The sequence below is a fragment of the Paroedura picta genome, chromosome 15, assembly GCF_049243985.1.
Source record: "Paroedura picta isolate Pp20150507F chromosome 15, Ppicta_v3.0, whole genome shotgun sequence".
NCBI lineage: Eukaryota > Metazoa > Chordata > Lepidosauria > Squamata > Gekkonidae > Paroedura > Paroedura picta.
Genome location: NC_135383.1, coordinates 11,376,008 through 11,648,507, shown reverse-complemented (window position 1 = coordinate 11,648,507; position 272,500 = coordinate 11,376,008). Strand labels below are relative to the sequence as shown.

Genomic DNA, 272,500 nt, shown 5'->3' with positions numbered 1-272,500 from the left:
CGCTTTTCTCTACCCAAAGGAGTCTCAAAGTGGCTTACAATCACCTTCCCTTCCTCTCCCCACAACAGAGAGCCCTGACATGCCCACTTCTCCACAAGCAGCCAGATGGGTGACCTTGGGCCAGTCACAGCCCTGATAGTGCTGTTCTCACACAGCAGTAACATCGGGGCACTTGTAACCCCACCTACCTCGCAAGGTGTCTGTTGTGGGGAGAGGAAGGGAAGGTGATTTGTAAGCTGCTTTGAGACTCCTTTGGGGAGTGAAAAGAGGGGTATAAAAACCTCTTCTTCTTCTAAATAGACATTGCAACAGATGCAAGCCACCCAATTACTTTACGTAGGAGGGTTTCTTCCTAATCTGAGGTATACATAATGTTGCCTATAACTAAATCTGTGACACATATTTGGTTATGAAACCTAGCAGTTTTGATGAGGTAAAACCATCTGCTGAAGGGGAAATATTCCATTCTTTCAGTGCTGTTCAGCACCATCGTATTTTCTCTCCTCCCCCTCCCCCCCCCCCCACGGCTTTGGTTCTTCTGAGTTCCCCGCTTCTTTGATCTTCATTGCTATTTTTAAAATGTTCCCTCGAAGCTGGTGAGGTGTACTTCGGGGGCTGCAGCAGGGTTGCTTGCTGGTTGCTATTGCCGGTTGATTTACTTCGAAGCCATTGGTGTTTTTGCTCTAAAATACATCGGCCGCTTAACCTTCCCGAGCAAACTGCTGTGAGGAGAAAGGCAAGATATTTGTTTTGATCAGTAAATGAATCTGATGAGGGGGTTGATTGGAATGAGCCTCTGCAGAGTCCCTCCGTGCTAAATTCAAGGAAATCCAGGTGTGGACTGGAGCAGCTTTGCATAAGGCTGTTGCATTTTGTTCTGCTTTGTATCACGACATCCCTGGTTCAAGTCTCTGCCATGGAGTCCCTCAGTGGTCTTCAGGTAGCTTCCCTATCTCAACTTTGTTGGACTATGCAAGAGTGGCCAGTGTGCATAACTGAGCAGGATATCAAGAGAGTCCTGCAGGGGGCATCGGAGGAGATGTAAATTGAGCATAGCTAGGATAGGAACTTCCTGATCGTTTTCAAATTGCTTCCTCTGGTATCCTGGCTAACACAACAGGGTGGTTTGAGTAAACTTCCTACCAGCTTCCCTCCAGAACAGCAGTTGAACCGATGAACGACTGCAGACAATGGCTATCACCCACCTCACAGGGTGTCTGTTGTGGGGAGAGGAAAGGGAAGGCGATTGTAAGCCGCTTTGAGCCTCCTTTGGGTAGAGAAAAGTGGCATAGAAGAACCAACTCTTCTTCTTCTTCTATCTAGAGAGTTTGGTCTCTCTCTCTCTCTTTCTATATATTATTGTACAGAAAGCCAGCACGGTGTAGTAGCTAAAAGCAGCAGCTTCTAATCTGGTGAGCCAGGTTTGATTCCCCACTCTTCCACATGTAGCCAACTGGGTGACCTTGGGCTAGTCACAGTTCTCTTAGAGCTCTTCTCACAGAGCAGTTCTCTTGGAGCTCTCTCGGCCCCACCTACCACAAAGGGTGTCCATTGTGGGGAGTGGAAGGGAAAGTGATTGTGAGCCACTTTGAGACTCTTTCAGGTTGTGAGAAGGGGGGGTATAAAAACCAACTTTTCTTCTTTTCTAGATAAAAAAACTATCTCATTCTTGAAGCAGCCTGGTGCTCCACCCTCACTGCATATTCAAACTCTGCCAACAAACATCAGCTCTCCATCTGCAGCGTTGGGATAATACCACTGAACTGCCTTACAGGGTTGTTGTAAAGTAGAGGGCTGGATCCTACAAGGCTTCTGCAGGCAGATGACATTCTTGCCTTCCTCTCCCAAAGCAAAATTATCCCCCAAATTCTGTTCCATGGAGTCTCCTGTCTCTTGCGGGGGGGGGGGTAACATTTGGGTCTGCAGTAGGATGAAGCAGTAGGATGAAGGAGGGTAGCAGAAATCTGTGAGCAGAAATCCTTCCATTGATAGAAACAATGTCAGATTCAAGCAAATGTCTGTTAAAGCATTTTGCCCATTTGTCGTGCTAACGACCAATCCAGGATGGCAAATGAAGGCAAGCAAGGGCAGACAAATGAAGGCAAGCAAGGGCAATGGATTTCATGGCACATTTTTTCCAGGGGTACCAAGATATCGCCAAGGAGGAAGGGCTGTTTTCCAAAATGAAATTGCAGCAGTAATGAATGCTTTTGACCCAGTCCTAGACACAAGGATACAGCAGGGAGGGCGGGAGAACAAAAGGGGGACCTCTTCTGTTCTCTTGGGCATCCTTGTCTCTATATCACGTCACCCACCCCAGGAGTCAAACCCAGCCTGGAAACTCATCCGAAAACGAGCCAGGTCCACAGCAAAGTCTGTTTGCTGCCATACAGGTCAGTCCAGCCTGGTCTGATCTTCCCCAGGATGTTTCTGTCTCCGGGCCTTCCTTGGCCGCAGCCCAGGGGCCTGAACTTGGCAAGGGAGACCTCTCCGCGATCGATCCAGAAGGGCAGAACCGCTGCATAACTCCCCCTGCATCCAGACGCAAGGAGAGGCTTCCTCGGGGATGGGGGAGCTCCCGAGAGCGGCAACGGTGGCCAGCTGCCAGAACTCCATTAGGGATTGCGTGCTGGGGATGTGCAAAGGAAACAGTGTCATTTGTCATGCTGGTCTCTGCCCGAGCATCTGAGCTCATTTTGTTTGGGGAGAAGGGAGGGGAGGGGGGGAATCTTCTTCTGTTCCCTGTTGCAGAGTTGCTTGGATGTCAGAGGCAAGGCTATCTCATTCAATTAAGCCCTTAATAGTTTCAGAGCCTGGCCGAAGGAATCCATAAGGGATGGGGCTGCCAGGTAGCTGGAATCAGAAAACAGACATGGTTAGAGAGAGTGGCTTAAAGTCTATTAAGGGAGAGGACTTCTGCAGGGCTTTTTTTTTTTTTAAACCTATGAAGCGAGTACCTCTGAGCCAGGGCAGAGTGAAACTTTTTATTTTTAAGTCATCAACAGGATGGGGGGGGGGTGTATGTTTATATTCCCATCTTCATTCTTCTTGAATTTTGGTTTTTGGTTTTCTTTTTATGTTTGCTTGGCTCCGCCTCCTGTGGCAGCCATTTTGTGGTGGCGCCACTGCCCTGACTCAAAAGCCCCAACGCCTGCTTGAGAAAGCCCTGCCCTATAAAGCGCCAATAAATGTTTTAAATAAATCGACATTTTGCCAAGCACTGTGTATCTCCACTTGGATTGGGGGTTCGGTCGGCATTCATTCCTGGCACTTTCTGAGCGCTTTCTGAAGTTTCAAAGCCCTCCAAGATCAGAGATCATAGTTCTCCTTGTAAAGGAAAAAATATATATATATACCCAGAGCAGTTTTTTGCAAAATGAGTAGTTCTGCCATTCCCTTCGACTGGCGGCTGTCGGAGACTGCTGATTTAAACTCCCCGTTCCGCCCTTTTAAAACATTCCTCCAGCCTTTAATTTCACCTTCAGAAGTTTCTCAGAGAATAGAACCTTTTAAAAAAAAAAAAAACCCAAAAAACTTCATGTGCTGTCCCTGCAGGCTTTTCTGCAGGAGAAACAAGCGATTCATATTCTTCAGTTCTTAAAGTAATCTATGCAAAATCCACTCTCCTGACTCACCCGTAATGGGAAGGAGGGGGGGCCTTTGTAGCTCTTTTGCAAGTCAGCTGAGGGGGGGGAGAAATTTGAGTTGGTTTAGAGACATGGTTATTTAAGACCAAAAAACTGATGCCTCTTGGTGTTGTCCTTTTTGACTGCAAAGTGCTAGAAAGCCGGTCATGTTTTACATTCCACATCAAGTGGGGTGTGGTGGTTTAAGAGCAGTGGCTTCTAATCTGGCATACCGGTTTTGATTCCCTGCTCCTCCACATGACGCCAGCTGGGTCACAGGACTCGTCACAGCCCTGATAGTGCTGTTCTCTCAGCGTGTCTCAGAGGGTGTATGTTGGGGAGAGAGGAAGGGAAGGCTTTGGGACCCCCTTGGGTAGTGAAAAGCATGATATAATAACCAACTCTTCTTATTCTCTCCTCCTCCTCCTCCTCCTCCTCCTCTGCATGCAGCCAGCTAGGTGACCTTGGGCCAGTCACAGTTCTTTCCGTTCTTTCAGAAATATTAAGTGGAACATATTATTGTTGTTGTTGTTATTATTATTGTTGTTATTAGTATTATTAATGTGACCAAAGTCTGATGGCCTCCATTCAGACCCTTGTGCTTCTACAGGAGCTGAGCCTTGACTTGATCTAGAACTCAATGTTTTGTCTTTTGTCTATCCACGCTCCTCCAACGCAACATTTCCAAGGGATCTACCTTCTTCCTGCCAGCTCTCTTCTTTGTCCAGCTCTCACATCCGGTTGTAATAGGGGAACACTACGGCATGAATTAACTTGATCTTGGTCACCAGCAACACATCCTTCAATTTAAGATTCTTTCTGGATCCTTCCTGGCTGCCCTTTTCTGTCTCAATTCCCTTCTGATTCCTCAGGAGCAGCCCCTTTGGGTTCACGATGGAGGCGAGGGAAAGAACACCTGGAATAATCTCCAGGCCTTCCCTGCCAGCCTTGAAGCTGTGTCACTCTCCAGCGCCCTCGTTCTATTGGTCTTCTTGGCGTTCAGCTGTAAGGCTGCTTTGCACCTCTTGCTTTAACAGCCACCAATGCTAAGTCACCTGCCCCGGGAGCTGGCCATGGTCCTGAACGTGACTAACTCCCCTGCCATCCTTTGGCTTACCTTTGCGGAAAAACTAAACTCACTATTTAAAGAGGGGCAGGCAACTGAGCATGCCTTTACTGCAGAGCAATGCAGTGTACACTGATAAGCAGTGTAGAGTGGTGGTTAAGAGCAGTGGACTGTGGACTCCTCCATTTGTGGCCAGCTGGGTGGCCCTGGGCCAGTCACAGTTCTCTCAGAGCTCTCTCAGCCTCACCTATCTCGCCGCGTGTCTGCTGTAGGGAGAGGAAGGGAAACTGATTGAAGCCACTTTGAAGCTTCTTTGAGTAGTCAAAAGCGGGGTACAGAAAACCAGCTTTTCTTCCCTAACACTTCCAACATTCCACAACGGTCATTTGAGGGGTGGCATTTGCCTGTGTGCTATAATTCCTCAGCCCATTCCCTCTTGCACCATTAATGTTAAGCACCGAAATTTCTGCCTGAAACCTCTCGGAAGAGTGACAAAGTCCTCCGTGGGGGCAGGAGCAATTTCTAGCTCTAACCCCAGGCTCCGGAGAGGCTGGCAGGTCTGCGAGAGAGCTTTGCTTGCTATTAATGGCACAGCTGTTAGGATCTGGGGAGTTGGGAGCAGGACACAGGGAGGGGGAGGAGAGGCGGGAAGCCACAAGGGGGACTCTCTCCTAATGGCGGTAGCATTTCCATGGGCACGGCACGGCAATGAGTCTGATTAAAGATGAGCTAATCAGCCATTTTAATCTTTCAGCGTAATGAATGAATTTAAGTGAATGGAAGGAAGTTCATTCCTCTGGCCCCGGTGGTTGTCTCTGCTCATTGGCCTGTGGAATCGATCAGATGGTGGAGTATTGATCTGCGGGAGTGTTTTCCTGCAGAGCATGGCCAGACTGGCCCGAAAAATCTCAGCCTACCTGGGTTATTTGGAGAGGAATGGCACAGAGCCAGCGGCCAGATTTTGCTGTGGAAAAAGCCCCAGACCTGGGCAGGTTGCCAGAGTTTTTGGAGTAAATTTGACATTGTTTAAAAGAAACTCCAAGAGTGTCCAGTCACTATTATTAGTATTAGTATTAGTATTAGTATTAGTATTAGTATTAGTATTAGTATTAGTATTAGTATTAGTATTAGTATTAGTATTAGTATTAGTATTATTATACTGTTAGACCACCTCTCTCCCCAAATGGGCTTGAGGCAGTTTACAACATAATTAAAATACATAGACAACACATGCCATTAAATTTAGAATTAACATGTTTTAATTAAGATTTCACATAGAGCAACCTTTCCTGACTTTTTTCCTGCTGAGAAACCTCTGAAACATTCTTCAGGCTTTGAGAAACCCCAGAAGTGGCACAACCATGAATATGGTTCAGAAGCAGAGCTGTGGACACGCCCACCTGAGGCTCCTCCCCTTCCCACCCCCTCTGGGCCCATCATTGGCCATTTTGGGAGGGAGGGCAGGTCGCCATGACCATACATGGTCATATCACCTGATAAATGTTTACCAATTAAAAATAAGAATTCCCACCCATTCGGGAAGCCCTTCCAGAGCTGTCAAGAAACCCCAGGGTTTCAACTTCCTAGGAAATTTTTAATCAGAGGCTAGAGAGCCATTGGACACAAATACTGATTCTGTGAACTTAGGCAGATGGTGAGTGGGTGGGCAGAAGGGACTGTGCCAGTGCTTGGCTCTTGTGGCCCTTTCTTCATGCCCAGGGAAATGCCAATCACCAATCTGGGAATGGGAGGAAAATTTCTTCCAAACCAGACTGGCCAGGGATTCTGGATTCTTTCTTTTTGGGGGGGGGGGGGGTCATCTTGGCATGGAATCAGGGTCACTGTGGGTGGGAAGGTAGTTCTGCATTTCCTGCATTCTGGACTAGTTGACCCTGAAGGTCCCTTCCAACTCTACGATTCTATGAACCAACTCTCTAACTAGCAACTAATTTAGCTAACTAACCACCCCCCAGTATTCCCATCATTTAGTTATCTTCCCTACCCTCTGGCTATGGCAGGTACCACGATCAGTGGTGTGGAAGAGGTAAGGGGAGAAAACCTGAGAGGGGCAGAGGGTTAGGGTTGCCTTGGCCTCAACCAAAGACCTGGTGGACAATGGAACAACATGGCCCACATGTACTTACTAAAGGGCAAGCCAGGTGGTTCTCCTTTCATACGCAGGAGATTGTCAGGTGCATTATCATGTGCCCCCCCCCCCCCCATTTTAAGCTGCCCCCTCTGGTTCCTTTTAGGAAAAAAGGTGTTGAATTCAAGTGTCATCTGAAAACTTCTCTGTCTTCCCAGCTACCCTCGAAGGAAGGCAGAGCAAAAAAGATTAAGTTTCCCATTATTATGCGGGGGCAAAAGATTTGGAACACGGCACATCACCCATCAAGCATGTTCTGAGCCGAAATGCGGCTCTGCGTGAGCCATCCGTGCGCCAGTGTCTTCCTTCCTGGAATAATCCTCCTCTGAGTTTTTATTCTTCCTAGTCCCCGCTACAAGTTCCTGACTAAGGCGCTTTAGACCCACCTTGTCACAAAATGCCACAGGGGGGAGGATCACATTTTAAAAGAATAAAAATCATTTGAGCAGCTTTGCTGACATCTTACACTGGTGCTGGGTGTCTTTCAGCACCAAGTGTCTCTCCTTCCTGTCTCTCAGGAGGCCACGGCAAGCACACCGTGGAATAGATTCTAGGTTACGCTGCTCACTTCCTTCTCTCGGGGTCATGTGAAATCTCAGATTTCATGCATAAATAGAAAGTGCCCTGCCCATGGTAGAATGGAGAGCGTCAGACCCCTGGAAGGTCCAAGAATCCCATAACCCACCTCTCATGGTTTCATTCAGACATTCAATTGAATCATAGAGTTGGAAGGGACTTCCAAGGTCATCTAGTCCAACCCCCTGTACAATGCAGGAACTCACAACTATTTGCCTACCCACAGTGACCCCAGTTTCATGCCCAAGGGATTCCCCACCACCACCAAAAATCCACAGAATCTAGCCTGGCTTGGAGGGGATTGCTATCTGTTCTACTGAGACAGAGGGACCCCAGAGGGATGGACCAGAGCCAATGGGATGAAATTAATTCAAAAGAAATTCCATCTAAACATCTGGAAGAAGTTCCTGACAGTCAGAGTGGTTTCTCAGTGGAACAGGCTTCCTCTGAAGGTGGTGGGTTCTCCATCTTTGGAAATTTTTAAGCAGAGGCTAGATAGCCATCTGATGGAGAAGCTGATTCTGTGAAGGCTCAAGGGGGTGGCAGGTTACAGTAGATGAGCAATAGGGATGTGAGTGTCCTGCACAGTGCAGGGGGTTGGACTAGATGGCCCATGAGGTCCCTTCCAACTCTATTTTTCTATGATTCTATGATTCTATGGATGGATTTAAGAAGCTTTTTACAATGCTAAATTCCTAGAAGGTTCACTTGTCAGTGGCTGTTTGTTAGACAAAATTGTTAGACAAAATTGGTAAGAATGGAGAAAGAAATCAGCAGGGTTCAGGTCAGTGCACATTCTCCAGGATGGGAATTAATTTTAGGGGAAACGTCCTCAGGAAATGAAAACTCGGTGGAATGTACAGCAGAGAACGAAATCCTGGGACAGAAGGAGTAGAAGGGCAGCACTCACTAGTTCAAACTGGACGGATTGCACCCGTGAGCACAATCCTAGGAGGAGTACTGCACACCTCCGAAAGATAATTGGCACAATCAGACTGCTGGGAGAGAGTGGCCGTGTTTTGCCGTCTGCAGACACCAGGAGGGATATCACCGGCGAGCTCAGGGCCTCTCTACCGTTCGGCCAGCGTTTGGCTGGGAATTGCTACCCTGCGATTCCATTTAAAACCATTGATTTATCACCAAGTCCTCAATAAGCAATTTAGAGCCATTTAAGCTGTTCTCATGCACTGCATCACAGCAGGACGGGGCAGGAAGAGACAGGGATGAAGCAAGGCGAATGCAAACCCTCTGGCAGACAGAAGGCATCTGACCCCCCCCCCCCCCCCCGCTCTGCTTTATGCTCATCAGAGGCTGATGATGTGCTAGTTGTGGATGTTTCATGTGGCAGGACCACTTCAAATGTGTGCAAAACATTGGAGGGGGGGGATGTAAATGGGAGCACCAAGGATGTACAAAATCAGCACTGAAAAGCAAAGGCCTACAGATGAGTCCCAGAGACGTGAATTGACCGAAAAAGGAACAAGATGGGCAGAAGGGATTGTGTCAGTGCTTGAGCCAAGAAAGGGCACTTGCGGCCCTTTCTTGCATGTTCAGGGAAATGCCAATTGCCACTTTGAATTTCCTGCATTTTGCAGGGGGCTGGACTAGATGACCCTGGAGGTCACTTCCAACTCTATGGCTCTGTGATATTAAATTTTCGTGCAGCCCTAATATGTGTGTGTGTTCTCCAGAGAGCACCTGGTCCTAATTTATCGGTAGTTTCTGGCCCCAAAGATACTCACCTGGCCTCGATCAGCCTGCTGGAATGAGCTGCTGGCTGAGACCACCTCTAGACCATGTCTGGAGGGGAGAAGGAGAAGGAGAAGGAGAAGGAGAAGGAAAAGGAGAAGGAGAAGGAGAAGGAGAAGGAGAAGGAGAAGGAGAAGGAGAAGGAGAAGGAGAAGGAGAAGGAGAAGGAGAAGGAGAAGGAGAAGGAGAAGGAGAAGGAGAAGGAGAAGAAGAAACCAGGTGGGCGACACTTGAAACAATTGTTTTGTTAAATCGTAGCCCTCTTTCTCTTTATGATACTCTGAGACTCTTAACAGTGGAGCTTGGAATGGTGTAAATTCATTAAACAGTACAACAATCAAAGAGGAATGTTCCTAAGATGCTATACTTTTAAAAACCCACAAGAAATGAAGTACAGCGGAAGCACATAAAGCTGTTTACATGGCACCAGGGTGGTTTGCTGAAACCTGGGGATTGGAATTAATTAAAAACCACTTTTCCATTTGCTTTTATCTCCTCGCTAAGAAAAAAAAGCTTTGCTTGCTGAATCCCGAGCTATGGCTGTTTGCTCAGGAGTTTAAAAGAGGGCTTCTCCTGGGAAGCTTCCGCAGAGAGCTGTTCCGTGGATCAGGCCCGGAGGAAGCAGCAGGGTGATCATGGGAGCGCAGAGCTCTTTCAATCAAGGGCAATTATGTCCTGCATCGTTACAAACATTTGCGACGCTGGCATTTTGCTGATTGCTTCCCATGTGACCTTTCCGCGCCGGGAAATGAAAAACAGTCTGAGTTGAACGGGCCCTCAATTAGCGATTTCTCCCTTATCGCCTGCAGGGACAACACGCCATCCCCTTTCCCCAGTTTGGTGTAGTGGTTAGGTGTGCGGACTTCTAATCTGGCATGCTGGGTTCGATTCTGCACTCCCCCACGTGCAGCCAGCTGGGTGACCTTGGGCTCTCCACGGCACTGATAAAGCTGTTCTGACTGAGCAGGAATATCAGGGCTCTCTCAGCCTCACCCACCCCACAGGGTGTCTGTTGTGGGGAGAGACAAGGGAAGGCGACTGTAAGCCACTTTGAGACTTCTTCGGGTAGAGAAAAGCAGCATATAAGAACCAACTCTTCTTCTTCTTCAGTAATATCAGGGCTCTCTTGGCCTCACCTCCCTCACAGGGTGTCTGTTGCGGGGAGAGGAAAGGGAAGGCGAATGTTAGCCGCTCTGAGACACCTTCGGGTAGAGAAAAGCAACATATAAGAACCAACTCTTCTTCTTTGAAACAGGAAGCAGTATCCTTGTTGGAAGGGACCGGGGGCTGGGAAGACCTTTGGGTAAGGCCCCCATCATCCAGAAGAGCTGGAAAGTGCAGACGTAGAATGCTGTCTGATTGTAGCCCTGTCTATAACTGACAGTGAACGTATGTGCAATCTACGTACACTTGATTTGTTAGTGTACACAATTTATCTGATGATGTGTGCATACACCCCAAAGCTACTGGAGTGACCAATAACACCATTCATGGTTTCCTTGGTTTTCTTTCATTGGTCATTTAGACCTGATATTTTAGTCAAATAAAACGTTGGGTTTTTTTAACCCATGTTTCCTGAATTTTCATCGCATACCTCATTTTGTCTCTCTGTAAAATAAATTTACTCTGATAATGATTCAAAAGTTATCCATCCCAGTCTATGTTGCCCAGTTTTTGCTCCAACCACCTGCCTTAAAAAAACAGGTCAGATTGAAAGAGAGAGAGAACAACCCAAAATAATCCATGGCTGGTGAGGGGATTGGAACCCGGGTCTTCCTCTCCAGGCTTCTTAATGTGCCCATGTGCTCTTCTAGCAAGATGGGGAGCAGATGGTGGGGAAAGCCTATGCCAGAAGTGAAGGAGAATCAATTGCTTGGTATGTTCTCCTATGTGGGTGTTTCTCCAATGCATATTTTAACAAGAGCCGGGACTTAATATAGACGTGTATTTTTCACTGTGCTAAAACATGATGCATGATGTGACATAAACATTCCAGCCAGAAATAAGGGAAGGGGGAGGGGGGGCCAGACTATGTGTAAATACAATATAGGCATCTAATCCCCGCTGACTCATATGTTATAGCAGCAGGATCCAAAGATCAACAGGCAACAAGGCGCCCGTAAATAGAAGATCTGAGTGGAAAGCCTTTACCGTAATTATCAGAATATAAACGAGAGGAAGGCGTTAACCATTTGCAAGTCAACTATTGGGCCTCTGTTTGCTTCTAATTGGACATGCTGCTGTTCTTCCTTACCCGTTGGGGGCCTCCGGAGAGGTTAAACCATAAGGACTCCAAATGCCAGCCCAAATCTCTCCGAGATGTTAAGGGCCGGGCAGCTCCAAGAGATGTTTGATATTGTCCTTCGCTGTTGTTTTTCTGCCAGGGCTATTCAACGGCTTCTACGCGCCGTACCTCCTTAAGGGCACTCTGTAGCCCTTACCAAGTCTCCTGGGGAAGAGGAGGAATTTTTAATTGAATGTCAAAGTCTTATTTTATGCCACAGTAGGGGAACCCCGCCGGACACCTAGGACAAACCAGGGTTTCATGAAACTGGGGAAGGGGGTTAACAGCCCTGGGAGGGTTGCTTAAATGGGGAGTTAATTTTTCGTATTTAAATTCTTTAAAACATTTATTGGGTGATATGACCATATATGGTCATGTTGATGCCCCCCCCCATTGGCCAATGATGGATCTCGAGGGGTTGGGAAGGGAGGGGCCCTTGGTGGGCATGTTCACAGCTATGCTTCCTAACCATGTTCTGCACGATGGTGCCACTTCTGGGGGTTCTCGAAGCCGGAACTGTGCCTGCCCTAAGGTCACCAAGTTCACTGCATGTGGAGAAGGAGGAGGAAAAAGAGTTGGTTTTATACTCTGCTTTTCACTACCCAAAGGAATTTCAAAGATGCTTCCAATCACCTTCCCTTCCTCTCCCCACAACAGGCACCTTGTGCGGCAGGTGGGGCTGAGAGAGTTCTGAGAGAACTGTGACTGGCCCAAGGTCACCCAGCTCACTGCATGTGGAGGAGGGGTGGGGAGTTGAACCGGGTTCTCTGGAGCAGAGACCGCTGTTCTTGCCCACTATACCACACTGGCTTTCCATGCCACATCTCCAGTGCAGGGCTAGTGATTCCAGTATGTGAAACAATAGCAAGGCCGGATGTCCCTGCAGCAATGTGCAGTGTGGTGTAGATTCCAATCTAAGGAAAATTGGGTGTTGTATCTAGCAACAAAACCCCATGGGTAAGCTATGATTTGGATCTAAACAGAAGGCCTTGTGATCCCCGGCTTGTTCCGAAAAGCGGCTTTAATAGGCTTCTTTTGTGTCTTCCCGTGAACATCTCGCTCTCCTGACCCGTTCTCTTTGACTGTGGCGTTCCAGAGAAATGGAGCATCTGTACAGTCTTCTGTCAAGAAGCCCTCCTCGGAATGGGAGCACAGCGGTTAATCGAGGAAGTCTGCTCCGTTGTAATCTGGAGGCGATGAGGAGTTTCACCTCAGGAGGAGCGGGTGGGAGAGATACTGAAGCACAGAGATCGAATTTGACAGCCCTGGATTTTAACTTCTTGTTGGCCAGTTTGCAGATGTGGCTTTTAGGGTAGCCAAGTCCCCCTTAGCCATGCGTGGGAGATTGTCAGATCCAGGCTTGGAAACTCCTGGAGATTTAGAGAGGGGGCCTGGGGAGGACAGGGACCTGAGTGGGGTACAATGCCATGGGCTGCAGTCACTATTTGTTCAAGTCCAGGTTTCTCCCCATTCCACACAGAATTGGACCCCTTCAGGGGCAGTCCCAGGGCTAGCCTGACTTGTCCCCTCAGTTGGCCAATGTCAAAGGAACACTCAGAAATCTACATTCCATTTTTTTTTTTTGGCATGGGATCCAACAGGGTATATGTCAGGGCTGGGCCACGCAGAAGCAGGAAAACTGGGACTGTCCTGCCACACATTCCCAACCATTGCTCCCACCCACCCACTCCCGAGCATCACTTCCCTCATCTACCCTCACATCCTTCCCTGGCCTTCTTCTTCTTCTTTTTTTTCTTTTTAATGCCAATCGCATTACAATGCAATCCCAATAAAGAAAGGGGGGATGACTCCACCACATTTCTCTTTTTTCTTTTAGATCCAACTTCCTACTTGGTATCAGTCAGATCGGGGGCAGCCTGCATGTGGGCGGGAAATGGAGTGATACAACAGCCCACCTTTTTATATCTGGAAGCCGCTGCCACAAGTAGAAGAAGAAGAAGAAGAGTTGGTTCTTATATGCCGCTTTTCCCTACCCGAAGGAGGCTCAAAGCGGCTTACAGTCGCCTTCCCAACAGACACCCTGTGGCAGGGGTAGTCAAACTGCGGCCCTCCAGATGTTGCTGGCAGGGGCTCCTGGGAATTGTAGTCCATGGACATCTGGAGGGCCGCAGTTTGACTACCCCTGCCCTGTGGGGTAGGTGAGGCTGAGAGAGCCCTGATATCACTGCCCGGTCAGAACAGTTTTTATCAGTGCCGTGGCGAGCCCAAGGTCACCCAGCTGGTTGCATGTGGGGGAGCGCAGAATCGAACCTGGCATGCCAGATTAGAAGTCCGCACTCCTAACCACTACACCAAACTGGCTCTCAAGAAACAACGTAGGGAGCCATTCATAGGAACTGTTCTTAGGAGAAAGCGAGAAAGCGACAGCGGCTGTCCTCCAGGGAAGAAGAAGAAGTAACACCACCAACTGCTCTGCCTCTCTTTCTGTCGTCTCCGGCTTTGCAGGTGATCCTGTGGCTGTCTGGTAAACAAACCTGCCTTGTATTAATCCACTCACCGCAGTGTCTATTGCTACCTCTTCCACAAACAATGTTCCCATTGATTTCGTGTCTCCCGGCTGTATCGATTTCCTCTTGTCAGTCAAGCACACCGTCAAAGGATCTCTCTGCGCAAACAACCTCCTCCTTATCCCGGGACTGTTTCCAAGACGGAGTTGTCTCGAAGGGAAGGAGCGGAGAAGCACAGCGAGGGAGTTATTGCTGGTGTCCCAATGGGAGACAGGATCGAAATAGACTGAAACCAAAGCCCAGCCAGTTGTGGCGTCGTAGTTAAGAGCATTAATGCACACTCATGACTAATGTCCATACAGACGTTGAGGAAAAAAAGCCCTGCACTCTTAAAGGGGACCAGGAGTTGAAATCCAAAGGTGGGACAGAAGAGATGGATTTGGAGAAGGGATGCAACAGGTACCAGCTGTCAGTGGGAACATCAGCCATTTGAGCAGGAAGGGAAAATCCCTCTGAACAGACTACTGGTCCAGCAATGTCATTACTGTCTTCTCTGACTGGCCACACCTCTCCAGGCATAAACGAATGTGAAACTTAAACATGAGACATCATAACATCCCCTAGCTGCTATTACCACCAATTTCCTTATTTCGGGCTCTGCACAAATAAGCACAGAAGTTGGCCACTTGGCTTTCGCCGTTGAATAGCTTGTCTAAGCAAGTCCTCTTGGAGCGATCGTGGAGTTGAGACTGGAGCTCTGTAGCCGGGAGATGAGCTGTCATTCAGGGGCACCCGCCTGGACAGAGGCTGGCATCCCTAGAGTTGAACTGGGAGCTGGGAGATCTGGAGTGAAGTCTCTCTCTCCAGCTAGCCTACCTCATAAGGTGGTCATGAGGATCAAAAGGGTGGGGAGAGCTATCCATGTCGTCCTGAGCTCTTTGGAGGAAGGCCGGCATGAACACACTGGAAACAGAGTGTGAACACACCGGAAACACACAGGAAACAGCGTGTGCACACAAATATTCCAACCCACCAGCCATGAACGTTGTCCCTTGGGCTCTTTTTCATTCTATTCTTCCAAGGATGGCCTTTTCGCCTTCCTCCCTCAAGGATCGTGGCCTGTTCACACTTGCTGTCGATATCAAGGCGCTTGGGTCACTTTTGCCCATCCAAGTTCGGTGCAAAATCGGCAGAAGGTGGCTCCGGGTCATGAGATGAAAGTTCAAGGGCCCCCAGAGGACGCTGGGTCCATAAACTGATTATTGGATTACCCCGATCCCTGCAGTGTTGCCTTTTCATCTGACACCAGGGTGATGATATTCTTCATCTGCTAAGTAAGCCCGGGTCATTTTCGAGGCTGGTTGGAAACATGGGGCAAATGTCAAGGGGGCTCGTTTTTGCTTAACCGTTCAGGGCACGGCTGGTGGGGGTAGGGAAGGTCAGATGGGCCAGCCTGGTTCGCAGACCCCTGCCAGAATAGTCAGAGGCCTCCTTGGAAAGGGGAGAGAGAAGGGGATCTGTACATGCTAATAAATACTGTGGATCGATCGGCCGTCAGCTTTTGCTGGTTCAGCAGCTCAACACCCCCCCCCCTTCCCCAGTCCCATCTCAGCTGCAGCGAGATTAACCCCACTCTAATTGGATTCACGGTTCTTTATCCTGAGCCCTCCTGAGCTTGTTAGCTTTTGTTCCACGAAGGCCACAGGGAGCACAGGGGGCTTGTAAATACGACAGAAGAGGACCGAATCCTTGATCCTTCTCCCCGGTCATTAATTTATTAAGAAAAGGGGGATCCAACCACAGTGGAAAGTCACATCCTCTGGCTGGGAACCCTGGGGCATGATCCTGTGGCTATGGGCTGGCCGTCATTGCTCAGGGGTTAGGCCCAGGTATTTTGTACATGCTCAGGAGTACTCTTGATCATTAAGTGCTTCATTACTTCTAGAATTTGGAGGGGGATCATGTTCAAATTTGCCCCTGTTTATTTTCTTGGGCTTTCTGATGGAAAGTTGCCAACTGCCAGGCAAGGCCTGGAGATTTCCTGGGATTGAAGCTGAACTCCAGGCAGAAATGGGTTGGATCGGAGAAAATGACTGTTTTGGGCATTACAACAACACAGAGGTCTCTGTCCTCCCAAAAACCCTCCCTCTCCAGACTCCATTTCCAAATCTCCAGGACTTTCCCAACACGGAGTTGGAAACCCAGTACAGACACCATAAATTCAGTGCCTATGCCATGCATTCTCAACCAGGGTTTCATGAAATCCGGGGGTTTCTTGACAGCTCTGGAAGGGTTTCCTGAACTGATGGGAGTCAATTAATTTTTTGTATTTTAAAAAGATTAAATGTTCATTGGGTGATATGACCATATATGGTCATGCAGGCCTCCCTCCCCAAATGGCCAATGATAGGCCTGGAGGGGGCAGGAAGGAGAGGGATTTCCCAACTATATTCTGCACAACTGCACCATTTCTGGGGTTTTCTCGAAGCCTGAAGAATATTTCAGGAGTTTCTCAATGGTTAAAAAGGTGAGAAAGGCTGCCTTAGAAAAAGACTGTTTTTACGGGATTAATGTTGTTATAGCTCTTGAGTAAGAGTGCTATAGCTCTCCAAGAGCACAGCTAGAGTTTCAGCGGTTATTAAAGCAGATCGAAGACACTGGAAATGGTCTGTATCCAATCATTCACTTATCGGTTGGTTTAATTGCAAAGTCCATTTTACTCGTCAATACATTCTTCCAGCTGGCACTGGGGGGGGGGGGTGATAAAGTCCCTCAATGTGCGACTTCCGAGTGAAACCATTTAAATAAACCAAAATGGGAAAATGACCACTACCAAACTTTGCTATGACTTCTTGGCTGCACTTTTATTATATTTCGTCCATTTTGGAATTATGTTTATTTTAAATGTTACAATTTATACTTCAGTTTTATGCTGCTAGCCAGCTTGGACCGATCTGGAGATTGCAGGATGTAACTCATTTAGGTAAATACCTTTTCCATGACATTCACGTTTTCATTTTTTGCTAATTTACTGCTCCATCAAGACCAGCGAAATCACATTGAGATAGCCCGTCCCTTAGAGGCTTGTAACCCTTAATTTGTTTGTTTTTAATTAATTGCTGTTTGTCTGATGTATTGTAAGCTGCCAATGAGCCCTCAGGGAAGGGCAGCATTTAAACTTAAAAAATTAATTAATTATTAATTGTTAATTAATTAATTAATATTGGAGCCGGGGGCATTAAGGGGAGCAGAGAACTCCGGTGATCCCGACATGAAGTAGAAGTGAGAACTGTCTTTTTACAAAGTCTTTGTTCCGATATTCATATCCAGCCTTTTGATTCAAGAATCTCCAAAGTGGCTCACTAAACACATGCATAGGCACCCCTTTCTCCTCCTTGTGCCTCTTTAGGGGGCTTCCTGACACAGCTCAGCACCCCTCGGTTACCACTCTGGCCCAGCACATGGCTGGGTTCCCCGCTTTGGTGCTCCTTCTCCATCAGCCTGATGCACCTGGACAGCCGAAGCGGCAGAGTCAATTAGCGACGCTCTCCGGTGACTTGTCCCCGGCTAATTACACGTTTTGCCAGCTCCCTTGACACTGATGCAAAGTGCCACCTCCTGCGACAGAGGGTGGTGGCCGCAGGTAATCTCTCTAAGTGCCCGTGACAGGCAACACCTGTTCTTCTTGCTGCCCGCCTGTCAAAGCCTCGCGTGCCACTTGATTGACACTGTCGGGGATTTTCCCGATTCTGCCGCACCAAGAAATGTACAACACAGACACACACACACACTCCAGCTTCCTTTTTATGTATTTAATCCTGAGGATGCCGTGAAACCCAGCTGAATTATGCACCTTTTGTTCTGCTTTTAGGACATGGCTTTCTCATTTCTGCAATCCGGTTTGCACATCTCCTATATGCCTATTCTGCTTTTCTTGCGCCGTCCAGAGATCAATGGCTCAAAAGAGCCGGAGAGACGGCGACAACATCACAAGGAAACAATTGGACAATACTCCTGTATACTGCATTGGTCAGACCACACCTGGAGTCCTGTGTGCAGTTCTGGAGGCCTCACTTCAAAAAGGATGTGGACAAAACGGAGAAGGTGCAGAGGAGAGTGACGTGAATGATCCGGGGCCTGGGGACGAAGCCCTAGGAGGAAAGGCTGAGAGACTTGGGAATGTTGAGCCTGGAGAAGAGGAGGTTGAGAGGGGACAGGATTGCTGTCTTTTAAGTCCACTTGAATCTTTGAAAGGTTGTCACTTAGAAGAGGGCAGAGAGTGGTTCCTGTTGGCAGCAGAGACTAGGTCCCCCAGAAATGGGTTTAAACTACATGTAGAAAGCTACCAGCTAGATATCAGGAAAAAAGTTTCAGAGTCAGAGTAATTCAGCAGTGGATTGGGCTGCCTAAGAAGGTGGTGAGCTCCCCCTCACTGGCGGTCTTCAAGCAGCGGCTGGACAGACACTTATCCTGGATGCTTGAGGCTGATCCTGCATTGAGCAGGGGGTCAGACTAGATGAGCTCTATGTCCCCTTCCGATTCTAGGATTCTGTGATTCTATGCCTGCCCCGGAGGCCACCGATGGGACCCTCCTGATCACTCCCGGCTTCCATCGCTAAGCTCCCCCAAGCTGTTTCTGAAGCCGAACCGCTGTTCCTCCAGCCTAAACGAAGTCTTTAGGCGCCTCTTGTTTGGCGCGAGAAGCCTGCTGCGGCACGCTATTTCCAGACACTAATTAGCAATCTATTGATTTGCCGCAGTTGCTGTTTCATGTTTGGGCTCCGGCGCTGAGGACATGCAATCGCGGCGGGTGTTCTCCGAAACGGAGGGGGGAGGGCGGCAGCCTGCTCGTCTCCTGTTCCCAGACAGAGGCTCAATGCACACCTGCCGAGCCACTTGCTTGTGCCAAGTTCAAGTGTACCAAGTTCCAGTGCGGCATCAAAGCGAGGGATTCTTTGCCCCTGGGGAGGGGTTTGGGTGGGTGAGGTGGGTGGTGATTCGCCAGCCTCCTAGCCTAAGCCTATTGCAGAAAACCCCCTTCTTCTTCTTCTTCTTCTTCTTCTTCTTCTTCTTCTTCTTCTTCTTCTTCTTCTTCTTCTTCTGCTTCTGCTTCTGCTTCTGCTTCTGCTTCTGCTTCTGCTTCTTCTGCTTCTGCTTCTGCTTCTTCTGCTTCTGCTTCTGCTTCTGCTTCTGCTTCTGCTTCTGCTTCTGCTTCTGCTTCTGCTTCTGCTTCTGCTTCTGCTTCTTCTTCTGCTTCTGCTTCTGCTTCTGCTTCTGCTTCTTTACCATTCACAACCTCAAATCCCCAATCCTGGATTATCCGAACATGACACTGATGGTGATGCTCTAGGAATTTTCCTTAGTCTCTATGGTCTTTATCATAAAAATCAGGAAAACGCCCTAGATCATCACTCAGAAGTGATGTCACATCCTCCTAAAACTTCAGCCACTCTGAAGCACAGCCCCTCAAAATCTCCTGGCATTTGCCAGCATGAAACTAGGAACTCTACGTCCACATCATTGCAGGTTTGAAAAAGAAAATGGAGGGGAAGCTAAAGCTCCTTGCCCTTGTATGCCAGGTTGATATGACCATATATGGTCAATTCAACACACCCACCCCTCCGAAACTGGCCAATGATGGGCCTGGAGGGGGGGGGAAATGGGAGGGGCTGCATGTGAGAGCCCCCTTTCTTGCCAGTGTGCCTGGAGCTTGGGCAAGGAGGCAGACAGGCAGGCAAACACCAAGACCAGGGAGAGCATCCCAGAGAGAGCAGCCTGATGTTCAGGGTGGGTGGCAGTGGAGGGTACAGGCTTGTCCTGGCCCTGTTTCAGACCCAGCAGAGTGGCTGTTGGGCTGCTTCGGGCATGGGGGCAATGGAATGTGACGTCACATCTGGTGGGAGTGTCTGTGTGATGTCACTTCTGCTGACATATGACTTCCGGGGGCATGACAGGGAGGCATGACCAGCTGGCATCACTTCGAGGGTCTCTCAAAGCCTGAAGAACGATTTTGGGGGGAAGGGGGTTAATGATAGATTAAGTATGGCTGATGTATGCCAAATGTGGTCTCTGGATCTGGCCCATTTCCGCAAGAATTGCAGACCTGCAGCTGTTAATCAGGACAAAGCGTGAAGGCTCCCGGCTTGTGTTCTCTACAGCGTGTGAATTGATAAGAGCGGACTCCCTGTTTCTTGAGAGAATTTGGCAACATCAAACAGCTTTCCTTCAGTGCCGGGGATCTCCTGCCATGCTTACAGATGGGGCGAGCGTTAGCAAGACAGGAAGCTGTCGGCACGCCACAGAGATCTGCGGGACAGCACAGGGCAGAACTGCAAGGGTGGGAAGCCGCTGCTTTAGGGGCAGGAGGAGGGGGAAATGAGAATTTGCTGGAGATGAGATAGGAAAGCCCCTGTGGAGACAAAGTCCAGGTGATTCCTCCCCCCAGATTCCATATGCCTGTTCTAGCTTTGCCTTTAAGGCTACATCCCCACCCCACCCCACTAAGCACAGTTTAAAGCAGGGGGGACAATAAAAAACACCCACTGCGGTGCGTTCTATCGCTACGAGAGAGTCTATCGCATCCGATAAACAGCCTTCCACCAGGCGTTCCTTTGTTCCCCACTCGCGGCTTATTAGGGGCCTGCAATTCAAACAGCACATCGGTAAAAACCGGCTCAGAGGCCAGAATGTCATGCCGGCAAACAGGTCTACAAAAGCGCCAATCGATAGTTAATGATCGAGTGGACAAGAACTCCGCAGGGAAGTATTTGGATGTGTTTGCTGGGAAATAATATCTCCTGCTGGAGATGCTTTCTCACTAGCCTTCTTCTCCACACACCTCCTAAGCCTTTCAAAGTAGAAAGCCCCTATCTTGTAAGCAGCCAAAGTAACTGCAGTTCAGAGACCGCCATTGCTAAAGAACTCCATAGGCCGAAGTTAACTTCAGCTGAGGAATCTATTACCTTTTTGATCTCATCGCACCCTCGCGCCTGCCCGGAACTTCAATGGCTCAGACTAGCCTGAGCCAATCAGGTCTTGCAAGCTAAGATGAATGGAAGACCACCAAGGAAGTCCAAGATTGCCATGCAGATAAAGGCAAGGGCAGGTTAGGTTCTGGCCTTGACAGTCCTGCAGGGTTGCCCTAAGCTAGCTGAGACTTGATGGCACTTTCCACCACAATCTAGCCCAGCCCTTAGGGTTGCCAGCTCTGGGTTGGGAAATACCTGGAGACTTTGGGGGTGGAGCCAGAAGTGGACAGGGTTAGGATTGGGGAGAGACCTCAGTGGAGTATCATGCTATAGCAAGCAGCCATTTTCTCCAGGGGAACTGGTCTCTGTCACCTGGAGTTGAGCCATAATTCCTGAGGATCTCCAGGTCTCACCTGGGGACTGGCATCCCTACTTCTAAAAGCCAACTCTTCTTTTCACCACAAGGGATTTACTCACTTGGATAAAAGACATCATTCTTGTTGAGTGCTTTAACAGAAGACCGGACAATTAGATAAATTAGTATCCTTTTTCCCATTAAAAAGAGTTAAGTATACCTCCAGTATTTATTACAGGAAGTAACTGGACTACAGCTGTCGTCGTTCTTCAGCATGCTAGAACGGAAATATTGGTGAATTAGATATCTAAATTGCACGGGTGTGGGGAGAGGCAGGTTTTGCTTTGGGAAAGGATCCATTCCCTAACGAGGTGCAGATCGTGCCTCAAAAATCCCTGCTTGTTCACCGTCCTTTGTTCTACCTATTCCAATACAATATATTGACCAGCTCTCTGCGCAACCGGGGAATACAGAGGCAGCCGCTGTGGTGAGTCTATACTTTTAGTCACAGTAAATAACTTCCAATAGAGGCGTGTAGGGAGGGGAGAAGAGTCAAAAACAACTCAGCGAGCACCAGCGCCTTGAGCATAGATGAGGTGGGAATCAGCAAATAGAATTTTTTTTTTTGGGGGGGGGGAGAAAATGACAGATAACATGCCCCGGAGACTCCAATTCCCCAGAGACCTTGTTGCCCACAGTGAGGAAGCTAACAAGACTCACAGCAAGGCAACCAGCTGGCAGGGGCTCCTGGGACTTGTAGTCCATGAACATCTGGAGGACCACAGGTTGACTACCCCTGCATTAAAGGAAAGTGAGATCCATGACTCTGAGGATGGGTGGGCAGTAGTCTTATTTAGGAGCTGTTAACAATATATCGATGACATGTCCTAGAAACAGATACAAGTGCTCTTCCTTCATGTTCCTCATCACGGTGCCTTCTTCTCCCATTTGATGCACAGGCAGGCCTTTTTCTCCTTTATAAGGTAAAGTGGGGAGGGAGTCTGGCAATGACTAGCAAAAAGAATTTATCAGATGATGTGACCATATATGGTCATGTTGACCTGCCCCCCTCCCAAAATGGCCAATGATGGACCTAGAGGGGGTGGGAAGGGGAGGGGCCTCGGGTGGAACTTTGGAAAGCCACCATCTGTCAGAGGAACCTGATTAATAGTGGATTAGATCAGGGGTAGTCAACCTGTGGTCCTCCGGATGTTCATGGACTACAATTCCCATGAGCAAATGCTGGCAGGGGCTCATGGGAATTGTAGTCCATGAACATCTGGAGGACCACAGGTTGACTACCTCTGGATTAGATGGACCACTGGGCTAACTCAGAAGAAGACCGCTTCTTGTGTCTAGAGCCGATGTCTGGCATCTCAAGGGCTTCTGTATCCATGTCCATCTCTGTTATTTTATTTTATTTTTTGCTCCACATGTCATATTTCTCTCTCCCCGCAGTGTTAGGATTATCCATTCGCTTAAAATAAGCATCCCTCGGATCAGGCGTGTTCCTATACAGCACTGGATCTCGACCTAAGGGTCAGGAATGCTTTGGGGGGGTCAAACAACCCTTTCACAGGAGTCACGGCAAGGCAAGCAGCTTGGCCAGGGGGTGTCATTCACACAACAGCCTTGCAGGGCAGGTCGAGATAGAGCATTCGTCTGTCTGGAGTAGCGGAAAAGAGCGAGATCGGCATGGTGGGACAAGAGGCAGAACTGAACTGAGAAACCCCAGGGGGGGGGGAATTAGATACAATCGTGAACAATGGATCTTCACACCTTTGGTCAGTTTCGGTTTAATTTCTGTGAAAGAACCCTTGCATAATTTTATGGTTGGGGGTCACCATAACATGAGGAACTGTATTAAAGGGTCGCAGCATTAGGAAGGTTGAGAACCACTGCTGTACGGTATTCATTCGGGGACCGCAAGTTCCCTCTCTCAAAGGCCAGCTCGGAGGAAGTGCATCAGAAGTTCAGAGAGAGTGAAACGTCTCCACTGGATGGCTACAACAGGGTGAAACAAATCCATCATTCGGAGGCAAGGAGCTGCAAAGAGAACTCAGCCATGGGGGATGAGGGGAGCTGGAGTGAGAAAAGTTGTTTATGAATGACTTTGAGGGATTTGCCCGTGTCCCGTTTGCCAGTTTGACAGGAGCCAAATTTATTTGAAATAATAATAGCCTTTTCCAGAATGCCCGTAAGTAGGACAGAATGCAATGCATACATTTGAGGAACTGTCAGATTGCAAGTGTCGACTTTTTTTTTTTTTTTGGCCTGTCTGTAAAGTTGAAGGGGAGGTCACATGAATTTTTAAACCTGCCCCGAGAACTTCTCAGCTTTTGTACCCTCTCCGGTGACCTCACGCCAAGTTTTGCCACAAAAGCATTCCATCTTCCTTGTTATTGCGGCTTGTTCTTTCTTCAAGATTGCGGACTGGGGCCAGAGATGATGCGGTGTACCCAGGGGAGGAGGAGGAGGAGGAGGAGGAGGAAAAGGAGGAGGAAGAGGTGATTTTTTTTTAATACCCCATTTTCATTGTCCAAAGGAGTCTCAAAAAACCTTACAATCCCCTTCAGTCACACACTCGCAGCCGAAGCTACCTCACAGGACTGTTGTGAGGATAAAACAGAGAAGAGGAGAAAGAGGTAAGCAGCTTGGGTCCCCACTGGGGGGAAAGGCAAGCTGTAGCCCAATAAATAAACATTGCACTATGCCTCTTTGGGTGCTCTGGGGTGATGGAGCACTTTACGGATCCTTCTGAAATTTTCCTCGTCCCGATGTCTCCCCTGGTAGCGGAGTTCCTGGTCTTCTTTCCGAAATGGATGCCTCAGGAATGCCCCATTATCCCCTTTTGATGGCCAGCCATCAAACAGAACGCTAGGCATGCACGATTTTGACTCGGCTTCTTCAGTTCGCTTGCATCTTTCCCCCCCGTCTGCATAAGTGAGCGCTGCACGTTGCCTGTCCCCCAATAAAAGACCCAATCTTGATGGGCTGCACGCACAAGCTGCTGCAAGTTTCTTTTTTTGCGGCTTTTTAAAAGCGCGCGACGCTGGTTTTGATCTCGATGGTTTTGATCGGCGTGTGTTTACAACAGGGGAGGGAGAGAAGCCAGAAAGTATTGACTGACTGTACATGCTCCAGTTTGGGATTTAAGCATCGAAATGTGCCTCGTGACCCTAGAACAGGGGTAGTCAAACCGCGTCCCTCCAGATGTCCATGGACTACAATTCCCATGAGCCCCTGCTGGCAGGGGCTCATGGGAATTGTAGTCCATGGACATCTGGAGGGCCGCGGTTTGACTACCCCTGCCCTAGATGTAAGGCAGAGAAGCATTCTGTGCAGTGCGAAGTTGTAGGGCGATAAAGGGAAGAGGAAACCATTCCTAAGATCTTGTCCCATCACATTTCTCTGCAGAATCCCCAGCAATGACCGGCAAAAAGGATTCATGGAGCAGGTTTGGCCTTTCATTCAGCTCTTGTTGGAGTGTGTCATTTTTTTTTGGGGGGGGGTGTTCCTAACAGGCGGCACGGAGGGAGCCTGCCGTGGCTGGCGCCAAATTTGATCCCGCCTTTCCTTTACCCCAGCTGCTAACTGGCCATTAGTGGAACATCAACAGGGCATCAATTCCCGTTAATGACGGCTAGCCATTCCCCGCATCAATTTCCCTTAATGACCATTAAGCCTTTAGCTATTGACAGACACTTCCTACAATTACAGTGTTTTAACAAGAGTGTCAGCCTCTGTGCAGCCCTGATCAGTGATGGCAACTAGTGCCTAGTGCTGGAATATGCCAGATCTGCAGTGTGCATGATTGAGCAGGCTATCAAGAGTGTCCTGCAGGTGGCGTCGGTGGAGGCGTACATTTAGCATAGTTAGGATGAGAGGGAACGGGAAAACATGGAGCACCAGAATAGGGAAATCTTCTCTTAATTGTACCTTCCTGAAAACACACTGCTGCCATCAAAAATGGCAGCTGCCCACCTGGATCCTCCACATCTGGTTCCCTCCTCTCCCTTCTTTGGCACTGAATTCTTTCTTCCCCCACCACTCTCTTTCACATCACTGCCTGCCACCAATGACGGGGAGGCAACATGGAGTTTGAGGGTACGGAAGGGTTCGACTCAAAGCCAGGAGAGTTAAACGCAGGGCTGCTCATTTTGGCGGCAGCCCTGCGTCCAGAAGAACGCCTAATTTGTCCCTTGCACACGGCCCTTCATCCAGCAAGAGGAGCCAAGTGTCTGCCAACATGGATTTGGAGAGAGGTTTATAGGCCTCTCCATCTGCAGGTAATGCCGCCTCTCTCTCTCTCTCTCTCTCTCTCTCTACGGAGAGATGACCGAGTATTTGATTAGGATACAAGTGACAGATAAGACCGAACAGACTGCGGGATGTCAGCGTCGGCATCTCCTGAGCATTCCCGACTCAATAAGCCCGCAGGCCCAGAGCCGCGCTCCCTCCACCCCAGTCACCCAGGGAAAGTTCAATCCCATCTCTGCCTGTGGATAACCGGGCAAGCAAGACGGACAGATGTATTTGGCCAACAAAGATTGTTTTCATTCCTTATTAGATGAAGGCTGTTGAATGCTTTATGAGCATTGGGTATTAAGCACAGGGTGGAAGGGAGGGAAATCTCCCCGGAAGGCAGGCGGTTGTGCTGATAAGAGGGGAAGAGCACGGAGCCAGGCCTTCCATCCGGCTACAGGTACTTTGCGCAGGCTTTCCGAAGACTGCATTAAAATGCAAATTCCACCCCCCCCCCCCCCCGTCTGCTGGGAGCAGATAGCAAAAGGCTAAAGAGGGTGGAGGCATCTTGCCACAAGAGAGGCAGGCGCCCCCCCCCCCCGGCCACGCAAGATGGAGGGCACTTTTTAATTATTTTCCTCGCCGCCTTTGGAAATGTGGCTGGCTGTGTTTCGCCCGACACCGACAACCGTGAACAAACAAAGCCGAAAGGGGAGCGGGATGGGAAGACGCCAAGGGTCAGGTGGGGTTGAGAAGGCTAGGCCAAACAGCGGTTGTTCTGCCACAATGCCAAACTGAAGGCTGCCGTGGGGCAGAGACAGAGCAGGCCGTTATATCATTTATCAACAATGCAAAACACGGCTGCTTCCTTGGTCTTGCTCGTGACCCTCTGATGATTCGGAGCCAGGGGCAGGGGAGCGTGCGGGAAACGAGAGGGAAATGCAGGGGAGAAGGGGGCAGGAAAGCCAAAAGGAGAAGGCTGAAAACGCCGCTGAAAATGACTACGCCCCAAAAGACAGGTGTGTAACACGTGGAGTCAGCTCCGCCACGGACGACCTCAAAACGAGATGTGCATTTTCCTTGCTGAGTTCACAGTACAGTCCTGAGCAGATTTACACCTGGTGCTGCCAGGTCTGGGCTAGGAACTCCCTAGAAATCTGGGGCTGGAGTCTAGGGGAAGCCGAGGTTGGGTACAATGCCATAGAGTTTTCCCATCCTCTCCAGGGAAACCGATCGCTGTCAGCTGGAGATCTATCACAGTGCTGGGAAATCTCCAGGTTGAAGTTAGGGAGGCCAAGAAGAGCTGCATGTGGAGGAGCAGGGAATCAAACCCAGTTCTCCAGATTAGGGTCCATTGCTCTTTCGCCACTCCACCACGGTGGCTCTCTTTGTAAAGGGAACGTTTGTACTTCACACGCTTCAGACCAATACGGGTACATAACCATAGTGTTACTGAGAAGTAATTTGATATAGATTCATATGATACACAGACAGATGGATGATTGATTACTGGAGCATCTGCTGGGTTCCCCGTCCTCTCCTGGCTGCCCCCCACTCCAGGGTCTCTAGCGCCCCTTTGACATCAGCGCTTTTTGACTGGAGATGCCAAGGATCGGACAGGGCACCTTCCGCACGCAAAACAGATGCCCTACCCTTGAGCCGCAGGTGAAACGATGCGCTTTCTTGGAACATTCGGTCACACGCTTCTCCATTTCTCGCGCTTACGATTCACTGTTTGCGCATGGAACATTTTCACGCTGTGGTAACCCGAGGCAAGAAGCCACCGTGGTTTTCTGTGCGCACGTGTGTGTGTGTGTGTGTGTGTGTGTGTGTGTGATAACCGGTGTTTGTTCGTTCAATTACTTGATTCATATGCATAAGCCAGCCTCCGTTCTGTTTTGCAAAACAAAACACAAAAATCCCAGAGTGATGCAGCGCGATGGTTGGGAAAGCTACCTCTCCTTCCCCGCACGCATTAGCCTCATTTCTCAGCTGGCCTCCATCTTACACAAAGCGTCGCTGTTTAAAATTAACAGTAAGAGGGATTCAAGGACCTGAGTCTCCCTGGAAACCAACCCCGTCTGACCCGGGAGGCCTGAACCTCTCCCCCGCCCAAACCGAATGGACGTCTTCAGAGCGGGAAGACTTTCTAAACCAGGGGTAGTCAAACTGCGGCCCTCCAGATGTCCATGGACTACAATTCCCAGGAGCCCCTGCCAGCGAACGCTGGCAGGGGCTCCTGGGAATTGTAGTCCATGGACATCTGGAGGGCCGCAGTTTGACTACCCCTGTTCTAAACATTCTCCTCATCCACTTTTGACCCCAGATGCTGGAGTCCACTGACTGACTGACCTATTCTTCCCGTACCTGCACTGGCTCTAAATATTTGCCGTTTAAGCCTACCAAGCGTAGCATCGATTTATCGGCGTCCACAGCTTTGATGAAAACTGTATACATTTCGAGGGGGATGCTGAGCGCCGTCATTGGGATGCTTTGATAGAAGAAAGCAGGCAAACCAAAACAAGGAGTTAGAAGTCAGAGAAGCAGGGAGAAGAAATTCAGGCTCCTCTCACTTGGGGACAGAGGAATCGCTGGGAATTCGCTCTCTCTCTCTCTCTGTCTTCATCCAGCCAGCTTGGTGTAGTGGTTAGGAGTATGGACTTCTAATCTGGTGAGCTGGGTTTGATTCCCCGCTCCCCCACATGCAGCCAGCTGGGTGACCTTGGGCTCACCACGGCACTGAGAAAGCTGTTCTGACCGGGCAGGAATATCAGGGCTCTTTCAACCTCACCCACCTCACAGGGTATCTGTTGTGGGGAGAGGAAAGGGAAGGCGACTGTAAGCCGCTTTGAGACTCCTTCATGTAGAGAAAAGCAGCATATAAGAACCAACTCTTCTTCTTCTTCCCTACAGTTATGGGACAGGCTTACTTCGCTACACGAAAAGGCGTGTGGAGGAGAAGCAAGATCCCCTGACCCCACAACACTGACACACAACACCCAGTGGGCTTTTTTTAAAAGATAGAATTTCTTCCCAAAACAGCAGCAGCCATTGCAGGTTCAAACTGTGGCCATTGTACTGTCCAGTTTGACCCTCACTAATTTATTGTGAGACTAAAATATCTCCTTGGAAGCTTAAAAGAAAGAGAGCCAGCATGGTGGAGTGCTTAGGAGCAACTCACTAATGTGGAGGATGGTGTCGGATTCCTCGTTCCTTCTCCGCATGCAGCCAGCTGGGTGACCCAGTCACAGTTCTCTCAGAGCTCTCTCAGCCTCACCTACCTCACAAGGTGCCTGCTGTGGGGAGAGGAAGGGGAAGGCGATTGGCAGCAGCTTTCCAGGTTCTCCCCTTGGCAATGCAGTTTCCAAACTACCAGCAGTTGAGAGGGTGCTGTCTGGGTTTAGATTTTACCCAGGTTCCAAGCCTTGTAACACGAGAAAAACATCTTTGGATCCTGTTCTCGGAGATGTGTCAAAACGAGACGTTGTCGGCGGAATGATTCCGTCGTGGTAGCAAAAGATCGCCCTCTCGCCCACGGTGAGCGTTGAACTGCGTTTACTCCTTGGTGGCTCCGAGCCAGAGGGTCCCGGAGGATTCCGGCTTCCGGTAGCACCTCGGGAGCAAGAATATGATCACTGCAATCAGGCCCAGGAGAGGAACCTGACTCTCTTCGAAGGACGCCCACAGCTGCCTTGAAACAGAAGGCCCATTTCCAAATTGAGTTTTAAAAATAACGATATTACACTTATTAGAAACCAGGTCCCCGGGGAAATTTCCCAAAGGGCGCAGCCGGCAAACGCCAGACCTTTCTCCGTAAACTGAGTAATTGAGAAAACCTCGTGGGAGCTGGTCCTTGTTTATCAAAGAGAAACTGCGGAGGGAAACAGAACGCTTTACCCAAAGGCCAAGGTCTCCAGACCGAAGAAGAACAACTGAGGTTCCTTTATATCTCCCTTTTCACTACCCGCAGGAGTCCCCAAGCAGCTCACAAACCCTTTCCCCTTCCTCTCCCCAAAACCCCCTGCGAGCTAGATGGGGCTGAGAGAGCTCTAAGAGAACTGCTCCATGAGAACAGCTCTGAGAGAACTGTGGGTAACCCAAAGTCACCCAGTTAGCTGCATGTGGGGGAGCAGGGAATCAAACCCGGTTCTCCAGATTAGAGTCTGCCACTCTTAACCATTACACCACACTGTCTGTTTTTTATTTTTTAATGGAAAACTTCCCCCCTTGTTTGGCACACTGCAGTTTGAGTTCAATCAATTGCCAACCTCTGTGGTCCTCCCCTATAAAACACCCCCACCAAGTGACACCTGGTCTGGAGACTTCCGGGAAGTGGCTACCCAGAGGCCGCTGTTGCTTAATGCTCCTAATTTATTGCTTCTGTTCCGATTTTGTTTTATACTGTCCATGTTTTGTACTGTTTGAATTCACTGTTAATTTAACCCACTTCGCATAGTGCCCTGAGACATATTGGGAGTGTGGTGTAGAAATCTGATTATTATTTCTGTCAGATGACTACTTAGCCTCTGCTTTATTATTATTATTATTATTGTTATTGTTATTATTTACCTGCCACTCTCAGCAAAGCCAGCTCATGGCAGGTTATAAAATAGAATAAGTAAAAAACCCCACCAAAACACAACAATTAACAAAATACAAAGCCAGCCACAAAAACCTCCAACGCAGGAGAGCCCACCCCAAGCCTGTTCCACTGAGGAGCCGCTCTGACGGTCAGGAACTTCTTTTTATCCAGCGAGCAAGACTGGAAGCTCTCTCACACAGATTTAAATAGAACTCAGATCCTACAAATATTATTGGTCAAGCATTAGGCAAGTTGCAAAAAGGCGACGTATTTCGTTTTATTCTGCGTAATGTGTTTCTTCGTGCTATTTTGGTGTGATTTACGCTGTTCGGCGGGGAGGGCCGCGGAACTCAACGAGACCCCCCCTCCCAACGTGTACAGACTGCTGGGAAACCACGTTCTCCAGTTCCTCTGACTCATCTGATTTCACCAAGCACAGCTTGTGCACCTTCTGGCATCTTTCGGCGTCAGGAGGGCTTTTCATGAAAAGCCAGCCTTCTCCGGGAACCGAGGTCCGTGTCCTTTCCGCTCCCGACCCTACCAGCGGACTCCTTAGATGCAACGTATACCTGCCCAGTAATTTTCACTCTGCCCTCCTTTAAAAGGGTTGGGAGCAGCACAGGCAGCTCCCCTATCTTATCCTCACAGCAGGCCGATTGCAATTAGAATCAGGATTGTCCGGAGTGCTTAATGGCTGAGTGGAGATTTGAACTCTAGCCATTAAAAAAAACAACCGGCCCTTTAAAGGAGGGGGGAGAGGGGGGAGAGAGACCAGTTTCTGAGCCTAACCCTTTATGTAGGTGGATTGCGGGAGGGAATCTTTATGCTCAGGTACCAAAGACTTGATCGATATTTCTAAGTGTCTCCTTTTTAACAAGAGAGCAATTCTTCTTCTGGGGTAGCGACATATGCACATTTTCTTGGCCGGCCTCCAAATCAGCACGCCGGATTGTGAGGTAGCTGAATTGGTGCAATTGCTTCCTAACCTCTCCCTTCCTGTGTGTGACGGAAGAGTCTGAAAGGGGGAGGGGGGGTCCCGCTGCCGTGCGATGCAGGAATTGAAAGTCTCCTGCTTTACTGCCTTGGGATGCGGCTTGGGCATTCCCCAAGGGACACTGCTATGGGGAGCCTGCAAAGTCATCCTGACTCGGTGCGGTGAAATGGTTAGACCAGGGATTGCCAAGCAGGGACCCTCAGAGGTCTGCAGGAGCTCCCGAGGGAGTCTGCAGGAACTCCAGAGGTGATTCACAGCTGTTCCCCTCCTGGATGCCTGCTACTGCCTCTCCACCCCCCAGGCCACTTCTGGGACTCCTGGAAGCCTGAAAAATGATTTCAGGGGGTCCTCCATGATCAAAAGGTTGGAAAAGGCCGGGTTAGAGTTGGATAGACCCTCCTAATCGAATCTTGACTTAGGGTTCAATCATACAAGATGCCGATTGCCTTTGTTCTGTTCAGAGAACGCCAAGTTCAAACTCATGCAGCCTCGATTTGCTTCGGCACATGCAGTGAAGGAGAAATGAGGTTTAACCCTTCAACCTCCACTTGATTTTGTTAGTAACACCGGGCTGCTTGCTTAGTGTCTCTTGGGTTGTTCATGCCCTCTTGCTCGACTCCCTTTCTAACTACAGCCTCTGTCCCATGCAGATTTAGTTCACGTAGGCCCCACAATCCCAAACCTAACTTTACGGGTGGTCAAAGCAGACCTCCCTCTCTGTTTTCTCACCGGTGGAAGAACAAGTTGGATCCAGCCCATTCCACACCACCCAAGAGGGGTTTGGAATCTCCTGTTCCGTCTCTCTCTTAGACAGAAATGTTATGGGGTGTGCCTTTATAGAGGGTGTGCCTCTATCCGCCAAGCGATACGGTGCCCTCTGTCCGCCGTGGATGAACCGAGGCAAGATACACAGGGGAGGGTGCTCCCATTTTGTCCAAAGAACATCGATCAAGGCAAGAATCTTTATTGTCATCAGTCGTAGGATCAAATGAATCATTTTCCTCTGCCCGTGCAAACGCTTGCGTCCGTCCCAGGCCGCCAAATAAACCGGTCATAAAAAACCAAGTTGGGACATAAAAAAAGACTTAGGCGGGGGGTGGGGGGGGGGTGGAAACGAGGATCCTGCAGACAGAGACTGGGCTGTGTGTGTGTTTTTTAAAATTGAGATGTGAATTTATGCCGCCTTGTACACTCATTCACCGCGAGTCTCAGATCGCTTCGGTCCCTGCGACCCTTTTGGCGGTTTAGCCCATCTTCCTAAGGTCCCGACGACGTCTACGTGACCTAGGCCCCGTCTCTTTCCAGCACATAACCCCTTGATTGTAGGGGTTCCCCACATCCCTGGGCAGCTCAGCCAATGAGAGGGAGGGAAGGAGGAAGGGGTGTAAGAAAAAAGACAGGCAGTTTTGGAATCTTGGTGAGAAATGTGTTCTCACTGTGGACTAGCAACATGGGGAAGCAGCAGCTGCGAGAAACAGCTACTTATGTGGCCGCTAACCGGTGGGAAGCAACCACACCACCGATGGAAGGGAATGGATTGCTCCTAGTCAAGAAGGCCATAATGCCCTTAAAAAAAAACAAAATTAGATGATCGTTTCCATCTTACTGGAGTCCTAATCCCGCCCTCCCCCACAAATCTGGGTCAAGGGTCTATAGGGTGGTGAGGTTCCTGGCCTCCTGAACTCTGGGTAGCCATATTGTTAATGGGCAGAACAACTCAATGCCAGATGGTTGGGTCTAGGCGTGTGGGAGAGGCAGTGCAGGCACTGAAGGGGATTGGTGATGTCTAGAGTAGCCAGGGAGGCAGCATGGTCCCCCTCCCTTCCACCGTCCCCATGTAGTAACAGAGTTCAGACTTCTTTGTGGGCCCCCATGGCACTTTGGTGCAGCCTCACGGTTGCAGCCCGGAGCCTTCTGGCCTCCCCCCGCAACCCCACTGCCCCTTCGCTCCAGCAACAGCAGTCCATGCGAGTCCCGCCGGGCCGGGCGGAATCCCTGAATGTTAATTAAGAGTCAATGTTTATTGTGCAAGAAAACAAAAGCTGCAGAATCAAAAGTTTCCCCTTCCGAGACGGCCGGCCAAGGCAGCGGCGCACGCGGGGGAGACAGGGACTCGCGTTCCCCGAAGCAGGCGCAAGGATTGGTTCCACGTTCCAGCCAGTGCCTCGGGCTCTGATCGCCCCATCCTCTGGCCCCGACCGGGCATTGCCAGCCCCCCTTTTGAGCACCTGGCTATGGACCTCTCGCACCAAGACCAGCTGGGCCCAATTGGGCTACGTCCCACTGACACGCTCCAAAGTTGCGGCGCGAGCTGCCCACCGAAGACGGTTCCCTCCGAGTGATGGGAGGTCATCCCATATGATGGGACGGATCCCGTCTCCCTCTGAACACCCCGGGGACAGAGGTCGAGCTGGTCCGTTTGGAGGGAAACCAGAAAGGGGGCCCGACGAATGCCAGAGGGGAAACGCGAACGAGCCCGTCGGATTCCTGCGAGAGAGCCCTCCCCCGCGGCGTGTGGAGCGGCGGGTCAGACCCCCTCACGCAATCTCTTTGATCCTGTGGATGTAGTTGTGCAGCTCCTCGGGGTCCTGGAGGCCCATGTCTGGACAGACCCACTCCAAGTCCTCCTCGTCGGCGATGGGGATAGAGTTATAGGCCAGCTCCTCGGAAGGCATGGTGGCAAAAGTGGTGAACTTCACCCGCTTCCGCTTGGAGGTGGGCGAGTTGAGCGGATCCTCGCTCTGGTCCCTGGTGGAGCCCCCCGAGGAGCCGTCCCCCCGCCCGTGGACTTGGCTCTGCACGCTGGTCTGCGAGGAGCCGCTGCTGTGGTGGTCGCCGTGGCAGCAGGTCTGGACGTTCTCCAGCGGGTTGCCGGGGCTCTCGGGCTGCGGAGAAAGGTCGTTCTGGGCCCGTAACGGCTGTCCGTTGCCCAAGAAGACCCAGTGGTGAGAATGGTCCATGTTGGTCTGTCCTTCCGGCGGGATACGCTTGTGGCGGTACTTGAGTACAAAGACTATACAGTTGATGAGGAAGACGAGGATGGCCAAACAGAAGACCCCGAGAAGGGCATACATGCCTATTTCCAGGTCCGTCAAGCCGCGGGTCACCTGTACGTACCCGGTAGGGATAGTTGGGAACTCCTCAGTGGGGAGGATAACGCTTGGAACCCGACTCTCCTGGCTGGGCACCAAATGCCATTCCCCCTCCACCCTCGGCGTGGTTCCTGGAGCCCCCTTTTCCCGCCCGGGTTTGCTGGGAGTTTGGACAGGCTCATAGTCATAGGTGGGCTCCTCCTCAGAGGTGAAATGCACACGGACATTGGCCAGAGCGGTGGCCAGGACACTCTTGCGCTTGGTTTTCTGGCAACTCTCACAGATCATTAGCTCAACCTTCACCAGCTCGCCGGACCCCTCGCCTTCGGCCACCACGACCGGGAAGGCACGATCGGGAGTCACCGACACCACAGACCTGTCCTGGCTGCTGACGACCAACGTGTAGTCCTTCGGGTCATACAAGGAGAGGGGGGCCGTCGTGCCGTCACTGTACGACACCCAAAGGCTCAGCAAGGCCTCCTACAAATAAATAAATAAAAAAGGAGACAAGATCGTGAGGCATTCTCCACCCTTCTGCAGTCACCCTGTACGTCCTTCAACAGTCGCTTTCAAAAAGTTTGATTCCCCGTTCCTCCTCCCCGTGAAGCCAGCTGGGGGATTTGGGGCCAGCCACCGTTCTCTCAAAGCTCCCTCAACCTCACAGGGTGTCTGTTGTGGGGAGAAAAACAGGGAAAGGCATTTGTAAGCCACTTTTAAGACTCCTTCGGGGAGTGAAAAAAGCAGGGCACCAAAGGCCGCTTGTCACTCCCTGCCTCTCCACAGTCTCCCGTTATCATCATCTTCATTTATAGTCCTTTCTCATGGGGACTCAAGGGGGAGTGACAGTTGTAGCAAGAGCTAGGCTGTCCAAGCAAGCGAATTACAAGATACGAACAAAAGATTCGAGTCTAACAGCGAAAATTCCTGGCAAAATTGAATAATGCAGCGGAGCCAGACAGGTCCGAGACACAAGATGGACTATTCGGTCGGCCAGCGGGCAGAGTACACGGTCTGATAAAACGGTTGCATCTGGCCTCAGAGTTTCTGAATGAAACAGGGGCCACGAGGCTGCGACCGGGGGCCTGGGAGAAAACAGCACCAGCAAGGACACAGTAATTAGCAGGCAAGGTGAACGGAGCATCGTCTCCAGCCCGGTTTGGTTGCAGGACGAGAAGGCCACTGGAAAAGACCACAAGGAAGGAAAAGCTTGAAGGCAGCAGGAAAATAGAAAACCCGAACATGAGACGGATTGGTTCCATAAAGGAAGCCACAGCCCTCGGTCTGCAAGTCCTGAGCAAGGCTGGCCGTGATAGGAAACGTAGAATGTCTTTAATTCATAGGATCAAGAGCGACTTGTTGGCCTTTCTCGCCCAAGCACAGAACTAGGCTGAATGTGGGAGTTTTCCATGTACAAAGTTTTTTTTCTTCTTCATGGGGAGGCCATTTAAATGCGTGATCCTTCACTGGAAGCTCAAAGGCCTCTTGCCATGAAACAAGATACGGCCTGCCAGAGAAGAAGGCTTGAGAAGAAGCCATCAGAAATGGTACTGGAACAGAGCCTTCTGGGAGTTGAAGTCTTACGGTGCTTCTGTCCCCGTATGGAACAGCGGGCCAGGGTGGTGTTCAGAGTGTCCCACTGGAAGTTCCAGGTTCAAATCCCTACTGGTGCCGTGAAAGCTCATTGGGTGACCCAGGGCCAGTCACACTCTCTCAGCCTAACCTACCTCGCAGGGTTGTTGTGAGGATAACATGGGAGAGAAGAGAAGGACATGAGCTGCTTTGCCTCCCCATCGGGGAGTCAATGAATTAAATAATTTTAAAAATTATTAATGCTGGCCTGAGCATTACCTGCTTAGAGAAATTGAGCGTTTGCTGAGCTGTTGCCTTGGCCACGATGGTGTGACTGTTGCCGGGACTGGGGTGCAACGAAAGGGAGAGGTTGGAGACCACCTGGGCTTTCAGCTCCATGACGGTGACCTTCTCGTCTGCCACGGTCACCAGGGTCTCTCCAAGGATGGCCTCCATGAGTGGGGAGGCGACCTGGGTGGGAGAAAAAGGTACACTTCAAGATATCTGGTTCCACTTCATGCTTTGGCTTATTGAGAAATGGGATGTGGCACCCCTCCAGAGAACCTGCTCCAGGCAGTTCAGAAAGTAAAACGGGACTAAATCCTACAACGGGATTAAAAAAAAAGGACTGAAATTAGCCCAGGTGTTAAAAAGAATAAAAGATTTAATTGTTAAATTATATAATGTTCAGTGTAAAATGTTCAGAGCTGCAAAGAAATGGGTGGTATACAAGGCAGGCTAGACAGCATGAGCCTTCAGTTCATTGCTGCCTGTGTTTCACCACAGAACTCAATGAACCATACACAGGTGAGCCCAGAACACCTCTAGTGCAGGCCTTGAACAGATGCCTGGATCGGATTAATTTGGAATACATTATATACGATTTTAGATTATATGCAATTAGGGACGATGATGTGCGCGATTTTCGATTGTGATACGTGCAATTTGGATTATGCTACAGGCAATTTGGATTACGATATGTGCAATTTTAGATTAAGATCTGTGCAATTTTGAATTACGATCTGTGCAGTTTTGGATTACAATATATACCATTTGAACGATGATAGATGCAATTTTGACGCGCGCCCTTAGCAGCAAGTTCCGCAGGTCTCAAAGATATCGCCGCGTGCTTTGTAATGCGGTAAAAACGAGAACAGTTCGCACGCACAACTGGATATCACAAATGCCATTGGAGATCATTTCGGTACAACAAGAACAACTTGCGGGGGGAGGGGGGGAACAGTCACCATAACATTACCACTATGAAGACTGCATTCAGCAGCCTAAAACAATATCACGTCTCAAGGGGGAAGGTACTACAAGGGTGAGATGCCACCACTGAGAAAGCCATGTTGCAGGAAAGGGCACAGAGCGTCAGACCTGGGAGATGAATCCCTCCTCCCAAATATCCAGCTGGTACTGTTCTACATTAATTTGAAGCTATTCCTGCAGATCCTACCCTCAGCTGCCAACAGGAACCGCTGGCCTTCTAACAGGAAGACATGGTTGTATTCCAGAAAGCTTTTTAAAATTACGTTTTCCTGGATGTTCTACTTTAGAGAGCTAGTTTGGTTTAGTGGTTAGGAGTGCGGACTTCTAATCTGGCATGCCAGGTTCGATTCTGCACTCCCCCACATGCAGCCAGCTGGGTGACCTTGGGCTCGCCACAGCCCTGCTAAAACTGTTCTGACCGAGCAGGAATATCAGGGCTCTCTCAGCCTCACCCACCTCACAGGGTGTCTGTGGTGGGGAGAGGAATGGGAAGGCGACTGTAAGCCGCTTTGAGCCTCCTTCGGGTAAGGAAAAGCGGCATATAAGAACCAACTCTTCTTCTTCTTTATAGCAGCCAACTGAGCATCTTGGGTGAGCATTCTTACTATTTGTGCATGCTCAAGATGTCTTATGTTGGATGGAAGTTTTCTTTTAAAAGGGCAATATCAACATTCTCAATAAATAAAATAAGCTTCTGCGCTTAATTTGACAGAATCCAAGGCAAACGTTTCCCTTCCCCCCCAAATCCCCCCCAAGAGGCGCTTCCATTGGTCTATTATGCCAGGGCTGGAATATCTGTAGACATATGGTGAGGGAAAGATGCATGGCCAAAATCCAATTGGTTAAGCCACGAAAACATGCCAGAATATCCTAGCGCAGTGTGCAGATGTCGATATTTGAGCTCAAACGTTTTGTTACGGAGACGGGAGGACTTCACCGCTTTGCATTTTCCCAGGCAGAATTCCCACTTTGGGATATGTTGCCCTTGTTAGTTTCAATGGGGTCGGGAAATGCTTGGAAATTTGGGGGCAGAGCCTGATGAGGGCGGGGTTTGGGGATGGGAGGGACCTTGGTGGGGTTCAATGCCATCCATCCACCTTCCACAGAGGCCGTTTTCTCCAGGGGAACTGATCTCTGTCAGATGGAGATCAGTTGTAACAGTGGGGGGATCTCCAGTCAGTACCTGGAGGTTGGCAAGCTCTGACCACAATCCTAAATTTGGGGAAAGCAAAACCAATGCATGGGAATCATGTTTTATTTGGATTAACCTTCAAGAACAGTAAACATGCAACTCTGAGGGCGAAAGTGTTGTACAATGGTTAGATCAGCCATTCTCAACTTTTTCCCCATTGAGAAACCCCTGAAACATTCTTCAGGCTTCAAGAAACCCCAGAAGTGGCACAATGGTGCAGAATGTGGTTGGGAAGCAGAGCTGTGGACACACCCACCTGGGGCCCCTCCCCTTCCCACCCCTCCAGGCCCATCCTTGGCCATAAATACCCGGAGCATAGATATAAGGAATATTAACCTGGAAAACTAGTGAATGGTTTTAAAACAGCTCAACATTCTGCACAGGCTGGATCATGCACCTTCAATGCACTTTATAAGTGGATTTTCCTGTTTTGCGCTAGGAAATCCAGCTGCAAAAGCACACTGAAAGTGCATCCAGCCTGTACGGAACGAGTCTCTCTCTCTCTCTCTCTCTCTCTCTCTCTCTCTCTCTCTCTCTCTCTCTCTCTCTCTTTCTAAAAAGCTGAAAAACCTTGGTTGAATTTTCTTGCTTAAAAGCAACAAGTTTTTAACCCTTACGAAACTGTGCATCCAACTGCTGGGAAAGAACCGGGGACCGGGCGTGATTGCCAGTAACTGGAGCAGAAGCGTGGCTAACAAACCAGCACCGGCACCCAAGCGAAGCAAATGTTTGCAGCTCCTGTATTTTACTCATATCGGCTTCGCGCTGCTTAATGGGAGTTAACCGCATGAAAAAGACCGATCTGGGCCTCTTGAAAGGCTCAGCAGGGGTGTGAGACCAATCTTGTACAAAAGAGGGATCTAGTGCACGTGGAGCAGGAAAACTGCATCGTGGGAAGCTGGATTAAAACCGCCCGCCAAAGGCTCCGGTGGTCTGCCGCCAGAAGGCACACTCCGAATGCAGAGTCGCCGCTCCGTAGAGAGCCGTTCGGCCCCTGCCAGCTCGGCGGGGCTCCCTGGAGCACAAGGCGCCCGGGGAGGGCAGACCGACCTTGAGTGGGCTTGCCTCTTTGCAGGCGGCATCTGGGAGCCGGAGAAATTTTGCTGAGGAAGGCAATACAGTGTCGAGAAGTAGAACTAATTGAAGTCGGAAATGTCTGGCACCCGATCAAGCTTGCGGAGGGGGGTGGGAGGGGGGGGGATGAGAAAGTGAAGCTGGGAGAAAATGTACAGGAGAGGGGCGGGGAGGGGGAGGAGGAGCACAGGCTGGGAGAAGAAGATTGGGCAAAGGAGGCTGTGCATCACAAGGCATCACAACCTGCCTGGAGGGCCTCTGCAGCCGGCGGCCGGATGAGGAATTTATTTATTATTTATTATTCGGATTTTGAACCGCCACTCCCAGCAAGAGCCACTCCCAGCATGAGCCGTCTCCTGGCAGCTGTGACTTTAACAAAGCAGCTGTGAGGAGGGAGGGGGTGGCACCATTGCTGCAGGGCTCCCTGGGCCATTTGTTTGTTCAAAACTGCCCCCACACCCAAGTGGCTGCAGGAAGGGGGGGAATTGCAGGCACTAGACAGGCACTCTCTTCTTCTGTCCCCCTTCCACACACCAGCGGCCTTCAAGTGAGTCAGACCTTCAGACCCCTGGCTCGGTCTCATGGGAACTGTAATCCATGGACATCTGGTCACCCCTGTACCAAGGCAGACCTTTGCGATGCGGGTTTTCGGCCTCAGAACGTGTGAAGCAATAAGGAGAGGATCTCTGGGCATGTGCAAAGGGCCTTTGCCTCGTGTCATCACAGCATTATCCAGTTTGGGGCGTGCACAACAGAAAACCTCGGATTCTCAAAGGGACTTGCAACAGTCCTGGAAAAACAGAGGCAGAGGAAAGGCTGTAGGTATTGCTGAGTACCGGTTAGGCATTTACCTTGAAGAGTGTGGTTCCGGGTTCTCGGCCAGCCAGCGTGTTGCTGTCCACCATGTGGGCCACCCGGGGGTCCTCTATCCTCATGAAGTCGCTCACCAGGTCCGTGACCTCCACCATCCACTCCGGGCCCAGCATGGTGACCACCTGGTCGGTGCCCTCGGAGGAGGTGGTGTGGAACTGGGTGAACACCTGCAGGGTGGCGTGCTGGTACTGCAGGGTGCAGCCCCGGCTCTGCCGGCGTTCATCCTCCTCTTCGTCATCATCGCTCTCCCGGGCAGATCTGTGGGCAGCGGAGGGAGTCAAAGCCATTGGGTCATAGATCTGGTCATGCCGTACTGTTCACAGGCATCCCACCTCTCGTGTAGCCAAAGGACGGACATTTATAATTTGCTATTATCTTTCAGCACTCCTGCGTTGTGGATAAAATAAAACAGTAAGGGCTGTGTGGGCAGAGAAAGGGCGGGGCCTGTCCGTGATAAAAACTTGGAAGGGCCAATCAGGAGCCGTGAAGCGGCTCCTGATTGGCCCCTCCGAGTGCCACTTGGCCCGCCCTGGGCTGGCCCTGCTCCTTTCCCAGCAGCAAACCATGGACCTTGCCTGGGGAGGAGGAGGCCAGGAAAGGAGCAGGGCCGCCACGTCGAAGACGCCCCTGATATGCCCATTTTTATAAATGGGCTTTAATTCTAGTTTAAAATGTTTATGAAACCTGTCCTCCTCCCGATAAAACCAAAGGCATCATAAAAACCACCAAAATGGCCATTAAGACAGTGGATAATGACACGTTTAAAAGCCCAAGTACCCTTCAAAGGCAGAAAGCAAAAAAACCACTCAGGCCTTCTAAAGAAGTGCAGCCTAGGGGTTCCCAAAGTAGGCGGTATGCCCCCACCCTGGGGTGGGGGAAGGATCCAGAGGGGTGGTGAAGAATTTGGGGGCAGTTGGAGGGCAACAGTCTGACTCTTCTTGCTGAGGCTTCATTGTCCTAGCGAGAGACATGCCAAGGTGCCTTGCCATTGTCTACCCCTGGAGTAGCAGTGACAGAGGACTTCCTTGGGGGTCCCCCATCCCAGTGCTGACCAGGCCCAACCCTGCTTAGCTTCCTGAAGAAAACGACAGCTTTAGAAGGTGGGCTGGGTGGGATCATATCCCTGCTGTGCTCCTTCCCCTTCTCATACTCTGTCCTTCCCAGGCTCTACCCCGGATCTCCCGGGATTTCTTAACCCAGAGTTGGAAACCCTTCCCCAAAAGTCTCCATCTTTGGGAGGGTGGAAAAGCCTTCTCCTGCTTGCTCCTGGCCAGGGGATTTTCATTGCTTGCTCTTCTCTCTCTCTCTCTCTCTCTCTCTCTCTCTCTCTGTCTCTCCCTCTGTCTCTCTGTCTCTCTCTGTCTCTCTGTCTCTCTCTCTCTCCCTCCCCTCCTGCCCCCGTCTGTCTTTCTCCCTAATGAGGACTCAAATTGGCTTTTACAAATGACTCTTACAAAGAACTTAGCTATTTTTTTCTAGACTAAAATATGGCTGCTGCTCAACAATAAAAAAAAGTGTAGGCAATATAGTATGTTTTGAATTTTCAGTAGACCGGACGCCAGGAAAGAGGTGTGTGTTCATGTGGGGGGGGGGCAACTAGGGATGTGGCCTGGGAGCTGGGGGGTGCAGCCCAAAAAAGTTTGGGAACCACTGGTCTAGCCTCCATAAGTGCAGAAGGGGGTGTAGATTTTCTAATGTTCCTGGAAGACTCTCTCGCACCCTTGGAGTGACTACCAAAAACCTTGCCAATGGGCTTGTTGGTATTTGTATTTCAGCAGGGGTTGGAGCTGACTCACGGGCTCTGACTGTAATGGAGCTGATCCTCCAGAGCTGACTCACGGGCTCCGACTGAAAGAGATGATCTTTGACCAATGTTGGCCGGGGGTCGCGACAGCCATTATCGGCTCAGCGATCCGTCAACGAAATCTTAAGTAACATGCGGTAAAGGTTTGGGTCAATTATATTTGCATATATTTGCATAGGCACAAACCCAAGAGCCAGGGAGAATGTGCTTTATTTTTAGCATCCTGCCGACCGTTATCTGAGCAGATAAAGATCGATCCTTTCCCAGAATCGGGGTTGGATGCATAAATCGAGGGACGTGTAGTCTAGTCACGCTCTCTGTATTGGAAAGGTTTATTCGTCAATACCTCAGGGTGGGGGACAAGTATGGAAATAACGGAGAAACTCTCATATGTAGTGGCAGGAGCACAGATTGCCTTCTGGGCTACCGGGAAGCTTCAAGCACTGTATTCAGAAAGTGCTTCCCTTCCTCTCACTCTCTATCCGTGGCTGGATTTGTTGCCATGGCGGAGAGGAGTGCTCCCCCTCCTCCTCCCTACCCAGCACCGCTACAACTGGCAGATCTATCCGCAGCCATTGAAGCCCAGCTTAAAGAGATCAGGGCTGGTGTACAGGAGGCTGAGCATGTCTGGAAGTTTCACAGGAGGGGGGGAAAAGAAACGCCAGGCACTGCAGCTCCATTCGCAGAGGCTGGACCAGTCTAATGAACACACAAAAAGTGGAATGTCCAACAGGCACCTTTCTGGGGGAAAACTCCAAAGAGCTGAAAGGCAGGGCTGTGGCTCAGTGGTAGAAGCACCTGCTTGGCAGGCAGAAGGTCCCAGGTTCAATCCCCAGCATCTCCAGTTGAAAGGATTGGGTAGGAGGCGATAGGAAAGTCCTCTGCCTGACACCTGGGCCTATTCTGCACACAATAGATAATGCACTTTCAATGCACTTTAGAAGTGGATTTTCCCGTTCCGCACAGGAAAATCCAGCTGCCAAATCGCATTGAAAGTGCATTATCCTATGTGTGCAGAACGGGAGCTGCTGCCAGTCAGAGTAAATAACACTGACCTTGATGAGCGATCCGGTGCACATATTTTGAGTGGCCAAATGGTGCATGTAGTGTAGCCAAGCGATCCAGGGATTGTCTGGCAGCCAGGCAAGGGACATTCAGAGGTGATTTGCCATTGTCTGCCTCCATGTCAGGACGCCTGGTGCTCCTTAGCAGAGCTGCCACCCAAATCCTTGGAGGTCTCCCATCCAAATACTAGCCAGAGTCGGCCCTGCTTAGCTTCTGAGATCTAACGGGATTGGACATGCCTGAGCTAACCAGGACAGGGCATCGTCTGATTGAGTACAAGGTAGCTTCATGTGTAACAACACGAGGCTCACTGCTAAGCAGATGGACCCACTGGTATAACCAAGATGATCTATATGGTTTCGGCTTTGCGTTTTTAGGTTTCTAGTCCTCATCGTGCATCCGTCTGGAAGAGCTCGCACGGATTTCGGTCCCTTCCCCAGCCTTCCTCCCTACATGCCCCCTGCAAAGCCCCTGGCCTACCTCCGGTCAGGCAAGATGGGAACCCGCCAGCCCTTCACTTGACTGAGCCGGGAGTCCGAAAGCTCGATGTGAAGGGGGAGCTTGGGGACCCAGACGGTCATCTCCAGGAGGGCGCTGAGGTGGTCGTAACTAAAGGAGACCCCCGCATTCATGGAGCCCCTCGACTCCTTGCCGCTCACAAAGACATAGTCGCAGCTGCTGGACACCTGCAGGAGAAGGAGGGGGGGAAGAAGACATGGTCAGGGAAGGCTGACGTGGTCAAACAGGCCATCTAGTCCAACCCCCCACTCAATGCAGGATCAGCCTCAAGCATCCAGCATCTCTCCAGCCACAGCTTAAAGACCACCAGTGAGGGGGAGCTCACCATCTCCTTAGGCAGCCAAACCCACTGCTGAACTACTCTGGCAGTGAACATTTTCATCCTAATATCTAGCCAGTACCATTCTCCACGTCATTTAAAGCCATAACTGCAGGTCCTGTCCTCTGCTACCAACAGGAACCGTTCCCTGTCCTCCTCTAAGTGACAGCCTTTCAAATATTTCAAGAAAGCCATCACGTCCCCTTTCAACCTCCTCTTTTCCGGGCTGAACATTCCCAAGATCCCTCCGGTGGCCAAAAATAAAACCCGGTGCACAGGCTGAATCTCTGCCCTTCACTACACACTTCGTACCCCGAAATTCTGCACCCCTATCACTACCCCCCCCCAGCTGCAAACCTTGTCCAAGAAAAAATCCTCATTCAACCAGGAGTTTTGATTGCAAGCTCAATTGGAGAGGATGCCGGAATGTTTTCTTGGCGTGTGCGTGCATTTGTGTTCGACATGGCCAGGGTCTGTTTCCCTTGATTCCCACCGGGCTACTTAAGCTGGGCTTCGACAGCCTAGAGACACAAGCTCAGCATGTCTGGCAAGGCAATCTCGGCTCCGCATCGGAATAAAAATGAGGCCCGAAATGCATCTCTGGATATTGTGTCATCCATCAAAATAAGGACGCCGCGCTATCACTGGCATCCCCCAGGCTAATAAACACACCCACCGAGACAAGTTGGGGGGAGATGGCTCTTCCAGCCTTTCGGGGGCAGGTAATCGCACATCGTGTCCATTCAAATATTACCAGGGCAGGGGATGTGTTCTACTGACAGTCGCACTTTGGGTAATGCCCATTTTCGTGTGCAAGGAGGTGCACGGAGCTCTTGGGCTCGCTCAGAATTGGAAGGGGGAAATTAAAGGCAATTAGAGGAGGGAGTCCATCCGACAGAAGCAGCACAAGAGAAGTTCGAAGAGATTTGCGAGCAGAAAAATAGCTTTCTTTTTCTTTTCTTTTTTTTACCCTGCTTTTCACTACCCGGAGGAGTCCCAAAGCAGTTTGCAAACACCTTCCCTTTCCTCTTCCCACAACGGACACCCTGTGGGGTAGGTGGGGCTGAGAGAGCTCTGAGAGAACTGCTCTGCGAGAACAGCTCTAAGACAACTGTGCCGGGCCCGAGGTCGCCCAGCTGGTTGCATGTGGAAGAGCAGAGAATCAAACCCAGTCCCCCAGATTAAAGTCACTGCACTTTGTCTTGCATTTATCTATCGATCTCTTTCTCCTTTCAGGTTTTTATTCCGCCATCCCTCTAAGGAGCTCAGCACAGCATAAGCCATCTCCCTGGAGTCTCACATCAAGGTTAAAGTCAGCGACATACAGAAAGATGGATAGAGAGACAGAATGCCTGATTGGTCCAAAGGCACCCGCATGAATTTATAGCAGTGACTCTATCCCAGTCCCATATTCTGACAGCTAGACCTGCCGGCCACTAATTACTGTCTCACAACATCTCACTGTTCAGGTCAGCAATTACTCATCCTTATGCCCCGCCCCTCCATCTTAGCTTCACAATCTTCTTGCGCGGTAGGCCAGCCCGAGAGAGAGAGAGGGGGGACACAGGAAGCTGCCTTATACCGAACCAGTTCATCAATTGATCCAAGTCAGTACCATCCAGATGTCCATGGACTACAATTCCCATGCGCCCCTGCCAGCGAATGCTAGCAGGGGCTCATGGGGATTGTAGTCCATGGACATCTGGAGGGCCGCAGTTTGACTACCCCTGGTCCATGCAAATTGACAGCTGTTCCCTGGGATCTCAGGCGGAAGTCTTACATATCCCCCACTGGCTGACTCTTTTAACTGGAGATGCCGGGGACTGAACCGGGAACCTTCTGTATGCTGAGCAGGAGCTCTGCCCCTGAGCTGTTTCTGGGCATAACCATAAGTGCCAGAGACTGGCCTGAGGTCCCCGTGTGAGCAAATGGGGATTGGAGGCTGGTCTCCAAGCTCTTATCCTGAGACTCTAACCATTCAGTCAAGCCCCAAGGCTGAGACTCTAACCCAGAGGGGTCAAACATGCAGCCTGTGGGCCAGAACTGGCCCATCCGAGACTCTTATTGGCCTGTGAGCAAATGTCCACTACCTTTATTGCCAGAGGACACGGGGTGTGGATTTTGCCCTAGCATACCCGGGGTGGCCAAACGCTAGCTCTCCAGATGTCCATGGACTACAATTCCCATGAGCCCCTGCCTGGCAGGGGCTCATGGGAATTGTAGTCCATGGACATCTGGAGAGCTAGCATTTGGCCACCCTTGCTGTATACTGTCCCAGTGCTAATGAGTGACAGGCAGCGGAAGTGGAAGGGCAGGCACCAGGGAGATACTTCAAGGAAATGCTGGAAGGGCGTTCATGCCTTCAGCATGTTTGTATTTAGAGTAAAGCTATTATTATTATGACTGATGATGACTATTTATTCACTTTGTCTAGTGGCCTCCTCTGCAAAAAGGCTTGGGCGGTTCAGAATGGGATAAAACAATCAATAAAGCAGCATAAAAATGCTGAAACTAACAGCAACTAACTAAGCGCCCCTCCTCCCCCAGCCATCCACCATCTGGCCCGCAGGGTTGGGAATCCGTACCAGCAGAGGAAGGAAATGAGGGAAACAGAGAGGAGAAGAGAGAGACCCGAATGGTGTGAAACCGCCCTGCCCTAACCACAGGCCTGGCGGAAGAGGGCCGGTTTATAGGCCCTGAGGAGCTATGATAGCTCCATCAGGGCCCTCATCTCAAACGGCAGCTCAGTCTACCAGGAGGGGCCAGGACCAAAAAGGCCCCGGTCCTGGTCGAGCTCCGGCGGATATCTTTGGGACCAGGGATGACCAACGGACTGGCACTGGGAGAACCAACTATTCCATATTAGTTTTGCCTGTATCTTTTATCAAATTGACAGCTCCTGTACCTAGCATGACATTTTATGGCACACACGGCCAGGCCCGCCAAAGGGATGTTGCTGTCCGATCCGGCCCTCGTAACAAATGCGTTTGACCGCTGCTCTAACCATTATCCTACTCCGCATCCTGGCCTGGCTCTGTCACTACCACCCTGCACTTTCACTCGACAGCTCTCAGATCCATTCCAAATCAGATAGGTGGGAGGAGGTTCCCCCCATCCTTTGGCGTTAACCAGACCAACGGAATGGCTAATCCCGGCTTCGGCTCCGAGGCAGCAGCTGCAAAGCTGTCGGTTTCACGACAGAAATGCTGGCTCCCGGCCTTAGCGTCTCGCTCCCCACGTGATTCGCGGTGCCGGAGGCTTGTTCCTGGCGTCCCTCGGGCCCGGAGATGGATAGAGCCACTTCGGTTGTTTATGCTCCTCTCTGCTGTACACACCCGGGGAGCACCGAGACAGCTGCACACAACTCCACGGCTCTCCGTAACGCTGAATTATTTACAGTAACAGATAGCGGCAGGCCTGATGGACGGCCCTGCTTTATATTCCTGACAGAGCAATTGCCCTCCCCCCGTATCGCTCCAGGTAAGCGGGAGGGCTTGCCAACACACCTCTCCACGGCACGGCCGACATAACTCATACAGGGCAGAATGGGGGGAAGGATGCCGAAAGGGACTTAATGGAAAACAGAAGGGGAGGGGGGGCAGAACTAGCCGGTGCCATCATTCATCCCCGGCCACACACCTCAGCCTGCTCGGGCCCCCCCCCCCCGAATCTGGGGGGAGGGACGGCAACCTGGAGAGGATTTACAAGCAGGAAAGTTGTGCGCGGCGGGCCCTCTGGGAAGTGGCGGATGGACGCAGGGCTCATTCAGAAGTGCAGTGGTAAGTCAAGAGGAGGCCTAACGGTGGGGAAGCATTTGAACTCAGGGGGGAGGGAGGTAAATGATCCGCCGCCTCGGTCCCCTGAGCCCCGCGCATATTCGTGCGGAGGGCTCATTTGCGCGATCCAAAGGGTGAGAAAGGAGCGACCGTGGCTTGGTGAAGCGGATCTGCAAAAACAGCTTCCAACACCGGGCCAGTTTGGAGGGGACTTCGGGCAGACAGTCCCCAGCCCCCCCCCCCTCTATCCACCATTTCCTGGCAATTAGAGAAGATCTGTTTTTATCAGAATTTGACGAATAATGGGCACCATCCCGAGCCTGAACGGAGAGGGTGGTCTATAAATCAAATAATAAATAGAGCAAATAATGGGAGACCTTCCGGGAATACCAGGGTCGCAATGCCGAGGTAGTCTCTGAATGTTTCTCACCTTCAAAGCCCTATGCGGCCTCTACAAGCCAGCCGTGACTTGACGGCACTTCCACCAGCAACAGCCAAAGAACAATCTGGTGAGCCAGTGTGGAAAAAAGGATGTTGGGCTAGAGGGAGCCAAGCTCCAGCACAGTGGAAGGAAAAGAGCAGTTGTGTCCTGCTTTTTGCTACCTGAAGGAGTCTCAAAACGGCCTACAATCACCTTTCATTCCTCTCCCCACAACAGACACCCTGAGAGGTAGGTGGGGCTGAGGGAGCTCTGACAGAACTGCTCTGCGAGAACAGCTCTAAGAGAATTGTGACAACCCAAGGTCACCCAACTGGCTGCATGTGGAGGAGCACGGAATCAAACCCATTTCTCCAGGTTAGAAGCCGCCACTCTTAATGCCGACAGATCCATGCCCAAAACGGGTGCCTCTTCCCTCCCTCCTGGGCCCTCTCACCTACCTTGATGATATCTTCATTGCTCGACTTGCACTCCACTTCAGCAGAAACATCCATGAGGATGCCGGTCATCTCAATCGCGATGACCTTCACGGGGATGGCCACCGTCCGACCGGTCAGGATGGCGGTGTTGATTATCTCTGTATCCTGAGGGTCAAGAGAAGGGTGGGGAGATCACATGATCGTCCCAAAGTCATCCGTTTTCTGAACTCTCATCTAATCTTCATGCCTGCAGTTCTCTCCCGAGATCCTTGTTTGCCTCTGTGGGCTGTGTTTTGGAAATGGTCAGCATTCCCACAGGCCTATCTGCAGCAACATTCTGACATTTTAACTGTCTTTTCAAGAACTAGAGAGTTTGCTATTTTCTCCCCCACACTCTGTGCAAACCCTCCCCCCCCAATAATTCCCATCGTGGTCTGTTCTCTCTTCCCATATGTTATGCATGTGGACAGAATTGTGCTAATACTACCACTAAGCAAATCAGGACTTGAGAGTTCACACAATGGGAGACTAGAAGGGCTGAATATTATGGACCAATCAAAGGGCTTCATGATCCAATATGGCTTCTCTTATGTCTGGGGCAGTGAAGCTCTGTGTTCCTAGTGGGGAGGGCTTCTGCGATTCTGGACCCACTGGTGGACCTCCTGGGTTTGGGCCACTCTGCTGGACTGGATGGGCCATTGGCCTGATCTAACACAGCCTTTCTTATGTCCTTAACTTCCACTCACCATCGCCAAAGGGAGGATGGCACGGATGTCCCTTTGGATTACGGTCAGCTCCGTGACGGCCCTGTCCAGGTCAGGTGGTGGGTTGCGGCCTCGATAATCTATGTGCCACATGATTCGCCGGGTCACTGACTGGCTGGTGAAGTTCTCCATTTCAAAGTCCAGCTGCATGACCTCATAGGAGACACTTTCCTCCCTAAAGGGAAAAAAGAGAATAGGGTCTCATGGATGGGAGTCCAGGGGATTCAGTTCGCAAACTCACTAAGCCTTCGGAGTGGTTTGCACAAACTCAGGATGGAGATCTTAAATTAACAAGACAAACCTGTGATTTTAAACAAAAACCCAGAGCATTGTCACCCCCGGGAATATCAAGGGTCACTCAGAGGTCACTCGGTCTGTCGACGGAACTGTGAATTCCGTGTTCTCGAGAGGCTGCAAAAACAGGTTGTGAATCTTCAATCTTAAACAACCCCAAACTCGCCAAAAAAAATCCTTAGGTTACACCCTTCCCTTGTGCTACCCAGGTTCTCTGCCATTTTGAAACTTAACTGTCAGGAATGTGGGAGGCCTGATGCAGATCGAGACCACGCCATGTGATGAGAAGGAGGGTACGCATTCCCCCCTCGGTTCCATCTTCCTGACCTGACAGAGCCCCGAGGAACCGCAGCTAGCCCCACTGAGAAAACTCACATGTTGTGAACACAGCGCTTCCAGCATATGTCTGGTTTCATAGGGCCCGGGGCAACCCTGGAGACAGACTAGGGTGTCTGTCAGCGGCTTGCCGAAATATTTCTGATATATTGGGATTAATAAACTCAAAGCATTCTGTCACATAGCATGAAATCTGTGTGCGGTGAGGGAGAGGTCAGCCATGCTGGTCCCCTGTGCTGATAGGGGGATAGGATCAGCCAGGACTCCGGGCTACAGTAGGGGCGCCTTTCACAATGCAAGTCCATCTGATTTCCTATAAATCAATGGGGGAACGAGGGGCAGAATTAGGGGCAAGCTGAGATGGAATGCAATACCACAGACAGAAGGGGAACATTCCAACCGAGGTTATCAGCACTCGGTTGGGCAATACTGGGGAATTTTGAGGGCAGTACCTGAAGAAAGTAGAGTTCTGGAAGGGTGTTTTGTCACTACCAGGTGACAGTCTAGGAATTTCCTTGAATATTTGTGGTAAAGACCATTGAGATATATGAAGATTCCTAGAGTGTCTCTATGGAAGCCATTTTTCTCCTCCTGCTCTTCAGTTTCTCATTTATAAGATAGTTCCCTTTATGGACCTTTGATACCAATAGACCCAAATGATATGGCTTAAAATATAAAGTATAAGATATATAAAATATAAGAATTAGGTAATGGCATGAAGACTTTGTTTGTATCCCTGAAAAAGAAACAGTTAAGAAGCAGCTCATAGAAAAATTGGGGACAACAGGAACAGAAAGAGACCGAGCAGGGCTTATGCGGTCTTTCTCAGAGGTTCGGATGACTGCTGACATCATGAGACATCACTGGAGCTCACTTCCCCTGTTGCTCTACAGGCCCAGCCCCTTTCTCCACAATGGAAAAATGGTAAATGATCACGGAACTCCCCGAGGTTCTCCAGAACCCTAGTTGGGAATCCCTGCGGTGAAAGTCAACCTATGGGGGGAAAGATTACCGAGTTCCTCCAGATTCCATTCCCAAGCAACTGTGTCTTATGTTTTCAGGCATTTGAGAGCCAGTTCGATACCCCCTCCATCAAGGGATCTGGCTTCCCCACACTGCCCAGTTGTGTGTTATTTCATGGACCTGGGAACATATCCTCAGCCAGTTTAGAATGAGAACTCCGCAGCATCCCTTGCTGGTCAAGTGCTTCCCAAGCAAACAAGGACTTTTTTCTAATTTCTTGTCCCCGCTATTTTTGCAACGCGGTGGCCGAGATCCCCCTCTTGATTTTGCACCCTCCCTTCGTGGGAGACAAACCCCGGTGGTTCATTTTCGCACCATTTTCTTATTTCCCCACCCCGTCCGCAATAAAATATATATAGCTTTTCAATGTTAGCGAGGGTTAATAAATCAGGATTATACATGAGACGTATATTTTATGCTTAAACGCCAAAACGTATAAATAATGTATCAGCCGCGTCTCGAAATGTACGCCGTGGATGCAGAAACACAAAAGAACCGGGGGGGGGGGGGGAGGGATACAAGCGGAAAAACTGAGAAAGGAAAGGATCGACAGGAATACAAACAAGTTTCAGAAGAAAGGAAACACAAAAGATTTGCTTAGCCTTCCAGTCGCGGTTCCTCCCCCCTCCCCAGTGCCCCTCCCGGATGCCTCGCCACAACTCCCCCCCTCCTTCGCTGTAATCATCGACTCTCTGATTGGATACCTGGCACTAGAAATGCCGAGACAAATTAAATGCCCTGATGTCAAAATCTTCCCCCTCCAGAAGGGGGGTGGGGAGGACCAATCCTCGAGGCTGTCCCTTGCTGTACCGTTTGATAGGGTAGTTTTCTTAAAAGGTGATTGTAATCGCTTTACATTCATTGCCTGCGTCTAACCTTTTCCAGGCAAAATTTAATCTGCAGCCCGGGAGAAAGCCGGCCGGCTAGCCAGCTCCTTCCCTGGTCCGGGGCCAGCCCCTTCATCTCATTACAGCTAAAAATATAGAACAGACAGAAATGGAGGAGTCGAGCTCTCGTTTCGTGGCCAACTGCAGATTTCCCAAGCTTATAGGAAAGAGGATTGGCATCCAGCCAGCATTCTGGCCGCTGTACAACAGGACGAGGACCGAGAGTTGCCGGGAAGGGTAAGGACCCCTTAGCTTCCCACGTGGAATTGATGTGTGGGGGGGATAGAAATTGCCATATGCCAATTCCCCCCATGTCTGAAATTATTCAGTCCTTTTTCTCCCAAGGCTGTGAAACCAATCGGTATACATGTAAACCCCCAGGATCCAGACTCTCAGATTGTCCTGTGCGCCATGAACAACCCCTGACCGGTCAGTTCTTTGGGAGCCAAGCCGGATTGGTCCCGGCTCATACTTGGGGAGGAGACCACGAAGGAAGACCGGGGTTGCTACGCAGAAGCAGGCCAGGGCAAACCTGCTCTGAAGGTCTCTAGCCTTGAATACCCTACAGCAGAGATTCCCAACTGGGGTTCCAGGGAACCCTGGGCTTATGCCAGAGGTCCCCGGGATTTGCGCGGCCTTTCCCAGAAGTGCAGATGGCCCCAGACATCACTGGACGTCACTGGAGCCCCCTGTTGCTCTACAGGCCTAGCCTCTTTCTCCACCATGGAAAACTGTGAATAACTGATCAATCGGCTGGCTCCTGGATCTTACTTCTGAACCCATTTCTCTGAAGGGGCATGGCACCGCTTCTGAGACTCCTCAAAGCCTGAAAAATATTCCAGGGGCTCCTCCATGACTAAAAGGTTGGAAAAGGCTGCCATGCACTGTCACCATAAGTCAGCCACGACTTCACAGCCCTTTCCTTGCTGGTTCGCCTGGAGCTCCCCAAGGACAAGGCAGGCACTTGGCATCCGTTTTGCTTTTAACCTCTGGAATTTGCATGCTCCCTTGACTTCCAAAGCCCACAAAAGCTACAGGGCAAGTTCACCGGCCAAAGGAATCTTGGGTTTTGCAGGAGAATCCAGGGGTATGATTTGGTGGTTCAAGGTCAGGGACACAAAACCTTTGTGGGTGACCACAATACGTTCCACTGGCAAATATAAATGGCTTTTTTTTGGGGGGGGGGGGAATTGGGAATTGTGTTGGCAACCAAGAAAAGAAATGAAACTCCACGGTGCATGGAGCCTGTGCTGAGCTCAGCATCTTGAAAAGGACCAGGAGGGGGAATCGGGTGCCGAGCCAAGCCATGCACATGCACACACACACACACACACACACACACACACACACACACACACAAAGGTCCCATGACTGGTCCAGCTATTCGGACCCTGAACCAGCATACAAGGAAAGAGCCGTGCACCAGGAGTAGTGCCCCAACTTAAAGGGTTGGGGTGGATGGGAACCTGTGCCAATCTCCTTTTTTTCAACCAGATAAACCAAATTTAGCGACAACAGTCTGGGAAAGATGCCCTCTCTGCCTTCCTCCCCAAAAAGCAAAGCGTCCGCCAAAGCTGCTGCGGAGGAGCGCAAAAAAGAACAGCTTGTGTTGTCCCCAAACCTCCCGCGTCTTTGAAACAAGCCCCGGCTTAGAAGGAAGAGGTGCCGGTTCCAGGCTCTGTGTTCAAAAAGCTTGCTTCCTCCCGGCGCCTGCACTCTCCCCCGCCTTCTTCTCTTTCCAATTTCATCTCCGAAATGGAGAAATCACAGCTGAGCATCTGGGTGCTTCCCTCCTTGAGGAACTCGGTTTAAAACAAGCTGGCTACAAAGGCTTATCAGTTGCTCTCCAGGAAGCTTCCTCGGGCAGAGAAAGCTGGGCCTTTGATCTGTGCCTTTGGTTTCACATTGCTTGCAAGACGGCTTTATTCTCTCTCTCTCTCTCTCTCTCTCTCTCTCTCTCTCTCTCTCTCTCTCTCTCTCTCTCTCTCTCTCTCTCCCTCTCTCTCAACGTGCTGCATGCTTGTTCTCTGGCTTCCAAAATTCTCCAATCAGGTACCAAATCCGAGACGCATTTCAAGCCAGCTCAGCCATCTCTCCTTCTGCAGAGTCTGGCTTCCAAATGTGGTCCCAGCACAAGCCTTCGGTTTGGGTAAGCCACATAAAGGGTGGCCGAGCAGGTGACAAGCAGACCTGGTCCGGTGGACAGGATCCACAGTTTATTTTATCACAACAGGAGACAGAGAGAGGATTTCCTTTAGCGATTGCCTTTTCCAGGAATGGCTTTGCCCCCGAGATACAAGAATAAAACGACAAAAATAGAAATCAACTGGAAGGTTCCCTCCCTTGCTTTCTCTGGCTCCCAGACTGTTTCTTCTGCCTTCCCTTGTGGCCACGCTCCCTAGCTGGAGAACAAATTCAGGTGTTTGCTCGGGAAGCCTGTCCAAAGCTGCACTGCTCAGGAAGAAATCCGCAGGCAGCCGAGTCATTGGACAGTGCAAGAGCAAGCAGCAGGCAGGGAGTCTGTTTGGGAGAGATAACCCAGTTCCCAGCTGGGGGTCAACAACCCGTTGGGGGGCCAGGGACCAGGGTTATCGCTTGCGGGGCAGACAGCTGGCCAGTTAGAGATCCAGTCAGGCGGAGAGGCTGATAAATCTCAGGGAAGGGAGCCAAAAAGCACAGAATTCAGAGTCTTGGGAAGAGTCTTGGGAAGAAGGACAGGAGAGAGAAAAATGAGGCACTGTCCAGCCAAGAACCTGGACAGAGATAAGCTAAAGAAAGAACCAGTGCAATGGGGGGGGATCTCCCTTCTCTGGCCTTGGTAGATCTCCTGCTTCATGGTATGCTTTGTGTCAGGTGTGGCCAAACTGTGGCTCTCCATATGTCCGTGGACTACAATTCCCATGAGCCCCTGCTGGCAGGCGCTCATGGGAATTGTAGTCCATGGACATCTGGAGAGCCACCATTTGGCCACCCCTACTTTGTGACATCGCTCCTTTGACCAGGCAGGTGGGTCTTTCCTGGTCTGGACAGCCGTCCGCCTCTGAGTCTTTTCTACCTGGCGAACATCCCCCTTTGCCGTTTTTTCCTTCACATCCCTTTTTTAACTACTGGCCCACGCACAGGATCCTTTGGTCTCTTCCTCGCACTTCGTACAGCATGGAGGGATTTGAGGCGCTTCATAAATAATCAACCCAAAGCCTGCAGCGAAAAGATTTTGGCTGGTACGCTCCGTGTGAAATCCTCTCTCCCCTCGGCTGATGACCTGCTTGCTTGCCGGAGACCAGAGAGACTAAAGAGAAAAGCAGCCAGCCATGCAGCCAACAGGCCCAGGCACAAATCCAGTGGAGAACATCCTTCGCTCCTCCTCCCGTGTGCCTCCACCAAGGCCAGGAGGAGAAGTGCCCCTCCAACCTCTCTGGATCCAGATTTGAGGGGTGCCCCCTCCTCCCAGCTACCATCAACAAAGACAGAGGCGGCCGCAATGCCAATTCCAGGTTTGGGAGGGGAGTCCGGATAAGGCCTTCCCAGGGCCTTCCCCTCCTCTGCCCCCCACCAGACATTCCTGCTTTCCTGCCCCGGCATGCTGCAGCATGCCTGCCACGTGTCTGCCTGTGCTTCCCTTGTCTGCTCACAAGCCCTCCCTCCGACCACACGCAAAGCTTCCTGCAGCCTTTACCCAGTTGAACCAGGCAGGGTGTGCAGCAGGGAGCAAAGGAGGTAGAACCAGGGCCCCCCAAATACAAGAAGTACTTTGTGATTGGCCACCTTGCTTCTTGGTCTCCTTAACCCATCTATCATGGAGTCCTCATTCTACCCCCAAAAGTGATGCTTGTCCTTAGGGCCTGCGTGTGTTTTTACAACCCAGCCACACGGATCCTTATTCTTTCATTCACAGAACCTGGGCAACGGTGTCCAGGCAATTCTGTTCTCTCAGCAGGTGAAATGTTAATGAACAACCCGTGCCATCACATCAGATCGATAGCATGGCCTTCGTTTTCACAAGCATGAGGTTCTTGTTTTGCAGTCCCTGCTCTGCATCTTTCTCTGTCCTAGAATTTCCCTAACATCTTCTCAGTCTTTAGCCTGCTCCAGAAAGGAATATATCCCCCAGGGCAATGCGAGGTTTCAAACCCCACATTTCAAATGGACAACCGTCTTTCTCTCGCAGAAGCTGGAACAGTGTTTGCTCTCTAGACGTTTTGGAGTGTTCATCAACATTCCGTAACGTCACTTCGGGTGGAGAAAGCAGATTTTAACATTTTCCTTTTAATAGTTTCATCCTTCTGCACCTTCTGCAGCAATGGCCTTGGGTTAATTGCCTCAAAAGGAGAGATAAATGAGGAAACAAACAAATGCGTCAAGTTGAGATTCTGTCATCTATATTTACCTATATTGTGCTTTTTTGGCAATGAACCTGCAATCATTTACAAAAAGATACAAAAGGGTCTAACAATTAAAACCGAATAAGCTTTTAAAAGTGAAAATCTGTTTCTTAAAAGAAAGATATATAGGAAAAATCTGGATTAAAACCTATAAACCCATTATCATTTCTATTGCATTATGCTTGTAGTGGTGACCTGGGTTGCTGCAATGTCACAAAATAGTCCAGCGGCCCAGGGACTAAAATCTGCCAAGTCTGTTTGTGATCCAACTTCCATGAGAGAAGGGACAATTGTCAACTTGGCTGGGTTTTCACCTCCCAAGAGTCTAGCCCCACCACACACCAAAGGACACCTGCTTGAACAGAACTCCAAGCCTTGTTCATACCTGCATTTTTAGCACTCGACAGACACAGGGCTGAGAAGGGACTTCCATACTGGTAAGCATCATTACAGACAGAAAGCCATGGGTGGAGGTTTTGTGTTTCTTCAAGTGGAGCAGACCACGGACTCACTTCGCCAAGTGTCACAAGAACAGGAAGCAAGGAAAGAGAACTATGGGCACGTGGACCTTCAAAGATCCAGGGATGGAATATTGAACATCCATCAAAGCCAAGACATCAAGACATCGGTCTCTTTGCCTTGACAACCCCACCAGGGGTCAGCTGGCGCTTTCATGCCTAAAACTCCTGCCATGTCCTTTTATTTTCATGAACGAAGCCCTTGTGGCATCAGCGACCTAGGAATACAAAAGCCACCTTTGTAGGACACTCGGGAGCCAGAAGAGAGCCCTACCTGGGAAAGAGGCCCCCGATCCAGGTCACCTCGACTGTCGCCGTGGAGTGTTTGCTGCCGGTCTGCAGCTCCGAATTCACCAGCCACTGGGGGTTCCTGGTCCTCGTGCTGAGTAAGTTGACCCCCTTCTTGGCCTTCACCCTGCCAAGCAGCAAGAAAAAGAGGGAGGCAAAAAGAGGAAGGTTTCTCAAAGACCTCGCGCTCAGCTCCTCGTGGTGCCCCCTTTGATGGTTTTCGGGGGCACGTACCTCCATACTGCCCGGCACAGTTCACTGAACTAAAAAACAGTGGGCAGTCTCGTGTATCTTGATAGAGGCTGTGCAAACAAGATGTGACTATGTGTGATTCCAGCCTTAGATGTGGAAAGTTTTAAGCCCCACGGGGTCAAACCCAAGGCCGACCCAGATTAACAGGCTGTATCCCACAGCAGCCATCCAGATGCCCCCCAAGTAAATTTTACTACTTGTGTCTTAACCTGGAGGATAGCCCACACTAGCCTGATCGTGTCAGATCCTGGAAGCTCTTGGTCAGCCCTAGCCAATACTTGGATGGTAGATCACTAGGGAAATCCAGTGTTGGTAGGTTGAAACCAGCAATGGCAAGAGACCTCTGGACGTCTCTTGCTTGGAATCCCCTATGCTGGCAGGGGCTCATAGGAATTGTAGCCCATGGACAGCTGGACAGTTTGGCCACCCCTGCCCTATGAGGTGACCATGCCAGCTGTAACTGTTTCCGCTACCACCCTTGATTAACGAATTAAACTATGCTGAGTCAGATCCAGGTGGGTCGCCGTGTCGGTCTGGAGCAGCAGAAGAAAAGTGCAAGGACCAACCAAGTTTGATTCCCATGTGCATGTGTATGCACACTTTTGGGGGGGCATTTTGCTTAGCGACGTTTTGTCCGTGGGATCTGAGGAAGCGTGCATGCACAGGAAAGCTTATCCCGGGAATCAAAGTTGGTGGGGACTTCAAGGTCCCGCCGGGCTCCCAATTCGTTATATTGACTCAGGCAGTTGATCCATCTGGCAGCCCCTCACCAAGTGGCCTTTCCCCATCTTAGCACCCAAAGTGCCAAGGAGTGAACCTTGGGATTTCGGCAGGTGCTCCGGCCATTTGTCCCGGCGCCCTACAGGAAACTGCACTGCACCAAATCAGCCTGATCTACCTCATGATCCATCACATGAGTCTCCTCTAGACTCCATCGCCAGGGGCCTTTACCTGAGTGTAAAATGCTCCACGGTGGAATTGCCCATCAGGTAAAGAACAATGCTGAGCACCTCGCCCGGTTTGAGGGGCTTCTCCGGAAGGTGGATGACGATGTTGTCGTCCAGGCGCTGCTCCTGTAAAGGCTTGGCGGGCGGGGGCTGGACCAGTCTCAAGCTGCCAATGCGGAGGAGCGGGTGCTGCGTGGGGCCCTCGGTCCTGGCCCCGGCGCCCCCCCTCCGGGGCCCCTGCTCACTCCCGCAGTCCCCCATCCCGTCAGGCGCGTGCAGGGTGTAGTACAGCTCCACCTGCTGGGCGTCCCCTGCCAGGTCTAGCCCGTCCGCTACTTTCCTGCGGCCCAGGGGGACGGCGGAAGGCCCGAACCAGGCCTGGGGCAGCTCTGCTTGGGCGAGGCAAGTGGCCAGGCTGCCCCGCAGGCGGCAGGACGCCCGGAGTTCCCGCGCTTCGCGGAAAGCATGGAGCCGCACACAAGGCAGCCTCTCGGTCACGTCGAAGTCGTCCCAGTCCCGCCCGGCCACGTAGAACAGCACCTGGGCCGTGGGCTGGGTGGAGAGCACCCGGGTGTGAACGATGAAGGCCCGGACTTTCCAGTTCACCGTCAAGCGCTCTGGGATCTCCAAGGTGCTCGAGGGCTGCAGAAGCTCTTTGGGCAGAGGGAGGCCCATGCTGAAAGGCCCCAGGGAGACATTCAAGATGGGCAACTCCTTGGTCTGGAATACGACAAAAGGTTCGGAACGCGTCAAGCCAGCACTGCTGTTCCCTCCCGGCACCGGCCGCATCTCCTTCAGGAAGAAGGCCAGGCGGGTGTTGGAGAGCCGGTAGTTCACTGGCAGGACGGCAGTGGCGGAAGGAAGGGAGGTCTCAGGGGGCTCCGAGCTGGTGGGGGGAACCTTGGCTTGAGCTGGAAAAGAAGAAGGAGAAATGGAAAATGGGGTTAAGTCAACGAGCCGTGTTCTTCACTCCCTTGGGGTGCTATGTCACAGACACCATTCAGCACACTTACAGAGGGCCAAACTAGACAATGCTGCCTCCCTGAATCCACCCCATCACGCCCCTGTCGTAGACTCGGGCAGGTGCTATCACCTTGTTCCGTGGTCCCCAACCCTTTTCCAAGCACTCATCAAATGTTTTTGACAGTAGGTGGGGTGAGGTGGGGCTTTTGTGCAGCAATGCTTCTGATTGGCCACAGGAGATTTGATTGATGATGCGGGTTGTAAAAAAATATTGCTTTGGCAGCAGCTGCCCCCACCGCACAGGATCTCTACTGTGTAATTGAAGATAAGATGTTGCGGCAGCCATTTTGTGGCTGGCTCCGCCTCCTGCAGCGGCCATTTTGTGGCAGCGCCCACCATGCTCTCTCAGCATTCCAAATGCTCAAAAAAGTTTGGGGACCCCAATCTAGTTTCACCTAGGAAACTTATAATTTCGGAAAATTTCTGCCCAACATTTCTGTCACTAAAACAAAGCAAGACTTGAGGTGGGCCCAAGAGACCCTCCTCTGGGAACCAGACTTATCAGAGGTCCAGCTGGTGAGAATCCAGGAGAAGACTATTGGGGAACTGCTGCCCTCCCAAATTTGGAACTTTTATCCACAGGATTTGAAAATGGCTGTTTCCCTACAGTCTTTCCGGAAAGGTTTAAAACCAGCATTTTCAAGAGACCCCCTTTAGTTAGATTAGTAGGAAACAAGAAGGAGAGGAGATGGTGCCATTACCGGAATATTGAATTTTGCAATGTTTTATTCATTTTATGATACTTTATCGATTTCTTCTGGTCTTTTAACTGAATTGTTGTTGTGCCTTATGGGCCTGTTATTGATTTCATCGAATTAGTCTGTGTTGTAAATTGCCCTGGGGACTTTCGGCTGAAAGGCGGTATATAAATACTCTCATCGTATAAAGAATGGACAGAATGTAAGATGATAAAAATAGGAGCAATGCCAATTAGATAAAAGCAACACACTGAAAACAAGAATCTGGTTTGTGTGTGTGGGTGTGTGTGTGCATGTATTTAAGCAGCTGAAATAGCACAGTAGAGAAAACAACGTAAAATAAAACTATGATGCATAAGAGTCTTAGCAAAAAATGTCATTGACGAGGTTACAATACATGAAAACAACAGCTCATAGCATCCTAGAGTTGGAAGGGGCCACACAGGCCATCTAGTCCAACCCCCTGCTCAGTGCAGGATCAGCCTAAAGCATCCAAAAGAATCATAGAGTTTGAAGGGGCCAGACAGGCCATCCAGTCCACCCCCCTGCTCAATGCAGGATCAGCCTAAAGCATCCATAGAATCATAGAGTTGGAAGGGGCCAGACAAGCCATCTAGTCCAACCCCCTGCTCAATGCAGGGTCATAGAATCATAGAGTTGTAAGGGGCCAGACAGTCCATTTAGTCCAACCTACTGCTCAGTGAAGGGACAGCCTAAAGCATCCAGGATAAAGTGAGGGGACAAAGGTATCTTACTAAGGCAGGGAATTCTACCATTATGTGTGAATTATCACTCTGGGCATTTCCTACATCAGTTAATAAGCGTTATAAGCATTTCCAAGTCACATTATTGCCTCTTTAAATGTTCCCCCTTTCCCTCTGGATATTGTGGGAGAAGATGCTCCCCATGACTGCTGCCCCAGATGCTGGTCCACAGAACTAGTTTGGGATGAACTCCTCCACCTATTCCTAATCCAGTCCCTACATACCCCTTGCTGTCCTTCCCCTAAACCAGGGGTAGTCAAACTACGGCCCTCCAGATGTCCATGGACTACAATTCCCAGAAGCCCCTGCCAGAATTCGCTGGCAGGGGCTCCTGGGAATTGTAGTCCATGGACATCTGGAGGGCCACAGTTTGATTACTCCTGCCCTAAACTGTGAACAGACCGGATCAGAAGAAAGCTCCATCCGTTGCATGGGGTGAGGGACCCTGCAGAGAATCCATATTAGGAAACTGACCAGCCTCCCCTTCCCTTGATTGTCCCACATGGACCTCCTTGGGCACTTCAACGGCAATTTGATCCACTCCGGCCATGGTTTGCAGGGGGATTCTGGCTCTTCGCACAGTAAAATCCCGCAGTAAAGAGCACTGAAAGCAGACTGAAAATTTGTTTCCGGAGTGTGTGCGAAAATGGCCAACTTGTCCGGGAGCAGGCGATGGACCCGCCGGAAGAAAAACCGTATCACGGAAACCCCAGAAACAGCAGTGTTTAAAAATGGGAAAGAGACTCATACCCAAGTGTCCACCACACCATAGAGAAAACAGAAGACGGACACACAATTCAAACACAATCCCACTGTCCCGAGAAACTCTTTGCTCACCTCTGGCCCCTTCCAGTTCATAGAATCATAGAGTTGGAAGGGGCCATACAGGCCATCTAGTCCAACCCCCTGCTCAACGCAGGATCAGCCCAGAGCATCCTAAAGCAGTTAAAAGGTGAACATGAATAATATAATAACTAAACATTTTTATTTCTATCCTACCCTACCAGTGCTCAGGGTGGGTTACAACCGTAAAACACACACAAGATGAAAACATTAAAAACATTCAGATTTCTGCCAGTCATGCCCTCAACGAAGTCCCAGACGGAGGAGATTTGGCTGGAGCAGATACTCCATCTCTTCTCATTCCTCCTCTAGCCGCGAGGGCAGCTTCTATGCTAGATGTTATTTTTGGCCTCGACGATAACCCCGGCGGAACAGATCTTGCAAGCCCTGCAGAACTGGTTTAGGTCCCGCCGGGCTCTGATCTCACCCAGAAGCTCATTCCTGCAGGCCGACTTCCCCTCTTTCAGGCCGGGGACTTTGAGCAGGTGGTGTTGTGAAGATTGGAAGAAGTCTTTTCTAAACGCCTGTTGCCTGAGAGATACCAGGATTGAATTTGGGATTTCTTGCATGCAAATCCCATCTATATGCAGAAAGTCGTGACTGTACAACCTTACAAAATGCTGAAGGTTCCGAAGCCTCCCATTGGTGGGATATTTCCCCTCAGGGCCAATTGCTGCTCTTGCTCGGGATTCCACCGTCCTCCCTTCAGGCCGGCTTTGAAGAGAGCCTCTGACAGCCCCTGACTGAGGGGAGGGAGGCATTTCTGAGAGCATCGCAGGGGAATTTGAGGGCATAGGTGTGCTTTCCTTTTGAGGGAGGAAAGCTTTCCCCTTCTGCCTAACCGCTGGCTGACAGGAGGCCACAGAAAAGCCCCTTCTCACTCAAAAATGCTGCTCACTGCTGGAGGGAAGACACAGCCAAGCCATGTGCATTCCTTCTCTACCACTCTCTGAACATTTGAGGCCTACCGCACAAGGTTGTTGCGCTGATGAAACTGGATGCTGTTGAGGGGGTTATTTTGCCTCCTGTTTTCTCTGCACAACAACCCTGTGTGGTAGGCCTCATGCGCTTCATCTCCACAGTGACCTGTGTGGGAGGCCTCAAATGTTTCTTTGGCACAACAGCCCTGCCTACCCTCCAAAGCAGTCATTTCTGTCTGGAGAGCTGATCTTTCTAGTCTGGAGGTGAGCATTAATTCCAGATCTCCAGGCCCCACCTGGAGGTCGGCTACCCCTGGGTAGGAAATATTCCTTGAGGTTTGAAAGTGGGACTAGATGACCCTGGAGGGCCCTTCCAACTGCATGATTCTATGATTTTGGTTGGCCCTCTGATATTAAGTTCCACATCTTCCCTGGTTCCAAAGAACAAGCAGCATTCTCCTCTTCCTTCTGTTTTGCACCCAGGTGCAAACCTTGGCATCCACCTGATCCTGACCCGCACTTAATTGCATTCTGTTGAAATGGACCAGAATATTTCACTGGGCTAGAAGGTCCCATGCAGACAAGTAAACAAGATGGAGAGATCCCCCCCTCCAGCCCCCACCCACTCTCCCCGCATGCTAGAAGCAGCAGTGTGTGACTGGGCCGGGGTCACCCTAAAAGCTCTCCCCACCTCAGAGGCAGATTCGAGAGTTATTAATAAGCAATCACCTTCATTAACCCTCTTAATTGCATGCAGATTGCGTCCTTCAATCAAGCGCTCTCCGCATAATGGAGATGCCTTCGCTTTATTTACAGCTGGCAGCAAAACGCCTGTCAAGAGGACGGGCAGCGAGGTAAGATGCCTCCAAGCTGTTTGTGTTTGGGAAAGGGGTCAGGCAACCCGAGGCTGGGGAGAAGCTGAGGAATGAAAAGGACGGGTTGGCAGAGTTGGGGTAAGGCAGTTGAGTAGCCCAAGGCAGAAAACCTTAAGAGGGGCTCCTCTTCCAGGTGTGTGTGTAGGGAGGGAGGGGTATCTTAATAAGCTAAAGAGGGAGGGAGGGAGGGAGGGAGGATTGATAGATGGATAGGAAGGGAGGATACATTAATGGATTGATGGATAGGGAGGGAGGGAGGGAGGGAGGAAGGAAGGAAGGAAGGAAGGAAGGAAGGAAGGAAGGAAGGAAGGAAGGAAGGAAGGAAGGAAGGAAGGAAGGAAGGAAGGAAGGAAGGAAGGAAGGAAGGAAGGAAGGAAGGAAGGAAGGAAGGAAGGAAGGAAGGAAGGAAGGAAGGAAGGAGAATGCAGATAAAAGAAAAGAAAGAAACAGCTTTATTTTTGCATCCAGTCTCAGCCGGCATATTTCATAGGATTGTCCAGGCAAGAGACGCTCAGAAGTGGTTTGCCTTTCCCTGTCTCTGCAGAGTGCTCATGACATTCCTTGAAGGCCTCCCATCCAAATACGAACCAGGACTGGCCTTGCTTAGGTCAAAGTTCTTGCAGTGGAGCGGTGGGAAGTGCTGTCGAGTTACAGCCGGCTCATGGGACCCCCATGGGGTTTTCAAGATAGGAGATATTCAAGAGGAGATTTGCCATTTCAGCTCTCTGCGAAGCGATCCTGGATTTCTTCGATGGCCCTCTCATCCAAGCCCTGCCCAGAGCCTACCCTGTTTAGCTTCCAGGATCCGATGAGACTCAGCCAGCCTGGGTGGTCAGGGCCCTTCAAAACCAGCCTTTCTAAACACACCAGTTTTAGCACACAGAGAGATCAAATTGCAAAGCGGCTGTTTTTCTGCGCTGCGTGGAGGATACACTTCTTCCCACTGCCCTTCTGGAGAGAGGCAACCGAAATATTTCTTCCCATCTGCAGAAGCCGCTCGGTCTGTTTTCTCCAAACGTACTGATAAATCTGAAAAACCACAAAACGTTTCTCCCGCCAGAAATCCACTCCCTTAAATCACCCTTTCTTCTGGAAGTTACCCGGAGTATGATTCAAAGGAACCGCAGCCTAATAGCAGGGTGGCATGGAAAGAATCTCCTCGTCTCTGCTTGGAAATAGTCTCTTGGCTCGTCCGAAGGACCTGAAGTCAGCGGCAAAGGAGATCTCGGCTTTTAGGCAGGTTAAGCCCGAATCGTTGCCGGCTCTTTTGGGGAAAACGCTGCCTGGGTCCTTGCCTTGCAGGGGAGTACATGAGAAATAGCAACTCACACAGAAAAGTCAATGCACACTGCTGGCTACAGGCATTCGAATCTATGCCCGGGGGTAGGGTGCCAGAAGGGGAAGTTCATTTCTGAATGCTGAGGGTTCATTTACCACACTACGAGACTTTCTCCTAGAATCACAGAGTCGGAAGGGACCTCCAGGGTCATCTAGTCCAACCCCCTGCAGAATGCGGGAAATTCACAACTACCTGCCCACCCACAGTGACCCCAGTTCCATGCCCTGTTGATGCCCCCCCCCCCCAAAAGAACCCCAGAAACCCTGACCAATCTGGTCTAGAAGAAATTTACCTCCCCAAATCAAGGCGATGCAGCTTGAAGTGTCAGACTAGGGTCTGGGAGTCTTGGGTTCAAATCCCCACCCAGCCTGAAAGCATTCCAGGGCAGTCCCTCTTTCCGCCAGGCTTAACACTCAGAGGAGCTGGCAGTTTAAACCAGGGTAGGAAGAAACAGCACGGAGGGACAGGATACAAAGGCACTAAATAATTCCTTTCAGCTGCCAAGGAGACACCAAATATTACATTTTCCCATCTCAAACGTATATATTACTCTGCACGGCCATTAAGACGGCAGCCGTTCATAGGAACCGGAAAACAGGCGCGCGCCAGATCATTCCAACGGAACCGTCGCATTCGGGAAGCTCATTTTCACAGTGGAAATAGCCCTTTTGTGCACGGCGTATCGCATTTAGCAGGCTGACAACCGCAAACCATCACACGTTCGGGACGAAAGCGGCATTTGCAAGGGGCGCGTGCGTCTTTTTTGCCTTCTAAAGCAACCAAATCCCAAGTCTGATCAAGGTCAGGCCGCTGGAGACAGTGGGAGTTAAGCTACACACACACAAACACAGAGAGAGAGACACACACAGAGAGACACACATCCCTATTTTTCCTCAAGATAGGAATTGGCCCCTAGTTTGCTGCGGTTAAAAAAACCATTTGTTATCCCCCTTGCCTGATGTTTTTCTAGTTAATTTCTTTCCTGCCAGCCAGTTGTGGAGAGGAGTAGGGGTTGCCCAAGGAATGTTCCCCCCCACACACACACACATACACAGCAGCCCAACCCTGCCTCACACCAGCACAACAGCCCCAATTAGGCCTGCCACCCTCTGGGTTGGACCAGAGGACCCTCAGGAACAACAGATCACCTCCAGATGACAAGAGATCAGCTCCCCTGGAGAAAATGGCTGCTTGGGAGGATGGACTCCATAACATTCTATTCTACTGAGATTCTTCCCCACCCCATCCTGGCTCCACCCCCAACATCTCTAGGTCTTTCCCAACCCAGAGCTGGCAACCCCAGGATGTAGGGATGACAATCCCCAGGTCTCACCCCAAGAATGATAGCTCATCCCCAGACTTCACAAATCAGTTTTGGAGGGTGGACTGCAGCACTGCACCCCACTGAGGTCTCTGCCCTCCCTCCCCACACTCCCAGATCTCCCGGAGTTTCCCACCCTGGATCAAGCAACCACCTGCATATTCCCACACGTCCGCATTGCCCAAGCCTGCCTCTCCTCTGGCCCACGCAGGTTGACTCGACAAGCCCAGGGGTCCACTCTGCATTCCGACTGGCTTCCACTTGTCTCTGGCTTAATCTCTCAGCAGAGAGCCATTGTTAACGGCCCGATATCCTCGGCTCTTGCCAAAGCAGCAGCTCCAGCCTCCAGATGCTCTCCCCAGACCGCCATGAGGCAGGTGGCCCGCCAGCCAGTTTATTTCCTAGGGCCCGAGGGACCGATAAACCAAAGGAGACATGCTGGCAATTTATTCTGAGTCTGTGTGTGTGTGTGTGTGTGCCGGGTACATGTGCCCATGGAGGAGGGAGAGAGGCGTTTCCATCATAACCAGAGAACAGTGGCGGATGGTCAGCGAGGCTCAGAGGCCAGGGGAAAGTGAGCCTGCCTGGAGCCCTGCCCGCTTGGGAACATCTGGTACCATCGATGGAGCCAGCAAGCCAGAGATCGTCGACCCTTCCCTGCTACTTTAACATCTGGGCGTGAGAGTTTATGCTGGGTGTGAGAGGCAGCAGTTCAGACTCATCAATGCCCACTGTAAACTTGGAATGACCTTCCTAAAAGCAGAATCAACGCGGGGAAAGGAAGATGGGTGCCTGGAACGCGTCCGAGGGAAAGGCTGTGACAGGGAGTGACAGCCCCCAGTGCCCATTCCTCTAAGGAGGTGGACTTACCCAGGCCTCGCTTGCAACTTTAGCTCCAGCCCAGGTACCCAGGGCTGGAAAAGGAGTCCTAGCAGCCTACTTTCACAGCTGGGGTTAGCGCACATGGCAAGGTTCTCAGCAGTGCCGAAGCAACAAGGCCTATGCCCCTGTCAGGTAGACTGAACGCATAAACTAGTAATTCCAAAACCATCTGCTATGGCACACTGGAGTGCCAGGAGTTGTTTCATTCAAGGCTCGTGACAACTCAAGGCATCTGTCCCCCGAGAAAGGCCACCGGACACCCTTCTACACCATCAGCCACTTTGACCTGGCGCCTGTATTTCAATCTGCATCCACTAGGGGGCAGGTCCCCTCTCGGCATCGGGTCTGATCGGCATGGTCCATCTCTACTGGCAGCCAGGCGCAGCCGAAGACGACCCAGAGCAAGGTGTTAAGTCTCCATGTGTGTAACAATCCCGCAGCTGATATGCATTACACATGTGCTCCGAGACCACCTGAGAGGGAGACTTGTTGCTTCCTCCTTGGAGCAAAACGAAGGGGGCCAAAGGTTTAAAGTACTTCCAAAAGTACAGAAAGCTGACTGCTTAAACATAACGTGTACATTCCTTCCCATGGAGAAGGCCCACCCAGTGACTCATGCAGACAAACAATAGCAGGCTCCAGCAAGAGGGAACAAGCCACCCTCTAACACATTCTGTAAACTTTTCAGATAATACACGCTGCAACTTCAGCTTTAATCAGGGGAAATGTCTACTGTGGGTATCAGAACGTGCTGTTTTTGGTGTCAACAGTGCTGGCGTTTTAGTCGCCTGTAATACCTGCTTACAAGGGAACGGCCACTGCTCAGTGACGGAGCATCTGCTCGGCATACAGAAGGCCCCAGGTTCAATCCCTGGCAGGTAGCAGGCAATGGGAAAGATGTCAGTCTGAGACCTTAGAGAGATGCTGCTAGTTAGAAGAGACTGCGTATAAGGAAGTTTCACAAGATCATTTTAACATGAACCCTTGAGGGCTAATATGCCTGTCTTGGAAAGTAACTTGGTTTGAATGCACATACGTTTGAAAGCATCACGGTTGGTTGGTTTTTTAGAAGAACAATGCGACACTTCCACTTAACATCTTACGTCTAAACATCCGGAAGAAGTTCCTGACCGCTAGAGCGGTTTCTCAGTGGAGTAGGCATCCTTGGGAGGTGGTGGGTTCTCCATCTTTGGAAATTTTTAAACAGAGGCTGGATAGCCATCTGACGGAGAGGCTGATATTCTGTGTTGGTTCAAGGGGGTGTCAGGTTATCTTGGTTGAGCGATAGGGTTGTGAGTGTCCTGCATAGTGCAGGGGGTTGGACTAGATGACCCAGGGGTCCCTTCCAACTCTATTATTCTATGATTCTAACACACAAAGGGATTTTCCAGCACTGGCTGGTTTGATGCCAAGCTAAAGCAAGATTCAAATCCAGTACCCAACATTCAATTAAGATGCCTACATACGTTGCCAGTTCCCCCACTGAGAGCAGGAGTCCACTGAGGCAGATCAGCTGGTTGGCGGGCTGACTTAGCAGGAGGAAGAGGAAGGACCAGGCAATGTCACTCAGGAAGTGAAGACATCATGCCAGTGACTCCTGGCTGACACTCTGGTATTTGGCCAAAAAAGTCTATGGTTGAAGGCATTTTTACCATAGAATTTTTGCCATGAATACCAGAGCATGACTTATGACATCACAGCGCGATCGTGTCTCTTCCTGTACAACATTCTTTCCTGTACAACATTCCTTCCTCCATCCCCCACCAGTTGCCAGGAGAGAGCTGGCAGTCCTATATCTGCATAATTCAAAGGAACGTGCTTTATCTTGAAAAGCGTATTTATTCTGCCAGTCAGCTGGCGAGGAGGGGGCTTCAGAGAGCATACAAAATCCATGGGCCAAACAGCTCCAATCCAATTGCCTCTACCCACCCACCCCACAAGAATCACAGCTGCTTTTTAAGCTTCTAGGAGAAGAAACGTCCCCATGTCTCTCACTCAAGGTACCCCCCTGCCCCCTATATCACAAGCAAGCATGAGAAGTAGGTCCTTGCCAGAAAATCCACCTTGCCAGAGACTAATGTCAGCTGCAGAGTGATCTGCCGCTTCTGATTTCGCAAACCCATCCGGAGTGAAAACAACTGTCTGTCCGGTTAACCAGTTTTAAAAGGCCGCGTGTCCCCTCCTTCTTCCCACCCCTCTGCCCAAGCCAGCCAGGATCCTGTCAACCACATTATTGCACGGGACGCACCCAGGTAGCCATCTGGTGATCTGCCCCTTTCCTGACCTTTTAATCCAGATTACCTCCTGACCCCCTCTCCCACACACTTCTGCGCACCGATGCGCCAGTGGGCCAGAGCTCACGGAAGTGGGTTTCTGGGCCCATCTTCCCAATCCAGCTTTAATCCATTGGGAGGGGAGTACTTTGGGGAGGAAGAGGCTTATCCCAGGGGTAGTCAAACTGCGGCCCTCCAGATGTCCATGGACTACAATTCCCAGGAGCCCCTGCCAGCATTCGCTGGCAGGGGCTCCTGGGAATTGTAGTCCATGGACATCTGGAGGGCCGCAGTTTGACTACCCCTGGCTTATCCAAATCATCTGCACAGATGAGTTTTAAAAGATCCATGAGGAGGAGATTTGTCAACGGCTGTTAGACATGGAGAGGAAAGAGAACCTCCTTATTCAGAAGCAGTCAACCCCAGAATCCCAGGGCCAGGAGACAACATCAGGGGAGGGCCGCAGCCTCTATGCTCCGTTCGTTGGCCTTCCAAGGCACCTGGTTGTTCCTGGTGGAAAACAGGATGCTGCTCTGATCCAGCAGGCTGCCTCTTCCATCCCAAGAACGCTCTGAATCTTCTTTTATTTGAACGGCAAATCCTTCCTCTTTTGCCACCGGGACGGAATGAGCGGGATTCCTTCTTCTTGAGTTTGCTTTAGGATTTAAGGCCGTTTCGTAATACATTGCCGCCGTCCTCTTGCCAGTTCTGTCCAGGGATTATTCCACGGTACAAAAAAGGTCATTCCTTTTCAAATTACCTCTCAGCCATTTATTCGTTGCCTCCCACCCGCAAAAATCAAATCGACAACTTCATAAGAGAACCAGCGCAACTGGCAGTCAAAGCCAGCAGGCACAGATATCAGCTGTGATACATAAACGGGAGGGCAACAATCCAGGATCTTTTGAATCCATGCCGCCTTTGCGGAGGTAAAACTACGCTAAAGCTTTTCCAAGGGTATTTTTCTCCACCTTGTCTTCCTGATAGGCATGTCCACTTGAAGAAGAAGCTGCACGATGCAGCCCCCCTGCTCATCCCTCTTCTGTGCGATTGTCGTCCTCCTCCACCCATTTTGCGGTGATCTTTCCTAAACGTCACTTTGTGTGATCTTTGGGGAGAGACTGCGAACAAAGCATGTTTGGATGCTGTGTAGGTGGGAATTTGTGTGTGCATGATTTTAGCTCTCCCACCCCCGTGTGTATAAGAGGCTGTCAAGTTACAGCCAATTTCTGGAGACCCCCAGCAAGGGGCTTTGGTTCTTCTATGCCGCTTTTCTCTACACGAAGGAGTCTCAAAGTGGCTTTCGATCGCCTTCCCTTTCCTCTCCCCACAACAGACACCCTGTGGGGTGGGTGAGGCTGAGAGAGCCCTGATATTACTGAAGAAGAAGAAGAAGAAGAGTTGGTTCTTATATGCTGCTTTTTTTCTACCTGAAGGAGTCTCAAAGTGGCTTACAGTCGCCTTCTTTTTCCTCTCCCCACAACAGACACCCTGTGGGGTGGGTGAGGCTGAGAGAGCGCTGATATCACTGCTCGGTCAGAACAGCTTTCTCAGTGCCGTGGCAAGCCCAAGGTCACCCAGGTGGCTGCATGTGGAGGAGCAGGGAATCAAGCCAGGCTCACCAGATTAGAAGTCTGCACTCTTAACCACTACACCACGCTGTCGATTCTCATCACCCCACTTCTAAAAAGGTACCAGAGAGCTGAAGAAAGCGCAGAGAAGAGCAACCGAAACGATCCAATCAGTTTCTCGTCTTTTCTAAAGTGAGCTCTGGTTGATCTTGAAAGGTTTGCTTCTTTTTTATGGATAGCTTTTATTATTATTCCAGAGTATTTTTAATAGCCCATGCCTTTTAAAAGATACTGCAGTTTTTAAGGGTACCATCACCTCGAACAGGACTCTCAAGAGGCAGCAAAGGACTATCCTAAATATAAAAATATTTTTGGGTTTCAATTGCTGGGTGTGTTATTTTCTCAGTGTGTTGTTCTCTCTAAATACGGGGCAGTGGTTTTCTTACGTAAGCTGCCTCGAGAGTATTTTTGCCCAAGAGGAAGCCTACGGATGCTTCAACTTGTATTGATGACCAGGATTGTGCCTGGCATTTCTGCGGCTCGGCCGCAGGGCATTGACTTTGCCTGTGGAGTGTCCCAAGTTCAGCTCCTGCAACGACTGGGTTACAGGTGTCGGGAAAGACCTTTCTCTGCCCCCAGACTCTGGAGAGCGGCTGTCAGTCAGAAGAGACAAGACCGAGCCGAATGCACCAATCATGTGACTCCGTACAAGGCCGCAGCTTAATGGAAGGGGCCATGGTTCAGCGGCAGAGCATCTGCTTTGCATGCAAAACATGCCATGTTCAATCCAGTTAGCAAATATATTGGAAAAGACCTTTCTCTGCCCGAGACCCTGGAGAGAAGTTGTCGGTAAGAGCAGAGAGCGCGGAGTCTATAACAGCCCTCCGACTGACAGTTCGGTCTCAGTCAAAGGCTGCTTCACGCGTCCGTACGGGGAGTGATGCCCGTTCTTCCGGGTCACGAAGGGGAAGGGGGCCATGGCTCAGGGGCAGAGCCTTTGCAAAAGGTCCCTCCTTCGGTCTCAGTCTTCTCCAGGGGGGCCTGCCCAGAAGGTTGTTGCCTAGGGCGTACACTCAGCAATGCTACCCCGCCACCCCCAGCAGCAAGCCAGCTCAGAGCTCACTCATACACTGACCTGGCAGAAGAAAGCGGTGAGGAATCCTGGTGGAAGCCAGAAGCTTAGGAGTCCCCAAATCTCTGCAGCATTCCTGTATTTCCCCCACACAGTTTCTTCCCATGGACTAACCAGCCTTACAGTCGTAGAATTACAGAGTTGGAAGGGACCTCCAGGGTCATCTAGTCCAACCCCCTGCAGAATGCAGGAAATCCACAACTACCTGCCCATCCACAGTGACCCCAATTCCATGCCCAGATGATGCCCCTCCTCTCCCTGGCCTGCCTGGTCTGGAGGAAATTCACCTTCCGACCCCAATGTGGCTATCGGCATTTCCCCGGGCATGCCAGAAAGGGCCACAAGAGCCAAGCACCGACGCGATCCCTTCTGCCCACACACTCACAATCTGCCTAAATTCACAGAATCAGCTTTTCCGTCAGCCTTAAGCCACGCAGCGGCTCAGCGGCTCGGAGCAAGCCCAGGCGGGATTTCCAGCCCAACGGAGGCTAACCCAAATAGGCCACAGAAAGCCCGGGGGCCAGCCCTGCCACAAGCCAGTATAAAGCAATCCTGGGCCTTCCAATGTATAAGCATGAATTTCCCAGGTCCCTGAGCATCTCTTGCCAGTCTCATTCTGATGAAGTCCTCACTGGAAACGGCGGAGCGATAAAAAAGTGTTCCTCGGAGCACAGATAAAAATGACTGGGTGGACCGTAATTTTATACGAGCCCCGAATTTGGCATAAAATCTTGATTCCTTTGTTGTGTTTTGGCTGAATCCTTGTGGATATAGAAAGAGGCAAACCCCCTTTGGCTTCTCAGAGCATCCTTCCAGCGAGAACCCAAGAAATGGGATTGCACAGCAATGCTTCCGGATCCTGCCGAAGGGATCCAGGACCTCACCCACGCCCCTCTTCGTGCTCCAGGCGCCAGGGGGCATCCGAAGGAAGCGTGCCAGCTGTGGTTCCTCTGGGCCCAAACCCATCTTCAATCAAACCTGTTAAATACCCCGCGGCCTACAAGCATTACACTAGTCCCAGGAGCCTGCTCGTAATTCAATTAAAAGCTTCAGGAGAAAGCAGCCCTTAACGCTACCTGTTTAGTTTGCAGCGCGAGTCCGGGAATTGTGAATAAACCGTGTAAATGCTATTAAAATTTATAAGTGCGATATAGGGCCCCGGCGATGACGCAGCGTAAAAAATTGTTGCTAAGACATTAGGTGAAGCTGCCTGACATCCAGTAAGACCACTGAATAATTCACCCTTGTAGCGTTTGCTCTTGCTAGCAGCAGTCTTCGAGGGTCTCAACAGTTTTTACAGCTGGATGTAGATATTTAAAGGTAAAGGTAAAGGTATCCCCTGTTCAAGTACCGAGTCATGTCTGACCCTTGGGGTGACGTCCTCCAGCATTTTCATGGCAGACTCAATACGGGGTGGTTTGCCAGTGCCTTCCCCAGTCATTACCGTTTACCCCCCAGCAAGCTGGGTACTCATTTTACCGACCTCGGAAGGATGGAAGGCTGAGTCAACCTGGAACCGGCTGCTGGGATTGAACTCCCAGCCTCATGGGCAAAGCTTTCAGGTGGCTGCCTTACCACTCTGCGCCACAAGACCTTGCTTTTCTCCCAACTCGGGATGCAAAGTGGCTTGCATTGTTCTTCTCTGTTCCTCCATTTTATGTCCACAACGCCCCTGTGAGGTAGGCTGGGCTGAGAGAGAGTGGCTGACCAGTGTTACCAAGCACACTTCCATGCCAGAGTGGGGATTTGAAGCTGGGTCTTCCAGATCTTAGTCTGGCACTATAACCCAGCCTTTCTTAATTTTTAACTGTTGAGAAATCCCTGAAGCGGTGCAGTCATGCAGATTATGGCTGGGGATTATAGCTGTGGACATGACCCCCCCCCCAGCCTCCTCTTCCCACCCCCACCAGGCCCATAATTGGCCATTGGGGGGTTGACAGGACTATATATGGTCTTATCACCCGATAAAATTTTTAAAATATATTTTAAAAATTAACTCTCACCCATACAGGAAACCCTTCCAGGGCTGCTAAAAAAAGCCCAGGGTTTCACAAAACCCTGGTTGAGAGAGCCTGCTCTAATCGCTACACCAGAGAATAAAATAATTTATTTCTCTGGTATCTTCGTTTTAATCTGAACTTTGTATTTTATACGAGTGTGTGTGTGTGTGTGCATGTTGCATTTATTCTACACAGTACTTTATATTATTATATCCTATTGCCATATACAATAGATTCAACTCATTACACCAGGCTGGCTTTGTGCCTTCAAGCTATGCAGGATCCTTCGACTCCATTACTGAAGTTCTTGAACCTGGGATCTTCTATAAACACAAGCACTGAACTATGACCCCTCCTCAAAAGAAGATAGGTTCAGGAAGGTGGGTGGTGTGCTGGTTTGCAGTGGAAGAGCAAGATTTCAGCAGCATCTCCAAGACCAACAAGGTTTCTAGGGGATAATCTTTCAAACTTCCACTTAATCTGGATTCAGGAATCGTAGCAAATGGGAGAACAAATCCCACGATTGAATACATCTTTGACTCGCCTTTTCTCCAATGAAAGTGGCATTCACAACTCTCCTCTCCTCGTTATCCTGACAATCCAATGAGCCAGGCTAGGCTAGAAGAAAGTGACTGGATTTTATGGCAGAGTGAGAGGTCCTAATCTGAGACTTCTCCAACAATGATCATCACGAGTCAGGAAGTATCTGTTTTGAGAGGCCTACAGCAGTACTGCAGGATCATTGTACTGAACTTATTCCAGGAATCATTTGCCTCTCTTATAGCTGGACCCACCAAACTTTTCTTTCCACGCATGTGAGATTCAAGGGCCTTTTTGCATCCTGCAATATCCTTCCTGCTGTATGGAGCACCTTTCCTACACCCCTTTCTTAGTCTGACGAAGAGTGCTTGCACTCAAAAGCTCACGCCTTGAATAAATCTTTGTTGGTCGTAAAGGTGCTACTGGACTCTGATTTCATTGGGCCCTTTCTTACACTTCCTTTTCTTTTCCAGAACCAGAGGAGTACGCAAGCTTCAAGGGCTGTATGGTCGCAAAATGGCTGGGGAGCATAAAGACAGAGAAGTCTTAGGGCTGATCCTGCGTTGAGCAGGGGGTTGGACTAGATGGCCTGTATGGCCCCTTCCAACTCTATGATTCTATGATTCTAAGTCCACCAAGCACAGCGGCAGCTGGAGAACACCTCTTTGGGGATTGGTGTCTATATATAACTCTCTCAGAAGTAGCCAAGCAGAGCCTAAAGGCAATTTGGGGCCAGGAGAAATAACCAGGCGAGACACTCGTCTTTCCTGGCCCAGCATTTGCATGGATGGATAGAGCAGCTTCGGCTGAGTGTTTAAGGTTGAGCGATAAGCCCATTACATGCGGGGCTAATGGCACCGTGAGGGGACCCTTAGTGACACAAGCAAAGAACTGTGATAATCAGATGCTCCACTCCAGTGACTGCCGAGGTCCATCCATCACAGAAGGGCCGTCTCCCATCCTCGGCGCAGTCTCTGCCCATTCAATCTACACTAACAACCCTTAGGCAACAAAAATCTATAAGAGATCTGGGGGCCCAAGGTGGGGAAAGAGAAACAGGTTAACACAGGGCACAGTCCACCATGTACAGCATGGTGCTCCCATTGGTTTTAATTCAGCGTGGGCAGAAGAATGGCCCAGAGGGCAATCACAGACATAGAGGAAGTCCATGCAGGAATAACCCGGATTCCTTCACTGAATTTTTCCCTCCCATTAAAAAGCATGGCAAGATTCGTCCACTGAATTTTCATCCACTGAATTTTCCCATTAGAAAGCATGGCAAGATTCGTCCACCGAATTTTTCTTTCCCATTAAAAAGCATGGCAAGATTCGTCCACCGAATTTTTCTCTCCCATTAAAAAGCATGGCAAGATTCGTCCACTGAATTTTTCTTTCCCATTAAAAAGCATGGCAAGATTCGTCCACTGAATTTTTCTCTCCCATTAAAAAGCATGGCAAGATTCGTCCACCGAATTTTTCTCTCCCATTAAAAAGCATGGCAAGATTCGTCCACTGAATTTTTCTTTCCCATTAAAAAGCATGGCAAGATTCGTCCACTGAATTTTTCTCTCCCATTAAAAAGCATGGCAAGATTCGTCCACCGAATTTTTCTCTCCCATTAAAAAGCATGGCAAGATTCGTCCACTGAATTTTCGTCCACTGAATTTTCCCATTAGAAAACATGGCAAGATTCATCCACTGAATTTTTCTCTCCCATTAAAAAGCATGGCAAGATTCGTCCACCGAATTTTTCTCTCCCATTAAAAAGCATGGCAAGATTCGTCCACTGAATTTTCGTCCACTGAATTTTCCCATTAGAAAGCATGGCAAGATTCAAGTCTACTGATTTTTTAGCTCTCATTAAAAAGTATGGCAAGATTCAAAGTCCTGCCAATTTTGAAGCTGCCAGGAAATCTACCACAATCATAGCCCCACAGGACGGCCCAAACATGTGCAGCCCCAGCCCCTTTCTTGAATTTTCCACTCGCAATACTAATCACAGCTCTTCCCATTGGTTCAAATGCAGCATGCGCAAGAGAATGGCCCAGCAGGTTAGTGATCGAAGCCACACAGAAAGTTCCCTGCAAAGATCGTCCAAGACCCTTCCTATGAGCTTTCCTATGAGGGAGGGGAAATGCCAATAGCCAAACACGCAAAAGCCTCCAGACGCAAACAGACTCGACAAGCTCAACAGAACCATCAACAAAGAAGAGAAGCCCAGAAGAGCTACAGGCCAATGGGGCAAGCCCAGTGCAATCAATGTCAAACCAAAGAATCTGCACCAAAACCAACTTAGGTGAGGGACACTTTACAAGCCCAAAAGAACCAATGCCAAACCAGAGAATCTAATTCTCAAGTTTGGCCCGATCCTGTTGCCTAGAAATCCTGTAACACTGAAGCGAAAACAACCTAGAAGCCCTAAAAAAATGTGGTCCCAAATATTCCCAAAATTTTGCAAAACCCAATTATCATTATTCCCAAGAAACTCATTATGGATACCTGAATATAACAGAAAAAATATTGTTAGGGTTTTGTCCAGGTATATATTTGGACTGGAATTATCCAGATTTGCATCCCTACAAGACATACCCGGCAGTGGTGATAAAGAGACAAGAAAGGAACCAGCCAACAGGTTAAAATTGACATTATTAAACAAGCAAGCAAGCAGCGGGAGGCAACAGTAATCTGAATATTCATTTATCTGTTAATTTGAAGATCTATCCTGCCCTGCTTCGGCACTGAACGGCGGGTAACAATAGATTAAGAGGCCGAGATAACAGATCTCGTTAAATTCCAACTCAAATCCAATTAAAAATTGCTAAATGCATAACTGTTTCGGAAAACTCCTCAAATTAAGCACACTTCTCCCACGCCAGCTCCAGCAGAAGCCTCCGGCAATTACAAAAAAATGGGCATTTATACACGCACGTCACCACTTGATACAGCCATCAAGAGCTGGTTCACGTATGCCAGAACAGACATCACTTGGGGAATGACACACATGGCCAGCATGGATCTACCGCAACAGAGAGAATTTTCTGCACCAAACCAGACTTGGAGCTGTTTCAACAGAGTCAGTTCATATTTCATTTATTTGTTTGTTTATTATTTGGATTTATATCCCTCTGCCCCCAACCAGCTGCCTTGGGGCGGTTAACAACATGATAAGAATTACATAAGATTAAAACTTTAACACAGTTACTGCATTAAAACCAGTTTAAACCATTCTTGAAGATTCTGTTGACCTTAGTAAAGGTATCCCCTGTGCAAGCACCGGGTCATGTTTGACCCTTGGGGTGACGCCCTCCAGCGTTTTCATGGCAGACTCAATACCTGGTGGTTTGCCAGTGCCTTCCCCAGTCATTACCGTTTACCCCCCAGCAGCAAGCTGGGTACTCATTTTACCGACCTCGGAAGGATGGAAGGCTGAGTCAACCTTGAGCCGGCTGCTGGGATTGAACTCCCAGCCTCATGGGCAGAGTTTTCAGACTGCATGTTTGCTGCCTTACCATTGTGCGCCACAAGAGGCTTGTTGACCTTAGTATCAGCTGCGAAAAATATTCCTCATTTCAAGGGAGGGGGCGGGGGCCAATTCGATGATGTTACTGGTTATTGGCCCCAACCGAAGGCAGGCCCTACAAAACTGAGCTAACTCTTGAAGGGTCCCCACTGCTCTTCCGGGAGTTCATTCCATCCAGTAGGGGCCAGGACCAAAAAGGTCCTGGCTCTGGTTGAGGCCAAATGTACCTCTCGAGGGCCAGGGATCGCTAACCACGAAGCACAAAGGATTATAGCATAGAGAAACTGTTTGCACATCTGTGAGAAACTGCCACTGGCTCCTTAAGCATGACATGCCAATGTTACAGCTCTCTGCTTGGGCATCCCTTGCAAAGAAAACAGGCTTTTGCAAATTGGTGCTTAACGGTCTACTGCGGACTGAATAACAGGTTCATAAAGGAGAGGTTAATCAATGACTCCGAAAGGGGGGAGAAATGGAGTCTCCATACTCAGAGGTAGTCTACCTGAGAGATCTACCTGCTGGAAGACAAGCAAAAAGGGACATGTCATTATCCTTGGGTCTTATTTCAAAGCTGCCCTGAGATCATTTGCAGATATGTATAGCTGCTGATCTGGGCCCACGAAGCACAGGAGCAAAGAACGATGGACATTTTACAGCTACTAAGAAACCCTCTAGCTGCAAGTAGTGACAAGTGGAGGGGGGGGTGAGGGGAGGAAAGGAAAGCTGACCACTCTGAATTTGGAAGGCTTCCCAGGGCCTTTCAGTCTCTCACCTGGCAAGCCCGCACGACAAAGAGATTTGCCATATGCTCACAACATGTTCAAATGCTGGGAGATGACATAGCAGCTAAGCCGTCTTTATGAAAGAGGGGACAACAAGTCCCAGCCTACCTTACAGGGTTATTGCAAGGAGGACAAGGTATTGTGTGTGAAGCTCTTTTGAGCCCTATTTTGACACTAAGCGCTTGCTGAATGAAAGCAGAAATACGCATCTGATGTTTCTCTTTCCAATCAAGGTCAATACGTACACACCCATGGTGGTTACTTACTTACTTTACTTACACACCGACAAGTACATGTCACTGATAGCCTAAACCCCCAAAAGAAGGACTGATTTTTTTATACCCCACTTTCATTACCAAAGGGGCTTACCAACCTCTTTTCCTTCCTCTATCCACAACAGACACCCTGTGAGATGGAGGGGGCAGAGAGAGCTCTAACAGAACTGCTCTACAAGAACAGACCTAGGAGAACTGGGACGAGCCCAAGGTCACCCCACTGGCTGCATATGGAGGAGTGGGGAATCAAACCCAGTTCTCCAGATTACAGGCCACCGCTCTTAACCTCTACACTACAGTAACAGCATATCTGCTGCTTTGCTTAAAGACAGACTCAGGGCACGGTGGGAGAGATCATTATTTTACGATCAACTCGAAAGGAAGCCTCAGGGGCTGCTGTGGGAGAAATGGCAGGCCAGCCTGGCAATGCAGCAATCTGGCACATGCTCCAAGATTCACCCAGCCCAAGGTGGCCATTTCCATAGTCTTGAGCTGCACACTGAAGAATGACAACTCTAGCAAGTTCAACTGGCACATTTTAATAAAGCCGCGGACAAATACAGGGACAAGATGTAATTACTAGGCTGATGTTTAGATGTCACTTTTTAAAAATTAATCTGTGATTCACTGCCATTTTAAAAAATAGAGCCATTTTTATGGTGATTGCTTTTCCAACCATGATTTTATGGAGTACTCCGGACAGGATCACCCGAGCCTGCATTCTTATCTGTAGTCAGTTTTTATTCTCATCCTTCCCAGGAGCAAAGGACACAATTATCAGGTGATATGACCATATATGGTCGTGCTGACCCATTCCCCTCCCTCCCAAAACGGCCAATGACGGGCCTGGAGGGGGTGGGAAGGGGAGGATCTCTTAGTGGGCGTGACCACAGCTATTCTTCCCAGCCATATTCTGCACTATGGTGCCACTTCTGGGGTTTCTCAAAGCCTGAAGGATGTTTCAAGGGTTTCTCAATGGTAAAAAAGTTGGAAAAGGCTGTTCTAAGGAGAGTTCAGGCTTCATTTAATCTTGAATCCACTTATTTGTTGTTGGGGTTTTTTTTTTTGGTGGACCACAGCATCTATAAAACTGTCCTTTAACACCGCATTTCAAATGAATCAGCTTTGGATGATGATGATGTTTATCCGTTCAGTCGTGCCCAACCCTCAGCGATTACATAGGAAAGTCTTCGCCATGCCTCCCTGTCTCTAACTGCTTTTTTAAGTTGGTTCGTGGTCATCCCTGTATCAGCTTTGATCGGGTCGAGCCAGCGGATCCTTTGGCAACCAGGTTTATACTCTCTCTGAACAAGCAGGGTTAAGTGGGGAGAGCTATAGAATAGAATGCCATCTTTTTATTGTAATAATGGGGTATTTATGGGGTTTTATGTGATTTTACTGTGATTTTATATTTTGTTGTGAACCGCCGCGAGACCTTTTGGCGAACAGCGGTATATAAATCCAACTATATATATAAATAAATAACTTTTTTTCACGTCAACTTTTACTGTAAGCCCCGGTGGGTCCTGTTCACTCGAGGGTTAAAAAACACGCTAAACAAATGACTCAATCCAGTATTTCTCTTGAAAAAAATTTAAAGGCTTCAATCAATAAATCAGAAAAGGAATTAAAACACATGCTCAGAAGCACCCTTCCCACGACATCCTCCGAAGAGAAAGGCAAGGAACTAAGCCAAAGTAAATTCTGATCTCAGCCTCTGTCCCCCGGCGCATTTAATTAACATCTGCTTATCTCTTCTGGCATGAAATCTTCAAACGTAATCAGAAATCTGACACGGTATGCCTTACATTTTAATCCCAAAGTGATATAGCTTGGCTATCTGAAAGACACAGTAAATATTGCTGATTGGGACCGGCTGATGAATTTGTTATCTGCTACTAAACTGGATATTCCCTTCTCTTAGGGGAAAAAAGAATCAGATTTTCTCTCTTTGAGACACTGAAGAATGCAGTCAACCACTTTCATGACTAAATTGACATACTTTTAAGAATCCACACAAAAAAAAACCCAAATCAGCTGGGGGGAGAGCTTGTCAAAAAAATGGATTATTACTATTGGAATACAAGATTTCAAGCTCATATTCAACTGGGTTTTTTTGAACTTGTTAGAAAGAACGTTATATGTAGAGTGGAGGAAATTCTTTAATTATGGAGGACATCATTGTAACGTTGCCAGTTCTAGAAGAGTAAAATCTTGGAGATTTAGGAAGTGATTAAGAAAATACGAAGGATCACAACCACTGAGGAAGTTTGGGAAAACGGGATATTATTTACCTAGGAACCCGTTTTGGTTGTGATTTATGATTTTGGATGATTTACAAAGTTTTGAATTATTATAAAAAGAAGAAATAAAAAGATCCATTAATGGACAATTCCTATACATTTTGTTTGGACTGGAGTTACCAAAAGGAATTGACGGTTCGTTAGTAGTTTATGGAAGTGATTTACTACCTGTGACTTCTTTGGGTAGTAAAAAGTTCCGCTAAGAATTATTTGGCAGAATACAGGGATAGAATAGAGCTGTTCTTGATTTGCATTTATTTGCATTTATCATTCAATTTATTTATTTAAAGATTACTACACTGCCCCTCCCCGTATGCAGCCTTGGGGCGGTTCACCTCTCCCTACCCGCCCAACATCCTCTGCTACTTAACCCAGAGGGTGGTACAGAATGTTGAGTGGGCGGGGACCTGAGGAGGAGGAGGCCTGTCTATTTCCAGTCTACCATATTCTGGGCCAGTCTACCATAGGCTTTGTAGAAGAGTCCATCAGGGCCTGGATCACAACTGGCAACTAATTCTACCCGGCAGGGGCCAGAGCCAAAAAGGTTGAGGCCCTGGATCTGGTGGGGACCAGGTGAATATCCTTATGGACAAGGATTACCAACAAACTGATGTTAGCAAAGTGCAACAGGGGACATATTGGGGGAGGGGGCAGTCCTCCCTTTATTATAATAATATAAACATATAAACAATAAAAATATTTGCTGAGCAGAGGCACTTCCCCCAAGATGTAGCACACAGGGTCAGCCCTTGCATATAAATGACTAGAAAATAAACTGGGAGAGAGGGTTACGGCCTCAACAAGTTGGATTCTTTCCCTTTTTGCTATCACTGAATGGCGCGGCATGCACTGGTTTCCCCGACAAAGACAGCTGTGGCCACAGCAGCAGGAGGTCCCTGGATTACCCATCCAGCCGAGATTAGTTTAGCAAAATCGGGATCAAGCCACCAAGCAGGCTTGATTTCCTTTTAAGTACAAAATGCATTTAAAACAGACCTGTAATCTCTCACCCGAGAAGTCAGGGTGGGGGTGGGGGGGCAGACAGCTGGATAAAGAAGAAGGAAGGGGGTGGGATAACCAGGATGGGGGGCATTCCTCAATAATCCTTCTGGAAAGCCATCTAATCTCCCCACGGCAGGCCACAAATGGCAAAAGGAATTATGGCCTAGAATGAACACAACTTCACATGACTGTTTGGACACACACATCCTCCTTTTGTGGCCAGGATTAATTTGTTTCAATTTATGGCCCACCACTTCCACACAGTGGCTCATGGTGAGTAACAATAATTAAAACCCACATAAAATCCCCTAAAAACATTACAACCCTTATAATCCTCCCTGGCAGTGAAATTCTCACCTCCCATTGGCTCTTTTCGATAAACCAGTGCTCTAGGGCTGGAGTAGTCAACCTGTGGTCCTCCAGATGTCCATGGACTACAATTCCCATGAGCCCCTGCCAGCAAATGCTGGCAGGGGCTCATGGGAATTGTAGTCCATGGACATCTGGAGGACCACAGGTTGACTACCCCTGCTCTAGGAGAGGCGGGGAGAAGGGGCAACGAACTACCTAGCCAGTGTGGGGGCCAGACCTTACTAGCCCTGGCCTCAACCAAGACCCGGCAGAAGAGCTCCATCTTGCAGGCCTTGCAGAACTGAGAAAGATTGTGAGTGAAAGCAGAAATGGGAAAAGGCAGAGAAGTCCCCATGGCAGCTGTGACTCCCAAACACTAACACATACAACTCAATAACATACTGACTGGGTGTGGTATAAAGCATTGGCAAGCCACTCCGGCCTTATGTTGACCCTGTAAAGTTTTCGAGGCAATAGATGTAAGGAGGTGGTCTGCCATTGTCTGCCTTAGCATAGCAACCCTGGCCTTCCTTGGTAGTTTCCCATCCAAATACTAGTCAGAACCAACTCTGCTTAGCTTCTCAGTCAGGGCAATGCACAGTGTACATTCCCAGGGATAACGGGGCCGAGTACGTGGGTCTATCGACTATAAAACACACAGCATACAGCAGGGGTGGCCAAACTGTGACTTTCCAGATGTCCATGGATGACAATTCCCATGAACATATAGTATCCTTTTCTGGTAATGAAGGCAGGAAGGGAATGCAACCCAAGCATGCTCTAGGGCTGGAGTAGTCAAAAGATTACTTAATGCAACTACTTCTTCAAAGAGGCCCATCATTAGCCATTTTGGGAGGGGGGCGGGTCAACAGGACCATGTATGGTCCTTATCACTTGGTAAATTTTTAACAAACTTAAAAAATATATTAAAAATGAATTAACCCCCACCCACTTTCTGGTTGAGAAAGCCTGCCCGACTGTGATGCACTTAACAGGCTTCCTCGGGAGGTGGTGGGTTCTCCTTCTTTCAATGTTTTTAAGCAGAGGCTCTAGAGAGCCATCGGACAGAAATGTTGATTCTGTGAACTTAGGCAGATTGTAAGTGGGTGGGCAGAAGGGGCTGTGTCTGAGTTTGGCTCTTGTGGCCCTTTCTTGCATGCCCAGGGAAATCCTTAAAAACCACTTTGGGGTCAGAAGGCGAATTTTCTCCAGACAAGACTGGCCAGCGATTCTATTTGGGGGGGGGCATCATCTGGACATGGAATTAGGGTCACTGTGGATGGGCAGGTAGTTGTGAATTTCCTGCATTCTGCAGGGGGTTGAACTAGATGACCCTGGAAGTCCCTTCCAACTCTATGATTCTATGACTCTATGATCATACTGACACACGGCTCAGCAAAGCAGGGAGAGTGAAACCAAGGTCTGCAGCAGTGTGCTATCCCCTGACTTCAGTAGGTACCCCCAAAATCTCATCAGCTCAAGTTCTCCGAGTCTAGTTTGCTTTCAAAACGCAGCCTCCGCTGTGGCCCCCTCGCTCTTTTGCTTTGCGCCGAACGCACACACACCATGGCCTTTCACAATCCTCGCCTGGCCCATAATGTACACAGTGTACCAGCTGCCTACAAAACAGTCCTTTTCAGCACTTGGCTGTCTGAATGTGGCCTAGCCCTACCCAGCCTGAATGCTAATGCCCCTCCGCCTCTCGCCGGCTGCCAAGTTTCCTTCCCCTCCTCTTTGTTCTCGCCTTGCTCTCACATCTCATTTCTGAAATTGGTATCTCGGATGCCGAGCAAGGAGCATCCACATTGGCAGGCGGGGACGTTTCGAGGGCTCGGATACGCTCCAAAGGCGGGCTGCGCCAAACCAAAAAAAGGATTCAATACTGCTCATTAACGTTTTTGGCTATCGGAGAGGGGGGGGGTTGTCCTGCAGAAGCCTTCTTAGGGGCCTAAGATCACTCTGGAATTGATCTGGAACATCTTTACCCGGTCACATCTGATTGGTCACCAAACACAGTGACATCACCATGTTTACAATAGGATCCCTGATTGGTTGGAGCATGCCAGCAGACGAGCTGACAGTAACACATTAAAAGAAAGGGGAGGGTGGTGAATCACAAGGAGAGAGAGGAGCTGGCCAGGCAGCGTGGCATACTGGTTAGAGCATCGGACTAGGATCTGGGAAGCCCAAATTCATATCTCCACTTTGCCTCGGAAGCTTGTTGCATGACCTTGGGTCAGTCATACATTCTCATCCTGACGAGCCCTGCTGGATGGACCAGTGGTCCATCTAGTCCAGCATCCTGTCTCACACTGCGGCCACCCAGTTCCTCTGGACAGCCAACAATAGCACATAGAGGCTGAGACCTTCCCCTGATGTTGCCTCCTGGCTCTGGGATTCAAAGATTCAGTGCCTTTGAACATGGAGGTCATCAGGACATGACCTACCATCCTACCTCACAGGCTTGTTGAAAGGATAAAATGAAGGAACAGAAAACAGTGTCAACCACTTGACGTCCCCGTTGGGACAAAAAAAACCCATGAGGTATAAATGAAGTAAGTAACATTTTAAAAACATGCCCCCCTAAAAAAAAAAAAACATCCCTATGCTCACTATTTAAGGATCTTGGATTTAAAAATCTTGGAAGGAGAATACTCTGGGCCGTGTGAAAGAACCCCTTTCAACTCCTCTCAAAACAACAGAACTTCTGGAGGAGAAATCAAAACAACAGTCCGGTTACTGTCTTCCTCAACAGCAGAGTACACATGAGTGTTAACTGTCAGAGAGCTCTGCATACACAGCCCTGGGCTACATTTGGCAGATGGGGCTTGCTCCTTCTTCATCTGGCACCGGATGACTGGATTTGGAAAGGGGAATTTCAACATCGCATACAGGCCTCGGTCTGCTTTCAGAGTCAGAGCCGATATTCTGGCGGACGGGAGCTGAGATCACACATTCGGCACCCGAAGACCCACCACTGAGCAAACCCAAGCGGATGAACTACTCTGACTCCTATGAATAGCAGGAACAAGTTTAGCCCTTCCGGAGGTACGGGGGAGAAAACGGTCAGCGTGCTCATCGACTAGGAGGGTAACAGGCAGAGCACGGGATAAGAAACCGGGAGACCCGGGTTTGAATCCTCACTCTGCCATGGAAGCTAAGCTGGGTGACGGCCAAGTCTATTTCACAGGGTAGTGCCTGTGAGGATGAAACGGAGAACAAGAGATTGGTGTTGTAAGCTGCTTTGCTCCCTGTTGAAAAGCGGGGTATAAGTATCCAAAATAAATAGTTTGTTTATTTTTTAAAAGATACGAACAATTAATTAACTTCCACCCATTCGGAAAACCAGGGCCGTCAAAAAAAAAACCAGACTAAGAAACCCTGTATTAAATAAACAATTTATTAAACAGAACTCAAGGTAATTAAAATATTTTAAAAACCATTAAAAGTGAACATGTCTTTCCCCGGTAGGTCACACACGTACCAGCCAAAAATGTACCCCATGAGTACAAAAAACGTGGACCTAATGCATTTGGGACTTTTAGGTTCTCATCAGAGGCCAAAACAATAAGACACAGTTACAAATGCGATAGAACTATAAACATTCTATTTTTCTTTTTCAACCAGTGGGGGGAAATCTTTACTTAAGTAGAATGCCTTTACATTTCCTGGGTCTGCAATTTGCTATTATTGGTTGTTGTGCACTAGCCCCATTTTTCAACAGGCATCTATCAGGAGTCTCTCCTGGGTGGAAGTAGATTGAACTACGCGTCTCTCTGTGTGCATGATCAGAAGCCACTTAATGGGGTAGAGGCAAACACTGTCACGGCTCAGAATCCGCGCCTGGAGAGAGAAGGCCATGCAAAGCTGCCTTAGCATCGAGTCAGACCGCTGCTCCCTCAAGATCTGCCTTCTTCGACCTTTTGACCATGGCGTCATGAGACTTGCTCCCACGTTTAAGTTGAGTCTTGGGAGCGGGAGAGGACCTAGGGGTGGCCAAACTGTGGCTCTCCGGACTACCATGGACTACAATTCCCATGAGCCCACGGCCTAGAATGAAATCTTTCCTGGGGATCCGGGTAGCTCTTGGCAGCTTTGCCCGGTGGCACAAGGTCTTCCCCTAATACCTGAAATTGAACCTTAGAAAAACGGGCATTCTGCAATTGAGTTGCCATCCCTTTGCGTTGCTTAGTTATTTTGGATGGAAGGCTTGTTTATTGCCCAGTAAGAGGGCAGCTGCCCTGACTTCCATGGTCCAGGTGAGCGTAATCTGGTCAGATCTCAGAACCTGCTTAGAACTTGTTTGAGAGAGCACCAAGGAAGGCCTTGGCAAGCAGACGCCTCTTGCCTTCAAAGCCCCCAATGCTCTGTTGTCCTGAGCAGGTAAGTGGGTTTCCTTTCAATCTGTACCGCAGTTTCCGTCCCCTGGACAGCCCATTGGGGAATTGGTCTCTGGGCAGACCCCCTTAGATGGCTCTGTACAAACCTAAGCAATCATTCCAGATGTTTAATCTCGGTGGGACCACCATTCATTCCCCCTCCCCAAACCCTCTTGGGCAGGGGGATTTAAAAGGCAGAAACCTCGGCAGATTGAGTCCCATCAAACCCCCACCCCCACCCCACCAGCAAGCCAACAACCTCCTCTAAGCACCCACTAGCCAAACAGCCCTTTCCATTAAGCCCCCCTTCCCCAGCCCTTCCCTTTCCATATGATCTGCATTGGATTATCAGATTAAAGACCATAATGCCTTGAAGCCCCCTACCCCCAAAATAAAACAGCCTTTCCTATCATGCAGCGCCCAAATGATAGCGTTGAGTGGAAGATTTTGCCTTCGGGGTTTGATTTGGTCTTGCAGGACCCCAAGAAAGGTTTTATAGAAGAAGAAGAAGAAGAGTTGGTTTTTATATGCCGCTTTTCCCTACCCGAAGGAGGCTCAAAGCGGCTTACAGTCACCTTCCCATGCCTCTCCCCACAACATAGACAGCTTGGCAACTTACAGCGCAGTCCAAGACAAAAGTGATGTACGTATGTAAATGCCATTGCATCGCAAACAGCTTCAGGCGACCCCCGCAAGAGACTTTCATGGCAAGTGGGAAGCAGAGGTGGTTGGCCAATGGAAGAGCCTCTGCTTGGCATTCAGAAGGTCCCAGGTTCAATCCCTGGCATCTCCAGCTGAAAGAACCAGGAAGAAGGTGATGCAAAAGATCTCTGAGTCCCCTGAGACCTGCTGCTAGTTTTGATGGGCCAAAACTCTGATTTCGGCATAAGGGAGCTTCATGTATGAACCTGGTGAGCTTCCAAGTTCAGCCTATAACATGCTACCTTCTGTTCTGGAACAGAGCCACATCCTTCTAAGCCCATCCACTGCAAAGAAGAGAGGCGAGAGATAGTCCTAACAGTCTAACTGACTAAGTCTCCAACTGAGAAAATCAGGAGACAAGAAGAGATTATTGAAAATATATTATTTTCATCTACTCAGTGGATTTTGAAGGGTGTAACTCCCTCAATTCAGGGCTGCAGTGCTAGGTTTGAAATGTCTCCCGTGATGCCCGTCTCATTTCCTAGTTCCCATTCTAAATCTGCATTCTAAATCTCCAGGGAGAGGTAAGAAGCTGCTGGATCGTGGACCCCATACCTCTGCAGAGAAGGGGAACGTTTGAGAGATATGCGCCTGGTGGTCGGGGAGGGACAAGGAAACTAGAGCAGGGGTAGTCAACCTGTGGTCCTCCAGATGTCCATGGACTCCAATTCCCATGAGCCCCTGCCAGCATTTGCTGGCAGGGGCTCATGGGAACTGGAGTCCATGGACATCTGGAGGACCACAGGACCACAGGTTGACTACCCCTGAACTAGAGAACTCTCCAACCAGTCCTTTGCAAGGATGCAAACTGCCTGCTCTTAAGATGAAAGCAAGGATGTCGTTGGGCAACAGACCAACCTGTTGTCTGGGCCTGCTTGACAAAGAAGAGGTTAGATTGGGTGGCTGGGAGGCAGGAGAGGAGGAAAATTCCGCGGCACTCACACACAGGAAAGGAGAGTATCCCAGACACCCCCATCGCTGCTGGTCATATTCCAGAAAAGGGAGCACAGAAGGGGGAAGTCCCCTGGAATCCAGTGGGGATAAGGCCTCCCCTCCCCCTTTCCCAAACTCTATGGGGATAAAGGCATCCTTGCCGGGGAGAGGGGGGGAGAAAAACATCTGCCGGGTGGATAAAAAGTCTCTCTCTTGATTACGGTGGCCTGAAAAGAGGGTTTAATGGCTCAGGCCCTTTGTGGACTTAATCAAGACCCTTAGGGGACTGTGGGATGGGCTCTGCCTGCCAATCTCCAGGCGGGGGCAGGAGCTCTCCCAGACTACAGGGATCAGGTCCCCTGGAGAAAGTGTCAGCTCTGGAGGAGAGGGACTCGCTGGCATTACAGCCCACTGAGATCTTTGTCCTCCCCTGGCTTCATCTCCAAATTTCTAGGGGTTTCCCAGCCTGGATTTGGCAGCCCTAACGCCTCTCCCCATCCCTTGCCGGGAGGGGGAAACTGGCAACCCTCATCCCCCCCCCCCATCACAGTGGACACCAGTCTTACTTGCTCCATGCCCCTGATGCCATGTGGGGACAGTTCTCGTCACCTCCTTGCTAGTCCAGAGGGCACTGAGCATCCACCGCGACATCGCATGTGTTCACACAATCAAAGCCATGCTCAGCCACCCCATCTTATACATTTATCAACTGGACAGGCTGCCTTTCTTGCAGCGACTTCTAGGCAGATGACAAAGTTTCAAGCAATGCGACGGAAACCGTACAAGAGTGCAAGACATTTGGGTGACTAAGTCCAAAAACACTGCCATGAACGCAACACGGAAACGGCGAACGAGAAAGGCGAAAACTGGGCTTTGACTCCAGGGAGTCAAAAGCAGGGTACAAAACACAGCTTCTTCTATATCTGTTCTCTGGGGCCCGGTCTGCACACAATAGATAATGCATTTTCAATGCACTTTAAAAGTAGATTTTCCTGTTCCGCACAGGAAAATCCAGCTGCCAAAGCACATTGAAAGTGCGTTATCCTATGTGTGCAGACCAGGCCCAGGAGAGAATTCAGCCCTATCCGGCATTCACGTCCCTCAACAAAACCTTCCCACGGAGGAAACCGGTCCAAGGTTTCACCTTTGCAGGGAGTCGAGGCCTACCTCAAACGTTCCCAGGGAACCTCTAATCCCAAGATCTCTTGAATGCAAAGGCATTTCCGCCTTAAGATGTTGGAATCCTTCCCGCCAGCCCCTCCCGCGAAGCCCAGAGGGGCGGTTGGCCCTAATACCCCGGCCCGCAGCTGGAAAGAACATCTGGCTCTGCTAATGCGGCTCCCAGACGATTGCCTCGAGGAATGCCACCGGATCATTCCCCTGCAATCCCCGTCAATCAGATTGGAGCAGTAAGCCTCTTGTCAGCGCCCGCCGAAGCATTAATCCTCGCCACCCTGCTTCCGTCTCAGACTCGGGAGGCAATGCTTCGTCACCCTCATTCAAATATACGAGGGCGTCTCGTGCAGAGGCAGAAAACTGGCGCAATGGTGCAGAATCCCTTCTGAACAAGGCGGGATGGGATAGATAGTTGAAATAGATTTTTGACCACTTGCTTGTCTATTGGAATTGAGGCTTTATGGGGTTTTATTGGGTTTTTTTAATGTTTTATTCCGTGAACCGCCGTGGGTTCCTAGGAAACGCGGTGGGATACAAATTGAAATAATAAATAAAAAATAAAGAAAATATTGTTGGGCAGCAGAGCTGTGGACACGCTCACCCATGGCCCCTCCCCTTCCCATCCCCTCCAGGCCCATCATTGGCCACTTTGGGAGGGGCAGGGCAGGTTGACATGACCATATATGGACATGTCATGCAATAAATGTTTAACTGCCACCTATTTGGGTAACCAGGTCCATCAAAACCCTGGTCAACGAAGCCAGCTCTATTCACTACGTACTGCTTTCTCTGGGGATATTTGGTATATGTTCTTTAATAATTCGCTTTTTTGATGTTAAAACATTTTTTAATAAAATGTATGTATCTATTTCCATAGATAAGTTGCTTGCTGAAGACTAACTTGGTTAGTATCCTTGTAAAAACCAGTTTAAAGAAATACCACACTATACTGATAAAGCAGGGGGAAAACTTTCGTTATATAAAAATTTACATATATATATATTCTTTATGTTATATAAGGTCTGCATGAGGACATGACATGTTCTTATTTTGTTACAGTTCGCTGATGAAGTAAAAATGAAAACGGGGCTATTGTACTGCTTATAACAGTTTATATTGTTTGAATAAAGTTTTCGTCATTGCCAGCTTGAAAACTACTTTTTTCCTGTCTACCCATCTTCGGTTGACGGGTCATCTTTGCCTCTCTGGGAATCAGGCAAACCTGGTTTTTCTTGGTGCTTCAGGGGTTATGTACCCCAAGAATTGTGAAACAGCACATCACACCGTGTCCCAAGCATCAGGCCGTGTGTGGTCAAAGCCGAGGACCCCAGTCCTACAGAGCTTCAAGCTGCAATCATTTGTAAGCTCCAGAACTGGGGGAATCCAGTTGTCGGACAGGCAACCAACTGGCCTTTTTCCAAACGTTACGATTTGGCACGCAAGACCCTGAAAAGCGTTCACGGCCATCTGTCCTTGGCCCGTCCCCTGCTCCGCAGGAAGCCACCAGGTGCAGAATCCGGCTCTCCTGCCTCCGAGGAGGCTCCCGGTGGCCAAATCTCTGCCTGCCGCCTGTCAAATGTTTCTCTCCAAATGCCACTCACTGTAGCCGGAGAAATATCTCTGGCACACCTGCTGGGGAGTTGCCCGCCTGGGCCTCCGGCCGTACAGCTGCCGTTCTCTCCCCGATGCCAAAACGCCGCTCGCCTCCACACCTGACTGCCCTAGCAGGGGACAAGCCATAGAAGGCAAAGAGAAGAGAAGAAGCTACAGGGCAGAATGGGTTGTGGAGGGGTTAGGGGGAGATGAAGCCGCTGTTGTGGGAGCAGCCAGGAGAACGGAGTCAAACCCAGACTCCCCTCCCTGTCCCTTAGCCATCGAGAGGAGCGGAGTGAGGTTTCCTTCGTTAGATCATTTGCAGCTGGGGCACTCTTGTAACTGATGGTGGCTTGTTTTGGGGGAGGATGACAACAATCGGCGCCCCAGAAAAATTTTGGCTGATCTGCCGCAAGCGGAGTAGAGAATTCTTAGAGGCTCTTATGGCAAATCCCTGCTGGTCGTTTCTCACCAGTACCTGGACACCCACCTGCTCGCCCTGGTAATTCTCCTTTGCAAACCTCTGTCAATTCCATTCGTTCTCCTGGGCTGCTTTTTCATCTCCGAGCGGAATGTCCGCCTCCCTTCTTTTGCGTTGATTTTAAACGGATTTTCGCTTGCTAACATTTATTGACTTCGCTTACCCGCCGGCTTTCTCCCCCCAGGGGGGTCTCTAAGCGGCTTAAGTTGCTGGGCTCCCTTCCATTTTATACTCAACATCAGGGGTAGACAACCTGTGGTCCTCCAGATGTTCATGGACTACAATTCCCATGAGCCCCTGCCAGCATTTGTTGACTATCCCTGCTCAACGTAACCCCTGTGAGATAGGCTAGCCTGACTGACTGGTCCACGGTGACCCAACCGGCTTCTGTAGCAGAGTAGGGATTCAATCCAGAATTGCCCAGATTTGAGTCCGGCACGTTGACTTCTAGATCACCTCGGATTTAACAATATATATCCCATTTGTGTTTTATTTACTAGACTAGATCCTTTATTAACCCCATAGTTAAAAGATATACAATTTAAAGCTCATTCCTCTTCCTTAGAATTGTAAAATCTTATTGGGCCAGACAGGCCATCTAGTCTAACCTCCTGCTCAGTGCAGGATTGGCTTAAAGCATTCAGGATAAGTATCTGTCCAGCTTGGAATCATAGAGTTGGAAGGGGCCAGACAGGCCATCTAGTCCACCCTCCTGCTCAAAGCAGGACCAGCCTAAAGCCTCCATAGAATCATAGAGTTGGAAGGGACTACACAGGCCATCTAGTCAACCCCCCTGCTCAATACAGGATTAGCCTCAAGCATCCAGGATAAGTATCTGTCTAGTTGCTGCTCAGAATCCTAGAGTTGGAAGGGGCCACAGAGGCCATCTAGTCCAAGCCCCTGCTGCCATAGGAGGGAAAGAGAAGAGAAGGAGCTATGCAGATCAGCCTAAAGCCTAAGTCTTCTGTTACAACTTGATTTTACTCTTCAATATAGTCTTGTATTGGCCTCCAATTTCCTCTGAACTCCAGTATTGATTTGTTGCGTATCATATAGGTAAGTTTTGCCATTATCCCCTAGGCCATCGGTTTGTTTAACCAATCCATAAGATCTGGTAATGAATCTTTTTGTCGGCCATTTTTTGGCTTTAAAAGGACACCCAAGCTATGTTTATCCCACTGGGGGAGGGGGGCAGTAGCAGGTATCCAGACTTTTACCCCCAGCAGGAGCAAAAGTAGCTGGGAAGTGCTTGTTTCAGCAAGGAAAAAGCAGGGGAGAAAAATATTAAAGTCTCCATCTCTTCCCTCGAAGCCTCTTAGGGCCTGTTTACCGTTTCAACCCAAGCCAAACTGTCTGTTTGCCCTTTCCTCGCAGAAGCCAGACAGCAAACGTTCCGGCAGCTCTGAACACCAAACGGCAGGAATGCTCATGAACATTCAGTGCTATTGTGCAAGGTCAGTGACGGTGCAAAACTTTGGGACTGCAACGGCTGTCCCAATATAGATCAGACTCGCCTGCCTCCAGCCAACTCTACACATGAAGAAGTTTCAGCAAAACATTTGGAGAGAACATTCCTAACTCAGCTCCGACCAAAGGCTCCCATTTGCAAGCTGCCGTTAAGGCATTGATCATTTAGGCAGGCTGATCGATGGACGAAAGAAGAGAGAGAATGAAGAACAGACATAATCGGAAAAGTCCCAGACTGCGGGGAGACGAAGCCTTTTATGCTGACAACGTGGAAATTGGAAAGCCTTTCCAAGCCAACACACAGTGATTTGCTCAAATAGTCGAATAACAAGTCTTTACAATAGATATCTTGTTTGATCAAATCCGTGCAAAAGCCAGCCGTCTACTGGTTGGACATTCCTATCAAATTGGTGAATTTATCAAGAAACAGAGAAATGAACTTTGTCGTGAATTAACTTTTAAACGATGCCGGCGTCTCTAAATGTGAATATTTTGCTGAATAGTTTCTCACTCTCTCGCTTTTATCTTAGATGCTAGGGGCAAAGCCCGCTGCATTCAGGAATACAAGGGGTGCTAGATTGGGGACCTGGAAAGGCTGGAGAACCCCGGGCAGGGAATTCACCGGCAGGGGCAGCTCTCACGCAGCAGGGATCTGCAGCCCATGAGCCTCGGAGGGAAGTGGAAGGAGAAGGGGTGGTCAGAGGTGGGGGACGGAAGGCGATTGGCTGGCACCTGGATAGATAGGCAAGCCGATTGGAGGAGGAGGCACTCAGGGGCAGGACAGCCACCCTGAGTGGGTGTTAAGCGATGAGTGGCACTTAAGCCATGAGACCAGCTCCTCCTCCAAGCCCTTACCAGAAATATTAAGTGGAACAGATCAGGGTAAGCATACAGTTTCAAGTGAAATGAAAGATTAAAAAAAAAAAAAACAAGAAAGCAAAATAAGGTCAACTGCCGTACTTAAGGACCAAAGGGACCATTGTAAAAGTAGCTTTTCTAGGGGCCTAGGTTTGACCTCTAACTACTCCAAAATGGGAGGGCAAGCAGCCCCCCCCACACACACACAATGCCTGCTCACACTAATAACAGATAATGCTGAAAAATTTTAAAAGAGAAGAAACGATCTATATACCAGGGTTCCCCAGTGTGCTGCAGCCTACTTTGAGCCTTAAAAGCTCTTTTATGAACACTATTTTACATTCTCCGCTAAAATTATGCTGAGCATTGTTTTTATGCTCTTTTTTAAACCCCAAGTTGGCTGCTTTTTATACCACCGGTTAATATTTTCTGGCTTTAATATTGATCATTTCTACGCTTGCTGTTGGTTGGATGGCTTCGGAAAGGAGGCATATACGTTTTTCCCCCAATGTACGGACTTGTTCATAGCCTGCAGAAAGGTATGAGAAACAGGCATTGGAGCATGCACAAAGGACTTTTCCCTGTACTGTTGATTGATTTCTCTTCCACCTTTCTCCCCAAAGGAGACCCTAGGTGGTTAACATTATCCTCTCTTCCATTTTATCCTCACAACCACCCTACGAGGTAGGCTAAGCTGACAGCACGTGACTGGTCCAAATCACGCAGAGCATTTCCCTGCCAGAGAAGGGCTTTGAACCACAGTCTGTCAGATACCAGCCCAACCACAACACCACGCTGGAGAACTTGACCTTTCTAAGCATGTGGTTGAGGGGATAACTCCCAAGCAGCCACGTCACATTTGAGAGATTAGACGATGCAATTCGACGGACGGATGATGCAGATCCAGCATCTCGATCAAGGCCTACAGGATGGAGCTAAGATGGATAAATACACAGATATACAATAGCCAGATGACGAGCCAGACAGAAATATGCTAACTGACATTCAGCTAGGGAATGTTCTATTCTGTGTGGGGCTGTGGTAAACCACAGCTGCAGGGGAAGGATAAGTTATGTGCCTTTAAAACTTTTATGCGCCTTTTTATGCGCTGGCCCCGTTCTAATCGCACAGAAGTAACCAAGGACAATTCCAGGGTTTTATGGAGAAGCTTAAATCAGAGTATTTTCTTCCTACCAAAGCACCCCGAGTTTTACAACCTCGGTGACTGTCGGAGATTCTTCAGACATGCACCGGTCGAGTTGAGAAATTGCTCCCTGGGGTCCAGCCGGGTTGGCAGCAATGCGCAAGCGCACACTTCAAATCGTGAACAGAAGGCAGGGGTGGGAGAGTCAGTGGCCCAAGGAATGCTAGGGATGGCCTAGGAGCACGAACCAAGGTTTGCACCATCCCAGGATCCCGGTTGAAAAGGTACGGAGAAGAACAGCTGAGCGGACCAGGGGGAGCGATCACAGCACATTCCCCAGGAGGAAAAGCTAATGCATTTAAGGGCTTCTAGTTTAGAGGAAGAACAATAGGAGGGGAAAGCAAGAGAAACCTAAAAGTTTATGTACGGTGGAGAGAGAAAAAAATATTGTCTTTTCCTTTCAGGGTCTGAAAATGACAGCAACGGCAGAACAAAATTTGAGTCCGGGGGAACCATTACAGCCAACAAAGTTTTCTTCTAGGTGTGAGCTTTCATGTGCATGCACCCTCCCTCAGACAATGAAATAGGAATCATCACAGTGCACATATAAGGACAGGGAAAACTGGCAACCTCCACTATTTTCCATAACAGATAACGGAACCTCCATGTCCAGGGGCAATATACCCCCGAGTATTCACTACAGGGAAGCAATAGGGGCAATTAGCTGTCATACCACCCCCAGCACGGTGCCTGGGGCTGGTGCCTCCGATCCCCCGTGTCCAAGACCGCCCCTGACTGAATAAACCCCGAAAAGGTGGCTCAGCCCTGAAGAATAGAATCCAAAAGACACCTTAAGGCAGGGGTAGTCAACCTGTGGTCCTCCAGATGTTCATGGACTACAATTCCCATGAGCCCCTGCCAGGCAGGGGCTCGTGGGAATTGTAGTCCATGAACATCTGGAGGACCACAGGTTGACTACCCCTGCCTTAAGGCACCCTGAGTCGTTCCGTTTCTGCAGCAGGAGCTTCATGCGGTACCAAACAGGCCGCCTTGTGAGAACACACACCTCGGCCCACCCCGTTCCTGAAATAGCCACCGCACAACTCAGGCAAACACGTCACTGAGTGAAACAAGACGATTGAGCCGGCTCGTTCCGCTGCTGCCTCAGACATGACTGGGTGACAGCCCGCCACAAATTGCTCCAGAAAGTGCCAAGGAAACGGTGCTCATTTGGAATGTTCGGCTGGTAGCCACAGGCTGCGGGGAGCTTGGAGAGCCAGCCTGAGAGTCCATTTCGTGCACACCCTTCAATGGGGAGGGGGCACAGACTGTGAGGCTCTCTCACCAGGGCTAAATCCAGCTTGGGGATGGGGCTGTTGGGAATCTTGGCCTAGGAGGGGCTTCTGAGAGTGTCAGAGTTCAGGCAGAGATGTGACTGTTGACATCTGGCGTGGTGGTTAAGAGTGGCAGGCTTCCATCTGGAGAACTGGGTTTGATTCCCCACCTACGTCACAGGGTGTCTGTTGTGGGGAGAGCCAGCTTGGTATAGTGGTTAGGAATGTAGACTTCTAGTCTAGCAAGCCGGGTGACCTTGGGCTTGCCACAGCACTGATCAAGCTGTTCCGACCGAGCAGTGATATCAGGGCTCTCTCAGCCTCACCCGCCTCACAGGGTGTCTGTTGTGGGGAGAGGAAAGGGAAGGTGGCTGGAAGCCACTTTGGGATTCCTTCGGGTAGAGAAAAGCGGCATATAAGAACCAACTCTTCTTCTTCTTCAGTAATCTCAGGGCTCTCTCAGCCTCACCTCCCTCACAGGGTATCTGTTGTGGGGACAGGAAAGGGAAGGTGACTGTAAGCCACTTTGAGATTCCTTCAGGTAGAGAAAAGTGGCATATAAGAACCGACTCCTCTTCTTCTAAATAAAAATAAATTCACCCATGTCGAGAGCTCATCCTCGCTTCAGTCAAACCCACTACAATTTCCTAGGGACTCTACAGCACACACAACCTTCACACCTGTCCGCAACAAGACATATTGGGGGGGGGGGGAGAAGATGGAGCCAAATCAGCAGCAGGCATCCAGAAGGCCACAGGAGGGACCAAACCAGCCCTCAGAATCCACCTCTTAATCAGTGAGAGGCCTGGTCCTTTTGGACTCCAGGATCAAAGAGCTGCAGTTCTCCCCGAATCCTACCGGCCTTAAGACTATTAAGCATCCAGGGAGATTTCAGAGATAAAAACTTTCCCAGCTATAAATTCCCGGAGCCGTGAAGGAGAAATTGAACTGGCATCGGCAAGGCAACCCGAGCTGATGGATGGTCTCAATTTGTTCTTTCCACCAAAGTAAATGCGCTTGATGGATCTGTCCCGGGTCCCGCCAAGACACTCTGCCGTGATAAGTATTGTTTTCTCTGCAGTGTTGCGCCAGACGCTCACAGACAACCTTCAAGAGATGCTTTTATCAGCCTGTCGGAGCCGGGGCCGGGTGTCTGTCACATTCGAGACTCCCTCGCGGCCCCACAAGCACCCCAACCCGGAAAAGCAGAGCCCCGTAACCTCAGAACACCTTGCGTTTCCTGCGTGAAGCAAAAATCTCGTCACCCAGCAACCAGTTCCACTTCCACCAGAACACCCTTTTGATGCTTCTTCTCGGAACTCCATTACCCGGCCATCACACTCCCTACTGGTGAAAAATTCATAATGCAATACCCAGTCCTCCTCTGCCAACAAGGGCAGTGTGAACAGAAATCAATCAGGTCGCCAGGGACCTCCTTCCCACTACTCTGTACGCAGTAGAGAAATTCTGGTGCATGTATTTTTTTAATTTTATGAAAGCTCATGAGGCATCATTCTGTCCCTCCCCCCTCCCCCCCCCCCCCTCCAAAAGGTCATCTTTTTTGCTTTTAGGGATATTCAGCACCTTTTCTCCACTGGGACTCGAGTAAGCAAAAAACACCACACCTTTCCTTTACCTCTAAACTTGTCTGAAGTTGCTTTGGACCGTGACTCAGACTCATTGTCCACCTAGCTCAGTACGACCTCCTCTGAAAGGCAGAGAAAGGTACTGCTCACAATCTGCTGCTTTTAACTGGAGATACCTGGGATGGTGGGTGGGTGGGTGGGAGGAAGGAAGGAAGGAAGGAAGGAAGGAAGGAAGGAAGGAAGGAAAGACAGAAAGACAGAAAGACAGAAAGACAGAAAGACAGAAAGACAGAAAGAGAGAGGGGGAGAAAGAGAGAAGGAAGGGAGGAAGGGAGGAAGGGAGGAAGGAAGGAAGGAAGGAAGGAAGGAAGGAAGGAAGGAAGGAAGGAAGATCAGTCCATGGGGTAAGGTCTCTCGTATAGATTAAGGTGCAAAAACCTGGTATGCCAAGGCTCCATATAATCTACTTATTAATATCCATTCATTGATAAACAAGCACTATATAAATACACCCACTGGATTCATTCCCATCATGCAGCCTGTGACCACAAGACACTTGGCCTGGAGAGAGACTCTCAGACTTATCCAACGTGGGGGCAGCCAGAGAAACTGAGTCGGCCTCAATGTTCTGAGTCCATCTTGGGCCAGCCGCTGGGCCCCCCGCCATCTTGGCTGCCCCTTTGGCTTCGCTACACGATTCAAGCCAGCGCTGTTCAGAACTCGGGCTGAGAGGGCCGTACAGATTGTTCTAAGGAAGCCCAGTATGGCTCCCACGGCCAAGGTAGAAGGATCACAGTGATTCCTTCATCAATATTTCAAGAGCCCCGGAAGCAAATTCTTTCTCTCTGGGCATTCTGCGTCGAACGCTGCAGCCTCGCGGTCCACGCCACTTTTGAGGCATTGGCGTTGAGCAATGGCTTTTTTATTATTATTAAAATCTCCTCGGATGAGACGGACCCCCAGTGTGAGTTACTCAGAGCAGCTGGCTTCCCGGAACGAGGCTGGCAAGGGCATTTTCCCGGAGACTGGCACATAAAACGGTGCCAATCAACCCATTCAGGGTTTTCATGTGATAGCTGGCGTCTGCCACAGCAAATCCAGAGCGAGGGATAAAGAGAATGCAACTTTCCATTCGTACTGATCACGCAGAATGCAAAGGAGGGATTTTGGTCTCCTGCTCATCAGCTTCCCTGGCTGACCACAGAATTTGGGGAAGGGGATTAGGAATGTTCTCTCGGCCGCCTTTCATACGCTTCTGTCGTGTCCCCTCCCCTGTAGTCATCTTTTCCCCCTGAAGTCCTAAAATTTGTCCTCATAAAAATGTGTTCCGGTCCATTGATTCGGTCATTCATTTGTTTATTTATGGTCACTGGCCAGCATCAGAACAGAGGTGAAACCACAGTGCATTTTAACAACCAAGTCCCTGATTATCAACCAAGGATTTCCACTCTCTGCCAGCAATACGACAGAACTTTGCCACCGTATAAGAAATTGAATTATCTTTATCTCCCAGTAAGATGGTAACTAACAGATCATCAGTACAGCTACTCACCATACAGAAGTATGTTTAGTGAGGCAATCGAGATTCATAGTGGGCGGAAGTCGGCGACAGTAAGAATCGAGACGTTAAAGAACTTTTTATGCCCGCTCCCACGAGGCAGTCACTCAGAACCGTGACCGTAATTCCACAGGTACCCAGAATCTCATTTTGCATCCCACACCTGAGAAGGATTTCTGAGAGAGGTGACGCCCGATTTCTCACGGCCTCCACACATTCCAAAGCGAACAAATTCGTGTTCCCGCATGGATAATTACGAGCCCACGAAGAACACCGAAGTAGAGGGGGAGGCGGGAAGACGATGGATCCCCACAGAATCCGAGAACCGCAAAGCATTAGGAGGGAGACAAAAATCTGTATCCTTCACCTGCAGTTACCAATTTTGGCGAGTGTACAAGACATGGATTCCTGAGAGGAAGCAAGTCCTTGGCTGTCCAGTTCAAGCTGCTACTACGGGCATCCCCAGCCCTGAAAACCTACTTCTTGGGAAGTTCTCCAATGGGGGGGACAGCGGATGGTCTCAAGGACGGGCGCTCCCTCCAAGGGAGTCCCTGCCTCCTCCGTTGCCAGCCGAGCCCAGATTTCCCCCCACTCTAATCTGCAGCTGGTAATGAAAACAGTCCCACAAGCCGAGCTCTAAATCAGTCGGGAGCCAGCTGCTCCCAGGTGACGGATAATAAAGTAGCTCCCCTCCCCATGCATGCTGTAGCTTTCTCTCCCAGCAGTCTCCTTCTTGATGAATTTATTGGGGGTTTTCATCACTATGTCAGCTCCGGTAATTGCTTTACAGACAACTTTTACAACTTCTTCCAAGTGGGGCCAGCTGTTGCCGGGAGGGAGGGAGGGAGGAATTGCCCTTCAGGAACTGCTAGAGGTTACAAGATGCTGAGAAGGAAGGGCTGAGGACTCCCGGTTCTCATCCCGGCTCTAGGAGGAATGAGTCACGTGAAGCTGCCTTACCCCAAGTTAGACGACTGGTCCATCTGCTGCCTTCTCCAAGGGTCCCCAATGTAGAGCTGTGGGCACCATGGCACCTTTCCTGGTGCTGAACATCCAATCAGTGAACTAGGGGTGCTGTCTTCCAGGAAAATAAAAGAGGTCATACAGCTCTCCCCCATGTCTCTCTTGTGGGTCCACTTTGTTGGAAACAGCAATCTGTGTGCTGTCCCCTGACTTGAGACTCAAACCGGAACTTTCTTCACCAAAGAGTTACTGGGATAGAGAGGCACACCGACCTCTCCCCTTCTGATCTCACTGACCTGTCCCTGGAGGGGACAATGGACACAGGTCTGGCATCAAAAAACACAAAACTGGAAAACCTGCAGGGGAACACTTCAACCTTCCAGGACATTCAACAAGGGACCTAAAAGTAGCAGTTCTATTGCAAAGGAACTTCAAGAACAGGCTAGAAAGGGAGATGGCAGAAATGCAAGTTATTACATCACTCAATACTATGACATATCCTGGACTCAACAAGGACATGGACTGTTTATCTCACGATGCATGTTAACTTTGTTTAACTCGTGTAGCCACATTCCTCACAACTTATTTTAATTGAGACAATGTGACTGTTAGTAATATATAACGTGATTTTGAATTTAACTCTCTGGTCTCAGGACAAGATAGTTGCCAGCTCAGCTTCTGCTTGGAGGAATGTTTCACACTTGGGTGGAGATGGATGAGGCCAGCAACAAATGATAAAGTGAAAGCCGTTAATAACTAACATAGTTTTATTTCTCTTGTGTTTTTGTAAACTATAACTGAATTTCGAGGGGACCGATTGGCTGTTTTAGCAAAGAATTATCATATGGCTGTATTTGGATGTTGTGACACGCCCACTAATTTAACAGGATTAACTTTTGCTTATATATTCCCACTGTCACGATGGCCAGTTCATAATCTGAGGAAGAGTGCTTGCACTCAAAAGCTCACGCCTTGAATAAATCTTTGTTGGTCTTAAAGGTGCTACCGGACTCTGATTTTGTTTTGTTGTGCTGCTTCAGACCAACACGGCTACCCACTTGAGTCTGTCCCTGCGGGGTAATTTCCTCCCCTTCTCCTCCTTTCCTCCAGCCTGCAACATTAAGGCGCGGAGATGCCCCAAGCATCCCTCTCCATCCAGCTGGTTAGATTAGGATCGGAATCTTCTCTTGGCCTCTTAAGCATGTAGAATTCCGTTCTCTAATAAATAGTTACCGTATTAGCTAAGTGCCACCTTTGTAACGTGCTTTGCCTTGTTTGTTGTTTCCTCACCGCACGCACCCTGCCCACACTGCTCTTACAAGCTGTGCTAAGGCACTCGGCTAACTTTCAGGCTATGAAGATTTTGCCACAAGCCAACCAACATTTAATGTCCTTCCATACTCGACGATCAGCAGCCACCCGACGAGACCGGCCAGGTGCTTTTCACGCCAGCTTGCACTCTGGACCGGCTAATACCTTTTAAAAAGAGAGAGAACGCAAGACCACGTCGTCTGCCACTGCTGGTAAATGATTTAATTCCTCAAGTGGAGGAAGGCAAGTGAAGTGGAATTGAGGGAAGACGGTGCCTCGCTAACAGATATTAAGTGCCCCCTCGTCTTCCCCTTGACTGAGGCAATGTTCTATGAAATCAAAGAATCGCTTCATCGAAATGTTAAGAATCTCTTGTGGCAAGGGAAGCTGCTTGCTTTCCCCCGGATCGGGGTGTTTCATCTTGTCAAAAAAGATACGTTTCATGTCTCATAGGCTGCCCACATCTTTCAAAGATAAATAATTTGGTTCCTTTCCTTTTTTTGGTTCGTAATCAAGGAATAACTTTACTCTTTTTTTTTTCTTTTTCATGCGCAAGGAGACGGGACGTTTGCTCCGGCGGGTCCTGAAATGTCAAACAACCCCTCGCACAATGCCACGTCGGGAGCAAAAGGGGTGGGGGCGGGGGGGGAGCAGAGAAAAACCAGCAAATCCAATTTGCCTTCCCTCCGGGCTCTGGCACCCCCCCCCCTCGGCAGCCGCTGTTAATTTGACTCTGCCCTCGCTTTCAATTCCGTGCCAGCTCTGGCTCTGCAGAGAGTGTCAGCAAGATGCACCGGGATCTTCACGCCGTTCTGTTAAAGCCGCTCAGATTGGTATGCTGAGGAAGCAACGCTGGCGCCTGGAGCAAATGCTCGACCCCCTCCTTCTCCCTCCTGACTAACTTGTTCGTTTTAGCCCATGACCCGGATCCTACCCGCGGGGCTGTTTGGCACACTTCAGTAGAAGACGTCCCCCCTACGCAGACAGAAAACCGGCACCCGTGCCTGCGTCCCTGTCAAGCCGGGCTATGTGCGGGTTGCTCACAGTTTGTACTTTAGCGCTGCTTGCAAATCCGCGGGGAACGTGAAGAAGGGGAGAACTCTGCATGTGCAGCTTTGCACGTCCCGGTTCCTTTAGGGGGAAAGGGGCCAATTTGCAGGCCCCGAAGGCCAGGGAATGCACAGGGCGAATGACGGAGCTGGAGTCTCGGTTAATTAAACGCAGCGCCCACGTCTAGGCTGTGTTTTGAAAGCACAGGCCTCAGGGCTGCTGGCACCAATGTGGAGTTGGAATGCTTCTGATTATGGGGTATAGAGGAGGGAATGGGGGAAGGAGCTGCCTGAGCAGCCCTTAGACGGACAGAGTGCCCTAGAGGGAGGGGGTGTGGCTTGGTGGGCCTCCGCAGGGGTAGCCTTGGCTAGCCTGACCTCATCGGATCTCCAAAGCTAAATAGGATCAGCCCTGGTTAGTATTTGGGTGGGGGACAGAGATGCAAGCAATGGAAATCCACCTCTGAACGTCTCTCGCCTTTGAAACCCCCATTGGCTTTGCAAACAAAAGGTCCCAAGTTCAGTCCCCGGCATCTCCAGTTTAAAAGACCACGTTGGAGGTCACGCCAAAGAGAAGAGTTGGTTTTTATATCCCGCTTTTCACTAGCAGAAGCGGCCGACAACCACCTTTCCTTCTTCTCCCTACAACAGACACCCTGTCAGGTAGGTGCGGTGGAGAGAGCTCTGACAGAACTGCCCTGTGATAACAGCTTTAACAGGAGTGTGACTGACCCATCTGGCTGCACGCAGAGGAATCCGCTGTTCTTAACCACTCCACCAAGCTGGCGCTCTCCTGCACAGCCTGCAGAGCCTCTGGCAACCAGAGGGGGCAGCGATGAGCTTGACAAACCCGTGGTTTGATTCACAAGCAGCTTCTAAGAGAGACAGTATGTGTGGCAGGCCCATAGCTCAGCAGCAGACCCTCTGCTTGGCATGCCGAAGGTCCCAGGTTCAATCCCCGGAAGATCCAGTTAAAAGGATCAAGTTGGTGGTGATACGGAAAACTTCAACCTGAGACCTTGAAGAGCCATTTACAGACGGCATGCTCCGTACTCTGACCTCAGAATAAGGCAGTTTCACATGTTCCAGCATTTGACTCTCTTTCCAGCTGCTGGTAACGCAGCAAGCGGTCTTCTGAGATGGTAACCTTCCAAAGGCATCTCAGCGGCCACAGATTTCTGCAGGTGTCATCAACACATTTCTAAGCACGCAGTCACAGCCACAAGGCCCAGGAACTTCCTTTAAAAAAATAAAGGGGGGGGGGCATGCCAAGATTCTCAGAAATGCTACAGCTGGTGCCGTATTCTATGCTCCAAGGAAACTAGCATGCACCATGATAGTGTTGGAATAGACAATGTCTGGTGTACAAAGATGAGAAGAGATGAAAACCCTGAAGGGGGCAGCCAGAGGGCTGTTAGGTCAGAGAGTTCAGGACTTTTCCCTCCTATTAATGTGCTTTCTTGTCTGTCCTTAGATTGCTACTCTTAGGGCAATATCCTCCTTCTTCGTGGAAGTTTCCTTCTTCTTCTTCTTCTTCTCAGGTAGCCATGTAGAGCAGACACCTGTCCCTATCTCTCCCTGCCCTAGCACAGATGTCATTCCATAAATAAATCCTTTACCTCTTTTAGCCTAAAATACAGCGTGTGCATATCTTTGACTTATTACCCTGCTAACAGACAGCACGTCCAAAACCTCTAGTTTCAAGCCCAACATAGTTGAGAGGTCATCTCTTTCTTCCACGGGGCCTTGTCTGACCCCAGCAAGCAAAACGAGAGTCAATACAATACAATACCTTTATTGGCATAAAGCAGATAAGCAAGATAAACAAAGTTAGTCAAGCTACGTCAGACAGTTTAAATTTAAAAACTGAGGACAGAAATTCAGCCATAATAAAAGTGACGTCGGCATCCTTATCACTCAGTAAAAATTGGCAAATCAGGTCTCTTGAATGGTTTCTCCGTTTTGGTATGAGAGGTATAATATGCCTTCTCTGTTCAGCGAACAAGGGACAATCCAGTAAGATATGTTGGATGGTGTCAGGAGAACTTGATTCACAGGTGCATAGAAGATTTAACTGGCCTGTTGCTTTCACCTAAATAGTTTGCGATCGTTTTCCAAAAAGAGCTGCTGTTTTTAGATTTAAATGTTGCTACAGGGGTAGTCAAACTGCGGCCCTCCAGATGTCCATGAACTACAATTCCCAGGAGCCCCTGCCAGCGAATGCGAATGCTGGCAAGGGCTCCTGGGAATTGTAGTCCATGGGCATCTGGAGGGCCGCAGTTTGACTACCCCTGTGCTAGAAGATGGTCCCATTTTGCCTGATAATAAGAGCTTTCTTAGAAAGAGTCATTCCAGCCCCTGGGGAAAGCTGATGCCTTCCCCTTGCCTCGAGGTCCAAGTATTGGCTTTGAGAACTTTTCTCCACCTTTGCCTGGCGGCCTTGATGCTTTCCAGGATGGCATCCGTATCATGTCACAGTCGGAAACTCAGCGGTCTCTAGCCCCGAAACCCATTCTCGACATACGGCAGCCCAGCAAATCTAGGTCAGATGCTGGGAAAGCTTCGCTTGGCTTCTGTTCACATTTCAAAGAGCAAAACCCCATGCTGAGGCTTCACGCTGGGGCATCCGAAGGGCTGCAAGGGAGCCAAGCGCAGCCTGTGGTGCTGAAACTGCCAAGGAGGTTCCCGGGCAAAACCGGGCAGCTTCGCCAAGGAATTGTTGTGCTTTGAGGAAAAGAGCGGAAGTGTTGTTGTTTTTCTCCTCCGCCACAAACACAGGTCCACCGTCTCCTTCGCTAGGCTCAACAGCTCACTTTGCTAACTCCCCGTCTTCCTGGATCGGTCACATGGGTGGCTCCAGCCAATCAGGAAACCACGTGGTTATCGGGATGACATCACTAAGTAACTCATCGAGTTTTGCTGATATGACCGATAAGAGGCTGTTTTTGTAAGCCATGCTGGGGCTGGGGATAAGGAGAAGATCGAGGGTTTGGTAGATGCTGGAAGTGCGGCTGCCCACCAAAAATGCATGATTCAGGTGGGTTGGTCTGAAGTAGCAGAACAAAGCTGGCACCTTTGGACCTTTAAGTCCAGCAGAATTTTATTCAAGGCATAAGCATTCTTGTGCACACATGTTCCATCAGACAAGGGCAAAGGGTGCGCAGGAGCTCTCAGGAGCTAAGCAGGGTCAGCTCAAGTTAATATTTGGGTGGAGACCTTCAAGGAAGGCCAGGGTTGTTCTGCAGAGGCAAGGGTTGTTCTGCAGAGGCAAGCAATAAAAACCTATGGGGTCACTACACGTCAGTGAGGCTTGGCTGCCCCTCCCTCAAAAATGTTGTTTCGAACCGTAATTGCTCCGGAAAAGCAGGCTATAAGTATTTTCATTAATCATTAATGAATTGTGTTCATTACATAGCACACCCACAAGGGAAAAAATGCAGGAAGCCTGCCAATTATTCAAATACTCTTCTCACAATTGAGAATGCTATCCTTAACACCGCTCCCCTAGAGTAGACCGAAGCACGTAGGCCTCGAAGATCCGTTTTATTCAATAGTGCTTACTCCCAGGAAAGGGTTCCTCAGAGGGCAGCCTCAATGGCATTGATCGACTGTGACCAAACCGTTCATCATGACATCTCCAAAATTTCCAGTCTGCCCAGAGCAACGTATCGGCATATTCATCCCTGGACTGTCAAAGGCAATGTTAAGGAAATGTCAAATTCATTTGACCAAAGTCATCTTCAATGACCATTCTTAAAGATAATATTTCGTTTCTTGGCAAGCTTCACAATAAAACACATTTATATCTTCTCCCATCTCAGTATATGAATCTCAAAACAGAGGGATTATGTTGCTCTGATTTATTTTATTGGACAAATTTGGAATTTTCCCCTAGAAATGCTCTCTGATGGGTATGACAGGCAGAGTCTGTTAATTTCTTTGACCGCGTTGTCAGCATGCTCATAATAATACTTTGTTGTTACTGTAAGGAAGAGGCTAGATGCTAGAGGTTTGACTTGTGCAGTTAAAACATTTGTACCCTGCCTTTCTGTATAAGAGCCAGCTTGGTGTCGTGGTTAAGACTGGGTTTGATTCCCCGCTCCCCCACATGCAGCCAGCTGGGTAACCTTGGGCTCTCCACAGCACTCATAAAGCTGCTCTGACCGAGCAGGAATATCAGGGCTCTCTCAGCCTCACCCACCTCACAGGGTGTCTGTTGTGGGGAGAGGAAAGGTGATCGTAAGCTGCTTTGAGACTCCTTCAGTTAGAGGAAATCGGCATAGAAGAACCAACTCTTCTTCTATAACTATATCCCTGGTGGATGACAATATTAATGCTGGCAATATTATTAACAATATTGCCAGTAGTAATATTATTGCAGACCTAAGTTCCTGGTTTTCTGTAAATATTCAAGTTATTATTAAGGTTATTAAGGTTATTATCATAATCATTCACATTACTATTAATGCAATAAAATGGAGATATAACTGGCTGAGGTTGTATACATGTTTTAGGTTGGACCTAAACTTGCGTATCTCATAGTTTGGGGGAGGTAAAAGGTAAAGGTAAAGGTATCCCCTGTGCAAGCACCGAGTCATGTTTGACCCTTGGGGTGACGCCCTCCAGCGTTTTCATGGCAGACTCAATACAGGGTGGTTTGCCAGTGCCTTCCCCAGTCATTACCGTTTACCCCCCAGCAAGCGGGGTACTCATTTTACCAACCTCGGAAGGATGGAAGGCTGAGTCAACCTTGAGCCGGCTGCTGGGATTGAACTCCCAGCCTCATGGGCAAAGCTTTCAGATGGCTGCCTTACCACTCTGCGCCACAAGAGGCTCAGTTTGGGGGAGAGGTTGAGCTAAATGCTGGATTTGATTCCCCGCTCCCCCACATGCAGCCAGCTGGGTGACCTTGGGCTCGCCACAGCACTGATAAAGCTGCTCTGACCAAGCAGTAATATCAGAGCTCTCTCAGCATCACGGGGTGTCTGTTGTGAGGAGAGAAAAGGGGAGTATAAGCCACTTTGAGACTCCTCTGGTTAGAGAAAAGCGGCATATAAGAACCAATACACATCAAGTGGCCTTACTGTCAGGTTCCCAGCCAACTTCTCAAAGAAACAAGACAAGTCAGATTTTATTGCATGTAGCCGTAGGCCATTACAATACAAGAGGAAAATAAACAGGTTTCGCATTTTCGGCAAAATATCAAAGCTCATGATGGCTTTTGTTAAGACTAAATGGCAATGTCAACACAGATCGATCGATATATCCCCCATAGGCTCCATCTCCAGGGTGACATCATGACACTTCACTCCCCCCACCCCACCCCGGCACATTATTACACCCAGATGCAAACCCCAAACGCCAGACTCCATGGAAACCAAGGACCCAGATAGCCCTGAAACTTCCTCTCCTCTCAGTGTTTATATATCAACACAAAGTTAACACAGAGATCACAGTGAAAATTTAAGCAACCACACTCCCAATATGCCCAAGCACATCAAATATTCCCTTCTCCCCTCCTGCAGAGCACACAAGACTACAAGAAACACATACAGTGAAAGAACTGCATACAGTAAAAACCAGAGCTGGATTCTGAAGTTAACCTGGATCCTGACAGCAGGGGGGGAGGGGGGTCTACACATTAAATAATAATCATCACAACAAAAGTCTCAAAGCAGGACGAAGCAGAGTCCCAAGTAAGGAAAGTACCATCATGAAGACCACCAGGCACCTAGATCCCAAGAACACAGGACGCTGCCTTCTACCAAGTTTGGTCCTTGGCCGATCAAGGTCAATACTGGCTACTCAGACAGTGGCGGCCCTCCAGTGTCTCAGACAGAAGTCTTTCCCATCACCCACCACCTGAAATTGGGGAGATCCTAGGGGCTGAACTTAGGATCATCTGCCTGCAAAGCAGATGTTCTTCTACGGAGCCAGGGCCTGACCCTCTAGAGTCCACTGCCAGCTCCCAGGAGGCAGGAAATGACTCAACCTCTTATTTATTTGTTTGTTTGTTTGTTGTATTTATATACCACCCTCCCCGAAGACTCAGGGCGGTTTACATGAAACAAGAACATGATACAGGTAACATCATTTATAGCAGTGGTCCCCAACCTTTTTATCACCGGGGACCAGTCAACACTTGACAATTTTACTGAGGCCCAGGGAGGGGTCTTTTGCCAAGGGACGTCGCCGCCGTGTGAGCCCCTGCTCCATTTGCTTTCCCGCTGGCACCCCTGACTTCCTGCTGTCTGCTGGGGGGTGCTGCCAGCAGCAGCTACGCAGTGCCACGCCAAGGGGGAGCCCCAGCCATGGCGGCCACAGGACAGCACCAAAGGTGAGCCAGCGGCAGAGTGGCAGGGCAGCCCCCGAGGCAGCAGCCGGGGAGGGCGACGAGGAGGAGCTGCAGCCCGGTACCGACTGATCCACGGACCCGTACCGGTCCCCAGACCGGGGGTTGGGGACCACTGATTTATAGAACGACAAACTGAATAACAACAATAACAGAAACATAATAACAACAACATTAAGGAATGGTGGAGCTACAAGGAGCCTCAGCTCAACTCTTACTGAGACCCAGTGGGTTGGGCAGATTCGTAGCAGTCGTAGTAGGATGGGGGGGGGGGTTTGGGGGCTAATTGGAAGCGACGGTTTAGGTCAACCTCAACCAAATGCCTGGCAAAGAAGCTCCCCTTTGCAGGCCCTGCGGAACTGTTTAGGTTCCGTCAGGGCCCTGATCTCCTCTGGGAGCTCATTCCACAAGGTGGGGGCCAGAATGCAGATCGCTCTCCTTCTTCTCTGATAAAAATCAAGGAGTACACTGGAGTTACAACATTCCCATTCGCACACATGAGCCGTCTGTCCCCATCCCTCCCCGTAACGTCGCCGAGTGCCTTACAATGTCTCCTTTCTACTGGATTCATGTACTCCGGGTTGCAAATTGATAGGCTGTCTGGGGATGAGCCGATAAGCTTTCTTCTGTTTCTTTTCGATTTCATATGCTGTTCTTGTCAGTGGCTTCTTTTTCCCTCTTCTGTTTTTTCCCCTTTCTTTCTTTTTTGCTGCTGTCATCGACGGTTATGCCCCGTTCCTATCACTGATGCAAAAAAAAAAAAAAAGGCCCACAGCAACCCAAAAAATCCTGCATTCTTTTTAATGAGGGGAGGGCAAGGAAAGAGATACTGTGCCTAATGTCTCAGGGGGTTTCTCAATGGTAAGAAAGTGGAGAAAGGCTGTTCTAGATAAATGGGACCCCCCCCCTCAAAAAAAGGGGACCAAATAGGGAATGCTGTTAGCAGGGTAAATAAAGATATGCACACACTGTGGTTTAGGATAAAGGAGGTAAAAGGATTTATTTATGGAAGGACTTACTATGATAGAAGCTAAGCGGGGCTGGGATTGGTGACAACGAAGGAAGTCCATGGTGACTACGCAGAGGAAGACAATGGCCAACCAGTTCTAGCCTTGAACGCCCCACAGGGTCACTCTAAGTTGGCTACAATTCAATGGCACCTTTTATTGGCTGCCAAGTCCCAGCTGACCAATTACCACCCTGTAGGGTTTTCAAGGCTAGACACCTTCACGGGTGGTTTGCCATTGCCTGCCCTCTGCGTCGATATCCCTTGGAGGTCTCCCGTTCAAATAACAACCAGGGCCGACCCTGCTTGGCTTCCGAGATCCGGCAAGATCAGACTCCGTGTTGGAATAGGCAATGTCTGGTGTACAAAGTTAAGAGGAAGGAGAAGACCCTGAAAGGGGCAGCAAGAAGACTGTTAGATAGATCAGAGAGTTCAGGACTTTTCTGTCTTTTGAGTGGGCCTTTTGTCTGTCCCTAGACTGATACTCTAAGGCAGGGGTAGTCAACCCGTGGTCCTCCAGATGTCCATGGACTACATTTCCCATGAGCCCCTGCCAGCAAATGCTGGCAGGGGCTCCTGGGAATTGTAGTCCATGGACATCTGGAGGACCACAGGTTGACTACCCCCTGCTCTAAGGGCAATTTATTCTTTCTTCACGGAAGCTTCTCCGTCTCTTCCTCCTTGAGGTAGCCACGTAGGTAGATCAATCCCGTCTCTGCACTACCACAAATGTTCTTCTGTAAATAAACCTTTTCCTCCTTTAACCTAAAATATAGCGTGTGCATATCAATGACTTATCCTGCTAGCATTCCAGGTCAGGACTGATGGCATACCCGTCACGAGCCGCAAGGGAGTGGCGGGCTATAAATATAATAATAATAATAATAATAATAATAATAATAATAATAATAATAATAATAATAATAATAATAATAATAATAATAATAATTCTACATACATGCAGAGGTAATGTTGGAAGCACGCCAGGCAGGGACCCACCAAAAATCAGTCGACCCGAGGCCGGTTCTATTCCTTCCGGGCCTCCGACAACTATGGGAAATGGATACCGAATTGGTGCCAATTGACTGGCAGTCGGAGGAGGATGGGGAGGAGGAGGAGGAGGCCACCTTTACACAACGCATAATTAACTCACCCAGCAGCAATTAGCCTCTGCGGCTGTTGTAAATCGCAACAATAAGCAGGAGCAGGTAAAATATTCGGCTGTAATAGCAACCAATTCCTCCCGCCCCCCCGCCCCCCGCCCCTCACTGACTATTATTTCAGCCTCGGCTCTCTCGAAACTAGAGATAAAACAGAAGTAAAAACTACACGGCCAGATAATTGGCGAGGAAACCAATAAAATTAGGCACAGCCAGGGCCGGCCTCACGAGCATCCGCTTCTGCCTCGTCCGCAAAGGGCTGGAAAGCTCCCCAAAGGAAATTGGCGACCATGATCTCCCACCAAGACTTTCAACAAGTCCAAGGGACCCTCTGCAATGGTCACCGCTAGGTTGAACTTCTGTGACTCGCTTTATTTGGCCTACCCTCAACCCTGATGCAGAAGTTACAACTGGTCCAGAATGCTGCGGCCCAGGTCCTCACAGGAAGAACTTGGAGGTCCCACATCCGGCCAGTACTTCAGCAGCTACACTGGATCCGGTTGAATTCTGGATCAGGTTTAAGGTGCTGATAATGACCTTTTTTATGCCCCACTTTTCACGACCCAAAGGAGTCTCAATCATCTTCCCTGCCTCTTCCCACAACAGACAACCTGTGAGGTAGATGGGGCTGAGAGAGCTCTGAGAGAACTGCTCTGTGAGAACAGCTCCAAGAGAACCGTGACTGACTCAAGGTCTCTGGCTGCATGTGGAGGAGCGGGGAATCGAACCCAGCTCGCCAGATTAGAGTCTGCCACTCTTAACCACTATGCCAAGCTGGCTCTCAAGAAGGCGATTAGCTAAGATAGTGGCATTCCTTGTTAAGTGTCCTTCCTCATCCAGATAGCTACTCATTGGGCAGTTGCCTTCTGCGTGGAAGTGCCCCACCCTGAGATTTACCCTCTCTCTAGCTGCCTATCCCTGTCTCTCCTAAGCCTTTATCTACTCTTCAATCGTGTTCTACTGCCTTACTCTGCCAACAAGACGAGGATCTGGGAGACCCAGGTTCCAATCTCCACTCAAGCTGTGACCTTGAGCCAGTCGCAATTGCTCAACCTAGCCTACCTCACAGGGCTGTTGTGAAGATAAAATGGAGGTGTGGAGAATGGGGTCAAGCGCTTTCAGCTCCCCCTGGGGAGAAAGGCCGGGTTTAAATTAAGTAGAAACAAAATACAAAGTAGCTGCGATGGCTACAGCTTTGGTGGCTCTTTAGAAGAATGAGGTCTTCACAGAACAGGGGTGGCCAAACTGTGGCTCGCCATGTGTCCGTGGACTACACTTCCCATGAGCCCCTGCCACCTCTGGCAGGGGCTCATGGGAATTGTAGCCCATGGCCATCTGGAGAGCCACTGTTCAGCCACCTGTCACGGAGGATAGGTCAGAGCCTACATGGCGTAGTGGTTATAGTAGCAACTTAGGCCCCAGAAGATCCACATGCAAACCCCCACTTGCTGGGTGATCTTCAGACAGCTGCTCTCTCCAAGCCTAACTCGCTCACAATCCTAGTTGTACAGACAGAAAACAGAGATGGAGAGAACAGCATTGCCAGCTGCATTCGCTCCCCATCGGGGACCAAAGCAGGGCATTAATATCGAAGTCAAGTAATACGGGCCACGAAAGCCAAGTAGAGCTTTTACGTTCGCATGTGCCCCTTCTCCAAACATCAGCTGCCGGGAATAAACAGCAGGCAAGAGGGGTTGATTTCGCACTCTGCGTGGCAGCATCTGGCCAGTCGCCGCCGGAAACAGGACACCGGCCGAGACGAGTCTCCGGTCCGATCCAGCAGGGCTCTTCTGCACGTCTGCTGCTGTCCTGGCAGATCTGCCTCGACGGGGAACGCAGATCCGGGAACTATCCTTTCCCTCCTCCAGAGAAGGAAAGCAATCCACTCCACCATCGTTCTGCAGATCCCAGCAGTGGGTCTCCCGAGGAGTCCAGATAACACCAACTTTATTTTCTGCCCGCCTGCCTATCGACGTGGCGGGGAACATGGGAACGGGGGGTGGGTTTTCCCCCCTTTCATGCTCTTCTTATTTCCCCTCCCCGCTTTGTCTGCTCTCCCATTCACGCCGACGCGCATTTGAATATCAATAATACGCTCCGCTTTGAAGGAGGTAATTCGGCAAGCCCACCGCTGCGCGCTACTTGGCCCCCCGACACAAATATATTAAGTTCTGGGCGCGGCCATCGCCTCCGGAAACAAATGGGATTCTTTTGTTGCCGCCGTAAAATGAAGCCCTGCGCCGAAATTGCCAAAGGGAGCTGAATAGCAAGAGCCGGGCATTGTCGGCATCTGGGTGGGAGGGAGAGAGACGTTTTGCAAGCCAAGCTGCTGGCCCAGATACAAAAACAGTTAGCCCGCTTGCTGAGAGAAGACTGAAGTCGACCGTACCGGAGACTATCGAATGCGGGGAGGGAGCCAAGCCACTGTCAGCTGATTTACGAAATTCGCCTACCTGCTCAGCAGGGTGTGCGCCTGACTCCTCAAAGGTGGGCAGAGATATGGCCTAGAGGGGGAGGGAACCTTAAGGGGACAGGAAACCAGGAAAGATTGCAGCGCAGGATGAGTTGCCCTACCCGGTTCGTATCCGGGCACCTGCAGATTGACGCACAAGCATCCATATTAGTGAATTGGCATCGCACAGCGTTGGAAGATGCCACCAAGGGCCGTCCAGTCCAGTTCCCCACCTTCTCGGGGACTTAAAAATCACACCCTCCTGACAGGCGTTCATCGCATCTCCTCCTAAAAACTTCCAGCAATGGCAAGAGGGAGAACCAAACCTAGTGGAGATAGCTCAGCTGGGAGAGAGGGTTTTAAGAGGGTTGGCTCACCTTTAATACCCCACCCTAGTGATCCATGACAGGTGGGGGAATTCAGCTTCTGGCTGCCTGCATTATCTAAGCTGTGCTGGGTGACTCACAGGGCCATTTAAAGCAGAGTTTCAGAAGAAGAAGAGTTGGTTCTTATATGCCGCTTTTCTCTACCCGAAGGAGTCTCAGAGCGGTTTATAATCACCTTCCCTAACTCTCCCCACAACATGTGAGGTAGGTGGGGCTGAGAGAGCTCTGAGAGAAGGCCCAAGGTCTCCCACCTGGATCCAGGTGGAAGAATGGGGAATAAAACCTGATTCCCCAGGTTAAAGTCTGCCACTCTATAACCACTATGCTAAACTGGCTCTCAAGGGCAGGCTTATTTTTACATGAGCCAGGCTCTGCCGCCTGGGCCAAATGCTGCAGGTCAGGAGTGGACAAACTGTGGCTCTCCAGATGCCCATGGACTACAATTCCCATGAGCCCCTGTACTTCTTACAGCAGCCCTATAAGGTAGGCCAGAATTACCAGTCGCAAAATGACAGAAGAAAGGTCACTTTACAAATTTGTGGCCAACACGAGATTTGAATCATGGACCTCCAAGTCGCTCTGTCGTGCAAGCTGTCAAATCACTGCGATCTTTTATTTTCTTATTTATTATCCTGTCCGCTGGCTGAGAAGGAGCAGGCTCCATTTTTTCTTACATTCCTTTTACACCTTAATTCGTGGCACAGAGGAGACCTGAGAACTCCCTTGGGAATCATTGTCCCCCCAGCCCCCATCAGAACCAATGCAAACCAAGTCAGGGGCTGTGTTTGCAGAACCATGGACAGCACAACAGCCTAACCCCGCCTTTTTCAACCTTTCGGCCCTGGCGGAACCCTTGAATTATTTCACAGGCTGCGAGAAACCCCAGAAGTGGTGACCCGCCCCTCCAGAGAAGCAGACACAGAAGTAAAATGTAGGAGCCAGCCAGTGAAGCAAGTCATAAATTACCATTTCCTTTGAGGATAAGGCAACTAGGCCTTCAGAGCGACGGGGGACGTGGGCTCCAGTGATGGCTAGTGACGTCAGCGGCCATCTGAACTTCTGGGAAAGGCTGTGTTCCTGGGTTCACAATGTTCCTGGGTTGGGAAACCTAATCCCTTACACCATACAGAATTAAAAAAAAAAATATTTCAGGCTACATGCACTTAAAGGCACCTCTTCCAAGCTTTAATATTAGGCATCTTTCAATCACAATTTTCTAATCTCTCCATATATCATCTCTCCCACCAGCTAGGTGAAAAGCAAATTCTTCGGTGACACCCTGCACAAATTCCAGGTTTCTGTGGTCCATCAAGGCAAGTCAGAAAATGCTCTCCAGTTCTCCTTATCAGCATCTGGCAAAGACCAAGGGCCGGCTTCTTCCTCCCAAATGGATTTGGGGAAACTCTATCCCAGAAGCCTCTTGCCTGAGCCCTTCCTCCCCCCCCCCCCACCAACAACAGCCGCCTTTCTAACTGGGCAGCGACCACAACCAGGAAAATGCCTTCTGAGTTCACTCTCAAAATGCAGAAAATATTCGACAGACATTCGTAAAAGTCTCAGAGGGAGCTGTATGAACGGCTCTTTATAAATAGAGGACAGGCTCCAACCGGGCCTACTTTTTTCCCTGCAAATTGCCTTCCTGCTCTTTCCCAGCATGACTTCCAGCCGAGCTTGATGGGGAACCGTTCTCACAGCCTCCCCAAATGGAATCGGAAAGCTGAGAAGGCACTCACTCCCATCAGCCATAGCAACCCAAAGTTCGGAGCAAAAGCCAGCAGTGGCTGCCGGCAACAAAGGCCGCCATCTGTATAGTCCCAAGTACTCTCACAATGCTGCAAATAAATCATTGATACAAGGATAGACGGTGCTCGGCCCAAGGGAGAATAGGCATCATGAGCAGGGGGCATCTGGATTTCCCAACTAGTCAACTGCACAAACCACAAGGCTGCTGACTTTCCAAGCGATCAAAGTCAATCCCAGCCCCTTCTCCACTGTTGATATAACTGTTTTTTCCTTATCCTTCCTTGCAAAGCTTATCCTTCCTTGCAGAGCTTATCCTTCCTTCCCTGTAAAGCTACCACAACAGCATCTTCCCCCTTCCAAATGAAGGAGAAAGACGTACACAAGAACACCTCCGCTCTGGATGGGAAATAATGGCACCCAAACTCATTCCCCTCTCCTCCACCTTCACGCACACACATAAATATGCCATCGCTCCAAGCTGCTATTTTGTGGATCATCTCCATCCACCAAGCCGCCATTTTGTGGACCAGCTCTCCCTGCCAAGCCTTTGTTTTGTGGGCCGAATCCACCCTCCAAGCCATCATTTGGTGGCCTGGCTCTACCCCCAAAGTTGCCATTTGGTCGACCGACATTTCCCACGGCTTAAAAAAACAGTAGTCTCCAGGAAGACAAATTCTCCTCCGCATTATGCACTCCATCAACCCCAATCAGCTCTCTGCAAACAAGCTCCTTTTAAACAATCTGCTGCCTCTCTGTCCTTTTTCCCCCTCTTTTGCTATTCGATTAACCAAATCAGTCCCCCCTTGTTAGGGAGATAGTTCCCTTCCATTAACTTGCTCACATCTGTTGGTTGAACGCTAGTTGCTAACCCAGCACTTCAAAGAGACAGGAGTACAAGGCCCGTGTTACGGTCCCCTCTGCGGCGTCATTTAGCAGAGCGGCTCTGGGAGGTTCAGTTCTCAGCCTCAGCGGCAGATTTGCAAAATAAGGTTAACAGCACAGACAACCCCCCTCACACCCAAACACACACACTGAAATATTAATTATTTTCATTTCTTGCTCCCTCTCCCTCTGGGGAACTCAGAGCAGCATACAAGGTTCACATTCCATTCAGCACCTTCTTGGAGGCCCGGAATGTTCAGACCCGTTGAGCTTCAATTTAGATCGGCCTTTCTCACCTTCTTGACAAGGGGGAGTCAAACTGCGGCCCTCCAGATGTCCATGGACTACAATTCCCATGAGCATTCACTGGCAGGGGCTCATGGGAATTGTAGTCCATGGACATCTGGAGGGTCGCAGTTTGACTACCCCTGTTCTTGACTTTTGAGAAACTCCTGAACCATTAATCTTAGAAGTGGCACAATCGTGCAGAATATGGTTGGGAAGCAGAGCTGTGGACACGCCCACCCGGCGGCCCTCCCCTTCCCACCCCCTCCAAGCCCATCATTGGCCATTTTGGGAAGGGATGGGTCAACATGACCATATATGACCATATCACCCAATAAATGTTTCACACATTTTTAAAATACATTTAAAAACTCCTACTATCCATTCAGGAAACCCTTCCTGGGTTGTCAAGCAACCTTGGAGTTTCACAAAACCCTGGTTGAGAAAGCCTGGCTTACAACATCGGTTCCCAACCTGTTTGGTATGGTGTCCTACAACTCTAAATTAGTTTGGTGTGGCGTGCCATCCGGGGCTGGCCCAATGTCTCGCTTGTTGTCTGTTTGGCTTTTGGTACCCACGTGGCCCTAAATGGCAGTCAAATTGTGCTACCATGTTCTAGTGCAGGGGTAGGCAAGCTGTGGCCCTCCAGATGTCCATGGACTACAATTCCCATGAACCCCTACCAGCAAATAGACATCTAGAGGGCCACAGTTTGCCTACCCCTGTTCTAGTGAGTGGAACCATCTCCCATTTGTCCGTCTCTTTCTCAGGTGTCTCGCAAGCGCCCAAAACTTTGTTTTAATAAAACACGGTGTGAGAGCGGTCTTTGCCTATCAGCAGTAGGGCTCCGTAGAGTCATTGGCGTGACTCAGCAGAAAACGATCAAGTGCAGCACAACTGTCAACCCGTTTGCCTCCCACCTCCTCATCCCAACGGAGCTGAAGAAGCTTTTGCAGAAGTTTAATGGAGAGGGGGCACAGCAAATGTTTCTCCAGGTGCATCTGTGCCAGGGCAGAAGCATTTGCTTCTGAGGAGAACATGCAACACTGGCTTCAAAGAGGGGGCAGGCACCGACACTGGTTTGGAGGCGTCTCACAGATGTGCTTGTGAGTGATCCAAGCTGTCTGCTCAAGCGAGATTCTCCCTCTTCATTTTTCCCCCCTCCTGATCCATCTGTTGCTGACATGATTGGGGGGGGGGGGTTTGCACTGTGCCTGCCAGGCTGGGTAAACACAACTCTGTGAATGTGAGAGTCTAGATACAATCTGCATTTCCTTCACAGAAAGCGGGCATTTCAAATAAAGGAAAACACAACAGCGTTCGGGATGCCAAGCATAATACGCCCAGCTTCCAAAAAAAGATTTTTTTACAAGGAGTAGGATTACAATTCTGTAAAAAAAAAAAAAAAAAAAAAGATTTCCAGAGGACAAAAGCAGGGCTTTCTCAAGAGGAGAAAAGGGAGACAAAGTTCACCCTGTGGGCCCATTCAGCAGAGCAAGTCGTACAATTTGTCAGGGTTTGGGTTTGGTGGCATGAAGGAGAATAGAAAGAAGGCACTGGAGCATCAACTTTGGGTGCAGGAGGTCTCAGGTTCAATTCCCAACATCTCCAGCTCAAGGACCTCAAGTGACAGTCGCTGAGAAAGGTCTTTATCCCTGAGATGCTGGAGAGTTGCTACCAGTCAGTACCAAACTAGATGGACTGGTGATCTAATTCAGTATAGAATTAGGGCTAGAAAATCACATGCAGAAAATCACAAGCTCAGTCCCCTATTTCTCTGTCTAAAAGAACCAGGTGATATAAAAGAAATGGTAGAAGACATAGCCGGTCTGAGTAGACAACAGTTGTTCTATCAGAATAACACTCCCTCCCACCTTCTGACAAGGATCAAAGGCACCACAGAGATTTCCATTTCTACTCTACTTGCATCTAATGAAGGGAGCTTTGTTCCTAGAAAGTTTAAACCCTGAAATTCTTATTGGTCTCTAAGGTGATACTGGATTCGAATCTACCTCGTTAGAACAAGGTTCCGTTCCGAACTCGGGATAAGGCAACTTCAGGTGGCAACCCTTGGTGACTGTGGCCATTCCCAGCTGCTCTGTGCAGCTTCTTGCCTCTCCTTGTGAGCAGCCAGGCTAAAATTGTTCCTGACTTCTCCCCCTCCATCTGGCTGGGCTGAAGCTCCAGCCAAACCCCCTCCTCCTCACCATGGAGAAGGAACAGCCAAGGACGCTTCTGACATGCCTGCATCCAAACCTCCCCAAAAGACCCTCCTTCAGCACCTCTCTGGTTCCATTTTCATTCAAAGTGGCAGGGATTTTTAATGGTTGTGTCCAGGAGCCAGCCACTGGCTGAAACGCAGACTCCCAATGATGCAAAAAGTAATTGATTAACGAGAACCGTTTCAATGCTGCAGAATACATTATGCAAAACACAAGCGACTCTGCAAAATCGCTTTATCCACACCTTTTGTCGGTCACGCCGGCTTTTTTCCCCCCAAACATACATGCCTCCTTTCTGCCCCCAAATGCTATTCCATGCAAGTCATTCATTCTGCTCCCCTTGTTGATGCCAAGCCGTGGCATGGGATTTGATCCACCGGCAAACAAAAGCACCAAATGAGGCAAATGCGCAGCGTGTGGCCTTGGGATGTGCTCTCTCCTCTGTACAACTGCGGGGCGGCTCAAACACGGCAACTGCTGGGCTGGCACTGCAAACAGACAAGTCACCCAGAAGAGCGGGCCTGGATCAGAGCAGCACCCTCCTTAGCCTTAGCTGTCAACATCAGAGGCTTCCGTACCCTATGACACAGCTGCCGCTCCAGCCCTGAGACCCTTGGGGGACAAGTCACATGTGCCGGACCGGGCCACAGATAAAACTGAGCTGATCAGGCCTGACAGAGCCAGCTTCGGAGGCCCTCAATCATCGACGGCTGGAGCCAAAGGAGCTGACTGAGCACCTCCATTGGCGAAGCTTCCTAAGGGTCCAACGCAAATCCCAATCAAGGCAAAGAAAACGGTGTCCGGCATTACACAAAGTGAAGCAGCAGCAGAACTTATTTTGTGTACCAGACAAATTCAAATTTCAAAAAAACCTTTAATGGCGTATAAAAACATCATCAAAACAGGGGTAGTTCATAATTAATTGATAATAATTACATAGCCTATTTTGGGTACCTCTTGGGCACCATGTGCGATGTGAAGCAGTAGCAGAAGAAGCAGGAGGAGGAGAAGCAGGAGGGGAAGAAGCAGCAGAAGAAGCAGGAGGGGAAGAAGCAGGAGAAGAAGCAGAAAAGAAGCAGGAGGAGAAGCAGCAGCAGAACTTATTTTGTGTATCAAGTTTACACATGTGCGATGCGAAGCAGCAGAAGAAGAAGCAGGAGAAGAAGAAGGAGAAGAAGGAGAAACAGGAGGAGAAGAAGCAGGAGGAGAAACAGAAGCAGCAGAAGAACTTATTTTGTGCACCCCTGGGGCAGCAAGCATACGCATGTGCGCATGAAGCTGTCATACTGTATCGCACCATTGGCAAACCAACGTCAATATTCTCTACTCCAACCTGCAGCAGGCCTTTCACGTCATCTACTACCCAGTGGAGATGACAGGGATGGAATCTTGCCCCTTCTGCATGGCTCCACCACTGAGCCACAGACCTTCCCAAGTGGCAAGCATGTGCTTGCACATAGAAATTTCTCTTCGTGAAAGAACCAAGCTGGCATTCATTTCCATGGGTTATGCTTTAGAATCGACCCTGGCTTCTGCTGGGAGGGATGAGCTCCTGGAGGAGATCAGGGCCCTGACGGAACTTATATAGAGTTCCGCAGGGCCTGCAAGGTGGAATTCTTCCGCCAAGCTTCTGGTTGAGGCCAGCGGAAATACAGCTGGAGCTCCTTATGTGGGCCTCCATCACTCCTTCCTCCCCCTCTTCCCTCACCCCTTTATGAGGCCGGTGTTAACATCAACCCATACGCTGGATGTAGACTGGCGCTTTTAAACTGCTTTATATTGTTCGATGTTGTAATTATATGCTTCTATTGAATATTTATGCATTTTGACTTCTATGCTAATGTGTTTTAGGTTATGCATATGTCGCGCACCACCCTGAGTTGACTTCATCACGCAGGGCAGTACAGAAGCCTTAAAATAAATAAGCACATGAATAAATCCCCAAGCAATTTTGCTCTGGGGCTCAAACCTGTCCGCTTTTTGTTTTTTGTTTTTTCATTTGACTGCCATTAACAGCGCCGCAGAGCTGCCACCACCTGAGAAGCTCCCCTCCCCCAACAAACACACACCTTCCCTCTAGTTAAGACAACCGTTCTGATAGCAAGGGGAGGATAAAAATGTATGAACCCCGAGCACGCTCCAAAAGGGCCCGGCCCCCGAGGGAAGAATCCGATCGCAACCCGAGATGAAAGGACAACGGTGGCGCAGCGCTCCTTTTGATGTGCAGCAAACCTCCTCTTTAATTGGAACTCAATTAAGTGAATAATTGTTACAAATGTAATCATTACCTTCCTCCAGTGCGTGGAGGCAAACTGGCACTTCTGCATTCCAGATCAGTCAGAGCACGGAAAGCAGGGCACCAAATCCCGTGACGATCCCCTAGCAGGAGCGAGAAGCCAGTTCGAAAAAATGGGTATTCAGCAGCTCAGCTGCAGAGCTTCCAAACGGCCCCCAAACAGGAGGAGAAATGCCAACAGGGATGGAGGCAGGGCTTTCTGGAAGCATGACATTGCAGGATGGAACCTTCCCTCTCTAGTTTTCCCCCCAATCCCTGAAGAGCTTTCCAAAAAAATCTCCAAATTCTGTCCGTCCTTTTTCACTGCCCTCACTGTCCGCCCCTCAGTTGCCATTTCAGTGCCAGTTTCAGAAATCCCGGCCAATGAGGACCCAACAGTGAATGCATGGTATCCCAAGAAGGTGTGGCTTACCATGATGCAATGACATCACTGAAGGCAAACAAAGTCAGTTAAGGGCAATGTTCCCAAGAGTGGTCTCATGCCTCTTCCAAAGCATCAACCTCCACCCACTCCATCATGAAATGGCCAACACAGGAGAAAGGTTCCTTTGCTACCCCAAAATTGTTTGCAAAACATACACACCCTGTCAAAGCCATGCTTTCCGCAGAACCTTTGAGCATGGAGGAAGAATTAGTTCTCTGTAATCAAAGCAAGCCATGGTGTGAATGACCCAGGCTAGCCTCATCTCATCAAGTCTTGGAAGTGAAGCACCATCAGCCCTGGCTAGTATTTGGATGGAAGACTACCAAGGAAGTTCATGGTTGGCATGCAGAGGCAGGACATGGCAAACCACCTCGGCATGTCTCTTGCCTTGAAAGCCCTACAGGGATTGCTGTAAATCAGCTGTGACCCTCAAGGTGTGGTATGGGAGGATCCGGGCTATCTTAGATCCTGCCCCACTTTCCAGCCTATATGAGGAGGAGCCACCAAACTTAGGAGTAAATGCCGGGAGGAGGGAGTGAAAGGAAGGCGAAGGGTGTGGGCGATGGTATCACTTCTGGTGGCATGTAATTTGCAGGGGGTGCGGAAATGAGGCATGGTCAGCTGACATCTCTACTGGGAGTCCACAAAACCTGAAAATTTATATCACGGGCTCCTTTGCAGTCAAAAGGTTGGGGATAGGCTGGTTTAGATTGACATATTAGAATCTGGAAGAGCTAGGTTCAAATTCCCCCTTTGCTATGAAAGCTTGCTGAATGCCCTTGGACACTTTCCTACATTACAGGGCTTTTGTGAGGATAAAATGGAGAAGACTGTAAGCCACCATGGGCCCCCAATGTAGAGTATAAACAAAGTAAGTAAACATCAAGCCATCTGCTGAGTACTGGAGTTTGCCTGAGCAACATCTCCCTTCCCTTGGTGCTCTCCAAGGTCCTGTAGCTTCAGTACTTGGAGCATGCACAACCTCCTTCTATTGCTGGACAGTTCTCTATTGATCATTCTCTCATATGTAGGTTATGTTTAGCAGCACTCAAGCACACCATAAAGCACCAGATTTATTGCCCAAAGCAGCAAAAACACTTGGAGAAACACTGAACCACCTTCAGTTTTGTGCCCTGGAGTGCCAGCTTGGTGTAGTGGTTAGGAGTGCGGACTTCTAATCTGATGAGCCAGGTTTGATTCCCCGCTCCTCCATGACATGCAGCCTGCTGGGAGACCTTGGGCTCACCACAGCCCTGAGAAAGCTGTCCTGACCGAGCAGTAACATCAGGGCTCTCTCAGCCTCACCCACCTCACAGGGTGTCGGTTGTGAGGTGAGGAAAGGGAAGGCGATCGGAAGCTGCTTTGAGACTCCTTCGGGTAGAGAAAAGCGGCATATAAGAACCAACTGTTCTTCCTCACATAGGTCCAGTCTGCACATGTGGATGAAGAGATGCTCATGAACAGACAATCCTGGGGATTCAACGGAAGCTCTTTTCATTCTATAGCTCTGCAAAATGACACTATGGTCTCTGCTTTTCTTTATAGCACTGTTCCCCCAGCATCACGTTCGGGACGTCAGCCGAAATAGCCAAGGGCTTTGATCACAGCCTGCCAGTGCATGAGCCCCCAGGGCGGTCCTGCCGCAATTACACCTTGCCTGTCAGTTTGCATTGTCCGACGGTACCATGCCTCCCCTCTGATCGCAGCGCAGGTTCAACGAGCGCCCTGCAGATGAAACGGTGCCACGCAGGGTCCCCCGCCGAGCTGTGCTTGTGCGGCACATCTTTTCCGAAACTCACATGAGAGACTTGTCATCCCAGCGCTCCGGAACTGCAAGCATCAGCAGTTCCCCCAGGCAAGACAGAGCATCAAGGCTGTAAAGAGTGGGGGCTGTAAAGAGTGGCTGAGAGCCTCTTGTGGTACAGGGTGGTAAGGCAGCCGACATGCTGTCTGAAGCTCTGACCATGAGGCTGGGAGTTCGATCCCAGCAGCCGGCTCAAGGTTGACTCAGCCTCCCATCCTTCCGAGGTCGGTAAAATGAGTACCCAGCTTGCTGCTGGGGGGTAAACGGTAATGATTGGGGAAGGAACTGGCAAACCACCCCGTATTGAGTCTGCTATGAAAATGCTAGAGGGCATTACCCCAAGGGTCAGGCATGACCCAGTGCTTGCACAGGGGATAACTTTACCTTTAAAGAGTGGCTGAGAAATCTCGCCTATCTTAGCAGAAGGTGATGACGGTCCGAGCCCAGGACAATGAGATCCACGCACTTGTCTCCTTTGAGCTTTCTTCCTCCTGCAATTGCCCCCATCCTCTCACACTCCTCTCTTTCCCACCTCAAGGAGGCCAAATATTTTAGGAACCTACGAGAGAGCGTCCATCCAGTCCAGCATCCTGTTTCCCACAGTAGCCAAGCAGATGACCTTGTGAATCCCACCACGCGGGGCCCACCACTCTTGGTCAGAGAGAGCCTGCCCCTGAATCCCGAAGATCCATTTTACTCTCCTGACTAGTCAATCAGGATAGAGGTGGATCTTTCCTCCATAAATGGTCCATCCAGTGCAGCATCAAACCTGGCCAGCAAACAGAACACTGCAGCCTTTTCCAGTGCAAAGGTCCTTATGCAGCTCTCTCTCTCTCTGTGTCAAGCGCTGTCAAGGCAAAGATAATTGATGGTGACCCTCTCCAAGGTATCAAGGCAAGAGACATTCAGGGATGGTTTGTCATGGAATTTCTGCAAGTGTCAAACCTTCAGAGCAGGGGTAGTCAAACTGCGGCCCTCCAGATGTCCATGGACTACAATTCCCAGGAGCCCCCTGCCAGCATTCGCTGGCAGGGGGCTCCTGGGAATTGTAGTCCATGGACACCTGGAGGGCCGCAGTTTGACTACCCCTGCTTAAGAGCTTAACTGTTGCTTCCTGTTTTCCTAGCTAGCTGGTTAGCAAAGAACCAATTAGATGTCAAGTAAATGCTTCCCTGCCAGGAAGGGGCGGTTCGATCCATAACGAAGTCGTTTCAGGACTGTTGATTGGCTAATCAATATACCGGAGATGGGGACATGCTTTCGGTCACGTACCCAGAGCACAGCGTCTTGGGGGGGGGGGGGGCAACTGCCTTTTGTTCTCTCTCTGTCTTGAGGATGAAGATTAGACAAGAATAGCCGGTGAGGCTGTTGTTACTTTATCTTTCATGTAATCCTTTCCCTTAATCTTTGTGTAAGGCTTTTCATAGAAGCTGAACACACTTGTCCTGCTTCTGCCTGGACTTCCCATTCAAGTGCTGATCGGGACCAACCCCGTCATCCAGGTTTTACTTGTGCAGCTATGAACCCCGTAGCTGTTCATACTTTCAGAGGAGGGCGCCCGCTGCTTCTCTGAGTGATATACTGATCCAAGCATGGCCGAGCAGTGATGGAGAGAAGTACAAGAGGCTGGGCTCCTCAAGAAGAAGGAGGAGGAGGAGGAAAAGGAGGAGGAGGATTTGGTTCTTATATGCCGCTTTTCTCTACCCGAAGGAGTCTCAAAGCGGCTTACATTCTCCTTCCCTTCCTCTCCCCACAACAGACACCCTGTGAGGGAGGTGAGGCTGAGAGAGCTTTGATATTACTGAAGAAGAAGAGTTGGTTCTTATATGCCGCTTTTCTCTACCAGAAAGAGCCTCAAAGTGGCTTGCCTTCCCTTTCTTCTCCCCACAACAGACACCCTGTGAGGCTGAGAGAGCCCTGACATTCCTGCTTGATCAGAACAGTTTTATCAGTGCCGTGGCGAGCCCAAAGACACCCAGCTGGTTGCATGTGGGGAAAGTCAGTCATCCCCTTTCACAGCCTGCAAGTAAAACCTGCCAGGAATGAAGCGGGGATCAGACGGTCTTTCCAAAATGTATCACCCCCTGTGACCCGTTCCAGTAGCTTTTCGCGCCCTGAATGGCGGGAGCGGGCCATGAGCATTCCGCACCAGCTCAGCCAATCATTTTGCAAGGTTTTGCCACAGCAAACGCCATACAAAAACAGCACTAACTATCCCTGGAAGAACACAGACTCACACACACACACACACACACACTCTTCACCCCACAATTTCCCAGCAGCAGACACAACAGCCAGACCTCGGGGGACGGCTATCAACACAAGCTCTGACTGGCAGCCTGAAACGTTAAAATTACGACCATGGTTTTGCTTCCTTTCCCCTGGTCGCACTTTGCAGTTCCCAGGCCCCGCCGGTGCTCAAATAACTGTTTTTATTACAAATTACCAATAAAGCCAAAATGAGGAGAGCCAAACCGGAAAGGGGCTGTTTGTTTTAAAAGGAGGTAAAGCTGCTTAAAGTATATCAAATCCGTTTTTTTGGCCAAGTTTAGACTCTCTAGCTACTAGGAGCGATTTACATGAATCGTTCTGTGAACACAGAAAGGGGGGGGGGTGCCTTTTTGTAAAGGCTGTCATTACTAAAAGGGATTGCCAGGGGAATGGGATTAGCCAGCTGCAAGGAGTAAAAGGAAAAGAAAGGCCCAGGTAGGGGTTAAAGCCCCTTGTTTGCAAATCAGCTGGAAGCAGCCGGAGCTGGAGGCAGATGTGCCCATTGGCCTCACAACAGGAGGGAAGGGGACTGAGGCAACAACCTCTTCCCTGAGTCTTTAACTGGGGAGGCCAAAGATTCAGAGCTCAGAATTATCTTGTCTAATGGGTGCCAGGGACTTGAACAAAGAAGGGTCTTTCCCCAACACCTGAAGCACAAGATTGCTAAAATGGAAGTGCCGGGGGATCAAACCTGGGACTTCCTGCATTCAAATGCAAGTGCTTGGCCACTGAGCAACTGGGCCTTCTGAAGAAGAAGCTGCCTTAAAGGCTCCAGCAGCTGCTGCAGTTATCTGAAGTCAAACAGAATTAAAAGGGCAGTGAGAACAAAGGGCAGTGAGGGCAGAAAGAGGGCAGCGTCAAGGGAAACACGGAAGTTGGGGAGGCTGAAATAAGGGAATCGCTTCAGTTTAGGCCAATTTCATGTTTTGGGTTTTTTTTCCCCAAAAAGGGCCTCCAGTTTAGCTCAGATGGGGCGGAGAGCACAATTCCTATTTCAGTTCTGTGGGGCTTGGGCAGTGGGGCTTGGGCAGCTATGAAGCATTACAAGCCCATACTAATGCTGGAATAAGACGAACTTCAGTCCCCACAGCCCCTGAGTGTGGTTCTGTTTTTAAACCCTCTCCTTCTTTCTCCAAAGGCCCAGCTCCTGCTGGAGTCCCACCCCCCACCCCCCTCCATCAGGTTGGACTCCCTAGCAAGGCACATCATTAACAAGTCAGAGAGCTTAAGCCCCACGGAAGAGGACACAGCCCCACACCAGCACTGGGATGTTAAGGAGCAGCCAGGCAGGGCCAGCGCGGTCTCCTCCTGAGAAAAACAGCCGCAAGCTAAGAAAATCTCCTTCAGATCTGCTCGTTCTGAATGCAGAAGAGGAGGGAAAGAACGAGAAGGAAAAAGGCTCCCTGGGAGTGGGAGCAGAGAAGACTACGCTGGAACAATCGGCTCTGCTCACATGCTTACTTGACAAATACCCCCGTGCCTTCTTTTCAAAACATCAAATCACTCCTGGGGCTGAATCAGGCCTAGCAGTTGCCCCACCCACCCACGAAGCATTGTGCCTAACCATTCTATCTTTGATTACAGTTTCTATTAATTTGCCTGGGACACACAGGCTAACTGGCTAGAACCCTTTGTAAAAAAAAATGGTGGAACATTTGCTAATGTTCCAGTCCTCTGGTACAGTGGCTGTATTTAGAGAGAGGTTGCATATACAGGCTGGCTTCCTTGAATGAGTCTTGTCCATCAATCCAACCCATGTTAGGTCTTCCTCTTTTCCTGCTGCCCCCAACTTTTCCTGTTTTATCAGGAAATAAAAGGATTATCTTCTCCACGCAGTAAAAGCAAATGATACCTCCAATAAACATTGTAGCGCACTACCATCGTGTGCCATTATAAAGATGCGCGCCAAAACTGTTCCATTCCATTACCGAATGGAACCTCCATGTTTAGAGGCAGTATAACCACAATGCCAGCAACCAAGGGAGAAACAACAGAGGGCCGTTTTGTATTCCATGGCATGCTCACGGGCCTTCTGGGGCATCTGCTCGGTCCCTGTAGAAAACAGCGTGTTGGACTAGTCACCGGTGGCCAAACTGTGGCTCTCCAGATGCCCGTGGACTACAATTACCATGAGCCCCTGCTGATCAGAAAGGGGGAGGTCCCCTCAAGACAATTGTGATGTTTCCCCCATGGAAGGGGGCACATGCCAAAGCAAAGGGGTGGGGGAGTAAGGAAGGCAAACCAAGCTCTCCCTAACAGCTTTCTGTCCATCCAATTTCACACCATTCCGGCAAAGTGATTACATACGGTGCAAATCAGGTTACGCCGTGTAAACATCCCAAACCGCTAAAAGGATCCCCCGGCCGTTCGTCTCATCATATTTAGCGGAAGCCGCCCAGGAAGAGGTGGTGCCCTCCCGCCTGCCATCTATTTAATCCTATTTCGGATGTCAAAACCGTAATCCCGGGAGGCAAAGCGGGCCTTCTGAAGGAGGGGACGCTAACAGGCTTATCACAAAGTGGCAGTGGCAGATGGGACAACGCAGTAGCTCGGGGGGGGGGGGGCATAGGCCCCAGCATGCCCCCCCTTCAAGAAGCTATACTCTCCCGGGGGGGGGGGACTCACTGGCATTTGAACAGAAGAGAACAAACAGTCCCAGACACAGAATTTCTACCCAGCAGGCAAAGGAAGAAAAGGATGAGTTGGTACTTGTATGCCACTTTTCTCTACCTGAAGGCATCTCAAAGCGGCTTACAGTTGCCTTCCCTTGCCTCTTCCCACAACAGACACCCTGTGAGGTGGATGAGGCTGAGAGAGCCCTGATATTACTGCAAATTTTCATGATCGATTGATTGGCTGGCTCTGGAATCTTACTCCTGCGCCCACATCCCCGAAAGAGCACGTCACCACTTCCGGGATTCCTTGAAGCCTGGAAAACATTTCAAGGGTTCCTCCATGGTCAGAAGGTCGGAAAAGGCTGCTCAGGTCCTCAGAAGCTAAGCAGAGGCAAACCTGACTAGCATTTGGATGGGAGGCCCGCAAGGATTTGGGTAGTAGTTCCTCCAAGGAACACTAGGGGTCATGATGCAGAGACAGGCCATGGCAAAACCACTTCCAAACGAACTTCCCCTGGCTACCAGACAACCCTCCGATCTCCTGGCGACACGCCACTTGCCCCGCGATAAAGAAGCAGCCTAAACAAATTGGGGAGTGCTGACCAGGCTGGGAGAATAGCAAAGGGTTCTGGGCTTTGGACCTCCCCATCTGCATGCACAACTTTGAGCTGTGGGTCAGGCATGGTGAGAACCTCAGTGTTTTAGAATCATAGAGTTGGAAGGGGCCACACAGGCCATCTAGTCCAACCCCCTGCTCAACGCAGGATCAGCCCAAAGCATCCTAAAGCATCCAAGAAAAGTGTGTATCCAACCTTTGCTTGAAGACTGCCAGTGAGGGGGAGCTCACCACCTCCTTAGGCAGCCTATTTTATTAAACAAGCTTCTAGCTCCTGAGCCTGAGAGCCGAAAGAAGGAAAGGCAGCCAATCAAGCGCCTATACACAAATGCAATAAAGATACACTGATGCATCTCATCCTCTGATTAGCTGGCGCTCTCTCTCTCTCGCAGACACACTCCCACAGGGGAGCACTGAGCATGTGCAAACTTCTGGAAAACGGCTTCTGCTCAGCTGTTATACGTACATTTGGCTTTCCAGGTCTGCTTCTTTATGCCCATTTAGACCGCAAGCATTCAAAACAGCCAAGGGTGATTTTCCTTTTGCAGTAACAAGAATTGTGCTGTTTGTCAGGTATCGCTTGCTGGGGCTTTTGGGCTAAGGAGGCTGGCGCACACTGGAATGCTGGTGGCACTGCAGCAACGGAGGTATGCAGGGGCTGCAACTCCACGGAAGAGGAAATTATTTGCACACAGAATGTCACCGGTTCGATCCCCCGCAGGTGTTCGGAAAGGACATCTCAGCAGGCTGCCCGAACCAGACGCTTGTGTTACGTTCAAAGAAAATCCCATCTCATTTCTGCGATCAGGGCACCTTAATCCCCGTCGTCTAAATTACTACATTAACAGCTCCAAGATGTGACAAGGTTCTCGGAATTCATCTCCTTCGCAGACTCCTTGTGGGGGGAGGGATTCCCCTCCCCTTGTGGCTGCCTCGGAGAGACAGCAGCTTCCGAAATGCAGCGGGAAAACAGCATTTACGCAGCCCCTTTGGGAAAATGCAACCCACACAGAAAGGCAAGATTGTTCTTTCCCCGCAGAGGAAATCAACTCTCTCTCTGTCTCTCTCTCTCTGTCTCCCCTCCCCCCCCCCCCCCGCCGCTGTCTCTGCATCCTTCTCCCAGTCCTGTAAATTAACACTGAGCTTTGGCCGCAAAACTACTCACCCCTTCCAAAGGAGTAAAAACTCCCCCCCCCCCGCCCCACAGCACCAACGACGGGCAACTACGCAACGCAACGGAGCAAACGTCTATTAACTTCCCGTCTATTAAAGGACGCTGCGTTGATCCCTTTGGCATTCATCTGATTTGCTAATTAACCCAGTGGAACGTTCTCTCGAATTCCCCCCCATGCCACCCTTGAGCTGATCGGTTCCCATTCTGAGCAGAACAGGACGGCTGTCGTCTTAAGATGGGCAACGGGCAACGGGAGGTCCTGTGCAGCTCCGGATTGCTGCTGAACAAGGCTTCCTGGGTTAATGAGCGGCCGTTGGTGCACGCAGCTTAGAGGGGAATACGATTCTGAGAGCCTTAGACCAAGTCCACCCGACTGTGCTCAGCAGAAGTTCTTAGTTAGACAAACGTGTGTCCCACTCTCTGATACTGAGATAGTTGAACGAGAGATGCCAAGGATCGAAACTGGAACCTTTGGGATGGAAAATCCGTACACTGTTGTCAAATACCCTATGCCCTTGGAGGTCATAGAATCATAGAGTTGGAAGGGACCTCCTGGGTCATCTAGTCCAACCCCCTGCACTATGCAGGACACTCACATCCCTCTCGCTCATCCACTGTCACCTGCCACCCCCTTGAACCTCCACAGGATCAGCCTCTCCGTCAGATGGCTCTCCAGCCTCTGCTTAAAAATTTCCAAAGATGGCCCTGCATTGATTGGGGTTCTGATTGGGATTCCCTGTGCCACAGGTTTTCATAGCTTTTGCCGGATGACAAAAAAAACAGCTGGGTTCATTGACTGAGCTGAAACCAGCATCTTTTTTTCCATTGCTGCTCCTTCAGCCCAGAACTGCCTTCCGGAACTCCATCAGGAGTTCTTTAAGCCTTGCTTCAATGCCCCCCTTTTCCCAAGAAGGCTTGGCAGACCTTAGTCTGCCCCCTTCCCTGCTAAATCCAAGTCAAAGTGAACCGGGGAGCATGGGGGGGGCTGTCATTTCACACTGCACTCCTGGGATATTGACTTCATGTAAGCCCCACACAACAGGGAACAAAAACCCACTTACGTCATTCTCCATCCTCACAACAGCCCTGTGAGGTAGGCTACAACTTCTCCCCCTTTTGGAGCTCTTCTTATGTTAGAGGAAGAAGATACCGAAGGAGTCTCAAAGCAGCTGACAATCGCCATCCCTTCCTCTCCTCACAACGGACACCCTGTGAGGTAACGTAGGGTGCAGAGAGCTCTGAGAGAACTTTGACTGGCTCAAGGTCACCCAGCTGGCAGCATGTGGAGGAGGAGTTGGGAATCAAACCGGTTTCTCAAGATTAGAAGCTACCGCTCTTAAACACTACACCCCACTGGCTCTATAAGCAGGATTCTTCATAGAGAAGAGGTTTATCAGCGGCTACTAGCCAGGGTCACTAAGGAGAGCCTCCACATTCAGAGGCACTAAACCACTGAATCTCAGAGCTAGGAGCCAACACCAGAGCAAGATCTCATCCTGTAGGCCCTTCCAGAAGAGCCAACTGGCCACTGTGTGAGACAGGATGCTGGAGTAGATTGACCCTCACTGGCCTGATCCAGTAGGGCTCTTCTGATGGTTCCTACTAAATCCACTCTCTCGTGATCACTCTTACATCACGTCATCCTAATTTGACTGGATTTGTCTTTACTTGAGGAGAAACCTTCAGCAGGTTTCTGGCAAGGGGCCCTGATGATTTTCTCAATAAATGATCTAAACAAATCCAGGACTCCATAAAAAGACTTCTTCTACGAGGGCACCCCGCAAACAGAAGGCATCACTCAAATCAGGCCCCGTTCCAGGGGATAATGATAGCATTACCCACTATTAAGAAAACCTCTGCCTTTTCTGCCCACTCTTCTTTTCAGCTCTGGGTGGGAAGTGCAGCAACACAAAGAGCTCTCAACCATTGTCGGAAGAGAAATGCCACAGACATTCCTGGTTTCTTTTCTTCTCCTTCTCTCTCGTCTCTATTACAGAAGCCAGACGCAGGAGTCAAGAGGGCTCGGAGAAATCCGAAAGCTTGCAGCAGCCCCATCGACTGAAATCCGTCCTCGGTGAGCCCAACATGCCCCGCCGATCATCCGCTGGGCAATTGAAGCGTGCCTTCCGGGGGCAAAGGGCCCGCTTGGCATGCAGGTCCCCGGTTCGATCCCTGCTCTCTCCTCCAGATGTGAGGGTCTCAGACCGCCGAAACAGAGAAAGGCCTTCCCTTGCCGAGATGCTGCAGAACTGCTCTCAATCAGAGGACGTGATGCGGGGAAGGATGGAACGTGGGTTGGACTCTGGAGAAGGCCATTTGTAAGCCTGTGAGGCATGGTTGCCCAAGCGTAACAGATCTAAGTGGGATTTCAAGAGCGGGAACAAGATGAGCTCTTTCCTCTTTCTGTAACCTCGACTCTCGAAACATCGCAGATCTTGTTGGTGGAATCTTTGCTGTTCTACTGCAGACAAAACATGGCTGCTCTCTGGAACTCTCTTTCCTCTCACTTACTGGTGAGGGGGAAGAGGAACCAGGTGAGTCATGTGCTTGAGAAAGGCCTGTTATGCTTTGGTGGACCATGGCCCTGTGGCTCATACAGAAGCCAGCAGGACACATCAGGCCCCCTCAATAAGAACATCAGAGAAGCCAAGTTGGATCAAACCAATGGCCCATTTAGTCCAACACTCTTGGTCGCACAGTGGCCAAAATCCAGATGCTATCAGGAGGTCCACCAGCAGGATCACAACTCCAGAAGCCCTCTCTGTGTTTCCCCTCAAGAACCAAGAACATAGCATCACTGCTCCGTACATAAGAACATCAGAGAAACCAGGTTGGATCAAACCAATGGCCCATTTAGTCCAATACTCTTGGTTGCACAGTGGCCAAAATCCAGATGCTATCAGGAGGTCCACCAGCAGGATCACAACTCCAAAAGCCCTCCCTCTGTTTCTCCTCAAGAACCAAGAACATAGCATCACTGCTCCGTACATAAGAACATCAGAGAAACCAGGTTGGATCAAACCAATGGCCCATTTAGTCCAATACTCTTGGTTGCACAGTGGCCAAAATCCAGATGCTATCAGGAGGTCCACCAGCAGGATCACAACTCCAAAAGCCCTCCCTCTGTTTCTCCTCAAGAACCAAGAACATAGCATCACTGCTCCGTACATAAGAACATCAGAGAAACCAGGTTGGATCAAACCAATGGCCCATTTAGTCCAATACTCTTGGTTGCACAGTGGCCAAAATCCAGATGCTATCAGGAGGTCCACCAGCAGGATCACAACTCCAGAAGCCCTCTCTGTGTTTCTCCTCAAGAACCAAGAACATAGCATCACTGCTCCGTACATAAGAACATCAGAGAAGCCAAGTTGGATCAGACCAATCGCCCATCTAGTCCAACACTCTTGATCGCATAGTGGCCAAAACCCAACTGTCTCCTCCACCCAACATTGTCCACACCCCCACTGTATGCAGACACTGAGACCCGATCGATCCATTCATGCACCATAACGGAAGGAAACATTCATGCCCCTGTCAATACAGCAACCCCTGTTTACAGAGCACATTACAAAACACCTGTTGTCTATGCCTATGTATCAGGGAGGACATGTGGAGAGCCATAGTTTGGCCACCATTGGTTACAGTGTCAGACTATGACATAAGAAACCAGGGTTCAAATCCACCCTCTGCCATGGAAGCTCACCGAATGACCACGAGCCAGGCACTCTCTCAGGTCCCCATGGACTTTGAAAGGCCGTCTTTGCAAGGTTCAGTGGGGAGTTAAAAGACGCCTTGGAGAAAAGCAACTATAAAGATCTCTGTCCTTCAGAGGGAGGTCTGAGATCCAGACAGTGAGAGCCTCCTGAAGACCACACTTCCGAGTTCTCATTTGAAGCCAAGACACACACATTTGCTGCCTTACTCACAAGCTGCTCCAGATCTCACATGTCCAGCATCAAAGCTGCAGGTTGCCAATTATTGCATTAGCTTCCCAGACTGATAATGGGGTGGGGGGCAGAGCCAGAGGCCCCCCCGCAAGGAATCGACAAGGAAATCTCTCCGGCTGCCACTCCCTGGAAGGGACTTCTGCTCCGTCAAGCAGCTCAACCTTCCACACAGCCAAGGGCATCTCGGAGCCTCCTTGCCAGCTGGACCGGCGCCCGGCGTGGCAATCCCTGCTGGAATGGAAAACGCCGCCGCGGAGCTGCCAAACGGCTCCGCCGGCGGCTTTCACACCGCAATCCGAGCGCCAAGGCTGGTGTTGCGGGAATGGCCAAGGCAAGAGGATTACTTCCCCGCCTCCGAAGAGGACGGCCGCCATCTCTCCTGCCCTCCAGAGAAATCAGAAGCTGAGCAAGAGCGTCTGTTGCCTGAAATATCTCCCCAGAAGGGACTTCCTCCCTGCGGCCTCCCCTGGGGGCCTTTTCTAGGACGCCGTCTCCGGAAAAATTGGCACACGCACTGGGAGGCAGCGTTCGGCCCAACCTGGACGGGTATCTGTAGCTCGGGGAAGGTTAAGCCATCGCAGGGAAAGATCAGGGCCATTTGTGGATTCTTTAGTTTTAATTTTACAGGAAAAACAACAAGGGGGAGGGACTCGGTCAAGGTTTATAAGATTATGAATGGGGCAGGGAGAGGGAAAGAATGCCAGACTTCAGAGAGCAGCCAATCAAATTAGGGGGCCATTGAGTTCAGGACATCCAGTCATGCTTGCTCAACGTGAGGGCATTCATTGCATTGGGATCCTGCAATGTCCACTGGCTTAGAGGTCAGCGGGGAATTAGGAGAATTCAGACCATGAGCCACAAGGAATGCAAGTGGCCAGGCCCTGCTGGTGGACTCTCTAGAGCAGGGGTAGTCAACCTGTGGTCCTGCAGATGTTCATGGACTACAATTCCCATGAGCCCCTGCCAGCGAATGCTGGCAGGGGCTCATGGGAATTGTAGTCCATGAACATCTGCAGGACCACAGGTTGACTACCCCTGCTCTAGAGCAGACCTTTTATTGTTTGCATGCAGCAGCTTAGACCCAGAATGAAATTTTGCTGGTCTTAAAGGTTCCCCAGGTGCTAACTTGGTTCTGCTGCTAAAGAACAACCCGGCGACCCACTTGAGTCTACCTTGACCCCACTTAAGGTTGAAAGAAAAAGGGGACAGCCATTCTGTCTAAGATGGCTGAAACAGGCTCAAAGCTGGATCCCCGCTGGAGTTCCAAAAGAGCTGGCGGGTTATCGTATCTGCAGCGGCCCGCCAAATCACACCGGGGGGGGGGGGGGCGTGAAGATTCCACTAGCCCAGATCCTCTGATATAGCTTGTCTGCCTTTGTCGGCATCCAGCAGGATCCACTCCACACAGGCACACACACACAATTTCCCGGCAACCATCTCCGGTAAAAAAAAAATAATAGAAAAGGGGTGGGGCGTGACAAGCCATGCTCGATAACTGGCCGCCAACTTTAATGCACATCTCCTGGCCTTCACCTACAGAAGCTGGCTTTCCAGTTGGCTGTTCTTTGAATCGAAAGGAAGGGGGGGAGGAATGCAGAAGGCAGGGGGCTGGAAGAGATGCATTTTCCAGCAGATTGCACCTACAAATAAACATCCCTGCAATTACCTCTCCCTGGGCTCTAAATCAGCATCTCCTCTCGCCCGCCCCCCCACACCTTTCCTCCCCAGGAGGAGAAAAAGCCGCCGGTTGGAAGAGAAGCTCCCGGAAAGAACGCAAGCAGGTGCAATATTTTAACGGGGCTCTCGGAGGGCCGGTGAAATACGGCCTCGGCGATCTCATCAGAAGAGAGCGGTTGCTGGCAAGGTGCCGGTGCTTTACGACGCTCTCCCTTTGATAAAGATGACAAGCCGGTCCATTTCCCCACCATCCCGGGGCCATGTTCTCACCTCGGAAGCGGGGAGGGGGGAGGAAGAGGGGAGCGGCCGGCCCACCGGCTGAGTCAAAACTGGCTGCTGTTTGCACGCAAGAGCTGGTCGCTCACCAGCACAAAATGAACACATGAAGCGGCTTATGGGCGCGGAAGTACGATACGGGAAGTAAGGCGCGGAAGCCCATCAAGGTCAGTAACGTTTACTCCAGGGATTCATAGAATCATAGAAACATAGAGTTGGAAGGGGCCATAAAGGCCATCTAGTCCAACCCCCTGCTCAACGCAGGATCAGCCCAAAGCATCCTAAAGCATCCAAGAAAAGTGTGTATCCAACCTTTGCTTGAAGACTGCCAGTGAGGGGGAGCTCACCACCTCCTTAGGCAGCCTATTCCACTGCTGAACTAGAATCATAGAATCACAGAATCATAGAGTTGGAAGGGGCCATACAGGCCATCTAGTCCAACCCCCTGCTCAACGCAGGATCAGCCCAAAGCATCCTAAAGCATCCAAGAAAAGTGTGTATCCAACCTTTGCTTGAAGACTGCCAGTGAGGGGGAGCTCACCACCTCCTTAGGCAGCCTATTCCACTGCTGAACTAGAATCATAGAATCACAGAATCATAGAGTTGGAAGGGGCCATAAAGGCCATCTAGTCCAACCCCCTGCTCAACACAGGATCAGCCCAAAGCATCCTAAAGCATCCAAGAAAAGTGTGTATCCAACCTTTGCTTGAAGACGGCCAGTGAGGGGGAGCTCACCACCTCCTTAGGCAGCCTATTCCACTGCTGAACTAGAATCATAGAATCACAGAATCATAGAGTTGGAAGGGGCCATACAGGCCATCTAGTCCAACCCCCTGCTCAACGCAGGATCAGCCCAAAAGCATCCTAAAGCGTCCAAGAAAAGTGTGCATCCAACCTTGGCTTGAAGACTGCCAGTGAGGGGGAGCTCACCACCTCCTTAGGAAGCCTATTCCACTGCTGAACTCTGGATTGTGCCAGAGCTCCCCAGGGGTTACACGGCATTTCCCAGAAGTGTGGGTAGATCAGTAGCTGTCACTGGCACCCACTCCCCCAGCCGATCTACAGGCCTAGTCCCTTCCTTCACAAAGGAAACAGCCGATTGGCTGCCTCCCACGCCTTCCTTCTGTGCCCGCTTCTCTGAAGGGCCGTGTCACCACTCCTTGGGTTATTTGAAACCTGAAAAATGATTCAGGAGCTCCTCCATGGTCCAAAGGTTGGGAAAGGCAGGCAGTGACTCTCCAGGGTATCAGGCAGAGGCCTTCCATATCGCCAGCTTGGTGTGGTGGTTAGGAGAGCTGGGTCTGATTCTGCATTCTTCCTCCACATGAAAGCGTACTGAGTGACCCTGGAGTATCCACAGTTCTCTCAGAGCTCTCTTGGCCCCACTTTCTTCACAAGGCGTCTGCTGCGGGGAGAGGAAGCGTAGGGCATCACGAGCCACTTTGAGACGCCTTCAAGATGTCAAGAGGAGGGTGCGGAAAGCCAGCTCTTCTGCTTCCAGTACTTGGTCCTTTCAACTGGAGATGCTGGGGGTCGAACTTGGGACTGTCCATATGCCAAGCCGATGCTCTACCTCTGAGCCACGGCCCTTCCCACTAAAGTCCCGGGCATTCCTTTGGAAGAGGAATTGGGTCAGTGAGCCACAATATTCATAGCTATCCGTCGTTTCCGGAGAGGGAGAAGTTTAAAATGTCCAAGGCCATCCCCAAACAGGCACGAAAGAACAGAAGGCGGAGATCTAAACAGGAGCCTCAAACAGATTGCAGCTATTTTTAGGGGACACAAAAGGATGGGGGAAAGTTGAAATGGCCCTTCCTGCACAGCCGTTGATCAATTCACAAGTCTGGAACGAGAGCATTGAAGCTTCATTTCTGCCACGGGCCCACTAGCACCTCCCAACACCTTCCACGGGATGTCAGCCCAGAAACACGTTATTGAGCCAGTCCCTTGTCAAGCGGGTATCAGGAGCATATCTAGAATTTGACATTCATTAAAGAGCCTCTTGTGGTGCAGAGTGGTAATGCAGCAGAAATGCTGTCTGAAGCTGTCTGCCCATGAGGCTGGGAGTTCAATCCCAGCAGCCGGCTCAAGGCTGACTCAGCCTTCCATCCTTCCGAGGTCGGTGAAATGAGCTTGCTTGCTGGTGGGTAAACGGTAATGACTAGGGAAGGCACTGGCAAACCACCCCGTATTGAGTCTGCCATGAAAAAGCCAGAGGGCGTCACCCCAAGGGTCAGACATGACCCGGTGCTTGCACAGGGGATACCTTTACCTAAAGCTATAACATGAGCCTCTTGTGGCGCAGAGTGGTAAGGCAGCCGTCTGAAAGCTCTGCCCATGAGGCTGGGAGTTCGATCCCAGCAGCCGGCTCAAGGTTGACTCAGCCTTCCATCCTTCCGAGGTAGGTAAAATGAGTACCCAGCTTGCTGGGGGGTAAAAGGTAACGACTGGGGAAGGCACTGGCAAACCACCCCGTATTGAGTCTGCCATGAAAACGCTGGAGGGCGTCACCCCAAGGGTCAGACATGACTCAGTGCTTGCACAGGGGATACCTTTACCTTTACCTAAAGCTATAACAGCATCCAATCAGAGCTGTAGGAAAACAAAGCGGGAGTCGCTTGGCACCTCCCAGGCCAACAGTAGGCAGAACGGGGCGTAAATACATCTGCTCAACTCCTAAACATCTGATGAAGAGAGCTCCAGACGCAAGCCTGTATTGGACTCCATGCTGTTTATCTTTAAGATCCCACCGGACTCCCATTTTATTCTGCTTCTTTGTTATCTTTATCTCTTTCCCATTATTTCTGGTCCTCTTTCTCACTCGGACTCAAGGCAGATTACACAGAGGGAGTCGATACAATCGACGGACGGGAAAGTCACTAAACAGGGCTGTGGGATTAGGGCGGCGGAACAAACACAGAGGTGGGGGGGGGGAACAGAAGCAAAGCTTAAGTTTACAGAGGCAGAATTTCATAGCTGGATCCTTGTCTTGGCAAGCTATCCACAGGAATAGAGACCACAGTTCCTAATCATCTTCCTGTATCGCTTTGTGAATCGTTTAGTACAGAGCAGCTCTACAAACAGCTACGGTTTCCAACTGAAATAAGTGCAGGATTTTTTATACCCCGCTATTCACTGACCAAAGGAATCTCAAAGCGGCTTACAAAGCCCTTTCCCTTCCTCTCCCCACAAGAGCCGCCTCATGAGGCAGGTGGGGCTGAGAGAGCTCTCAGAGAACTGCCGTGCAAGAAAAGCTCTGAGAGAGCTGCGATTAGCCCGTGGTCAACCAGTTGGCCACGTAGGGATGAGTGAAGAGTCAAACTCTTCAACTTAATAGCTGCCGCTATACCCACGCTGGCCCCTTCACAGAAGCTGTGGAAGATGCAGTTTGTGACAGCTCTGTTGCTTGAATCTGGGTCTGCCCAAATCCAATCCAGAACTGCTGTTACTAGAGCTCCACGCAGAGAAAGAACCCAGAGTTGTTAAATTGTGTTCCTGTTTCAAATGACTCTGCCTCCTTATTCTGAGGCCTAGCATTAAGGGCCAACAGGTGAATCGTTCTGTATTGCAGCAGAGTTCATTTTGTGGCTGGCTGATAACCTCACTCCCAGCACAGCTGCATTCCGACCAGCTCTGGAGTCCTCACGCTTTCACGATAAGCACAGTTGTGTATTCCGAGGCACAGTAAAGCCCTGCAGGGAAGCCACACCTTGCATTCCGGGTAGGAGGAGTCCCCCTCTGCTGCCCTCAGGCTCCAAAATGCATGCTCCCCTTTTGAATACCAAGCAATCAAGTAAGGACTTGCAAACGCAGGTGAAAAAATCAGAGGGGAACGACATCACAGGCTGGCATCTTGACTATATTTAGAGAGGACACTTTGAGATGATGCAACCCTGTACACTGTATCATCACTCCCTTATATATACGCAAACTCCCCGCAGGTAAAAAACTAGGATAACAAGAAGCAGGCTGGGGCAGACCTTTCCACTAATGTGCTAACTTTCTAGTTGCATGCTGTGTTTCGGGTGTTATATGGGGAATGGATACCATGGACAGGAAAAGTCACCAACAAGGAAATACTCCAGCGTATATGTCACTGGAAGTTAAAATCACGAAACTCCGGCTCCCTGACTTTGGCCACATCATGCGATCCAACACAATGGTGAAAGCAATTATGCTGGGGCTGGTCAGTGGAAAAAGGAAACCAGGCCGGCAAAGGGTGCAGTGGTTAGACATGATACAAACGGACACCGGCCAGAACACTGAACAACTCAAAGAAGCGGTGCAAGATCGGAATTCGTGGCGACAGCTGAGCCACAGAATTGCCAAGGACTTGACTGAACGGCTAACAACATCACAGGGCACGTCCCCTACCTGCAATGTGAAGTGGTACAGCACGTTCTGCCATGTCAGGCCTATACCACCTCATTCTCCTACACGTCCCCTCCCCGCCAGCTGAAGTGGGACAGTCCATTCTGCCATGTCAGGACTCTACCACCCCATTCCTCAACACTGCCTACAACCTGACGAGGTATCACCCGTTCCAATCCGCAACCTCCCAGCTCATTCACCCAACACCTAGCTTACCTTCTCGGTGGTGAGTCACACCTGGATTATGCATTATTCACACACGGTCAGAGATTTTCCGCTTGCTGCTGCAAAAGATGGCGGTGCTCAACATGCTGCTGGGGGCCGGTTCCTCTCCCCACTCCATTGGTCACGCCGTGGTACCCACAATAAAACTTGGTGTGCCCCAGATCTGCAGATGAGTAGCAGCCTGCGGAATTCTAGGCTACGGCTGTTCCAACAACGTTAGTTCCGTGCTTGCTTTCTTCATAGTCTGCCTTTCTTGCTGGGATTCAAGGCGGATTACAAAACTTTCAAGCAATGTGATGGGAAATGCAGAAACAATGCTGCACAGCCTTCCTCGGAGGATTTGAAACACAGGTTGCAAAACAGCCCTTCAAAGCAGCCTGACGCATCACTGTTATGCACAGACTGGGAGTCCCTTCTGCAAGGGAGCTCTGACAGCTCTCAGCCAATCCCCACCCACCCACCCCCCGGCGGCTGCTGCAGTCCCAGAGGCTAGGATGCCGCCACCACGTTCTGCCCACAGGCCTTCCCTGCTGTCAGCAATCCAGCCTGACGGATGTCTCTTGCACCCGCCCCCTTCGTGGCCATGACAGGTGCAAAAAGGGGCCTGGCCCCATCAATCATTTGTCCGTCCCTCCAATCAGAACTCCTGGTTGGGGGCATGCAAAGTCTTTCACGTGTCAATTCTCTGTGCGGAAAAGGAAGGTGTTGCGGGGAAGGGTGTGTGAATCCTGTCATCAACCTTCCCAATGTGCAACTGACTAGGACAGAATTAGCAGATAGCGGGGCTGGAGAGGCCTGTTTTTTAAAAAGCCTGCCCCGAAGAGGGGGAGGGGCATAAAATCATGCTGAAATAAATCGGAGAAAATAAATAAAGATGGCTGGTCCCCCCATGTACTCATTTGCCCCCCTCCTTCTGATAAAATATTTTTGGCAACCCCCCCCCCTCTCTCCCGGCGCAACTGTTTGGAACGGGTGGATCGCAACCATTCTGAATTCTCTCACCAGTCTGACAAAGGGCCACGAGGGGTCTTCCTCTGCAGGTTCTTACAAGTGCGCAGTGATGAAATATCCCCTCTACGCCCCACCTCAGCCGCCGGATCAGACCCGGCATCCAGTTTCCGAGAGCACGCTGCCGAGATGCTCACAGGAAAGTCACGAAATCCAGCAGTTCGCCCCCTACCCCGGGCCCACGAAGGTACACTGCCTCTGTGCATGGAAGCACCATTTCGCTGTCACCACTGACGCCCATGCGCGGGCCCATCCTCCACACAGGCATTGGCGTATTTTTATAGACCACCAATTATGCAGCCACCCACGGCTACGGCTACCGTCGAGCACACCCCGCTCTGCAAGAGCCTGCTAATGTGTTCGAAGGCTGCGATACGGGGGACAACGCCACCAATGCTTCATCTGAAAGAGAGGTGGCAGAGAGAGAGCAGGGACAGCCAATTTCTCCACCCCCAAGCGATGAGAGGCAGAGATGGAACATAATCTGTCTTCCCCCTTCTCCACCAAGAGCTCCGGACCCACCACCCGGCCTTCTCCGCCATCTGCTCACCGAGGAAGGGGGGGGCCCCTGAGAACGAGGACCCAGATCCTGGCAAACTTAACCGCGTGGAACGAGACGCAGCCATGGACCCCGGCCCTCCTGCCCAGAGCCTTTCAGCGCTTCAGTGATAGATTATTAATTGTTTTTATTATAAGGCGATTCCAGAGACTGCTGTTGCTCCTGGCTCCGTTCCATTCCCACACACACACACACACACACACACACACACACACACACACACACGGTGGACTTGAAGAAGACAGCTGTGAAAAAATCTAACACACTCCAAGGCTGCAAAGAAAGGGGGGGGGCAAGCCAAGCTGAGGACGCCGCACCAGAATTGCCAGCTTTCCAGAAAAAGCAAAGTTTCACACCTCGCACAAGTCAGCTCTGAAATCACACCCTGGCCTGCAAAGAGGGGAGGCGCTCCTGGTCTGCAGCGCAAAGACTGGAGGCAAAGCCCCCCTCCCCGGCAGGCACAGTGGCCGATTGGCCGATGGAGTCCCCGGGGTCCAGCCAGAGAACCTCCACCTGTACAGAGACAAAATCAGCGTTCCCATCTCTGCTCAGGCGCAAGCAGCGTCTCTGGGTATTCAAAACGGGACAGCACCCTCTGTCACCGTCCTCCACCACCCAGCAGCCCCCTAGAGCAGGGGTAGTCAACCTGCGGTCCTCCAGATGTCCATGGACTACAACTCCCATGAGCCCCTGCCCGCATTTGCGGGCAGGGGCTCATGGGAGTTGTAGTCCATGGACATCTGGAGGGCCGCAGGTTGACTACCCCTGCCCTAGAGAACAAACTCCGGCCCCCAGTTCTGCCTGCTCCCGTTCCCCCTCTCCCCAGCACAAGGCCAGACCTGCCCAGTAGACAACATCCAAGACGCAATGTCCCTCCCCCCCAAAGAAAGGTAAGCCTTTTCTCAATGGGGAGCCTTGTTGGCCTCTGTCTTGCCGGCCTCTCCCTGCCTTTCAGATTCCTCCTTGCCGAAGGAAGGAAGGTGCAAAACAACAGATTCCCCTGCCCTACAGCGACTGCGGACAGAATCCCAGAATCCCCTTTTCCCCCAAGCGCCATGAAATTGTCTTTCTTGCCATCCAAGCAACTTCTTTTCTCACATCCACCTCCCCTCTCCCTGTGCCCCTCCCTGTTTTAGTTCCCCCCCCCAGACCAGCGGGCAAAGAGGCTTGCCAGGGCCCCAGCAGCGCCTGCCGGAGAAAAATCAGAGAACCTCGACTCCCCTGGACGCCTTGAAACATGGTACCAGGATCCCTGGCAGCTGCTGGCTTTTTCTGCATCCCTGATTCACGGGTGACGGAGACCCACAGAGGAAAGAGGGACATGACATGAGGCCCCTTTGCTCTAAGAAAGAAGGGTGCTGGAGGTGGGGGCAGAATTACAGCAGGAGGGGAGAACCCCAGAGACAATGTTAGATGCCCACAGGCTCCCCCCCCCAAAAGCAACCAACGAGGTGCGATCCTCAGGACAAACACACTCCGCCATGCGCCAGTCCAGTCCCATTGCAGTGCATGCTCCAAGTCACACAACTGCAGCTCACTTTATCACGAGGACTGACAGCCTCCCCAACTCCTTGAAGCCACGGCCGAGAGCTCCCTGGGCACGTGCAAAGTGCATTTCTCTCAGAGGGGAAACGTAGCCCGTCCTCGCCTTCTGGGGAGCCTCCAGGCCCTCCCGACATGCCGCTCATTAACCTGTTGTGGAGTAATCACGGTGGGGGCACATCAAGCTACGAGTGGGAGTGAATTCGCATCTGGCACCCAGGAGGAGAAGGCTATGGCTGTGGGTCTAATTTGGGTCCACATCAAGGGGCCAGACTTCATTCCTAGTGACTTTTGTCCAGGTAGGGGAGGGAGCAAAGAGACAAGACCTAGCAGTGTCAGAGAGAGGGGAGCAGGGAAGGGGAGAACAAACCCTCCAGTGGAAAACCAGGGGGCAGGTGGAGGGAGGCCAAGGGAGTGGAAAGCCGGCTAGCCGAGGGTTAATCTTAAAAACAGAGAGGCGCTGGGGGAAAAACATGCTTGGAATGTGCATGCTCCCTTTGAGAGATGCATCTCCCTCACTCAAGCTATGGGAGGCGGGGTGAGGTGTAGTTAACCAGAGAGAAAAGGCACTCCGTTTATGCTCAGTGGCACCTATGGCCAAAGGCAGAGCTTAGCACTGGAAAATCAGCTCTCAGGGTAAACCAGATCTTAATTGAAAACCGTCCGGGCCCTGCGTTGCCTTGAAACCACATCAGCAAAGCCAGAAGCCCTCCTGGGGTTACCAGCAGGGAAGGAAAAGCACTCTGCACATGCTAAATGTCCCAGCAAGCCCTAGCGCGACCAGCCAAGCCCTGGATACCATGCGCTGCCTTATCCGAGACGCATTTTGCGCCACCAACTCATGCCGTAAGTCTCAGCCCTCGCACCCAAGGCTGATTTTAGTGTCCAAATCTAAAATTAAGACTTGAAAATCAACAAAGGTGTATACCAAAGCCACAGGGAGGAAAGGAATGAAAGAAGCCCTGGAGCAAGAGGGGATGAGACCAAGAGGGAGATGACACCGCCCCATTCCTGCACTGGGGGGAAACAGCTGAATAATTTCTTAAAAGACCCCCAGAGATATGGGGCACTGATATGAAGGAGAAATCTGCATGCGTTTTGAGAACCCCCCCCCCCCTTTAGACACACTAACCCCGGCCATAGCCCTGCCTGAAAATACAGTTCTCAGCCAGTCCCACAAATAGCTCCATATTCAGGCTTCGGTTAAATCAGTGGGGGGGGGCTGCTTTCTGCTCATGCTCAGAGGCCCACTTTTCATTACCTGGTCCCAGCTAGGCTCAAATGCCTCTCGTTCCACATTTCCAGCGCTAAACCCTATTTTTAAAAAAAGGATGCGGGCTCCCAAACACCCAGCTGGGGGAATTCTGCTCATGCTCCGTCAACCTCTTGTCTAGGGTCTGGCTTAACACCCTCCAAATCATCCAGACGTCGCAAGTAAACCCCGTTTCCTTAACGGGTGCGGGGGGGGCTTACCGTGGCTGATCAGCGCCCCGATGCAGCAGAGAAAGGCGGCGGGTCCGGATCGCGTCCTCTTCGCCAAGGCCATGGCGGAATCCGGGGCGAGGCGCGGCGAAAACCGAATCCAAGCACGTGCGAGCCGAACCCGGAGCCAACCCAGGGGGTGACGCGGGGGGCAGCGGGAGGTGGATCCAGGAGACGGGGGTCCCGACGACGGCTTCCAGGAGCCACCCCGGATCTTCCCTCGGGGGAGGCTGCCCCCCCTTTCCCCCAGGCAAGAAGGGCAGGTTTGGACTCCGTGGTGGGCGAGGGGAAGGAGGAGGGTCAAAGAAGAAAGGGGAGGAGGGGCATGCAATCCTACAAGACCCCCCCCCCAAAAAAAAAGAAACCGAAGGGGGGGCAGTTAGGACGGAGGGGGAGCCAAGAGTGAATGGGGGGGATCTCAGGGGGGGTGCAAAAGAAGGGAGGTGGGAAAGGAAAGGGGGCAGCGCGGGAGATCTTAATGCAAAGCCCCCCACCCCCTTTTAAAAATACGACGAGGCAAAGAAGCCGGGGCGGAGGAAGAGGAGGAGGAGGAGGGCAGCTGTGGGCGCAACCAGGAAAACAACCTCACGGGAGACGCCTCCCGCCCACCCCCCGCGGCCCAAAATTAAGGAACCGAAGCAGCTGTAATCCCAGTGGCCGCGGCCGGGCGCTCTTGCGACGGCCGCGGGAGGCATCGGCGATCCGAGGAGCCGGCGAGGAGGAGAAAGTTTGCGGCCGAGGCGAGGCAGGCAGGCGGACGGGCTCGGTGCGGCTGCAGCAGAGGCGAGGCGAGCCGTCCAAAGGCCCGGGCGCAGCGCTCCGCCGCCTCCAGGTCGTCCAGGGAGGCAGAAACAGCGGCCGCTTTCCCCGGCCGAGCGATCGCCTAGCCGGCAGCGCCTCCGCTCCTGGCTGCCTGCCTGGCTGGCTTTCTTTCTTCCCGGGCTGCACAGCAGGCGGCTCTGCTGCTCGCTTCAACTGCAGCCGCCCGTCTCCGCGCCGCTCTGAGCCTCCCCGAGCCGAGAGAGGAGGAAGAGCCAGGCTCCCTCCGCCCCCTCCAGCCCCCGGACCCCCTCCTCTTCCTCCTCCTCCGCTCGCTCGCTCTGCCGCCGCCTCTGCGCGATTTGGCGCCGTCACGCGTTGCCCCGGGGTTTCTGCTCTCGCCCCCTACCCCTGCCGGCCAGCTGGGCTGCGGGTGGGAAGGCGCTGTCGAGCTCAGCAGCCTGCGTCCAACTGCGGGTCGTAAAGCAACAGGCTTTGCCCGGCTGCAAGCTGCCGTTCCGTGATAGACTGCGGCTGAACGTGGAGGCTCTGCTCGGCTCACCTGGCGCAGCGTTCTGCCTGGTTGCATGTTAACCTCCTTAAGCAGGGGTAGTCAACCTGTGGTCCTCCAGATGTTCATGGACAACAATTCCCATGAGCCCCTGCCAGCGTTTGCTGGCAGGGGCTCATGGGAATTGTAGTTCATGGACATCTGGAGGACCACAGGTTGACTACCCCTGTCCCTAAGGATTCGTAGGAGAAGATAAGAGCTCTGTGGGAGCGAAAGGGGCCACATGAAGGGCTGCCGCGCCATCCTTGGAAATACCCTGAGATTTGGGGAGGGAAGGGGTGCGGCCTGCAGAGGGCAGGTTTTGGAGAGGAGAGGGTTACCCTGCCCTATAGGACGCCTTCCAAAGCAGTCATTTTCTCCTGTGTGATGGAGGGCAGGTGATCAAGAGCAATCCCAGGAGTTCTCCAGCCACCACCTGGAGGTTGGGAACGAAGAAAGCAACCTGCTAGTTCATTGCATGCAGCATAGACCAAAATACTGACAGCCAGGCTACGAAATTGTAGACCCAAACCACAACCTGTATTCCCATAGAGTGGACCAGTTATCTAACCTGTTTTCATGTCAATTTCCTCCTTAAAGCAAAATGAAATTTACATACATGCAATTCCTATCAGTATGAAGAAGCGAATGAGTGAAACCTACAAATGGTTTCAGTGTATACATAAAATCAATATATACAAAAATATACATGGACGTATGTACTTCCTTTCAATGGGAAAACCTACAAACATAACAGCAAAAAAACAGTTTAAGTGTACGCAATACTACAATGATGTGTAGATCAAAAAAGGAAAATTTGGAGGACCAGGAATTACAAGAAAAATACTTGCTGCAGTCAGTTAGCAGGTGAGACACAAACCTCTAGCGTTTTCATGACAGACTCAATACGGGGTGGTTTGCCAGTGCCTTCCCCAGTCATTACCGTTTACCCCCCCAGCAAGCTTGGGTACTCATTTTACCGACCTCGGGAGGATGGAAGGCTGAGTCAACCTTGAGCCGGCTGCTGGGATTGAACTCCCAGCCTCATGGGCAGAGCTTCAGACTGCATGTCTGCTGCATTACCACCTTGCGTCACAAGAGGCTCTATTTCATGATCATAGTCAGTGACAATTCCGCTAATTTGTCTCCTTAGTACAAGCAGAGAGGGGTTCAAGGCTTCCCCTGCCATACTGGGGGCCCTGCCTCCTATCCCAGCTATCAGATTGTGGATACTGAGTGACAGACACGCTTGCACATGCTCAGAAACCTATCCAGGACAATGACTGCTGTACAAAACAAGACAGGACGGAGTGCAACTAGGGATAGCTAGCCTGAAGCCCTGGCACCTTTCCTTTCTCCTCCTCTCTTCAAAGAAAGAGCATCTGCAGGAAAAAAATTGTGAGGAGATAGACAGGTAAATTCAGAAGAAGAAGAGTTGGTTTTTATAGCCTACTTTTCTCTACTGTAAGGAGTTTCAAAGCAGTTTACAATCACCTTCCTCTCCCCCGGTCAGTGGGGGCAGAGTGAGCACTGAAAGAACGGCACTGATTAAAAAGCTCTTAGAGAACTGTAATGAGCCTAAGGTCACCGAGCTGGCTGCACGTGGAGGAGCGTGGGATCAAACCTGGCTCTCCAGATTCGTGTTTGCCACTTTTAACCACGTTAGCTCTCTTAGGATTCCGAGGGGCAAGTACCCCCTCTTGCCCCCGCCCAGTGTTTCCGAATCATGGCTGTCGGAAAGCCCGCTCTTAGCTGTCGCTTGTGAAACCCTTCTGATGTCAGCCTAGTGAAGAAAAAAAAAATCAAACCATTAGAAGGGGTCAAACGTTCTTCATGACGTTTCAGCTCAACCCAAATCTTGTTAAGGTAATTGGATGGCTCCCGAATTAGAAGATGGAAGATTTCACGCTGAATTTGACGCGTCAAATGCATTTGTCAGCTCTGACAGCTCCCTTTTCGCACCGGCCGGGAGCAAGGAAGCCATGTTGGGGGGCTTGGCCAGCAGCCAATTTCGACGTTACCTTTGCCGCACGGCTGCTACCAGGAAACAGCTCGGCTGGGGAGAAGTCCACCCCGCGAAAATATCGTAAGGGTTCATAAGGAAACCTGATGCTGCTTTACTGTATATGTGTCAACTCCAAGATCTCCTGCTGTTCCCAGCCCCTGCAAGCAGAGACTCTCAAAGCTGGACATACCCGGCTTCAAACCTATCAAGGCCACAAACCTTCCACCACAGCTGTGGACCCAACCCAATAAGAATCCAACTGGAATGGAGATCCAGATCTGACTTGCTCAGATGACTTAAATCGCTACAAGCCCCTGGTTCCTGTTGGGCTCCGATTTGGGGACTGATGAAGATTTCGGTAGCTGTCATTTTTTTAATATTTAATTTTTTTCCCTGTGGTAAGGCCACTTGAAACATAACTGAAGGCACAGACACTTTACAATAAATAAATAAATAAGAAACTATTGTCATACCACCTCCATCGAACAAGAAATCGGTAGAAATAAGTGCTTACGGATGGCGACCCTTTGCTAGCGTTGAAAGGCAAGCAGGTGGCTGGGGACTCGGTGGGGCTACTCAGGATGGAGGAAAGGAATTCTGGCGCACTCTGATCGCTCCATACAACCTATATTGAACCCTGATACAGCTGATAGATTCCGGTAGAGATTCCAACCTTGGCCTAAACCAGATTTCCTCAACCTTTCTTACTGTTCAGAAATCCCAGAAACCCCAGATGTGGCGCGATCGTGCAGAGTATGGTTGGGAAGCATAGCTGTGTACATGCCTGGTAGGAATACCACCGATTTTGGAGCTTTTAAAACTTGCCACCTGGCTCCAATTCCTTTCTCCTTCCCTGTGTTCTTATCTTCGACAGGTTCCTGGCAAGGCCTAAAGCCTGGCTTGATTGTTTCTTCCAACCCTCTGATAAATTATTATCTCCCCACCCCCACCCCTTCCTCACCATCCCCTGGATCTGGGATGTTATTTATGGCTCCCATTTTGGCAGCTGCTGGAACTAGGCAGGATGCGGAAGGTAGACCCACAGGCTTTCTCTGGCATTGACTGAGATCTGTCAGGGAGGATTTATGGGGTTCTTGATTGCCGGCTCAGGATTGGACGGCCCGCGTGGGAATTGCATCGGAGATAAACGACAGGGGCTTTTAAATTAGATATGCATATAGAGGTTCGAATGATGCAAGCAAGGTCAAAGCCTTGGTATACTTTGAACACAGGTTGTGTCCTGCTTGGCTTTAAAGGATTTCACCAGAGCCACCCTTTTAGGAGGCAGGAAAGGGGACCGGAGCCCTTCGGACACCGCGGCAGAGTTAGGTTGCCAGCTCCAGGTCAGGAAATAACTGGAGATTTTGGGGTGGAGCCTTTGGAGAGCTTTGTGGAGGGAAGAGACCTCAGGGGGGGGGGGCATAATGCTTTAAAGCTCACCCTCCAAAGTAGACATTTTTTCCAGAGGAACAAATCTTGAGCTCCAGGTGCCATCTGGAGGTTGGCAACCCTACCTGCAGCGGTCTGGCACCTTCACTCTTCCGACAGCTTTGCTTGGGAGCAGAGTTTCCTTTCCCTAGCTGCTTCAGCAAGAGCTGCCAAGACGCTGGGATTTTCCTATGTCAAAGGCCAGCACAAACCGAGCCAAAGTATATATTTAGGGACCTGTCCGGAAAGAGAGCAGGGAATGATGAGATTATCCAGAAGAGTCCGGGGGGGAAAACAGACAAGGGAGGGAAGAATTTGTTGACTTTTACTATGGAAATAGGCTGAAATCCTTATCTTGGAGTGGAGGGAACAGAAGCAGATGCTGGCTTGTTTCCAAACACAGAGGAACAATGGAGAGGGGATCGATAACATTGCCAGCTCCAAGTCGGAAAATCCCTGGAGATGTTGGGGGTGGAGCCTGAGATGGGAGGGCACTCTGCAGGGCATAATACCATAGAGTCTAGCCCCCAAAGCAGCCATTTTTCTCCAGGGAAACTGATCTTGGTCATCTGGAGACCAGTGGAAATAGCAGGAGGACTCAAGGTGCCTCCTGGAGGCTGGCAACCCTAGCTTGTGTCAACTCAGAATGAAAATTGGAGGGTTTTCTTTCCTCCTGATTTCCTCTTAAATTTATCCACTCTCCAAGCTGAATAACGTTAGGGCTTTAAATCGGTGGCTTTAATTCACGAAAGCTCTTGTACATTAATTGACGGAAGGTCTATTTTAATCCACACGTGAGGCCGAGAAAATTAAGGGCCAACCTTTCTGTTAGGCAGTTTCCATTCGAGGCGAGAGCAAGGTGCTTCCCTAAGAGCAAATGAAAAAAACAGTCCGCAGCTTGTCCTTTCCTTCTAACAACGAGCGTGGTTTGATGGGTCCCGAGTTAGCTCCGAAAGGTACAGGCCTTGAGCAAATGGATTGACTGGCAAATCTCATCTATTAATCACTTCAAAGGCCCATAGCCATCCGGAATGTTTCATTGGTGGAGGGCCCTCGCGACAACTGACTTTGGAAGCTGCAAATAAATGACAATTCGCGGCTGAAAAGAAAGTGGGCCGTTCCCACTCCGAGACCCCCTCATCTGAATTCTCAAGCCCCAGGGCTGTCGGTTTTCCTTAAAAATCATTCTGGAGAGGTAGCCCACGGACATTTCTTTTCAATCCGCCATGCCTTTCTAACTCCATCGGTACGTTTCCGAGCCATGCTCTTTCTTTCTTTCTTTCTTTCTTTCTTTCTTTCTTTCTTTCTTTCTTTCTTTCTTTCTTTCTTTCTTTCTTTCTTTCTTTCTTTCTTTCTTTCTTTCTTTCTTTCTTTCTTTCTTTCTTTCTTTCTTTCTTTCTTTCTTTCTTTCTTTCTTTCTTTCTTTCTTTCTTTCTTTCTTTCTGCAACACCAAATGCTGAATCGGAGAAGGTGCAGAAGACAAATGACATAGGTACTCAGGTGTGCAAACTCTGTGGGAGATGATTCCACTGTCCTGGGAGGCTGTGCCACTGATTTGAAAATTTTTGCTGTTGTTGTGATGATTTATTACATTTTTAAAGCGCCCTTCCGAGGCCGGCTCAGGGTGGTGTACCTATGTAGCCATTCAGCGGCATGAGAACTTTTTACAGAGACCCCAGACTCTTTTGACAGACTCTGCCCACTGCAACGATTGAATGGATCTGGAAGGAAGGGTGATGACGTTCATGTAAAGCAGAGGTCCTCAACGTGGCCCCCGCTGGCACTTTCCCCAGAGCCCAACTAGTGTTTTTAGAAAGCTGGCAAGGAAAAGCAGGGCTTTGCCTAACCTAATTCAGCACCAGTTGAGGGGCGAGGAGCCACAAAATGGCTGCAGCAAGAGGCGGAGCTTCAGGGAATGAGGTCATTCGTAGCGCTAGTCGTGGCTCTTCGCCGTTTCAGACAGAAGCTCCGCTTTAACAAAATGTCTTCCAAAGAAACATATTGTCTCAAAGCTCCTTGCACTGTGATGGCAACTGCTGCTGTAGCAACTCTTAGAAAATCTGCACAAACAATCACATTGCCAGTGGCCAATCGGAAACCCTGCTGGACAAAAAACCCCTGTGGGCCACACCCTCTTTCCAAAAACACTTGGTAGGTGCTCAAAAAGGTGGCGGCAGGTGCTATGGTGCCCCTGGGAACCATGTTGAAGACCCCCGGCCTTGCTTCTAAGCTACCCCCCCCCAAGCAACCAACAGTGGTAGCTTCTCAGCATTCTTGCTTCGCAGCTTCCCTAAAAGATGTTGCCAGATTTGTCTCTTTTATGCGCGCACGCAAAAAGCCTCCCTCCTTCTCTGCCACCCTGCAGTCCCGGCGCTTCTTTGAAGGTTCCGCCGCCGGCTTTCATCAGAACCGCCCAGAAGGAGCGAGCTGGCCGAGCCAGCTGTGGCAAAAGCAAAAAGGAGAGGGAAAGACGATTAAGAACACCGGGCTGCAGCCTGTGATAAGCCTGGGAGGCTGGAATCCACCGCACTAAATAAATAAGAACGCCCTCTTCATCTCCGTCCCCCGCTGGAGTCGCACATAATGCAGCCGCACAACCTGGCTGCTTATTTATTTAAAACGCTTCTGCGCTGCCTTTCCACCCAAACAGGGTCAACCAAAGCAAAGGAGCATCGACACCTTCAGACATTAAAGCGAAATCTGCGCGTGGAGGGCGTTCCGGCCGTTCGGCGGAACATACGGGCTCACAAAAGCAACATAACAACACAAGAAGGGAGTGAGGCCAGCAACAGTTTTGGGGAAGGGGGGCGCCCAATAAAATGTCAAAAGTCTTCACTAACAGTCAACAGCAGAGGCAGACAGATGGCTCTTCTGGTTAGGGAGGTTTGGCACCAACCCTGAAAAGGACCTGCCTTGGGCTGCCACTCTATGGCAGGTGCGGTCGAAGAAGGCCCTCCAAGGATGGATGGGGTGGATGGGGAGATTCATGGGGAGAAAGCCGTCCTGAAGGGATGCTGGCCTCCAAACATCTGGGCCTTGAAAGATCAAGACCAGCTCCTTGAATTGGAAGTCAATTAGGAACCAATGTATGCAGACCGAGGCTGGAGCGACATGGGCCCTGTGACCCGCTCCGGTGAATATGCTGGCCGCAGCATTCCAAACCAAGAGCCTCTTTCCAGACAGTCTTCAAGAGCAGCCCCACGCTGATTGCATTACAGTAATCTAATCTAGATGTTCTCAGGGCACGCACGACAGCGGCAAGATTGTTCCCAGGGCCCCAGCTGGCTTGAAACAGGAGCAGGGATGCAGCCCTCCAAGCGGGACCTGAAGATTCCCCTAATTACAGAATGTCTCCTGACGACAGAGATCATTTCCCCTGGAAAAAATGACCACTTTGGCCCCCACGGCAGTCTCTGTCCTCCCCAGGCTCCACCAGCAAATCCCAACCGGGATTTGGCCATCCTGCCCACCGAGACTCCCCACAAGCACGCCGTGGCCCCGTGGCCTCCTGCCCAACTGCGGGCCAGCCTTTAGCTTCCCGAGCCTTAGCAAGAATCGCTAGAGCAGGAAAGGCATCCAACAATTCCTCGGGGCAGGAGCTGGGGAGGGACTCCGAAGAAGCTGGGAGGTGAAGAGTCGTCAAGCACTGGACTGTTGTCAGCCTGGAGTTAATCGGCCGTGCAAAGGGCACAGCTGCCGCACTTAAAAGACCGGATCCACAGGCGTTTTTTCCACCAGCCTAACAACATTTCTGCTCACGGAACAGCGGTTGTGTCACAGGGGGGCGGGCGGGCTGGCTGTGATTTTTGGCCAGCTCCTTCTCCCCATTGCAAGCTGTGCCCCACACACCCGCCCCCTGCTGAGCCCGCATTGTTCTAGGGCAGTGGTCTCCAACTTTTTTATCACCGGGGACCGGTCAACGCTTGACAATTTTACTGAGGCCCGGGGGGGGGGGGTAGTCTTTTACCGAGGGACATCATCACCACTGCCGGATCCCCTGCTCTACTTGCTTTCCCGCCAGCGCCCCTGACTTTCCGCCACCTGCTGGGGGGGCTGCGCATTGCCACGCTGAAGGGGAGCTCCAGCCATGGCGGCCGCTGAAAAGCACCAAAGGTGAGACGGCGGCAGAGTGGCAGGGCAGCCCCCGAGGCAGCAGCCGGGGAGGACGACAAGGAGGAGCCACGGCCTGGTACTGACTAATCTACGGACTGGTCCCGGTCCCCGGACCGGGGGTTGGGGACCACTGTTCTAGGGCTGCCTTTCTCAAGTTTTTCAGCAGTGAGAAATCCGTGAAACCTTCTTCAGGCTTCAAGAAACCCCAGCAGAGGTGGGACCGACCGTGCCGAATAGGGTTATGATCACCCTCTTATGGTCAACGTTATCAGGAAGGAAAGCACCACCGTCGCGATCCAGCCCTCTCCGAAGAAACTCGGGCAGAATCCAAGCTTCCTGTGTACTAATGCAACCACCTGGTCCCTCTAGAGCAATCTCGGAGTTGGAGAAATGTTGCAAGCTATTTGGCACGATGGCCTGATGGAGAACCGGCGCCATTTGTAACCCACAGCATCTCTGCGGTGGGACAAGGAGGCAGCAGGAGCCCCCCGGTGATGAATGGGGAACGCTTTGCCATTCAGCATCGGGGATGTTCACAGGCATCTCCGATACAAATGACATTCCGAAAGTGCCAGGAGGGCCTCCGAGGACTTTGTAGAGCCGGCTAAAAAGGAGTAAATAAAAGATTACGAATGAAATGGGACCACCGGGGAGACAGTGAGAGTTAAGGAGTGTCAAAAGCCAAATTTGAAAACTAGGATTAGATCCTTTGCGGCTTCAGAATAGACCTGCCAGTGGTTTTCCTTCTTGAAAAACAAAAAGACGAAGCAAAAGAGACTCTGGGTTGAAGGCTTGGCCTCCATTGCTTTGGGGTCGCGACCTTATTGAAACCATTACCCGAAACCCTGCAAGGTTGGCCGGGGTTTTGACTCCCCATTGGAACTGCGGCCTGGTGAAGCTTTGAACTTTTGGGCCACTCAACCGCCGACCTTCTGATGCACTCGTTCATGCACAACAGGCATGCGTGAGGGCATCCCATGCGTTGTGCAGTTTAAAGACTACACTACCCATGGCGCAGTGTGACTGAGGGGTTCCCACGGGAATGGTTATCGCTCAGGAGCTTCAATGGGAGGAATCCGTTGCGTAATTATAACCTTCCTGCCAATCTGTCTCTCCGTCTACCTGCTCTTTGGAAGGGTGGGAAAGACATGGTCCAAACACCAAGAAGGAAAGGTCAGTCGCTACCCAGATTTGAGGGACATGGATTCTCCCTTGATTAAACCCCTGGGGACGTTGGTGGTGTCACCTCAGAGGGCACAGCCCCAGCCTGTGGCCTGCCAGACCCCCAAGATCTTGTCTACAAGAGAAGGGAAGCCCTCTCCATGATTACCAACTAGCAGGGCATTCTCCTTTGCATTACTTCATCATACTGGCATTTCTGTGCACAAAAGAGAGGTTACAGCCCAAAGGAGCAGATCCAGGCTTTCCTCTGGTGGTCCTCTGGGGCTCCTAGCAGTCTGTATTGGCTTTCTCCCAGGCTAGGAGCACGGATTTCTAATCTGATGAGCCGGGTTTGATTCCTCGCTCCCCCACATGCAGCCAGCTGGGTGACCTTGGACTTGCCACAGCTGTTCTGACTGAGCAGTTCTGTAAAGGCTCTCTCAGTCAAATGGCAAAAGGCCAGATGCTTCAAAGAGTTTTACTTAATAACAAAAATAATCTACTCAACAGTATTGTACCAAAAACAATAGTTGTATTACAAGAAGGGAAAACAGCAAAGGCAACCTGAAATTAGCATCATCAAGAGTCAGCTTGGTGTGGTGGTTAGGAGCGTGGACTTCTAATCTGGCGAGCTGGGTTTGATTCCCTGTTCCCCCACATGCAGCCAGTTGGGTGACCTTGGGCTCAGCACAGCACTGATAAAGCTGTTCTGACCAAACAGTGATTTCAGGGCTCTCTCTGCCTCACCCCCCCCCCCCAGGGTGTCTGTTGTGGGGAAAGGGAAGGGAAGGCGACTGTAAGCCACTTTGAGAATCCTTCGGGTAGAGAAAAGCGGCAGATAAGAACCAATTCTTCTTGGGCAAATTATTTCTTCTTTTACCTTTCGTTTGTATTGGTCAATGACCGCAAATAAATTAAAATTTGAGTTTGCATTATCCACGTGGGTTTAGCCAATCGGCAAACACCCCTCAGACCCATTTGTACAGCCAACAACCAACACACCTCACTCCACGCCCGATGCATGATGCCCTTTCAATGTTCTTGTGCCGCTGGGTTTTCCAGTGGAAGAGAGGAAAATAGACTTCTGAAGCGCATTGAAAATGCATCATCCAGCATGTGCAGGATGAGATAGCGACAACCATCCCTCCCCGGCTCTCTGATCTAGACTGGAAGCAAAGAGCCAAATATGAGCATTCAGAGATGAGCCACAACCAGCGCTTCGTATTCGGTTCCTGATATTTCACGGGCCTTTTGCTAATCGACAGATAGCACAAAACAGCCGCTCTGGCAGAAGAGCAGCCAAAATTCAAAGAGGCAGGTGGGCTTTTGACGGAAATCCACCGCTCGGAGGTAGGAACACGGAACCAAACATGGAATTCTCGCTGGGGGCTTGTGCATGCACGCGTGCATGTGTACAAACGCCTTGTTTAAGCCAACCAAGCCAATCCAATTTGGGCCAGCCACAGGGGCGAGAAATCCATGCGGCATCTCGCAAATATCACAGGCTGCTCCAGATCGGGTGCCAGCGCGTGGCAAGGAAACGGCATTAGTCACGTCAGATCTCCTTGAGGCTGTGGACAGTGGCCAGGAAACCACACGGAGACACATCTGAATGGCAGCTCCCTCGGCTGTTGGCTGAAGCGCTCTCCGCGCAAGGCCTTGGAAAGCAGACAGTTCCGGGATGGGAAACATCACCCCAGTGTCCGTGTTCTAGAGATGAGAGCCTGCTGGGAAAGTCGGGGGTTCCAGTCGATTTCCGGACCAGCGTCTTTCTCCTAAGCTGAATTTTCTCCAATGAAAACAAACTCAAAAGTCTTTGGCTGAGATAGCCAGGCGCACTGATTTCCTGGCCTGAAGTCCTTCTAGACCAGTGGTTTTCAACCTGGGGGTCGGGACCTTTTTGGGGGTCGAATGACCCTTTCACAGGGTTCACGGCAGGGCAAGCCACTTGGCCGGGCGGGGGGTATCCACACAACAGCCTTGCAGGGTGGATCAAGATAGAGCGTTCGTCTGTCTGGAGCAGTGGAAAAGAGCAAGATCGGCATGGTGGGACAAGAGGCAGAACTGAACTGAGAAATCCCAGGAAAAAAAACAATTTATATACAATTGTGAACAATGGATCTTCACACCATTGGTCAGTTTTGGTTTAAATTCTGTGAAAGAACACTGGCATAATGTTATGGCTACACACAACTGCAGGTTACAACTTAGGCTTGTGGGGGGAACCGGGAGCAATTCTGCTGGATTTATTTCACTAATTGAGCTATAAAGGGCGCCAATTGCCAGCGCTCAAGCCACTCTGGAGGGACCCTCCAGCTAAACCCAGTCCAGGAAACAGAGCAATCCTCACCTCCTTCAATCCCCTTGGCTTAAGAAGGAGAGAGAGAGAGGATCTAGTTGGTCAACTTGGGTCTGCTCTGTCCCGCTTCAGCCTGCAGGGGATGCTGATTACCTTGGGACGTTCCTCCGTGCAAAAAATAATTTCCTTGCATGCAGAAATCTAGCGTGCCAGCGGAAGGGTTGGAGCCTTCTCCCCGCCTTCTGACATTAAATATAGCAATCCTGACAAGTCAACCCAAAATGCAGGGAGAAAGCCTATCCCTCAGCCTTCTGCTTGCTGTGCTCGATTTTCCGCTTGCAGAGAAGGAGTCTTGAATCTGCGATTCCCCCCGCACACCGTGTGAATTGGTACAATCCACTGGGTCCCTTTAGGACTCTGCTGCCTCCTTCTGAGGGAGATACTAAATCGGGGTGTCATGTCCCCGCATTACGGGCGCCCTGGGAAGTAGGTTGCAATTCCCTCCTGCCGGGCCGAAGCCGTTAACAGGCTTCTTCCTGCCGGCTCTAGCATTACCCTGTTTGTTTAATTCTTCAAACAATTCTGATGCCTGCTTTTTTTTCCCCCTCTCCCCACTGGGTATTTAATTGGGATTTATTGTAGGCTGTTATTGTATGTTAAATAAATTCCCAGCGATTATTAAACAGAATTATTGAGGTTTATCACTGCGGAGAAGCCGTCGCTGGAGGAGCTGCCGCAAGAGCCAGCAAGGCAGGGCTGTGGATTTCCAGAAGGAACGTCTTCTGCCTCCAAGAACGTCTCTGCATTTCCTCCCTTCTTCTTAAGGGGCAGAGAACAACTTCCGATCAGGCTTGTCCTCCTCCGTTAGGGTCTTCTCCCAGGAGGCTAGCCACCTGCCCTCTTTGCAAGGAAGAGGGGTTAAACTCGGAGGTCATCCCATAAAGCAGGGGTAGTCAAACCTGTGGTCCTCCAGATATTCATGGACTACAGTTCCCATGAGCCCCTGCCAGCGTTTGCTGGCAGGGGCTCATGGGAATTGTAGTCCATGAACATCTGGAGGACCACAGGTTGACTACCCCTGCCATAAAGCATTTATTTCCTTTCTTTCACTTATATCCCATCTTCCTCCCAAATACAGTCTCAAAGCAGCTTCTCTTTCCCTCCATTTTCTCCGCACAACAACCCTGCGAGGTAAAGTCAGGCAGGCAGAATCTGACAACAAGATATCGTTTGCCCTGGAGGAAGGAGAAGATGGACCCTGTGGCGTTATAACCCTAGGAGGTTCCTCCCTTCCCCCAAACCCCGCCTTCCGCAGGCTCCACCTCTAAAATCTCCAGGAAATTTTCCAACCAGCAACCCAAACCTGGGTATACACTGGAAGCTGCACAGCTTTTTAAAACCAACTGCGGAGGCGGCACAAGGAAACGACCTTGCCCTTCACAGGGCTGGCAGCTCGCTGCCTGTGCTATTTATTTATTTTTTCGGATCAGTTCGCCAACTTGGACGCCACAACGGTCTCCCATTCCGCCAGCCCTGGCAGAGAAATCCTTTTGGCCTCATCTGCCTCCCCCTTTGCCGCTTTCTCTATTTCCTCGCCCTCCTTCCAAAAAAGACCAATAAACCGAAAATGAAAAGCCCTTCTTCTCCATCCCCGCGTTTTGTTCAAGAGGTGCCTTTTGCTGCCCACTTCTAATCCAATAAGGAGTCCCCCGTGGGCCCGAGGAAGAGGAGGAGAGCCATTTTCCAATCACCCCCTTCCCTCGGGAGAGCCCTAATGGGCCGAACGCAGTAATTTCATTAGCTCCGGCTCTGAAGAGGCACCGCCAGCAGGTCTGCCTCGGAGCAGAACACCTGCTAGGCTGGCTCCATCCAAACTGCAGCAGGGAGCACGGCCAAGAGAGGTGCCAGGATGCAAAAGGAGAGATGCGCAGCAGGCAATGCTGACCGACCGGGGGGGGGGGTGCAGGCGGGGAGGGGAGAGAGGTGGGGGAGAGTAGGCCGTAAGGTCCTGAAACACAGCAACTTCTGCTCCGTTTTTGAAGTGACCAGTGGGATATCTGCCTTGGCATTTGTCTCACTATTGTTAAGCTAGGAATCAAAAGCTCTTTTTAGAGGGGGTGGAGGAAACACAATGACCAGGTTTTGGAAGGACCAAAACAAATGGAATTCTCTTTCCGTGTCAGAGAAAAAAACTCACCCAAGGCCATTCCTAACTCAGTTTGGTTAGGTGTATCCCAACTTCAGGATGCCAATAAGTGAGGTATGAAAGCAAACAGCCTCCAGGAGACCCCCTACCCCATCCCAGCCTTTCTCAACTTTTTAACTATTGAGAACCCCTGAAACATTCTTCAGGCTTCAGGAGACCCCAGAAGCGGCACGGTTGTGCAGAATACGGTTGGGAAGCATTGCTGTGGGCACACCCATGTGTGGACCCTCCTCTTCCCCCCCCCACCCCGGCTATTTGGACTGGGGGGTTGACATGGTCATATCATCCAATAGATGTTGAACAAATTTTAAAAATATAATTTAAAAAATTAACGCTCACCCATTCAGGAAACCGTTCCAGGACAGTCAAGAAACCCTAAAGTTCATGAAATCCTGTTTGAGAAAGCCTGGTCCGCACAGACACCGTTCAGATATAACCAAGATCAGTCCGTCTGGGGAAAATATGGCCTCTCTGGAAGGTGAACTCCATGGTATTATGCCCCACATAAGTCCCTCCCACCCCCAAATCCCAGCCTTCTCCAGTCCCCCCCCCAAAAAAAAACCTCTAGATATTTCCCATCCCAGAGTTGGCCGGCACTCCCCTATGTTTGATCAGGTCCCATGCCATGGTGGTGGTGAGCTCAGGTCTCCCACACACAGTGGATAATGTACTCTCAATGCACCTTAGAAGTAGGTTTCCCTGGTTCACGCAGGAAAATTCAGTTCCAAAAGTGATTATACAAGTTAAAGAGGAAAAAACATGCCTGTCTCAGACATTGAAATAAAATACATCTCTTGAAATCTTTGATACAGCTCATTGGAGTTCATGTACACCCACCTTTTTGTTATTTTAGCCAGTTTTCTAGCCTCCTTTTCATCATCTTTACTTCAAGAGAGATTTATCAGGAAGCTCTTGTTCCTCACTTGTGCTCCTGTGGTTGTTGTTTTCCTGATCTGTACTTGCCACAGGTACCGGATTCCAGTGATCTAAAGGGGAGAGGAAAGAAAGAAGAAAACAAGCCAGATTTGGTTCGTTCACAAAATCGTGCTAACCTGTGATAACATCACACTACCTCGTGATGATATAATGCCCAACTCTGCATATTAGAAGGGGGAAAATATCGGATTCAATGAGTGAATTCCATCGCCCCCATTGTGAATTTGAGAGACACCGTAAGAAAGAGACCCCATAGGTAAAACAAGATCTATCATTGCTACTTATTCTCTCCCTAGCTTCTTAATCCTTTATTTTTGTAATCATGTACTAATAAATATAGGATTAAGAAGCTTGGGAGAGACTAGGTAGCATTGATAGATCTTAACTATGGTCTCTCTTTCTTACGGTTTATTGCTCATTCTGTTGTCGCTCCTAAATATAATTATTGGCTGGCCAGTAAGCCCTGCCATTGATGCCAAAAACCTTCCGGGGAATTCTCTTTGAAGTAGACTTGTTATAGTTTGGCCGTTGAGACCAGATCTTCCAGTTTGCTCATCCAAGCCTCTGTTTCTAGCATCAATGCTTGTTTCCATCTTTGTGCTACTACTAACCTTGCCGCTGCTGTTGCATAGAAAAAGAATTCTCTTAGCTGTTTTGGCAGGCTGTCAGGCATAAAGCTCAATAGCACAAAGTTGGCATGTAATGGAAACTTATACTCTCCATTATATTCTGCATCACAAATCTGTATGCTTTTGGATTACTTTCAGCTCAGAAGCAAAACAAGGTGGAAATCAGCACAAAACCACTCTCAGAAAATCCAGGGAAACGCTGACTGAAAATCGAACTGAGCAAGGAAGGGAGGAAAAAGGCAAACCTGATGGACAAGCAGGGTGAAGGCAAGGAGAAATGCAGAACGAAAAAGCAATCCCAACAGACTTGCATGGTGAAAGTGAAGGGAAACACCCATGCATGATAGCTTTTTAATACTCTACTCATGGCTGGAGTGCCCAGTAGCCTCCCTCAACCCAGAAGTCCTATGGGGGCATTGTCCCACCCATGCAAAACCCCATAGCAACCTCTGAGCAATCTCTTTCCAGAATCCCGGGCTAGATGGACCATTTGCATTGGACCCAGCAGGGCCGTTTTGTCATTCCTAGTCTGCCCGGTCCGGCCACCCAGCTGGACGGTGCCTACCCGGTCACTCATGGCTCAGCTACAACCAGACAAGTCAAAATGCATTTGATAGGAAAGTTGAGCTGGTCCGCAACGGCTCCCCGCAGGAGAGCTAAAGTGCTGGTACAATTGGATTATCTCTTTAATGGCTTTTCAGTGTCTGCATCAGACTTTCCGGCTCAGCTCCAGAAGGGGAAGCTCAGACAGGAGGATGGCTTGGCAGGAATACAGGAGCCCGCTTTTCCTCTCTACGGGAAGCGTCCAGAGACGGCTGGTGGGAATCAGCAAAACCAAGAGCTAGACCTGGACCCTGGGTCCCACACACAATTAACAAGAACCTGTCAAGAACATGGCTCACGGGGGCCAGATCCATCTTGATTCTCAGCCCTGACCTAGAGATACTGGCTCCAAACTATGTCTCAGTTATAAACTTTACAGGGCAACCCTGGCCCAGTTGATCTGCCCCCACCTGCCCAACCTTAAAGGGGATGCTGGAGCTATTAAAGGCAAAGTTCCTTGAATAGATAGGGGGATATATATTTCATAACTGGGAGAAGAGATATGCATCCTCAACACAAACACACACACACAACCCCCTTGCGCCAATTGGCCAGGAGTGACATAACCTGCAGGGCGCTTTGCCCCCTCCCCACCAGCAGATGCAGGGACTGAATTATTGATCAGCTAACGAGCTTTTAGTGCCTCTTAATACAAACCCTCCCCCCAAATGCAGCCCCCCGCCTGTGCCATCGTTCTCCAGTGGGACCCAGAACCGACGGTCAATTATGCAGGACCCGTGTTCATCGGATCGGGTGGCAGAAGTGTCTCCCTTGATCGAGCAAAAAGCCTACCCGTCCACCCCCATCTGATTGTAAGCCGCTTTGAGCCTCTTTGGGTAGAGAAAAGCGGCATATAAGAACCAACTCTTGTTCTTCTTCTGAAAAAGGGAATGAAATCGGAGGGGCAGACGGGACGCTAACAATCAAGCAGGCGTGAAGGGGTGGAAGGCAATGATTTCTCTGGGAGTAAAGGGCTTCCTGGAGATACTTGACAGAAAGAGAAATGAGGAGCTGAATAGGCCCTAGTAATCCAGTGGCAAAGGATGCTCTGATTGATGCCAGCGTGCAAAAAGAATTGCACAGCGGGCTCCTCTCCCCGCTCCCCCCCCCCCCCCGGGGTATGCATTACTTCTTGAGACTTCATGCGTGCCACTTGCTAACAAAGGACTCACAACAGTGTCTGGGCTGCAGGAACTTTATGGATTATTAAGCACTGTGCCAATGATTCATCGCATTAAGGCTAGGGCAGACAAGTCCAGCTTGGGTAAGTCCTAGAGAAGGCAGGGTTTTGGAAAAGGAAGGAGCTGTGATGACGGATGATGTCACAGAGGCTGGTCTCCAGCATGGCCATTTCCTCTAAGGCAGGGAGGACAAGACTATGGCTCTCCAGATGGCCCACCTTTGCTCGACCCGGGCCAAGGCCTTTTCAGTCCTGGCCCCAACCTGGCGGAATGAGCTCCCGGAAGAGCTGAGGGCCCTGCCGGAGTTGTCAGCTTTCCGCAGGGCCAGCAAGTTGGAGCTCTTCCGCCAGGCGTATGGTTGAGGCCAGGGCAGAGTTCCGGCATTCCACCTGAGCATCCCCCCCCCCCACAACAAGGTCCAATTAGATCCCCGGAGAATATGGCTGCTTCGGTGGGGGTCCACGGAGGACCCTCCCTACCCCAAATCCTGCCCACCCCCAAAGTCTCCAGGTCTTTCCCAACCCAGAGCTGGCAACCCTAGGGGAGACACAGCCTGTTTGTGCTTACAACAAGCTGAACGGAGAGCACAGGCAGAGCTTTTGAAATCTGGCTGCAAAGATGGGGGGCAAAACACAACCACCTCAGGGGCATGAATCATCGCCAAGCTCCCAGACAGACGCCCGGGCCTCTCTTCCAGATTCTCTATTCTCTGCTCTGCAACTTTGCCCGTCCTGGAAGCCCACCATCCGTAATGAGAAGTGACGTTTAGACAGCCCAGCTAACAGGAAACGGCTGCTGCTGGGCTCCCAGTGACTCTCCCGGGCCGGCCTTTCCTGCAGCCGGTGCAATTTCCCTACATTAGCATCTATTAGCAAGAAGCTGTTCTCCAGGCAGAGCAGAGGGCTGGGGGTGCTGAGAGGCTGCTAAGCAAGGCGCTAGGCTTCTCAGGGCCTCTGTAGAGGACAGTCTTGAGTTTAGGGGTCACTTGCCAACCTCCAGGTGAGGACTGGAGATCTCCCGGAATTGCAACTGATCTCTGGGCCACAGAAATTGCTCATTCATTCATTCATTCCTCCTGGAGAAAACAGATCCCCTCCCTTAACCTCACTCCCCCAGGCTCCACGCCCGAATCTCCAGGTTTTACCAAACCCAAAGTTGGCAACCATAGCCAGGTCCAACAGTTTGAGATATTTCCCACATTTCCAATCGAACCACGCAGTTCCCTGCCACAAAACACAGCAAAGGCCACGCTCAGATTCGTGCGACATATTAAAATCACTGGCCCAGACCGGCAGAGGAGGAAGCTATTCGTCATGCTCCCAGAATGGAACCTCCATGTTCATAGGCAGTATATCTTTGTTTACCAGAAGAGTAGGTTTTTACACTCTCACTTGTCTCTCCTCTAAGGAGTCTCAAAGCGGCTTCCAATCCCCTTTCCTTTCCTCTCCCCTCAATGCATCTTGTGAGGTAGGTGGGGGTGGACAGCCAGCAGGCTTCATGGAGAAGAGGAGTGAGGAATCAAACTCGAGCTTAGAATCTGCTGCTTTTAAGCCACTCCACTCTGAGTGGAACATCATCCCACCTGGTTCCACAAGTTAATCCCCCCTTGAATAGCTATTCAGGGTCTGCCTGAGCCATTTCAAGACTGGAAAGAAATTCCTCCCCATCACAGTGAGTAAGTGACTTGATAAAGAATTTGCCTCCTCCACACATTGCAAAATGCAACTTGGCTAGCTGCCACGAGTCATTCGTAGCTACTGGCTCATATTATGCACCTGACGGTGTCTTGCAGGTTCTCCAATCCATGTCATGTTGCTTCCCCCACACCAATCCCTCATGTGTCCACCCACATGTACCACTTCTTACCCCAGAAAAGCTTTCTGCTCAGTCTTGCCTTGGCAAGCCAATATAGCCTTGATTCCTCATTTGTCTAATTGCTCCTAATGAGTCACAAAGTCCAGATCCCTTTCCCCACCAACGGCTCCTCCTGCTTCCTGAGGAGACAGCCAGGCTGCTGCCGAATGTAGGGGAGAAGGGTTTCCGAAAGAACCACAGTGTGCTTTCTTTGCTGGGTCTCCAGGTAAAGTCACTTATAATCATAGAACCATAGAATAATAGAGTTGGAAGGGACCTCATGGGTCATCTAGTCCAACCCCCTGCACTATGCAGGACGCTCACATCCCGAGCAGGGATCTGCTCCGATCGGAGCAGGGATCCACTATTACTGAGCGGGGATCTGCTCGATCAGTAATGACAATCTGGGTTTCCTTCCCAAAGCGGAAAAACATCAAACTGTGCTGGAATAACAAGCGCTGGGGATTGAGAGTCACATTCTCCATCCATCTGCTCCCCTGGCTGGCCCAGACTCTAAATAAATGGGAGGAGACCTAGGAATTTGCCCCATCCGGATCTCGTTCTGGCTCTTATCTTCTTCTAATAAAGAATTCTTGAACTTGTGGCTGTCCACATCAGCTTTTTCCTTTTCCAGTGTGTCTAGTGGCTGATGGGTCTTCTGTTTTTTGCTTTAGCCTCCAGGTGGGGCCTGGAGAACTCCTGGAATTGGAACAGAACTCCAGGCAACAAAGATAAAATCCCCTGGAGACAGTGACTGCTTTGGAGGATGGAGTGCGTGGCGTGAGATCCCACCCTCCCCAGTATCCACCCCCCCAAAATCTCCAAGCATTTCCCAAACCAGAGTTGGCAAACCTCCAGTGAAACGGTCTGAGAAGGCAGCTTCAGGACTGAATGGGGATTCGAACCCAGTCCCGGCCTACCAAGTATACCGTCCGGGCTGTTACTAAGCCAGGACGCTTTTAAAACCCTAGTCAGATCCTATGGATCATCTCCGCCTCTGCCGTGTCTTCTCCGACTGGCAGCAGCTTTAGAGTTGGCACCTGCTGCTCCAAAAAATGGGCAAACGACTCCCCTTGGGGGTGTTTTGGCTCAGGGAAATGGCACTGGATGCAAGGCAGGCGTCCCTCCCCCTCCTCCCGCGGCATTATCCAGAGCCAAATCTAGCTCCTGTGCCCTTTAAAAATTCCTCTTCCACAGCTGCTGCATGACTGTCGAGAAGGGAGTCGTGTCGGAGGCACCGGGACCTCACTGGCCAGAATTCATGATGTGTTGTTGGGCGGAGAGGCTTGGTAAAGCTTCCGCCAAGCCCTTCCTTTGTCCTGACAGAAGATCTAAAGCCTGACATAAAACCAGAAATCATTTGGGAGTTTCCTCTTCAGACAAAACCAGGGTTGCCAACTCTGGACGGGAAAAGGCGTGGAGATTCGGGGCATGGAACCAGGGGAGGGTGGCATTGGAGTCGGAGAGGGACCTCAGCAGGGTCTGGTACCATGCAGTCCACCTTCCAAAGGAGCCATTTTCTGATAGTGGTCATCTAGAGCAGGGGTAGTCAACCTGTGGTCCTCCAGATGTCCATGGACTACAATTCCCATGAGCCCCCTGCCAGCGTTTGCTGGCAGGGGGCTCATGGGAATTGTAGTCCATGGACATCTGGAGGACCACAGGTTGACTACCCCTGCTCTAGAGGCCATCTGTAATAGCAGTAGATCTCCAGGCTCCAGCTGGAGATTGGCAACCCTATTCAACACACACAGATAATAAATTTACGAACGTCTCAAGAAGAAAAAGAGTTGGTTGTTATACCCTGCTTTCCTCTACCTGAAGCAGCCTCAAAGTGGCTTACAATCTCTATTTTTTGTTCTGTCCACAACAGAAACCTGTGAGGCTGAGAGAGTTCTAAAAGAACTGTGACTGGTCCAAGGTCGCCCAGCAGGCTTCATGTGGAGGAGGATTGGGGGGTTGAACTGGTTCTTTAGATTAGAGCCTGCCACTCTACGAAGAATGGGTTGCTTTTTATACCCTGCTTTTTCTCTACTCAAAGGAATCTCAAAAAGGTTTACAATTGCCTCCCTTTCCTCTCCCTAATGTGGGGTAAAGGTGGGGCTAAGAGAGTTCTGAGAGAGTTCTGAGAGAACTGGGACTGGCCCAAGGTCACCAAACTGGCTTCATGTGAAGCAAATTTTAGCCACTTCACCCTACGGACTTTCCACGTTGACAGAGAAGATGCTCAAGAGGAATTCAACACCGTAGACTCCATCCTCCAAAAGCAGCCATTTTCTCTGGGAGAATTGATTTCTGTAGCCTGGAGCATAATTGTAATTCTGGGAGAACGCCAGGCCTGTGCTGGAGGGTTGGTTGCCCTATGCTCAAACAGCAGGGCTGAAACATTTCCTTACCAGAGAGGGAAGCCGCTCAGCTCAGCACATGCTCACAAGCCTTTCTCATTGGTTTGTTTCTTCGTTTGTTCAATGCAGAGGAAAGACAGTGGCCTGCACAAGAGCCAGAGGTTGTAAAGACACAAACATGGCCCAGATGCAGGGCAGAAGGGTCTGGTTTCCTTTTTCCGGATGAAAAGAGACAGTCGCCTGGTCACCATCTGCAGGCTGGCCAAGTCATTCCTGATTTCTTGCTGCTGTGATTACCCAGTGGCCATGACCATCTTGAGTACATCTTTGCGACTGCAAGCTGAGAGAGAGACAGAGAGAGAGAGACAGAGAGACTTTCTCCCTTTTGCCGTCCCATCTGCTTGCTCAGCTAATGGGACCACACACCACCCAATTAGCTCCCCCTGTCCAGAAAGGCAATCTGCCCCCATGCATTTTTAACAAGCTCATTAAAATTGCAGGAAGATTGTCACACTTTCAGGACAATATTTGGTGTTTCTCGTCTCTCTCTGCTGCTGGAGCCTCTTGGAAAGATTGCGGGGAGGGGAGCAAGCAACGGGAGGGGGGCAGGACACAAGCGGAGGGCAGAGATAGCTGCCAGAAATGAGCACCACTTCAGGTAAAGTGTGCTGAGATACTGAGAGTATACAAAGCTCACATACAGGTTCCGGAAAACCGTCATGCCCACGCTGAGCATGTGCACTAAGGGAGCCCCACGTGCTTTTGGGAAAACATGCCAGGGTAATATTCCCTAAAGTTAGCAGACGGCTCAAGGCCCTGGGCTCCACAGAGAGAGTGCAGGTAAGGGGAAAACAGCAAGCAGATACACTGAGACTTCTTTAGTCCTTTTCCGACTAAGATATATCAAGGAACTACATTTCCAGACAGTGCAGGAGAGAGAGAGTCCTAATCTATTTTATCTGTCCAGGATGGACACAACAGGCGTACTTAGGATATGGTGACATGCCAGGTCCTAGTCTGGCATGCCGGGTTCAATTCTACACTCCCTCACATGCAGCCAGCTGGGTGACCTTGGGCTCACCACAGCACTGATAAAGCTGTTCTGACTGAGCAGTGATAGCAGGGCTCTCTCAGTGTCACCCACCCCACAGGGTGTCTGTTGTGGGGAGAGGAAAGGGAAAGTGATTGTAAGCCACTTTGAACCTCCTTCGGGTAGAGAAAAGCGGCATATAAGAGTCAACTCTTCTTCTTCTTTAGTAATATCAGGGCTCTCTCAGCCTCACCTACCTCACAGGGTGTCTGTTGTGGGAAGAAGAAAGGGAAGGCGATTGTAAGCCACTTTGAGATTCCTTTGAGTAGAGAAAAGTGGCATAAAAGAACCAACTCTTCTTCTCCTTCCCTTCCCTGAACTCTGCCCTCCTCAAACTCCACCCCTCAACTCCCTAGGGATTTCCCAACCCAGAGAGCTGGCAACCCAATACCAAGCAAGAGCAACCATGGAGGAGGTTTAAAGTCAACGGAGGAGAAGGAAAATAAACCTGAGCCCAGCCAGGCGCTGAGCCTACGGTCTTCAGGTGCTAATGTCAAAGTCGTGTTTCGGCCGGGGGAGAAGACGCACTAATGGCTTTGGGTAACCGTGTGATGGAGGCGGAAACTGTGAACGACAAACAAAGGCGATGTGTTCTGGCAGGAACTGTGACGCTTGCCTCAGACAGTGCTGATCAAAAAGCGTCAGCTGGATCATAATTAGGGCACAAAAATGTCATCAAGTTGCCCCAGATGCTTTAAATAGCCTTCGTCTAGACCTTGAAGCCCCAAACACAATCATAATAAATGGAAGGGGCGGGGGAAGAAGACCAGGATGGGAAAGGGACAGCGTGGAAGATGCAGGGAGGCCAGGAAAGGACACGGCAAAGCCAAACTGTGAGCGAGACTCCATTTGCCTGGGGAACAATAGAAGATTCAGGTGGGTAGCCAGGTAGGTCTGAAGCAACAGGACAAAGTGTGAATTCAGGGGGAAGTTTAATACCAGCAAAGTTAAAACTTTCCTGTGCAGACGTACTTCTGAAGACGACATCCTGCACCTGGAGAAGTGTGTACAAAAGCACAAAATCTTTTCCCCAGAATTAAACTTTGCTGATCTTCAAGGGACCCCTGCATTCAAACTTTGTTTTATTGTTAAATAGTTAACCATCATTCAGACTTTGAAGAGCACTCAGGGCAGGTAGTTTGTGCAAGTGCGGTGTTTTTCCTGGCCATTTTGTAGAGCTGACGCAACCGTCAGGGGAAAAGTCAGCACTTGAGTTACAGCACGAAGTACAAAGCGTTCGGAGTGCGTTCGCTCACACAGGGACAGACTTACAGGAAACCGGATGGTGTCGTGGTTAAGAGTGGCAGCTTCACATCTGGCGAGCCGGGTTTGATTCCCTGCTCCTCCACATGCAGCCGGCTAGGTGGCCTTGGGCTTGTCGCAGCCCTGGTAGAGCTGTTCTCACAGAGCAGTCCTGTCAGAGCTCTCTCAGCCCCACCCACCTTTTCCGGGGTTTCTCGGTTCAGCTCTGCCTCCTGTCCCACCATGCCGATCTTGCTCTTTTCTGCTGCTCCAGACAGACGAACGCTCTATCTCGATCTACCCCGCAAGGCTGTTGTGTGGATGGCGCCCTCCACCAAGCTGATTGCCTGGCTGCAACCCCTGTGAATGGGTCATTCAACCACCAAAGAGGTCCCGACCTCCAGTTTGAGAGGGTGCCACAAAAGTGATTCACAAGAATCTCTCATCCTGTCAATCGCTCTAGAGTTGGGGTTCACAAGCTAATAGCTCTGAATATCCACAGTCCAAAAAGAAGAGACACGAAAGGGGCAAACATCTCCCCGCAGACCACACAAGCAAAAAAACCGAGCTCTGTTCTATTAGATTCAAACAGCTGAACAATGACTGCATTAGAGATGGTAAATGCAGCCAATTGACGCTTAATTACGGTACAAATTAATGTCCGGAAACTCGGAGTCTATTAGTACCTGGTGACTGACAGCGGAAGACCTCATTTAGCCTCCTCGTACTATTAGCAGCTGTCTAAAAAGAGAACAGAGCAGATAAGCAACTGTTCCAATTCCCACCCTTTGGCACAAGGCCAAAGATCACCCCAAAGCAAGGTCAAACATGGACCTCAAAGCCCAGCTGGTCCCCAAGTTCTGTTCATTGGTCATGTTTTGGGAAGCAAAACTCCCGCATCCTTCGGCTGGACCGGCCTTGAGAAGACAAATCCAGGTTCATAGAATGATAGACTTATGAAGTTGGAAGGGTCATCTAGTCCAACCCCAGGCAGAATTCACCGCCCAACCCCAAAGTGGTGTTTCGAATTTCCCTGGCCATGCCAGAAAGGGCCACAAGAGTCAAGCACCAACATGATCCCTTCTGCTCACAGAATCACAATCTGCCTAAGTTCACAGAATCAGCATTTCTGTCCGATGGATCTCTATCCTCTGCTTAAAAACTTCCCGGGAAGGAGAACCCACCACCTCCCGAGGAAGCCTGCTCCACTGAGGAACCGCTCTCACTGTCAGGAACTTCTTCCGGAGGTTTAGCTGAAAATTCTTTTGAATCAATACCATCCCTTTTGTTTCTGGTTCAACTCTCTGCAGGTTCAAAGAGTTGTTTGCTTGCACCCTTCAAAGGCATACCTTTTTACAGGGGAAGCCTGGTTTGCCCTTGACATGTTCAAGAGGGGCTTCTTCACAACAGCCCTCCAGATGTCATCTCCTCAGTCGCATCAAGGCACCCATCGGAATCAACCCATCGTCTTTCTAGCGCATTTGCACTCTGCGCTTCCTAAACAAATGATGCTTCCTTATGTTGAATCAGGCCATTAGACTAAGTCAGTACTTGTCTATGCTGGCAGCTGCTCACCAGAATCTCAGAGCACACAGAATCCTAGAGCTGGAAGGGGCCATGCTGGCCATTTAGTCCACCCCCTGCTCAATGCAAGATCAGCCTCAAGCATCCAGAATAAGTATCTGTCCACCTGCGGCTTGAAGATCTCAGAGCCATTCTTTTTGTTGGAAGATGCCAGGGAAAGAACCTGGGACCTTTTACATGAAGTTCTGTGGCAGAACACCTGACATACAACTTGTTGATAGATTGCTCTCCCTTCCCCCACAACTGCAGGGTGTGAAGCAGCAGGCAAGAAACTGTGGTGAGCATTTATGCGCATGCATTTAGAAGAAGAAGAGTTGGTTCTTAGATGCCACTTTTCCCTACCCGAAGGAGGCTCAAAGCGGCTTACAGTCGCCTTCCCTTTCCTCTCCCCACAACAGACACCCTGTGAGGTGGGTGAGGCTGAGAGAGCCCTGATATTCCTGCTTGATCAGAACAGCTTTATCAGTGCTGTGGTGAGCCCAAGGTCACCCAGCTGGTTGCATGTGGGGGAGCAGGGAATCAAACCCGGCTCACCAGATTAGAACTCGGCACTCCCAACCACTACACCAAGCTGGCTCACACACATGTACACTAGAAAATGGGAGACTTGATACCTAGAGATACTATGGAGGGAACATAGCCATGCAAAAAGATGACCATTAACATCATTTCCCAAAAAAGTAGTGATAAAGATGAAACAATTGCGGGGTTTTACCAAGGAGCATAAAACAGAGACAGTCCCTGATCAACCGGAGGAAGACGTATGCCCGAGTTCCCTTGTTCCAATATTGTATCCAAAAATAGAGAAAGGTGATTGCAGAGATCTTTTCCCCTCATTGCAGCGTTCTGATAAGGTTCTAATACACTGAGAAATTTCAAATCCTTCCCAAGAGCTGCTCCTTTTTTGTGTGGAACAGGCAGCTATCTCTGATCGACGCACCTGCAGAGAGAATCAACTGCATCAGACGCTGTTCAATTTTGGGTGGCCTTTAAAAAAAAAATACATTTTCTAGGGGTTTGGGTTTGCTTTTTTTTCCCCCTTCCCCTTTCCCCGCTCAAATTTCCTTCTAAAGATCCTGCTGCTCTAAGAAGTGCCCAATCTCATACAGCATCAAATAAGCCCAGAGGTGTGAGGTGCATAAGAAATCAGACTGAATGTTTCGAATGGCAGGAAGGGCAATATCAAGACAGTCATCTCTGTTGTAACAAGGAAGGTGGTTTTGGGGTGGACAATACAGTGTCTCTAACAGTGATTGGCCAGGCTGCCCTGATGTCACAGAGAGGCAGAAGGGGCTCTGTTGTGAGGCTACTGGCTGAGCTGCTCGTCCTACAAGGCTGTAAGAAGAGGCGTGGGAAGGAAAGAGCCCAGGGAAACAGTTAGCAAGAGCCTAGGAAGGCAGGGAGAGAAGGAGGCACTGGGACAATGCTAGGGACAACCGTTGACAAATTGGCCGTTCCCCTTCTCACCCCCTTCAGACCCCATCATTGGGCATATTGAGAGGGAAGAACATGTTGACATGACGTATGTGGTCATAACACCTGATAAATGTTTAACAATTTTTTTTTAAATATACAAATCTTTAACTTCAACCTATTTAAGAAACCCTTCCAGGGCCTTCACGAAACCCTGGTTGAGAAAGCCAGGTAGAGATGATGCTAACCGAGCTGTCCAGATGTTCAATGACCCCAAACAAATGCCTGGCAGATGAAACTCTGTCTTGCAGGCCCTGCAGATGTTCCATCAGGACCCTTAGCTCCTCCGGGAGCTCATTCCACCAGGTCGGGGCCAGGACCGAAAAGGCCCTGGCCCTGGTTGAGGCCAGATGTACTTCTTTTGAGGGGTCGAGGATTGCTATTGTATTAAAACTGGACGATCTTAGTGTCCTTTGGGGGCATAGTCAAGCAGTCCCACAAATACACTGGGCCCTGACTGTCGGTACCAACACCTTGAAATGAATCCAAAATCCAACCAGAAGCCAGTGCAGCTGCTTCAGAACAGCAGCAGAATTCCTAACAGGGACGCTTCTCGGGATATCTTCCAGCCCTAGCTGGAGGCTGGCAACCCTAATACCTCTCAAAAGGAAAAAAAATAGGAATGAAGATCTCACCAGGGACAGGGCCCAGAAAAACAGGGACTGCCCATGGTCAATGGAGCCAATGGCAGTGCGTAGAAGAGTCCCCAAGAAGCAAGACTCCAGCAGAAATGAACAGGAGGTACGTGCAGGAATCCTTTTCCAAGGGGCCGATGCATTATACAGCCCCTGCTCTTCCCGGAAAGACCACAGGCTCCAGCCAGAAACACTTCTGCATCCCCCAGCTTTTCGGGACCAAGTTTGTGGTCAGCTGCTGAGTAAGCCTGGTAGCGTCCTTAAGTAGTTCCCTCTCGCGGCCCACCCCTTACCGGCCTTAATGCATTTTGGCCCTCCCCTGGATGCAAGTCTTGTCCGGCTAGATGGGGTCAGCTCAATAAGAGCACGCAGCAATGGAGGGCAGCTACTGCCCCCTAGATTCCATTAGCAGCCAGGGAGGTGGGTGCCAGGACCTGCACAGAGCAGCAAAGTTCTCGTTAGCTCAAAGTAATTCTGGCCACTGCAATAGGGGTGCCAGCCCCAAGTGGGACTGGAGGATCCCCATGTTTTACAGCTCATCCCCAAGTGACAGAAATCAGTCCCCCTGGAGAAAATGCAAGCTTTGGAAGGGGGAGTCCATAACATTCTGCTCCCCTGAGGTCGTTCCCCAACTCAACATGGTGTAGTGGTTAAGAGCAGCGGTTTGATTCCCTGCTCTTCCGCATGCAGCCAGCTGGGTGACTTTGGACTCCCCACAGCACTGCTAAAGCTGTTCTGACCAAGCGGTCCTCTCAGAGCTCTCAGCCTCACCGACCTCATGGGGTGTCTGTTGTGAGGAGAGGAAATGGAAGGCGACTGTAAGCCGCTTGGAGACTCTTTCAGGTAGAGAAAAGTGGCATATAAGAACCAACTCTTCTTCTTCTTTAGTAATATTAGGGCTCTCTCAGCCTCACCTCCCTCACAGGGTGTCTGAGGTGAGGAGAGGAAATGAAAGGCAATTGTAAGCCGCTTGGAGACTTTTTCGGGTAGAGAAAAGTGGCATATAAGAACCAACTCTTCTTCTTCTTTAGTAATATTAGGGCTCTCTCAGCCTCACCTCCCTCACAGGGTGTCTGTTGTGGGGAGAGGAAAGGGAAGGCGAATGTAAGCTGCTTTGAGCCTCCTTCAGGTAGAGAAAAGTGGCATATAAAACCAACTCTTCTTCTTCTTTAGTAATCTCAGGGCTCTCTCAGCCTCACCTCCCTCACAGGGTGTCTGTTGTGGGGAGAGGAAAGGGTAGGCGACTGCATGCCACTTCCTTCAGGCAGTGAGAAGCAGGGCATAAAACCAACTCTTCTTCTTCTTCCTGTCCCACCCACTCCTGGTTCCGCCCTTAATTCTGGTTGAAACGCTCACACACACAATCAGGCTGCAACCTCTTCTTGTATATTCTACAGTCCCGCTTTTAAGAAATGCAGCATTGCTACGGTCTAAGTTGGAAGACGTGGAGATCAGGGACTCCCCGAGATGAGCTACGGGGCTGTCGTGACACAGCATGGAAAGAAACAAATGGATTCGGTTCATCGCCAAAGTCAAATATACAGGATGAGGATGCTAAATGCTTATCTGATTTTAATTCTGCCAGTTGCATCGTCGAGATCGGGACCGGAGTTTGCAGCTGAAAGGAGATTAGAAAACATATAAAGAAAGGCACAGCGGTGTCGAAGTTGTGCCCCTGTGGTATATTTAATATATACATCAGCCACGGGACATCCTGCAAGTTAATAAAAAAGACCCAGCAGCCCCAACAGATGCAAAAACGACAGGTACAAAGATATACGAGGCAATAAACGTCAGCGGAGATAAGGCAGGGAGGGAGGGGGAGTTCTCTTTTTCAAAAAAGTTGCCGTGTTAACACATGCAAGGAAAACACACAGAATGATCCTGTACGCTCCATAAAAGGGGCACCGTAAAAGCCAGTTTGCGGTTTTAAAATGACCCCGCTGTGGAATGTGAAACAGCAAATTGTCAGCCAGCCGCCTATAAAGTGACACCGATATTTTCAAAAATTCAACAGGGTTTTCTGCAACTTGGCAAATCACCAATGACACCAAAGGCCTCTTGTCCTTTCTCTGGGCATTTCTTTGAAGGGGCATTTCCCAGAGTTCTTCAGGTCATCACAAAGCGTCAGAAGAGCTTTCTTCCATGACTTTTGAGACCTGGTGGCTACTGGCTGCTCTCGGACCTGAGCGAAGTGGGGGAGGAATAAACCTGGTTAGAATTATTGACCTTGGCTCAAATCTGTCAATCCTGGCCAAGGATACGAGTTGCCTAAAACACGCTACACTGGAAAACCTTTTTATGATTCTCTTAAATTTTAGTTGCAGCGTAAACACATAGTCATAGGGGAATTCTTGTTCAGCAAAAACCTGTGCAAATAATAGAGGGTTACACAGGGCTTTATAGGTCCCCATCATGTCTGAAGGCTTAGAGGCCTGAACCAATGCAATAATGCCACTCCTTCATTCCATCTCCAGGACCACTCCAAGGTCTCCAGGCCAGCCCTGGAGCGTCTGACCTAGCATGGGATCGGCATTGATCGCTTCAAACCTATGCAAAGAGAGCAAACATTCTCAGCAACTCTTGCGCCTGCTTGCATGAGATCTCCCCCCATCAAAGATGCGACGTTACAGAGACGCAGAATCTTAGTCAAAACATCATAGCGTCGCATATCTGGAAGGCACTCCTTAAACCAGGGGTAGTCAAACTGCGGCCGTCCAGATGTCCATGGATTACAACTCCCATGCTGGCAGGGTCTCATGGGAATTGTAGTCCATGGACATCTGGAGGGCCGCAGTTTGACTACCCCTGCCTTAAACCATTTCATCATAGTGAGATCTGCATTTCCTAATGCAGAAAGCGATCAGACCAAAGCCGATTTTCAATAACTGTATGTTCAATTAGAAGGCGTACACGTACGAGTTTATTTATGTGGCCATAGACCAGAATGCAGATGAGAAGGTTGTAATTACTTCCTTAAACATCACTGCATCAGGGCCTCTTCTGATCATGAAGTTCACAGGACATGCCAGCTCTGTGAGTTCGAGAGAACCTCCTCGGAAGAGGAACCCATTACGGAATCCTCAGCACGTTCTTGGTCCAAGGCAACTTTATTGCAGTGGAGACCAAACGGTGGCTTTTCCAGATGTCCGAGGACTACAATTCCCATGAGCCCCTGCTGGCATCATCCTGGCAGGGGCTCACGGGAAGGGTAGTCTATGGGCATCTGGGAGGGCCACCATTTGGCCACCCCTGCCATGGACTAAACGCATTTCAACCCAGAGAGTCTTCACCAGCGGCTAAATAAACTCTGTGCACACGTACAGTACAGTAATAAGGCCTAGCTGGTGGCATAAGAGTAATTGAACATGAAGCTCCCAGTTCGTGAGAATAAATCCAGAAGCAGAGCTCATGATCAAAAATCAAAGAGGTCAAGAACCACCATTCTGCCCAGGGCCAAGGTTCAATCCTGAGTGTGCCTCGTATGTAAGCCAAAAGACTTGCGCTCCCCTGCCGTTCAGCAGACAAGCCCGTGGCCCTGTAAGTGAGTCTGAATTTGAACAGCTCCCTGTCTTGTGTTTACTTGCCAAGACAAATGGACGGGATTCAGTGCAAGAGAAAGAAGACTCTGGATAACCTCACGTCCTCCTCCTGTGTGATTTATACCTCCCGTTCTTTCTCACTTGCTGGCAGGTAATCTCCTCTAGCAGTTGGGAAGGGGAAGGGAAGAGAAGGTGAGCCGTGGAGGAGAGAGGGAGGATCAGAGTGAAAGACTAGGGGGAGAATGCCTGGGCCGTATACAAATTAGGGCTTGCTTTGCCCAAAATTCACAGTGGGCATAACGGGGTAGCCCAGCTTTGAATATCTGAATGGTTATATTAGTGGAGCAGCAGCTAGATCAGATGCCACGTTAGCCAGAGTTTAAGCATATGGCTCTTTTGCTTTGCCAAGACCCTGAAGGAAGAGGAAGAGGAGGAAGAAGGAGGAGGAGGAGCTGGGGTCTTGTACTTTGATTTTTACTACCTGCAGGAGTCTCAAATTGGCTTACAGTCGCCTTCCCTTCCACGCCCTGCAACAGACACCCTGTGAGATAGGTGAGATTGAGAGAGCTCTGAAAGAACTGTGACTGGCCCAAGGTCAAATGGGATTTGACGCGAAAAATAAATGCATAAAAAATAACCATTAGTGAGGCTACTGACGCTGACCAATAGGTGGCCACTGCACTATCACAGTTATATCAAGCAATTAATTCTAGGTAGAATACCAAAGTTTAACACTATTAAATGAAGAATTTCCACACAACCCTCACTGGGGAGAGGCTGTTGTTCACTGGAAGAACCTCTCCTTGGCAGTCAGAAGGCCCCTGCTTCTGTCCCTGACATCTCCAGGTAGAGGAGGAGGAGGAGGAGGTGGAGGAGGAGGAGGAGAAAAGTTGGCTCTTATCTGCCGCTTTTCTCTACATGAAGGAGTCTCAAAGTGGCTTACAGTTGCCTTCCCTTTCCTCTCCTCACAACAGACACCCTGTGAGGTGGGTGAAGCTGAGAGAGCCCTGATATCACTGAAGAAGAAGGTTGTTTTTTATCTGCCGCTTTTCTCTACATGAAGGAGTCTCAAAGCGGCTTACAGTCGCCTTCCCTTTCCTCTCCCCACAACAGACTCTCAGTGAGGGAGGTGAGGCTGAGAGAGCCCTGATATTCCTGCTCGGTCAGAACAGCTTTATCAGCGCTGTGGGGAGCCCAGGTCACCCCGCTGGCTGCATTTGGGGGAGCGCAGACTCAAAGCCGGCTTGACAGATTAGAAGTCCACACTCCTAACCACTACACCAAACTGTCCTGAGACCCTGAAGAGCAGGGTGGTCCAGGGATCTGGTTCCATATAGGGCAGCTTTGAAATCTGAGAAAGGATCCCTTTCTTTCCAAGGCAGAGCCCCTCCACGCAGAGGTGCATCTTTCAGAGAAAGTGCCCAGATCCCACACAGCTCCTGATCACCTGCTTTGGGCTCCCAAAAAGTTTCTCTGGAATGGATGTTTTAACAATCAGCAAACATTCGACAGTCGCTCTCCGTTCAGTGGGACAAAACGAGGGCCGGTCATCTCTGTCGCGCCCAAGTGTTTTTCGACGTGAATAAATTATAACTGGGGCTGATTAAAGAGCACTCGCCAAGGAAGCGTTCCCTGACAAGCGCCCGAACGCTGAGTGCTCCTGAGCTTCTCCCTTTAATGCATTCAATAAAAGTTTATTAAGATATTAAGTGCTTATTAAATGGAAAAGCACTTCAGAGCGTAATGGAAGGAGCCTCCGGCAGAAAGGTGCGGGCCTCGCAGGCAGCAGGAGGCACTGAAAGCAAACTTGGCACGGAGAACAGCCTCTTGCAGGACTGGGGGCGGGGTGGGAAGGAGGGCCCCTCTTGCTGCCTCCAGAGTAAACAGAGCTGCCTACAAGCTACAGCTCAAATGCCAAAGAGCCAAGGAAGAGAGAGGTCCTTCTAGAACAGGGGTAGTCAAACTGCGGCCCTCCAGATGTCCATGGACTACAATTCCCAGGAGCCCCTGCCAGCATTCACTGGCAGGGGGCTCCTGGGAATTGTAGTCCATGGACCTCTGGAGGGCTGCAGTTTGACTACCCCTGCTCAATGCCATACTTCCCCCACCCGCAATGCGGGTAAGAAATGAACCGCCTTGCAGGGTTGTCGGAAAGCAATCGCTCTGAGCAGTCTTCACTGGCAGTCTTCAAGCAAAGGTTGGATACACACTTTTCTTGGATGCTTTAGGATGCTTAGGGCTGATCCTGCGTTGAGCAGGGGGTTGGACTAGATGGCCTGTATGGCCCCTTCCAACTCTATGATTCTATGATTCTATGGCCTGTATGGCCCCTTCCAACTCTATGATTCTATGATTCTATGAGCATCTGGGACTCTCACATGTCAATGGCAATCGTCATCTTACCCTCTGGCTCCAGTTGCTCTGAAAGCAATCAGCCGAGATCTTTGCTCTCCCCGGCCAAAGACCGAAACCCCGGGAGTAACACCAGAGACGAGTCCTGCGGAAGGTCACAGAGACGGCGCTGAGCTCATTGGGCTCCGAAAACCCTTTGGAGGATTCTCCTCGGCAGAGATCAGTTACCAACGAGCGCTGGCCAGGCCAAGGTGCAATCCGAGCCACTGAGAACCAGCAATCCTGCCCGAAAGCCAGAGACTCAAAGCTCCTGTGGCGCATTAGGAAAATTAAATAATTCATTGCTGGGAAACCCTGGCGGGGAATCAAATGTGGGGAAACAGGATCGAGGCAGGCAGTCGATTTCTCCCAGCAACCCGTTGCAGAGGGTCAGACCCCCCGGCTCTTGTGCTTTGGAAGGCGAGGCGAGGCCGAGCAGGGGAGCCAGAAACCGAGGAAATCTGCACGGCTCAAGGTCAAACCTCCTGTTTTTTCAGCCCAACAAGACGGGTCTGGGTCGGAGGATGGAGCACTTGCTTGGCGTGCAGAAAGGCCCCAAGTTCAATCCCTGGCATTCTTTCTCTGCTTGAAAGGAGGGCGAGCCTCTCCCCTGTCAGAGTAGCTAGGAGGAGTGCCAACTTCCAGGAAGGGCCTGGAGATGTCCCAGCATTACGTGATTATATTGACTTATCCACGAGCCTAGTACCCAGCCCCTAGGGTTATCACTGGTAGCTCACCAGCTCCAGATTATGAAATTCTGGGAGATTTTGGTGGTATTGCCTGGGGAGGACAAGGCCCTCAAGCAGGGTATAAAACCATAGAATCTGCCTTACACCATAGAATCAGACCATAGAATCTGCCATTTCCTCCAGAGAAACTGATCCCGATAGCCTGGAGATTAGTTGTAATTCTATGAGATCTCTAGCCACCTCCCTATGGATTTGTCTCCCCCCCCCCACCCCTGGCTGCACGTGCTTTATTGGGGAAAGTTACACCCAAGATGAAGCGGGCTATAACAAAACTGCATTAGAACCATAGAGTTGGAAGGGGCCTCCTGGGTCATCTAGTCCAACCCCTACCCTATGCCAGACATTCACAGCCCTATCGCTCATCCACTATAACCATTATAGGAGTTGTTACTGTTTACTTCCTTGCTTTTAGCCACAGGGGCTGGGGATTGTGGGTGGCACACCTGCTTTACTTCCCACATTCAATCTCACCCATTCAAAAGGATATTGTGTCTTAGGGAAATCCTCTTTTTCCCTGGACTTTCTGCCTCAAGGGACGTTTCCTATGGAACTCCTTGACATGGGAAATACTTCTGGCCTCTTTGTACGTTTTTTTTAAAGGGAAGTTCAAGCACATCTCATTTTGGGAGGCCTTTCCTTGTGGTTTTAGTCCTGCCGAGGTGTTCTCCTGGAATGGACCCTGGGTTTTTAATTCCGCCTTGTAGATTTAGATTAAGGCTGACACCTGATTAAAGCCATCTTTACTGATTAACGGCATGAGCTTTAATCAACTGATACAAGCTGCACAGAATTGTTATGAAGGGAGGGAGGGAAAGAATCCCCTTTCTTTTCAAAGTATAATCATAGACATCAGCTCTTGATCCTGCATGCTGTCCAACATGGGGAAATGGCCTTTACAAGAAGAATCTCTCAGACTCTTCCTGCAGCCACGAAAACATTGTATTTATTTATTTATTGCATTTTGATACCGCCCTCCCTTGTACCTCAAACAGACAGACATCTTTTCAAATATAATTTTCATATGCATTTGATATGTTTTATTCTACTGTAAACCACCCTGAGTCTCCCAAGATAGGGAAAGGAGGAAGAAGAACTGCTTTTTTATAACCCGCTTTTCACTCCCTGAAGAAGACCCAGAGCACCTTATAAGCCCCTTTCCCTTCCTTTCCCCAAAGTGGCATACAAACCCCTTTTCCCTTCCTCTCCCCACAACATAAACCCTGTGAGGGAGGTGAAGCTGTAGAAGAGAACAGCTCTGGAAGAATAGGTCTAGGAGAGCTGTGACTGGCCCAAGGTCACCAAGCTGGCTGCAAGCAGGAAAAGAGTGGGAAAACAAACCTGGTTCTCCATATTAGAGTCTACCAATCTTTAACCACTACATGCTGGCTCATGAACAAATTAACAGTTTTTAAGAGAACTGCAGCTCATACTGCAGAGGGTGAGCTCCCCCCTCACTGGCAGATTTCAAGCAGCGGCTGCAAAGATACTTATCTTGATGCCTAGGCTGATCCTGTATTGAGCAGGGGGTTGGACTAGATGGCCTGTCTGGCCCCTTCCAATTCTATGGTTCTGTGACTTATAGAGAAACAGCTATTACCCTGTATGTGTATTTAAAAAAAAAACCCTCAATTTATTTAGCGCAGCCTTTTTTTACCATTGAGAAACCCCTGACACATTCAATATTTATTTACGGTCATTCAGACCAAAATTAAAATACAAGCAATTAAAAACTAAGACAATTTAAAAAAGAGAAAAAACAGTAATAGTACTATAAAAATTTTAAAAGATCTGACAACATAAAAACTTTAAGATGTCACATTCAATATTTAAAACATAGTTTAAGTTGCCAGTGACAAACGGCTCTTTGTGCTTTTGAAATTAGATCAGAGATAAATTTTCTGATCCACATACATAGTACGCAATTTCATGGCGGCAGTGCAAAATTTAGCTGTGCAGAGAGTTTTTCAGTCTTTGAGGAACCTCAAAAGTGGCGCAATCATGCAGAATATGGTTAGGAAGCAGAGCTGGGGACATGCCCACCTAGAGCCCCTCCCCTTCCCATCCCCTCCAGGCCCATCATTGGCCAGTTTGGGAGGGACAGTGTCACCTGGTAAAGGTTTAACAATTTTCCAATATATAAAAAATTAATTAACTCCCACCCATTCAGGAAACCCGCCCAGGGCCATCAAGAAGCCCTGGGGGTTCACAAAACCTTGGTTGAGAAAGCCTGATGTAGCCCATTAAATACTGCCGTTTTCATTCATTGTTTTAATTACCGTCTGACAAATCCGTCATTGGTGATTCTGTTTCATTGTTCCGAGACACTCCAGGGAGCCAATTTCCTAGAATAAAAACACAGTAGAAGTGTACATGAACTCTAGAAATGAAAACATTTCAGGGGGGGAATTGCAGGAGGAAAACGGTGGCGGATCAGGGCCACCAGCTCAACATCCCAATATAAGGGAACTGAACAACCAGTCCTTGTTCTCCTGTTCTCACGGCCACCCTGCCAGTACAGAGTCCCTTCTTGAACACACTCTGACCCCTCGCACATATTCTAGGTCACTGGCTTGCCACTGGAGCCTCCGGATATAAAGCACAGACTGAATCAAAACCCACTCACCGATACGTCTCGTAAAAGTTCCTGCTTACCTTTTTCTTGCAGAGAGGAGAAAGGCCACAGCTGTTTCTTATTCAGAAGTGCCAGCTCACGCCGAAATAGAGTATGATGTTCGACTTGCAGTTCAGGAACCCGAGATGAGAAAGCCTTCCTTGCTTTTTTCTACATTGGCGAAAATGAAAAGACAAATGGTAGCTAAAAAAAAATCAAGAAATTAGATCTCCAGTCTTCATGCATCACACTCTTCCCCGGTCCTCTTTCCTCTGCCCCCTTCTGTGATTCTTCATCTGCCTTTTCCTCAAATTCAAACCTTCAGTCAATTGTGCCAGTTAGATATCTCATGCCACAAATGTCTGTGCCACAGAGGGCACCCATGTCTCGGGCTGTTTTATCACATGGATCCGAGATTCTTATCACAGTGATCCAAGTTTCTTAGAAGCAGTTCCCCCCCCCCTCCCACGCACCCCTGCATGTCAAAGGCACAAATCCCTTTGGTGGAAAAGAAATGAAGATTACCAATTTATCACAGGATGATAATTCACTGCTCTACTACTGCCCCCCTCTCAAACTCTTCCCCAAAATAATTCTCTGCAACCTTTGATGGCAGAAGCAGGGACCAAGATCATCAAAGGTTATGAAAAATTATTTGTTGGAATGCTCCACCTGATGAGATTGGAGCCCTGCGGGGCTTAGGGCAGTTTCTACAGGGCCTGCAAAACAGAATTGCTCCACCGGGCCTATGGCTGAGGTCACAATTGAAATTCTGACCACCCTGCTCAAAACATCAGCCAAATGACTGCAAACTCTTTCATACTGCAAACTTATGCCTACACTGCCCTTTCCACCAGAGGACAGATGAGAGGACAGCTTTGAAATGAGTTGGCTTTAATGTGCATTTGAATGTTAATGAATATTCTATTATTTATTGTTACTATAAGGTGTCGTTACCCTCACCCTGAGCCTCCAGGGAAAGGTGGATTATGAATTCATTTTTATTTTTTACTATTCAACATTGCCTGGGCATTCCTTGTATATGGGAATATGAAGTGAAAACTTGCTGGACTGAGTCCGCCTTCGGCAGCCTAAGAATCTACAGAAGCAGTCGACAACCGACAGCTGTCAGGCAGCGACGGACGGCGTTCGACAAGATCAGACATGTAGCGACCAAGACTAGACAGCATCTGACAGCCGGCGTGTAGAAGACATCGAGATCTGATCACCTCTGGTAGAGGAATTCCAACAGAACTTCCACTTGGCCAATCTAAAGAATGGAATTTTGAGAAATGCATTTGGAGTTCTACAGAAAGCAGGGGAATGACCTTGGGTGGGTCCATTTGGAGCAGGGAAATGGAGGCAAGGTTAGATATACCCACCCCCATCTACTAACTCTTCTGCTCCCTGTGACCGCCTCCATTAACAGTCTTTCTCCTTTTTAAAAAAATGGAACGGGTCACGAGGAGTTTGTTACACACGTTTTCTGGTCATGTTTATTTAAACCTAAAAAACAATGTGGAAATCAGATATTCCCAGCATGGCACCCATGAATGCCATATTTGCCCATCATGGTGTCTCCTGGCACTGAGCATCCTTCTTCTCAAAAACACCTCTTCTTCAAAGCAAAGAGCCAGTTTCTCTGACTCATCAGGACAGGAAGTGTTTCAGAAGACTGCAGGAAACCTCATCTTCAGATCTTCAAGAAGCACTGACTTCCATAACAGGCCTTAGAACCTTCCAACAAAAAGTAATAGCTTTACATGGTAGCCAATGACTCAAATATTCCAGAAGTTCCTCTAGGACCAGAAGGTTTGGAGGCCCCGGAGTCTCAATAGCCACTCAAAGACTTACAACAAGGGAAAACCCACCTAGGCATCTGATTCTGTTATTTCTGTTGGACACCACCGGATCATGTCCAAGGTTTGGGTTTTGATCTTCAAAGCCCTTAATGGTCTGTGAGAGGTGGTCTCACCAGCATGCCTGTGAGACCACCTCTCCCAATATACCCAATTTGTGCATTGTGCACGGGGCTGGACAAGATGGCCCTTGGGGTCCCTCCTGGCCATACGTTATCAAGTTTCTGCTGTCAAATCTTGCTATCACCTAATACTCTACTCCAGAATTAGTGTCCTTCTGCACCCCAGCTGAGTCTTGAAGATGAGGGCCAGCCTCTCTATAGCCAAGGCGCCGTTCTGCCTCCGTTCCTTGTTACGTTGACATATGAGGGCACCGAGGGCAGAAGGCCCATTAGCTCCTCCTTGATGGACTCCCCACTCCCAGGGCCTTCCTAAGGCTCTTTGCGCAATCATTAAGCTGTTAGCTGTTTGCATGTTGAATTAGGGACTCCATTAACTCCAAAAATAGCCGAGAAGCTGCAAACACAGGAAGCTAAACTCAGTCTGGTTCTGTCGTGGGTATGCATGTGCACATCTGTCCTTCCACCCCAATTATCACTATTGCGAGCCACAGTCAATTTGACAGGTGGAGGTTTGGGAGGGTGTAGAAAGGAGCCAGTGCAAATTAGAGACATCCAACGCACGGGAGACCTCCCCTGGATGCTCTCTGCATGCCCTGCAAGTTCTCCCCCCCCCATTGCTTTGAAGTCTGGTAAATATTTAGAACAGGGATTTCCAACCAAGGGTCCAAAGGGTCCGTAGCCTTTCACCTCCTGCCTCGATAGTCTTGGCCACAAGCTAGGAACCAGATGCTTCCATTACTCCCTTCTTCCCCTCCCAAGTAAGAGCTTTCTCGTGGTTTCCAGGCCTGGGAGGGGGCAGAATCTGTATGCCTACTTCCGTCCACCTGTCAACATGGGGTGGTGATGTCACTTCCAGGGAGTGTGGCGGACAGCCATGACCAGCTGACATCACTTCCAGGGCTCCTTCAAGGCCTAAAAATTATTTCAAGAGCACCCCCTTGGCCAAAAGGTTGAAAAGGGCTGATTTAGACAGTCTCAGGTCAACGAGTCTGGAAACGCACCTGTTCATGAACCGCTACAAATTTCTTGAAAGTTCGTGCAAGGTGACCTGCCACGAACCCGAGTTTGCGAACCAAGAGGTGGCCAAACTTCATCACGAACCTGAGTTCACGAACCAGCTCCTGCCCCCTTCCTTTCCTACGTTGCTGCCATAGACTGACTACAATGCTTTTCACAGACATCTGTGGGTTGTCGCTCCTGCATCACGCCCCCGGGACTCAGAGTGGACACGGTAGTCCATTGGACTAAGCTTCTTCTGCTCTTGCTGTAGAAATTAAGCCTCCGCTGCGTCCATCCTTCTCCAAGAAGGCCAGCATGGCCATTGTTAGGTAGAAGGGCCACCGCCATCCCTCTCCTCCAGAGGAGCAGATTATGCAAAGGCGCTCATGTATAAAATTGCTTCTCGAACGCAGAGGCGCGCGTAAGCAGGAAAATCCGCAATCGGCTCCTCCACGTTCCGAGGATGGTGGACAGAAACCTGCCAGGCCCGCTCTGCTGTGCCGTGTCACGGCACCGTATCTGGGCCATCCGCCACTTGAGACTTCCAGGGCCTCCGGCAAACAGCATGTCGGGCCGATGCATTCTTTCTGCTCCAGTAATTGCAGGAAAAGGATTTGTTGGAACGAGCTTTCGGGAGGGGCAAGGGAGGCGAGCCGTCTTGTCTTGTTGCAATTCTACCTGCCGTGTTGAAAAATAAAAAGGCGCCGGTGAAAGCCAAGCTGTGGCCAGCTGAGCATGGAAGGCCATTTTCCTTTCGGAATGAGAAAGACCCAGCCAACCAGCTAGGCTCTGAACCAGAAGGATTTCCTTAAGGCAAAACCCGGTCGGATCTGACCAACGAGCCGCCGTATCCAGGATCTTATTTCCCACAGTGGTCTTCCGCTGCTCCTTCTCCCACAAATTGTCATTCAGAGGTAGACTGGCTGAGCGCATGGAGGTTCCATTCGGTTCTCGTTAGCCATAGCTTCCTGCCAAACCTCCAAGAATTCGCCTTGTTCCCTTTTGAAGCTTACTATGCGAACAGGCATCCCCACAGCACAGAAACCGCAGAGAAAAATTACATCCGTGGCATGTCATCCTATAATGTATACATTTCATTGTATAAGTCATTTCCGCTTGTTTTAGCAGATGTCTCAGAATGTGAACCACCAGGATAACGTATCGTTCCACCCTTTCAGTAAGCCAGACTTGGCTGTGGCTACCTTTGAAGTGGACGTTTAAGGTTAGCTTCAGTCCTATTTCTATACCTAGCTGTTTCTTTTCCGAATAAAAACTGTTTTATTCTTTAAGCAGCCGGGTGCTCAGCTGTCTCCGCACATAGCAAGTCTGCCAGCAATGCGGAACACTGGCTGAACTTAGAGATTCCAGAACAAGAGAGAGAGAAGACATCATGGTAGCACACTGAAAAATGCAAGGACATAGCGTGGTCCGGGCTCAGTTTATCTCAGAGACTGCCTCCCTGCCTATACCCCAGAAGAGCTCTACTGTCCTCCACCTCCAACTGGCTGCGGATCCCTGGTCCTAAAGAGGCACGTCGGACCTCAACAAGGGCCAGGACCTTTTCAAGTCCTGGCCCCCACCTGGTGGAATGAGCTCCCCGAAGAGATCAGGGCCCTGTCTGATCTTCCACAATTCCGCAGGGCCTGCAAAAGGCATTTTCCACCAGGCATTTGCTTGAGGCCGACTGACTCAAAACATCTACAGGTTTCCCCCCCCCCTTCCTCCCCATCAGACTGAGAGGTCAAACCTACTGAGGGACTGTCAAAGTTATTGTTTGTCGAAATGCTGTTCCAGCTGGTACGTTATTGTTATTTGTTATATTGATATTGTTCTATGTAAATGTTCTACAATGTTTTACGCAAACCGCCCAGAGCCGTAGGGAAGGGCGGTATTAAAAAAAACCTAAAATAAATAAATAAATAATAGAAATAAAATTAATCGATTCAAGAAATAAACACACATAAAAAAGCTATTGCAAAGCCGAGAGTACTGTGCCTTTCTAGAATGAATGAATTAAATACCCAGGCATTAATCCCAGAGAGGGCATGTGAACTGTTACCAACTGGATTGAATGGCAAAGAGAGGACACTGATCCATGTGCAGAGAGCAACGGGGACTGACCTCCTCACCCCCTTGCAGAAATGCAATATCGAAGGGTCGGTTGAAGCTTATCTACCCAAGCAAGTGACTTTTGCAGAACAGAAAACAACACAAGGCTGCCACAAGCCCACTGTGTTAATTGGATTACAAGCAGAGTTAGGGCTTGCGGGGAGGGTGACAAAGGGGCCTCGAGAGGCAGAGTCATTTAAAGAGAAATATAGGATCTTTGGGAATATGGCCTGCGGTGGAGGTTCCTTGTTTTTTGTTTACACACAAAAGCAGGCTTGGCTATAGCGTGGCCTTCAGCGCCCTCTGCAGAGCTTCCACCGTCAGTGCAGCTCTCCTTAGAAAACCTGGGAGGAGAATTGGCCCCCTGGAGTACAGATAGGAAAGCTCAGGACACGACAAATTGGGGGGGGGTCCTTGTTTTTTTCTGCAACCATTGCCCCAGTTTTTCCAATGGAAAGTCACTGGGGGACTGTAATAAGGCTGCCAATCTCAAGGTGGGGCCTGGAGATGTTCCGTTTTTGCAATTGATTTCCAGACAACAGAGATTGGTTCCCCTGTTAAAAAATGGCTGTCTTCGAAAGGTGGACTCCGTGGCATTATACCTGGAGGTCCCTCCCCTTCCCAGGCCATGCCCTGCCCCCAACTCTATCAGGACTGCGACTAGCCCCCAGGTCACCCAGCTGGCTGCATGTGGAGAAATGGGAATCAAACCCAGCTTGCCAGATTAGAAGCCGCCGTTCTTAACCACGACACCAAGCTGTCCTGGGGGGTGTCACAGGGCTCAGTTCTGGGCCCAGTACAGTTCAACGTTTTTATAAATGGTCTGGACGAATGGGGGGAGGGACTACTCTTTACATTTGCAGACAACATCAAATTGGGAGGAGAAGCAAACACCCCAGAGGACTCAACCAGTTCTGAGCATGCTGGAACAGTGGGTGGACATCAAAATGATGCAACTCAACAAGGGCATGTGTCGAATTAAGAAGCATGCATACGGAATGGGGGATGTACTTCTGGGTAGCAGTGTGTGTGAACAAAACCTTGGGGAATGAATGGACTGTAAGCGAAATAGGAGCCGTCAGTGTGATGCAGCAGCAAAAAGGGCTGATACAGTCATGGTGTGTATCAACAGAGGCCTAACATCCAAACTGCAGGTCGTGATAGCCCTGCTGCACGCTGCATGGGTCAGGCCGCACCTGGAGCACTGACTGCTGTCCTGGAAGCCTTTAACTTCACAAGGGATGTGGACAGAATGGAGCAGGTGCAGAAATGACTTTATAACTGCAGGCATTCCAGCCTACCATCCAGAAATGTATCCTTTTTAAAAAAAGATCTAGCACCTCCCCGGCTGCATCTCGCAAGTCGCATTCTGCAAAGTCATCGGCAGCCATACAAGCGACCAGAAAAATAACTGTGTTCATGTTCAAGCCAGCCCAGTGTCGCCGTGCACATGGAATCTGGCACGCACAGGACGTACGTGTGCTCATCTCTTCCCCTTGCCTCTCACACCTGCGGAGGCTGATTTCCCTCTCCACTGAGAGTGCCGTGCACATCTGTCGCCTCCACCCCAAGTAGGAATACGAAAGAACAAGCCACAGCCGTTCCCAAGCCTTGGCCTCTATCCTCACAGCGCATCGTACAGCTTCCCCAACATAAAGCTGTAGGAGGAGGATCTCCACGTGTTTAGGACATCTAGGCACCTGCCATCCCTCTGCAGGGCTCCCTCCGCAACGAAGTCAATACCAGCAAAACTTGCTGCATTGCAAAAGCAGCACGTCCAGACCAGGTTTTCGTTCATTCTGCGATTGAAAGAGGGAATGGTGTCATTTAAAAGGAAGCCGTGGATATGTCAGACGTGTGTGATCATTGCGTTCCCAGGACTCTGTTACCTTCAAGGCCCACCCTGGAAATCTAGGACCTCAGTTAAATGTTGAGCATTACATCCCATATCTTAAGATAAGCAAGGAAGACCCAATTTGTCAAAAATGCCCATGGGGGATCATATCGTGATGACCATACTGTGGCTCTTCCAGCTGTCCAGGGACTGCAAGTCCCATGAGGCCCTGCCGGCGTGTGCAGGCAGGGGCTCATGGGAATTGTAGTCCATGAACATCTGGAGGGCCGCAGTTTGACCACCCCTGGGGCAAGGCATTTTCCATCATGCCCCGAGCCCCCAAAGAACAGGCCTTTACAGCTCACTCCCCACCTACCCCTGAGAAAAGTCTCCAATGAAATTTGAAACCAACTTCGCCAGGGACAGACAGACTTATTCCACAGACCGAGCATGCACATGGATGCACGCTTGAAAGATGCATGTGCACAAACGCCTAGCCCCGGAGTCACATCGAGCCGCACGTGCCCGCCACCAAATTACGTCCCCAGCTGTGCCAAGAGCAACAGATTGAGCGGTGACTGTTCCAGCAAACGGGAGCCGAGTCATTATTATTAGCGCAGGATTATTTTAATTAAATACTGTTTTGCATCCTTAACTCTTAATTTTTAAGATGATTATAAATATTGGCAGGGTATTAACAGGGGGAGGCAATCAGCCAAGCAGATTTCATCAGAGGCAGCAGAAGGCCAAGGGAATTAAGAGACAGCTCCTGGGGGGCCTCAGAAGACTCAGCACAAACCCAAATTCCCATCCTGTTCAAAGTCACATTTCCAGCTAGATCAGGGGTAGTCAACCTGTGGTCCTCCAGATGTCCATGGACTACAATTCCCATGAGCCCATGGGAATTGTAGTCCATGGACATTTGGAGGGCCACAATTTGACCACCCTTCTCTCTGGGCTGCTGTTCCTTCAGCACCTGGAACCTGGTTTTCCAGGCGATGTCCGTGACACACACCTCAACGCCAACAATGGATTTTAGAAACCTTCCTAGCTAAGCTAGAAATCAGGGGGGTAAAACTAGTAGAGAGTGGATTTCCAGCAAAAGGACCAGGGAAAAGAGCACATCAGCTCACCCTTAAATTCAAAGTTTTTTTTTCTCTGCCCTCATTCTGGTCACACAGGATTTACCTGGTAACTAGTAGCTGCCAGCCACCCAGACAGCCGATTAAAGAAAGCAAGAACCTGGGCAGCAGGGAAGGCTTGCTTCCATTGAGAGAAGTCCAGCAAGAAACGTACATACCCGATCATAGAAAACAAAACCTCTAGTAGCATCTGGAACAATGAAGAGTGTAGAATGACTGCCAGGCATGCAAAAACAAGCACTTGGTAAACTTTGAAGCAACAAGCAGATATTTCTGTGTACATTAGAAATTACTAATAAAAGGAAGAGCGCTCCATCTTCAAAAACGGACGGTTAACCGGGGGGGTGGAGGTGGGCATGGGAACCTTGGACAACCCTCTGCAAACACCACATGAAAGGCCTTGGAGAGAAAAAACCAAACAGTCCATAAATATTTAACTCCCATCAATATTTAATTTACACACAGAGAGAGAAGAAACTAGTATATAACACACCACCTCTTTAGGGAGATCCATGCAGATTTCCGATAAGCCTTCACCAGGACTGTGGGCTGACAGCGTCAAGAGAATCAGAAAGCTGGCCTTTTGCTGCAGGCACTGGAAGCAAAGTAGGCCAGTCCTGATTCAACCCACAATAGGACAGGCCATATGGTTAGATGCTTACCTGAACTTCCACTGGCTAAGATGGTTCATTTCCAGATGGCCTGCAAAGTCTGCAGGGCGTTGAAAGAGCAGAGAAATTTTTGGGGACGGGGAAATTTTCTTCGCAGGTTTAAAATCAGCGGCCAACTTGTCACCCAAAAGGTTTCCATTTAGGAGAACGTACAGAGGTCTGTTGTCTGTCAAGTTTCTCACCTCACCTCCACCCCTTCCCTACATAAATTGCTGCTCGGGTATATTTGTTCTCTGGAAGGAGACTAGCCGGTAGCAGCTGCTAATACCAAGATGCACTGGCAGGGGAGTTAGCTGCCGTGTTCCTGCCATCGCTCTCCTCCTAGTGGCCTGCTGAGCTGCAAACACTATAGGCTTACCTGCCCTCCAACGAGGCTGTCTGTTGCAACTCTGCGTGTGCCCGGAAGTCTTCCGTACTTTTGCTCCAGGTGTAATTGGGTCATCATCACTTCCAGTGAAGAATTACCCAGCCCCAGTGGAAAATGAATGGAGGGGGGGGCTTAGGTCAAAGCAGTGAATCACAAAGAGACACTTCATAGAACCCATACCATAGGATGGAGACTCTGGATTCGCAGGTGCTTTTAATAAACTTATTCCGGCAACCAAACAGTTCTCTCACAGCATGCTACTGGGCCCCTGCCTACAGTGTTGGGAAGCTTCAGAGAACTACTAAAAACCACATCAAGAATGAGAAGCTGATTTTGGCTAGCTTGCAGGGGGGGGCAGTATTGCCTAGGGTTGCCAACCCCCACATGTAGCCAGGAGAAGACTGAAGACTGACACAGACGGATTACAGCAGTGGTTCTCAAACTGGGGATCAGGACCCCTTTGGGGGTCGAACAACCATTTCACAGGGGTCGTGGTAGGGCAAGCAGCTTGGCCGGGGGGTGGGGGGCACACCACTGCTGCCGCTCCTCCTGAAGGCGCCCGCCAATTTATATACAATTTATAACCAATCCGTATACAATAATGAACAATGGATCTTCACGCCATTGGTCAGTTTCGGTTTAATTTCTGTGAAAGAACACTGGCATAATTTCATGGTTGGGGTTACCACAACAGGAGGAACTGTATTAAAGGGTCGTGGCATTAGGAAGGTTGAGAACCACTGGATTACAGAGTGCTGGCCAAACTTCAGCACCAAGGAGAGCTCCAAGAAAGTGGCCCTTGTTCCATTGAGACCCAAAGCTAAATGGAGGCCTATTTCCCTCAGGGGAAATTTACAAGGAATTTAAGGAAGCAGCACTTATGTGTAAGACCCCATGGAACACCCACAGAACTCCAGGGACAAGAGCTCTCCCAGTCACACATCAGATCACCTTCTCTGACACCTCTGCACCATGTGTAACACACTAGTTTAGTTTTTCCCCTCCCCTTGCAAGGTGATAGATTGTCAAAATTCCTTGCAGGGACTTTAGTCCTACTAAGTAGCACAGCGAGTGAAGCCTTGTCTATTATGCCAGGATCCAGCCCCACCTGCAAACATCCAGCACACATGAAGTGGATTTCTACAGAATCACTGGTCCATCAAGGTCGGTGCTGTTTATTCAGGCTGGTAATGGCTCTCCAGAGAATGAGATGGATTTTTGTAAAAACGGAACTGTAGATGCCAAGGATAGAACCTGGGACATTCTATAAACCAAGCAGATGCTCTACCACTGAGCCACAGATGCTGAGGCTCCTGCTTCTCACCACTATTATCAAATTTTAATTCTCGACAGATGCAATTGGCCGAGGGTCATTTGATAAAACTTCCATGGCAGTGTGGGAGATCAAACTTGGGAGCTTGGCCTGTTTAGCCTGGAGAGGAGACGACTGAGCAGGGATCTGATAACCATCTTCAAGTATTTAAAAGACTGTCATGTAGAGGATGGAGCAGAGTTGTTCTCTCTTGCCCCGGAGGGACGGACCAGAACCAATGGGAGGAAATTAATTCAAAAGAAATTCTGTCTAAACTTCTGGAAGAAGTTCCTGAAAGAGCGGTTTCTCAGTGGAACAAGCTTCCTCGGGAGGTAGCGGGTTCTCCATTTATGGATATTTTTAAACAGAGGCTGGATAGCCATTTGATGGAGAGGCTGATTCTGTGAAGGTTCAAGGGGGTGGCAGGTTACAGTGGATGAGCAATAGGGTTGTGAGTGTCCTGCATTGTGTGGGAAGTTGGACTAGATGACCCAGAAGGTCCCTTCCAACTCTATGATTCTATGATCTCAGCCTAGCACTCTGAACACTGCATAAATGAAAACTCCAGGCACCATCAGAAGCGGCCCCAGATCCACTACTCTCCCCACCCACCAAAGAGAAATTAATAAGAAAAGAATACTGTAGGGCCCAGTTTTGCAATGCTTAACCTGAATGTGTTAGAAATCAAGACACAGTCACAGAAATCAGAAAACAGGAGTTGCATTATACAGGGTTTATTTAATGGCAAGTTTAGTGACAGCAGATATAATATTACTTTTCAGGAGTGGAAAATGTGTACCTGGACACCAGAATTAGCACCTAGTGTAGCATGGGGAGGGGGATGACAACACAAGAAAAGCCCTTACAAAGAAAGGTTAATCTAATCAGGAGCCCTCTATGACAGGGGTAGTCAAACCTGTGGTACTCCAGATGTCCATGGACTACAATTCCCATGAGCCCCTGCCAGCAAACGCTGGCAGGGGTTCATGGGAATTATAGTCCATGGACATCTGGAGGACCACAGGTTGACTACCCCTGCTCTATGAAGAAAGGCCAAAAGATGCCTCTGTATAGTCAGACAATCAACTTGCTCACAATTTAATGCCAGGGGGAGGTGAGAGAGTCAAATACTTACCTTCGAAACATCAGGAAACCACAGCTCAAACAGATTAAAAGATGTTTTGTTTAAAACAGACGCAGGACAGATCACAGTCTTGGTCTTAACTTATTGCAAAACGCAGCACGCACGTGCAATGCAAAAGAAGAAAGAAAAGAGGATTCCGATCTCGAAAATGCTGCTTAGAAAACGTCGTCCAAAGTAAGTGAACAGTTGAACCTGCAAAAGCTCTGCAGGTACAAATGAGACAGCGAGGCTTATTATACAGTTGTAAGAAGTACGCCCTCTTCCCCCACCAACACCACCACCACCACCCCAGGCCCATTAACACTGTCAAGAGACAAGCCTCTCTCTACATCACAGAGTGACTGTGGGCCAGGAATTCTGGTTGTGAAGCGCAAACATCTCGTATTCACCCACTTAAGCCGGACTTTTTGACAAGTGGGTTCATTCCGCGAGTGGGTGGCACTTTGCCAGCCAGGACTTGTATTGTTGGAGATTCAACAATTAAGGACGTGGGAAGAACGGAGGGTGGGGAGCAAAGAGCAGTCAAGTACGGTGACTAAGGAGTGCTTGGAGGACAGGCTTCAAGGAGGGTGATGAAGACCCCGAGGTGGTTTTAACATGCCCCGGAGATTCCAAACTCACACAATGACTATCCAAGCACAGACCAAAATGTAAGAATTTAAGGTAGAGCCTCTACACTACCTCGTTTGGCATAACACCTAAAGAAGAAACACGGCCAGGATTGAACCGGACGCTATGTCAAATACATGAAGCAAACACAGGTGGATATGCTACTGAACATGCTGGCAATCAGCCCTGAATTGAGAGGGACAGTCTGTGCACACTGCTGAAGATAGACACGAGCGGAGACCCAAACAGCAGTGTGAAGGATCCGGGAATGTTATCCCCCATTTAGCCAGGATCCAGATTTCCCTTAATGTAACATAACTGCTGCGGATCAATTCTCAGGGTCATTTTGTACAAGAATGATTGTTGATTGAGGGTTGTTGTTTTTTTTTTTTACAAAAAATTGAGAATAAAAATTTTAAACATGCCGGCGTTGAAGCAAAGGGGTAAAAGCCATCATTTCACCAGCACCAGCCTGTGTCCTAGAGCACCGTCAATTGGCTCTAACGCCAGTGGGAAAGAAAGTGAGTGTCATCCTATCTCAACGATTCTTTAATCTCCAACCCAAGCTGTGACAAGCAGTTGATGTTGCATGCTAGCACTCCTCTAAACTGTTAAGGCCAGTCTAGAAGAGAAATCATAAATATTAGGAGATGAGCGTTGAGACCAAAAAGAAAACCCACCATGCGGGGCTTGTTTTCTGTTAAACCCACCCACCCACCCGGCCCTGAACAAAGTCACTCAGCAGCAAATCTGCCCTGCTGACATTGAGGAAATCATTAAGAGTTACCGTTCCGTACAAGATACCCATGCAGATAAGACACTTAACGTTTTCAATCCTATGTACAATTTTAAATATTTACTTTACAGTCAATTTCCTTTTTTTAAAAAAACAAACAAACACAGAAGTATCCTTTTCAAAAGTCCAACTTGGCATTCCTCTGCAAAGTGCTGATCGTCTCCTTGATTCGGGGAGGGGGAGCGGGAGGGCCAAACACACTTCAATGGGGTTTTTTTTCTTTTTTTTGACCACACCCGGAAGGAAAAAACTGCACACATGCGCACACGCACGCACACACACACACAGGGCGCTCCGTTAAAATTACATTGGAGTCGTGTTTAAAAAAGGAGGGGAGTAAATTCAATTCATCTTCACCAAGCACCCAGCCCTGAAAACAAACCTATTTCTGGCGAAAAGAAACACTGTCGGACGCCCCTGTCAGTAAATAGTACCTCATAAAAACCGTGCCGGCTTTAAACTCGTGGGATGGCTCTCTCGGGCCACCCAGCAAAAAGCAGAAAGCAGCGTGAAGGAGCATGTCTGCTGCTGCCCCAACAGCGGCTCTCATCCGGCATACACCTGAGGCTGCAACGGAGGCGGGAGTTTGTCGTTCTCGACGTTTTCGGAGTCAATGGCCGCCAAGGCTGGGTTGGGAGGCTTGATCTCCAAGGGGTACTTCTCGACGATCTCTTGGACTTCCTTGGCGACCCCGTCGGTCCAGTCAATCAGATCCTTCTCCAGTTTCTTGGCCTCGCTCACGATCCTCTCCTGCCGCTCGTTGAGCTGGGAGAGGAGGTCGAGGTTCCTATACATCTGCCGGACGCCGGCACACGTGTCGGCGGTCCAGTTCTCGGGTTCCTGCTTCTTCGGGGACGCCTGGCCGGACATGTAACGGTCAAAGTCTTCCTGGCTCAAGTTTAGGGACTGCGCGTCCAGCTTCTCTATGAAGGCCACAGCACAGCACTGCAAGGGCAAACACTTGCTCGTAAGTATGACCTGCACAAACAGGAAGGCCACGCACACACACAAAGCACCAGCTAAGAACTTGATGGTGTTCTTGAGCTAAGTCTGTCGAGGGAAGCCCCTCGCTGGCTTCCAAAGTCCTATGCCAACTTTAAGACCAGCCAAGGTTCATGCACGCTTATTCAGGTACATCTGCACCGACATTACTAAAACATATAGCCTGAGAAACCAGTGGATTCATTTTTATTTTCAGCTGGCAACTTACTGATTGAATGTCCTTCCCCTTGTGCTTAGGGTGGTGCTTATGCTACTGTCTTGAAAGCTCCAGGCCAAGCTGCTACTGCAAGAAAAGATGACCCCGCCAGCCAAAGGAAGCCACGAACGAAAAGAAAGTTGGTGAACTGGCTGTGTGCAAACCAAGAATCTTCTTCATTCTTAAACAGCGATGACAGCGCTAAAATGTTCTCAAGGAGAAAGTGGCTTATGTCTCTCATGTTCCAATGTTTATCCCTCGACTGATCCTCCTTTGAGGTGGGCTACGGCCACGCTGACCCCCCACTAAAATAGCGGAGCCTAGGATCAATTGGATATTCTCTAGAATTGAATTCTCGCTGAGACAGATCTAGAATACCCTGTTTAACCACTGGAACTTCAGAAGCCTGAGCCACTGAGGAGGGACTTGAAAGCGAGTTTAAGGCCAGATCTTTTTTTGACGCAGTCATGGCTGTTTAAGAATCGAAAAGATTCTTGGTTTGCACATAGCCAGTTCATCAGCTTTCAAGCTTTTCGCTAAGGGTTGATCTTTGAGCACTAGTTTATAGTGCAATTTTAAGTCTGGAAACTGCTTAAGCTGCTCGGTCCTCTGTGTTGTCATGCTTGGCTGGGTTTTAATTAAAAACCTGTACTGTTATTATTTTGTAAGCTGAGTCAGGCAGCTTTTCCTGGAGAGGCAGCAAGAAGCATTTTCTAAACAAATGAACAAGCCCCCAAATTTAGCTTAAACACGCACATGGGCACAGGCACACAGAGTAATACGGCCACCCAGGCCTCTAAAGCAGTGGTCCCCAACCTTTTTATCACCAGGGACCGGTCAATGCTTGACAATTTTACTGAGGCCCGGGAGGGGGGAGTAGTCTTTTGCCGAGGGACATCACCACCATCGCCTGAGCCCTGCTCCACTTGCTTTCCCACCAGCACCCCTGACTTCCCCCCGCCTGCTGGGGGCGCTGCCAGCAGCAGCAGCGCAGTGCCACACCAAGGGGGAGCCCCAACCATGGCGGCTTCTGGAGAGCACCAAAGGCGAGTCGGTGGCAGAGAGGCAGGGCAGCCCTTGAGGCAGCAGACAGGGAGGAGGACGAAGAGGAGCCGTGGCCCGGTTCTGACTGATCCATGGACCAGTACCGGTCCGCAGAACAGGGGTTGGGGACCACTGCTCTAAATCATCAGGCGTCAGCAGAGTTTGAACTCTTTCCCTAAGCACAAGTTCCCAAAGCTGCTTTCCTAACAAGTGACGTGGTTGAGAGTTGGGCTTACCAGGTTGGTGAAGTAATAGCCGTCCTCCCCGGTCATGAGCCTGCTGGGGTTGCAAAACCGAGTGATGTACTGGATGTTGGACTGCAGGCGGGGCGGGTTGCCCTTCAGGACAATGTAGATGAGGGTGGGCAGGAAGTCGTCCGCGGAGGCCGGCTCGTTCTTCGTGGTCCGGATGGCGGTGAAGATGTGCTTGCTGCAGCTGGTGATGCAGGCCAGCTTGTCCCGCGGAACCCGCTTGGAATCCATCTCAATGATGTCTGTGGGACGGAAGGAAGCCCAGGAGGGTCAAGAGAGTCACGCCCTGGCCCGCAAACTGAGGCAGCGGAGAGATACGAGGGCGTAACATTGCGGGCTTCTCATCAGATTTGAAGTGCAACCAATGCCCTGTTTCACCCACAACTCCTTAGGAGAGCAATTGGAAGGAGCAGGGGGGGGGGGACACAGGCAGCAGAGGAGGGGGCTGTTGCGTTCACAACCTGCTTGTGGTCTCTTCCTGGAAATCAATTACATCTGTCCTAACCCAGGAGGCCTCTGAGAACATTGGGAACTCCAGAGCTTTTGCTGGCCCTCAAATACAGTGCATCTTTCAAAAACGGCAAGGGCTGTCATGCTGACAGCTCTGTATTGCCTGAAGATGGGGCCCTCTGATCTTGGGCTAAACCCACATCTTACCTTGGAAGGATTGCAGCTCTTCTCCCCGTAGGAGGAACACTGTTAGCTACCAGAATATACTTGGCATATGCAGAAGTTTACTTCACCTTCCTGTCATTTACCTACCCTCTCCCCGCCCTTCCTGCAACTGGGCAAAAGGGGTCACAGCCCAGGGGTGGTTTTCTAAGAGGCAAAGTGGCTTCAATTGTACCTAGTCATTAACTCTGGGAAACCTCTACTTACTTCATTTATGCCCAAAGCTGTTTACACTGTTTCCCCCTTTTCCATTTTAACCTCACAACACCCCCGTGAGGTAGGTGAGGCTGGGAGTGTGTCTCTGGCCAAAGGTCATCCCTGGATAGCCCCAGGCGAGCCCAATCCAGTCAGATCTTGGTAGCTAAGCCCGGCCATCTCATGCGAGTACTTGGCAAGGGAGACCTCCAAGGACTTCCTCCAAGGAACACCAGCGGTCATAACGTGGAGGCAGGCAAACAGCAAGTCAACTCTGACTGTCCCCTGCCAGACAATCCTCTGACCTTTTGGCTACGCAACATGGGCCATACGATAAATCAATTCAAGCAGACTGGGATTTCGAAGCAGCCTCAAAGCAAGGTTGCGCATTGTAGGTTCTGCGCAACATGGATCACTGAGCCACAGAGATGACGACAGCAAAAGGTTTGGGCTATTTGACACCCATTGCCATTTTTGCCATACCTGGAGTCCTTGGATGTCCTGACTGTACTATACACACCATACGATAAATAATCTCAGCTAGCTTCTGTGGCACAGTGGGGACTTGAACTTGGGTCTCCCAGATCCTAGTTGGAGGCTCCAGCCACTACAGAAACGTGGCTCTCAGCCACTCCGTTAAGGTCTTTGTGTACCTGTGATTGCTTTCACCACCACATCGGAGACTTCAGGGATTTCTTCATTAACAGGAACGCACAGCATCTGCAGAGTCACCCAGTGCAAAGCCCTGCAGGGAGAGGAAGAGAAACGCAGTGAGACACTCAGACATCCACTGTGGAAAGAGCAACAGGAAGGGAGGGGCGCCAGCCTTTATCTCCCCCCCCCCAACAGCAACAAGGTGTAAGCAATAATCAAATTTTGCATCCAGAAAAGCAAAGGCGAACAGCACATGAATGAGGTTGATATAACGTAAAGTACAAAAATTTTGTGCAATTTATTTAGCTACTCTGGAGGGATGAGGTGCTATATAGAGGCAGTGATCTCAAATCCCCCTGACCACAGGAAACCATACTCTGTCCACTGAACCTTTTGAGATGCCCCAGGCACTAGCCTCACTCTACTAGGTTGTATCCGATACCTTCTAGCCCCATGAGGACTAGTGACTTTAAACAATTGAAACAAAGAGCCTCAAAATTCAGCCACTGTTAGCACATTCTGGCACCACACCAGGGTAAATTTGGACTTGCAGGCCACCATAGCAACCTTTCCGATACGGTGGCCTGCAAGAACAAATTTGGTAAGATTTATGCAGAATTCCTAGGAAGTCTCTTCCATCCAAGAAAATAACCCACGTCCAGACCCACTTCCCTTCAGGAAGACTTGTGCCAGGTGCTCTCCGGGACTGTCCAGGTGCAATGGATCTCTCTGGAGCGGGGCCACTCCCTATTTCAAGCCCGGGCCAGATCCCAGAGCATATACCTGATTCTCTTTTGAACAGCAAGGTCCTTCTTCTCGTCTTCGGTAGTTTCCGGGCAGAAAACATACTTATACAGGCGGGTCATGATGTACTTCTCAATCTGGTCCATCGCCATTTCCACTTTTTCTGGGGACACTGAAAGGAGGAGAACACACCAAACACCTATCACCACAACCCAAACTGCTCTCCCTGTGATCCAAGGAACCATCAGCAGAGCCCACCCAAGGTGCCAGCTACATAAAAAAAGAAGAACACCCTCTGTACTTTCAGTTTCCTAGGTTCCTTTGCACATTTAAGCTTGCAAACAATGAGAAAACAGGAGTTCTACTTCCAGGAAAGCATCAGGCTGGTTTCCCAGTCACAGGTTCTCGTGCCCAAAGGGGCAAGCCATTCCCCCAGCCTCTTCAGGAGCAGAAACTGGGTTTTTCTCAGTTCAAACACACTCTGGCTGTGGAAGGGCTGGGGAGTCCCCTTGACAATTGCACAGAACTGATCATTCACAGAAAGAACGTCTGAATCTGTCAAAAGAACGGGAGCCCGCCTCTCCTCCCCTCTCATCTCAGAGCCCTCTTAGGGAAAGGTCAGTACCTTTCCAGCGGGCGTGCAGCTTATCCGCCACGTTCTGATAGAAGTCCTGGGTGTATTCGGACTGTTCTTCGATACTCAGCTCCTGCAAGAAGAGAGCATCGACTAAGTGCACGGGAACTGCCAGAAAGAAAGAAATCCCAGCTGCATCCCCACCCTGACAGAACCTGCACTCCACATACACAGAGCTGGGAACACACCTTACCTCCTGAGACCGCTTTCATTAGGGGAACAGCTAACCTGCCCTTTTGAAGCTCCCCCCCTCCTTTAAGTCCACCCCATCTCCACCTCTTTCCTTGGCCAGCCTTCACCCCCAGGGTCCCCACTGGAGCCTGGACGCCTACTCCTGCCTCAAACGCCTCCTTTCTCTCCCCTCTGAGTCCTCCCTGGGCGTGGCAGGAAGGCGTGGCCAGCTAACATCACTCCCGGTCCAGTTCCAGGGCACCTCAAAGCCTGAAAAATATTTCAGGAGCTCCTCCATGGTCAAAAGGTTGGGCACAGCTGCCTTGGAGGCCTTACATACAGCTCACGAGCGCAAAGCGAAACAAAACTCCACTTGGTTTTAGAACTCCGTTGGTCGCTTCCATTTTCAGTTTTTTAAAAAATGTATCTCCCTAACATTTGCCAACCGACAAAAAGAGAAAGAAAGAAAAAACCTTTTGAAGCACCCGACAATATAGCAGCTTGCAGCTCCATCTGGGCACGTTGCCAATTATTCTTTGACGTTAAAAGACTGTGCGTTTTTTCCTCCCCTCTTTTTCAGAAGTATACTGAAGATTGTATGCTGCCTGACAACTGGAAAGAGATTTCTAGAGGCGTCAGGGACTTCTAGCCCATGTTCTGACAGAACTTCCAAGGCAGGTAAGTAACGAAAAAGGGGAAATACAGGAGTGTTGTGGGGGAGGGGGGGGTTTAACCCACTGTCAATAGGAAATGGTTGTAAAGTGTCGATCCCATTCAAGAACATTAGAAGGAAAATAAAGCCACAGGAGGTGGGAGCCAAAATGTAAGGCTGTCATAATGAAAGAAGCTTAAAATGCAACAGGCTAGGTGCCCAGTGAGTGGCTGGGGGCAGAAGAGTTCCACATTCTGGGTGCCATGGCCGAGAAAGCCACGCCTTTAATAACTTCTACCTCCTCTCAGCCAGTGAAGGGCACTGAACAGGGCTGCAGCACAGTATCTTCATTTCCCAGGCAGGCTCACAGAGGAATAAATGATCCCTTCGGTATCCTGGACCTCACACCCTTTAGGACTTTCAGGTTCTTTCAATCAATGCTGCCCAGCCTGTGGCTTGTGGGCTGGCCCCCTCTAATGGCAGCCCTTGCCCTCTGGTTTGTATTTTGGAAGTCTCCCTACCCGCTTGTGATGCATGGCTTCCAGAAACACTCTGCACTGCTTGTAGATCTCTTGGCCAGGTTTCTGGTAGGGCTTCAAGAACTCGTAGAACTCCTTGGACACTCTGTCCGTTTCGATGCTGACTTGTCTGCTGATGGGACTGGCAGCCTTGGTTTCCTGGACTTCTGCAGGGGAGGAAAGGGTCCCCACGGTTAGCAATAGGCTCACTGGCCAGGCTGACCTCATGCAGCTCTCATTCATCCCAGAGGAGGATTAGAAGAGGGCTCCTCGGGTCAGGGGTCATGTACATACCCACGCATGAGTCCCTAGCATCACCAGTGGAGCAATTCACTAACATGATGCACCAGAGGCCTGTTTCTGCACAAGAACCAGACTCACACAAAGTCAGACCTTAGGGCTGATCCTGCATTGAGCAGGGGGTTGGACTAGATGGCCTGTATGGCCCCTTCCAACTCTATGATTCTATGATTCTTAGAACAACTGCAGCAGCAGTTCCCCACCAACCACAAAAATAAGTCTTGTCCCAGTGCCTGCTGCCAGGGAACTTTTAACCAGGGAACTGAAGAAGGCGTCTTCCACAAGGAAAGAATATGCCTCCAAGCTGCGAGTTCTCAAAAGATTCCTTGCCTTGTCTAAAGAGAACTCACGAGCCAAAGCAGGGGTGGATGACGGCGTGGACAGCTCACCCACAAGTTGGCATCTGATGTTTTCCCAAAGGTTCTAGAAGCGGAATGCGTAGATCTCCCCACCCTTGCTCCTCCTGGTTAGGCAGAGGTCAGGGCTATTTAAGAGGCTGTAGGTCGGTCTGATCCCTGCGCATAACATGTGCTCTGCTGGGCCCTCAGCCTGCACTGGTTTCTTCCCCTATCGGCTTGGCAACAGCAGGACATCTGGCATGGTCTTTCTGCGCAAGACTGAAGGCGGGGGGCATTCAAAGAGCCAACAGAGAAGACTGCTAGACTCCCGCACAGATGGCCGCCAATGTGGTCCCTGCCTCTGCTCTTCCGCCCACACTCAAGTTTCTGCAAGGCAGAATTCACAGGGCAGTGGGAAGGGTGTTGTGGAAACTGTGAAGCTAGCCTTCCCACTCACCACCCCTTTCCCCCAAGGGATGGCAGCGGGGGGAGGGGGAGACTATTCAAGAACTGACAGGCTGGCACTTCACAGCTGTGTCGGCCCCCCAAAAAATTCCCTGCAACTCCTCCCATTAGGAGCAATTCAATGACATTTTGCAGCGTGCGAGCTTCCAAGAAGAAGAGTTGGTTCTTATATGCTGCTTTTCTCTACTAGGAGGAATCTCCAAGCAGCTTACAGTCGCCTTCCCTTTCCTCTCCCCACAACAGACACCCTGTGAGGGAGGCGAGGCTGAGAGAGCTCTGACAGGACTGCTCTGTGAGAACAGCTGTATCAGGGCTGTGTTGAGCCCAAGGTCACCCAGCTGGCTGCATGTGGGGGAGCGCGGAATCAAACCCCCGCTGCTCTTAACCACGGCACAAAGCTGGCTCTCAAGGTCCCCAGAACTCTTCATCAGACCAGACGCAAAATAAATAAATAAAAATAAAAGGGGGAAATGTTATTATCAACCCAGCCTGGCAAACAGAACCCTCTTATGCTATTTCTGTTCCTCTTAATGGGTCATGCGAATACGGCTGCTACGCTGCAGTTCGATTAGTGAACGAACACCCTGTTTCATTGGCGGGCACTCACTCGCAATGTGTAATCTGCCTTGGGTCCCTGTGAGAAAGGTGGCCTATCGATATGGAAAATAAATGCAAATAAACCCAGTAGCACTGCTACAACAGAAGAGGGCAACCTAGAGATATCAGTCACCTGGGCCTGTGTATTTCCCCAAAAGTCTGCCACACACCAGGGTTTGGGAGCCCGAGGCTTTTGGCAGCTACCTTTTAAGCAGGCGGTTCTGTCTACTTTTTACCAACTGAGATTATCCACTGTCCAGAGCTCTTCCACCAGGCATTTGGTCGAGGCTAGGGCAGAGAGATCCTTGGGTTCCCCCCTCTCCCCCTCCCTTAGATATTCGCGAGGGTTGGTTATAAGGGAGGAGAATTGTTAATGGCTCAATCTCTTCCGCCGTATCGTTTTATGCGGTAAATTAAGGGGCTTTACTTTTTAATAGTATTGCATTTTGCATTTTATGATTTTAACTTGTAAGCCGACGCAAGCCGGCCTTGGCCAACAGCGGCAGGTGATAAATCGCTATGTAGCAATAATAAAGCCACGAAACACACCCGCAACCGGGACTTCGGAAAGTTCGCGAGTTCTAACAGAGGAGCACCGAGTCACCCACCTCTCAGCTTGCCGGCCAGCACTGTTTAGAGCGCAGGATGAAATGCGAGAAGATGCAGATGGAGCAGGATGAGGTGGAAGCGGCGATGGGACAGAGAAAGAGAGAGAGAGAGGAAACACAAAACAGGAGAAGGGTCACGGACGGGCATCCCACAATGGCAACGTCGAGGCACAGCAGAAGCAGAGGTGTAAAGTCCAAGTTTGGATTGCAGAAGGATGGAGCACGGGATGCTGAGGGCACCATGATGTTTTTAGAACGTGGCCGCCTGTATCAGGGCTTCATCTGCCACGGAGCTTAACGGGAGCAACGCCAGCCACCGTGGTGACAGAGTTTAAGAAGCTGGGGCACTGCTAGGCTGGCTATGCTGAAGAGCAGACACAAGGAAGTCCTTCTGCAAAGCTTTCTATGGACCTGTACTGGGGATATCGGTGGAAATCAACCAATACTGTTAATTTCTTCACTACCCGGCCACAGGACTGCTCCGACTTTTCAGCAATACTTCAGACTGACCGTTCATTTCGGTTTGCCCCTGGGTGTTGCCTGCGGACACAGGGATTTCAACCCCCCAAAAAAGCCCTCTTTTACTGTTGCCGCTGTTCAGACTTAGTTACTGTATATATATATATATTTTACTAGCGTTCAAAGGCCCGTTAGCCAGCTTGCGAGGCCTGATGGCACACTTTTTGCAGTATGAATGTGTAACTCACTGGACGTTAATATTTTAGTACAGGCTGACATCAAAGGGGGGAGGGGGGAGTGGCTATGCTTCTGACCTGAGCCTATCCGCTGCAACTGCCGGAATGTCGGTCAAGGCCTGCCAGTAGCACTGAAACCAAGGCACCTTGCTTGTTTCCAGTCGTACAAGGAAGCCGGTTGGGCCTCAGCTCCTTGCCAGGTCAGCAGCTCAGCCCTTCCCTTGCGTGGGCATTCGGGCCCCAACAGGCTCGCTGCCACTGTGAGGGGCATGGAGCCGGTGTCTACCACTAGGGTGAGGCCTGATCCTTAGAGATGAGGCACCAGGTGCCTCCCATTTCCATCTGTACTCTGTTTCCACTTCATGTCAAGCTGGTCTTCTGGAGCCACTAAGGCACCTGCAGAGCGTTCACCTGGCCTTTAGCCCAGCCAGCAGTTCCAAAGGAAAGGATACCACTTTTCTAAGCCTATCCCTCCCTGTTCAGCAGCCCACAGGTACGCACAGTTCTATGAACATAAGTTCCGATGCACAGCTTCAGCCATTCTTTGCTTCCGAAAGGGACATACCTGTGCCCACCTAGTTCCCGAAGCATTCCATCATAAAGCTGATGTTCCTACACTCAGTTAGGCTTGAAGAAGAGCTGGTTTTTATACCCCGCTTTTCACAACCCAACGGATTCTCCAAGTGGCTTATAATCTCCTTCCTTCCCAATAAAAACCCTGTGAAGTAGGTGGGGCTGAGAGAACTCTGACAAGACTGCTCTGTGAGAACAGCTCTGCCAGGACTGTGACGAGCCCAAGGTTATCCAGCTGGCTGTATGTGGAGAAGCAGGGAATCAAACCCAGCTTGCCAGGTTAGAAACCACAGCTCTTAACCACTACACCAAGCTGGTTAGGTCTGCTGCAGCAAGGTAGCAATGGCCGTAATGCAGAGAGCTATTGTAGACAGGAGGGGACAAAAGTCCATACATGTCCAACAGGACATTTGACAGCTCTGAATACACCCTTGGGAGAGGACCCGGCTGGGGGAAAGAAGTAAAATTGTGCTTGGTATGTGACCCTCTGTCAGCAGCTGTTAAGAACCAGAACCAAAATGTGGAAAGGTAGCCAAGAAAAGCGGACAGGGACTTCTGGCTTCAAAGGAGGACTGAACAAGTATTTTTCGCACCGTTTTCCAAAGTGGCACCTGCCTTGTCTTCAAGCACAGCAAGCTGGGTCCTTGCCCGGCAGGTGATTACGACCTAGAAACTTTCACCACCAAAGGAACAGGCAAACTGAACCTTGCCGAGTGCTGACCTTGTGCCAGGGATAGAAATAAGCATGACATTGTTGGCTGATACAGAAAGAGAACCACTGGTTTAACAAAACCTGTCACTACTGCTCGACTGTGAAAATTAACCAGAGAATGCAAAGGAGTCATAATGAATACTGGGTAATATTATGGAATAAGGATGTACGTAGCACAGTTACCTGCTTGCTTTCTACGATCCTTTGTTGATTATCTCCACATTATTTTTCATTGTATTTCTTTTCCTTTCAGGAGAATTGGGGGAGGGGGGGAGCTGTCTTTCAATTATAAAAAGAGGAATCAGATAAATCCATGGGAGTTGAATGAACCTCCATGTTTAAGAACAGTCTACCGCTGAACACCAGGTAGTAGGGACAAACAACAGGATTGCTGCCCAGATGCTTGGGGACTCCCGTCTGAGGAATCTGACAGGCCACTGGTAGAAAAAAGGAGACATCTCATTGGATCCAGCCGTGAGCACCTGACATTCCTTAACGTAAGGAGGTGCTTCTAATGGCATAGCTTTCCCGAGGTAAGCAATGGATGCAACTGCTGCTTGTTACTGGCCAAAGACATTCTGACAACCTGAAGCAGCAAGGTTAAGAACGAAGAAAAGCCCTGCTGGATCAGACCAATGGTCCATCTGGTCCATCATTCTGCCGCACACAGCTGTCAGCCAGTTCCTCTACAGGTCCAACACAAAGGCCAAGGCCTTCCCTGATGTTACTGCCTGGCTCTGGGATTCAGAGTATTAGAGCCTCTGAAAGTGGGAGGTTTCCCTGCAGTCACCATGGCCAGTAGCCATTGACAGGTGCATGGAGGATAGCACCCCCCCCACCCCGTTTGAAAACTGATAAGGTTCTTCTCTGTGATGCTTTAGGATGCTTAGGGCTGATCCTGCGTTGAGCAGGGGGTTGGACTAGATGGCCTGTGTGGCCCCTTCCAATTCTATGATATGCAGGGAGGGAGGGCAGCCAAGTAAGGGATGGGGATGAGACAGAGAGCATGCCTGACTAAGGATCAAAACTGGAGGAGAAAGAGCCCAAGTCAACTTGCACAGCTAGAACCAAACCTTTGGGTCCTGAATTCTACCCTGAGCCTCCTAATACAAACAGCAGCAATCCCACCTGATGTTTTTCAGAGAGCTCTAAGTATATTTTTCAAACCGAACACACCTTCTGGATGCTTTTAGAAGGAAAAAAAAAGGAATCACTAGGAATCCATGGGAAGGTTGGATTCTCAACACCAAACAAAAACTATGAACACCAAGGAAGGATTGGGGCTTTTGTTTTTTTAACAAAGATCTTGCTACGTGGGGGGGGGGGGAGGTTCACAAACACCACAGCAAAACACAGCACACACCCCACACCCCAGCTGCGCCGATTCTGCATTTAGCTGACTTGACTCATCGGGACGGCTCTACGTTTTTCAGCAAGCCTCCATGGGGTCTGGAGCTACTCACCGCAAAAGCCCCCCCCCCCCCATCTGAAGAGGGCCGAGGGCCAGAAAGAGAAAGGGTCTCAACACCACAAGACACACACCGGGGTGGGGTGGGGTTGGAGTCACAAAAATACAAGCCAATGTAGAACTGGCACATATGGGGAAATGAGCAACGTCGTTTGTGCTACGGTTGTGCCAATTCTTCCCCTGGCAAGCGACACAGCAGAAACCTGCCTGTTTCTAATGGTACTGGAAGCGTGCATTTTTCGGTCCAAACCTATCCGACAAGCCAAGGGCGAGGTCTCTAAAGAGCCAACGTGTATGCAAACAGACAGTGCAACATACACGCTGCAGCTTATTGCATTCCTGTCTAAACATATTTTTTTTTGGGGGGGGTGATTTAGTTGACCTACTAGACATTTTCAAAATAATGCCAGCAAGTGTTTGAACGGCACCTTTTCAGAAGAGTCTTGTTAGCAACAAAACAGAACCCACCAAGCGTGACTTGTCCGGGGAGACGAATTCCAGCAAAGAGCAGTCAGAAGAACTCAAAATTAAGATTCCATGCTCAGGGGCAGTCAGCTGCCAATCACTGGGGACAAGGAAGATCTGATATCTCCATGACCTGTTTCTCTGCTTCCAGATGCATCCCACTGGCAGAGACAGGCTATGGGTCTAAAATCAGCCTTTCTCAGCCTTTTTACCATTGAGAAATCCCCGAAATATTCTTCAGGCTTCAAGGAGCCCTAGAAGTGGCGCCATCGTGCAGAATATGGTTGGGAAGCATCCCTGTGGACACATCCACTCAGGGCCCCATTGTTCCTTTTTTAGATTTGCTTCCTTCTCCCCCGCCCATAAAACTTCCTGAAATGGGATCGATAAAGGCCTTTCCTTTTGGAAAGAGGTCAGTCTTATATTCCAAATCTCCTGTGAATTGACCGTAGACTGTTTGTGACCATTTAAGGTAGGTTTTGTTCTACCCTGTCGTTCTTTGAGGGACTCAGCTCCTCCCTTTTCAGCTCTTCTCTTTAAATGCTGGGACTGCTTTGAAGCTGGTCTCCTGCAGGCCAGGTTCATGGATCTATCGTCCCATCCGCTAACACCTGGCACAACCCTAGCATGGACACTGCAAAGCCCAGCCACGCAAACCACTTTAAAGCTACAACAAACAAGCAGACCTGGCCGGCCTCCCCGCTGCGGGGCGTTACCTTCAGTAGGGGAAGGGAGCTCCCAGGGCGGAGTAAAAATCTCCTTCAAGTCCCTGAGAAGGTTATCAGCACTGCGCTCCTTCCCGAGCTGTCCGGGATTAAGACCGGTCTCCTGAGCGGCTGGAACGAAACAGCAAGCAGGACACCGAAGGATGACACAATATGAAAGGAAGTCGTGGGGGAAGAGAGAAAAGAGAGACTGGATCTTTAAAGATCCAGGTCAGGGCTGGGGAAAGAGGCTTTTGAGCAACGGGCAACCGTTAGGGCAACGGTTACAGCCCCGACCACAGGCACTGGAAGGCGACCGCCTGGTGGCGAAGGAAGCACGCTTGATAACGTTATCGGCACTGACACAATGAAATGGCACTTCTTGTGAAGTAAGAGGACCGTGAGATTGCACGTCTGCTGAGACACGGGGACGGGGAAGAGCAGCAACCAGCAGGGGAAGTAGATAAGAGGGGCTGGAGCACCAGAATGAGAAGACGCTCATAGCCCACTCAGTGAGGCCACTGCTGGTCCACAGTGACGCTGAGGGCATCTCCAGTCCAAGAGGCATTCTGCATGCTTGTTTGGCTGCAGCGTTGGGAGCAGATTACAAAGTCCTGCTAGTTTCACTAAGAAAAGCAACAGAACAGTATCAGGCAAGCAAAAGTGAAGGGTCGTGTTTGGAGAGTCCCATCCTAGGCCAGGGGGGCAAGTCATCTCTGCGTGCCCTCTCACTGTAAGAACGATCCTGACTATTCAAGTTCCGTGGCTCCGACTTTATTTTTAGAAAAACAACACCGTCAGCAGACTGAGAAGTCTGTTTAAAATGTGAGGCATGACTGTACTAAATGTTGGCCACAAAAACCACAACTGAGAGATGCGATTAGCCAGTCGGCTCAGAGGACGTGCTCCCGGCAAGGCCTCGCTCGAGGTTCCTGCTAAAAGAAGCAAGGGGGCTTTTGCTGTGCTGAGCAGGGCCTTTGCAACAGAGGCAGCACAGCTCCAGAACACCCTCCCCATGAAGGCCCATCCAGCCCCCTCTGTAATTTTAAATGGCTTCTGGGGGAGGGGGGAGAAATAGGATCCTCTCCAACCTTTCCTCCAAATATTTTCAGTACGCAGCTCACTGCCACCCTCTTCTGTTATTTCACGAGGCCCTTGTGCTTCTCAGCCTTGCTTTAAGATTCTTCACCCGGAATTATGACATGCGGGGAAGGGGCGGTTTGATATTTCTTTTTTAATAGCTGGATGCAAACACCAGTCAGGCAGAACAGTACCGATACCTGCATACAAGGCGCATGGAACGGAAGGGCATAAATCTTGGTTTAGAAGAAGAAGAAGAAGAGTTGGTTCTTATATGCCGCTTTTCCCTACCCGAAGGAGGCTCAAAGCAGCTTACAGTCGCCTTCCCATTCCTCTCCCCACAACAAACACCCTGTGGGGTGGGTGAGGCTGAGAGAGCCCTGATATCACTGCTCGGTCAGAACAGTTTTATCAGTGCCGTGGCGAGCCCAAGGTCACCCAGCTGGTTGCATGTGGGGGAGTGCAGAATCGAACCCGGCATGCCAGATTAGAAGTCCGCACTCCTAACCACTACACCAAACTGGCTCTCTTTAAGTATGGAAGCAATTCATACGGGAGGCACCGGGACCCAGCATGCAGACGGCAGGAGCTGTCCTGTTGCAACTAAGATTATTCAGTGCCTGATCTTCAGGCACAAATCTTGGAAGAGGAAAGATTCTATGGAGAATGACGAATGCCCCCTGTTTTAAGCTGAAGACAAAAGGGACCGTGCACTTTCCCAGTTATTTTTAACCACGTACGTTTATTTATACTTGGCTAGGTCTAAATTTAGACTTATCAAAGGGGTTCTGCCATATTTTTATGACTTGCTCTTCTAACATGCAACATTCCAGGTGTCTTCGAGGGAGAAAAACAGAACATAAAAGCAAACAGAGGATACAGTGGTGGAAAGAATGAGCTGAGAGAGATAGGAAGGCAAGAGATCAGATCTTGATCTCTTGCCATGCAGTGACCAGATGGCATTAAGCAACCAGTATGAGCTGTAATCTGCCTACTTCCATGCTAAGAAAATGAGCTGCAAATTCAGGGGTGTGGCTCTGGTTTGAACCTCACCTCTACTGTGAGCTCATTGGGCAGCCTTAAACTGGCCCCAGCCTCAGCCGCTCTCCCTCCACTGTATTCAGATGGTCAAATCAGCTTTCTCTAGGAGTAATGATTACTAAGTTAAGGTACAGCAGCCCCTTTGAAAGCTGACGGGGAGTGACAAATGAGAACGCCGGAAGAAAATTCCACAGGTACCTTTCTTGGATCCTGCCCTGGAAGAAGCACCGAAGAATTTCTTCACGGTCGTCACTTTCCGGGACTTCTCGTTGGTTTTCTTCTCCTCGAACTTGGAGAACGTGAGCGACTGGGCCCCCTGAGGGTGCTGTGTGCTGGCGTAGGCTTCTTCTTCCTCGCGTTGGAGCCTGGCTCCCAAGGAAAGAAAGGGGGCCTCTGTTTAGCTCCAGCAAAAAAATAAAAATAGAAAGGCAGGGCCAAGTTTGCAGTGTCTGACACCTGGCCCCATCTGCACCAAAGACAAAGGCCCCGGGCCAGATGTTGCATTCACCCTATGACAAAGCAGCTACGAGGAAGCTGGAAAACCACCACCCCACCGATGAGACAGAATTGTAGGCAAACTCAGAGGGAAGCAGGAACAACTAGCTGCTTTGCTTACTGTTCCAGTTCTCCATATACGATGCTATTTGGGATAAAGCTCTGGACTTACTGTGAGTTAAATGTACTGGCTACTCTGATAAATGCAAGGTACAGTTCCTTCTCTCCAATCAGGATCCAGATACAATTGATAAAGTGGCTAAATTTTTACAAATGGCAATTAAGCTGCGTGAACTAAAGAACTAATTGACTGTATTCTGACTTGTCTTATTTTTATGCCGATAAAGGTGGCGGTGGTTTTAAAACCGACTAGCTGCTTTGGGAAGGCCCAGGACAAAAAGTGGGACCTGCTGAATGGAAAGCAGTACTACTACTAACAAGCTACAGCCTCTCTTCCCCTCAATTATTTAAATGTAGGCAGCATTCCATGCTCCTGCACATTTTCAGCGTTGGGAGAAAAAGCGCAGGCTGTGTTTGTTACAGCAATCGACCAAAAGAAAAGCCCAGCTTGCTCTCCGTTGGGGCCACTGTGTGCATCCCAGCTGGGTCTCTAAACTTCCTATCAATGCCGCCACACATTCCTGGAATTGGAGGTTTTTCTTTAGGGGGTCATGCCTCATTGCACAATTTGCAATGCTTCAGCGTTGTATCTCTTTCTGTGCTGCAGAAACTTCTTTCCAAGAGCTCCTGTGGGGGATGACAGTGACCAGAGAGACACGCACACAGACCCATAAACGTGCATCAAAGGTGGCTCCTTACCGTTCAGCAAGCTCCCAGTCCTCCTGGATCTGCTTCTGCCTGGCCTTTTGGTACTCTTCCCTCCAGCACTTGGAGCAGAAGCCCTGCCACCCAGGGTTGCCATAGTAACCGCATCCCTTCTTGCAGAGCAGCTCCGACTGATCCACATGGATGCCTCGGCGCTCGGACTTGAGGCTCATCTTCCTCCTCCTGCAGGAAGAGAGGAAAAGTGGAAGGTTCGGGGATGCAGGGAGTTCAGACTTTAGAAAGAACAGGCAAAGTTACGCCTTTTGCTGAGAGAGCCCACCATGCTTTGCTTCTGCTTGAAAGGTGTCGTGGAGTACTGGTTACAGCCTTTCTCAACTTTTTTACTGTTGAAAAACCCCTGAAACATCCCAGAAGTGGCACGATCCTGCGGAATACGTTTGGGAAGCATAGCTGTGGACATGCCCACCCAGGGCCCCTCCCCTTCCCACCCCCTCCAGGCCCATCATTGGCCATTTGGGGAGAGGAGGGCAGTCAACATGACCATATATGGTCATATCACCTGATTAAAATTTTGAATGAATGAATGAATGAATGAATGAATGAATGAATGAATGAATGAATGAATGAATGAATGAATGAATGAAGGAAGGAAGGAAGGAAGGAAGGAAGGAAGGAAGGAAGGAACGAAGGAACGAAGGAACGAAGGAACGAAGGAACAAACAAACAAACAAACAAACAAACAAACACCCACCCATTTGGGGAACTTCCAGGGCCATCAAGAAACCCCAGGGTTTCACAAAACCCCGGTTAGAAAGCCTAAATGATACCAGAGGCAAAACTGAACTGAGAAACACCTGCAAACCCGCAACTTATATACAGTCACCAACCATGGATCTTCCCACCAGCATGCATTATTGGTCAGTTTCGGTTTAAACTGACAGGATCCCCAGATGGGGATCTAGCAGGGCACTGGTCAATTACAGTGCCCACTCCGATCCTACATCGGACTGCAAGCTCGATCCTCGGTGGAATTTTTCAGAGAACCACACACGTAGCATCCGTTTTTTACCCAACAGGGTCCCAAAGGGACTTTCACATTCTCTCTTCACAGCAACACTAAGGGGCCGGCTAGACTGAGCCTGTGTAAGTGGCCCAAGATCACCCAGCCAGCTGCCCTGGCAAGGTGGGGGGTTGAAACTGGGTCACCTGGCAGGAGGCCTGGCAGATTCAGCCTCCCCAGCATGAGTTGCACACCAACCACAGCAAGGAAACAGCCTGGGGAGGGAAAATGTTAGCACAGGGCTTAGATGTAATCCTTTCCACGCCAGAACCACCCCTATAAGGCAGGGCAGGAAGATCACCCTGCTCTGGACTCTGACGGCGACAACAGAAAGCAGACCAGAAAGTCACTTCAGCACAGAGATTCTAGCCTTGCTTTTCTACCCTCTTTCCGAAAAGGCCAGAGAACAACCGAAAAACTGGTGGAAGGGGCTGCCACAAGGTTTCCAAAGCAAGAGACGTTGGGAGGTGGTTTGCCAGCCCCTCCGTCACAACCGTGGATTTCCTTGGAGGTCCTGGATCCAAGTACTGACTAAGGCCGACCTTACTTAGCCATCCAGGTCAGGACCCAAAAGCACAGCACCTACTTTGAAAAAAACAACCTGGTATTCCCAGTTTAAAGACTGCGACCTTTATTGAAGAGTGAGGTTACATGTACTGTTACAAATGTCACTGTTTCATGCCTTACACAGCACACATTGAGCTCATCCCATTGAGTCTTTAAGAGAAGGAAGGCAGCCTTAAGAAAATATAAGATTAATAAAGCTGGGAAGGAATTTATCTGAGTCGCTGGAGAGCCACAGCCCACCTGAGTAGGGTTACAAACCTCCAGCTGAAGTTCTCCCTGAATTAAAACTGATTCCCCTAGTACAGAGATTGGTATCCGCCCCCCCTCCACATGTAACCAGCTGGGTGACTTTGGGCCGGCCAGTTCTTTTAGAGCTGTCCTCGCATAACAGTTCTCTTAGAGCTCTCTCAGCTTCACCTACCTCACAGAGGAGAGGAAGGGAAAGATGATTTTAAACCTCTTTGGGACTCCATCAGGAAGTGGAAAGTGGGGTATAAAAAAAACAGCTCTTCTCCTTCAAGGAACAGTAATGCAGCCTGTTGCAACGTTTGTTGACTGTATCACCTCCCACCTTACTAGGCTGTCCTCTGCCTTTGTAGAGCCTCCTCTTCGCGATGACTCCGCCAGCTGATCCGCCGCCTCGGTTTGTCATGTGTGTCTTTTTCCAGTTCTAGGGCTTTGTTTACTTGGAGGTCCTTGCTGTCCGATCGAATGGCTTTCTGTATTTTGTAATCTGCCTCCAGTCTCAGCGAGAAGGAGCGCTGTCAACTGGCGTTAATAACAGTGGTAGCCTTATGCGGAAGAGGCAGCAAAGAGAACGCCAGGCACAAGGCATTCCCAAAACTCAGAAGAGGAAGCAGAGGCTCTCCTCTCCACGTTGCAAGGCAGCCGCTTTGACACAGCGGAGCCAAAGTTCCTCCCGATGAGATTAGTAAAGGGCTGGAAAACTCAAACACACCACACCCTGCCGGAGGACTGTGGAGACAGCCCTGTGAGATCTTCAGAGAGTCAGGGTGAATAAGCAGGCAAGGAGGGACCGGGAGCGGTAGCAGCTTCATACAAATGTGCGTTGCATACGGCTGCAGTAGTCAAAAGCATTTCCCCCTAGGCAAGGGCCAGGGAAACCGGTCATTTTCCAGCTATGACTCAAAGGGCCGAATGGAAAAACAACAGCTGTGCAATACCACAAGAAGCAGTGCAGGCTGTCAGGTTCTATGGAATTCTTCGCCAGTATGTTAAGGGAGGCAGGGGGGAAAGGTGTCTTGGGGGCGAAATGATGTTCATGAAGCGTCCTGTATGGAAAAAACTGGAGGGGGAGAAGGATGCAGATCTGAACAGGTGCGGGTTTCAGATGGCACCTTTAATTTTCCAGGATTAGGCAACCAAATAATGAAAACTTGAGTTAGGAAAGTTCTAGATCAGGGGTAGTCAATGTTCATGGACTACAATTCCCATGAGCCCCTGCCAGCATTTGCTGGCAGAGGTTCATGGGAATTGTAGTCCATGAACACCTGGAGGACCACAGGTTGACTACCCCTTTTTTTAGATATCTGGGATCAAGGGCTTCCACCAGCTATTCTGGTGCAATGGTTAAAGGGGCAGACACGTTTTTCAGCCTGAGTCACACATCCACCAGCCTTAGAGCGCTCTGAGTCGGACACTGGTCCTTCCCGCTTCAAGGGCTGGCAAAGTATGAAGAGCTGTCATTCAGCTCTGAGCCCTCATAAGCAGGGAGAGACCCAGATGTGGCTCTGGAGGGCACTTGGCCCTTATGCAGAATCCATATTTTTCTTTAACTGGACAACCAGTGGAACGTTGAGAAGCCATCTGAGGGCCAGACGAAAAACTCCCATGGCTAGATGTGACCCCTGGGCTGTAATTCTGGATTAGTGCGTCAGACTAAGAAAAGAAAATAATCTTTTCCTAGCCTGTGACCCGTCGAGTAGTGGCTGGGTCAGGAGACGCTGCCATCCAGCGAGTTTCGGGAAACCAAAACCTCTGACTTTTCTTCAATTAAAAACAGGAACTGGGCAGCCGTTCCAGACAAGCAGGCAGCAGAGAGCTCACTGTGCAGGTGGGCTCTTTGCTCCCATCCCCCAGGTTGGGGGGGGGGGGGGAAAGTCACATGTTTCCATGCACTCAGCCACCCAGGAATGTCTTTGGTATGCCAGAGGTCTCCACTCCCTTTAAAGGAAGAGAAAAGGGTAAGGTGATTTCATCAGTGTTTACACTGCAAAATTCGGAGGCAACTGGATACCAATGTCACCTCTGCGACACAGGAACATAGCCGCTCTGTCCTTTGCCAGCTTAAGCTCAGCCCAAACAAGCCCTGTGCGGAATTCTAAACGGAGAGCCCAGATGAGAAGATCGAAACCTGGATAGAGTTTTGGCTGGATCAATTGCCAAACAGCAGGCAGGCCTGGGAGAACGTAATCTGCTAGTCAGCAAATTGAGGGCCATGGGGGAGCGGGAAGTAGAAGCTCCACTCTTGACTTTACATCCGAAGGAAGCTACGTGATCCTTCACAGAAGGTAGATCTGGCCATTGAGCTTTCAAGTAGCTGAGCTCTTGGATAGCAGATCCCCTTCAGTCAGAAAGTCCTGGGAATGAAGCTACGCTCAGCAGGAATCATGTGGGAGCAGCATTACCTTCCAATCCTGTCTTTCTGCAGTTACATCCCTGTTCCATGGTTTGAGACTGTGTGCATGCACACGAAAGCTCACGCCTTGAATAAATCTTTGTTGGTCTTAAAGGTGCCGCTGGACTTAAAGGTGGCCATTTACTTCTGAGTGAAGAAGGGCAGCACTTTAAATAGGTCAGCCAAGCCAGCCTTAGCTTGCTTGTTCCGCTCTGGCACACCTATGCAAGATGAATCACGTCAAAAGAACCATACCGAGCCCAAACAACAAAAAGGAAGAAGGGCTGAACTGGAATCAAAGAGATGGGCTCAGAGATCTTACTATGCTACAAGGGTCACTGGATGGTCTTGGACCACTAATCTACTAGCATTCAAACCTACTTCACAAGGCTGTTGTAAGGATGGATCAACCCCCGCCCCCTTCCATGCACATGACCCTGAGCTCCTTGGAGCAGCAAATTCCACAAACAAAACTTTTCAGCAGGAATCTGAAGAGGCAGCATAGAAATATTCTGAATAAGGATCCATGAAGCAACCTGGTTATGTAAATGAAAAGTTGCCACTAGTTAGGGGGGGTGAAGGCCTCTGCCTTTCACATTTTCATTCATTCCCTATGAAAGTCACATGCGAGACAAAACTATTCCCAAACTGCTTGTCAATCAGTCTCCTCAACTAAACTTTTGCCCAATTATTCTACTAAATAAGCCATTTATATGTAAGGGGAAGAGCCTCTTGTGGCGCAGAGTGGTAAGGCAGCAGAAATGCTGTCTGAAGCTGTCTGCCCATGAGGCTGGGAGTTCAATCCCAGCAGCCGGCTCAAGGTTGACTCAGCCTTCCATCCTTCCGAGGTCGGTAAAATGAGGACCCAGCTTGCTGCTGGGGGGTAAACGGTAATGACTGGGGAAGGCACTGGCAAACTGGTATTGAGTCTGCCATGAAAACGCTAGAGGGCGTCACCCCAAGGGTCAGACATGACCTGGTGCTTGCACAGGGGATATCTTTACCTTTTTATGTAAGGGGGTGACAACAGTTCAATGTCCAAAGATCCATGTAGTCAAGCATCCTTCACCCACTCTCAAACTGAATCCAACCAGATGTCTCAAAGAGAAGCCTGAGAACAAGGCAGAATGGCAACAACTCTCCGGTTGTTTGTGCCCAACGTCTGGTATTGAGGTAGACTACCCTGAAGCATGGAGGGCCTGCTAAGGAACACTCCCGTTCTGCCCAGCAGTTCATTTGGAAAGGTATTTGCGCTGAGCTCTCATTGCAAACAGTAGTTGACACAGCACTCCTTCACACGTACACACACACATGCAGAGATGCGATGAAGATATGGATGGCCTTTTAAATGGAATCAGCATTAAGCCTCACCGGCCTCCTCTTTGCATTTATTACAAACAAAGCAAACATCAGCATCGCGATCGGGTGCACAACATCTCATGTCACTGACGCTGAATTATTTGGGGCTGTGCACTTTAAAATATTAACACTGTTGCTTTCCTCCTTAAAAAAAAAGAATGGCAGGCATCTTTTAAGGGGAAAAGGACTGTTATGGGGACTGCTATTTGGGGACTGCTAAGGATTTTTCTGGGGCTAGTTGTGTTTTCAGTATCATTCTAAGCTGCCTTGAACCACAGGAAAAGACAAGGTATAAATGTTTTGATGTGGAGGAGGGTCTTACTGATGCCGCAAACCACCAAAAAGATGAATCAGTGTGTTCTCAATTAAATGAAGCTTGAATTCTCCCTAGAAGCTCAAATGAGGTTATCGTGCTGCAGTCAAGTTGTACGAAAATCGATGTCACTGGAAAAAGCAATTGTGCTATCAAAAATGTGAAGGGGGAGGGAAGGAAGCCCCAACATGAGATGGATCGACTCAAGAAAGAAGGCACGGCCTTCAGTTTGCAAGACCTGAGTGGTGCTATTAACAGGACATTTTGGAGGTCATTACTGATAGAGTTCACTGTAATTCAGACGCAATGTAAGAGCGCCTAACACACACAATAAATCATATATATATAGTGTAAGGAGCCCTAAAGTGCTATTTGGCATCAGAAAGCTTTTTGCAAAAAAAAAAAAGTCAAACACTACAGGCAAATAATGACTGAGAGAATGAGGTGCCTGGTTCAAATCTCACCTCTACTATGTAACTATCCAACAGCCTTAGATAAGCCGTTCTATATCCAATCAACTATAAAGCAATAATAACGCTGCCTTAGAGAAGAGCTGGGTTTTTATACTCCACTTTTCACTACCCAAAGGAGTCTCAAAGCGGCTTACTTTCTCCGTCCCTTTCCTCTCCCCACAACAGACCCCCTGTGAGGTAGGAGAGGATGAGAGAATTCTGAGAGACCTGACACTGGCCCAAGGTCACCCAGCTGGCTGCATGTGGAGGAGGAGTAGAGACTCAAGCCCAGTTCCCCAGATTAGAGTCAGCTACTCTTTAACCACTACACCACGCCTGCTCTCTTACGATGGAGGGCTGCTGCAACAGTTACAAGGTAACGTAAGAGAAGCACGCAAAACACCAAAAGCCTTTCAGAAATCAAATAACACCAAAATCAAGACCGCAATAACAACAACACAGTATTGCATGGAGGACATGAAGAAGTTTACAGCTAGAGAACTCTGCTGCAAGCCACTTCGAATCCCAGGAGTGGGACACCAAAGAAGGGCATGCACCAAACCAGAAGAGAGAAGAAGAGCAGGCTTCATACACCCTGCTTTTCACTATCCCCAGGTGCCTCAAAGCAGTTTACAAACACAACTCCCTTCCCATTCCCCACCACAGGCACCCTAGGTGGAGCCAAGAGAGCCCTAAGAGAACTGCTCTGCAAGAAGAGCCCCAAAGCCAACTGGATTAGGCAACTTGGCGTAGTGCTTGAGAGCAGCAGTTTACAATCTGGCAAGCCAAGTTTAATTCCCAGCTTCTCCACATGCAGTCAGCCGGGTGACCTTGAGCTTGTCACAGTCCTGATAGAGCTGTTCTCACAGAGCAATTTCTTTCAGAGCTCTCTCAGCCTCACCTACCTATCTGTTGTAGGGAGTCGAAAGGCGACTGTAAGCCGCTTTGAGACCCCTGGCAGAGAAAAGCGGCATATAAGTACCAACTTTTCTTCTTCTTCTTCTTTAGAGCACCGCCGCTCTTAACCACGACCCCACGCTGGCTCTTCTGCCCTCCCCCCTCCCGAGATTTTAAAGAAGGGCAGCGCGCAGATACCTCAATCCAAGGGCCGCCCGAGCAACGACCACCTCATAAGCCAAATACCTAAAAACTTCAGTGACGAATAACGAGGAGAAATAAAGCGACGGACTGAGCCTGAAAGGCGTCAGGTGTGAGTGTCTCTGCAGGGCCCCGTCCGCTCCCCCCTCCCCTTCTTCTTCTTCCTCTTCTTCCTCTTCTTCCTCTTCCCCCCCCCCCCCCCGTGCCTCACCTGGGCCGCCGCACCTGGGCCTGCCACTCGCCGTCTCACTTCCCCCTCCGAGCGGCCGACTTCTGACAACCGGCGCGCTTGCGTCACTTCCGCCAACAGAGCGGCGGGCGTCGCCCTGGAAGCAGAGGGGGGGGGGGAGAGCCCGGCCTGGAGCAAAGAGATCCGCGAGGTTGCCGGGTCCCCGCACGTCGGGTTTCATTTCGAGAGGGAACTATGGTGCGTGGGGCGGGGAGGGGGGGAGAAGAGGAAGCAGCGGAAAGGGGAGACGTCCGTGTCCGAGTGGGGTGGATTATATTGCTAGAGCCGTCGCGTCTCGCAGTGTTTCTCCGGATGCGTCCTACCACTCAAAGTCCATTGGGTACCTAAGTGTTAGTATGGTTTCCTGGAGGCCGTGGCCCTTTGGGACCGCAAAGGCCGTGCGGGGAGGTGAAGGGGCGGGGCAGCAAAAAGGCACGCCCGTTCTGGTCGTCTGACAGGGGTGAGGGAGGATGGACGGGTCCTCGGTCGTAGTAGTGATTATGTAACTACATGCTGGATGAATTATTATCTAATGCCATTACTGCAGCATTTTTTAAAATATTCCGTATTAATGTGTTTTTCTGGACTGGGTCTTCCCCTCCCTCCACCCCCACCATCCCGGTGATTATGCAAATTATCTCAAATGCCAGATTTAGGAAGCACACTAAATTAAAAGCTAAATAACTCGCAAAATTCTTTCATTGTATTATCACGCACCTACTCCTCCAATCTGTACAACACATCTGTTAAGGTTGCTTCTTCCAGGTTGGGAAATTCCCGGCCATTTATGGATGTGGGGAGGAACTTAAGCAGAATATATATTATGTATATAATTTCCTAGTGTGCCCCAATTTGCAGATACCAGATTGATGCCACACTTTATTTATTTATTTATTTATTTATTTTTATTTATACATACCGCCCTCCCCAAAGGCTCAGAGCACTACACAGGTGTTCCAGCAAATCTAACAGACCCCCCTAAATTTGCAGGAAAATTTGAGTTAAAAAAAACATTCTGGGCTTCAAATTCTCCCCCCAAATAAGAAATTGTTGTCTATTGCATGCACAGACAACACACTATAGGTGCTGTGTAATAGTAACTAAAAACATTTTATGATTACCCAGAAGGACCCTAACCCTAATACCAAATGCATTGGAATGTACTGGGATTGTTCTGTAATGAAGAGCACTCCCAGCCCTCAGACAGTCAGTCTCCCTTTAAAATTAATAATTATGCCTTGTTAGAGCTTTCTCTGTGGCCCCCTCCCCCATGCTTGATTTCAACTGGTGAGTTGCTGTTTCATGACTGATCTTGGACCAGAAATGAATGAATTCTGATTCAACTGGTGAGAGCCATCAGAAGATTACTTCAGATTTTCCACCAGGATTCTTGGCACTGTGTAGACTTACAAGACAGCTATGAATTAGGTGAACATAGAAGAGATACTTTATTGCACAATACTGACGTGACACATTTTAATACAAAATACAGATTATATGTGGGGAAAACAAACACATAACTGAAATTTATATTAACAAGGTCCACCAGTTCTGACAATTTATTTCAACACAACACACAACCTCCCATTCACATCTTAGTTGTTTTCAAAGGCATTAAAGGTAATGCATAGAGAAATCTGGGCAATAACAGTGATTTCCCCACCCACCCCTTAAAAATCTTTAAATAACAGTCACAACAAACTCTCTTTCCAAATCTAGGTAAGGGATAAGATTCTTTTTTAATTTATTTTTTCTTTCTTTCTCTGCATAAATAAATAAATGCTAGCTTATTTGTACAAAAAGAAAAGGACACATTAGATTCACAAACTAAAGACCTAGATCTTCTCTCAAGAACAAAGCTATGCTCTTTTAATATAACTGCTAGTTGCAACAACGCCCAGAATCCCATCTCTAATGGAGCACCGCTCCTGATGCATGAGATATAATCAGTGATAAATACAAAGGGGTCTTTTGTAATCAGCCAGGACCAACCGCAGGACTGTTGTAGCACCAATTAGCCCATGCAGCTAAGCCTGTTAGGTACCCATTCAGATGAGGTCCCCGCCAGTCTACTTGGTGCCTTGTAGCCCTCACATAGCCTGCACCCTTACTGGAGTCCCAGTCAAAATGCTCAGCTAGGACAAAAGAGTTAGCTCTTGACGGTCACTGTGAACAACCAAGGACTGCAAACAGGAAGGGGAAGAGAACGGAAACCTGATGGGAAAGGGTGAGTCTCACTGATGAGGTCTGAGAGTGAGCCATTTAAATTCAGAACCTCTCTTGGCCCTTTAGGATTTTTTGCTAGCATCATCATAGAGAATGTAAGTCCTGCTGGAACAGAACAGTGTTCAGCCTTCTCATGCAGGTTATTCCAGAGGTTGGTTCTTCCAGAGGACCCAAAACAAGGCAGAGAGGCATTCCTCAATGTTGCCTCCTGGCACTGGGAGTCAGAAGCTGACTGCCTTTGAACATGGTGGTTCCATTTAGTCACCATGGCTAGAAGCCACTGACAGGTCTATTCCTTCCATGAATCTGTCTAATCCTCTTTGAAAGTCCCCTCTGCCTGTGGCCATCATTATATCCTCTGGCAGCAAATTCCACATTTTAACCACTCGCTGCGTAAAGAAGTATTTCCTTTTGTCCAGCCTGAATCTACTGCCCAGCAGCTTTCTTGTGTGTTCGTATTTGAGGAGAGGGAGGAAAGGTTGTCAGCATCAAGAATTGGGAGGATATTCTTCCTGCAGGGAAGGAGAGGCTAGGCTGCTTTTGCTGCAGCTGTCAGATGAAACAGCCCTTTTTGACTCTGTACCTACGATATACAATACAGTCCACTGTAAATCGTTGGAAAGCACAGAATCAGCAAGTGCCAGTCGTTTCATGGACCCTATCTGGTATTTTCAAACGTGTGCAAACTTTTGCATATATAGCAGGCACAGGATCTTGCCTGCTTTGATTTTAACCAGTACTGGTAGATGCAATAAAGCAACTAAACTTAGTGATCTTTTTGTCTCTGTGGGATGCAAAAGTTCATTCTATGGGAAAAGATATTGTACCCAGTTTGTCGCCCGGCAGACTCTCTCAGACTTGGGATCTGGGGTCGGCCACGAGGCTGGCTCAGTTCAAGGCCTTAAATCGGTCCCTCCAAAATGAACTACCCTGACAGAGAGGCTTCCATCCGGTCACTAAAGTTTCAGCAGATACTGTAAGAAATAGTTCTATCTCAACTCTTTCAAGACCATAATGCTACACAGTTTGAATGCACGGCGAGGCATCAAAAAAAAATGGCCCTTTTTGGTCAAAGAAACAGAAATAAGTTACATTTCAACACAAGAAATAATTAACAAACCTGGGTTCACAATTAAAGCAGTGATTTTTTTTTAAGAACCACACACTTAAAAAAAAATTAGGGGTTTGTATACAGAACCAACAGATTTCTTTTTTTAATTGCTTCTGAATCACATGGAACGATCATCTGTGGAACGCATCTCAGCCCTCTGCTTTGCAAATCACAACAATAATGTCACAAAGGCAGGAGTGACAGCTGTGTGAGGTAAAGTGCTTGCTGCATACTTCTGACACCGCATGACTACGTGAAGGCTCTGCATCACACTGGTGGAGGGGGCACAACCCCTTGGGAATATTGTGCAACGGCTTGGGTTCCTGCTGTCGGCCACCTCTGCGTGCAGACGAGGAAGGGCTAAAAGCCGGGGAGGCAGGGCAGGTGTGCGAGGGACGCCTTCCAACCCTCTCCACAAGCACGTTGAGGTATTCTATAGCTGTGATTGTATCCAGTATCTGGCATGCATCCTTCCCAATGGAATTTTTTTTTTCTGCTTCAAAGCAAAGCGTCTGAGACGGGTTTCCACCAGCTGCATGGCAAGAAATGGAGGGCACGTTCCCTCGCAAGGTAATTTCTGAGAACCGAGTAGAATCGCCATCCCGTGGCTGTAAGTGAAGAAAGGCCAGGAAGAGGGCCCCAAACGGGCTCCTTCGCTGTCAGGCAAAGAGCTTACCACCACGTGATCTTGAATTCGTAGATGGGACGCTTGCAGTAATAATGGTTGATGAGATGTTTGTCGCACACCCCGATGCACTGGTGGTCCACGGTGATGCCCCGGCTGGAGAGGTCTGTCACGATGCAATGGAGGAGGTCGTAGACGTCCGCGACGGCTTCCCACGGCCCAAACGACACGTCCACTTCGCAGTGGTGTTCAAAGAGTTTGGCCTCCCCCTCGCTCCTCTCGAAGCGCAGGGAGTTGAAGAGTGGGCACTCGTATGGCGTGATGGGCATTTCTTCCTTGAAGACGCAGATCTTCAACTTGGCAAACCGGGCCTTTCTCTGCATGGCCCTCAGTTTTGCAATCTCAATGATCCGCTCCAAGTGATCTGTGGAGGCAAAGCGAAGCAGCCTTTGAAACTGCAAATGGTTCACAACAGAATGTCTAAAGCTGCCTTGTGCCGAATTAAACCCTTTTGCCCCCATCGTGCTCAATATTATTTCCTCGGGACGGCAGTAGCTCTCTAGCCTCACAGAAGATAATGCTTCTTCCCAGCACCTGCTCCCTGCAGTCTGTTACCTGGCGATACCTGGGATTCAACTGGGATATTCTGCATACAAAACCACTTACTGTACCCATAAGCTACCGACATTTCCCTGACTAAGAATCGGCCCCATGTTAAGTCAGATCCTTGGTACATCTAACTTGTCTGCTCTAACTGGCGGTGACTCTCCAGGGTCCTTCGCAGCACCTGATGAACTGGGGACTGAGTCTGGGACCTTCTGCATGCAAATCCCGTGCTTTACCACCCCACACTTACAGCAACCCATTTCAAAGTGTTGGCAACGTCTCTTTTGACTGGCAGCAGCTCATTAGGATACCCAGACATGCTAACATCCTTCCTGAGACCAGAGATTCCAGGTAGTGCACCTGGGATCTTCTGCACACCAATCAAGTGATTCGATCATTGAGTCACAACCCTTAAATTGCTTCTATTGACAGTGATGCTCTTCTGTAGCTCAGGATTGTTTCAACGGGGCTTATGTAAGCAAGCTCCCCCACTGTCTGTGTTCCAGGCTACATAGTACATATGCCGGGGACAAAGCACTACAGAATCTCATACTGGGCTCCAGACTACAGGGTCAGCCACAAGCCTAGAGGTGATACAGATTCATTTTTAAGCATTTAAAGATTGATTCCATTTTTCCCCCTACCATTGTGGGAAGAATGTCATTTTGTACCTTTCAAGGCAATGAATCATCAGATGACTCCCTTAGCAGATGGGCTTAGTGGCAGAGGATTCCAAACAACATCCGCAGCCTCAGGTGCTGAAGGGAAACCATTCTAGCCCAAGCTCCTAGAGAACTGCTGCTAGCCAAAGCAGGCAAGACCAGCTGGGCCAAAAGTCTGATTCAGTATAAAGCGATTTCATCTGTTCACGGACAGGCCACGCTTTCTATTGCAATCCATTCCTCTGCAGAGCTTTCAAATGATTTTTTAATAGAAAAACCCTTCCCATTTTCAAGTCCGCTCCAGATTTTAACATCCCGTCGCATACCACGTGTGACCTGCCATGAGACAACCATGCCATGCTGCTCTCGATTTACCTTTGTAATAGGGCATTAAGCCCAAGAAAGCCTGCCGGACTTTCTCTCCTTTAAGGGGCTGGAGCTCTTCTAGGCTTTCTAGCAATGGTCCTATTGAATAATACTGAGCTTCCTTGTAAACTGACCTCACTCGATCTCGCGGAGGCAAGTCACCGGACCGCAGGAAGTTAAGCACGTCTCTGGAAATAGAAGGGAAAGGGCGGTGAGATTGTTGCTAGGCTCTTTCTCCTTTTGCGGTGTGACAAGCAAGGTACTCCAGGCCTAAAAAGACAATATTTGACCGGGGATTGCTTCCTTTTAAGTGAGCTTGCCTGGCGGCTGAGTGCTTCTACAGCAACCACTCTCTGCATGCCACCCTACTCCCCAAGCTGATCACCAGAAACAGGGTTTTCCCTGCTGCGGCAGAATTTCAACCTTGAGGAGCAGGACTGGCCTGGCATGCAGAAGGTTCCAGGTCCAATCCCTGGCATTTCCAGGTAAAAGGACCAGGCAGCAAGTAATGTGAGACCCTGAAGAGCCTCTGCAGGTCTAATTAGACAATATTGGTTTGAGGAACTGACAGTCTAATTCAGTAGAAGATGGTTCTGTGTGTGTTCAGCTGAGGAGCTCCCTTCCTGCACCTGACTGCCTGGCCTTGGTGGCTTTCTTTCTGCTCAGGTTTCTGTTATGGTGGGGGAGGGGGGTGCTTGCCAGTTGTTTTCTCTTTGCGTTGTTTCCTCATTTCTGTAATCCTAGTACTATTGCATTGCCACTGGATGTCTTGTGCCCTCTTGACTGTTTGTTTTGTGAGAAAGACTATAAATGAGGTGGATTAGCCGGTGTGCTAGCCAACATCCATGATGTCAGATAACCTTTGTTCTGATTGTAACCACTAAATTATGATCCCTCCTTCCCGTCTAGGTGTTTAATTGTAGCTTTTTTTTTTAATATGCGTTTTTAAAAGTTTGCTTTCTGACCTGGGGGTCCCTTAACTGGGTGAAAAATAAACCAACTACTTAATTTGATTTCTGTTATTTCTGTATTTTGCAAGCTGCCTTAGAAGTTGAGCATGCTAGCTGAAGATCCATCTTGCACACATCTTCAGTCCAACCCTAAACAGAGTTGCACTGTTACAAGGCTGCTGACATGAATGGTTGCAGACAACTCTGCTTAGAGCTGTAGTGTTAAATACACCTGCAATAATAAGTCATTCAAAATTTTAAACTTATAGTTTTTAATGGACTAAAAAGATGCCCCCAGTTACAAACAGGCATATTTTAAAAACACTTTTATAAAACCTACAGCTGCTAAGCAACATCTTAAGAAGAAGTCCCTTCCAACTCTATGATTCTATGATTCTATCCTCCCTTGTTCTCTCACCCAGGATAGAATGCCCCTATTACATTTCCATCCTGAAATTCCTCCAAAGAACTCAAGGTGGCATGCTTGGTTCTCCACTCTTCCATTTCCTCTTGTAGGATAATACCTGTGATGACACAGCTACGCATCATCAACTTCAAACAACAAAGGATGTTTATCATTTGTTTTGCACTGGAATAATACAAGTGTCCAGTGGCCCTCAACCTTGCAAACACGCATGCTGCGTTGTAGAGAGTTTGGTCGCACAGATAAATTTTGGAGCCATTTGAGGGCTTTTTGACTGTGAAGAGCTCTGTATTTTGCATTTGGAATTTTATTCTCACTGACGAGGAATACTTCGAAACACAGCGTGAACTCGTGGCTTGTGTGATATTATGCTTGTGTGCCAATATTTAATGTTGAAATGTACAGAACTGATTGGCAAACAAGACACCACTGCTTAGAAATATATGTTTATAAGATTGAAGTCAAGAGCAGCGTGGTGTAGTGGTTAAGAGCAGTGGCTTGTAATCTGGTGAGCTGGGTTTGATTCCCCGCTCCTCCACATGTAGCCAGCTGGGAGGTCAGCCACAGTCCTGACAGAGCAGAGCAGTTCTTCCAGAGCTCTCTCAGCCTCACTTACCTCACAGGGTGTCTTTTGAGGGGAGAGAAGGTAAAGTGGATTGTAAGCCACTTTGAGGCTCCTTCAAAGCAGTGAAAAGTTGGGTATACAACTCTTCTTCTTGATTTCCTCTCGAAGTTTCTCCGTTTGAGGACAGCAACTGCCGCTCCTCGGTCAGCAACGGCATGTGCTGAATGATTAAAATGTTCTCCCACTGGTTTTTATGCCATTGTGATTTCTGACACCAGATTTCTAGCCCTTCCACTGCAGACCAGCACGGCTGCTCCCTGAAGCCTACCCTCAGGGGAAGCCTCTGAGAGAACAGGATTAATTTAATGGTTGCTTCAGTGCTTCCTGATTTAAAATTAGACCTAAAAAAGAGCAGACAGGCCATAGTCTATTTGGATAGCTGACTTGGCAAGACTACAGCTGTACACATTTATTCTAACAGGAAGGGGAGCGCTTAAAGCTGATGAGGCACCCCTGAAGATCCTGTTTCCAAGGCCAGAGGTAGCCAAGTCATGTTGACTAATCAATCCTATTAGTGGCCACATGCTGCACAAACAAAGCAGCATCTGCTGCTTACCTCTTGACTCTCCCCTGGCGCTCAAAGTCACAACCCAAAGCAGAAATACCTAAGCGGCACTGAGCTTCCCTCACTAATGCGGGGCACAATCCACCGGGATGTTCCCATGTGCAAGCACCACTGGAATCATTGAGAAGCATGGTGCTCTCAAACAGCTCCTTCCTGGTGGACTATGCCCTGTGGGGACATCTATCTGTCTCCCACTCACTTGCTCTCAAAATCCACCACCTTGGGTAGCTGCTCATGCTGCCTCATCCAGCACTGCATGAATACAACAAAACTGAGTTTGTTTTGCTAACGTTTTGGACAAGCACTTCAGTTGAAATCAAAGACAGCGACGCCAGTTGGCAGTATCAGTATCAAACAAATGCTTGTTTCCCCGAAAGTTTTCACCAAGATCTTCTGGCAGTCTGGATAACAGATGTCCAGCTGCTACTGGCTGGGTTCTTATGATATTCTGTATGCCTGTGGTCCCCAAAAATGTATCTCCTTTACTTATACCACACTTTTCTCCCTAGGAGGAACCCAAAATGCCTTCCAACACTCTCCATTTTATCCTCCTAGAAACCTGATGATGTAAGTCATGCTGAGAATTTGTGACTGAGGCTGGGTCAACCAGCAAGCTGTCAGAGCTGAGATTCAAGAAATCATTCTACCTCCATCATGCCCAACCATCTATCTTGTTCAGGCGTGCTTTGGACATACACCAGGCAGAGACATACCCAAAGAACGTTCCGTCCCGGTCGATAAAATATCTGCCTTCGGCATCTGTCGGGATATAATGCCGGCCACTGAACATGGCTGACAGCATGGTGTCTTCGTAGCGCCTCAGCGTCGACAGCCTGGTGGTGAAATGCATGCCTCCAACATTCAGGGGAACCACTTCAGGGAACTAGAGGGAATAACCATGATAAGCTCTTCAAAACTGTCTTGACAGGAGAGGACCTCGAGAAGCAGGCAAGATGAGGAGACAGAGACAGGGAAGGACATGCAGGAAGGGCTAGAGAGGTCAGGAGATGAGTCACAGGTGGTCACTTGTCATAGACTTTAAGAATGCTTAGTCAACTGGAGTCTTAACAGAAGAAATCTGGTCTGCAAAGCTTGTATCCCAACCTGCTCAGAGGGCCGCAATACAGGGCTAGGTGGTGGAAACAGGCTCAATTGAACATGTTATACATGTTGAAAGTGCTTTGATAAATACCACATGTTCTAAATATCTAAATAAATAAGCTGAGGTCCAAAAAAGAATTACATGGGGCAGGAGTTACTCAGAAGTCCCATCTCTCCTCTCAAAATCTCCCTCTCAAGGATGCTGTAGGATCGCTGGGACTTGAGCAGGTCTGTTTCATAGAATCATATAATCATAGAATCATAGAGTTGGAAGGGGCCACACAGGCCATCTAGTCCAACCCCCTGCTCAATGCAGGATCAGCCCTAAGCATCCTAAAGCATCCAAGAAAAGTGTGTGTCCAATCTTTGTTTGAAGACTGCCAGTGAGGGAGAGTTCACCACCTCCTTAGGCAGCCTATTCCACTGCTGAACTACTCTGACTGTGAAATTATTTTCCTGATATCTAGCCTATATCGTTGTAATTGTAGTTTAAACCCATTACTGCACGTCCTTTCCTCTGCAGTTTCTCCACTTCCCCTCCTTTTTCCTTCCTTTCCTATTTTGCTACTATCCCTCCCTTCTGGAGCATGCTCAGTTAAGGTTCTCTTTCGTTTTCCTTCCAGTTAATTTACACCACTATGTCCCATCCCCCCAAGTGATCCACACTTTGCTTATGCATGGCTCATTTTTGCTGCTTTCATCATTTGTATGGGAACCTACCACTTCAGAATTAGATAAACCTCAAGCATACAACTAACTCCAGAGACTGCTCACTCACCCAGGGCAATTTGACCCGAGCTTGGAAAAACCTGTACTGCCAGAACCCTCAAAAATATGAAGCATAAAGATAAAGATGAGATAAACGCCAGATAATCTATTATGTGGGCCTCTAACCTACCCCATCCTTCTGGTTTGCAATGGCTAACATCAAAAAACAAGTAGCGAGGTACCAAGGGAAATCACTGTATGCTTCTCCCCGGCCCCACTAAAGCAAGCAGAACAAAAAAAGTCTAACATTGTTTGCGAAAGAGTTTGGGGATCCTTCAGAGGGAAGGAGAATAGCAGACAAGGGACGACCCCTCGTCAAGGTCCACATTCAAGCTGGGATTTAATAATCACAAGGACATTCTTCAGCCAATGTGCAAGACGGCAAAGGGAAAGGACCGACGGACTCCACAAAAGAATCACTAACCTGCTGCGGAAGAAGGGACAGGGAGTGCTCCGGCTGGGTGGCCGTCGGGGTGGCCGGCTCCTGGAAATCATCTTCCGCATCCGAGGTCGACATGGCATCGCCCGGGCGTCCACTCGCTTTGTTCTGCCCCGTGACTACAACCATCCCTCTGGCTCGTGTAACCGGGACTGCTGGGCAGGCAGCCGTGGCAGTGCTGGGGGAAACAGACAGCCCATGGTCACCTGGGTGCCTAGCCAAAAGCAGGCCAGTGTGGGGCAGCAGGCAGAGATAGAGAGAGAGAGAAAGATGCTTGGCTCGCTTTGCATCAATTGTTTACTAGTGTCATCGCTATTCTCAGGAAGTGAGTCACGACCAGGATGGTTGTTAGAGCTGCCATTGGCCGGCGACACGAGTTGGAAGAGTTGGAAGGGACCCAAGTTTTGCACGGCAGCCCCGGGAAGCCTCCCTGTCAGGTTTCTCAGTCGGAGAGTCCTTCGCAGACTCCATTTCCATTGGCTGCCTGGCTGGCTCAACCTGCTTTCAGCAGCAGGGCTGTCATTTGCTGACTAAATTCCCGCCCGCTGTTGGCTTGGAGAAGGGGGGGGGGGGGGGAAACACCTGCTACTGAGCAGCCATTTGGCAACTCTCCAGGCTGTCATCAAAGCTGACCATTGACTGGTCAGCAGCGATTTGGCCACTCCGCAGCTTGGGCGTTCCTAATGTCGCGTTCCTAACATTCCAAAACGGACAGAAGGGAGTACCTCTTTGCCGCTCGGTCGCCATTCACAGAATGCAGCAAGCGTTATCGACAGGACTTAAAATGTTTATGACTAATGAGAAATGTACTGCTGGGACGAGGCTGCCAGCTACATGGGCATCGAGCATTCAGAATCAGATTTAAGCCTCCAGTTTTGCTAGGCGCTTGGAAAGGGGAAGGGGGTCAAATCAAAATATAAGGCTGGTTTAACCTGGGTGCAGCTGTGCATGCAGAGGTTGCAGGAGCCGCTGTTTCCAATCATTTCGTTTCTTGGTCACCCCGAGGCATTTCAGCACCCAACACAGCGCAGCATCGGCCTTGTGAACAGCTAAGCTCCACAATAAGGTGTCTGCATGAACATTTAAAATGAAAATAAGTCTGCTTTTATTGGCATTCTGCCCTCATCATCACTATTTCTCTCATGCACAAACATGAACGCATGAACCTGCCTTATTGTGAATAGGACCATTGGTCCGGCAAGGTCAGTACTGTCAGCTCAGAACAGCAGTGACTCTACGCCGGGGCTGCAAATCCCAGCTCTTACTCCCTGATTCTTTTAATTGGAAATGTCAGGGATTGGACGTGGGACTTTCTGCATCATGCCAAGCAGATGTTCTGTCACAGAGATCCACCCTCGGATGGGGATGGCCAAGAGGCAGCGTAAAGACCCCAGATAAAACCCTCAAAGCTCTTTGATCTGGTGCCAAAAAAAGCATATCACGTTTTAATCAAGTACGCGAGAAAATATTTGCAAGGAAACATGGTGTGTGTGTGTGTGGGGGGGTCTGTTTTCAAGAGTTAAGGACAGAGATTGTCCCACTTTGTTGTTAAGACCTCTAGGAGATTTGTTCTAATGCTACTCACAAACACGAGGGATCCAGAACTGTGAAACTATTAATTGCAGGTTGCTGCCGGGTCAACTTCTGTTGCAAAAATACACTTCCAGTCCCCAGAGCTCTGGCTGGAAAACACAGAAGGGGCCAGGGCTGCTCTACAGCTGAGAACAGATTTGATGATGACATTTTAAGCAGGTTTTTTTTCCCAATTGTACTTTTTGTTATATGTATTACATTGTTTTTATTGCACCGGTTTCCAATGCTGTAGTCTGCCCGGAGTCTTACAGAGAAAGACGGACTACAAATAAAGTTTAAAAAAAAAAGAGATCCTTATGCTGCTGCTACATGTCATGGAAACACAGACCAAAAAACAACAACACCCAGAGTTGCCTGCAAGTGGCAAAAGCTCAAACCATCACAAAACAATGGCCACAGAAAAATTTTACCCATGCAGTTGCTATTTTTGTTGACTGATCTAACATAATGGGGCAAACCATGTAGTTTTGTACACTACCGCACTGGATTCACATTCAGAAATTCTCTTGATGTCGATAATTTTGCATCCACCCCCACCACTCTCCTTCTGACCAACTGGAATAAGCCCTGTTGCACATTTTGGGTAGGTTTCTTCCTGTTTCCTATCATTATGATGCAGAACTGCTAAGCCTAGACCTTGCTTGAGCCTTGGCACATCCCTTTGCCTTGCTAGAACAAACCAAGGTGAACATAAGATCGCTTTGCCTCGTCTAACTGATCTGATTACAATGGCACAACATCTCTCAGTTTACAATTAGCTTTCGGATGAGATTACTTTCTTTGGACTCTTTAGCCAGCACTTTGCCCCACAGCTATTCCAACTCCCCAAATAACTAGATACATCCTATACTTCTAGATTTCCTTAGTTCTAAGAGAACGGTGATACTCACCCCTGCCAAAACACTGAAAGTGCATCAGTGGATGGATGGCTTTCTAATTTGCAATGACTAGCTGGAATTACATGATTTGCCCCATGGGTCAAGTTAGGAACATGGCGCTCTTCCACCAGTCCTATGGTTGTAGCCAAAATAAATGGAAACACTATGACCCTCCCTCAGCTTCTGTCCATCTCATCCCCCCCCCCCTTATGCTGGCTATTCCCTGCACCCTCCCACAGTAGACTCTGGAGAGTTTCTGAACAGAATGGCCAGTGGAACTATGAAGGAAACAGCAAATATATTGTTTTTAAAGATTTTTTAGCTGTGGTTATATGTTGTGAGCCATCCCAACCCTGCTTGTGGGGAGAGGTGGCCTATAAATTCTACACCCCCTGTTTGGCAGAAGTTCAAACTATCACATGACAATGTACACAAAACATTTTACCCACATATTTTTGTTATTGATATATTGTTGTTGTTGTTGTTGCTGTTATAATATAATAACAAAAATGTGTGCGTAAAATGTTTTGTGTACATTGTCATGTGATAGTTTGAACTTCTGCCAAACAGGGAGTGTAGAACGATATGGTGCAGCTGGATCAGACTGAATTCTGAAAACTAAGCATGATCAGTCCTTGGATGAGAAGCACCAAGGAAGACACCAGAACGGGAAAGCACCCCTGCTTCCTGCTCCCCCGGAAAGCCTCTTGTTGGGTTAGCCATAAGTTAACTGTGACTTGACACGCCGGGCATACAAATGTAGGCAGAAGAGACTTGCCAGTGTTCTTTTCAACAGCATTAGAAAGAGATCTGTCCCCAGCAACACTCCCCTCGTCCCTTTTCTAAAGTACAGGACAACGTTAGGCAGAAACCCTGAAGCTTCTTTGGATGCTCTCCAGTCTTCTAAAATAAAGATTCCAGCAGCATTCCAAACCCCAGAGGCTCCTTGGTGTGCTTTAAATTGCAACAGCAGTGCACAGGAAGTCAAAAATGTTAAACTTGGGCCAGCATTGATTCTGCATTGTTCTGCAGAGGCCAGATTCATTTCTGGATGCTCTGGATGCTCCCAAGATGAGCACCTCTCCTCTGGCGTTCTGCACTTCAGCTCACATTAACCTTTCCCTGCCTATCTAATAGCTGGTGGGGCTAGATTCCTCGGTTTCCAAATCTGTCACCATCCAGACTGGAGAAAGCCCAGGAGGAGAAAAAAAAAAGTCTTGTCCTTACTTGAGGTCCCCACATCACAACTCAAGAAGCTGAGTTTAACATTCTCAAAAGAGAAAACAGGAAACTGTTACTGTCCCTGCCCACCCACAATCAGTGAGACAGGATGAGCTACAAATCAACCATTTGCTAAAAATGTGGACGAGCATATGGCAGGTACCATTCATCATCCGTCCTGTGATTCTAAATTAGTCAGCACAAACGGCCTACTGCCAGCAACCTCCAAATACATCCAGGGGATATTATGATGCTAGGCATTCTCCACTGGGGCCACCCCTTCCCCCAGCCATAAGGGACAGTTCAACCTCTCCTGTCCATGGAGAGCTGAGCAGAGATCACAACACCATCCCCCTTACCCAGAGGAGCCTGAACGCAGATGCGTCTTCACACAAAGGATCAACAGGAAGAAGCCTGAGGCAAGGAATACTTTACCCCTGCACAAAAACACAGGTTGAGGATCACATCAAGTGTGCACCACAACCAGCCTGCACCCCTGGTGCATGCCACAGGTAGCTGGACATCAGGTGTGCAATGATGTTGCAACTGAACCACGCAACTTGCAGCAGGATGACAAGAGCCTGCGTGGCACAACACCACTTTGCCTAAGGATTTGCAACTTCTCCCCGCACCAGTTACTTTCTGTGGGGCACATGCCCCATGCAGAAGTAGCTAGAGCGAAGGAGAGATGTTTCTCCAAACATGTCAGACAAAATCAGTTTCTCCCAACACACCTTCAACGGTGACAGGCTGCTCTCAAAGACAAGGGCAGAATATCTTTCTCTTCAATTCCAGGTCATCTGAGCTGAGAGAAAGGAAGAGCTGCAGCCTGTTCCCTTTTAGCTGTACCAGTGAGATTCCAGTCTCACTTAGAGAAAAATAACAGGCCTCAATTTTTAACCCTCTTTCCTGACAATTTCTCTACCTGGCAGTAGGCTAAAGAGAATGCCATTGAAGGAAAAAAATGGAAGAGGCTGGTGTCCTCTCCTCCCCCAAACAATGGGGCATAGGAGGACCCACTGCAAAAATTAAGTGAAGGGTCCTATTTCCCATCTTCATAGCAGGATACAGCAAAATTCTGTGTAGGGTTGGGTTGCTGGGTTGGGAAATACTTGGAGGCTTTGGAGGAGGAACTGGGAGTGGGTGGGGGGGATTTGGGGCAGGGACGGACCTGAGTGGAGCCCACCCCAAAGCAGCCATTTTTTCCAAAGTTGAGCTCCAGGCCCCACCAGGAGGCAGAGGAAGTGCAGAGGAAGCAGGAAGGGCAGCAGCCCCCTTCCCCGTACCAGTAGGGCAACCCTTCTCCCCTCCACCGCCCCCGATAATGGGCAGAAGCTACACAGTCCTCCTGGCACCGACCACGTTAACAGCCCGCAAAAGGGGCGGGGCCCCACTCCAGGGCATGCAAATGAGGCACGGGCCACACCCCGAAAGGGGAAGAACCACAACCTGCGCCTTCCGTATGCAAATGAGCACGGGGATCCCTGGGGAAGCCTGTCCCGCGCCAAGAAGGGGGAGGAGCTTCATGAACGACAGGTAACGGTCAGGGCGCGGGCCGGCTCCGACGCGGCCCCTCCTCGGCCGCGCCTTGGCCCTTACCTGCTTCGCTTTTGGGGTGTGTTTTTCTCCCCCTCCGCCTTGGGAAGCGAATGGCGGCGGCAGCAACGCTTCCTTCGGCCCGTCCGTTGGTCCTCGCGGCCAGCCCCGCCTCAGGCTCAGTCAGCGACGCCTCTCCCCCCACCCTCGTCGACAGCCAGCCAGGGGCGAGCGCGCGGCGGCGCGCGCGCCTCCCCGCCCGCCATCCGGGCACTTTCGGTTGCTGGAGCGAATGGGAGGGGGAGCGGAGAGAGGAGGCTTGCGCCTCCGGCGGGCCGCCATGTTGGCTCAGAAAGAACGCCTCCCGGTCTCCATGGGAACCAGCGTGTCACCGGCGCGAAAAGGGAAGGGAGGAGGCAGATGGGCGGGGCTTGCTTGAGGAAAGTCCCTCCCGAAGGCCCGCTTTGGAGGCTCGAAGGGGGCGGGGCTAAAGGGGTGACCAGATGTCGCGGCCGAGAATCGACGGAGGCCTTTTCGAGAAGGCTGCGCGCGATGGTCCTGTCAAAGGGCCTGGCCGGTCTCCATGGCAACGGGATGCTGCTGAGCCTGGGCAGGCCTGGACCGGTCCCATGGATGGAGGAGGACCGGCTTCTTCCGGGTTCCCTTTCCGCACAGGGTATCATCCGTCTAGATTGCTCCTCTGCATGCAAGAGGCAGAATGCCACAGGCAGGATGCTCAGGACCTATTAGGAGAGAGGCAACTGCTATCTCTGCCCACGATCAATTGACACTTAGATTTATGGTACAACGTTAAAGCAGGCGAGAAAGGGTGGGCAACCACATCCTCATCTCAGGAATTGTTATGGAAACACAAGGCCCATGTCTAACTCATATGGCCATTTTCCACCTCGCCCCCATTCATTCATTCATTCATTCATTCATTCATTCATTCATTCATTCACGTTTGTATACCACCCTCACCTAAGGTTCAAGGCAGTTCTCATGGAACATAAAGAAACTATACATCGAGCTCAGTTTTTTGTATCAAATAGAAATAACAGCAATGCTGATAATAATAGAATAACAATCAAACAGGCCTATGGTGGTTCAATTCATGTGCATGGATTCCTGGGAGGGAGTTTCAGGGGCCCAGTGGGTTTTGTTGGTTCCAGTCAGACTCAACTAGATGCCAGGCGAAGGAGTTCCCTTTTGCAGGCCCTGCAGAATTGTTTTTAGGCCGAGAAATAGCCAGGGGGGAGGGGGGGAACGTGCAGCTTATATTTAAATTAATGCAATCTAACATTTGTAAGACAGTACTTTATCCTGACACTAGGAGGTAGCCATGCACTTTTATTCCCCGAACTGCTGTTTCTTTTGTGTGCTCTTTGGCCAACTATTCCCCTTGCAGACATTAACAGTTGAACACACGGAATATCGTAACAATACATGAGCCCAGCTGGGCCAGACCAAAAGGTTCATTGTCTGCTTCCCACTGTGGCCACCCCAATGCCTCTGGAAAGCCCACAAGCCAGGCCATGAGGGCTTTTATTTCCTCCCCACCCCAGCCACTGCTATTCAGGTATACTGTTCCTGAACCTGGAGGTTCCATTTAGTCATCATCAGAGCTAATAACCACCAAAAGATTCCCCCCCCCCATGAATTTGCCTAACCAATGCCTATTGCTCCATCTTGCGCCAGTGAATTCCTCAGCTTTGTATGTTGTGTGAAATGGCACATCAGTCAATCAGAACAGAGACATCGTGAATCACATCTCTGTTCCCACTCTTCCCACCAGGAATTTAGAGGTTGCATGCATGCTGTTATTCCCACTTGACATCAACTTTGTGAGGTAAATTCAAGAGTCTCAAGGCTGAGAGAGTCTAAAGACAGAAGCAGCGGCAAGTAATTCCAAAGTAGAAAAATGTCACTTGACAGAAGTGTCCTGTATCACAAGCATTTTGATTAGGATTTCTGGATTTTTAACAGGTGAGCAGAAAAGAAAATTAGAGCGGACAAAGTTACTTGAAGCTCAGCAGCATGGAGAAGATCTAAAAGCCCAGCAGCCCAGAGAGATTCGGATACAGCCTTGCTCAGTACTCTGGGGCCATCTGATCTGACAAATCAAGGCTATCCAAGCTTACAAGCAGAGAAAGATTCTCTTTGCTTTTCTCCCAAGCAACTGAGCTCTTTTGCTCCTTGCCCTTTTCTGCTTTCCATCACATTATCACCAAGGCAGATGTCAAAATAGATTAAGAACAATATGGTGACCTCATTCCTCGTGCCTGCAGTTTTAGGTAATTGGACTCTGACAGCCACTTTCAAGCTATGGTACAGATGGAAAGCAATCTCCCCCACTGCTGTTGGTTCCCTGGGGCAGACACATCTTTTGGGGCAGATGGTGCTCCTACTTGAGGGGGGGATGGACTCAGAACATGGACCCGCCAGCCCGTTTAAAAGTAGATCACCTAGACAGTGCTTGCTAGGATCCTTAAAGGACTAGGGGGAATTTTGCTCTGATCCAGCCAAGATCTTCTTATGGCCTTAAGCCCAACTGCAGACCCAGCATCACTTAATTGCATCGAGATTCTCAGCATGCCACTTTGGATGTGCAAATTTTAAAACGTATCAAAGGACCACAGGGGTTTGTTACTGACGTTCTAGTAAATTACTTATGTAGAATATGCAAGACTCTCATCCACTCCTGCTGTACAAGTCCAGCTTGTATAATCTGGTACACTGAATGAATTGTATCAGGGCTCCTGTTGGGAATTTACAGTGAGAGAAATTGCTCACACACATACCCTTGTTCCTAGGAAATGAGGTGCTCAGCGGCATATAATTCCACACCATTCACCTTCGCAGCAGCTGTGTTCTCCAGGGGAATGGATCTTTGTTGTCTGAAGGTCACCTGTAGTTCCAGCAGTTCTTCAGGCCTCACATGGAGAGTGGCAACCCTATGTTACCACACTGGCAGAGCTCATTGCTGTGGGCATCACTCCAAACACCTGGAACCAGCCCCCATCTGCACAGGGTTGCAGCTTTGGGCTTCTGCCTTTTCCCTCCCCATACCTGTCACCACATTTGATTTCAGGTGGCGTTTTGAAGTTTTCTTCCAGCAGTCTTAAGTCACCCCACCGCCTTCCTGACTTCTGTCTCCCCTCACTGGGCTCCTCGCCCAAATAATTCTGCCTAAAAGACGTCCACATTTAAAGCATTTATTTTGAAAAATAAAATACAAAAAGTTGTTGAATTGTAAACATACAAGTCATTTCTTGGCATCTCTGAAATCATTCCTCTTTTTTTCTTTTTAAATAATTAAGAGCCAAAACATTTTCACATAGCAATAAAACTAGAAAGGAAAAGAAAAAAAAACAGGCACAGAAATCCTCCGTGAAATTAATGAAAAATCGCCTTGGTCCAAGAAATGCAGTAAACACGCAGGAGTAAGCACATCTCTGCTTCCTGGTCAATTTGCTGGATGAGCCACAAGTGGAAAAAGACACTGTGGGGCATCAAGAAAGAAGAGCTCAGCCACTGGGGCTGTACACTACAGGTCTTTGCTGCATCCAGCCCAAGCCTGTACCCCCTCACAATTTGCCAATACTAAATCACCGTTGTTAATATCTATCACCAGATACAATCCAGGGCTAGGTCCACATGGAGATGATTCTCTGTGTAGCTCTTGTACCTGTTGCATTTGCAGTGGTAGCAGAGCATCCACATGGACATTTCTCCCGCACACTTCACTTGCCCAAGCTTTTTGTGGCTGCTGTTTTCCTTCTGCCACCAGAGGGCTTTTTGAGGCCTTTAAAAACTTCACAGTTTTTTTAACATTGAGAAACCTCTGAAACATTCTTCAAGCTTTGAGAAACCCCAGAAGTGGTCTGATCCTCAGAATATGGTTGAGAAGCAGAGCTGCGGACACACCCACCTGGGCCCCTCCCCTTCCCATCCCCTCCAGCCCCGTCATTGGTCATTTGGGAGGGTTGATATGACCATTTATGGTCATATCACCCAATAAACATTTTTTAATATATTAAAAATTAACTCCCACCCATTCAGGAAACCCAGGACCATCAAGAAACCCCTGGGTTTCACAGAACACTGGTTGAGAATGTCTGACCTAGACTGTTATAACTTTCTAATAATAACATTCTAATGATTTAATGCAGCAATGTACTGGCTCCCACCTTTCTTTCTTTTCTTTTTTTAAAGTCCCCAGCACTTTCAATTGTGGGCATAAGAGAAAATGTCACTTGCACATTTCTTCTTATAATTCCACAATGAAAAGGAACTTTTTTTTTCAAAAAAAGAGAATGGTGGAAAGTAATACATTGTTGCAAAAGAGGGTTACGATAATATAGTAATCCACCAAATCCCCAATTTCCTTTAAAAAGTTATCTAGTTTGGTGAGGAAATGCAGCCACAGAAAAAACATTGCCTGTGTGGTTATCGTTCTATCCACAGAGCATCCTGCGTTATCTTTCAAAAACGATCATTCCAAACCAAGGCGGGGGGGGAAAGATAAAAGCAGACTAAATAGAAGACACAGTGCCATCTGAACACTCCGCAAAGCAGTGCTCTGTAAAGAAATCAAGACGAGGCAAAACATTCATGTAGAAACAAACCAGGGCTTCCTTCTTAATTACCCTCGGGTGATGACAAAAAAAACATAAAGAGACGCTATGTTGGATCAGGCCAATGGCCCATTCAGTCCAACACTGAGTCACACAGTGGCCAAAACCCAGGTGGCATCTAGAGGTCCACCAGCAGGGCCAGAAAGCCCTCCCACTGTTGCCCAACCCCCACCCCCCCAAGCATCAAGAATACAGAGCATTACTGCCCTAGACATAGTGTTCCATCTATATCTCGTTGGATAATAGCCACGGATGGACCTTGCACCAGAGGTTTATCCAACCCCCTCTCGAAGCTGTCTATGCTTGCAGCCACCACTTCCTGAGCAGTGCACTCCATGTGTTAATAACTTTTTGGAGCACCCCCAGAGAAGCCCACATGCCAGCACTGTCATTACAGCTGGCTGCTCCCATGTTAGGATGAATGCGCCAGGGTCAAGTATCTTACAGCAAGAACAGCTCCAACTCTGTGAGATTTTTACATATTTGACATCTCAAAGCAGTGCAGAAAATGCAATGGAAAATTTAAAGAACAACAGGCGTGAGAGCCAGAACAGTTATCTCTAGCCCAGCCAGATTACCGTCCTATCATTTTATAGAAACGGGTGAGTGGAATAGGGCTGGATTTCCAACATCCGGGATGAGGAAGTGTGTAATTCTGGCAAAGGTCCTTCAGCAACATCTCCTGGCGACCAGCACAGAGCTGGAAGGAAGCTATGCAACCACGTTCTCTTGCTTGCTTCAATGGGGCATGCTCAGCAGGAAATTGGCCACTGGATTGTTGTCCCCCTCTGTATGCCTAGGTCCTGAAAGCATTCACACAAAATATCTCCATCTCTTCAGTGGGGCTTTTCCGGAGGCAGCGGTGAAAGGGCTGAGCCACAGGGGTTTACAGGCGCTCGGAACAATTTTGTTTAAAGGCGCTCAAAACATTTTTTTTTTAAAAACCACAATATGGAATGGGAAAATGTTCCAAGTGGGCCAAGCAGCCCGCTGCATTCTTCGTAGCTCTCCCCACAGCACTTTGCTTTAAGAAAAAAGCAGCCAACATCCCTAACCGAAAAGAGAGAAATGAAAAATGTAAGTCCATGCTATTCAAGAGTAGACAGAAGGCGCAAGAGCTTAAATAAAGACAGAAGTAGAGTGATGAACCTCTTGCACATTTTTGTGTTAACGGGATTGTGACTTATGAAAACGCAGTGCTGCTTTATCCTCATCAAGATCCGGTGCCCGAGTGAAAAACACCAATAGGATTTTGCCTTGTGAGTCTCATCTCTTTGTTTCCCATTCTGCTTCCTTTAAAAAGAAACTCAAATCCCACCCTGCATTACAGTACAGACAAAGTCAATCCATTAATTTAGTAAATTAATTCACCTAGACTGGTGAAGTCTCATTTGACTAATAGTGGCTGCCCAAGTTCCCAATCAGAGAAAGATTCTCTCTGTCTTTCTCTCTCCGAGATCTTCCCCAGTAATGCCAGCCAAACGTCTTTCAGAGATGCCAGAGATCAAACCAGAAATCTTCGATGCACAGGTGTTCCACCACGGAACTGCGGTCCCCTCCCAAAGCTGTGGTCCCAAGTGATGCACCAGATTAGCACCAGTTTTCTCAAATGCTGCAACAAAGAACTCCTCAAAAGATTAGATGTTTCATGTTCTTACCGTTTGTTAATTCTCACCAGCTCTTCTAGTTCACAGCATCGCTCTACCAAGGGGAACAAAAAAAAATTTGCTTTTTTAAAAGGCGAGACTGACTCCCCCAGAAAATTAATTCCGTTGCAGTACAAAACAGCCCATGGATGTCATTCACAGAGGTTTAGTATAGGAAACGTTGAGCAGAATTCAGCATTTTAGCTCTCTCTTTTTCCAAAAAATAAAGAGGGTTTCTAGTCCTAATGGCTTTGGACAAGGATGCACAATTAGTGTTTGGGAAAACACCACACTCCCACAAGGCACTATGTAGAATTTTCATGGTTTCCACTTCAGTGCCCTGCACCAACCTGGATTTACATGATGCCCTTCCGCAAGAGCTTAAGGCAGCTCACAATATTTCAATACAATAAAACCGGAGTTAAAATGCTTTTAAACATTAGAATCGGGTTTACCACACGGCCGCTGCCCTTTCACCTCATCTGTCAGTGTCCAGCCTTGTTTGCAACCTTTGCCAAAAATTGTCTCCACTTTTAAAAGTGAATCAGGGCAGGCAACCTAAATTGGAGCCATCAGGTCTGATCAGTTGATCTCCCAAATACAACTGGCACTGATTAAACTGTGAATGCTGATTTTCATCAACTATGATAAAAGAATTTAGGGCAACCCCCTCAGTTTATCTAGAATGGCTCTTATGGTTCAGGTGCGAAGTGTTAATACAGGAATTGGTCTTAAATGCACATTTTCTCCTGCTCCTTCAAACATCTCACAAGGGATGTTGAGGGTTTTTAATAATAGGCAAGTTCCTTGAAATAGAATTAAGGCCTGCCTTGCTGAATCTGACCAATGGTTCACCTAAACCAGGGGTAGTCAACCTGTGGTCCTCCAGAGGTCCATGGACTACAATTCCCACGAGCCCCTGCCAGAAAACACTGGCAGGGGCTCATGGTAATTGTAGTCCATGGACATCTGGAGGACCACAGGTTGACTACCCCTGACCTAAACCACTGTTTTTGTTTACCCAAAGGCAGATGCCTCTGGAACAGCCACCAGAATAATGCGAAAATTACATGATTAATCTGCTTTTCTCTAGTGAGCACAGGCATACTGGCTCTGCACACGGAGGGAAAGGGACTGTCTAGGACAGGGGTAGTCAAACTGCGGCTCTCCAGATGTCCATGGACTACAATTCCCATGAGCCCCTGCCAGCGTTCGCTGGCAGGGGCTCCTGGGAATTGTAGTCCATGGACATCTGGAGAGCCACAGTTTGACTACCCCTGGTCTAGGAGGCTATCTAATGGATTGGATCCAGCCTGAATTGTCCATCAGGGAAACAGAATTTGCCTGACTTTGCTCTGTGACAGCATGAGATGCACAAGGGGGAACTGGTGGATCCAAACCAATCCCTTGGAAAGCCATCCAAAATAGAAGGCCATTGTCTCATCTGGCTTTTTAAAAAGTGCCCTAAGAGTTTTCACACGGGCTCAGATTTTAAAAAAAAATAATTCCACATCTGGTTCAACCGGCTGGCAACTCTACTGGAATCCCAAGGCACTGAGAGCACTTCTGGATCAGCAAGAGCTGTGCGCACACAGACTTTGGAGCCAAGTGAACACCAAAGGCAGCAGCAGGCCAAGCTGAAAGGACACAGGCATTAGCTCCGCGCAGCCAGCCAAACTGCAAACACGGTCTGCCCAAAGCATTTTTTAGAACAGGACAGGCAAGACACCACCCCGTCACATGTTAGAGGGCGCATGGACTGACACACACACAAAAGGTTATCAGAAAGAGCTTGGGTGCCTGCAGCCAAACGAGCAAAATGCGGGACGGACACCACAAGCTACTCTACTTGGGGATCTCCTTGTTCATTTTATCTTGACACGGGATCTCGTTTCTACTCTCTTCTTGGGCTGCAAGAAAAACAAAGCCGTTTCTCACAAAGATTCTCTCCAGCGCAGTCGTGCATGGGTTTTCTTCCCATTAAGCAGTATTTTTCAGGGTCAAACGCTTTTACGATCCCAGCGGCGTGGGACACCCTCTTCCCTACGCCTGTTCTCACAGAGCTCCAGCAACAGCCATGGATAACGTGGGCAGGCCTTGGGGAAAGTGCTGTCAAGTCACTTATGGTGACCCCATAAGGCAGGGGTAGTCAAACTGCGGCCCTCCAGATGTCCATGGACTACAATTCCCAGGAGCCCCTGCCAGCGTTCGCTGGCAGGGGCTCCTGGGAATTGTAGTCCATGGACATCTGGAGGGCCGCAGTTTGACTACCCCTGCCATAAGGTTTCCCAGGCTAGAGACAAACAGAGGTGGTCTGCCTTTGACATCTGCCTAAGGAAGCTCAACTTTGACACCTCCTTCATTTTGATAATTAATTACTGGACGCTCTGAGCCCAGAACTCTCAGAACACGCTTTGCCCGGCAGGACCTTGAGTGGATCCGGAAACAGAATTGACCTGTACTTAGGTCCTCCCTAGGAATGTGTCAGCTGCACCACGGAAGCGATTGGTAAGGCAGCAGGAAAAATAGGAAGGTTCCAACCTTACCTGTGGCATTTCTTTAAGGAAGTCCGGAAGCTGGAATTCACCTTTGTAAACCTAGCGGCAGGAGAGGGGGAAGAAAAGAAACCTTGTAAACGGCAGTGACTTTCCCATTTTTTTACTTTTTCTGTATTTATCTCCTCTGTGGTTCAAAATTGTATGCCTTTTCATACAGGATTCTCCGTGAGAACGATTATCGGAATGTTTCAGTAGGGACAAATATGGGAAGTCTTCTTCCTTGGATGAGGAGGACACACGAGGAAGAATACCACAGGCTGCGTGGGACAACAATTCCCAATGGGCCAATGTGGGCACTGTGGAAACCACCTTATCTTCCCACACAAGAACAAACTAATCCAGGTTTTCCTCTGCTTAGCTGGAGTCGAAGGATCTTCCAGAGGCAGCTCCTTTGTCCGCATGCAGCAACCCTTTAGAAACAGCTGCCTGCATCACGGCTTGGATATTGCTAATATTTGGTGCTCACCTTTATTAATAACCAGGAATATACCACGAGAGCCAGCACGGGATATCGTACGAGCAGGAATCCCCAACCACTTTAAGCCTGTGGGCACTTTTGGAATTCTGACCCAGTCACAAAGTGGCTGCCACGGGACGTGAAGCCAGCCACTAAAGGGTATGTATAGAGTCTAGTAGGAGCGCTTCAATGTTTCAGGAAGAAGCTCTGTTTAATAAAACCTGTGTTTAGTCTGCACAGTCAGTCAGAAGCCCTGCTGAGCTAACGCTTCTCCCAATTTCAGGAAAGCTCTTAGCACCAGGAAAGTTGTCAGTGGAGATCATGGTGTTCCCCCCACAGTGGGGACCCCTGACTTAGACTTAGCATCGGGGAGAAGCGCGTTCAGATCCCCACTCTGCCACAGAAGCTTCCGGACTGAACAAAGGCCACCTGCTCTCTTTCAGCCTATCCTACCTCACAGGGTTGTTGTGAGGACAAAATCAGAAGGAAGGGAGGTGTGGTAAAGCGGCTTTGGGTCGCAACCGGGGAGAAAGCAGGGTATAAATGTTTAATGGAAGAACTAAATCCCCAGCCCCAGCCACCTATAATTCCCATGGGTGACAGAGTATGACAGAGTTGCAAAACATGGGAGAACAGACGGTGTTTTTAAAAAAGAGTTGTTACTCCTGGCCTACTCAGCTTTCAATCCAATTATCTCCAAGACAGTTGGGTAAAAAAAAAAAAGAAAAGATTAGGGAACAATATGGTGACCTCCTTCTTCATGGCTGCAATCTCAGGCAATCGGATGACTCTGGACAGAGGCTCTTTCCAGCACTGGGAGGGGAGCAATCTCCATCAATCTCCATGTTTCTTCCCTGGGGACAGACAGATCTCTTGGAGCAGATGGTGCCCCTCCTGGAAGGAGGGGGGCAACCTCTCAACAGTGGTCTTCTGGCCAATTTTAAGTGGCCTGCCTAGAACCAGGGGTGGCTCTCCAGATGTCCATGGACTACAATTCCCATGAGTCCCTGCCAACTGGGTCAGTGGGAATTGTAGTTCCTAGATGTCTGGAGAGCCACGGTTCGGCCACCCCTGGACCTTGCTGGGATTCTTGTAAAGGACTAGAGGGGAACGATGGTATGATCCAGTGAAGACCGACTTATGGCCTTAAGCCCAGATACAGACTCGGCATTATTGGAATACATTAAGAGGTTCTCAGTGGGCCACCTTGGACGTGCAGATTTTTAAAAATGTATCAGTAATCCACTGGGGATTGGTAGCAGAATTCTAGTAAATTACATATGCAGGATTCTCATCCACCCCGGTTGTACAGGGTGGATCATCTGGGGTCTGGTATCCAGAATGAATTGTAACTAGGTTGCTGTTGGGAACTTGCAGTCAGATATATTGGCACACACAAACGCACACGCACGCACACACATGCACCACTTGTTTCTGGGACATGAAGTCCTCTGGAGGCAACTCACCCCTTTTTCAAATCAATCCTTAGCTCACAGCAGCTGTTCTCCCTCTCCTCCTGCCACCCTTTAGGTCAGTGGTTCTCAACCTTTCTAATGCCGCGACCCTTTAATACAGTTCCTCATGTTGTGGTGACCCCCAACCATAAAATTACGCAAGGGTTCTTTCACAGAAATTAAACCGAAACCGACCAATGGCGTGAAGATCCATTGTTCATGATTGTATCTAAATGGTTTTTTCCCTGGGGTTTCTCAGTTCAGCTCTGCCTCTCGTCCCGCCATGCCGATCTCTCTCTTTTCTGCTGCTCCAGACGGACGAACGCTCTATCTTGATCTACTCCGCAAGGCTGTTGTGTGGATGGCACCCCCCACCCTGGCCAAGCTGCTTGCCCTGCCACGACCCCTGTGAAAGGGTTGTTCGACCCCCAAAGGGATCCTGACCCCCAGGTTAAGAACCACTGCTCTAGATTGTATTTATTTGGGACAGAGGCTTGTCTTCTGTTTACGGTGCTCTGTGAAATGAAACAAAATAGCTGAATGACCGTGCCAAGAATCTTGTTTCTGTTTTTGTTTTTAATTACCCTTCTGGTGTTTTCAAGGACTTTCTGATCCGGCTTCCCGTAATTCGGCGGGTTGGCGTAGGGATCGTAGCCGAGTTTCCCTAGCATCGGCGCAATGACGGGCATGTCTTGAAGCACGTCGGCCGGGATTTTCCCCACCCACTTGGACAAGGCTTCTACGTTGACCGGCTTGATGACTTGATCTGTGGACCTTTCCACTCTGGAAAGAAAGAAAGCTGGATTTACCCACCTAACCCACCTCGGAGGGTCGTTGTGAGGACAAACTGGAGGAGAAGAGGAGGACGTCAGCCTCTATGGGTCCCCCTTGGAGAGAAAGGCAGGGCCGGAACGAACTTTTTAAAATAATAAATCTCTTGCAGAAAGGGCAGGCTCAGATTCCCCTCCAAGCCTTCCCTGCCTTTGAGATGCAAAAAAGGGGGCATGTTTAAATGGGCGGAGGGGGACGGGACTGCAGAGAAACCCCCCTTCCTGAGTTCCTGCAGAACCACAGGCTTCGCTGACTGAGGAAAGAAAAAAGCTGGGCCAAAGGCTTCAGGGAGGTAGGGAGGGAGACGATATCTCTTTGTGGACTGCAGCAGCCAAACAGCTGTTTCCAGGAGGGGGGGCAGTGCCAGGGCGCCTCGAACCCTTCTTGTGGCTTGGCCCTCTGCTTCGGCACTTCCCTCCCGACAGCCACGTTGGCAGCGGCTTCGAGCCACAGACGGTCTCGTGCTGCTCCAAGCACCTCGCCAAAGCCTTGGCTCACGGCCTCCCCTTGGACGCCACCGGGAGGAGGCAGAGAAGAAGGAAAAGAAGAAGGACCTTTGAAACCCCCTCCCCAAAACGCTCAGCGGACCCCTGTGTGGTTATGCAACAGAGTGATGAGCGTGGTTCCGAGCGCCCCATGGCCCAGGCCGGCCAGATCTGCCCTGTTTCTAAGGCACAAATCAAAAGCCACATTTGTCGGGTGAGCATCTCGAACTTTTAAACGGTTTCATAAGAGAGGGAGCAATCAGCCCGCTGGAATGAGGAGGAGGGAAGGGAGCAGGCGCCGTCTTCCTGTCTGGATCCTGTCCCGTTCCCCCACGTAGCACAGCCAGCGTGCAGAACGGCTGAAGTCAGCAGCCCTGCCGGGAGAGGGGCCAGTCCGGATCAGAACCAGAAGAGCCACAATTGGTACCAAGTTACAAGGTTAGCTCCCCCCTACACACACACACACACACACAATAAAAAGCAGCTTTGGGGTTGAACAGAACTCTTCCTCGGGCTGGATTTGAAGCCCCTCCAAAAAAGAAAAAGGAGAGAAAAAATAACAGATAAAGGCATGATGGGAAAGCCAGACATAAAGCAGTCTGCAAGAATCTTAAAAGGGAATAAAGGGGGGTATTATGCAGGCTCCTAATGCAACCTTAAACAGTGATACCCTCACTCAGGCTTGCAACCCTATGTGAGATTGCAGCATAAATTAGTTCAGACCAGGAGGGAGGGGGCGTTAGGGGGGGTGTCATCAAGCCACAGCTGACTTCGGAGGTGCTTTGCCTGCCTACGGGTCACTACTCTGAATTTCCCTGGTGGCCTGTCTTCCAAAGACCAAGCAAGGACAATCTTGCTTAGTTTCTGAGACCCGATGAGGTCAGAGCAATCTAAAGAAGATACGGTGGGGTGAAAGAGCAACGGCGACTCCATCTTTGTCAAGGGCACAGATCCCACCCAGAAGCACCATGTCACCGTAAGCGACATCACCACCCACCTTAACAGGCTGGCTCGAGGAGGATTGCGGGGGGGAGAGGGCGGCTGGTGCAGAAACCACGAGAGAACTCTCTCATGCTTGGAGGGGAAAGAGGAACAATGGCACAAGCCAGCTCCCTAGCTTGTGGCAGAGTCCATTAAGGCAGGAGGGGCGCCTGTGGACCCCCAGGGCCTTAATTGGGAATCCCTGCCCCAAGACTTCCCTTTAGTTGTCACAGACACACAGACACACACACACATCCCCCAGAGGCCTACTCACTTGGAAAGGGACACCCCGCCAGCCTTCCCAATCATCTCCTCGTGGTGCAGAACAGCAGGATCCCACGGAATGCGGAGGAACTTCAGCAGCGTCCTCATCCACCTCTCCGGGTGCAAGACGAGCTGTTCGTAATGCACCATCATGCACCGGTGCGCCCCGGCCTCCACGCACTGGTTGTACATGGTCTCGATGGCCCGGTTCCACTTGGTCAAGCAGTCCCTGTAGCTGTTGAGGTCAAACCCCGCGATGGTGACCTTTCTAGAGATCATGGAGTGGACAGACGCCCGGCCGTCCCGGACCATCAACAGGAACTTGGCGTTGGGGAAAATGCGGGCCAGATAAGTTAAGGACTTGAGAGCGAAGGGGTCCTTGTTGCACAGGTAAGGAGCCGGCTCCCCGTGCTTCACGATGATTTCCAGCAAGAAGGCCTGCATGGCCGAGTCCAAAACCTCGTCCGTCACGCCGGCTTCGTCCAGGCGGATCTTCTCCTTGCTCGACCGGGCCCACATCTGCTTGACCGCCAGGATCCGGGGGATCACCCGGGTTTCTTCCCCGCAGCGGATGTCCGGGTGGGCGTCCAGCATCGCCCGCATCAGAGTGGTCCCGCTGCGGGGCACCCCGCCAATAAATATCAAAGGCATGTCTTTGTGATAAGCAAAAGTAGCGTTTTCTTTCGGGCTCAGGCCCGACCGGGACGTGGCCCGCAGGGACTCCGGTCGGGCTGGCTGGCTTCGCTCCTCGATCCGGTGGTGGCACTCCATGGCGTGTTGCCCCAAGTAGAAGACCGTCACCGAACTGATCACCAAGCAGGCCAGCAGCAGATTCTGCTTGAGTTTCCCGACCATTTTTCGGTTACGGTCCCGGCTCACCGGGCAGGAAGCGAATCACCCCGTCCGTCTCGGGTTTGGTGCTTCATGCCACGGAGATCCCGGTCCAGAGGAACCCAGACCTACTGGAGGAGAGGGAGGAATGTTAACTCACATCTGGACGACTACAAATCAGCTTGCTTACTCTCGAGTAACAAAAAACTGGGTCCTTCAGCACATCAGTATCAACTATATTACAATAGCAAATGTATTACAATGCATGCCAAGGGTCCCCAACACGGCGCCCGCCATTCCTTCCTTTTCCAGAGGCCCACCCAGTGGTTTTAAAAAGTGGGTGGGGCTCTTGCCCAGCCGGACTTCTGATTGGCTGCTGGAGATCTGATTGGCTGTGTACGTTAAAATAATGTGTCCGCGGCAGCTGGCTCTACAGCTTTGGTTTTATTCTCAGGCCTCCGCTTTAGAAGAAATTCATTTAGCAAGGCCAAATTTCAAATACACGGAGCAGCCTTTTACCGAATCACACAATCAATTCCTCAAGGTCAGCACGGTCTGCTCCAGGAGGGGGTGGGGAGGGGCCCTGGGTGGGCGTGTCCACAGCTCTGCTTCCCAACCAAATTTTGCACGATCGCACCAATTCTGGGGTTTCTTGAAGCCTGAAAAATGTCTCAGATGTTGCCTCCCAGCTCAAACTAGAAGTGGTTTTTTTTACGCGATGACGGCAGCAAGGTTAGTCTTGGCCAGAAAATGGAAAGCCCAAGCACTGCCTTGGGTTGAATAAACTGGCAGATTTTGCTAGGATGGCTAAAGTGACAGTGACAGTCAATGGAAAAACGGAAGATGTCTTTCAAGAACTATGGGGCCCTTACCTGAGTTATTTAAGAAGATAAACTAAAATGGGATATTGTAAGGAGGGGCTTCACTGTAAAACATATGTAGAGCATAACTTATTTGATGTTTACTAACTCGTATCTTATATATCTGTTCTATTTCTATCTTTCATCAAAATAAAACATTGTATTAATTTTTTTAAAAATGTCTCAGGTGTTTCCCCAAATGGTAAAAAAGCTTAGACAGGCTGGTCTACTCAGACCAGTAACAGCTCGCCAAGACCTTCTGCAGTAGAGCTCTGGCAGAGGCCTTCTACATCACCTGTAACTCTCCTAGAGGTGCACCGTGCACCAAAATTATGCTATTCAGGGTAAGGCTACCCATTATTGGAAACAGGATGCAACGCAGACTCTCTAGCAATATTCTCGGGTTCTACTAAACACACCAAGGTCCTTTCTAGGAAGCAAACCAACTGCTCCTTATAACTCAGCCTAGTTTCCTCTGAACAGCAGCAATTCCCTGAAGTCTTGGACAGAGAGCGGTTTTCCCCAGCGTCTGCTGCCCAACAGTCTCACTGGAGCTGCTAGGGACAGAACCCAAGACTTTCCACTGGCCAAGCCAGCGCCCTTACGACTGATCTCTCTGAATTCAGCTGGCAGAGTAAGCATGCTACGGAACATGTGGAATTCCTGCCTCGGATCATAAGATGCCTCCTTTGGTCATCCCTGCGTCTTCTGAATTTTCACCTGGCTCACCCAATATCAAACGCATCACCCCCGCCATGAAGTCTAGTAACTTAATTCCTGTCGTATTCTGCCGCACACCTCCCAGTGCTATAGATATTGTGTGCCGAGCCTCTGCTGTGAGCATTGAATGCATCCCACAAAAAACCTTCTTGGAATCCTTCCAACAGCCCTGCGAGGTAGGCCGCATGCAGATGGGCCAAGAGAAAGGCTAGCAGGGGCGAGATGGGAATTAGGGAACTCGCTGCTGGCAGACCAGCTTACTCTCTTTGCTGCTAAACTAGTGCTGTACTCTTGCAGCTAGGACACACACAATCTGCGCAGGGGGGAGGGGGAGAATTCCCCCTGCAGAGCAGAGTCAACGGTCAGGCAGAGGGTCAAAGGCCAATTTTCACAGATGGTCAACAAGGAAACAGAAGCCTGTCCCCTTCCCCCAGTAAGGAAAGCCCTGCCAATCTGGCCTCCAGGGAACGGGTGCCTCAGCCAGAGCGTCCTTATTTCTACTGTTTAGAGAAAGAATCGCCAAGGAATTTTAAAGCAAACAGAAGAACTCCATGGCTGGGTCAAAAGGTCCACCTTGTCTTGCACCTCCAGCGTCCGACAGTCCAGCCCCTCTGGATATTCCCCCACAGCCCAAAAAGAGCAGTGTGGTTCTCTCCACCTCCTCTGATTCTGCACCTCTCATTAGCATTTTTGTTGCCTCCATGCATAAAAGACATTCATTAGGTTCCCAAGCAGCAGAACACCGCTTTACAGAGGCGAGAGAGGAATAGTATCTGTTTTGGCGCCCCATTTAGACCGTTTATGCACTGGAGGTTTCATGCTGTGCTGCAGGCTGGAGTTTTAATCACGGCAGGTTGCCCCACCTCTTCCTATACTCACACGGGGGAGCATTTGGCCTGGTGCACCTCATCAACCCCCTATTTGTGCTCCTGCACGGGAGCTGGAGCAGTGAAGTGCCCAGTGCATAAACGGTCTTAGGGAACACCACCTGGCACCCAAAAACTTAAGTCTTTCCAAGCTTTTTGTTGCTTGACGGGGCCCTTTCAGATTGTGGGTTGCTCTGTTTAACCACCAGTATGGCTCTGTGGGATTTACTCTTCTGCTATTCTCCGTCACTGGGTTTATGCAGCATGTTCTCACTTGCTATCGGAATGGTTTTTGATGTTGTTCCCTGCAGCAGCGGGTATTTAGTTCAGGTAAGTTGGTTTGTTTCTTTTTGATTGCCACTTGCGATTTGGTTTCGCTGCTGACCTTGTCTCCCTGCGTTTTATTTTACTAGGGGAAAAGCACAGAGGGCGGGGCACGTAAACATTTGAAATGAGCACCCAGTTAGGCCACGGAGCAAGCTTCTGAGTTCTCCATCAGGCTCTCGGAAGAAGGGCGAGAGGCCAGGCATCCCATGAAGAAGCCGGCTTACAGGAGACAGCTGAAATTTTTGCATTTGTTCCCGAGAGGCTGCTTACAACGCAACTGGATTGCTATCGCCTGGAAATGGCTCACTGGAACCCAAACTATTCACTGGCTTCCTGCCATCCAGATCCATCCCTAGACTCACTGGAAAAGACCATCGTGCTAGGCAAAGCTGAAGGCTACGGAAAAAGAGGAACACTCAACAGGAGATGGACTGACTCAACCAGGGAAGCTCCAGCCCTCGGTTTGCAGGACCTGAGCAAGGCCGTTAACAATAAGACGCCTTGGAGGTCATAAATTCATAGCCTTGCTGTTGGATCCCTGGCTTCAGAGACTTGGATGCTGGGCGTTCATTTCAGCTCTTTATCATGACCCCAGCTCTATGGTATAAGAGGCAAACAGCACTGGGAAACCTATACATATCCCAAACTTATATACATAGCAGAACAAGTACGCCTGATTGGTCAGTTTCACTTTAAGCTGGCTGGATCGTGCAGATGAATCTGACGCTTGCTGGCCAATCTTGGGTACCCAGGATTACGATCCTGCATCAGACCCCAAGCCTAGTCCTCCGCAGGTCTAAAGACACAGCAGTCACAGTCAGCTAGGGATGCCAGTCTCCAGGTGGGACCCGGGGATCCCCTGGTTTTACAGCTCATCTCCAAGCAACAGAGATCGGTTCCCCTGGAAAAAAATAGCTGTTTTGGAGGGTGGGCTCTATAGCATTCTACACCACTGAGGTCCCTCCCCATGCTAAATCCTGCCCACTCCTGGCTCCACCCCCAAAATCTCCAGGACTTTCATAACCCAGAGCTGGCAACCCTAAGAATTAGGGATGCCAGTCCCCAGGTGGGACCTGGAGATCCCCAGGAATTACAGCTCATCTCCAGACTAAAGAGGTCAATTCCCCTGGAGAAAATGACTGCTTAGTAAGGTGGACTCCGTAGCATTAGACACTATTGAGGCCCCGTCCCACCCCAAATTCCACCCACTCCCGGCTCCACCCCCAAAGTCGCCAGGTCTTTCCCAACCCAGAGCTGGCAACCCTGCCATCAATCGACAGAAATTAACACAGACACACACACGTTAAAACAAGTTTCTAACCCTGATGCCCATGAAAACGATGACATTTCAGCCGCAAGAATAAAGATCCACCAGGAAGGGGCCTTCGTGTCCTAAATACTTACTCCCCCTCTCTCCGCAAGGAGAAGAAACATCTGCTACTCAAACTGAACTCAAAGAGTTCCTGTTTGTTTTGATTAGCAGAACTTTACACACAGCCAGTTTTCCTTCTGGCAGAATCCCCCCCCTCCCAAGGTAGGATTTTAATTCCTTTGACCCAGACCCACCCCCCCACACCCACCCCTGCTGGGTCTATGCCCTGAGTGACAGCTAAGAATCACACAGCTGCCATGCTGCAAGCTAAAAAGCCTGACCATATCTTCACGGTCATTTCCATGTTACAAAACTCTCTTTTTTTACCACAGGAACTTTTAAGATTCTGGAGTGAGTCCAAGTTTTTTAACCCAGTAAGGTATGTCTCTGCCCAACATCTCCGGACAATCTCTCTTCCGTCCAACAACTGCCACCCACGAAACTGTACTAAACTCCAGAGAAAGAGACTCAGACTGTTTAAGCTTATAAGTAATTTATGTATCTATGCCTTGTTTTATTACGGTTCGGATGTAACCTCATCTAACTCATGTAAACATTTCTTTCTCACATATGCCAATAAAGGTTTCACAATACAATGTACACATCCCTAGGGGCACGGCAAAACACATTTCAAGGAATATTCAGAAGGAAGTAAGGTGTATTTGAGAGGGGAAGAGTTAAGGTGACCCACCAACCAGGCTTCTCCTGGCCTAGCCCAAAAATTCATCCTCCTTTCCTGGAGGATCAGAAAGGGAGGATGTACATGCAGACAGAAATGCATCCATAGAGTGCTACTCACTCATAGCATTTTCAAGCCACGAGATGTTCCAGTGTGGTTTGCCACTGCCTACCTCTGCGTAGCAACCCTGCAATTCCTGGGTTGTGTCCCATCTGAATGCTAACCAAGGCCTGCTTAGCTTCTGGGATCTGATCAGGGCATAGACCAGGAGTAATCAAACTGCGGCCCTCCAGATGTCCATGGACTACAATTCCCATGAGGGGCTCATGGGAATTGTAGTCCATGGACATCTGGAGGGCCACAGTTGGACTACCCCTGGCCTACACAGAAACCCATGCCTTCAAAGCTGCCCGTTGCTAAGCCCCAGCTGTGGAACAGTAGTTCATGATCCCTGCTCTTCAGAGACACACACAAAACACAGTTAGGTGACTTCCCCCACCTCTCCAGTCTCAAAGTCCATTGTTCACGTGAGTACATAAAGCTGCTTAATACTGAATCAGTATATTGGTCCACCAAGGTCAGTATCGTCTACTCAGGCTGGCAGGAGCTCTCCAGGGTCTAGGCAGAGAGAGGTCTTTCACGTCACTGCCTGGTCCCCATAACTGGGGGTGCCAGGGACTCAACCTGGGACCGTCTGCATGTCGAGTGGATGCTCTACCACGGAGCCACGACCCCTGTCCCAAAGCAAAGGCACTCGGAGGTTCCTGGTTGTGAGATTTTTTCATGGGCTGCTGTTGTTTACCGTAAAAAAAAAAAAAACTCTCTGCACATGCTCTCTGCACATGCAAAGCGTATTATCCTTCTAGCCTTTTACAATTTTCTCCTTGATGGAGATTCCTTTTAAAATATTTGTTTACAGCCGCCTCTACAAAGCACAGTGCACTAACAGTGTTTTTCTTTTTAAAAAGCCACCGCAAATACAATACCAGCATTGCTACGATTAAAAAAATCACCCTCCTTACTAAAAACCAAAAGGCGGCCAGTTCCCAACGCCCAGCAGAGAACCCCATCCCAAGCAGTTTTGTCTTTCCATGGATATATATATTTTTTAAAACCTGAGTTAACAGGATACCTGCATTACCACAACGGGACGACGACGGAAGCCAAGACTTAAAATTCCCCCACAAAACTCAACCCTATTAAGAACAAACAGGAGCCCTTCCTCGTGTGCCTCGCCCGCTTTCCACTTTGGTGAGCGTTCCCTTTTAAGCCCGGGAAGAACTCTGTGCATGCTCAGGAACGCCCCGTCCCAACATTTCCCCTTCTCCTGCGGCTATCCCCAAAGTGCCAGCGGATGCAAAAGAGCAGGCAAGCCGTCGCGGGCTCCCCCAGGCACGCGTGCCCTACCCCAGGGGTAGTCAACGTGTGGTCCTCCAGATGTCCATGGACTACAATTCCCATGAGCCCCTGCCAGCGTTTGCTGGCAGGGGCTCATGGGAATCGTAGTCCATGGACATCTGGAGGACCACACGTTGACTACCCCTGCCCTACCCTGCAGGGCTGACGTTCGGCAAGCTGATCCCCAAGGGCGGCCCTTGCAATGGGGGGCCCTTGCAACCCCTCCGGTTGGGCCATTGGGGAAGCGGAGCCGGGCGACGCCGGTGGTGCCCGCGGGCGCCGCTGCTCACCTGCCGCAGGGGGGCTCCGCGCGCGCCCCATCGCCGCCTCCGCCCGCCCAGGCGCTCCGTCCGCTCCGTCCGCCGCGGCGCTGCCATGGCAGTCCAAAGCCCCCTTGGATTGGCCGATGTGTCGCGGCGCCCCATTGGCCGCGCGGGCCTGAACGTGGGGGGGCGAGGCTCCGCCCCAGCTCCGCCCCTGCCCCGCCCCCTTTCCAGAGGCAAACATCTGGAGCCCGAGGAGGGGGAACACCTGGAGGGCGGGATGCCTGCCCGAGGAAACATCTGCAGGGGGAAGGAGCGGGTGGGCTGCAGAGCCAAGGGTGGGGGGTCCGACCACTGGAGTTACAACTGGAAACAAGGAGGGCTGTGCTGGTGTTGGTTTGAAGCAGCACAGCAGAGTCCCGTGGCACCTTCAAGGCCAACAAAGATTTATCCAAGGCATGAGCTTTTTTCCCCCCATGAAAATCAACCCTGTTAAGAACAAACAGGAGCCCTTCCACATGTGCCTCACCCGCTTTCCACGTTGGCGAGCATATTTTTTTATGACTGGGAGGAACTCTGTGCATGCTCAGGAACGTCCCATTCCAACATTTCCCCTTTTCTGCATGCACACGCCTTGAATAAATCTTCGTTGGTCTTAAAGGTGCCGCCGTACTCAAATTTTGTTGCCCTGATGTGGCTCAGGGCAAGAAACGGGTGGGTGTGGCCCAGAATGTGGGCTCAGCTTGCAGGAACTAGGCACCATCCAATCACTCTCAGCTTACCCTACCTCGCAGGATTGGTGTGAGGGCAAAATGGCACAGGGTTACATCCAGGGATGCCAGCCTCCGGGGGACCTGCTCATCTCCCGTTCACAGAGATCAGGTTTGCTGGAGAACGTGGGCTCTTTGGCGGGTGGATTCTGTCGCACTGCACCCCAGACTTCTCCCTACTCAGACTTCTCCCCCAAGGTCTTCAGCCAAGGCATTTCATGGTACCACCAGCTGATGCTTTCAGCTGGCGAGGCCAGGGATTGAACCTGGGACCTTCTGCGTGTCAAGCAGATGCTCCGCCCTGGAGTCACGGCCCCTTCCTGTCCGTCACTCAAGAAGACAACTTGGAATAAGGATGGGTGCATCTGAATTCCCAGGAGATGCTTGCCTAAATTAGGGACTCAGGAATAAGAATCTGTTTTCCACACCCGCATACACAATGCTTACCTTCTTTACAAAGCAAAACAAAAACAGGAATCAACAGGTCTGTTTTCAAAGCTTCACGCTCTATCCAGAAAGGGTTTTTTGTTGCTCTTGTGTAATAAATACTCCCCTGTTTTGTAAATTCCAGCGAGCTGTTTTGTAATTCAAATTCTTAATACGCTATGCTGCATGACCCAAGGCAAGTTTACTGGAGTTACAGAATCTTAGATCTGGAAGGGGCCATATGGGGCATCTAGTCCACCCCATCCCACCCCCGCTCAATGTTTCTGCTGAATACAGTGGGATTGGTGCATGTACAGAGACATAGCAAGCGAGCAACTGAAGCAAGAGGAAATGGCTTGACTCTGGACCAGGTCAAAGCACAGAGATGGACCTGTGTGTTGAAAGCAAGCTTAACATGCCCAAGATGCTACCACTGGATCATACGTTGCTAAAGATTAAAAAAAATACTTGGCCAGGCTCAATGGGCTCCGTTAGCAGCTGCAGAGAATGGAGCCACCCAGCTGAATGTCTGGCTGTGGAAGATTACAAGGCTCGGTTAACAGATGGGTCCAGATTGAAGACACAAGAGCTGAGTCAGTCACGGGTCTCTCCAGGTCAGTATTGTCTACTCTGACGGGGAGGGAGATCAGAAATGGAGAGATAAGTGATTCCAGATCTTAGAAGAGACAGTTCTGAGATCATCTGGGAGGAGTCCCAAAGGGGCACGAAACACAGCAATTCATACTAAAGACACAAGCGGAAAAGTATCACTTGCAGAGAGCAAGCAGAAAGCACGCGGCCACCCACAGCAGAAAGCAAAAGAGGCTCTCAGGAATCAGTAGGCCACAATTCTGCTGAGTCTATCCTACCTCACAGGGTCGTCGTGAGGATAAAACCGAGGAGAGGAGAATAAAGTACACCACTCTGGAGCCCCACGGGAGGGGAAGCTGGAGCAAAAAGGAAATAAACAAATACCTTGCAAGCCATCCACAGCACAGCATGATGGGCCAAGGTGACACAGAAGCCAAAGGGAACTTGGCTGCTCCCGAAAGCAAACAGAGTTTTGTGGTCCAGTAGATGTAGACAGGCCACATGGAAAAAGTAAAAAGGTGAAAGCCAACCTGGAGATTGGAGGCAGCAAAAATAAAGGGAGACCAGGCCTGTTAGAGGAGAAAGAATGTTCAAAGCTGCTCAAGAGCGGTCCTGTACACCAGGGGTAGTCAACCTGTGGTCCTCCGGATGTTCATGGACTACAATTCCCAGGAGCCCCTGCCAGCAAATGCTGGCAGGGGCTGATGGGAATTGTAGTCCATGAACATCTGGAGGACCACAGGTTGACTACCCCTGCTGTACACCAACCAAGCAGTAACCCGTTTTAAGCTAAAGAAATGTCAGTTTGGCTGGAAATTAAGTACACAGCACAAAGTATGGGGAAATAACACACAAAAATCAAAGTTACTATACATGAAGGGACTGCTGTTCTTCAAGGCCAGATAACAATTAATACACACAGTTCTTCATCTCAAAAGCATTTTAGTTATGTTTTACATCAGAGACAATTATCTTGTACAAAGGTTAATTCACAACAAAACTGTATCTTCCTTCCTTGTATTTCAGTCAGCTCTTGAAGAGACCTGTGGATTCCTTAAAAAGAAAACGCATTTGCATGCAAGTGTGGCTTTAGGAGTACCTGAAATCTTCAAAATACCTCGGGGGTTGCATGTAGGAGAAGCGCCTCCTTTATTGAAAGCTAATGAGGAATTTAAAAGCAAATGAAAATCTATTCTTAATAAATGTCCTTCAGACTTCATGTTACTAAGGTCAGAGAAATCTCTGTCTGAAATAACTAAAACTGTGGAGACCGCTGATAATACTTTAAGCCCGCTGTTCTTTCTGATACTTTTGATTAAAGAAATGGAAGACCCGGGAAAAGGTATAAAAGACCTGACGGCTCAAATTAAGGAAATGAACCCAAATATTTAAAGACTCTAGGTATTATTCCAGTTCCCGGGTCTATCTGTCCTCTTTGACTTTGTTTTAAGCTAAAGAAATGTCAGTGTCACTGGATATTATTATTACTGGAATAATATTATTATTACATTATTTTACTGGAAACTGACATTTGCATGTGGGTTGAAGTGTCAGACATCTAAGCAGGGTCAGCTTTGGTTAGCAGGCGGATGGGACCCTACCAAGGAATAAAAGGACTGTTGCGCAGAGGGGGGAAGTAACAAAACACCTCTGCTCATCCCTGTCCTGGAATTCACAATTGCCGAACATCACTGCAACACTGTTGACCTTTTCCACCACCAGCTCTCTCTCTCTCCCTCTCCCTGTCCCTCAAACTAAGGCGAGTTCTGAGTCTTCTAAAGCAGGGGTAGTCAACCTGTGGTCCTCCAGATGTCCATGGACTACAATTCCCATGAGCCCCTGCCAGCAAATGCTGGCAGGGGCTCATGGGAATTGTAGTCCATGAACATCTGGAGGACCACAGGTTGACCACCTGTTCTAAAGTCTTCTAAAGCAAGCCCTTTTCCACATGCGCCTCCCAATTGCAGTAGCATAGGTCTGTGTGTGCACACATGATGCACCTTACTTCAGGCTAGCTTGGTGTTGTTTGATTCCCCGGTCCCCCACACACAGCCAGCTGGGTGACCTGGGGCTAGTCACAGTCCTGATAGAGCTGTTCTCACAGAGCAGTTCTGTCAGTGCTCTCACAACCTCATCTACCCCACAGGGTGTCTGCTGGGGGGAGAGGAAGGGGAGGCGATCGTAAGCCGCTTTGAGGAAAGCGGGGCATAAAAAAACAACTTCTTGAGTTTCAAAAACGTGCAAACAGAGTGGGCAGCCATTGTGACGCTTCAGTTTTCGTGACAGGATAACATGGATTTGATGCCAGCCATCCTCGCCGACAGCCAGCCGTTGTCAAGAAAACATCACGTCAGTTCTCCCCAACTGTTCACTCCAAGCCACTGGGCCATCTGCTTCCAGATCGTTTTTTACTGCTTAATTGCTTTTTAATGGCATGCCACCTGCGTCCTATTAACCAGCCTTCTTCGATTTCTTTGGAGGGGAGAAATCCAGGTAAAGGAAGGGAACGTGCATGCTGCACGTGGCTTCAACAGTCTGCGTTGCCTATACTTTGGTACTAGAGTGCAGAGGTCGGAGAGGTCAGAGGTCAAACCTCTGCACCTTTCGATCAGGTGCCTCCCTATATAGGCCGAGCAACTCCGGGAGGTTGTCGTGAGAGAAAAACCTTCTGAGGCAAAATTAATCTTCTAATATAAAAATATCTCTCTCTCTCTCTGTTTCTTTTTCTGAAAAAAAAAATCAAGGAGTTGTGCAGAAAAACCAATTAATCACAGGCAGTCACAGTCAAACTGGCCTCTGGCGATAGCCGTTTTCAGAACATCTTCGTCAGGACTCATGTCCGCAATTAATTTCTGCGTCCAAAAAGCTTCTGACGTCTGCAGCTCGGAGTAAGGCGCTTGCCCACATAAGAAGATTTTGAGACGTTTTTTTGCCTCCGATGTTTTTTCTCTCACGCTCCAACCTCCACAAAAGGGCTATGCGTTTCGTTTTCTTGACCTTCGTCCACCGCAGGCTCCGGCCCTCGTTCCATCATTGTTCTCCCAAGAGCGTTTCACCATCAACGCAAGTAGGCGACAACCAGCCGGTTTTATGCCAGAGCTGGAAAGACCAGCCTGTGAAAGTCATTTTCGCCTCTCCTGCAATTGTGCCTCTGAAACTATAGTAAAGAATGCTTTACAGTGCAAAAGTGCAAAATAGTCAGTAGTAAATTTGTGTACAATAATACAACAAGCGTAATGCAAAAAAAAAAATAGTTCAGGCAAAAGTCCAACAGGTTAGTTCCAACTGAGGTCCAAATGAGGGTCCCATAGTCCCTTTTCGTGGGACCTGGAGATTTCCCAGCATTACTACTGATTTTTCGCCAGCAGAGATCAGTTCCCCTGGAGAAAATGGCTGTTTTGAAGGGTGGGCGTTACAGTACGGTGTCTTCCTGAGGATCCTCCCCTTCCCAAGCGCTACCTTCCCCAGGCTCCACCCCCAAAATCCCCAGGTATCCCTCAACCCAGAGTTGGCATCCCCCAGAACTACCACTCCTAGGATCCCCTGGGGGTGGGGAGAATGACTGGCACCAATTGAAGCTCATACCGTGTTTAAGAAGCAAGGCTTCTTCTTCTAGTGGATTTGTGAGTTTCTCCTTCAGGTAGCAGAGTCAGTTTTCGGTGCTTCGGAAATTCTGCTCAGGAAGAAACCGGGGAAAGATTCTTCGGTGTCCCAGATCACCGGGCAGACAGGAAAACCAACAAGTGCTTGTAATCCTCAGCACCTTTTCTGGCACCCGGTTCCACTGGCCCGGCACAGGCAAGGAGTGGAAAGTGAGAGCTGGCAAAGGCACACCCAGTGTGACTCTTGCCACTTTTTGCAGCCAGCTATTTTTAGGGAAGCTTGGGAGGCAACTTGGTAAAGAGCAACAGGAGGGTTTTCTAGGAAAGAGACTCCCTGAAAGCACATGGCCATGGGGTGACAATTCAGCACCACCCATGTCTTTTTCTCCTCTCTGGTCCATGAAGAGTCTGAATCAGGCCTACAGAAATCTCCATAGCACAGGCAACCATGGAATGAACCGGAACCCCCACGAGCACTAATATGTCTTGGATCTGCCTTCAGCAATTTAGGAGGGGCGGGGGAAGCCCAAGTCTCTCTGTCTGTGTGCTTCTCCTGCTGGCTGCAGAGGATGTGGCTCTGATCTCCTTTTTAAGGGGATTAAGAAAGATCTTTCCCAGAGCGTGGCTTGGATTCTTTGCCCAGATTCCAAGCCCATCAAGGCACTGCCAACTTGGATGCAGTCAACCGCAGACCAAAGCAGACAAATCCTTACAGCCCTTGACGTTTAAGGAGAAACAGACAGCCTTCTGGGTATTTGTCTTGGGGCTTTTCGCACAGCTGGGAACACAGACCCCCCTCCCTGCTCTGGGTTCTCCATGCACTGAAATCCCATTCCTTGCTCTTGTTGCATTTCAAATCTCTAGGGCTGGGGGTTTGAAAAAGAGGGTGAGATGTAAGGGTGTATCATAGCCGGCGTCCGGACATTGAAATATGAAGATAGGATTTTGAACAAGCATTGGAAAAGTTGCTGTGTGATGCAGGGTAAGAATCAATTGGTGAATGTCTTCTTCAAATATTTGCTGGCATCCCCAAAATACTATTTACGTATAACTCAATTGTCTATGCTTGCAAGGCCAAACAATTGAACTTCTAAAAAAGAAGAGTTGGCTTTTTAGATCCTGTTTATCACGAGCAGAAGAGTTGGTTTTTATACCCTGCTTTTCACGACCCAAATCTCAAAGCAGCTGACGAAAGTTTTCCCTTCCTCTCCCTGCCACAGGCACCCTGTGAGGTAAGTGGGGCTGAGAGAGCTCTGACAGGACTCGAGAACTACACGATCAGGACTGTGATGAGCCCAAGGTCACCCAGCTGGCTGCATGTGGAGGAAATCTGATTGGCTGTGCAGATTTCAAGAACATTGCTTTGGTGGCAGCTACCAGGACAGCGTTGGTCTTATTCTCACTCCTTTCCCACTTTTAAAACGACTTCTCTTCTTGCCTGCACCAACTTCCTCTGGGTTTGTGGTTGGCTCCACCTCCTGCAGCAGCCATTTTGTGGCTGGGCCCACCAGAGTTCCAAAGAGGTCCACAGGTAACCCACAGGCTCAATATGGTTCTAACGCCTTCCCAACACTCAATCTTTATTGCTTTCCTTGCCAGCTTTCTGGGGCAACTAGAAAACTTGCCTTCCCCTAGGAAACCAACAGATAACTTGAATTCACAGTTCAGAGGCTTCTTGGAGGGCCGATATGATGCCGTGACCTGACTTTTGGTCTCTCCGCTTTTCTATTATCCTACAAACCTTTTCCTGTTTCCGGGTCTTTGCGGGCTTTTACTGAATTCTATTTGCAGCATTTCATATCTTAACTCTCCGTCGATATTCGCTGGATCGTTAGCTTTCATTTTGTCACTGGAAGATGGCCTCTCGTTCCTTGGGTGAATCCAGGATTTAAAAACCCTCCCCGCCCCACCCCAAAGACCCAATTGGGAACACAAATTCCTAACACTTCAGAGATGCTCTTCAGCAACGTCTGCCAAACAAAGAGCAGATGGAGAAGAAATAGATACAGCCCGGTGGAACCTGTGAAACGCTCTGATTGACAGGTCCGGAAGGGCTCGATGACAGTCACTCCTCCAGATGTTACCACAGTGGCATCAACGGAACGGGGAGATTCTGGCAGCCAGCCAGGGCACGGGAGAGCAGCCATGATAGTAAGGGGGGATTATACACAAATGAGCAGGGGAAATGACTATGGATTATGATGTCAATAACTGGCAAAGCAATTAATTAATTAATCAGTGAGACTCCCAAACCTGCTCATTGCCCCTCTGCATGATCCAGGCTGCTCGTTGCCCCTCTGCATGATCCAACGTTCTGGTCACATGTTTTTCCAGGAAGGAGGGCCAAAATCAGCACTCGGAGTATATGAGTGTGCCTAATAGGGTTGCATAATTGCATCCGTACAGAAGAGGCAGCCTGTTACTTCTCTATAATTCACTGCAACTGGCTTGTCTCCTTCCAAATGGGAAGCATGCCGAGATCAGTGTTTCATGCTGAAGCACAGGGGGCTATATCTTCAGGGGGTGGGGTCCTTGGAAACCATATTAAAACAGCTCCCCAGGGATTAAGTGACGTGCTTCCAAACTTTTCGGAACAGCAAGCCTTAGCAGCTGTGAAGAATCTGAGAAAGGTGGGCTCATCCCCTTGGTCCCTTTTCCTGTTCTGTCGCTGATTTGCATTCCGCTGGTAGCATCAGGGAGTCCTGCCTTCCTAAAGAGACTCCGTTCCCCGCAAAGATTCACAAATATGAGAACAGCTCATAACAGAGGGCTGGTGCAACCCTGCTGTCTCGGGGGGGGGGGGGCAGTTATTACAGCTGTGGCTCTCTGAGAATTAGCATTTCTGCAGATGGTCTTCTGCTTCACATAGAGGGCAAGGGGTTCCTGTTCACAGCTGGCACTATTTCACTGCTGCAAGCCCTGCACTCTTCCAAGAGCATCGGAAAACCTCCTGGCCACGGAGGCCAAGTTCCAAGCTGCTGATTCCCTTCAGGCCTTCCAGTCTAGAAGGCCCCACTTCTTATCAGTGAAGCTCTGATAAGGGCCTTCCCAAAATAAATCCTGCATAAACAGGGCGATACTTATTCGCTCACCACACCCCCTATGCAATCTCAGCTCTGTTTATTTTCCCAGGCCTTCCCTTCCCTCCACACTTCTACAAATAAGAAAAGCAAACTTGTGGTGCGGGCCAGCAGGGGTTCCAAGCACGGGACGGGGACAGAGGTTAGCCAAGAGCCAGGCTGTTGAGACACCCACCCACAGGACTGATCCTTCTTCAGCAGCAGAGATCCCCAGGATGGGTGGAGAAACTGATGTGGGTCAAGCTGGGGAGGCTGCCAGGTTTGTCATGTGAGTCTGAACTGGCGCTGAGCAAGCTCCGAGAAAGGAACGAAGGAGGGCAGGGAGCTCAAGGAGGGGAGAGGAGCAGAGCGCGAGCAAAATAAAAATCGGGGGCCCAGACAGGAAGCCAAGAACCACCATGGCCCCTGCATAAGGCCTCCCTCCAAGTCCCATTCCTACCACCTGGACCCAACCCCCCCAAAAAACACATCGCTTTCTATTTGCAGATTGGCTCTGCCTATGTGTATGAGGTCTTTCTCTCCCACTGCAACCCAACATTTATGTCTCCCCTTCCCCCCAACCCTCTGCAAGAAGCTCAGATCAGTGCCTGTAACATGCTCCCCTCCTATTTTACCCCCACCACAACCCAGCTAGCTGGCCTAGGCTGAGAGAAAGGAGCTACGGCTGGCTCCCTTGAATTGCCAGCTGTGCCCCAGCAGGCTATTGCCCCCCCCCAAAAAAAATTCCCCACTACCCCCAGCTTTCTGAGTGGAGGAAGGAGGGAGGAAAACAAGGCCAAAGGCCAAGGCATCACCCACAGTCTGGCAACCCAAGAGCCAGAGACCAGTTAATCAAAAGGGAGGACAAGCCCAATCCAATACGGACTTTCTGGGATCTGAGCCCCATGCAGTACAGCAAGGCTGGCTTCCAAGGGAAAAGGTGCATCTCAGTCCAGGAGCCAAATTCACAAAGCGCCCGGCCAGACGACACCCGGGATGGCACAACGGTTCAAGTGTCGGACTGGGATTCCAAAGCTTGCCCTGCCCTGAAGCAGGAGAAGATCTCCCTGGGAATCCAAGCAGCAAGGCCTGGGGAGGGGGAGGGGGGCTCTTCCAGAGGGCTTTTCAAACTCCCCCTTCAGCCGTCATAATCACCGATGGGCCTTCTCTGCCAGCCGTTGGCCTTATCGGCTTTTGTGGCCTTCCCAGCTGGGCCACCGCCCAGTCCTGGGGTGGTGAATTCCATTCTATGAGCCAGTGTTTGTAGGCTAAACTTCCGCTTGGCCCGCCTGAACTCCCAGGGCAACTGCAGCGAGCCACTCCCAGATCTAACCGTGCAAAAGGAGTAGGCGGATTCAGAGGCCAAGACGCTGAGGGCGAGAAGCAGGCCTGTTTGCATAAAAAACCCACCCCATGTTATTATTGATTCTGGCTAACTTGCCCGTCAGCCAATCAGAAGACCCCCTCTGGGGGATGAACACCACCACCACGGCTGTGTTTCATGACTTGATACGGGCTCTTTGAGAGCATAGAAAACCAGCTAGGAGCCTTCCCCAGACAAGCGTGCAAGGAAGAGAAACACGGAGACAACCTTGGCATCCTCCCCTAGCCCTGAGGCATGCTTGCCTTTTCACCCCACTGTTATTATCACTTATCATGTGGCAGAGTGACACCCAGGAAGCATCCAGTAATGCAAAATACACAGCCCAGTAGGTACAACTGTTCTGCAGGCAGATAGGAATAGTTTCCAATCTATTCAGCGGCAGCTGGGGAGAGAACGAAGAGCTCCGTCATATCACGCCACTCACAAAACACTGACGAAAGAGCAAAGTTTTAAAACATTTTGTTGTAAGCAAAATTCGCCAAAGTGATGTAAGGAGGATTCAACAGTGAAATGGGCTGGCATGGCCTTGCATTTAAGTCTGTCCTCGTAAATCCTCAGCGGCTTTTGGATTTGGGTCAGAGTCCTCGTTACGGTCCCGGAGGCGCCGTCCTACCCCTGCTCTCCTTCCTCCTCGACGGCCATGGCCGACTGCCGCTCTTCCTCTCTCTCCGGATCTCCCGGAAGGATGCTGGTGACCGTCTGGAGGAGAGACTCGATTTGCTCTTCCGTCAGCCGTTCTTCGCTTTCCTCGACTATCTGCGGGTTGGAAACAATGAGCACCGCCGAATTCCGCTGCTTTCTACACTCCTAAAATGCTTGTTTGACCTGATGCTTCCCCCCCGTACAGGCGAGCCAAAAGGCTCCCCAGATGAAACGTGCTACTGTCTGCGATCTCCAAAGGCCGTATATTGGGCATGCTGTGGTTGTGGTTCAAGGATCGTAGATGATGCGAAACATGTTCTAGTTGAATGTCTGTGATATAAGGAGGCTAAAGGGGAAGGGATCAAACATGTGCCAGCGAAAGGAGCTTCCTCATCCTATTTGAGCTATTAAATTTGTTATGGCCAGCAAGTGTTCTTTTGTTAGAGAAATTCCTTGCTCAGGCTGTGAGTTCAGACATCTTCTGTAACATGGCATTGCCTACCCTTTCCGGCACGAATTCTTTCTTCCCTCCTCTTATTCCGAGTTGGGATTGAATTATAGTCTTCAGGACCCCGGAGGAGGAGAGGAGACAGCCAAGTTAGCACCTCTTTATGGATTGAGTCCATCAAGGAAGACTCGGCTCTCTGGTTGGGAGAGCTAGAGAAGGCTGTTAAATAGCAACACATCACTCACACTCACACCAGCCATTTCAATAAAGTGGATTAAACTGGCTTTTGTCCTTTGTTTGTTAAAAAAAAACATGTTTTCACAGAGCCATTCTAAGCATAGTTACACCTAAGATGTGCAGTTCTGTTCCCCTCAATATTTTTCACTTGGGGTCCATGGGACCTGAAAAATGTTTGCGATTCCAAAACAAAACACACACCAAAAAAACCCAGATTCCCAATATTGATAGAGTATTTGGATCTGGGATTTTTCAGAAATCTTGAATTTTGGGGGAGGGGGTCCAATACAGAGGAGGGAAAAGCAGTGGCAAATAAGTGGCAAAGCCCTAAAAACAGCTGAAAGGTAACTCAGTGGGGCTCTTTTGGGCAGTCCCCAAAGAGCTGGCTGAGTAGCCAATCCTGCAGGGATGAACTCTCCCCACAGGTCTAGCTGGGGCTCTGCTGGGCAGCCTGGTTTAAACCGGACTGCCCAACTGCACCTGCCAAGCAGCCAGTCTTAGCTGGGCTGGCTTCTTCTGCAGCATGGTATAAACCGGGTGGCAGGAGAAGCTGGCTCCAGTATATGAAGATTGTTCACTGCAGCACACCAGCTGCAGGGGCCAGCTCCTCCAGCAGCCTGGTTTAAACTGGGCTGTACAAGATGACAACCCCAAGTTGAGCCAGCGGGAACAGTTCAGCTGATACTTAGCCTACAGTAGAAGCCTGACAAGCAGCTGAGCAGTGGGAGCAATCTGTTCCTGCCTCTCTGCTGCTTTGGGGTCTAATGGTAATTCCCTAATATATCTGGGATTTTCCCAGCAGGTTTTTGTTTTGTTCCCCTGAAAAAGCCCTGTTACATTTGGGAGGCCAAAATATACCCAAAGAATACCAATACGGTATTTTTGGGGGATCTTTTCTGCTCAGGAAAACCTGCACAAACACCCCTAGTTGCACTCCTCTAAGCCCAGGGACTTCAACATATTTAGAAGTGTAGAACTCTGTTGAGGAGTGAACCGTTAGGACCTGAAATGTTTTTTCACGTTCTGTTGATTCGTTGCCATTTTAAGTGCCACCGCTGATTTCCTTGGCACTTTTATAGCCCCACGGCCTGATTTATTGTGTCATTTTCTATTGTTTTTTTAAAAGTGAGGCACCTCTGGAGCCAAGAACGGCTGAGAGGGCAGAAAAGAAACAGATTAAAGAAATAAATTGTGGTCAAACAGAGCATGGCAATTGATTTCAGTGGGCGTAAGCAATGCTAATTCAGAAACGCTGCCTTTCAAACCTATTAATTCTACTCTGAAGACAAAAAGTTTTGGGACAGAAGCAATTGCTTTCAAGGCCTTTCCCGCTTTTAACTGCTCGTTCTCCGAAAGAGCTAAACAATCGAGAATCTTGGTTTGAATTAGCCTCGTCCACCCCAAAGGAAGCCATCTGCTTCTTTGCGCAGAAGGGTCGCTGTTGAATTCGGGCCGCAGAAAGTCACCTCTATAAGAGGGTGCTGTTTTTCTGTTGTTGGGGCTCAGACTGTAAGCTCGGTGGGGGCAGGGACCTGTCGGGTTTGTTGGATCTCCAAGCAGCGTCATGGACACAGGCCGCACCAAGCGAACGGCACTTACAAAGCACCAAATTTCAAACCGACAGGCCGCTTTCACAAAGCTGAATCATCTCCTCTGGCTCCAAATCTGTTGGCCTGGCTCCCTGCCTGGGAACAGGATCGGGAGGTTTCAGAGCCAAGGCATTCTGACCGCCGAGATTAACTGGCCTGCACTCTTTACTCTCCCTTTGCCCGTCCTCAGCAGCAGCCTAATTGGCTTCCTTGGGTGGGGAGAACAAGATGAATAAAATCGCCTCTGCGTGGAATCAATGACCTGGCAACTCGCAGGGATCCAGCAGGAGCATATGCGCAGGTGGAGTGTTTGCTTTGGCTATTCATTTCTCTAATGTGGAGGGTTTATTTGATCAGGGCATTCAGGCACTCTCCCTGGTGCATCGGTCAATACCAGTTTTATTACACAGATTTCCCCAGCGGAGGTAGCAGCATCTGTTAAGGCTGGATGCTGGGCCATAGGCAGCGGGAGAGGGGGGGAGAGGAAGCAGCACTCAAAAGCTGGAGGAGCAGAGAGATGGAGGAAATCCTCCATGAGGCTGGCAGGAACTGATACTGCCCTGCCTGGGCAAGTCTCAGCCTGACCCAGAAGCCTTGATCGTTCCACTGGGTCAAAGAAAGGCAACGGGTTCCTAAAGGGGTGGGCAGAGGCACCCTGGAAGCCTAAGAGAACAGCCCAGCCTAGGGGGTCTTCTGCCCTACAGCCCCCAAGGAGGGCCTCACTGCTGATTAAATCCAAATGGATATTGTTTTACTGCTGCCTGACACCGCCATGTCAGATGCAAAATTGCTGCCATGCCATTGGCAAAAATCACGTAACTTGCCACAGCCAATCAAATCGCACAGCAGTGAGGGCCAGGCAGGCCATGGTCAGTGAGGGCAAAAGCCCTTAGGGGAAACTGCAGCAGCAAGAAGGAATGAAAGGGTAACCAACAGCATCTAAACAAAGTGAATGTTCAGGAAGATGAGAAGAAAGGGGTATTTCCAGGTAATTTTCAAGGTTCAAGGTGATTTTACAGAGGGCTTTGGATGCTTGGGAACTTTGTCGCTTACCAGCTGGATCTCAACGGCAGTCACAGGCCTGTGGTTGAGAAGTTGTAGTTTTTCCGCTCTGTGCGAAAGGAAAGAACAAGCGCACCGTGTAATTAGGGGATTCTGGTCAGTATTTGAACACTTTCGGGCTTGTTTAGAGGTCAAAGCCTTGGCCACACCTCACCCCAGAGGGCGAAAGAATTGAGACGGCAGCTTGGTATGTAACAAAGAAAGGCAAGAGCTTTTGGGCGCTCAGAAATATTTCATCACCACAGCGATAACCCAGCATGGCATTCTGTGGTCTGAGAGTTAAGACTGTCCAACTTCCCTCATGACTCTTGGTTGAGGCACACTGACCAAAAAACCCCTAGGCTGTCCTTGTTGAGGATTCTTTGTCCTCGGGCTGCCACCCACAAGTCGCTTGGCCAACATCCCCTGCAGATATGGCTGGAAAACACATTTCCAGTTTTCTTGGCATTAGATTTTTTTAAAATCAGTTTCAGATCTCAGTCATCCAATTTGTGTATAGCCCAGGAAGTAGCTGGGGATCTTAGCCTGCAACCACCAGACTCATTCTACACCACTGCACCAGCACTGGCCTACACCGCAGGGTTATTAGGAGTGCTTAGATCAGCACTGGCCTACCCCACAGGGTTATTAGGAGTGCTTAGATCAGGAGTGCTCAACCAGGCTTTCATTACAGCCCTGGAAAGGTTTCCTGAATAAGTAGGAGTTTTTATTTTTTATTTTTTAATTTATGAAACATTTCTCAGGTGATATGACCGTATACGGTCATATTGTCCTGCCCTTCCCCTCCCCAAATGGCCAATGATGGGCCTGGAGGGGGTGGGGAGGGGAGGGGCCCCAGGTGGCCACGTCCACAGCTATACTCCCAACCCTATTCTGCACGATCGCACCATTTCTGCGGTTTCTCAAAGCCTGAAGAATGCTTTAGGAGTTTCTCACCGGTAAATAAGTTGAGAAAGGTTGGTTTAGATCAGGGGTAGTCAAACTGTGGCCCTCCAGATGTCCATGGACTACAATTTCCAAGAGCCCCCTGCCAGCGAATGCTGGCAGGGGGCTCTTGGGAATTGTAGTCCATGGACATCTGGAGGGCCGCAGTTTGACTACCCCTGGTTTAGATAATACATGCAAAATTATCTTGACACTCAAAATCCCTACATAATGCTAACCGTCCTCAGTAAAAAGCTTTCCCGGCATCACATTGGCAATTGGGAGGTGGGAACAGAATGGTTACACTACCAAATATCGTTACGACTCCTTTCCAGGGGTGTCGCATTTTATGCTGTGAAAAGTCAGGGCCAAACGTCCCAAATGCCCTTTGTCCTCAACAGCCATTTCGATTCTATTGCCGAGTT

At 49.7% G+C, this 272,500-nt stretch overlaps 5 protein-coding genes and 2 long non-coding RNA genes across 22 annotated transcripts in view; 1 reads left to right on the top strand and 6 right to left on the bottom strand.

The window, feature by feature from the left end:
• Window positions 1–32,007: 32,007 nt before the first annotated feature.
• On the bottom strand, window positions 32,008–146,896 carry TMEM132E (transmembrane protein 132E). Of its 3 annotated transcripts, none has more exons than XM_077312180.1 (9): window positions 145,881–146,896; window positions 58,168–59,074; window positions 56,951–57,091; window positions 49,219–49,411; window positions 48,494–48,637; window positions 43,481–43,686; window positions 40,110–40,389; window positions 36,000–36,191; window positions 32,008–34,631 (listed from the first exon to the last, which is right to left on the bottom strand). In XM_077312180.1, the coding sequence occupies exons 1-9, from the start codon at window positions 145,951–145,953 to the stop codon at window positions 33,597–33,599; spliced, it is 3,171 nt and encodes a 1,056-aa protein (XP_077168295.1). In that variant the 5' UTR covers window positions 145,954–146,896; the 3' UTR covers window positions 32,008–33,596. The 3 variants fall into 3 exon arrangements, with proteins under 3 accessions (XP_077168295.1, XP_077168296.1, XP_077168297.1); XM_077312181.1 differs by lacking the exon at window positions 145,881–146,896 and adding an exon at window positions 141,290–141,338; XM_077312182.1 differs by lacking the exon at window positions 145,881–146,896 and adding an exon at window positions 99,783–99,801.
• A 14,199-nt stretch (window positions 146,897–161,095) lies between these two features.
• On the bottom strand, window positions 161,096–183,340 carry LOC143824918 (uncharacterized). The gene is made up of 3 exons (XR_013226911.1): window positions 183,318–183,340; window positions 182,942–183,007; window positions 161,096–161,397 (listed from the first exon to the last, which is right to left on the bottom strand). It is a non-coding gene; the product is annotated as an uncharacterized LOC143824918 (long non-coding RNA).
• Window positions 183,341–194,409: 11,069 nt separating this feature from the next.
• Window positions 194,410–221,094, bottom strand: RABGEF1 (RAB guanine nucleotide exchange factor 1). Of its 9 annotated transcripts, none has more exons than XR_013226826.1 (11): window positions 220,999–221,094; window positions 213,334–213,522; window positions 212,218–212,384; window positions 205,282–205,302; window positions 202,977–203,140; window positions 201,624–201,705; window positions 201,038–201,170; window positions 200,254–200,345; window positions 198,719–198,975; window positions 194,725–197,185; window positions 194,410–194,607 (listed from the first exon to the last, which is right to left on the bottom strand). XR_013226826.1 is itself a non-coding variant. In XM_077312166.1 (11 exons), the coding sequence occupies exons 2-11, from the start codon at window positions 213,510–213,512 to the stop codon at window positions 196,787–196,789; spliced, it is 1,614 nt and encodes a 537-aa protein (XP_077168281.1). In that variant the 5' UTR covers window positions 213,513–213,522; window positions 220,999–221,094; the 3' UTR covers window positions 194,410–196,786. The 9 variants fall into 9 exon arrangements, 8 of the variants coding, with proteins under 8 accessions (XP_077168281.1, XP_077168274.1, XP_077168276.1 ...); XM_077312166.1 differs by adding an exon at window positions 209,911–210,030 and having other exon boundaries at window positions 194,410–197,185; XM_077312159.1 differs by having other exon boundaries at window positions 194,410–197,185.
• Window positions 221,095–222,440: 1,346 nt separating this feature from the next.
• On the bottom strand, window positions 222,441–237,092 carry KCTD7 (potassium channel tetramerization domain containing 7). Of its 2 annotated transcripts, XM_077312169.1 has the most exons (6): window positions 236,776–237,091; window positions 232,417–232,554; window positions 231,470–231,662; window positions 229,890–230,059; window positions 226,622–226,800; window positions 222,441–225,402 (listed from the first exon to the last, which is right to left on the bottom strand). In XM_077312169.1, the coding sequence occupies exons 3-6, from the start codon at window positions 231,611–231,613 to the stop codon at window positions 225,026–225,028; spliced, it is 870 nt and encodes a 289-aa protein (XP_077168284.1). In that variant the 5' UTR covers window positions 231,614–231,662; window positions 232,417–232,554; window positions 236,776–237,091; the 3' UTR covers window positions 222,441–225,025. The 2 variants fall into 2 exon arrangements, with proteins under 2 accessions (XP_077168284.1, XP_077168285.1); XM_077312170.1 differs by lacking the exon at window positions 232,417–232,554 and having other exon boundaries at window positions 236,776–237,092.
• A 2,821-nt stretch (window positions 237,093–239,913) lies between these two features.
• Window positions 239,914–263,407, bottom strand: TPST1 (tyrosylprotein sulfotransferase 1). Of its 4 annotated transcripts, none has more exons than XR_013226829.1 (7): window positions 262,714–263,407; window positions 250,036–250,984; window positions 248,049–248,247; window positions 245,542–245,592; window positions 244,845–244,905; window positions 243,008–243,050; window positions 239,914–242,399 (listed from the first exon to the last, which is right to left on the bottom strand). XR_013226829.1 is itself a non-coding variant. In XM_077312168.1 (6 exons), the coding sequence occupies exons 2-5, from the start codon at window positions 250,878–250,880 to the stop codon at window positions 243,033–243,035; spliced, it is 1,113 nt and encodes a 370-aa protein (XP_077168283.1). In that variant the 5' UTR covers window positions 250,881–250,987; window positions 257,369–257,517; the 3' UTR covers window positions 239,914–242,399; window positions 243,008–243,032. The 4 variants fall into 4 exon arrangements, 1 of the variants encoding a protein (XP_077168283.1); XR_013226827.1 differs by lacking the exon at window positions 262,714–263,407 and adding an exon at window positions 257,369–257,517 and having other exon boundaries at window positions 250,036–250,987; XR_013226828.1 differs by lacking the exon at window positions 262,714–263,407 and adding an exon at window positions 257,369–257,485.
• A 4,209-nt stretch (window positions 263,408–267,616) lies between these two features.
• Window positions 267,617–272,500, bottom strand: part of CRCP (CGRP receptor component) — a 14,839-nt gene continuing 9,955 nt past the window's right edge. For both annotated transcript variants that reach the window (XM_077311673.1, XM_077311674.1), the window contains 2 exons: window positions 271,143–271,200; window positions 267,617–267,929 (listed from right to left, as the gene is read on the bottom strand). In XM_077311673.1, the coding sequence (XP_077167788.1) occupies window positions 267,783–267,929; window positions 271,143–271,200 (205 nt within the window). In that variant the 3' untranslated portion in view covers window positions 267,617–267,782. The remainder of the gene's footprint in view (window positions 267,930–271,142; window positions 271,201–272,500) is intronic.
• LOC143824410 (uncharacterized) overlaps window positions 270,237–272,500 on the top strand; it is a 5,560-nt gene continuing 3,296 nt past the window's right edge. Inside the window, exon 1 of the long non-coding RNA XR_013226769.1 lies at window positions 270,237–270,390. This is a non-coding gene — a long non-coding RNA (uncharacterized LOC143824410). The remainder of the gene's footprint in view (window positions 270,391–272,500) is intronic.

Bases quoted from the DNA above. Each gene is read 5' to 3' on its own strand.
- TMEM132E (XM_077312180.1), bottom strand. From the start codon at position 145,953: ATGGCCTTGGCGAAGAGGACGCGATCCGGACCCGCCGCCTTTCTCTGC. The intron at 49,412-56,950 runs GTAGGGCTCTCT...TTTTCCCTTTAG, and splicing joins ATCGGGGGCCTCTTTCCCAG to GGAGGAAAGTGTCTCCTATG. The intron at 36,192-40,109 runs GTAAATGCCTAA...TCTCCCACCCAG, and splicing joins CCGGAACCACACTCTTCAAG to GTCGCCTCCCCACTCATGGA.
- RABGEF1 (XM_077312166.1), bottom strand. From the start codon at position 213,512: ATGAGCCTCAAGTCCGAGCGCCGAGGCATCCATGTGGATCAGTCGGAG. The intron at 205,303-209,910 runs GTAACGCCCCGC...CGCTCTAAACAG, and splicing joins GCTCCCTTCCCCTACTGAAG to TGCTGGCCGGCAAGCTGAGA. The intron at 197,186-198,718 runs GTAAGCCCAACT...TTGCCCTTGCAG, and splicing joins GCTATTACTTCACCAACCTG to TGCTGTGCTGTGGCCTTCAT.
- KCTD7 (XM_077312170.1), bottom strand. From the start codon at position 231,613: ATGGTTGTAGTCACGGGGCAGAACAAAGCGAGTGGACGCCCGGGCGAT. The intron at 230,060-231,469 runs GTTAGTGATTCT...TATTCCCTCTAG, and splicing joins TGTCCCTTCTTCCGCAGCAG to TTCCCTGAAGTGGTTCCCCT. The intron at 225,403-226,621 runs GTAAATCGAGAG...TTGCCTCCACAG, and splicing joins CTTAATGCCCTATTACAAAG to ATCACTTGGAGCGGATCATT.
- TPST1 (XM_077312168.1), bottom strand. From the start codon at position 250,880: ATGGTCGGGAAACTCAAGCAGAATCTGCTGCTGGCCTGCTTGGTGATC. The intron at 248,248-250,035 runs GTGAGTAGGCCT...CTTTCTTTCCAG, and splicing joins GGCGGGGTGTCCCTTTCCAA to AGTGGAAAGGTCCACAGATC. The intron at 245,593-248,048 runs GTAATTAAAAAC...TCCTGCCGCTAG, and splicing joins TCCTTGAAAACACCAGAAGG to GTTTACAAAGGTGAATTCCA.